This window comes from Ascaphus truei, chromosome 3 (genome assembly GCF_040206685.1).
Source record: "Ascaphus truei isolate aAscTru1 chromosome 3, aAscTru1.hap1, whole genome shotgun sequence".
NCBI lineage: Eukaryota > Metazoa > Chordata > Amphibia > Anura > Ascaphidae > Ascaphus > Ascaphus truei.
This window is the reverse complement of record NC_134485.1, coordinates 237,622,035-237,907,848: the sequence shown is the minus strand read 5'-3', so window position 1 is coordinate 237,907,848 and position 285,814 is coordinate 237,622,035. Positions and strand designations below refer to the sequence as shown.

General features: G+C 44.0%; 3 protein-coding genes across 15 annotated transcripts; all 3 read right to left on the bottom strand.

The window, feature by feature from the left end:
* Positions 1 to 112,638: 112,638 nt before the first annotated feature.
* Positions 112,639 to 161,790, bottom strand: LOC142491033 (uncharacterized). Of its 5 annotated transcripts, none has more exons than XM_075593369.1 (7): positions 161,600 to 161,790; positions 132,024 to 132,092; positions 131,082 to 131,160; positions 128,745 to 128,813; positions 125,044 to 125,176; positions 114,461 to 114,615; positions 112,648 to 113,600 (listed from the first exon to the last, which is right to left on the bottom strand). In XM_075593369.1, the coding sequence occupies exons 2-7, from the start codon at positions 132,078 to 132,080 to the stop codon at positions 113,461 to 113,463; spliced, it is 633 nt and encodes a 210-aa protein (XP_075449484.1). In that variant the 5' UTR covers positions 132,081 to 132,092; positions 161,600 to 161,790; the 3' UTR covers positions 112,648 to 113,460. The 5 variants fall into 5 exon arrangements, with proteins under 5 accessions (XP_075449486.1, XP_075449484.1, XP_075449485.1 ...); XM_075593370.1 differs by lacking the exon at positions 161,600 to 161,790 and adding an exon at positions 132,667 to 132,880; XM_075593367.1 differs by lacking the exon at positions 161,600 to 161,790 and adding an exon at positions 132,249 to 132,381 and having other exon boundaries at positions 112,649 to 113,600.
* A 7,735-nt stretch (positions 161,791 to 169,525) lies between these two features.
* On the bottom strand, positions 169,526 to 231,044 carry LOC142489500 (interleukin-1 receptor type 1-like). Of its 5 annotated transcripts, XM_075590416.1 has the most exons (13): positions 228,723 to 231,043; positions 223,879 to 223,947; positions 220,800 to 220,885; positions 218,764 to 218,833; positions 214,629 to 214,872; positions 213,771 to 213,954; positions 206,797 to 206,965; positions 204,874 to 204,939; positions 200,432 to 200,558; positions 198,317 to 198,462; positions 178,901 to 179,044; positions 174,336 to 174,488; positions 169,530 to 172,680 (listed from the first exon to the last, which is right to left on the bottom strand). In XM_075590416.1, the coding sequence occupies exons 4-13, from the start codon at positions 218,822 to 218,824 to the stop codon at positions 172,313 to 172,315; spliced, it is 1,662 nt and encodes a 553-aa protein (XP_075446531.1). In that variant the 5' UTR covers positions 218,825 to 218,833; positions 220,800 to 220,885; positions 223,879 to 223,947; positions 228,723 to 231,043; the 3' UTR covers positions 169,530 to 172,312. The 5 variants fall into 5 exon arrangements, with proteins under 5 accessions (XP_075446534.1, XP_075446533.1, XP_075446530.1 ...); XM_075590418.1 differs by lacking the exon at positions 214,629 to 214,872 and having other exon boundaries at positions 169,527 to 172,680; positions 228,723 to 231,042; XM_075590415.1 differs by lacking the exon at positions 220,800 to 220,885 and having other exon boundaries at positions 169,529 to 172,680; positions 228,723 to 231,044.
* A 10,472-nt stretch (positions 231,045 to 241,516) lies between these two features.
* IL1R1 (interleukin 1 receptor type 1) lies at positions 241,517 to 279,421 on the bottom strand. Of its 5 annotated transcripts, none has more exons than XM_075590409.1 (12): positions 279,046 to 279,421; positions 274,513 to 274,599; positions 272,582 to 272,655; positions 268,934 to 269,177; positions 267,580 to 267,763; positions 265,810 to 265,978; positions 259,379 to 259,444; positions 257,708 to 257,834; positions 254,742 to 254,887; positions 252,082 to 252,225; positions 249,255 to 249,401; positions 241,517 to 243,384 (listed from the first exon to the last, which is right to left on the bottom strand). In XM_075590409.1, the coding sequence occupies exons 3-12, from the start codon at positions 272,640 to 272,642 to the stop codon at positions 243,017 to 243,019; spliced, it is 1,656 nt and encodes a 551-aa protein (XP_075446524.1). In that variant the 5' UTR covers positions 272,643 to 272,655; positions 274,513 to 274,599; positions 279,046 to 279,421; the 3' UTR covers positions 241,517 to 243,016. The 5 variants fall into 5 exon arrangements, with proteins under 5 accessions (XP_075446524.1, XP_075446526.1, XP_075446525.1 ...); XM_075590411.1 differs by having other exon boundaries at positions 272,586 to 272,655; XM_075590410.1 differs by having other exon boundaries at positions 279,205 to 279,421.
* Positions 279,422 to 285,814: the final 6,393 nt, after the last annotated feature.

Sequence of the window (285,814 nt, the reverse complement as noted above, 5' to 3'; positions counted from 1 at the left end):
ACGCATAACGTCATGAATTTAATGAAATTCCACAATTATGTGGGGGGTTTTTTAATAAAGATTTTATACTTGTGTTAATTATATATATATATATACACTGTGTATACATACATACAGTACATACATTAACAATTATGCATTAGGCTTATAATCATTTTACAGTTGTGTATACAGTATGTATCTTTAGGGGTACTATTTGTTACAAGGATGTTTTTTTTTTTTTTTTTATGCCTTCTCTTGACTGTTTGCAAAGTTTTTGCTACGGCTTTAAAAATGTGTCTGTTTTGCTATAGGTTTGTGAGAGAACAGAAACAATTGAATAGCAGCAAGACTAAAAATCTAATGAACCAGTGGGCTAAGCTACACATAAAAATAGAATGCAGTCAAACATTCAAGAATATAAACAAAATAACTTAAAGGTGGTTATCCATTAAAGTGTGGTAGTGACTGCAGTGCACTACCACATGGAAACTCCCATTGACTGACTCTTTCTTTAATTATAATTACCAAAATGTGATTTACAGATGTAGCATCTTGTGATCTTGTGACCAGTTGCCACAGAGCATGTGCTGGTGCACATTGTGCAAAGATCTGACCATCCACGCGGTGCAGTGCATAGTAGGGGGTAATGGCTCATCGGATAAACACAGCGGGGGTCCCTGCTTTAGAATGGGAATCCCGCTGCACCTGTCTGTAAGAGACAAGCAGTAAGAGTGAGACAGAATCAGTCACTCTCCCTGCGCGCCTCTAACAGGCGATCGCGCGGCATTTATTTTATTTTAATAAAACAGTATTGAAGCAGGGGGTCTCCGGAGCTGAACCGCATTCATTTCAGCCCCTTGGACCCCCTGCTTCCCGAGTTACAGGCCCTGGAATGGGGTGCCGGTATCTCTTTGCATTGTTTAAATGTCCCAGGCACGTGACGCAGGAGAATTTAAACATGGTGGAGAAACAATAAGTCTTGCTACATCTGTAAATGGGATTGCACCTTTTAAGAAAAAACGTATAGGAATGAAAAAATATATATACCACTTCAAACGTAAAAAAAAAAACTAAGTGTAAAAAATAGAGACAATGCAGTTGAGTTTATACTGTAGTAAAATAAAGAAAATTAAAACTGTAAAAATATTAATTGGCAGAGCCCTAAACCCAGTGAATATTAACCTTTTAAAAAAATAGCATAACCATGTACAGTACAGTATTTATTATTACTGCATTAAATCAGTAACCCCATAACCATTTATTATTATTCCACGTAGTCCCATAAAAATGTATTGTGGCTCTTTGGAACCACAGTCCAATCTATTTTAGCTACATAAAAATATTGTTACAGTGCGTCAAGAGTACAATGGCCTCCAGGGCCGGCGCAAGGGTTTCATGCGCCCTAGGCGAAACTTAAAATTTGCACCCCAAAAATAAAATAAACAGTGGCATAACTATCGGGGCTGCAGGGGGTGCGACAGTACCCCAGCGTGACGCAAAATAAAAATAGGCGCCAAAATACCGGACAAAAAAAAGAAAAATGTAAAAAAAAAAGATGAATAAATAAAAATTAATAAGAGGAAAAAATTATTATTATTATGAATGTGCCCCTGGAACCTTTGCGCCCTAGGCGGCCGCTAGGTTCACCTCATGGACGGCCCAGCCCTGTTATTTCTGGCCTCCATTGTATTTTTTGTCTCGGGGGAACAATATGTAACCTTCCTCAGTATTACAGGGTTCAGTGTACTAAACCATGCTGTTAGAAATTCCTTAATTACAGCTGCACCTGTAAGCGTTAATATTTTTAGTCCCCATAAATACATGTATAAAAAGTATAAAACGCCTACCTTTCTGACAAATTCTGAATTAGAAAGAGTATAGCAAGTGTCCCGATCTTCTCATTGCTATAATTTGAATCTGCTGTGTTATGAGAACTAGTATTAAATACCAATTTCCGTTCTATGTCCTTCTGGTTGCGGAAGATATCAGATTTCTTAGGAAATAGGAAGTTACATCTTTTTAGATTTTAATCAGTCAACACTTCTTTTTTTTGTTAGAGTGTAAATAGCCTATTCAAGTGAAACATCTCCCAGAAAGATGTTAGATTTGAAAGTTAATCCATTTTGTAAGGTATATTACATTATATTTGGATGATAAATCATAAAGGTCATGTGGCCCTTCTACTGATGTTGTTTCTATATTCTGGCAAAATTGGGAAACATTCTCAGTGAAATTAAATTTAAGAAGAAAAAAAAGTGAAACAGTTTGCAAACTGGAGTGGTGGATTCATGGGAAAACCTCTCAACAGAGAGTGTCTATTTCCAGCAGATAGGAACATGGGCAGACTACTGTAGGTGGGCCAAGTGGTTCTTACCAGCCATCAAATGTAATGTTTCTACAGTATGTACTGTGTCATACTGTAGCAAGTAGTGTTTTTGACACACAGGGAAACAAAGAGAAGGGACAGGAATTGTATGCATATTTAGGAGATGTGGAGCAAATGTCAGATTGTTATCACATCAAATTGCATTATGTTTTTGATTTTTTTTTCATTGGCAATATCAGAGTTTAATAAATACTCTGTAAATTCCCATCTTTTATTTTACTATATGAAACATTTACAGTATCATTGTCCTATAAAAAAATATATTGTATTGTATTGTAATGTATGTCTTTATTTATATAGCGCCATTAATGTACATAGCGCTTCACAGTAGTAATACATGTGGTAATCGAATAAAAATAACAGATAATATAAATAACAGATCATGGGAATAAGTGCTTTAGACAAACGGAACATTAAGGAAGAGGAGTCCCTGCCCCGAGGAGCTTACAATCTAATTGGTAGGTAGGGAGAACGTACAGAGACAGGAGGAGGGAGTTCTGGTAAGTGCGTCTGCAGGGGGCCAAGATTTATGTATCGTGTTCAGAATATCCACAGTGCTATTCATATGCTTCTTTATGCAAGTGTGTCTTAAGGTGGGTCTTAAAGGTGGATAGAGAGGGTGCTAGTCGGGTACTGAGGGGAAGGGCATTCCAGAGGTGTGGGGCAGTCAGTGAAAAAGGTTTAAGGCGGGAGAGGGCTTTAGATAAAAAGGGGGTAGAAAGAAGACATCCTTGAGCAGAACACAAGAGTCGGGGTGGTGCATAGCGAGAAATTAGGGCTGAGATGTAAGGAGGGGCAGAAGAGTGTAAAGCTTTAAAAGTGAGGAGAAGAATGGAGTGTGAGATGCGGGATTTGATTGGAAGCCAGGAGAGGGATTTCAGGAGGGGAGATGCTGAGACAGATCTAGGAAAGAGTAGAGTGATTCTGGCAGCAGCATTTAGGATAGATTGTAGGGGAGACAGGTGAGAGGCAGGAAGGCCGGATGCAGGAGGTTACAGTAATCAAGACGGGAGAGAATGAGGGCCTGAGTCAGAGTTTTAGCAGTCGAGCAACAGAGGAAAGGGAGTATCTTTGTTATATTGCGGAGGAAAAAGCGACAAGTTTTAGAAATGTTTTGAATGTGAGGGGCGAATGTGAGAGAGGAGTCGAGTGTGACCCCTAGGCAGCGTGCTTGGGCTACTGGGTGGATGATCGTAGTTCCAACAGCAATGTGGAAGGAGGTAGTAGGGCCAGGTTTGGGAGGAAGTATGAAGAGCTCTGTTTTAGCCATGTTGAGTTTAAGGCGACGGAGGGCCATCCAGGATGATATAGCAGAGAGACATTCAGAAACTTTGGTCTGTATAGCAGGTGTAAGGTCAGGTGTTGAAAAGTATATTTGTGTGTCGTCAGCATAGAGGTGATATTTAAACCCAAAAGATGTTATTAGGTCACCTAGAGAGAGTGTGTACAGAGAAAAGAGAAGAGGTCCCAGGACAGAGCCCTGGGGTACCCCCACAGAGAGATCAATAGAGGAGGAGGAGGTGTTAGCAGAAGAGACACTGAAAGTACGATGGGAGAGGTAGGATGAGATCCAGGATAGAGCTTTGTTCTGAATACCAAGAGTATGGAGAATGTGAAGGAGAAGAGGGTGGTCCACGGTGTCAAATGCTGCAGAGAGGTCAAGTAATATGAGCAGAGTGTAATGACCTCTGTCTTTGGCAGCATGGAGGTCATCAGTTATTTTAGTGAGGGCTGTTTCCGTGGAGTGAGCAGTGCGGAAGCCAGATTGTAGAGGGTCTAGGAGAGAATAGGTGTTGAGAAAATGGAGCAAGCGAGAGAATACAAGACGTTCAAGGAGTTTAGAGGCAAAAGGCAGGAGGGAGACAGGTCGATAGTTAGAAAGACAGGTAGGGTCAAGCTTGCTGTTTTTGAGTAATGGTGTGACTGTTGCATGTTTGAAGGAGGATGGAAAAGTTCCAGAGCAGAGTGAGGAGTTAAAAATGTGTGTGAGCGTAGGGATTATAGTAGGAGCAAGAGGTTTTAGGAGATGGGAGGGAATGGGGTCAAGAGGGCAAGTGGTAGAGGGAGAAGTGGCGATCAACAGCGACACATCCTCCTCTGAGACAGTGGAAAAAGAGTCAAGGAAGGCAGGAGGAGAGTTAGGAAGAGGTGTAGGCTGGGAAGAAGAAACATAGGGGATGTTCTGATGTATGGATTCCACCTTTTCCTTAAAATAGTCAGCAAAGTCCTGAGCGGACATGGAGGAAGGAGAGGCAGATGAGGGTGGTTTGAGTAGAGTATCAAAGACAGAGAACAGTCGGCGTGGGTTAGACTTGTGCATGTTGATTAGTGCAGAAAAGTAGGCTTGTTTAGCTTGCGAGAGGGCAGAGTTGAAACAGGATAGCATAAATTTGTAGTGAATGAAGTCTGCGAGAGTGTGAGACTTCCTCCAGAGGCGTCCAGAGGAACGAGTGGAGGAACGCAGCATGCGTGTGTGGGAATTTAGCCAGGGTCTAGGGTTAGAAGGGCGAGTGCGGCAGAGAGAAAGTGGGGTATGTAGATCAAGAGAGGAGGACAAGACAGAGTTGTAGTTCCTGACCAGGTTGTCGGGGTCTGTAGCAGAGCTGAGAGAGGAGAGGGAGGAGCGTAAAGTGGACTCAAAGTCAGGTAAGTGAATAGAGCGCAGGTTTCTGCAGAACCGGAGTATAGATGGAGGTGGAGAAGGGGAGAAGCGAGATAGAGAATGAGATGAGATGATGGTCAGAGAGAGGAAAAGGGGAAATGGAGAAATCGGAGAGAGAGAAGTTCTTAGTGAAAACCAGGTCTAAGTAGTGGCCATCCTTGTGGGTGCTGGCTGCAGTCCACTGTTGAAGGCCAAAAGAAGAGGTTAGAGAAAGAAAGCGGGAAGCCCAAGGGAGAGAGGGGTCATCAATGTGGCAATTGAAGTCCCCAAGGAGAAGAACAGGGGAGTCTGAGAAGAGGAAGAAAGAGAGCCAGGATTCAAAGTGAGAGAGAAAGGCAGAAGGGGGATGAGTAGAGGTAGGTGGGCGATAGATGACCGCCACATGAACAGGGAGAGGAGAGAAAATCTGGACAGTGTGAGCCTCAAAGGAGGGAAAAGCAAGAGAGGGAGGAATAGGAAGGGTTTGGTAACGACAGAGAGAGGAGAGCAGGAGCCCCACGCCTCCACCCCTGCCATCAGTGCGCGGAGTGTGGGAGAAGGAAAGGCCACCATAGGAGAGGGCAGCTTCCAGAGCAGAGTCAGACTGAGTGAGCCAGGTCTCAGTTATAGCAAAGAGAAGCAGGGAGTGAGAGAGAAAGATGTCATGCACAGAGAGGCACTTGTTAGAGAGGGAGCGAGCATTCCAAAGGGCACAGGAGAAAGGGAGAGAGGAGGGAGGGTGGCAGGGGATGGGTATGAGGTTGGAGGGGTTGACACCAGAAGGAGTAGAGGTTGCAGTTGGCAGGCGAGGACGAGCGCATGTAGGAATAAGACAGGGACCAGGATTGGGAGAGATATCCCCATAAGCAAGGAGGAGAAGCATGGATAGAAAGAGAATGTGTGAGGAGGATTTGTAGGGGTGTTTTTTAGTGCAGGGGATATAGCTGTGTGGTGTCAGAGGACGCAGGTAAGAAAGGAGTTCATGTGAACAGAGAAGTGGTGAAGGAAGGAGAGATGGAGATATATGAATGGAGTTAGAGACATAGTGAGGCTGGTAAAAAGAAGTGCATAATTTGAGAAGAAGTGAAGTCACAGCACATATAAATGGTAAAGGCAGCATCACAGCAGTAATGATGCAGTCTGGTATTGATAATATCCTCCTTTCCAGCGTAGTGCAAATGCAGGAATCAGGGCTTGTTGGGGTGTCCACTTCTTCCTCACTTCTTTAGAACTTCCTTTTAAACTTCAGTTGTTCAGTAGTCATGCCACTTATAATGGGCCACTTCCTTTTAAACTTCAGTTGTTCAGTAGTCATGCCACTTATAATGGGCCACTTCCTTTTAAACTTCAGTTGTTCAGTAGTCATGCCACTTATAATGGGCCACTTGGATATGGGCTGCAAGCAGACTAGCTGTTCTGACTGGGTTTATATAGGCCTAAAAGTCACATAACAGTGTTGTTCTGTCTGCTTAATTAGCACATCTGAGGCACATTCAAACAAATGGTTTTCTACACAGGGTGTTCCCTGCCTAGGTGGCAACACTTAATTTGATTAGGGGTAGACAGAAAACAGCATTCAAATATGGTTTTTACCTAGCATTGGATCACTTGCATATACTATATAATACACACAGCAAAGGCTTCAATGATGATTTAGAGATGGTTTTTACCTAGCATTGGATCACTTGCATATACTATATAATACACACAGCAAAGGCTATATATTTATTTTTTCTACAACGTGTACACACCACGTAAATTCGATGCATAATTGGGACACCAAATGTTTGACCTTTCTGGGCATGGGCCATCTCAGAAATAATATGAGAGGGGGAGATATAGATAAACTTCTCAGGAGGGAATCGGAATGGATTTACTGTTTAGGTTAAAAACATTGAATCCAACAGAGCTCAACGAGGGCTTTACCTACTGTACAGTATAACCCTTTCGTCTGAATATCTATATGTGTACACTTCTCAGTTTAACCTGAACATGAACGATAAAGATCTCAAGTGAATATATACATAAAATCTTGCCACAATTTGTTAGCCATTTATTTACATTAGGGTACTTCATGAATATTTGAGGTTTTCTTTGTCCTACTACCTAAAAACAACCACAAGTCAACTCTTAAATGACATAATTTATTCCGTAATGGATCCTTGAACTGTATAGAATACTGACTCACACTCTCGCAGACTTCCTTCACTACAAATGTATGCTATCCTGTTTCAACTCTGCCCTCTCTCATGCTAAACAAACATACTTTTCTTCACTAATCAACACGCACAATAACACACGCCGACTCTTTCGTGTCTTTGAGTCGCTACAGACCACGTTCTGCTGCCTTTTCTTCTTCCTCCATCTCACCTCAAGACTTTGCTGACTATTTCAAGGAAAAGGTGGAATCCATACATCAGGACATCCCCCCTGTATCCTCTTCCCATCCTATTGTTACGCCGATGCTCACCACAAACCGGGACCGGACCGCGGGGCTGAGGTGGGGTTACATTATCACCGACCTTAGTCCGCGCAGACTGATCCGGAGTGCGCAGTTCGTAGTCGTACATCGCAGGGTCAGAATTGGAGAAGGCAGCATCGTCGTTAATGAAGCCAAAGTCGGGGTAGGAGAAGACAGGACAATCGATGGCCAAAGCAGGGTCAGGATAGTAGACATCCGGGTGGTCGTAGTCGTAGCAAGGAATCGGCAACAAGCAGACAGGAGTTCCCTGCTTCAGCTTAGGAGCGTGAGCGTGGGAGTGTGGCTTCTGCGCGAGGAGCGGCCTCGGCCCATGACGCCGATCTCAGCAGGAGGAGACAGCAGGCTGGCCGAAGTTCACCGCAGGGCAGCGTCGGGGAGAACCAACGCTTCAGCGCAGAAGTCCAAGGCAGGCCACTGCAAGGGGATAGCAGCAGGCCGCAGGAAAGGAAGGGTAGCCACTGCTAGGAGGGAATGCAGCAGGTACCGGTGCTGGCAACACGCTTCAGCACAGGAGAAAGAACAGGCCTCTGGATACTCAGGAACTTGGAAGGTAAGAACGCTAGGAGAGAGGCCTGGGGCGGTTTGTGGCAGAGACAGTAACGTCCAGGTAGGAGATTATGCTCGGCACTGTTTCAGTGCCAACGCCCAGGATATAAAGGGCGGAGATCCAATCACAGGAGGAGGGTGTGTGAGTATTCCTCCAATGATGTAGCACAGGGCAGAAGCTGCAATGAGAAGCAGCACATGTGCCATAGATTGCCAGAGGAAACTTTTGCAACTGCAGAAGTCTGCAAAAGTTATAATCAAAGCCAGGAGTGGATTCCTTACAGTACCCCCCCCCCCCCCTTCAGGTGAGAACTCCGGACGAACAGGGTCCATCACAGATTTGGGGGACATGGAGTTGTTTCTAAACCTCCTTAGGCGAGAGGTGGCGTTGAAAGCCCACGATTTGTTGGGATTCTTTACAGTACCCCCACCACTGGGTGAGAAGCCTGGGTGGACAGGACCATTCATAGGTCTGGGAGACATCGAGTTGTTCCTGAAGTGTCTCAGGCGAGATTTAGGTCCAAAATCCAGGTGTACATTGGCGAGTGCCACAAAAGACAATGGTGGCACTGCGGTTTTTGGTACATGGGCAATGGGACCAAGGGACTCCAGAATAGGGACATCAGAAGTGCCGCAGCCAGGTATCCGGTGCATAGTAATAATCCAAGAATACGGGACACAGGACACTGATTGTTGGACAAAAATGACATTGGGGAATTCGGGGCAGACAATGGTCTTGGTGAAATCAGCATGTAAGAAGTTGCGAGAGTCTTTAGCTCCCAAGGAATTCAGGGTGGTGGTTAGCGAGGGTATAGGGCGGGCGGGTTCACTGCAAGATATTGGAGCAGTAGTCTTGATACGAACCAGGCTTGTAATCTCAAGCAATTCTAGAGAGCTGGTAGTAGTGTTTACGTAATTGTTGGTTGTGGTACATGCAGTTGCAGGATCCGCCTCCTTTGGCCTCTGAAATTTGGGGGGAATCAAATCCAAAGTTATGGTCTTGGCGAAGGGCATAGTAAGTATCACGGAGACAGTAGGGGACAGCACGTCCAAACCCATAGTGGGGCCATCAAGAACAGGGATGGACGCCTCAGGCAAAGCAACGAGGTCCAGCATGAGTGTCCTCGTCCTAGAGAATGAAGACATGCAATCCAGAAAGGGCACTTCAGACACCGCAGAGAAACCTGCAAGTACAGACTCTGTTTGAAAGGTGAGAAAACAGATCTTATCCGAGAAAGCAGGAAGTCGGGTAAACGGTGTAACAGGCTTAGGAATAGAAGTCTTGGGGTTAATGCTGGGTACCTCCAACACAGAGAAGGAAAACAGTGAACTAGAGCTTGGCTTAGGGGTGGAGGTCCCAGGAAGCCAGGTCTCGCATGATACTGTGGGAGAAGCAATGCAAAATATTACTGTTTTAAACATAGGGTTCTTAACATCGGTAGTTCCAGGCACCTCCCTGAGAGGTAACCCTAATTTTGCGACAGGACAGTCAATAGTAAGTACCCCAAGTATTGTGGGAGAAACAGAGAAATACAAGTCCATCTTAAAGACGGGTTTTTTTGAAAAAAGGGACACAGTGGGTATTACTGAAAGTTCCAAATGCGATACCCCAGAGTTCGTGGTAGTAGACATACAGTCAGTAGTGGATACCCCGAATACTGTGGGCGAATCCGCGTGAAACAGTATTATTAAAGGAGTGGGCATCCCAGACTTAAAGTCATCTTTAATCATCCCGGAGGCTGTGGCATGATCCGTGAAAGAAGCTGGGGTAGACTCTTCAATAGAAACAAGGGACATCTTGCTAGTCACTGAAGTGGGTGATTGAGAACCAGCAGGAACTGAACTAGCTACTGTAATGAAATCAGATAGCATTGCGCTTGTTTCAGAATTGGATCCCTGAGAATCCCTAGTGAGGGCATCAGACTCCATGGGAAACTCAGTGACAGGGGTCTTGGAACCAATTAAAGGAATTGCAGGTATCACAGACTTAATAGGAGAAATACCTTGCAAAACAGAAATTTTAGTAAAGGTGATAGGCATAACAAATAGGAAAAACAGAAGTAAGCTAGAGAAGGTTGCTTCTACAACAGAAGATTTGGAAGCGGCAGAGCTTAACTCAGCGGCTGCTGGAGAACTTTTAGCTACAGTGAGAAGGGACTGCAGGTTTACAAAATCAGGGACAAGGGAAGTTTCAAACTTGAAATCCTGATCCTCCAAATAGAAGGACCCTAACTTTAATTGTACTAAGGGAGCAACAGCAGATACGCTGATCACAGAAGGGGTCACTTGGAAAGGGACATAATATGTACTGTTCGCTTTAAACCCTAGGATTTGAGAAGAGGAGAACACAGACAGTGCAAATGGGGCAACCACGACTGTGCTGATCTCTGAAGTGGGTATTTGGGAAAGAGTGTCTGGGACATCAGAAACGACAACAGATTCCACGAAAAGGGGTCTATGCTCAGAAGCAGGGGTCTCAGCTCTCTGAGTGACAGACGGGGTCAGCGAAATACCTAGGAGTAGGGATTCTGCGAACAGGTTTAGAGAAACAAACGGCTCCAGAATACACTTAACTGGAGCCAGTATTATTGCCGAAAGTTCAGGGGGCGTAGCCCCGAGAATTTTAGCTGAGTCAGGGGACATAAGGGGTTCATCCTCTGAGGCTAAGGAGGTGTCCCTGACTGACGGACTACAGGGATTTACCAAGGGAGGTTCATAGGGCTGACCTGTAGGGGTTAACATTGGAAAAACCTCAAGGGTTAAATTACTCTGTACCTGAGAATCAGGGAAATAGAAGCTAGTCTCCGAGAGTGGGGTCATAGGGGGTTCTGCCTCTTGCCCTAGGGACCTAATATTAAACTGCGGAATACTAGGGTTAGCAGTAGGGACCTCATAGAGCAGACTAGCAGGGGTTAAAACAGAAAAAACCTCGTGAACAGAGCTTAGAATTTTTGGGTTAGAAAAAGAGGGCAAACAGGATTCATTCTCTAGTGCTAGGGAAGACACACTGACCTGGGGAATGCAGGGATTTACAGTGGGGGACTCATAGGCCTGACTAGCAGGGGTTAAGACCGGAATAACCTCAGGGACAGAATTTAGGGAGGTTAACTCAGGATTAGGGAGTGTAGCAGCTTCTTCCTTAGTGGGCAGCGACAGAGAGATGGTTTGGCCATTCTTAGGAGAGGGAGGTACCCCCACAGGTTTAGCAACAGGACTGGCAGCATAGGAGATCTGCCAAGCAGCAGCGTAGCTGGCAAGGAGGGGGTCCTGTTCTTTTATGCAAATGTCAAGTATTAAGGAAAGTACATGGAGTATATCCTGATATTGATCCAACATGAGGAGGGCGCCCTGTTGTACTAGATGAATGTCCAGTGATGAGGCCAGGGCATAGAGTGCCTCTTGGGCGTCGGCCAGTTCCATAGGGTACACGTTATCCCAGGTTAAAGGAGAATCAGGGGCGCGTATACAATTGGCTAGAGACCGTTTTAAGTCCTGGATGCAGCAAGCCTTAAGAAAGAGATCACAACGGCATTGTCTTTGCAAAGGGGTTAAACCTTCATATGTATACAGGTCTTCAATCAAGGCTATTATTTCACACAGATACTGGCCTTCATAGTGGGACTGGTACGCAGGCCGGGACATAACTTCAGTTGGAAAATTGCCTACCCCCGCCACGGCGCGGTCCGGTTTTTGTTGGCCGAGCATACTGTTACGCCGATGCTCGCCTCAAACCGGGACCGGACCGCGGGGCTGAGGTGGGGTTACATTATCACCGACCTTAGTCCACGCAGACTGATCCAGTGTGCGCAGTTCGTAGTCGTACATCGCAGGGTCAGGATTGGAGAAGGCAGCATCGTCGTTATTGAAGCCAAAGTCAAGGACTGTACACACTGGCCCAGGAACCTATTATTACTGCATTAAAACAGCTCCAAGTAGGCGTAGGAGACTGAAAACATTGCGCATCCAACACGCGTTTCCCTCCAGCAAAGGAGCTTCTTCAGGGACAAGATATCTTGTCCCTGAAGAAGCTCATTTGCTGGAGGGAAACGCGCGTTGGACGTGCAATGTTGTCAGTCCTTGACACTTGGTTTATTTCAGTCCAGTGTTTATATGCCAGTGTGTTTCTGGTTTGACCTCCCTATCCATCACTATACTGAGAGGTTCGGTTATTGTTTCACCAATTTACATACAGTCTCTCTGGCTATTTATACTTACCATCTGGTCTGTTCGCTGACCCAGAGGGGATTATACCCTGACTTATAGCATCACATGCCATCTATATCCCACCATCATTAGCTGGGTAATTGGGATAGTAAGCTATATTTATATGCTGGCACTGATGCTGGATATTATTGATTTAATCCATTTTTAACTCACGTTACATAATTTCACGGTAATATATGTTTTAAGTAAAACACTCAATAAAAGTTATTTTTTACACCTAGTGGTGTGCAGTTTAGTGAATTCTTTGAGGGTCACAATCACTTTGTGTCCCCTCCCTTCTTTTTCTGATTGACTATCTATATTGATATGATTCTGCTGACTCTTATACATCCATGTCAGTAATTTATATTAAAACTGAAGCAATGTTCTGATCCTATCGAGAGTACCCGGTATAATAGACTGATTAGTATCAGACTCTATTCATTCAGGCTTGTTTGTATAGCGTATTCTGACACAGATGAATATCCCTTTAGTGGCAGTAATGCAGTTGAAATAACCGCTTGATCACGCTGGATTCTGTATCAATAGATATGAATTAATTCCTTCTTAACTTAATGAATTCATGCGTCGCTGTTGTCAATCCCTATAAAATTTATCGTATAAAAGATAAGGATTAAAATCACTGGAACAACCTGCATTGCATGTCATGCATAAGGTATGTACTAGGGCGTGGAGATAATACAGCAAAGCCCGAGTATATTGCTGTATTGGAGCTCTCTATATAACTGACATATCACAGGGTTAGCAATCAGCCTCAGCTAAGTCTTCATCCATTTATGATATATGCCAAAACAAATATACACAAATTACTTACACTGTAAGATACACTTAGCAGTCAAATGTATTATGTCTGCACAGTTTTTATGAGGAGGGAGGCAGAGTGAGCCACGATCTTCTCAGTGTTGCATTGGCTCCTCTGGTCATGTGACACTCAGTGTCTGGTGGAATATCGCTATGGCAATTGAAAAAGCTATTTAAGCCTTTAACAGCCATCCTACCCACACCCCTGATGAAGCTCCACCTGGAGAGAAAAGCCTAGGGCGTGTGACGCACTGACTTCATGTCAGGAGAGGACTGGCTGCTTTCATCCACTTGATCGCTCAGGGTCTCGGAAGTGTTGCGCTACACTGTGTCTGGTTTTACTAGCAGGGAGTTAAACAATTAGTTACTTTGATACTATTGAGCTACAATGTATGTAGCCTGTTAGAGTTGTGCTGTGCTCCACACGGCTTTTATACTGAGTTTAGCCCTCTACCAGACATCCTCCCACACTCCTAGTTACAAAAGTTTATATGTGACACCACTGAAGTGAATTTGTTATGGAGTTCAAAGGGGTCCTTTGATTTACTACAGGACCTGTTTTCGGGTACATTACTGCTCCAATTCCAGCAGTTTATCCAGATCATAACAAAGGTTTATTATTACTGTATATTTTTCAGCAATCTTGCTACAGTATACAAAAGCAGCAAGTGATTGCTGTAATATAGTGTGCAATCTTTTTTACATATTCAGTAACTGCATAACACAAACCTGTCCAAATTGTGAGCTTTTATTATACTCCTTGTAGGCGGACGCTCACAGAGGTATGCAAGGGAGACTGGTTATAGTGAAATTAAATAAGGCTTTTATTGCGCCTGTTTCCTTAATATCAGGAAACAATCCAAACAAGGGGTAAACAAAGCTTCTATTCACTTGGGAGTATTTCTAGTGAAATACTATGCAATCCACCACTCCCTTTAGATAAGCATGTCTCCCAGCCCCAAACATATAGCATGAAATGAACAGATATAAAAAGTCTTGTAAATCAAAGTCTTATGTGTTAGCTGGGCTGCTGTAGGGGAAGCGTCTCTGCTCTCTTGGAACCGCACCCTTGTGTGCACAGGAAATATCAGGCTCCAGGTTAGAATCATGTCCCCTTTGTCTTGAAAGCAGCTCTGCTGTTTCTTCTGGCAGGGCTCAAGACAAGTGTCCCCATGTCAGTCTCACAAGTTGTGAGAGTCAAGGACAATCTCTGCTCTGTCTCCAAGTTCAGCTCAGGTGTGAGCTAAGGAGTCTCTCTTCCTGTCTCAAAAGACAGGCTTTTCTAAGCAATCTAATCAGACAGGTGGTGTTTGTTAATTGACTACCAGCAGTTAACCACCACACTGCTGGATTAGAGGCACATTACCTGAACAGGGATAACTCCCCTGTTACAATCCTCCTGTGACTTCTATCTAATTACGAGGTAATTAGATAGAATAGCACTAAGCTACAACAGTCTGAGTGCTACTGTATCTAAATTTTCACTCTAGACAATTTTTATACCACATAGACCGTGATTCTGGATTTTATAATGAATTATACAGAGTGATTGGTACAGTTGTTATACCCACCACAGAGATTTAATTTGGTCTCCAATTATATTAGGACAGCACAACGCCATTTGACGCTGCGTTGCCATGGCAACGGGTCACAGCGTCAGAACCAAGGTAAATTTATTGTTGCAGAGACACAGAAACAGAATGGGGAGAGTGAGAGACAGAATGGCGAGAAAGACAAAATGGGGGGACAGAGACCAGAATAGGGAGGGAGAGACAGCATGAGGGGAGAGAGAGAGACACAGAATAGGGAGGGAGAGACACAGCATGGGGGGGAGAAGCACAGAATAGGGGAGAGAGACACAGCATGGGAAGAGAGACAGCATGGGGAGAGAGACAGCATGTGGAGAGAGACACAGCATGGGGGGGGGAGAGACACAGAATGGGGAGAGAGAGACACAGCATGGGGGGGAGAGACACAGAATGGGGAGAGGGAAACACAGAATGGGGAGAGGGAGACACAGAATGGGGAGAGGGAGACACAGAATGGGGAGAGGGAGACACACAGCATGAGCAGAGAAAGACACAGAATGGGGAGAGAGACAGAATGAGGGGACAGAGACAGAGACCAGAAAAGGGAGGGAGAAAGAGTATGGGGGGAGAAAGAGACACAGAATAGGGAGGGAGAGACACAGCATGGGGGGGAGAAGCACAGAATATGGGAGAGAGACAGCATGTGGATAGAGACAGCATATGGAAAGAGACACAGCATGGAGGGAGATAGACACAGAATGGGGAAAGGGAGACACAGAATGGAGAGAGAGACACACAGCATGGGCAGAGAAAGACACACAGAATGGGGAGATAGTGAGACAGAATTGGGGGGGGGGGAGCGAGAGAGACAGAGACTTGGGAGAGAGAATGGAGGGATGATGGTGGGGGGAGAGAATGGAGGGATTGGGGAGGAGAGAGAGATTGGAGGGACTGGGGGAGAGAGAATGGAGGGACTGGGGAAGAGAGAATGGAGGGATTGGGGGGACACGGAATAGGGAGGGAGAGACACAGCATGGGGGGGAGTGAGACACAGAATAGGGAGAGAGAGACAGCATGGGGGAGAGAGACACAGAATAGAGAGAGAGAGAGAGATAGAGAGACAGACACAGAATAGAGAGAGAGACAGGCACAGAATAGAGAGAGAGACAGACACAGAATATGGAGAGAGACACCGCATGGGGGGGAGATGCACAGAATAGAGGAGAGAGACACAGCATGGGGAAAGAGACACAGCATGGGGAAAGAGACACAGCATGGGGAGAGAGACACAGCATGGGGAGAGAGACACAGCATGGGGAGAGAGACACGGCATGGGGAGAGAGACACAGCATGGGGAGAGAGACATAGCATGGGGAGAGAGACACCGAATGGGGAGAGACACACAGAATGGGGAGAGAGACACAGAATGGGCAGAGAAAGACACAGAGAATGGGTAGAGTGACAGAGAATGGGAGAGGGAGAGAGAGACAGATGATGGGGAGAGAGAGACATAGATGGAGAGAGAGAGGGAGACAGAGAATGGGGGAGAGAGAGGGAGACAGAGAATGGGGGGAGAGAGACAGAGAATGGGGGAGAGGGAGAGACACAGAGAATGGGGGGGAGAGCAAGAGAGACAGACTTGGGAGAGAGAGAATGGAGGGATGGTGGTGGGGGAGAGAATGGAGAGACTGGGGTGGAGATAGAGTGAAGGGATGGGGGGAGAGAGAATGGAGGGACTGGGGAGAGAGAATGGAGTGTGTGAGGAGGGGGGACAGAGGGGTGGAGAGACATAAAGGGGAGGGGCGCAGATAGAGGTCATTTGTTTTATAAATATTTTTTAATGTGTCCTGGTTTTTACTTTTGTAAATCTGGTCACCCTAGTGGACCAACACCAGTAAGGCGAGAGGGAATTTTGCAGACCCCGCGTGGTGGTACCATGGACATGGCTCTGCTACTAGAAGGCCTACACAATTCCCTGGTTGTAGCCTGGAATGTACCCACCGTGCACCATCACCACACAAGGGGAGTAGCGCTACCTCATATTTGGGTGTGGAACTGTTCTGTGGACATTGGGTGGTAGGTGCCCAGGGCACCCTCATGAATTTGGGGAAACATTGGGCCATCACATTGAGTTGCTGTATCAGTGGGATATCTTGTGTGGGTATTGCATTGGGGCATTGTTATCATCATTGTTATTGATGTGTGTTCAGTAAATGCTCATTATATACCTTGTGTGTGTATTCATTGCTGTAATAGTTCCTGTGAGGGGTTATCCCGCCAACGCTGAGATCCCTCATGGGTGGAGGCACGGCACTGAAGGAGAAAGAGCTCACCCCAGGCTCCCAGTGGCGGAGGCTTAGGCCTCCTGTGAGCAACAGTTATAGCAGCACGCATAGTTACCCATATAGCTTCCCTTAGGTACAGGGAAAGGGGGCTATATAAGATTGCAGTGATTTGAAATAAAGACTTAAATACTCTTTTTTTTTAAGTGAAAAAATTGATATTATATGTATTTGAAATTAAAAAAACAGTTTTGGGAGATTTAACTGCACATTGAATGAGTTATTACATGCACTACAATCAGACAGAAATGGCCTGATTCAGGTACTTCAGATACTGTACATTTTTTTTGTATCATTAGTATCATAATCATTTCAGATAAGGTCTCAAAATATGTAATTAAAATCAGAGACAGAACATAAAACACAGACAGAGCTCAGTTTTTAGCACATCCAGTGAAACTCATACACGGTACAGTGCCTAAATATATATGTATAAATATCAAGTAAAATGGTCTTTTAGTTTAACATTTTTGGCCAAAATTGTTGTAAGCCCCTGAGCCAACTGCACGGCAGACCACAATTCAGGGGTCCCTAACGCTAATATAAATTCTTAATAACCTGTGTAGTAACAGGAAGAAGGATTTATGGTAAATCTGTCAATATTAGTTGCAAAGTTCTAAGTCTGATTGAAGCTTTTAATAACCTGTACATTACCAGGAAAAGCATTCTGTATTAGAGTTGTCACAACCATACTGCAAGCCAGCAAGTTCCCCTGAGTGGAAGATGCTATGGAGTGAGCCCTTAACCATTTACATGTGGGAGGGAGTGAGCTACAATAAGGTAGGAGGTTGCCACCCTCCAATCAGCCAAGAATAGCTAAACAATTGTAAAAAGTGTATGAGTTTCACTGGATGTGCTAAAAACTGAGCTCTGTCTGTGTTTTATGTTCTGTCTCTGATTTTAAATATATATTGCCATGCTCAGTAGCACTCCTCTGTGACACTCATATGCTTATATATATGTTGTGGTTATTTTGGGGGTTCAATAGGAGCTTGTTAGGTGTCCAGTATGTTTTACAATTGTTGTTCAGCTATTCTTGGCTGATTGGAGGGTGGCAACCTCCTACCTAATTGTAGCTCACCCCCTCCCACATTTAAATGGTTAAGGGCTCACTCCATAGCATCTTCCACTCAGGGGAACTTGCTGGCTTGCAGTATGGTTGTGACAACTCTAATACAGAGTGCTTTTCCTGGTAATGTACAGGTTATTAAAAGCTTCAATCAGACTTAGAACTTTGCAACTAATATTGACAGATTTACCATAAATCATTCTTCCTGTTACTACACAGGTTATTAAGAATTTATATTAGCGTTAGGGACCCCTGAATTGTGGTCTGCCGTGCAGTTGGCTCAGGGGCTTACAACAATTTTGGCCAAAAATGTTAAACTAAAAGACCATTTTACTTGATATTTATACATATATATTTAGGCACTGTACCGTGTATGAGTTTCACTGGATGTGCTAAAAACTGAGCTCTGTCTGTGTTTTATGTTCTGTCTCTGATTTTAAATATATATTGCCATGCTCAGTAGCACTCCTCTGTGACACTCATATGCTTATATATATGTTGTGGTTATTTTGGGGGTTCAATAGGAGCTTGTTAGGTGTCCAGTATGTCTCAAAATATGTAATCAGGCAGGAAATGCACTTTGCCTTTTTTATTTTTTAGGTACTTTACGTACAATACATGTTTGCTGATTCAGTGTTTTTCAAAATAATCACCGTAAAAAAAACCAACATGCTGACTTGGCTTTCCTTCTGTTAAACAAGAAGATAACATTTGGAATAACAACACCAAGTAAATGCATATGTAATGCAGAATAAAATACAGTGCCCAACACAAACCATTCATTTTGACAAGAGACTCCCCACAGTTCCACACTAATTGATGTCTACATTGTATTAAACATAAAGGCAAAACTTTTGGGACTGTATTTTAGAAAGAATCCCTTATTCTATAAAACTTCTGAAATTGTGAGTCTGTCAATTAAAAAGCAGTAAGTTTGAAAATAAAAGGAAATGTTTGCAATTTGTCGCTTGTGTTAAAAAAAGCAGCATCACACTTCTGCCACATCCCAATATTCCCGGTTAAATAAACTGCGTCCATGCTGCCGAAGACCACACAGAGGCGTGCACGACAGGTCACGTGAGCGGTTCGCCCAATGAAGGCGAACCAGCTCTGTGATGTCCCACCCCCCCCCTAGACAGATCCATAGACACGCCCCTAGACACACCCACAAACATGCCACTACAGTGCGTCTACCTTGGCCACAAAACGCTCCCGCTAAACGCGGGTGACATCACACACGTGCACGCGTCCGCGCGGTCTTCGGCAGCATGGACGCAGCCTAAGAAGGGTATATAGCTTACTGTGGGTGGGATAACATTTATACTGGGTCTATATATTGGGAATCTCTCTGGTGATTGCAGTGCGACGGGTTGCAATGTCCTATGTACAAGATGCCTTTTTATAAGTGACAGTTGAACTGAGTTGGACAGGAGGACACTTTCTATCAGAGACACAAGAAGACACAGCACTCTTCTATCAACATTCTACAGCACCATCATTCATAAATTGTTTATTTCCTATTCCCCATGGTAGTGGGCACCGTAGGGGTTAAGTCCATCCTTAGCTTGAGTAGGACAGGAAATTGAATTCTGCAGGTAGTACCATAAAAGGCTACTCCTCCTACCTGCAGGTAGTCTTTTTCCTTTCCTACAGCTAGGAGTAGTGTTTGATATTCTGTAAAGGACTTACCAGACTGTAGCTAGTCTACAGGGTTGTCAACCTCTCTCCTCCTGCAGCTCCGATGTACTGCTGCGGCCCCGTTTATTCTAAAACATCACCGCATTTTTCCTGGATTTTTTTTCAAAAGCGACGCACTTCACCGGGTGCATGCCGCATTCATCTTGCGTTCTCAGCCGCGGGTCAAGCACGGGTCATGCGCGGTTGATGCGCGGTTCATGCGTTTATTGAGAATGGTTCAAATTTAATAGGTTGCAATTCTTCGCGTGTCCGCCAGATGGCAGATATACATGAATTGTAATGCGCATGCGCTTCAGTAATGTGTCGACTTGCTGGTTTAAAAAAGATACCACAGTGTGCTATTGTAAATTGGACTTGAGACTGAAGGAAGAGGTTACAATAATATATCAATTTAGGCTTTTCATATTAAAAAAAGACAAAGACCAGTTTCTGTTATTCTCCAGAGACCCGCCACCATGAGTGTTCAAGTGCAGCCCGTTTTCCAAAAACCCGACAGAACTTACGCGTATTTGATATGGGCCGCGATTAATGCAACAGATGACAAGATGGCAACAGTTGTTCAAATTTATCAGTATTTTATCGAAAACTATGACTTTTACAAATTTTCACCAGCTCCTCATGTGTGGAAGCGTGCCATAAGGAAAAGGTTATGTAGCGATCCATGTTTTTATCATATTGATCCCGAATTTATTGGTGGGTATTGGTGTGTATCACCGGCTTTTTCCTGTATCTATGATCATGCAGACGGCAAAAGGCGAAAGGTCGTGTTAAAACCAACTAAGAAACGACAGTCGCTGGAAAGCAATGCGCCAGCACCGGCTTCCAATAACGGTCCCACCGTCAGTGACAACCCTTGCTGTGTGTCCACGCATGGATACCTGCAGCCTGAGCCGGATTTCGCTTGCAGTTTGGAACAAGCTTGCATGTACCTAAGCGATTTCCAGCCTCATCAGCTGACTACAGGTGTAGTAGTCCCGCTGCCAACTGTCAACGTGTCTGATAAAGAATACTGGACTGGCAGTGGCCCTGCGCCGGCGCCAGCTGATTGGGAAATTCTATGGTGAGTAATGTTGCCGTATTTTTTTATTTTGAAAATATCAATATCTGTGCGATTCAAAAGTCAAGCGATTCTCCTATAAACAATATCATTGGCTGAGCGGCTTCTACAGTACTGTACTGCAGATACTGGACAATCGGTGGAACGCTAGGCCCATGCGCATTGGAACCTTCTTGAAATGCATATGCGTGTCATTACATCGACGGTAGGCGCATGCGCATGTGAACAGGAGACGCCCCCCGAGAAAATTATTGATGGGACTTACTGGGAACTTCTTTAGGGGACTGACCATTACAGTAAAACTTTTCTTTTTGTTTTTCCTCAGAAAAGAAAACGGCTAATGGAGGGATTTCGATGGATACAGTAATATCGCTTTGTGTAAAATTGCCTGCACATTGCTGAATCGAATTTAAAAAACCACGTACCGGAGTCTACAGTTTATTGGCCGTTGTTATTGATTAGGATAGAATACCTGAAACAGTATGCTGATGTTTTACGACCGTACAGTACACAATACGTTTTTTATATACAGTATATAAACCAGAAAAAATAAAAAAATAAAAAGTATGCATTTATTCTACATGTATTACAGTACATACAGTATGTGTCTTCTATACAGTACCAGTACATACAGTACAGAATGTGTCTTCTATTTTTTTAATACTCTTGTACAATATCAAAGGAGCCAATGGAACAATTTAAAACAAATCAACATGTTCTTTTATTGGTGGAGTAAATACAAAAACATTTATTTACAAATATTGTACAATGTAAAAACATTTTAAGTGCACAGCAATTCAAAACATCAACAGGTGTATGGTTTACTGCTAGTGAAAACATTTATGTACAGAAAGTATAAACATTTACAGTCAGTCAGTATGGTTTACAGTCGCATGTTATAAAAAAAAATTCTTTATTCATAAAATATACAAAACGTAACATCTCCTTTTATTAAAGAATGGCAAGTCAAAACATTTACAGTGGGATGGTGTGCAAAACAGTCAGTCAGGCCTGCACCACTACAGTCCTCGAGAGCAGCAAACAGGCCCGGTTTTCAGGGTAACCTTTGAAAACCTGGCCTGTTTGCGGCCCTCGGGGTCTGGAATTGTGCAGGTCTTGTGTACAGTAAATACAAACATTTTTTTATTAATACAAGTTAAAACACACAACATCTCCTTTATTTAAGTACAGCAGGTCAAAACATGTTCAGTACAGTTCAACACAACAGTATGGTCTTACCTGTGATTAAAAAAAATTCTTTATTCATAAAATATACAAAACGCAACATCTCCTTTGTTAAAGAACGGGGTGGGATGGGGTGCAGAACAGTCAGTCAGGCCTGCACCACTACAGTCCTCGAGTGACGCAGACAGGCCCGGTTTTCAGGGTGACTGGAACAAAACATTTACAAAACATTTTCAACAGTTGAACACTCACTCAGATGCGTACCCCACCAGATTGTCCTTCCATGGCCGATGCCTTGCATGGCGCAAAACACCATTAATGCAGTCCCGAACGCCTTTCATTACAGGATCTGTAATTGAAAAATAGCGCCACAATTCCTCCAGAATGGTCTTTCTTAAATTGTCAGGAAGCGCCTTTTTTAGGCGATTTCCTTCGTAGTTCACTTTGAAGGCCCAGTCACAGTACAACAAGTAGGGTACATGCTGCTTTAAAAGTAACAAGGCATATTTGTGGGGTGCACCAGCACTCATCACCCTATACTTCTCCCTGAGTGCCGGTAGCATATCGCACAGGCTGATGTCGGGCTCCATATCGATGCGAGCGAATGTAGGTCTTCTGTGAGCGGGTGTGCTTGTGGTGCCGGGCGAGGGTAGGTTGTCTGGGAGGAAGCTTTCCTCCTGTCTTGGTCACCGTGTTGTCTCGTGGCGTGGTCTTGACGGGGTTGTCATGTCCTCCTCAACAGCATACATGTACACAAAATCTTCTTGGGTAGGGGGTGCGCTTGGTGATGGAAGGGGGTCGATGCTCCCATTCATCACATCCATGCCACCCTCCTAGTCCGGTGTCGGGGAAACAGGGCATGAACACTGAGTAAATGATGTATCCCCGCTATGTCAGCCTCTATCTTCTCCATCCATCGATCCATCCGTTGATCCATATTTAGCATCCGTTGTTCCATAGTTAGCATGGTCTCCAGAAGCAGATCTATCTTTGCCAGCTCAATAGAGTTCCCGGGGATATCCACACTTATCCCATTCAGCATCCGGTCTAACGAGCTGCTTCTTATGGCGTGCCGTGGACATCTGGGTGGATGGGTGCTATAGAGGATGAGATGGGGGTTCCATGGAGAGAAGCGGCAGCGTCGTCGAAGAAGGGTGGAGGAGGTCACCTGTGGATATCCGGGAGAGGAGAAGCGGCAGCGTCGTTGAAGAGGGATGGAGAAAATGACCTCTGGATTTCCGGGCGAGAAGCGGCAGAGTCGTCTAAGCGCAAAGGAGAAAGTGACCCATGGATTTCAGAGGCACCAGCGGCAGCGTCGTCGAATAGAACTGGCGAAGATGGCCGGGAGGGCGGCGGCAGCGTCGAGGACGAGTAGTGGAGAAGACAGGCTGAAGATTTCCGGGACAGCGGCGGCAGAGTCATCGAAGCATATGGGAGGAAGTGGTCTGCGGGTTAGATGGGTTGGCTGCCATTTGTTTTGCGTGGAGTGTACATCACCGTATTTCTTCTTGACATAATAAGGCTGACGTCTATTAAAACCATTAGCCTTTGGGGTCAGCAGAAGGTTTTCTTTATTGGTCTTAGCCTGTCGCTTTGGCCTTGGCGTGGAAACGGCTGCCGCCTTTCGCTTTTTCTGCATGACAGCACGGCAGAGCCGAGTGGGTTCCTGCGTCCGTAGAATCGGGGTTGCTCCATGGAAGCAGGTGGCACAATGCAGTATCTGGACAAGGGCAAGTTCAGATACAGATCATCGAGTGGTGGGCTATGCAAAGTGTGTAACCTTTTATGCATGGCGGTACCAGGTACAGGTGTTGAAAGTGGGCGTACTCAAATGTGAGTCATTAACGTATAAATACACCATCCATTATGTGGATTCACTGCACATTGAATACACATCGACTAAACATCAAATATATATTCTTGTGTTTGTATTTCTTTCTACTCGCAGCAATGCCTGTTAAAAAGATTTCCAAGGAGCTCAGCATGCGAATTAAGGAGATGTACACGAGCGGACACCGAATTGCTGCTATCCAATGTTGGTTAGCTACTTCTGGCCTCATTGTGCCAGCAACCACCGTGAGCTATCATGCACATGGAAAAAACAGAGAACGCAAAAAGGCACTAAGGGTAACTAACGCGTAAGTATATTTATATAACTTAATTTTTTTTTTATATAAAAAATATTGTACTGTAGATCTACTAGTGTACTGTAATAGTGTACTGTGCAGTAGATCTACTGTATCTAATATTTTCGTTATTTCGGTATATTTATATTACAACAGTATATATATATTTTATATTGCTGCATATTAATAGAACAATATATTGTGTACTGTAGATCTACTGTATCTAATATTATAGTTATTTCGGTATATTTATATTACAACAGTATATATATTTTTTATATTGCTGCATATTAATAGAACAATATCTCATTGTATACTATTTTTACACCAAATGATGTGCTGTGCTTGTGGCCTACTGCACTGTAACTTACCGTATTGTTTTTCTTTACATTGTAGGGAGACAACTCTTCTGGTCGACAAAATAAGTGAGGAGAATGATGAGAAGAGTGCATTAAGGGTCAAATACACTCTGCAGGAAAAACACAATCTGACTGTATCCGAGACCAGCATAAAGAAGATGAGACGCAGAATTATATGGAAATATGGACGTGTGAGGTTAGTACTGGACACTACAGGAGGTAAAAGTGTTGTTTAGGAAACTGTGCTGTACCGCTAAAATTATTTATTCTTGTCATTACAGAGCGTACCCCATGATAAGGGACGTAAACAAAATCAAAACAGTGGTCAAGGCCCAGGCAGGGATTGACAGTGGGGAAACTTTCCAGGATTGCATTTCACTGACGAGTCTACTGTATCGCTGGAGTGATTTGCCACCTTTGCATTCCAAAAAAAAGGTTGCATATCTATGAATCCGCGGCCAAAACACCCCGTGAAGATGCATGTGTGGGGTGCCATCTCTAGGCGTGGACCAGGATGCATTGTCATCTTTGAAGGTAAAATATATAAAATATAATGTAGCCTTATGCACTGTACTGTACTAGTGTAGCCTTATGCACTGTACTGTACTATTGTGCAGTTTTTTGAGCACTTTTCTTTTCTTGTTATAGGAATCATGAATAAAGCTTTCTTCCAAGACAAAATTGTGCCTGAGATAGTGGAATACATCACACGCGAGTACCCGGATGGTCACCGTTTCTACCAGGACAACGATCTGAAGCACACCGCGTCAACAGCGCATATCCTTGAGCGCGGTATCAACTGGGTGAAGACGCCAGCGGAGTAAGTGCGGTAACCGTGTCTCATATTTTTCCCACTGTTTTTACTGTGTACTGTATCTCTTAAACTAATTGTCATTTTTTTCCTATGACAGATCGCCAGACTTCAATCCGATCGAAATGGTCTGGCATCAGCTGAAGAACCATATCCGGAAAGTCTTGAAACCCTCCAAAAAGGATGAGTTGGCGAAAGGCATACTGAGTTTTAGGAACAATGTACTCACCGTGGAACGCTGCAATAAATATATATATATTATATTGACCTTATTGCGTCTGTGTTGCCCATTGTGATCGCGCGGGCAAGCATCAGGAAAGTAGTACTGTACTGTAGTATTGTAAGTACAGTATGATACAGGTAAGTATGGCACAGATTTTTTCTTTTCTAATAGTAATAGTATACAGTAGTTCCAGTATAGACTAGTTTGACAGTACTACTGTAACTGCATACACAATGCCATAATGCCATAATACAGCATGCACCTACAGTACAGTAACTGCTCATTTTTTTTCTTTCCAGAGAGAGCAGCACCAGCCATCTGGTTACATACAGTAGTATTTAACTGTAGTCCAATGTGGAGTAGCTATACAGTACACAATGCCATAATACAGTATGCACCTAACTGCTCAATGTTTTTCTTTCCAGAGAAAGCAGCACCAGCCATCTACTGTAGTACTACACATCACACAATGCCATAATACAGTACGCACATAACTGCACTAATTTTTGTTTTCTTGTATTTTCAGGAAAAAAGAATGACTGGGGGACACACACCTACAGTACACCAAAGAAAAATAATGAAAGACTAAACAACATGAATCAGTTAATTTTTTTTTTAACTCTCAATTCTCACAATGCTGAGCAAATCAGATTTACATTTCAAATTTGAGAAGGGATTTTCCAAAGCCTCAAAGGGTTGGGGGTGAGGGGTTGGGTGAGTCATGCGCAGTAATCAGCTAGCTCCCATCTCAAAGAGGATTACACGCAGGCGCAGTGAGGCTTTTTAGCTTGGCTAGGGACGGATTAAAAACACAATGACTAGCTTCAGAAAATTAATGACTCTATGGAGGGGGAGGGGGTTGGGTGAGTCATGCGCAGTATTCAGCTAGCTCCCATCTCAAAGATGATTACACGCAGGCGCAGTGAGGCTTTTTAGCTCGGCTAGGGATGGACTAAAAACAAAATGACTAGCTTCAGAAAATAAATGACTCTGTGGAGGGGGGGGGGCTGGGTGAGTCATGCGCAGTAATCAGCTAGCTCCCATCTCAAAGAGGATTACATGCAGGCGCAGTGAGGCTTTTTAGCTCAGCTGGGGACAGATTAAAAACACAATGACTAGCTTCAGAAAATTAATGACTCTGTGGGGGTGTCTGTCGATAAGAGTTTCAAAACCTTGAGCGAGCCTTGTGTGTGTGCATGGGGGAGGGGGCTGCATGAAGGATTAGCTTTGTAGCAGTTCAAAGAAATTACAAACAGTACAGTAATTTCAAAAGGCAGTTCATCATAATAATTTGATCACTACACCCCCAAATACAGTACATAAAAAGCACACAAAGCAACCATGTGCAGTCAAACGCACAGGGTTGCAGTCAAAAGCTTACAGCACAGATTGAATATCGTAATATCAAGATTGTTTTTGCAGGCTTGTGGAGAAAATGACAATTAAAAAATGATAATATTTTTTTTTTTTTTTGGTCACTTACTCAAACATGCAGGCACGTAGAGAGGTGATGCTCTGCTAGGGACTGATTAAAAACACAATGGCAAGCGTTTTATATTAATTTTTTCTGTCCCTGGTAAAATAAATATTTATTTACATTCCTGCTAATCATAATCATTGACAACTCCCCCCCCACGACACACACACCTACAGTACACAAAGAAAAAGAATGAATGACAAAACAACATGAATCAGTTAATGGTTTTTTTTACTCTCAATTCTCACAATGCTGTGCAAATCAGATTTACATATCAAATTCGAGAAGGGAGTTTCCAAAGCATTACCGTAAAGAAAGCCTCAAAGGGTTGGGAGAGGGGTTGGGTGAGTCATGCGCAGTAATTGGCTAGCTCCCATCTCAAAGAGGATTACAGGCAGGCGCAGTGAGGTGGTTGACGCTCGGCTATGGACGGATTAAGAACACAATGTTAAGCTTCAGAAAATTAATGACTCTGTGGAGATTAAAATCCTTGAGCGAGCCTTGTGTGTGTTCGTGGGGGAGGGGGCTACAGGGTACAGCTGCATGAAGTTCAAAGATAATGACATACTTAAATTTCAAAAGGCAGTTCATCATAATAATATGATCCCTACACCCCCAAATACAGTACGTAAAAATCACACAAATCAACCATGTGCAGTCAAACGCACAGGGTCGCAGTCAAAAGCTACAGCACAGATTGAATATTGTAATACAGTATCAAGATGGTTTTTCCAGGCTTGTGGAGAAAATAAAAATAAAAAAATTAGAATAAAAAAAGTTTTTTTTTTTTTTTGGTCACTCACTCACTCATTTAAGCAAGCAGTGGTGGGCGACGTTACACGCGCATGCGCAGTAATCACCTGCTGTGAAGCAGGAATGTGATTGAAACCAGACACACGTTCAAAGGAATGGTGTGGGAGAGATGTACTGCATTGTAGAGAAGATAAGAAGTTGAAATACCCTGCAGTGCAGTTAATTATATCCTGAGTGAGGGGAGAGCGCTGTATATGCCGAAATGTGACACTGTTACAGTACTGTAAACGCCTATGCGTTTCAACAATTTTCAAATGAGACATACTGTACAGTACCGCACTGCAAATGCATGTATACTTTAAATATGCAAATTTACAATTACTGCGCGCGCACACACAGACTGTGTACTGACGTACGTTGAACCGCGAAGGTATTAGACTTCCAAGACAACAGCTTGCAAACGCCCCCTGAGTTTTTACACGGCATTGCAGTATTGCAGACAGAGAGAATAAAATGCTAATATCACGAGCGCTAAAATAACGCAATTCACTCCGGACAAAAAAAAAAAAGACGCACCTGACCGAGATAATCTGAGAGCCGCGGATCTAGCCAATTTAGACTCAGGTCAGCCGTCACTTTATAAGCACTATGAGGGTTGCTGTTCAGAGGTCCAATGCAACCGGGCAGACCATGGATGCGTCTCAGTACACGACGGTAACAGAGCTGATGCGGGTTGTCTTTTTTTGCATGGTGTCCCATGTGGTTGAATACGCGTGCTCCCCCCACACAGGCACTAGTATGGTTGTGTAGAAATACCTTTAGTGCTCTTAACAAACTGACAATGACTTCACAGAGGCGACGGAGCAACAACCTCAGAAAAATTAAAACAATCTGCAGTATGAAAATTGCGTGAGGGTGCCAGTGTCGCCGCCAACTTTATAAAGCCCACGTCGCATCTTGGACGCTATAAAGATGGTGGCGACATTATCCACCGATGCCCCATACCGGGGCCTGTAACTCGGGAAGCAGGGGGTCCCTGAGCCACAAATCAATGCGGTTCAGCTCAGGGGACCCCCTGCTCATGCACAATATTATTAAAATACATTAATTCTGCTTCACTACCATAGCGGATAGCCGCTAAGGCAATGAAGGGGTTAAGGCATAATAGCATGTTTATTGGGGACAATTGCCCCCAATAAACATTGCAATACACAAAAACCACCCCCTGTGCCCCCAACAACCCCTATACCCCCATTACATATATCACATTTTTGGGATGCACAGCAATGATACTAGAGGCTGGCGGGGGCCCTCGGGTGTTACCCGCAGGCCTGCAGTACCAATTCTGTGCCCCCCCAAAAAAATACAACAACACAAATACTTTACAATAAATTCACCCCCCTAAAACATACAATACAGTAATGGGCAAAATTACTATTATCCACAAATGGATAATAGTGCATTTGTCCATTTAAAATACATAAAGAATGATAAATACATTAAATACATATTGCACTCACCCTTGTCCAGCTGCCACGATGAAGGCCATCCTCATCTTCATCACCACCCATGCCCCCTCCACTGCTGTAAAACAGAAACAAGAATAAAAACAGCCAATGTAATGTCCCCTAACCCCTTAATCACCATAGCGGTTATTAAATGCTACAGTCATTAAGGGGTTAACCCACCCTCACCCACCATTCGGGAGGCCTACATACCCCCCCCACTAACCCCCCAGCGTGAGGCCTAACTACCCTCATGCAATTCCCAGCTGGGAGGCCACCCACATACCCTTGGGGCCAATACCCCTTCCCCCCACCCCCAGTACCCACAATAAAAACAATACACTGCCCCACAATAAACATCATTCTATTTATTAAATACATAACCCACCCCCTGTGCCCCCCCATAAATACATGATTTATTCTTTTACATACAGGGTTCATACCCCAGGCCCACGTGAGTCCCCGGTGGGCCTGACGGGTCACCTCACAGACCTACAGGTTACCAGCAACATGTTTCACACAGGTTCTGGAGGCCTGTTGGTGGGTCCCGCCAGGCGCCATGGCCCACCAGGTGGTCTCTGTGGGTCACCGTGGGCCACAATTGGGTCCCCACGGTAGGCCCGTGGATGTCTGGGGGCCCCGGGTCAGACCCACAGGTGTCTGAGGGGCCTCGGGTGGTTCCCACGGGGGTCTGGGGACCCACAGGTGTTCCCTACAGGTCCGCAGTGCCCCCACAGATGTGGGACCACTGGTTCTTCCCCGCAGGTGTCCCCCGTGGACCAGCCAGCCTGATACCCGTGAGAAGCCCGAGGATACCGCAGGTGGTCTCCAGAGGTCTCTCGCAGAACAAAAGGAACCAACCCTGTATGTAAAAAAAATAAACCTGACCTATACATTAAATACATCAATCCCCCCCCCCATCCCCCCACAACACATACTGTACAATAATGTGCCAAATAACTATATCCAGATAGGGATAATAGATTATTTGCCCATTATTAAACACATTAACTAGCATAATAAAATAAATAACGTTCTACTGACCTCATCAATAAGAAGCCCCCGTCGCCAGCAAAATCCTTGTCCTCCGTTGCCAACAAAATACATAGCCAATACATTGCAATTACATTCAGATATCAATTAACCCCTTAATCACCTTATCAGATAATAACCGCAAAGGTAATTAAGGGGTTAAGCTACCCTGGCCCGATACCAACCCTTCATCCATTCATTTGTACAGTGACTTCATCATGCAACTATATATATATACATATATATATATATATATATATATATATATACCAGAGACAAACAGAAAGTAACGAAGCAGCGCCTCTAATTATCCTAACAAAGCTGAAGAAGCGTAGCCTGTATATGCACCCAACGGGATGGTGAGTAAGAAGCTATTAAATTTTAAACCTATTAATCAAGGATACTAACAATCAATAGCAATAATAAACCATAACCTAATAAATTCTAAAAATAAAAAATGTTGAAAAATTAAAAAATTGTGTTGCCTCAATAAAAACTTGTAGTAAAAATTGAAATAAAAAACCTTGTTTTGAAAGTCCTTTGAAAAAACAGAGTCCTGTTCCAAAAAAGTAATGTCTCCGGGTGTTTGCAGCCCGTTTCAAGGGTTCACAACTCCCTTGTTATACCTGTGAAAAGAGAAAAAAAAGAAAACAGGCGCACACCTAGTGCATTAACGTTATAACAAGTGTTTATAGAACATTAAAATCAACAAATGCCCACTCACAAAAGTACGATTTAAAATAGCAGAGATGAGATCTCATATATATATATATATATACATACACACACATGATGAACCAATATACAAATAAATGTAGGAGGGTTATCAAAAACATGCTCTACTACAAATACCACTTCTCCATACAGACACAGTACAATAAAATCATATTTTCTAAAAAAAAATCCAATCTTATCTTCCAATCAAAAGCCTCAAATGCCAATCAAAAGCCTCAAATGCCAAACAAAACATTGCATTTACATTGTATACATGATTGTTATGTATGCAATCTATGCACCATGTACACTCTGGCAATGAATGTTAACAATAACATATCCCAAACAAAATACCAATACATCCAAACAAGTATACTATTTACAGCTGTGGCCCCTTTTAACCTCCAACATCCCCGTAAAAATTTGTGGATGTTTTCAGTTTCTCACGGGCTTGGCAGCGCGTCGGCCGCATTGACTAGACAGCTTAACATTGAAAGCGCCCGCAACGCCCAAAACGGCTGAAAACAGCCCGCATCTGCCTGCGATTTTAAAAATCACGGGAAACGGCCGCAGGAGGATAAAGGTGGCCACCATTGTAAACCAATCAAGTCACCATAAATCAATTAGCATTCATTAATCAAATCACTAAACCATTTAAATTTCATCCATAACAATTAAACAATTAACTATTTCAATCATTAAACAGAACAAGTTACCATCAGACAAAATATAAGTACCAAAAAGAATACAATATACAAAAGCAAGCATCACCATGACCTAAAGTACACCATACAAGACCAAAAATTACATCTATCTAATTCTAAAATACATTACACACACATTTATGCATAGCAGCATAGCCAAAATCATTTTAAATACTGCAAAACAAGCTTTTAAAAAAACATAATTTCTTACCCTGTATGTATATATCGATCTAGACATACATACATACATACATACAGTGGCAAGAAATGATCTTAAAAAATACAAACACGTAAAAAAAAAAAAGAACAAGTTAAATAAAATACATTTCTTTTGTTCACTTAACATTACTTGACCCACTCACCAACTCCCGTTGAACAGCTTACTCTCGAACCAATCCACGCACAGGAACCTATAAAATAATAAACAATAAAATAATAAACAATAAAATAATAAACCAAAACAATCCATGGGTCTTCTATTTGTAATCCATCTTCATCTGTGTTCTTCTTTCTTGTATCTCCCGCTCTCTTCCGGGGTCTTCTTCTCTTCTTTGGCCATGCCCTGGTCTTCATTCTTCTGTAGGAGGTCCTTCTTCCTCGGCGTCGTCAAAATGAGACGACATAGGCTTTTATAGGCCTATGACGTCAGATTTTCATCATATGATTCCCACGGCCCTGATGTTTCTAAGTGCCCCATGTTTCAAACAGGGTTTGGGAGCCTGCGGATGGTCCCCGCCAGGCGCCGTGGTCCACCAGGTGGTCTCCGCGGGCCACTGTGGGCCACAATGGGGTCCCCACGGGTAGGCCTGCGGTTGTCTGGGGGGCCCCGGGTCAGACCCACAGGTGTCTGAGGGGCTTCGGGTGGTTCCCACGGCGGTCTGGGGGCCTTCGGGTGGTCCCTACGGATTCGCGGTGCCCCCACAGATGCAGGTCCACCGGTTCTTCCCCGCAGGTGTCCCCGTGAACCCGGCAGCCGTTTACCCGTGAGAAGCCTGAGGAGACCGCATGTGGTCTCCATAGGTCCCCCGCAGACCTGAGTAAACAACCCTGTATGTAAAAAAAAAAAAAATGTCCTATACATTAAAGATAGGGATAATAGATTATTTGCCCATTATTAAACACATTAACTAGCATAATAAAATAAATAAAGTTCTACTGACCTCGCCAGCAAAATCCGTGTCCTCCGTTGCCAACAAAATACATAGCCAATAAATTGCAATTACATTCTGATATCAATTCACCCCTTAATCACCTTATCGGATAATAACCGCAAAGGTAATTAAGGGGTTAAGCCACCCTGGCCCGATAACCACCCTTCACCCATTCATTTGTACAGTGGCTCCATCATGCAACTATATATATATATATCTATATATCTATATATATATCTAAAGATATATATATAGATATATATATATATATATCTATATATATATATATCTATAGATATATATATATATCTATAGATATATATATATATATATACATGTAGAGGTATTAGTACCGTGTTAGCCGAGCTTTAATAATCAAAAAATAAATAGATGATACCGTTCTGTGGCTAACGAAATGTTTTTATTTGTGCAAGCTTTCGACATACACTGATCTCTTCTTCCGGCGATGTTACAATGAATGAAGCAAGCAAAAGGTATACTTAAAAACAGTGTCTCTTGGAATGTTATCTGTGCTTGTCCTTCCCCCGGTTGGAATGTGTTTTATGGCTAGAGGTGTCAAAAGGTTCCTGAAAGCAAGTGATGTAAGAGTGTGTGTGTATCTGTGTGAATATAAATGAATGGAGAGCCCACAGTATATACAGTGCTTTACAAAAGGTGTGTGTGGAGTGGGAGTGGATATAAATGGTGTTGGTAGTTGTGGAAATGTGAGAGATTGTAGCACAACTAAAAGTGTGTGTGGATACTATGTGGTCCCTATTGGTGTATAGGGATGGAAAAACAAGGAGTATTAGTATGTGTAAGAGACAGCTGTGTGTGCATACATATAGCACAGTATGTACAGACATGGCCTTTAGCGCTCATGGGAAGAGAGTTCACTTGTGTCAGTAATGACTCATAAAATTTCTATCTCTGTTTAGGCAACCGCTAAGTGTCCCGAACAGTTGCATAAATTTGCAACCGTCTCTCTTTCGGTGTTTTAAGATTACCTTTAAGTATGGCAACCCTCAGATCATTCATCTTATGGCCAGAGTCATAGAAATGTTCGCCGACAGGACTGTCTCTTGTTCCGCGCGTGATGCTGTGGTGATGCAAGTTCATTCTCTTGTTTAGCCCCTGCCCTGTCTCACCTATGTAGTAGCAGCCCCCTGGGCATTTCATGCACATGATGAGGTACACAACATTGCTGGAGGAACAGGTGAATCTTCCTCTGATTTTGTATTCCCGATTCCTGTGTGGTATTTGTATTGTGTCCGCTGTGTAGAGCATTGCGCAGGTTTTGCATCTTGGGTCCTGGCATGGTTTCGTCCCGCATTCAGTTGTACTGCTGAATACTTTACTCCTCACCATAATATTCTTGAGATTATGGGGTTGTCTGTATGATAATAAGGGTGCTTCAGGGAAAACCTGTTGCAGTCTTGTATCTTCCTGGAGGATGGGTTGTAGTTTCCTGGCAATCTTGCGTAGGGCTCCTAGGTGTGGGTTATATGTGACCACCAAAGGTACCCTGTCGCTTGTCTCCGTCTGTTTGTATTCAAGGAGATCACTTCTTGGTATTCTGGTGGCTTTGTGAATTTGCTGGTCTACAATTCTGTGGTTATATCCACAGTTTATAAAATCTGATCTCAAGGCTTTAATCCGCTGGTCTCTGTCTGCTGTGTCGGAGCATATCCGGTTGTATCGTATGGCTTGACTGTAGATGGTTGCATGTTTGGTGTGTGTCGGTGGAAGCTGTTGTCCCTCAAATAGCTGTCTCTGTAGGTTTGCGGTATACAGAAGTCTGTAATTGGTTGTTCTTTATAGTAATGGTGGTGTCTAGGAAATGTACTTCATCCGGGGAATGAGTGAGTTTGAGATAATATTCCAAGAGACACTGTTTTTAAGTATACCTTTTGCTTGCTTCATTCATTGTAACATCGCCGGAAGAAGAGATCAGTGTATCTCGAAAGCTCGCACAAATAAAAGCATTTCGTTAGCCACAGAACGGTATCATCTATTTATTTTTTGATTATTGAAGCTCGGCTAACACGGTACTGATACCTCTACATGTATATATATATATCTATAGATATATATATATATAGATATATATATATATATCTATAGATATTTATATAGATATATAGATATATATATATAGTTGCATGATGGAGCCACTGTACAAATGAATGGGTGAAAGGTGGGTATCGGGCCAGGGTGGCTTAACCCCTTAATTACCTTTGCGGTTATTATCCGATAAGGTGATTAAGGGGTGAATTGATATCAGAATGTAATTGCAATGTATTGGCTATGTATTTTGTTGGCAACGGAGGACACAGATTTTGCTGGCGAGGGGGCTTCTTATTGATGAGGTCAGTAGAACTTTATTTATTTTATTATGCTAGTTAATGTGTTTAATAATGGGCAAATAATCTATTATCCCTATCTGGATAATAGTTATTTTGCACATTATTGTAGTGTACTGTCGCGGCTGAGTTTATTTGAGCATTTGCCCGGTCTCGGCCGCGACAGTAACCTGGCGCGCGCCGGGATGTCCCGGGCGCGCGCCGAAGCCTCGGAGGAGAGGCCCGCCGATCGGGGCTTCCCCCTCTCCTCACCGGGTCCGCCGGGTCCCCCGGAACGTCCCGCCGCCGTCCTCACATCCGCGCGACACCAGGGCTCCCTCGTGGAGCCCTGGGCACGCGTACAGGCGGCACAGGCACCCGATGATGCGTGACCGCACATCGGTGATGCGCGGCACGCAAGGGAGTGCGGCTCGCAAGCCGGGACATATCCCGGCTTGCGGAATGAGCCACACTCAAATAAAGTGTGCCGCCTGTGTATGTGTTGGGGGGTGGGGGGGATTGATGTATTTAATGTATATGACATGTTTTTTTTTTTTACATACAGGGTTGTTTCCTCAGGTCTGCGGCGGACCTATGGAGACCACCTGCGGTCTCCTCGGGCTTCTCACGGGTAAACGGCTGCCGGGTTCATGGGGGACACCTGCGGGAAAGAACCGGTGGATCCGCATCTGTGGGGGCACCACGGACCTGTAGGGACCACCCGAGGGCCCCCAAACCCCCGTGGGAACCACCCGAAGCCCCTCAGACACCTGTGGGTCTGACCCGGGGCCCCCCAAACAACCGCAGGCCTACCCGTGGGGACCCCAATGTGGCCCACGGTGACCCGTGGAGACCACCTGGTGGACCACGGCACCTGGCAGGGACCACCCGCAGGCCCCCAGACCCTGTTTGAAACATGGTGCTGAGCTACTGTAGGTCTGTGAGGTGACCCGTCAGGCCCACTGTGGACTCCCGTGGGCCTAGGGTATTAACCCTGTATGTAAAATAATAAATCATGTATTTAGGGGGGGGGCGCAGGGGTGGGTTATGTATTTAACAAATATAATGATGTTTATTGTGGGGTTGTGTATTGGCTTTATTGTGGGTACTGGGGGTGGGGGAAGGGGGTATTGGGCCCAATGGTATTTGGGTAGGCCTCCCGGCTAGGTATTGGGTGAGTGAGGGTGGTTAGGCCTCATGTGGTGGGGGGGTAGTGGGGGAGGGTATTTGGGTGAGGGTGGGTTAACCCCTTAATGACTGTAGCGGTTAATAACCGCTATGGTGATTAAGGGGTTAAGGGACATTACATTGGCTGTTTTTATTCTTGTTTATGTTTTGCAGCATCGGAGGGGGCATGGACGGTGATGAAGATGAGGGTGGCCTTCATCATGCCAGCCGAACATGGGTGAGTGCAATATATATTTACTGTATTTATTGTTCTTTATGTATTTTAAATGGGCAAATTCACTATTATCCATATGTGGATAATATTAATTTTGCACATTACTATATTGTATGTGTTAAGGCTGGTGTATTTATGTGTTGTAATTTTGTGGGGGGCGCACACAATTGGTACTGCAAGCCTGCGGGAACACCCGAGGGCCACCGCCGGCCTATAGTATCATTGCTGTGCATCCCAAAAATGTTCTATATGTAATGGGGGTATAGGGGTTGTTGGGGGCACAGGAGGTGTATGTTGTTTATTGCAATGTTTATTGGGGGCAATTGTCCCCAATAAATATGCTATTATGCCTTAACCCCATCATTGCCTTAGTGGCTATCCGCTATGGTAATGAAGCAGCATTAATGTATTTTCATAATATTGTGCAGGAGCAGGGGGTCCCCTGAGCTGAACCGCATTGATTTGTGGCTTAGGGACCCCCTGCTTCCCGATTTACAGGCCCCGGTTTGGGGCATCGGTGCCAGTGTCGCCGCCATCTTATAGCGGGCACGTCGCGTATGGGAGCAGTATGATATCTTAGGCATTACTGAAACATGGTGGGATGAAACTCATGACTGGACAGTTAATTTAGAGGGTTATTCCCTTTTTCGGAAGGATCGAACAAATAGAAGGGGAGATGGAGTATGTTTATATGTTAAACTGGATCTAAAACCTATTATAAAGGATCATGTTTATGAAGGGAATGATGAAAATGTAGAGACTTTGTGGATAGAAATTAGCAGTGGAGGTAAAAGTATAAAGAAAATGTTTGTGGGAATATGCTATAAATCACCAAATATCTGTGAGATTGAGGAAGCTAAAATACTTTTGCAAATGGAGAAGGCATCAAAACAGTGTCATGTTCGCATAATGGTGGATTTTAATTATCCAGACATAGACTGGGGCAATGAGATTAGCATTATAACAAAAGGAAACAGGTTTTTGGGGGTGCTTAAAGACAATTATATGACCCAAATTATTGAGGAACCAACCAGGAGAGGGGCAATAATGGATTTGGTCATATCAAACAATGTACAAGTAATAACAAATATTCAAGTCCTGGAACATTTGGGTAACAGTGATCTTAACATTGTCTTATTTGAAATAAATGATCAAAAAAATGATTTCTTGGGTTCAACAAAGACCTTAAACTTTAGAAAGGCAGATTTTAATAAACTGAGGTCTAATCTAGTAGTAATACAATGGGATGATGTTTTTGCAGGGAAAAATGTAGAAGATAAATGGGCAGTCTTTAAAACATTGTTAGAAAAGCACACTTATCAGTGTATACCCTTGGGTAATAAGTATAAAATAAATAAGTCAAAACCAATGTGACTAAATAAACAGGTAGGGGAGGAAATGGACAAGAAGAGGAAGGCGTTTACATTCTTTAAGTCAGAAGGGACAGAGACATTGTATCAGAATTATAAGGAATGTAACAAAAATTGCAAAAGGGCAATCAAATTTGCAAAAATGGATAATGAAAAAAGGATTGCAATAGAAAGTAAGATCAACCCTAAAAAGTTCTTTAAGTACCTTAATAACAAAAAAATGAGAAAAGAAAATATAGGATCCTTTCAGTGGGAAATGGGTAGGCAGATTATTGGAGATAAGGAAAAAGCTGAGGTATTAAACAAATTCTTTGCCTCTGTGTTTACCAGGAAAGAATAAAGTTCAATAGTAGTGTCGCAGGAGGAAGCCACAACCTACATATTAATGAACAATTGGTTAACTGAGGAAGAAGTTCATAAGCCACTTGAAAATTTTAAAGTATATAAGGCACCTGGCCCCGATGGTATACATCCAAGAGTTCTCAAGGAGTTAAGCTCAGTAATAGCCAAACCATTATATTTAATATTCAAGTACTCAATTTTCACAGGCTCAGTACCACAAGATAGGCGTAAAGCAGATGTGGTGCCTATATTTAAAAAGGGAGCTAGATCACAACTTGGAAATTACAGACCTATAAGCTTTACTTCAATAGTAGGGAAACTACTTGAAGGTTTAATACGGGATAATACTCAGGAATACCTAATGGAAAACAAAATTATTAGTAATTGTCAGCATGGATTTATGAAGGATAGATTTTGCCAAACTAACCTTATTTGTTCCTTTGAGGAGGTAAGTAGGAATTTAGACCAGGGTAATGCAGTTGATGTGGTCTACTTAGATTTTGCAAAGGCTTTTGATACGGTTTCACACAAGAGGTTGGTGTACAAAATAAAGAAAATTGGACTCAGTAATAATATATGCACCTGGATTGAAAACTGGTTAAAGAACAGACAACAGAGGGTTGTCATTAATGGAACTTTTTCAGGTTGGGTTAAAGTCGTGAGTGGAGTACCTCAGGAATCGGTACTGGGACCCCTGCTTTTTAACTTGTTTATTAATGACCTTGAGGTTGGGATCGAGAGCAAAGTCTCCATCTTTGCTGATGATACTAAATTGTGTAAGGTAATAGAATCAGAGCAGGATGTAATTTCTCTTCAGAAGGACCTGGAGAGACTGGAAACCTTGGCAGGTAAATGGCAGATGAGGTTTAATACAGATAAATGTAAGGTTATGCATTTGGGATGCAAGAATAAAAAGGCGACTTACAAATTAAATGGAGATATATTGGGGGAATCCTTGATGGAGAAGGATTTATGAGTGCTTGTAGACTGCAGGCTAAGCAATAGTGCCCAATGTCATGCAGTAGCTGAAAAGGCAAACAAGATCTTATCTTGCATCAAACGGGCAATGGATGGAAGGGAAGTAAACATAATTATGCCCCTTTACAAAGCATTAGTAAGACCACACCTTGGATATGGAGTACAATTTTGGGCACCAATCCTAAGAAAAGACATTATGGAACTAGAGAGAGTTCATAGAAGAGCCACCAAATTAATAAAGGGGATGGACAATCTAACTTATGAGGAGAGGCTAGCTAAATTAGATTTATTTACTTTAGAAAAGAGGTGTCTAAGAGGGGATATGATAACTATATACAAATATATTCGGGGACAATACAAGGAGCTTTCAAAATAACTATTTATCCCACGGGCAGTACTAAGGACTCGGGGCCATCCCTTAAGGTTGGAGGAAAGGAAATGTTACCAGCAACAAAGGAAAGGTTTCCTTACAGTAAGTGCAGTAAAAATGTGGAATTCATTACCCATGAGACTGTGATGGCAGATACAATAGATTTGTTCAAAAAAAGGTTGGGCATATTTTTAGATGGGAAAGGTATACAGGGATATACCAAATAAGTATACATGGCAAAGATGTTGATCCAGGGATTAATCCGATTGCCAATTCTTGGAGTCAGGAATGAATGAATTTTCCCCCTTAATGGGTTTTTTTGTTTGCCTTCCTCTGGATCAATAAATAAGTATAGATATAGGATAAAGTATCTGTTGTCTAAATTTAGCATACAGTAGGTTGAACTTGATGGACGTACATCTTTTTTCAACCTCATCTACTATGTAACTATGTAACCACATGAAGCAGTGTCCCTTCAGGCCTTATTAAGACGATGAGAGTGAATGCATGCACAGTATTGCTGATGTTTTAAAACTTAGCAAAGAAAAGAAAAAAAAAGTCTACAGAGATGCCTGTGAGAGCTACGACCTCTAGAAGCAAAATATGCCCACTTGTAGGACAATGACAATTTTGGGTTCTAGCAAAAACAGTGGCAACAGCTGCAATAGCGCCTCTTGAGGTCAGAAAGAAAAATACACCTGGTAGCCCCAAAATGGAGGACAAGAGGCGGCGTTCCTGTAATGAACCCTACCCCACAGAAGAGTGGTCCTTCCAGTCTGATGAGGAGGAAGACATCTCTTATGGGAATCCCGAACCGAGGCACACCCACAAAACGCCCCAAGAATGGTGGGGTTGCCTGAACTTGGTACGAACCAAAAAGACCGCACTCTATGATGACGAATATGATCGGCAGCAGAAAGAGCGGGAGCAGCAGATCACCAAATATTTCTGTCAGCTAATGCAACTGCAAGAAAAGCCTGGTGCATACAATGAAGCTGCTGAAGTTTCAAATAAAGACAGAGACTCCAGTATTCCTGATGGGACGGAGTCATCCAAAACAAAAAGACGGAAAAAGAAAAGCGGTTCTTCACTTACCATGGAAGGAACAGACACATCCGCAGATCCCATGGAGAGAAAGGTGGTCCGAGGTGCCTTGCAGCCTAGAGAAAATTGAGAATTCATCCTGCGGATGACCGAATATCCAGAGGGCCCAAGGCAGAAGTCGTGTACCCCAAAGAAGTGTCTGTCCGGTGCTAATAGTGAGAAACCCTCAACCAACCATACCAGGGAAGCAGAGCCAGAACCAATGAGTGGCGATCCCTTTACCAGCCCTGAAAATGCCCTGAAAATTGCCAGGCGTGACTATGATCTGCTCCGGGAACAATTGAAACTTGAGAGGGAAGATAATGCTGAGCTACAGAAGACTGTTCTCGCAATGTACTCTGAATCTGGAACAGAATTGGACGATCTCAAGTCTGAGCTAGATGCTGCAAACAATTCTAATTCCACCATGGTGGAAAAGCAGAGCCAATCCGATAAAATGATGGCTAAGCTGAAGCGGAAGTATGAGGAGGAACTGAAGGAGATTACAGTCTTTCAGCAAGAGGTTCACAGTCTTCGCCTAGAACTGAATGCCTCACAACAAGAGGTCAACAGTGTCCGGACAGAGGTGGACGTATCCCAGAAGGAGATTCATACACTCCGCACAGCACTGGATGCCTCACACCACGAGATCGGCAGCTGCCACACAAAACTGGAAGTCTCCAAAAAGGAACTTCACAGTCTTGCTGAGGAGCTGGACAATTCTCAAAAAAAATCTATTGTCAATCTTAATATAGATCTCAGTCTCTCAGAAGGAGCTTCAGACCCTCAACCTAGAGATGGAATTCTCACGCCAGGAGACGGTCAGTCTCCAAGCAAAGGTGCAAAAATGGAAGGCGGACTACAAGGAGGCCCTGAATATTACAGAGACTGAAAAAAGAGAAAATTTAAGACTAAAAAAAGAAAATTCTAAGTTAACAGACCACGTCAATGGAAAAAAAGAAAAGCTCCACGAGTTGGAAAAAATAAAGAAATTTCTGGAAGGTGAAAAGGTTGAAGCAGAGCACCGACTGAAGAACCAACTACAAGGTCTGCATACACACCTCCAGAATACCGAGGAAAATCAGCGAACTCTGCAGAAAGAAAATCTGTAGGCTGCTAAAGAGGTACAAGCGCTGCAGGAACGTCTGAATACCCAGTGCGTCCCCACAGAGCAGTATGAGGAGCTAAAGGCCACGCTACATGTCACCAGAGCCTCGCTGAAGGCGGAGCTTAGAGATCAGGTGACTGTATGAGCGGGAGCAGGAGAAGGCCCAGAAACTGGAACAAGAGCTGGAGAGACAGAGAGTCTGTTCCATCCCCTTGAGTCAGTACACCAAGGAGAAAACAGATGCAGTGGCAACCTTGACGACAAAAATTACAGAGCTCCAGAATATGAAGGAGACACTGATACAAACTCAGAGAAAGCAAAGTAAGCAGATAAATTCCCTGAGAATAGACTTGCAAGATGCACTCAAAAAACAGGAATCTCTCACGAATGAGATTATAGTACTACAAGGACAAGTATTGACCCTGACCAAGCATCATTGTCTCACAGCCACGAAAATCCAAAGAAAAAAGGGTACAGTGAGAGCTGGAAACACCACTCACCTAAAAAACAAGGTTGCAAAGTCTAAACCACCTAAGCAAGCACTAGCTAAACCTTCAGTGCCCCAACAGGCAACACAAAAAGGTATACGTGCCGAATCAAAACCAGAAAAATCCTTAGCTGGTGAAGCTGAGAAGATAGGACGTTCTCTGGAAAGGGAGGTGGAAGTGCAACTCAATCCCAAAGAAGCTGAACTGGCGACTCCGTTGAGTGGAGGAAGTGCAGAAAGACAGCTTCAAGGGTGGAAAACTCAAAAGGCTAGTCCTAACTCCTCTATAACTGTCGCCATATAGTTGATCTTCAAAAAGAAGAGCGCCCGATGCAAGGGAAATCTCATGACCACGCACTAAGAAAGAAGAGGATACTTGGGAAAAGTCCTCCTCGAGCGACTGATTAGTGCTGAGCTCAAGCACCTTCAGGAGGAGACACAAATAAACTGGAGAAAGGGCTCCAATCCCAGCGGGACTGAGGGTTCTCTTCCTCCATTTACTCTCATTTAAGCCACAGAAAGATCTCGAATGAGAGTGGAAGGATGGGCTTTGGCCGTGGCAAGCCCGAGCTTCCCACAAACAGGGGAGGTATGTAACAGGGGACTTATCCCTGTTCAAAAATGTGCCGCTAATCCAGCAGTGTGGTGGTTAACTGCTGGTAGACAATTAACCAACACCACCTGGCTGATTAGAGGTGTCAGAAAAGCCTGCCTCTGAGACAGGAAGAGAGATTTTCCTCAGTACACAAGGGTGCTGACAAGAGGAAAGAGGTCTTGAGAAGAAAGGCTCTGCTGAGATCAAGACACCCAAAGACCTATATTCCAAGACACAGGGGACCCAGGAACCTACCAGAGACTGACATGAAGGGACACCTGCTTTAAGGTATCTCTTGAGACTTTGGGGAATAGGGTGGTAATGGGATTATCCCTCCAGGCCTGGAGAAAGGAACTGGGGAAGTAAGTTAGCCCTTAAACAGGGATAGGCGTTTGTTGTTTTCATATGTTTTGCTGTGTTAAAAGGGACAGGTGCAATAAAGCCTTATTTTAATTTCACCTTATAAACGGTCTCCATTGCATACCTCTGCACACATCTCTTACACTCTCTAATTTTGAATCCTAGCTCGCCTTCTTTCTCTCCTTTGGCTCCCTTTCTCTTTTCCTTGGGGACCTGTAGACATATTGATGACCCCCCTCTCCCTTGGGCTTACCACTTTGTCTAACCTCCTTTTTTTTAATATAAAATGTTTTACAAAAAATACCATACATTGAGAGAAACCTCTTGTTTCTAAGAATGTCTTGGGCACAGAGTTATGATGACAATAGATGGTTACATTAAATGAACAGAGGCTACCCTATATATTCAATTTACAGACATTTCAAGGACAGTTAGACATAATATATGATTTATGGGCTTATGTAATCATTACAGACAAGATTAAAATGTGAGCCAGCTGAAGTATTGAAATAATTTTAACTGGAGGTGGTAAAAAATAACCAAGAGGCAGGAAAAAGATGAATGCACAACAAAAATGGACAAAATAGATCAAAAGAAATCCAAAATGTGAAAAATTAGAAATAAGGTACAGGTAGTAAAGGGAGACTGTTCACAAACAAAAACCATAGGCGCAAAAAGAAGCGAACAACTGAAAGGGGAAACTAAACAGAAACAGCAACGGGGACAACATTTCGGGGAAGATCCCTTCTAAAAGCATGTTCCCACATGCTGCTGGTGGACCGTGGAACAGTACAATCCTTTAAGTCCAAGGAGGGAAAAAAATTCTCAATATGCAGGTCCCTATTGCTTCTCCTCATCAGAAATAGCCTTTGTGGCTTTACAAGTGGGGTAAAAAAGAGATCACGAGTGTCTGACATCATCAGCTGGAAGGCGCACTTCCAAACCTAGAAGCTGGAGCGGAATCGTGAGTACTCATGTCAATAGTTGCTGTGCAAATCCACTTCACTGCACTCTTTAGTCAGTCTCTGTGAGAAGTTCATACTCTATTCATCCTACCCCAGGGCATAAAGCCCATCAGAGAACACATATATAGACAAAGAAGAAGAAACCAGATAGGTTTGAATTAAAACAAAGGAATCAGTATTCAATTGATCACAATATAATTTATGTACTTACATAATGAAGACATAATAAATCACACACCCCCATGTTGGCGGCTTTGCAAACCTGCCCCCCTTTCACACCTCCTCTTAAGCCCCCTCCTCTATCCCCCCCATCCCATGTATTTCTCTCCCCCAATCTCTCACTCTTAAAGCCCTCTCTTCCTCACTCACTCTTCCCTCCTCATCACTCTCTCTTCAACACTCCCTCTCCTACACCCTCTCTCACTCCCCCCCCCTCTGCTATCACTCTGTTACCCCCCTCTCACTCAATCCAGGTCCCTCAATCCCCCATTAACACTCATTCCCAGCCCCCATGTCAATCAAATACAAAACTCCTCCAATACCCATACAGATCCCTCACAACAATTCCCCCCTACAATACCCACATAATCCCCCCCCACACATAACACAAACAATAGTTCCCCTTAAACACCCCCCCCCCCTCCCCGACAAAAAATGCATTCACCACTACCTTCAGGGGTTAATTTAAGTGTTTTAGTGGTTAGGATAGGGGGTTAATTTAAGGGGTTTTAGTGGTTAGGGTAAGGTTTTTTAGGGTGAGGGCTTAGATTAGGAGGTTTTAGGCTAAGAATAGGGGGTTTTAGGGTAGGGGATTTTAGGGTAAAGTCTTCAGATAGAGGGTGTAAGGGTAGGTAAGTACTTACTTTAGCGGCTGGTGGCAGCAGCTTTCAGCGGTGGCGATTTGGTCGCGGCAAAATGGCCATGCAAAATTTTCTAGACCGCCCCCACATACATACAACACTGCCCCCCCCCCCAAAATACAAACGATACACTTACCTTGGGGATGGATTCAGGTGCCCCGGCTCTTCCAAGCTGTTGTGGGCCTCCGGCCGGGCTGGCTTCTCTCTGCCACGCCAGGCCCCAGCTCTCCCCAGCTCTCCCCAGCTCTCCCCAGCTCTCCCCAGCTCTCCCCAGCTGCTATGGGCCTTTTCTCTCCCACGCTGGACTTCTCTCCCGCAAGTGCGTACGTAAGCTAGGCTCTCCCGATTCACATTCATAGTGCTCCATATCTACCTATCCAAGCCCTATTAAGGACACCCCCCTAATGAGGTAAGTATCTCACGAAGCAGGGTGTCCACAGAGCTGAACTGAAGGGGGATTACATAGTTACATAGTAGATAAGGTTGAAAAAAGATATGCGCCCATCAAGTCCAACCTATGCCAAATTTAGACAACAGATACTTTATCCTATATCCTGTGGCAATATGACCATGGTTAGTGAGGAGACGACACAATTCTTCTGGTGAAATAATATGCTGGTGGATTTATTTGTCCAAAAATATAACAAAAACAATGGATGCTCTGTCCCTTTAAGTAAAACTAAACATAAAGAAAAGCCTATCCCTGTTAGGGAAGCTTGCTAAACTAGGTTAAGCCTATCTACCCAGCTGGTTAGCTAAGCTAGACCAGATCAACAATATTTGGTAATAACACTTGGCTCCTTACCTGGGAGCTTTATTCCATTCAGGACAGCATAAATATGAGCAGCCTGTGTCTGTCTGTCCTCTCTCAGTGTGTGAGAGAGACTGCTGCCCCAGAGGCATTTCCTCTTCCCCTTTTTAAAGGCAGATGAGCTTACTAATTAGGATCACCTGTGGACTGCTTAATCAGATGGGTTAACTCCTCGTATACTGGAAAGCAGGCATACTGCCACCTCCTACTAATGTATACAGCGTCTATGACTCTGTCACAATCCGTACTTACTTATTGATTCCGAGGAAGGCAAACGAAAAACCCCAGTGACATATCATCCAATGATGTCTCATAAGGGGAAAAATAAATTCCTTCCTGACTCCAAGAATTGGCAATCAGATTACTCCCAGGTACAACTACGGAGACCCCCTGCTTCAATCCCACAGCCTAAAAAAAAACCAGAAAGCAGCAGTGCTGCTACCCTCTCCCACTTGCCGCCTCATGAGACCCCATGAAACCTAAGTTGTGCCTTACTTGCTTATTGCCTAGGGACCAGCCTGCCAATGGTGCCTTCCCTCACCTCCCCATTCAACAATTTGACACAGCTGGACTCCTGGACAAAGGCGGGTCTGCTTAGGGCCCTAAAAACTAAGTGTAGCCCCTGGGATAGATGGTTGTATAGAACCCTCCCCATAGTTTGCTCTGTGGTGGAAGCACAATATGGCACAGAAAGAGCAGATGTGTGTAACCCTGCTTCCCCCCTTCCCCCAGACTCTGCTGTGGTGTCTAGGGTGCATGAGGGCAGATTACATGCGGTGTGGTGCATACCTGTGAGGAACAGGAGGGCCTGAGCTTCCCGTGATGTTATTGGGGAGCCAGGACTGGGCTTCTGGGGTGGTAGCCTCCATGATCTCTTAGTGGTGCAGCGCCTCCATCTTCTATACTCCCAGGAATATGGGACAGGACCTGTATAGAAGAACCCCTTCGGTCCCAGGGTAATAGCTTCCAACTCACACACAGTCTTTGGTACAAAGGATAGTCTCTTTATTGACAGATCAGCAATCTCCCAACGGTAGTGGCTTCCAGCAGCCGCAACATCAACAGCAAAGCCTTGCTAGTTACGCCGCTCTCCTTCCACACAGATAATTCCTCCTCTCCTTCCCTCCAAGTCTCTCCTCCGACAGGATGGTCTGGGCTAGGGCTTCAATACCCCATGGCCCACCCCTGAGGTTATCCTCGCGGTGGGGCTTGGATTCTCCCCATCACCCCAGGCAGGGGGGTGAGGGGCATTGGTCCACCAGGTCTATAACGCTATCAGCTCTACTAAAGGAGGCTGAGTCTCTCCACTCCTCTCTCTGCTCCTGCACGCTGCTCAGGTGAGACCACGGTCTCCTCCAACTCCTCGGACCGATCCGCTGGACTCTCGACTCACGGCATACTACTCTCCATACTCCAATCCATACTAACACTACCGTCACTTACAGGAGTTGGCTGCTAAATATAGAGCTAGCCCCACCTCTCGTGATGTCAGCAGAACTCCCCTCTTGCTCACGCCTGCAGCAGAGTCCAGGCCTGCATCTACCACTCAGGGCAGGGCTATGAAGGGGGAAAACCCATGATGATTACTGGTGCCTGATCTTAACAGGATTTACCGCAGTAGAAGGGAGATAGGTATAGTCTGTGCTATTTACAGGGGCCTACATATGCAAATGGAAAAGTCACAACAATGGCCATTATAACTTAGCTACTGTACCAATTATATTTTTATTAAATTAAGTGGGTGCTTAAATAAAGTATGTCATGTATTTGAGGCTTGTGGATTATTGTTTATAGCATTCTCTGAGTTGTAGAGGTAGCATTTGAGGTTTGGTTCCTTTTTCCAGGAAAACAGATATTGTTGGCAAAATTAAAATGCCTTCACCCTTAAATCTTTTGTGGCCTAATTCATTTTTATTCCACAAAAACAACTACATTGGTGTTTACAAAGTGATGCCTTCAACCCCTGAACTGCTGGGATGTTCTAGTAATGTGTTTGAGAAGCTTTATTAAGCTTCAGTAGAAATCATGCGCAAACCACAAAAATTGGGAGATTCCATCATGAAAAGCGATTACATTTTTCCACATCAAAGACGAGAATTAAGCAATAAAATTTGTTGTTTCAGCAACAACACTGGTGAAATCTGTTAGTAATAAGCAGATATGAAACCTAGATAACTTCTATTTTAAAAAAAGAGATGTATTATAAAGATAGATGTCAGTTTGAGACACTTGTTTTCTAAACTTATTTTCACTACGTTTGAACCACACGCAGGGCCGCCAACAGGGGGGGACAAAGGATACTGGCGTCCCGGGCCCGTGGGTCAGGGGGCCCCGGCTGCCCGGGCCCCCTGCGTGGCCGGGCGCCAGTTAATTAAAAAAAAAAACCCGCTGCACCCGGCGCCGGGTCTCCTTTTTGTCAGCGCCAGAAGTAGGTTGGGTTAAGCTTCCGGCGCGACGGCTTGAGAGGGAGCACCATCAGGAGACAGATGTCTGCAGCGGGGCCGGCGGCAACTGCTGTGACCAGCCGCCGGGCCCCCAGCAGCACTGCCACCTCCCCCCCAGCCACAGGGCCATCTGCTAACCCCCCCTCCCCCCAGCATCGGGCCCAAACCGCCGCAGCATCGGGGCACCACCACCACCCCCAAAAACAAATATATGTGTACTGTATATAAAGAGACTGATTGTCTCATAAAATACCCCAAAGAAAGATAGATGAGCAGATAACACACGTTACAGCTACAGCACGGTCTGGTTAGGTCAGAGATTCTTGTTGATCTTGGATACATGTGTTATCTGCTCATCTATCTTTCTTTGGGGTATTTTATGAGACAATCAGTCTCTTTATATACACATATATTGTTTTTTTCCTCGCTGGTTCTCTGAGTGTATTCTTACACTCACATGGAGTACATACATGCACATTTAAGGTTTCCCCCTTTTTCTGTGTTCAATTCATATTTGATTGAATATATTATTTTTCATGAACTAATAGATATATCTAATACATGTTGTGTTTATTCTATATTGTTTTAACATTTCTATGATTCATTATTGGTATACCTATATATTTTCTTCTTTTTTCTTTTTATTTTTTGGTTTAATTGTTGATTTTGTTTATTATAGGTTATATTTATATTCATTTTTCCTTATATTTTATATATATTTTTTTTTTTTTATAATTTTCTTTTTATTTTTATATAGATTATAGATCTAGTATTATTATCAAGTCCATTCTCCTCAAGCTAATTATTTATAACATTACAATGGTTCTTTTCACTGTTCACTCAGTTGATTTCAGATATTTATTATATATAGATATTTTATGGTCTGTTTACCTCAGAAATATTTTGACAATTGCAAGCGTAGTAATTTTATGTATTATACATTATTTAAAAGTTTATTCTGTGTAAGATTAAGATTGTTATGGTTTAAATCTATAGCTGCATATGTTTTTCTTATGTGGGGGTATCAGATTCATTCTCATTATGCTAATTGTTTACACCTGAATTTTTAATCTATCTTTGCATAGCTAATTGGATGTGTGGGTGTATATATATGTGTCTAGCACACCCATAGTCCATCCCCTGATGAAAACAGTTTAGCTGTTGAAACGCGTAGGGCCAGGTGTGCTGTGGATTCCTTCAGCGTTGATTTATGAGTTCTGCCTGACATTCTCCTGCTTGCACGGCGTGACGTCATCTGTTCGTTCCGCCGCAAACATTGTCCCCGGTGGGAACCTAAATTATCTGGAGGTGTGTTCCCAGGGAAAGAATACTGTGAGGAGCCTGATGACGTGAGTTCCTGCTGGCAGAGATACACAAGGGCTGTACTGGATGCGGTGCTGTCACGGAGCAGAGGAGCAGAGCAGCAGCGCTTACAGATCCTTTGGAGCATGAGTATTACTCATACAATGCTTTTGTATCCTTTAAGTTTGTGAATTCATTTTATGAGCCTTTTATTGGGAATTAAACAATTGTTTACACAGTAATGCACTAGGATTGGGCGCTTTTTTCTTTTATTTTCTATGCAGGTGGAGAGGGAGGTCGTTGTGCCCTTTAAAGAAGCAGCCTTTTTCCTGTCAGTGCTTTTCTGTTTCTTGCATTTTTTGGACTTCATTTGGACTTCAAAGGATTTGTGACAAAAGTTTGTTATTGGGTCCACAGCACATCTTTTTATAACTATATATGCATTTAGTGAACGTATTGATTGCACAGTTAAATATTATTACTGTCATTTAGGTTTTTTATACATTTATACATTTTCTGATCATTTATTATTATATTATTGCTGTCACACCATACCCAAGCGCAGTCCTTTTCTGTATGTATATATATATATATATATATATATAATATATATATACACACACACACACACACACACACACACATTCCCAGTAAAAAAAAAATTATATATATATATATTTACACACATTCCCAGTAATATGTACAGTACTGGGAAAGAGAGGTTTTCTTTCAAGAGGACACTACCTTGCGGAGTAAAGGTGTGGTACTGTGGTTGAGATTTCTCGATGACATCCTCATCTTCTGGGACGGTTCGCCCCGGGAGTTGGGTTTTTTTGTCGAGGGTCTCAACCATAATTTTTATATAATATCAAGCTCACCAGCTCCTGGAGTCTTGAGTCGGTTGTTTTCCTTGATTTCAAGATTGGGGTTGGTGAAGACAGTCTCGTTTATACTGATATCCATCGTAAGGAGACCGCCACCAACTCCATCCTTCATGCATGCAGCTGTCATCCACGCCACCAAATTAGGGGGGTACCGGTAGGTGAATTTGTGAGATTGAAACGTAATTGTTCATTACAGAACACCTACCGGTCCCGGGCTGAAGAGATGACTACCCGTTTCCAACAGCGTGGTTACAGTAATACTGTGATTAGAAGGAGAAGGAAGAAGGGAAGCGCAGGTTCAAGAGCATCTCTACTTAAACCCAGGTTAAAGAAAATTAGTGTGCCGGACAAAATAATCAGGTTTGTGGCCACGTATGATAAAAACTGGAGTGGGTACAGGAATATATTACGAAAACTTTGGCATTTGTTACAAACAGACCAGAATCTTAAGGTGGTCCAGGGCAAGGAGGTTAATTTGGTTAGCAGGTGTGCTCCTAACCTCAGGGACAAACTAGTGCGGAGTCACTACCATGTGGGGGCACTAATTTTCTATCAAAAACAATACATCGTGGCTTCGCGTCCTGTTAGTCCTTCTCAGCTTGCCAATTTATGACTAACACATTGGAATTCTTTGACGCCAATCAGACTAAGAAATACATCATTCGCCCTAGTCTATCGTGTAGATCTAAAGGTGTTATTTATTATCTCACTTGTAGTTGCCCTAGGATCTACACAGGCATGACTACACGGGAGCTTCGCTTCCGTGTATTGGAGCATGTTCGGAGTATCAAAAATTCTGAGCAGGACTTACTCAAAGGCAGGAAGCTAACGGCGGCGGCTAAACATTTTAGAACAAATCACAACTCTGATCCTGGTCTACTTCAGGCTTTTGCTATAGATCAGGTGATGTTGGGTATTCGGGGGGGTGATATGGAGAGGGCCCTCCTACAGCGTGAGTGCAGGTGGATTTTTAAACTTGGCACTCTGCTTCCGGAGGGCCTGAATGAATACACAGGGTATGCTATGTTTTTGTAGGTGTAACGGTGTTTCTGAACCAGTCGGACCCACCCAATCTCACATTGGCCCCTGTGGTCTAACCAGTCCCCATTACATGGATGTGTTTTGTGGTGCACCTGCTGGCTACAGGACTCCGGAGTCTCCCGCATGATGTTAGTGGGGATATCAGCAAGACAGGCGTTGAGGTAGTGGGCTTGGAGTCCTACCTGTATCCAGTGCAGCGCCTCCACCTCATCTGGATCTCTGCGTCCACAGGGAGATGGGTCTGATGAGGACCTCCTCTGGGGTGCCTCCTTCTGTGCAAGAACTTCACTCCCACACAGCAAGGGTTTGGTGAACTTGTGCATCTTTATTCTCAGCATAGGCAGACTGCCCCTCACAGCGGTTGTATTTAGCCGCTCATTGTTATACAGCTCATCCCTTCAGAAGGTCATGTCCTACTAATGGAGTTGGGTAACCTCTCCCCACAGGGAGATCACCACCTGTGTCAGGTCCCTGATCACAGTGCAGGTGCTATTGACTATATCTGACAGCCTTAACTGCTGCAGACCACCAGAACTGAATCATCACTATTGAACCATACATCTTAACAAGCCATATAATCTCTGGATTAACACCTAACTTTGGGCAGTGCTGTGCTTTATATAATTTAGGGAATAGCCACACCTCTTGTGTCACTAACAGTGGACACAGAGTATGTTACCACTCCCCTGGTATACATATGACACCTCACCAGGGTGTGAGGGCAAACCTCCATGATTGATGCTGGCAATCCTGCATACTTACCAGGTTTACTGCCAGCATGAGAGAGAACTGTATACCATTTTTATACATGGCTATATTCTCCCCCTGGTGAACCCCAACGGCCCGGCTGGGACCTAAAATTGACGAACCTTCCTCCAGGCAGCACTGCAAAACATAAGCAACAATCATATAAAAATACATTACAGTTCTTTTCCATATGATACATATCACAACAGTGCCTGCTGACCAGCAGACCGCACTGCTCCTGTGGAGAAACCCCCTCTTCTACCTAATAGTAGTGCCTAGGGTCAGGCTTCTGCACCTCCCTACCGGTAATATCCTTAACACTTACGCTGTGTTCTCTGGGTAGCCCATTTTCTGGCCTATACTCTACCCGATGCATATAGACGTTGCGCCCAACGCGCCAAACCCTCATTAACTGAGTGATCCTCTCCTCGGTTTTGAACCCAACGTACCCCCTAGATTTAGTCATAATATATTCCTCAATGGTTTCCCTCAACCAGGCATTTCTTCCATCCTCGATTTCTTGCATTAGGGGCTCTGGTACATAAGGGTACTCCAACCCATGGGATTTTTTGTATTTAGTAACAATGGCCCTCTCAGCCCTACTGGTCCTAATCAGCCTTTTGTTTCCTGCCCTACCTGGCAGCACCCACGACAATGGCTCATCCCTGAATATGGCTATCCTTTTGGTGTCTACTACTGCAGAATGAATATCATGCCATCTCAACCTAAGCTCCTCCAACCGTTCCTCCTCCGTGAACTCCCCTACTCTCCACCTATAGTCTACAACCCCTTCTCGCCTCAAAATAAAGCGTGTGCGGTCCAGCCAGGCCTCATACCCCTCAAACAAGGGAGCCCACCACCTGGTCTCTCTCTCACTTCAGCTCACTGGCACCGCCACTGGGCCTTCACTGTCCTCGAGCTCTCCCCCAGAAGATATCCCAGATGTACCAGTGGATCTGGAATTCGACCCCAACCTCTTAGGCCTGCTGTGGACACTCACTGTATCAGTACCTTCGCTATAACATGAGGATACTTTCCTCGCATAGCCTCCCCCCTCCCGACCCATCATCAGATGTAAAACACTCTACCCAGTCCAGGTTCTCCCCAGTCCATTCCTCGGAGGTGGCTCGGGACTCCCCAGACAACCCTTGGCTAGACCGGGACCCAGATGAGGAAGTGAAAGGGGCAGGAGTCTTAACTAGGGCCTTGGGTTGGGCATAGGGAAACACCATCGGGCGACACGGGGCTACGACCTGCAGCTTGTCGCTACCTTGCCCGGTGCCATCGGACTGGCATTCTGGTTCTCCCGTCTCCTTGTTCCCAGGCTTCCGCAGGGCCTGCCAGCTCTTCCCAGACCCAGGCGACCTGGAGCAGCTCGTTGGTCGCAAGGACACGGCCATCTTCCACCCGGCTCCGCTGTGTCCGCCGGATATGACGTCGTCGATCTCGCGGGACTCACCGCCGCCATCTTGGGTTGGGCTCCCCACCGGAACCTCTTCCTCCACAACGACATCTGCCGCCGGAAGTGAAGGTTCAGCTCGGGCCTGGGCTAGGCCTTTCTCCGCCGTTGCCACCACCGGCGCCTGTGGAGGGTAAGAGTATGCCTCACCGCTCCTCCGGCTTGGGATGGGATCTTCTCCTCCGTCTGCTCCACCAGTCACCACGGCCATGGGACTCCGCCGCTCCGGCTGCCTCCGTACGGGCGACCTCGGCACCTCCAGACTCCGCTCCGCTGCGACACAGGTAAGGCCTGCTTCATTCACAGCACCACTGTAGTGGTCCGCCGGTAGGCGCATCACCACCGTCATCGGGGTCGCTTGTTCCTCGTCCGAGGAGCCGAACTCCGACTCGGTGAGTGGCACTCCCGCCGGGGACCGATGGTGAAGTTCTCGGCTCTCACCTCGCTTGTAGGCTCCTTTCTCTTCAGGCTCCGTCTTGATCATTAGGAGTGATCCCCATACTCCGGGATCAACAGGTTCTTTCCTGACCGCGCACGGGGCTTCAGCCATCAGCATGGCTGTGTCCGCTCCCGCCTCCAAGGTTTGTCCGGGCACGAAGGACTGCACGGCCCATAGGTAGTGGATGCCACATTGGGGGCACCTGGCCGTTGTGCTGACCACACCACCCGGCAGCCGGCACTACATGCATAAGCACTTACATATTTCCTTGCCACCCACCGTGAGCACCAGGAAGCCTCCTGGGGCTGAGTAGGGGTGAGTGGAGATGTCCATTTCTTCCTCTGCTTTGCTGGCCATGCTGATTACAGGAGACTCTTTCTGCAGTGGTCTTGCCTGTTCGCCAGCTCCTCGCAACTGAAGTGCAGGGGTTGGTTTAATAACTCCTCCCTCCACCAGCTCCATTCTCATTTGGCACAACTGGAAGCCACTCCCCCTGTTAGATATTAGGGGAGGGTACCACAGATTCACTGGGTGTCCCAGCACTGGCTCTGAGCCCGTCACTGTCCATGAGGGTGCGGCCACAACTTTCGCACCATACCCCCCAGCACGGTGGGGTTCTTTGCTTGGCGCCAATCCCAGCCAACTCCTTGCAACTTTTGCATTTGCAGAATTTTCTGCGCTTGGCCCACGCGGTCTCCCAGAGAAGCGGGAGCCGCCATCTTGGTACACTCGGCCATTCACTTTAGCAACTGAGGTAGACTTTTGGCTGTAGCTCACCGTCTGGCAAGCAGATTCTCCATTTCCTCCGCACACAATCACAATGTCCTCAATACTGTCCTCCAAGGTAGCACCCCTCGATCCTAAGCAGGACCAAAACGGCGCGGCCACCGCCTTAGCGTCATTCCACAGCATGCTGGCAAAAGTTCCTTCTGCAGCTTGCTCTTCAGAAGCACGCACACCACGTGCGCTCCCTCCATCCGCTGCAGTCCGCCATCTTGGATTCTCCGCACCGTGCGGATCTTCCATTCTTGCGGTCACCATTTTCACTTTGTAATTATTCATATCGCACATGGAGCTCCTCTCTGCGGGGCAGCTGCCATACCGATGCAATAAAGAATTCCACGATGCACCACCTACGTATACCTAATGTAAGTCTGACTCATTTTGCACTACCTCAGGCTAGGCTCACTCTCTCAGTGTATGCTGTGTCCACCTCCCTCCAGTCTGTGCTCTGTGGTAAGTGGTCTGGAACTGGCTAGAGTACTCTGGCTTCTCCATGCAGTACTAGGGCGTCTACCTACTGTTTGCCCCCCACTAGTGCAAGTCCTCTCTAGAATTCCTGACCAAGTTAACAGGCTATTCTCATGAGCATGGCATCCCACGACTAGCTGCCTCAAGGTGACTAGAACAGCTATAGCCCTGTCTCCAGACCCACTTACTCCTCTCAGGATCCTAGGTCGTCCCTGCGGGCTGACAAATCCATCAGGCCCCTGACTACCCCTAGGCTCTGTCCCAAACACAGCATTGACTGACAGCATACACTCTCCCTGTTTCCTAGTGTGCCTAGCAAAAGCATGTCCTGTTGATAGGTATCTCAGCAGCGCCTCCAATTTTAACGTGTTTCTGAACCAGTCGGACCCACCCAATCTCACATTGGCCCCTGTGGTCTAACCAGTCCCCATTACATGATGTGTCTTGTGGTGCACATGCTGGCTACAGGACTCCTGAGTCTCCCGCATGATATTAGTGGGGATATCAGCAAGACAGGCGTTGAGGTAGTGTGCTTGGAGTCCTACCTGTATCCAGTGCAGCGCCTCCACCTCATCAGGATCTCTGCGTCCGCAGGGAGATGGGTCTGATGAGGACCTCCTCTGGGGTGCCTCCTTCTGTGCAAGAACGTCACTCCCACACAGCAAGGGTTTGGTGAACTTGGGCATCTTTATTCTCAGCATAGGCAGACTGCCCCTCACAGCAGTTGTATTTAGCCGCTCATTGTTTTACAGCTCATCCCTTCAGAAGGTCATGTCCTCCTAATGGATTTGGGTCACCTCTCCCCACAGGGAGATCACCACCTGTGTCAGGTCCCTGATCACAGTGCAGATGCTATTGACTATATCTGACAGCCTTAACTGCTGCAGACCTCCAGAACTGAATCATCACTATTGAACCATACAGCTTAACACGCCATATAATCTCTGGATTAACACCTAATTTTGGGCAGTGCTGTGTTTTATATAATTTAGGGAATAGCCACACCTCTTGTGTCACTAACAGTGGACACAGAGTATGTTACCACTCCCCTGGTGTACATATGACACCTCACCAGGGTGTGAGGGCAAACCTCCATGATTGATGCTGGCAATCCTGCATACTTATCAGGTTTACTGCCAGCATGAGAGAGAACTGTATACCATTTTTATACAAGGCTACATAGGTATATGATCTTTTCCCTGTGTCTGTTATGTTTCATCATTCACTCATTTTATCCTCCTCTTTTAATTTCAATTCTATTACCATCCCCTCTACATATCCTCTTTTTCTTCGCTATACATCTTTTTACTCTTTCCCTTTTCCTATGGGATACTGTTCTTATGTTATGTTTCCGTGTGCTGTATACTAGAGGCCATTATCTCTAGGTATATTTTCTTCTTTTAAATCACCATTTTATTTAGTTTCCAAATTGAGTTTGTGCAATCTATATATTTTTTAGTATAATTCTTGCTGAGATATATATGTAGATTAAAAAGATTCTTTCACAGTGATCCCTCTAATGAGGACAATGGGAGCAGATTTGAATATCATACATCATTGTGAGCTGTGGAGAGCGTCTGTGAGCTTCGAATCTACCTCTGGATACATTGCTACAGAGACGTTTGCTCCAAGGGACCTGTGTAAAGATACACACACACTTTTTTTTTTTTTCTCAACTCTGTCTTATACATTGCGGGCTTAGGTATGTCTGGGATGTTTTGCTCTTTTCACCTGGTCCCTTAGGGGAAGTAACCAATGACTAGGCACAACTCATTCAGGTGTGCTTTTTGAGCCATGCAGGCACTCTTCCACCTTTGCACAGCTGCAGGCTGGATGGCATTATAATCAGTGTGCTATTTAAATCCTTGGTAGCATGCATTATTTTAAGTCCCCTGATGAAGCGAGGGTGAAACACGTGTTGGGGAGTTTGTTTTTCCCTGACTCCCCCGCGGATGGACCCCTCAATTGGAAGATCTTTACCCTTTGGACATTTTACTATCACAGTGTGGCATGGATGGTCTCATGGACTATGGTAACTGATGTGAACTGTTAACCATTGTTGATCCCATACTAACAGTCTCTTTTTGGTACTGTGTCTGGTTTGCCTTGATTATACCAACTGCATTTACAGTGTATGTATATAATATATGTATTTGACATCAGCATGTATTAGGCAATTTGGTGCATGTGTTATCTATGCTTGCTGTGTGGTTTTATATTTACATGGGGTGAGGCCGACCTTGTAGGTTCAAGGGGTTATTGTTAACCCCTTGTTCTACATATATTTTGTGCTTATAGGTTTTTTTCCCTTGCCTTGGGTATTAGGGGTCCATCAGTATCTTCATAGGGGATTTCCCCTGTTTGATACATATTCTATCACAGGAGGAAGTCACGGTTTGTTAAAATATATTTTTTTGTATTTTATGTTTGATTATTTGTGCTGTTAAATAAATCACAATTTTCTTTGATATTTGTTTTGAGTATACTTGAGTGCTGAGTTGGGACGCTTTTCTTTTCATTGTTATATTACTTCTAGTCCCTAGCACCGTTAGTGGTTATTATATTACTAATTTAAGTACTTATTATTTGCTTAGTCTGTTGCAGACAGTTTGTCTTGTTGTAAAATATATACATACATACATACATACATACATACATACACACATACATACATACATACATTACAAGAAGGGGGAACAAGAAGTGGCCACTAATGACAGCTAAACTGACCAAATAAATCAGGTAATATGTGTGAAGAACTAGTGAACCATAAAAAAATTTGGGGAGTATATAACACATTGAATATATCAACTACTAAAATATATATATATATATATATATATATATATATTTTAGTAGTTGATATATTCAATGTGTTATATACTCCCCAAAACTATCAGTGCGCATGTTTTCTGTTTGTTTTTCCTTTAGATATCCTCAAACAGGCTGCAAAGACTCTGGAGGACAGTGTTCTGGGACTGGTTTTTGTATCTTTTATTTTTATATTCATTTAATTCATATTCATTGTTGTTTTTTTATTTTTTACAGTTTTTCTATATATTATTATATATATATATATATATATATATATATATATATATATATATAATAATATATAATAAATAATATATAGAAAAACTGTAAAAAATAAAAAAACAACAATGAATATGAATTAAATGAATATAAAAATAGAAGATACAAAAACCAGTCCCAGAACACTGTCCTCCAGAGTCTTTGCAGCCTGTTTGAGGATATCTAAAGGAAAAACAAACAGAAAACATGCGCACTGATAGTGTAGTAAGGTTAACAATTTTATATGGGACTGGATTAAAATATAAACTGCACACTCACAAACGGAGGAAGATTGAATGCATGTATGAGATATATAGTCTCAATTGCCAACAATAGCAGGAACTCAGCTGAAACTCCGGGCAAAGTGCTGTTGCGTCGCTGTACAGGAGGGACCAGTTGCGGTGGATATTCCGTGTATAGAAAACAGGATACAGACACCTCTCTGCTGTTCAAACGTTCCTCTCACCATAGAGAGCTTCCGGGTCAGCCTCGTCATTCACACCACATTAGGCGTTGTGATTCTAATCAATCCCGATGTTACAGGGATAGGCACTCCGTTCGTGAGAGATAAATGCAAGTCCAATACAATAAAATAAATAAATATACTCCAAATATTTTGCCCTATGCGTTTCGTCTTGTAGACTTCATCAGGGTCATATTCACTAGGGGCATAGACATTAACGATGGTTATGACCTGTCCCCTTATTGTTCCTATCAAAATTAAATATCTACCATCTTTATCTTTCCGTGTCTGCTCTACAACTAATGGGAATCTATTATTGATCAGAATTGCTACCCCTTCCTTTTTAGTCTGGGTTGAAAATGTGAGGAAAGGTAAGTTGATGGTGTATCCTCTTTGACTGGTGATCAATGGGGTGAAAAACACCTCTATTAAAGCATCAATCTATGGAATGGACTTCGTGAATGGGAGGTGAACATACAATAGTGTGTGTATGTAGGTGGAAAAATAAAAGAATACATAACTTACACGGCCTTGTGTAAGTTCTATCACATCAAGGTTTCTTTGGATCATGGATCTTCTTTGGGATATAGGTTCTCCTTCTGTCGGATCTTCTTTTCTCGTTGTGCCTTCAAATTTCTTCGTTGGATAAATTCCCCCTTCTCTGTGGTTTTTCCTCTCATGAAAATGAAAAGGTAATTAGATCAATACATATATATAGTAGCTGCGATATAGGGGACGTAATGAAGCAATATACTATTGCAGTCGACTGATATAATACGACACTCACACGGGCCAATGTGAGTGTTCTCCTATCATGGTATCTTGATATCGCCTGTGTCAGATGTTGATGCAGGGCTTCAGATAGTAGTGTCTGTAGATATCTGCAAATAATAGCAGATAATTGTGTATGTTTAAGCTAAGAGCACCTGGTGGTTGAGGTGAAAGGGAGTGATGAAAGATATAGATATAACAAAATACTCACACGGGCCAGTGTGAGTACACACTAGTAGAGGTTTCTTTCCGCTTCCGGTTTCTGTTGTGGGGTAAATGCAAACTATGGGACACTGTGGTCTATGGGATGTAGAACTTTATTAAAATAAACATGAATATAGAAACTAGGATGAAACAAAATAAAACAGTTAAAAATGCAACTACTGGCTTCTAGGGGAAAGTAAAAAACATGAGGAGTGGCTCGGTGGTAGGTGGTAGCTGGTCTCTCTCTCCGCGTCCGGATGGAGAGCTACAACTTCACCTCTGGCTCCTCTGTGTGAACTGCAAACTGTCCTAAGTGAAGAGCTACGCGTTTCGCCCTATACAGGGCTTTCTCAGGCTCGATAGATATGGGATGGCTGTGTATTCATGGTTTTATATAGTTGCCAGCCAATCCCTATCCTGCTGTGATCAATTGGTGTCTCTTGCCGCGACGGGACGCTGCCATCTTGGCTGGTGCATGCGCATCTTGAGGGAGTTGTGTGCGCATTTGTATTAACGTTTTAAAATTTTGAATGGTTGCGTGCGCATCCTTTGGTGAATGGCGCATGCTCCTCCCATCATCGTTCTGGTGGGCATCACTGTGAAATTCATGTGTATAGTGGGTGTAATATTAACCCTTAAAAAGTGTTGGTGGATATTGATTCCCCATATTCTAATGAAAATGCAGTAATAAAGTCTGATAGTAATGAAATGTGTTAAGCTATACTCTGTGGAAAAACCTAAAGAGATAATGGTGATTTCACATTGTGATCTTGTGTTTTGATCTTATACTGTATTAAGTGGTGCAGGGATAGTTATTTTAACCCAATAGTAGATATTCAAATTTGGATAACATAATCAGTATATATGAAATATTTAATCAAGAGTTGTTAATAGAAATTGTGTATTGGTGGGTAAAAGTGATGCTTGAAATACCAAAATTAAAAAATGTAATAAATCAGTTTGGTCTTAATGTCCAAAAGTTGAAATCCATAATAATGGAAAAAATAATAAACAATAAAAAATAAATAAAAAATGGAAAATGAAAAATGGGAGAAAATAAAAAATGAATGAAAAAGTAGTAAAAAAATGAAAAATATATAAAAAATATGTATCGGTAATGTCCAGGTATATATAATGTTCGTATACGTACAATAAAACCTCAATAGGTGGATCTGTGATGAAGAAGAAAGCAACAAAGTAAACAAAAAATTAGTTAATGCATTAGACTAGTGCTTAAAATAAGTGCATAGTTAATATAAAAACTAATAGTTTAATGTTGTCTGGATAAATACTGTAATATAATGAATGGAAGGAAAGGTGTGAGAGGGTCACATAAAAGCCCCCAGGTCTATATCTATGTTGAGACCTCGGGGGGGTTAGTGTCTTTAATTTATAAATCCAAAAGGTTTCTCGTTGGCATAGCTTACGTAACCTATCCCCACCTTTCCAGTGGTTATCCACTCTCTCTTTGTAAGTCAGGAGTCCTGGGTTCCCTTTGTGAAACAGGCTAAAATGTTTAGAAACACTGTGTGTCATTGTCTGCCTTCTTATGTTACCCATGTGTTCCAGCACGCGTACCCTCAACGTCTTGAGGTGCGGCCCACGTACTGGAGTCCACATGGGCAAGACAACAGATACACAATGTGATCTGTACGACAATTCATGGTCTGTTTGATTTTAAAAGTTTCTTTTGTTACATTTGAGGTAAATTCCATTGTATCTTCCTTGGATACCTGCTTGCATGCTTTGTAACCAAAGCATCCAAAAAAGCCTTTCGGTGGAGGTAACCAACTTTGGGTCTTAGGCTCCTCTTCTTTTCTGAAGATGCTAGGGGCCATTTTAGATTTGATACACGGAGCCTTTCTAAAAATCACTCTCGGGACAGCGGGGCTATGATCCTTAAGGACAGGATCTGTTTGTACCACATGCCAGTGCCGTTTGATAATTTGTTGGATTTTTGTGGCATCTGAATTGTAAGTACTAATAAATGGTGTTTTAAAATCAGTGTTTTTATTTTTCTCTTTTAGTGCATTGGTTCTATCAACTGCTGATTTAATGAGTTCTGGTTGATAGCCTCTTTCTAGAAACCTCCCCTGTAGTGTATTTGCTTGGTCCCTAAATGTACTATCGTCTGTGCAGTTTCTTTTCACTCTCCGGAATTGGCTGTACGGTATATTCTGAAGCCACTTAGGATGGTGACAGCTAGTTGTCATTAAAAAATTGTTGGCATCTGTTGGTTTAAAAAATGTTTTTGTCTTAATTTCTGAATTGTCTATGTATATTATGAGATCCAGAAAATTAATGTTCACCTGACTATGTTCCGATGTGAACTCCAAATTAATATTGTTATGGTTAATGTGTTCTATGAAATGTATTAGTTCGGTCTCCTCCCCCTTCCATATAAACAGTACGTCGTCTATATATCTGTGCCAGGAGACCAGGTTTGCGCTAAAAGGATGAGTGAACCAAATAATGGCCTCTTCCCAGTCTGCCAAAAAAATATTTGCATAACTGGGTGCAAACCTGGTCCCCATAGCGGTCCCGCACATTTGGAGGTAGAAAAGACCATTGAACCAAAATACATTATGTGTTAAAATGAAGTTGATGCTGTCAATTATTCAATTGCGTTGCTCCTCTGGGATTAGAGTGTCTTTTGTAATAATACTTTCCACTGCTTTGAGACCATCCCTATGTTGGATGCACATGTACAATGACTTCACATCGCAAGTGGCTAATATGAAGTCATCCTGCCAACGTACATTTGCAAGGAGATTTATGACCTGTGTTGTGTCCTTGAGGTATGACCTCCCCCTAATCGCATATTTCTGTAAGAAGAAGTCCAAATACTCCAACAGATTTTGTGTTAAGGACCCAATGCCTGATATGATAGGCCTACCCGGTGGGGTTTCCATACATTTATGTATTTTGGGCAGGAAATAAAATACAGTTAAATTGGTTTCTCTTGATGTATGTACCCCCATTCCTTATCACTAAGAATGCATAAGGTCTTGCCTCTTTCCAGAATTTTGTCTAGTTCCTGTTTGTGAAGTTTTTTGGGGTCATGTGTTAATTTCTGGTATGTCGCCACGTCCCCCAGTATTCTATTGGCCTCCAAGAGGTAATAATCCGTGTCCATCACCACAACGCCCCCTCCCTTTCTTGTGTTCCATTATCATCAAGGGTCCTGAATAGATCCGGTTGGGGTTCCGAGTCACACGAGGACATCATAAGAAAATTATCCTATAGCTGTATTACTGTACACCCTTTTTTACTTTACCATCTAATTCTAACATCCTATACACACCATATAGAGATAGTGTCCGGGTACTTTTTCGAACATAGTCTGGGTTGACGCCAGATAGAATTGTCGGAAATGTTTATCAAAATATTTTGGTGTGCTTGTCTTACTAAAATGAGTCATTTTTGGAGGTCCTGCTAGGTTTGTCTGAGCAGGAGCACAATCAATCAGGAAGAAGCCTTTTTACAAGCAAGTTTGGCATGTTATCGGAGCTTTCTAAATAGCTACACATGCAAACTCACTCAATGTGCTCAAATCTGTCAATAAGTCACTTATCGAAGCTACCTGAATAGGCCCCTAAACCTGATGGAGACATGTATGTTTCCTATCTAAACTATTGTATTTCCCAATAAAAGACATGTTAAAAACCGCCCAGTTTCACAATAAGCTTGTAAGAGTAACATGACCTGAGCAGTTAGTATCTCTTGATTTACTTTCTTTTTGTAGAGGATGACACTATTAAGGCATTCCTGGCCACGGACGCCTGTTTGAAGATCTCGGATAAGGTATTTCTTGTACAGTACATGCCCCATGGTAGGAGGAATAAATTGAATTACAGTACAAGTCCGGTGTTCCACTCTTGTGGAAGCACCTCAGTGCCCTATCCTTGTTTTTGTGATTCTCTCTGAGAAAGACTGATTGATGGGTAATATATTCTCTCTGTATACAACCTCTATCTATCTGGGTTCATTCCTTCTCATGCAGTGACAGGGAGGCACACAATGGAATGGAGGTTTTGCCTGGTATCACATTACTGAATTGCCCTGCAGTGGATAGGCCAGGCTCTTCCTTTCTCTCTGTCCTTATTTATAGCATGCCAGGATTGGGATGAACCAAGTGTTTTTGTGCCAGTTTTCCTTGAAACATGTGGAAACAAACGTTTTACCTGCATCAAGGTTATGCTCAGCGAGATTCAGGATGGGAGCATTTTCCAAAGAAAGATGGTAGAATAAGATGTTATGCTCTAAAGGTGAAGGGTAAAAGATTTAGGAGATACACGATGAAGTAATTCTTCACTAAAAAGGTAGTAGATCCACGGCACCACCCCACAGCATTTGATGGAATTTTATGCATTAAAGAATGGAAAGAAAACTGCCTGTAATATGGCAATAAGCCAGGAAACATTGTGATTGCAGAATATGTTGACGTCTGTAATTCAACAATAATAGCAACAAAGCAAACATGAGTCAGGACCCCGAGGTGTAGGACGAATCCTGCACCAAACTGTGGCTGCTTCTGTGATAAAGAAGGGAAAGCTGTTCTACAAATGTAACGTGGCTTCAGAAACAATAAGCGGCATAACATCTGTAGTACAAGGGGGTTAAGGAAGTCATGGGAATATATATATACACTAATCTGTACTATGCTATAACATACCTCCCAATGCTACTGTCGAGGCCGAGTTTATTCTTACCTTTACCCGGTCTTGGTCGCGACAGTAACCGGGCACGCGCAGGGGTGTCCCTTGCGTGCGCCGAAGCCTCGGAGGAGCGGTCCTCCGATCGGGGCTTCTCCCTCCCCTCTCCGGGTCCGCCGGGTCCCCCGGAACCCCCCACCGCCGTCCCCCACATCGCGGGACACCAGGGCTCCCTCGGGGAGCCCTGGACCTGCACGCATGGGGCGCAGGCACCCGATGAAGCGTGACCGCGCATCCGTGACGCGCGGCACGCTGAGGGGATTTGGCTAGCAAGCCGGGAAATCTCCCGGCTTGCGGAACTAGCCAAGTCAGAATTAAACTTGTCGCCAGTGTACATTCCACCTTACCGTGTGTCCTATTCACTAGAATGTATGGCCAAGAAAAGGGTCTTATGACATAGCACTGCTTAGTAAATTTGAGCTGATGAATGGCCTCCAGTCTCCCCACTCCTCACTGAAAGAACAGAATTTCTATTGTATCTCTACCTGTACACGTTTGCCCACTAAGGCCTTCATTTTATTCCTCTTACACATTGTGATTTCCCTCTAGTACCTGCTAGCCATGGTCATTGCTTATTTCAGGCGAGCAGGCCTGCGGATTGAAGAATACACCAGGATAAACTTCTTTATTGCTCTGTAAGTATCTTTTTCAGTCATGTCCATCAAAAGTCCTGAGAAATAATGTGCTGAGCTGACCTTCCTTTAACCTTTTTTTTTCTGCGCACAATATATACAAGGGGTAGGAAAGTGAGAGATATGCCATGTTTTAAATTCTCCTGTGTCACGGCCCACATGTTCGGGAGATTTAAACAAAGCAGAGGGATACCGGCACCCCATAAATGGGCCTGTAACTCAGGAAGCAGGGGGTCCCCGGACCTGAAATTCATGTGGTTAAGCTCCAGAGACCCCCTGCTACAATACAGGCAGTCCTCGCTTTTCCAACAGAATGCATCCCACAAACCCGCGTCGGATGCGGGTCAGTCGAAAAGCGGGACCCATGTTAACCGGAGGCGGTTTCCGTCGGATACGCGAAAACGGTGGCGGATAAGGAGTTTTTGGACTGCATTATGCGCCGTCGGAAAACGCATCCGACGTAAAGCGGAAAGTCATAAAGCGAGGACTACCTGTACTGTATTATTAAAATAAAAGAAAATAAGCTTCATTAGCTTTAAAGATATTTAGACCGCTGGCGACTTTGAGAGTTGCAGGATGATTGTTCCAGTAGTGAGGTGCACGGTAAGAGGAAGAACGGACGGATATTTTGTTGAACCGTGGGACTGTGAACAGTCTTTTGGAGTCAGATCTCAGGTGATAAGTGCTGCATGTGGTTGGGGTGAGGAGCTTGTTCAGATTAACGGGTAGCTTGACCAGAATGTATTTGAAGGCAAGATAGGAATTATGTACTTTGTGTCAGGTCTCAAGTGATGGCTAATCTAGTTCTTGGAGCATTTTTTAGTGATGTGTGTTGTAATTACATTGTAGTACAAAGCGACATAGTGAATTGTAGAGGGTGCCTAGTTTGCTAAGGTGGGTTTGGGGTTTTGTACCATTTACTGTGTCCCTAGAGTCAATTGTTGGTATTAGCATCAGCTGTGCAATGCGTTTTCTGACCAGCGGGCTTAGTGAGGATTTGTTCCTAAAAAGTACCGTACACCTAGTTTGGCATTGGTTTTAGATGTCAGGGTATCATTGTATCAGGCTATTTAAGCTCACCCCCTCCCACATTTAAATGGTTATGGGCTCACTCCATAGCATCTTCCACTCAGGGGAACTTGCCTGCTTGCAGTTTGGCTGTGACATCTCTAATACAGAGTGCTTTTCCTGGTAATGTACAGGTTAATAAAAGCTTCAGTCAGACAGAACTTTGCAGCTAATATTGACAGATTTACTATAAATCATTCTTCCTGTTATTAAACAGGTTATTAAGAATTTATATTAGCGTTAGGGACCCCTGATATGTGGTCTGCCTTGGTGTTGGCTCAGGGGCTTACAACAATTTTGGCCAAAACTGTCAAACTAAAAGACCATTTACTTATTAGATATTTATCCATATATATTTAGGCACTGTACCGTGTATGAGTCTCACTAGATGTGCTAAAAACTGAGCTTTGTCTGTGTTTCATGTTATGTCTCTGGTTTTAATGCATATTGCCATGCTCAGTAGCACTCCTCTGACACTCATATTCTTATATATATGTTGTGGGTATTTTGGGGGTTTAATAGGAGCTTGTTAGGTGTCCAGTATGTTTTACAATTCTTGTCCAGCTAGTCATGGCTGATTGGAGGTTGGCAACCTCCTACTTAATTTAAGCTCACCTCCTCCCACATTTAAATGGTTATGGGCTCACTCCATAGCATCTTCCACTCAGGGGAACTTGCCTGCTTGCAGTTTGGCTGTGACATCTCTAATACAGAGTGCTTTTCCTGGTAATGTACAGGTTAATAAAAGCTTCAGTCAGACAGAACTTTGCAGCTAATATTGACAGATTTACTATAAATCATTCTTCCTGTTATTAAACAGGTTATTAAGAATTTATATTAGCGTTAGGGACCCCTGATATGTGGTCTGCCTTGGTGTTGGCTCAGGGGCTTACAACAATTTTGGCCAAAACTGTCAAACTAAAAGACCATTTACTTATTAGATATTTATCCATATATATTTAGGCACTGTACCATGTATGAGTCTCACTAGATGTGCTAAAAACTGAGCTTTGTCTGTGTTTCATGTTATGTCTCTGGTTTTAATATCAATGTGCAACCCAAATGTTAAATTTGAGTCAAACCATATGCCCAGATATTTAAAACCAGTGGCTAGGATAGTATTACAGTTGGTTCTGATCTCTAGCTCCGTCATTGGTAGCTTTAGAAATTAAGCCTTGGTGCCAAATACCATTGTTAGAGTCTTGTCAGTGTTTAAAAACAGTTTGTTTTAGGAAATAAAATTTTCAAGTCTCAAAAAATCAGATTGAAGTACAGATGTAATTGTTGGTTTGGGCCCTCTCTCTTTGCGAGTCCCGTAAAGTATGCTCACCCGCTCCTGTCCCGCATCGCAGACATTCTTCATTCTCCCGCAATTTACCGTAATTTGAAAGAGGGCAGAAAAGGAAATTTAGAGTTGTTTGCAATACCGGCCAGAAACGCACATCGGTGATCTTAAAAATCTAACTGCAATGCAACCCTTCTAGACCTCACGTGTCTGGCCTTATTGCATGTGTCTCTGTGACAATGCTCATCTCCAATCAGAAAGCGGACACACAGGGCTGAGGTAGGGATGCAGAATAGCAAACCAGAATCCAGTCTTGTTAGAGTATCCGTAGTCAGTAAGAAGTAAAAGGTCAGGGCAGGCGGAAGGCAGGGAGGTCGGGGTCACGGTTGGGGGTCAGCAACAGGGATTCAAAATGAACAGTCTTGCCTCAGGAACAGGGAAGCTACGGGGATAGGAAAGCCAAAGGGACAGGCTAGCCTCAGGATCAAGCAAGCCACATGGATGGGCTAGCCTCAGGAAAGAGCAAGCCTCAGTAACAGGCTAGCCTCCCTAACAGGGAAAGGCAAGCCACAGGGAAGGCTCAGGAATAGGGGAGGCTCACGAACAAGGAAGGCTCAGGAACAAGAACCCAAGGTGGCCAGGAACACAGGGAAACACATACAATGCTCAGGCAGGGGCTGGAAGTCACTGGCTGCTATTTAAGCCCTGAAACATGTGCAGCCAATAACAAAGTTCAGGAGGAGGCTTTCCAGCAACCAAGATGTCCACAGCAGTCTGGACTGGAACCCTTACAGTATCCCCTTTCCATCCTCCACCCCCCCCTCACACATTTCAGGAGAGACCTCCGGGCAATCAGAACCTGGCTCACTCAGTGATCTTGGTGACTTTTAATTGTTTCAGAAACGTCTCGGACAGGTACAAGACTTGAGGTAACCCTGTATATTGAGTACCTTCTCTGGGGCAGACATCAGTGGTACTGCTAGTCTTAATACGCAGAATGCATCATAAGACAACTCAGGCACAGATACAATCCTCTTGTCGAGGTTCAGTCCAGTTAGACATAGCAACTTATCTGTGACAGTTGAGGTGATGAAGTAGCTTTCTGCCGTGGGACTGGCCATCAGCCGGAGGCCAGCACCCCTGGGCAGGTGGGCTTGGGAATGCCTCAATACAGAGACCAGGGAGACCTCACGTGTCTGGCCTTATTTCACGCGTCTCCTTGCAACGATGACGGATATCTGAACATTAAACTTTAGAATATCACTGGATATCCTAATTTGTAATAAATTAACTCTTTTGTGGTATTCTTTCTCAGCCATGCCCCTGCACCTTGCAGACCCCTCCAGAGAATGGTTTCAAAATAACTTTAAAAGGATCCTGTTTATAAAGATGTCAAGAGAGCCATATTTTAATCCCATCTCTGACAAAACAACTGCCCTTATCTCTGGATTCTATAAACCCCATACAACACATCTTGTACTTTTAGTGGGTCATAAGGAATAACCCACCAATTGGCACTCTTTGAAGCTCTGCACAGACCAAGGAAGAGCCTTGACCTGTCATAAACCCAATATATTGTATTTTTTAAAATAAATAGTAACCACACGAAGCACGAGATTGATTAAAATACATAATATTCCCCACCAGTTTACTTACACCTCCCTTGTTAAAATGAGTGAAGAGGCTGGCTTACACGCCAGTCCCATGCTCACATGAATACTGCCCTTCACCTTTGCGTAATGAACCATCCATATAATCCCAGTTGTGTCCACATCTCTACTTCCTGTCTCTTTCTAGATGTTTCTTCCTCTGACTATCTCTTAGGCGCTCTTTCTACCTCTGAGAACCCTGCTTTCTTCGTGTCTCTCTTGCTGTCTCTTTGACCCACTCTTTCTCTGGCAGTCCCCCTTTCTCTGCACTGTCTCTCCATCTCTCTTTCTCAGCTTCTCTCTCTTTTTGTCCTGCTGGCTGTCTCTCTGTCGCTGTCTCTCTGCCGATCACCCTCTTATTGCAGCTAACTCTCTCTTTCCCAGACTGCGCACTGGTTTTCTTGTCTTGTCTGATTTCAGATATACATTTACCAACAAAACGAATTCTGAAAGATTACCTGTGAAGATCCACGAACTGTTCCTCCATTTACAGAACTGGGAACAATTTATCAGGTTTATGCACCTGGTAGCGCGCCAAGGACTTTATTCTCTTTGTTTGTCAATTCGTCTCTAGCCCTATGAAAAGGCTTGATATACAATCTTAGGCAGCCCCTCCCCCCCCCCTTCCCCTTTCCTCCTCAATCTTGGTGGTTGTGGGATCCTTTGTTATATTGATTATCCTTGCACAATTAGGGTTAATCATTTTGCATATTGTTATGTTGGTTCACATTTATTTTTGTTGTAATCATCACGGTATAGTAATACTGTAGGTTGAGCGCTTGTTTTGTGGTTTTATCATCGATATTTAGGAAGTTGACATCAACTAATAGTCTTCTCCAAGCAGAGAGTCATCATCCTAAGTATATAGTAAACAGTATAGCCCCCGGTCTGTTCCTACGACTCAGAAGGAATTGTTCGAGCATTCAGGAATACAAAATCAAGCTGTCGATATGACCAACCACTTTTCGGAACGGCTTCACAAGAAGAGTATCGATAAAAGAGCGTACCAAAGGGCACTGACAACTCCCAGACCAATGCTCTTGACCTATAACCAATGGACAATCGCACCTAAAGATGATACAATCAGATTAATCACTACATTCAATAAACAGTGGGACTCTACTCCTTACACTCTTCAGAAACACTGGCATATCCTTACACAAGAGTGAATTGGCACGAGTCTTGAAACCTTTTCACAAAATGGTCTGCAAACAATCACGCAACCTAAAGGACAGACTCGTGCACAGAGACACATGACACAATTATTCCTATATAGATAATCCTATATTTATCATATGCATTATATACATACCTTCAGGTCAACGTATGTACAGTAGGTATGTCTCTTGTCTATATGTTTTTGACTCTGGTAGCATTTATTCGTATTATTATATATATTTTTTATATTTTGATGTATATTTAGTTTATACACTTTGAGTCACAGTAGTTAAAACATATTTATCACTATCCAAATAGATCTAGCCATTCAATTATCTGATTCATAATGAATATGATAATTAAAATATAGTTATGAGTTTTTTAACTCATTCAGATAAGAGTTTATCCTTTGTTATCACTAGATAGCGTTTTAAATATTTAATGATCTGCTTTGATCATTCTGGGTAATAAGTGGGAACCTTGTATACAGTTTAACATCTTAGGAGTCCGTTTTCACTACCTTAGGCGGCCCACACAGGTTAGTTCATACCTACACCTATATATGTATAATTTTATAAATGTTATTCATTTGACCCCTTTGATAATATATCTCTAGTTTACTATCTAATGGAGTATGAATATATATGGTATATAGACATTTTGTTTCAAATCCCATTCTTTGTCATCAATGTATATACTGTACATGTGGCCATTTGATTTTGGTCACTGTATGTGGGTAGGGGGCACCTGGTATACAGCTTAATATTTAGTGGTCCGTTTTGACTACCGTAGGCGGACCAAATACGTTAGTTCATTTCTACACCTATACATACCTATAAACCATAAGCCCCCCCCTTCTCTTGACCCTTATGATATTTCCACTCACAAACTGATGGTACTAGCTGTGATGTAATGTATTTTGCATCAGTTGCTCCATTATTGAATGTCCGGACATGGACATTTCTTCTACATGTCTTACACATGCTCAACATTTACATCTGTGTTACATGTGGTCTTTATGTACTTTATATTTTATTGACCATATATGTATGCCATTTATTGAAAGTACACTATTAATAGCTATGTATTCCGTTTTCAATCTTTATTTTCTGTAGTTTGCTATATACCCATGATGAAGCAATTCATGTATATGTATAAATAATACTCAGAGACTAGTTTGGGTACTTGGGTTTCACTTTACCTGTTTATTGAACGCCTTTACACAATTTATGATTATCCGGTGTTTCCTCACCACAGGTGCCTTTGTGCTTCTTAGCCATAGGCTTAAGCGCGTGTGAGTCTGAGGCAGAGTGTATTTGCCAGACCTCCGGCTCCCGATAAGCTGATGCATGTGGCCACACCCACTATTCAGTATATATATATATATATATATATATATATATATATATATGTCACTTCTTTTAACTGTTCAATGACTCTTCCCCCTTAAGAAGTGCGCTCGTTGTGTGAAATGTGTGTTGGGGTTGTGGTGACCTCATGATGTTGGCGGTCACTAACAAGACAACTTTGCAATGAAGCTTCAGGAGAATATGGTTGTATGACTATTTTTGATACAATTCTACCCGGTATAGCTATTGTAAGAAAGTATACTTTTTATAGCTACTTTTAGAGGGTCTATCTGTCTGTATTTACGGCGCTAGCTGGTTAGCGATACTGTATATATTAGTACACCTCTGGTAGTTTGCGTTTTCTATTGAGATTTTAAACGCATGCCTTTCTCTGTATAGATGCCTTATTTCTACATGCTGCTTAGCACGCTTATATGCATCTCAGATCGTTTCCACTATAGTGATCACCTATAATCCCATATTTATGGGTCACACCTTATACAGGGTAGCTATTGATATCTTTATTATATATGCCTATATACTTACTGTAGTATCATTTAGGGATGTGGTGTTGAATATTCTGAATACCTTCACTTGTCGTTTAGGATTATCTAGACTATATATATCTACTATATATTTCTCAAACCACTGTATGCCTGTCTGTCTGTCCTGTCCCTAGAGGCAATCGCATTGGACCTTTGGCTGTCACTCCGCCTCAGGCCAATGAGATGGCTCCCTTGGCCCACCCGCCCCCGCACACCTCTCATTGGTCACACTCACCAGCAGCTGACACAGATACCCACGGGCACGCCACCTCACCCCACCAACCCCCTAACAGCAAACCCCAACATCCCCGGACCCGCCAACACCGCTATCCACGGGCCTCCTTGGTGCCACCGCCTCACCTCTCCCACCCCCCCTCACAGCAAACTCCAGCCTCCCCGGCGCTGCCTGCAACGCTCCTCGGCACCGCTGACTCACCTCGAGGCGGAGGGCAGCGGGGGGGAGGGGGGCTCCCGCCCTGCAGGAGGGACCCCACACATGCCCGGTGCTGCTCTCCGTGCTACTCACCCCCCCTCCACATGCCCCGTGCTGCTCACCCCCTCCACATGCCCTGTGCTGCTCACCCCCCCTCCACATGCCCTGTGCTGCTCACCCCCCCTCCACATGCCCGTGCTGCTCTCCCCCCTCCACATGCCCCGTGCTACTCACCCCCCTCCACATGCCCCGTGCTACTCACCCCCCCTCCACATGCCCCGTGCTGCTCTCCTCACTCCACATGCTCCGTGCTGCTCACCCCCCCTCCACATGCCCCGTGCTGCTCTCCCCACTGCACATGCCCCGTGGTGCTCTCCGTGCAGCTTCCCCCCCTCCACATGCCCTCTGTCTGGCTCCCGTCCGAGGCTCCCGGCCTGCAGGAGGGAGCTGCTGTATGCTGTAAGGTAAGCAGCTCCCCCCCACACACATTCCTTCATCTCTGGCCTGATCTCTCCGTCCATCTCTCCTCCAACACACACATACATATACACACACATATATATATACACACACACACACGTACACATATACACACACATACATATACACACACATACATATACACACACAATATATATATATATATATATATATTGTGTAATACGAGCTTGAGACAAAAGGTGGCACTGAGTGCTCATTTGCATGTCATTTCCCAGAATCCCTTGCTGCAGTGGAAGCACTGTATGCTGGGTGACAATGGGGAAAGACAGGGTTGCAGACCTGTCTAAGACATGCAAATGAACATACAGTAATATTTACAGTTGCTTTATGCTTTACTGTGGAGGGTTTTTGTCACTTTTTTTACCCACCATAACCTAAATGACAGTGGTGATTACCTAGTCTAGTCTCAAACCTGCTAGCCATTAAGACCAGCCTTACACTGATGATACCAATCAAGGTTGAAACATGTATGTGAGTGGGTCTAATGGCTTTGCATCTCATCCCAGCCTCTGTCTAAAAGCTGTGTTTAAAACAGCATGCATTGGCTTGAGGATTGGCTTGTGTAATACGAGCTTGAGACAAAAGGTGGCACTGAGTGCTCATTTGCATGTCATTTCCCAGAATCCCTTGCTGCAGTGGAAGCGCTGTATGCTGGGTGACAATGGGGAAAGACAGGGTTGCAGACCTGTCTAAGACATGCAAATGAACATACAGTAATATTTACAGTTGATACACACACACACACACACACACACACACACACACACACACACACACACACACACACACACACACACACACACACACACACACACACACACACACACACACACACACACACACACACACACACACACACACACACACACACACACACACACACACACACACACACACACACACACACACACATATATACACACACACACACACACACATATATACACACATATATACACACATATATATACACATATACACACACACAGAGACACACAAACAGAGACACAGACACACACACACACACACACAGAGACACAGACACACACAGACACACACACACACAGACACACACAGAGACACACACACACACAGAGACACACACACACACAGACACATGTAGACACACCCACACACATATACACACACTATATATATATATACATATATACATATACACAGACACATGTAGACACACACACACAAACGTAGACAGACATACACACCCACACATGTAGACACACACACACACGTAGACAGACACACACACACACATATAGACAGACACACACACACATGTAGACAGACACACACACATGTAAACAGACACACACACATGTAGACACACACACACACACACGTAGACAGACACACACACGTATACACACACATGTAGACACACACACGTAGACACGCACACACACACGTTTACACACACACACACACACACACACACACATACATGTTTACACACACACACACACACGCCTATACACACCTATACACACACAGACACACGTATACACAGACACACGTATACACACAGGTACTGTACACACACACACACACACACACACACACACACCTAGACACACATGTATACACACACACACACATACACACACATGTAGACACACACATGTAGACACACACACATGTAGACACACACACACATGTAGACACACGCACATGTAGACACACACACACACGTAGACACACACACACACACACACAGACACACACACACACGTAGACACACACACGTAGACACACACACACATAGACACACACACACTTGTAGACACACACACACGTAGACACACACACACAAACGTCGACACACACACACACACACGTAGACACACACACACGTAGACACACACACACACGTAGACACATGGCCCCACAGCACACCGGCATTCTCGGTCCCCATCAACACCATCAGCACCCACACATCAGCACCTTCGCACCTCCCCCATATCTGCACCCCCACATCCGCACCCCCACATCAGCACCAAACCCTCCCAAATCAGCACCCCGATACAATCACCATCAGTACAGCCACCGCAGCAGTACCACCGCACACCGCCATGGGCCGCGTGGACCACTCCGCACCCAAATGCCACCCCCACACCACAAACATCCCGGGCAGCGCCGGGGCTCTCAGCTAGTATATATATATATAAAACTCAAACTATATTTGTCTGTGGGTTTCTGCGTTTTCTGATTGGTTGGCGCCCACGGCTCTCATTGGCCAGCAGGGTGGGGTTACGTTATGGCCAGGGCTACACAGGGCGTGAGACTCACAGCACCCTCACACCGCGTGCGCCTCTGACCGAGTGGCTACCCACACGCCAATCAGTGAGCGCTCACACCCTAGTGGGACCGCCAGCCTGCACTCACCACCCACCCACCGCCTCACACCCTAGCAGAACCTCCAGCCCGCACTCACCAGCCATCCCACAACCGCTCACACCCTACCGGGACCGCCACCGCTAGCCCGCACTCACTACTCACCCACCGCACGCACTCACCACCCACCAGTCGCCTCACACCCGCTAACACCCTAGCGGGACCGCCACCGCCAGCCCGCACTCACTACCCACCCACGGGAAACAGACAGGGGGGGAGAAAGGGGAAGGGGGGGGTGAGAGGGGAGGGAGGGGAAGGGGTGGGAGAGAGTGGAAGGGGGGTGAGAGGGGAAGGGGGGGGAGAGAGGGGAAAGGGGGGGGAGAGGGGAAGTGGGGGGGGAGAGAGGGAAGGGGGAGAGAGAGGGGAAGGGGGGGGGAGAGGGGGGGGAGAGGGGGGGGGGGGAGAGGGGGGGGGGAGAGGGGGGGGGAAAGGGAAAATTAAATCCCGTGCAACGCCGTGTATATCAGCTAGTTACATCTATTCCTAAAGGTATTATTGCATGCAGCGACCGCTTGTTTTCATGTACATCCAATAGAGTTGCATGATAGACCACTCTTTGCACGAAGAATGTATTGATATACTGTGCAAACATTACAACACATTTGTTTCCTATGTTAACATACCTCTTAGGCATTGCTTGCCGTATAACATATTTTATAAAAATGTATTCAGCCGTCTTCTCTCAAATTATTGTCACTATATAAATTGTTGTCACTTTCGTTGTTGTTTGGTATACATTAAAATGTTATTATTTTTGTATTTTACATAGAACGAGTTGAAGCTATATTCAGTGGAACTCCTACTACTCAGCCATGTGTAGGGATATTTATATCCTGTCCAATGATATTACACCTCACTTTTGACAATTTAAAGCATCCTAGGGGGGATCTTTTGTGTATTTCAAATGTATGGGGGAGGGGGGCAAGTTATGGGGAGGGAAGGCAATGTACGGGGATTAATGAAATGTGTGGGAAGTAAGAAAATGAATGGAGAGGGGGAATGGTATGGTGAAGGGCGGGGGGATGTATAGGGAAGGGAGTCAAAAAGGTATGGGGAGGGGGTTCCAAAAAGTATGGGGAGTGCGGTCGAAAATGTATGGGGAAGGGGGGAAAAGTATAGGGTAGGGAGAGAATGGTATGGGTAAGGGGAGGAAAGTTATGGGGAGGAGGGAAAGGGAAGGTACAGTGGTGGCCGAGCTGAGTCTTATGTGGCCGCCACCGCAATGTGCGGGCAGATGCGGCGTGGTTTTTTTTTTCCCGCCGCGTGCCGCGTGTCACTGATGCGCGGTCACGCGTGCCAGGGTGCGTGCGTGCGTGGCGCTCGTGCCCAGGGCTCCCCGAAGGTGGTGGCGGGGTAAGGGGGGATGTAGGAAGCATATGGGGGACCGGGAGAAGCAGAGGCAGAGATCGCGAGGGGAGGGGAACGAGCGGGGAAGATGCGGCTGGCGCGCGGCCAAGTTCGGCGCCAGCCCGAAAAAAGCCACGGGACAAGCTTAGCCGGGACAGTATGGGGAGGGAGAAAAGATATAGGGATATGAGAAAACTATGTGTGAGTGGAGGAAAGGTATGGGGAGGAAAGGTATGGCGATGGGAGGAAAGGTTTGTGGGGGGAGTTATGGGAGGTATGGGATGGTATGGAGAAGGGGAGGAAAGGTATGGAGAATGGGAAGAAGGGTATGGGGAAGGGGGGAAGGTATGGAGGGTAAGTATGGGGAGAGGGGTTGGGTATGGGAGGGTGGAAAAAGGTATGGGGAAGAGAAAGTTATTTCGAAGGGGGGTATGGGGAAGGGGGGGTGAAGATATAGGGTAGGGGAAGAAAATGTATGGTGAATGGGGGGGAACTGTATGAGAAGGGGAGGAAAGGTATAGGGAATGGTTTGGGGGATAGAGAGAGAGGCAGCAGGATAAAGATATAAGGAGGGAGTGGAAAGGTATGGGGAGGGGTGGAAAGGTTTGGGAAGGGGGAGGAAAGATATGGGGAGAGGGAGGGAAAGGTTATGGCATGTGGGAGTGGTGGGGAAATGTACAGACCTTGGAGAGGGGGGTCAATGGCTTGATGTGGGGGGGAATATATGGGCCTGGGATAGAGGGGGAGGATGTATGGGCCTGGGGTACAGTTTGGGTGGAATGTATGGGCCTGGGTTGGATGGGGTGGCATTTTTGGTGCCTTGGGTAGAGAAGGGGGTTATGTTGCCCTGCGTAGAGAGGTGGTGGAGGGAATGTATGGGCCGGGGGAAGAGGGGGGTAATGTATGGGCCTGGAGGTTGAGTTATACGTATTTATTTTCTTTTTTAAATACATATTTTGGGCTGGGGATTGTGTGTGTCGGGGGAGAGAATGACTGGGTAATACATGGTGGTGCTCTGATGGTAATAGCGCTCCAATTGGGCCAGCACTGCATCAGTAGGAATGACCATGTTCCTGATGACTTTCCACTGGGCAGGTTGGCTCTGTAGAGAGTGGTTGGAGTCTTCTTTTAAGTTGTTGCAGAGGGAACAGGGTAGAGGGAGATGACCTGGGACTTGGATCATGAAATAATCTTCATTTCTCAAATACCACCTGATGGTCCACCCATGGTGATCCTTCCTCTCCCTTCTTCATGCCCAATGGGATAGGTCCTCTTCCATTATCTAGAGAGGAAAATGCAACAACGGGATGAAAGTTAACCATTCAAATCATCACTTTTTACAAAGTTGGAGCCTTCAGGTTATATACAAGGTTACCGTTCATCAAAGAAAAAACACACGGCATTAAGGCTCCAACCCAAAGGCATATAGAAATACAGCGCAATTGTCAAATACCACTTTCATTCTGGGCTTATCCCTTTAAGAGGGCACATGAAGGAAGGATACATTTTGGATGCCAGTGAAGCTTAAAATAAGAGACGATGCATACTGTATTTCCACCACATTTTCCATAACCTCCCGCAAATCAGCCAAGACCTCCTTCCCTCTTCTCTTTACATCTGAATCTACTCATAAGCTTTAAAACCTCATTCTAGTCCATAACCTCTTTGCATCTGGACCATTGCATACAAAGCTGGCAAACAAACACATGACTACGAAGTCTCTCCTCTTCTCTTAACCTACCCCCCATCCATCTTTAAATGCATCCTCTTCTTTACAGACCTGCTCACAGCTGTAGCGGTCAACAAGGGCTTGAAATCCCATCATTGCAAAGATGATGTCCTTCATCTTCATGAAGTAAGGGAGGTGTTGAAACCAGTTGCCTCCTAGAGCCCAGGGGTAGATTTTGTGGCGACATGCTACTTCTTCCTCCACGTTGTTAGCAAGGAACCTGAAGCCACCACAAGTGTTATTTCACAGAAATACAGTGCAAGTCAATTCATGTTAAAGGGCTGACAATGCATATTAATGTACAACAGGTAATAGGTACTCCTTGTGTGAAAAGTAAGTGGTTAAATATAAACAAACAATTGTTATTACTGTTTAAAATTGAGGAAATACATATTTACACATCAATGCCCTCTAATTAATGTAATTAAAAAAATATGACAAATGAGTAGATACAGATATGAGGGGAGTTACAATGAGAGAGGAAAAAGAAAGAATACCACGGAAATTAAGAGCCGGGATGATATCACTACATTAAAATGTGACGTTATTACAATAAGAAATTGTAGTGATATTTAGAATTACGCCAATATTCACCCAATAATAATGTATTGATAAATGGGCTGCAATATGCCACTCGTTTGCCTAAATGGAAATACATTAACCCTGAGGACAATAACGCTAGCAATACAAACAACTAGCATTAACTCATTAAAATCCATTGTGGGGGATGCGTCTGAAATAGTACACTTTTCTATCATAGGGTTATACCATACCATTTATTACACCATATCCTATGACATAAAATTATTTAACCAAGGTATAGGGGAGAAGGGGGAAGAAAGATATGAAGGAGGAGGGAGGGGGAGGGGAAAGGAATGGTGAGGGGAAAGGAATGGTGAGGGAAAAGTAATGGAAAGGGCAGAAAGTTTGGGGAGTGGGGGCAGGTATGGGGATGGAGGGGCAAAGTATGGGGAGAGGGGGAAAGGTATGGGGAGGGGGGAGGGTGTTTGAGGAGGGCCGGCATGGGGGGGAGGTATGGGAAGGATGGCAAAGTACTGTATGGCAAGGGGGGAAAGGTATGGGGGAAGGCAATCTATGGGGGGGGCCGAAGTTATGGGGAGTAATGAAATGTGTGGGGAGTAAGAAAATGAATGTAGAAGGGGGTAAATGTATGGTGAGGGGGGACGGTATGGAGAGGGTGGCGGTATGAGGAGAGGGGTATGGTGGGAGATATGGGAAGGGGGAGTTATGGGGAGGGGGCAAGGTATAGGGATGGAGGGAAGTATGGGGAGTAAGAACATGAATGGAGAGGGGGGAAGGTATGGAGAGGGGGGGGGGAGTACAGGCAGTCCTCGGTTATCCGACACAATGCGTTACTCAAAATGGCGTTGGATAGCGAAACGTTGTAAAGCGAAACACACTTTCCCATAGGAACACTGTTTAAATGAAAGGTTCCGTTCCTGAAGGCATTTTTAACACTAAAATACGCCAAATATTTTATGCAGGCAATAAGATATGCAGAACACACATACATTATATAGGGTATATACTGTATTATATATATATAATATAACATAATATATAATAAAATATAAAAATATAATATATTATATACACATAAACAACTTTGCAAAGCGTCGTAAGAGCGTTGGATAAGCCGTTTTGGCATTGTAAAAATGAACATAGGTATGCATTGCACAGCGTTGGATAAGCCATTCGTTGTAAAACGAAGCGTTGTAAAACGAGAACTGCCTGTATAGGGAAGAGAGTCAAAAAGGTATGGGGAAGGGGTTCAAAAAAGTAAGGGAATGGGGGGAAAGGTATGGGGATGGTAGGAAAGGTTTTGGGGGGAAGATATGGGGAGGTGAGGAAGGAATGGGGAATGGGAAGAATGGTATGGAGGGTAAGTATGGGGAGCGGGGATGGGTATGGGAGGGTGGAAAAGGGTATTGGGGAAGAGAACAGTATGGGGAAGGGAAGGAAGGTATGGAGAATGGGAAGGAATTAAAATATAGGGTAGGGGGAGGAAATGTATGGGGGAGGGGGAGGAACAGTATGAGAAGGGGAGGAAAGGTATGGGGGATAGAGAGATAGGAAGGGGTAAAGATTTGGGGAGGGAGCGGAAAGGTATGGGGAGGGGGAGGGAAAGCTTATGGCCTGGGGGAGGGGTGGGGAAATGTACAGGCCTGGGGGAGGGTGGAAATATATGGGCCTGGGGAAGAGGGGGTCATTGGCCTGGGTGTGGGCGGGAGAATGTATGGGCCTGGGATAGAGGGAGGGGGGAGAAATGTATGGGCCTGGGGTAGAGTGGGAGAAATGTATGGGCCAGGGGAGAGGGGGTGGGGAATGTATGGTCCTGGGGTAGAGTGGGAGGAATGTATGGGCCGGGGTAGAGGGGGTGGGGAATGTATGGGCCTGGGGTAGGGAGGGGGGAACGTTTGGACCTGGGGGAGAGGGGGGGGCTGTATGGGCCTGGGGGAGAGGGGGGGGAATATATGGGCCTGGGGGAGGGGGGGAAATGTACAGGCCTGGGGAGAGGGGGGGAAATGTATGGGCATGGGGGAGAGGAGGGGGAGAAATGTATGGGCCTGGGGGAGAGGGGGGGGGGAATATATGGGCTTGGGGGAGAGGGGTCGGGATGTATGGGCCTGGGGAGAGGAGGGGGGGAAATGTATGGGCCTGGTGAGAGGAAATATATGGGCCTGGGGGAGAGGGGGGGGCTGTATGGGCCTGGGGGAGAGGGGGGGGAATATATGGGCCTGGGGGAGGGGGGGGGGAATGTATTGGCCTGGGGGAGAGGGGGGGAATGTATGGGCCTTGGAGAGAGGGGGGGGTATATGGGCCTGGGGGAGAGGGGGAGAATGTATGGGCCTGGGGGAGGGGGGGAAATGTATGGGCCTAGGGGAGAGGGGGGGAAATATATGGGCATGGGGGAGAGGAGGGGGAGAAATGTATGGGGCTGGGTGAGAGGGGGGGGGGAATATATGGGCTTGGGGGAGAGGGGTCGGGATGTATGGGCCTGGGGAGAGGAGGGGGGGAAATGTATAGGCCTGGGGGAGAGGGGGGGATGTATGGGCCTGGGGGAGAGGGGGGGATGTATGGGCCTAAGGGAGAGTGGGGGGATGTATGGGCCTGGGGGAGAGGGGTGGGGTGTCACGGTAGCTTACAGGGGTATAATATACACACAGGTTACAATAATAACCTGTTATCTCTGGGTTGAATCGAATAAGAAGTGCGGTATAATAAAGATATTTTATTCCTTGAAAACAGGTGGACACACAGAATATACAAATAACAGAAAAGATATGAATCACTTACATGGGAAAGGGGCCAAGATGAAGCAATCCACAGACTGACAATTCATCTAACAGAATACAGTTCAGGATAACACAGGAACCAATACGAACAACCACAACCAACAACTTGGAATAGAACTGACACTCTCTTTTATGGAGTTTGCTCCTATTCCCTACCATTGGGACTCAGGCATTGGAGAACAATTACCTGGGTCCAATTACCCTGTGCCAACTCACATGGGAAGCAAGCTAGTACCTGCCCACAGGGGGTTGGCATTCCTCTGGTCAGAGATCCATTTCCCTAGCCCCATGTATTGGTCTGGAGAGGGGGGTAAATGTATGGGCCTGGGGGAGAGGGAGGTGAAATGTATGGGTCTGGGAGAGAGAGGGGTAAACGTATGGGCCTGGGGGAGAGGGGGGGGAAATTTATGGGCCTGGGGGAGAGAGGGTACATGTATGGGCCTGGGGGACAGGGAGGGGAAAAGTATGGGTCTGGGAAAGAGGGGGGAAATGGCCCTGAGCCCTATCAGTAAGGACAAACTTTGATCGTACAGGTAGGGAGGGGAAAGGGGGGTTGCCCCAAAATAATTGCCCTAGTACCTGCAGATCTTATCATACAGGCCAGTCCTCGAAGGAACCCCCAGGAGAGTTGTAACTTGGTATGTGCGAGTCCCAACCGAATTCCGACTCTGATAGGACTTAGGTCTGTGAAGTATCCCAACTGCGGCAATGGTGCCACTAATGCCCAATGCCCTCAGAGTTTAGGAACCTACTTGCACTGTACTATTTCCTAGTTTAGCTAGTCACATCAGTGACATATCTCTCTCACCAGCTTCCGCGACAGAGCTCCGTTACACCTCTAAGGGGAGCAGTTTACTGTTTGTCAAGACACAATATTCGAATATTTTACTCATTGCATCATTCGTCAGGAGAGGCTCATTAGTCAATAGAGCTGCCATACCTAAACAGGTCCTCCTTGTTCTGTTATTTGTGTTCCTCTGTATTTATGTGCGTCCCTTGTATTTTCATTTGTTTTTATACACACGGGTATACTGGTAGTCACCATTTGTGTCAAGGACGTTCTACTACACACCACTTATGCACCAATGTAACTGTGCACTGGTTAAATCTTTATCCTCCATTGGCTTCCAGCTACACATTCATCCGGCTACCTTCAAGATCAGAGAGTGCATGCAACTTGGGGGCTTTATCCTCATTGCCCACTCTCCGTCTTTGGAGTGACGCTCAGGCTCTGATATTTGTTTGCTATTGGTTTACCCATTCACATGACATTGTGATGTCAAAAAAACACAGTCGAACTGGTAAGGGGAGGGCGCGAGTAGATGGCAAGAGTAGGTGGGGGGTACAGGGGGGAAAGTTTGCGCACTCCTGCCCTAGTGCACCTGATCCTCTACTCCAAGGCTGAGCTGGTATCTCTCTATTTGTACCCTTTGTATATATAGGGCACAGAGAAAAAGGTTAAAGGAAGGGCAGCTCAGCACATTATTTCTCAGGACATTTGCTGGACACGAAATACACGGATTCCCAACAAACTCTGAGAAACCCCAACCATTACCACATAATATATATATGCATATAAGTGTCAAAAGGAGTGCTAGTGGGCGTGGCTAAATGTATACAACAAAAAACAAAAATGCCCAAAGCTACTTACAATGTGACAAAAATACACAGTGCAATACCTATATATCTCTTGTAAAAAGGGACATTTAGTTTAACCCTTTGGCCAAAGCGTCTTAAGCCTGCTGCCACATACAAGGCATGACCATAGCAGGGCCTAACACTACCTGAGTTAAAATTCTTATTTACCTGTATAATTACAGGAAGAATGATCACATTGGATCTGTCGTAACCTGGCAAAATGATACTAACCTGCCAACTTGGAAAGTGGGGTGTGGCAAGCTTAAACCTTCGTGGGGAGGGGCCACTGCACTTATATGCATATATATATATATATTATGTGGTAATGGTTAGGGTTTCTCAGAACTTGTTGGGAATCTGTGTATTTTGTTAACTGTGTTCAGCTGGTCTCAGCTGCTTAGGGGAGGGTAGTGGCCCCTCAACCCCAAGGTTTAAGCTTGCCACACCCCATTTTTCAAGTTGGCATGACAGTTTCATTTTGCCAGGTTACGACAGATACAATGCGATCATTCTTCCTGTAATTATACAGGTAAATAAGAATTAACTCAGGTGAGTGTTAGGCCCTGCTATGGTCATGCCATGTAAGTTGCAGCAGGCTTAAGACGCTTTGGCCAAATGGTTAAATTAAATTACCCTTTTTACAAGAGATATATAGGTTTTGCACTGTGTATTTTTGTCACATTGGAAGTAGCTTTGGGCACTTTTGTTTTAGTCCCCATGGCTTCCTTAACCCCCTAGTAATACAGATGTTATGCCGCTTACTGTTTCTGAAGCCACGTTACATTTGTAGAACAGCTTTCCCTTCTTTATCACAGAAGCAGCGACAGTTTGGTGCAGGAGTCGTCCTACATCTGGGGGTCCTGACTCATGTTTGCTTTGTTGTTATTATTGTTGAATTGCAGACGTCAACATATTCTGCCGTCACAATGTTTCCTGGCTTATTGCCATATTACAAGCAGTTTTCTTTCCATTCTTTAATGCATAAACTTCCACCAAATGCTGTGGGGTAGTGCCGTGGATCTACTACCTTTTTAGTGAAGAATTACTTCATCGTGTATCTACTAAACCTTTTACCCTTCAGCTTCAGAGCACAACATCTTATTCTACCATCTTTCTTTGGAAAATGCTCCCATCCTGAATCTCGCTGATCAGAACCTTGATGCAGGAAAAACGTTAGTTTCCACATGTTTCAAGGAAAACTGGCACAAAAACACCTGGTCCATCCCAGTCCTAGCATTCTATAAATAAGGACAGAGAGAAAAGGAAGAACCTGGCCTACCCACTGCAGGGCAATTCAGTAATTTGATACCAGGCAAAACCTCCATTCCATTGTGTGCCTCCCTGTCACTGCATGAGAAGGAATGAACCCAGATAGAGGTTGTATACAGAGAGAATATATTACCCATCAATCAGTCTTTCCTAGATAGAATCACAAATACAAGAATAGGGCACTGAGGTGCTTCCACAACAGTGGAACACCGGACTTGTACTGTAATTCAGTCTATTTCTCCAACCATGGGGCATGTACTGTACAAGAAATACCTTATCCGAGATCTTCAAACAGGTGTCCGTGGCCAGGAATGCCTTAATAGTGTCATCCTCTACAAAAAGAAAGTACATCAAGAGATACTAACTGCTCAGATCATGTTACTCTTACAAGCTTATTGTGAAGCTGGACGGTTTTTAAGATGTCTTTTATTGGGAAATACAGTAGTTTAGATTGGAAACATACATGTCTCCATTAGGTTAAGCGGTCTATTCAGGTAGCTTCGATAAGTGACTTATTGACTTTCAACTCCCTGCTTCTGCCTTCAACTTCTGGCTGACAGGAGGGAGAAAGCATCAGCATGAGAGCTGGCTACCTTAAAGAGACAGTGTGTGTGTCTGTATGGGGGAGAGAGAGCGTGTCTGTCTGAGTCTTTGTTAGCGTGTATCTCTGTGTGTGGGGGGAGGGGAGAGTGTGTATGTGTCTGTGTGGGGGACAGTGTGCGTTTATGGGGGAGGGAGACAGAGAGAGTGGGTGTGTCTGTATGGGGAGGGGGAGAGAGAGAGTATCTGTGCGTGTGTCTCTGTGTGTGTGTCTGCAGGAGATACACGAGTTCCAATCTATGCAGCTGGATGAGTCTACAATTAGAGGGCGGGGGGAAAGTCCAGAGTAGGCGCTAGTCAACATACAACATACTACAACCATAATAGTGTAGGGCCCACAGGGCTGACAGGGATCACACACAGTGGACATCATAATGGGGTAGTTAATTACAAGTCCCTAGACTGAACTACAAGGAACTCTATAGATGTAGACCACATATCATTATAATAAAGAAGGTTGATGCACGTTGATATGGGGTAGGCCATAATAAAGGTTATCTTCTCCGCTTGTGGTTCTTTAATGCTTAGTGTCACACAAAATCAAACAGGAGGGGTGTGTTGTTGATAATATCAGTACTATTTTTGTTGTTACTTTGAAATTTGCTTGTTTGCATTGTTGTTTCACCAGGTTAAGAATGTACTTGAATATGTGCTTTCTTTGATTAATGAAATGTGGTAAGGAAAGATTGGGCAGAGGAGTTATTTTCCTTCCCGCCCACATGCAACCTCATAGTGGCGGGAAAGTTCAGTCCCCGCCACAGATCAAGTCCCCTGGGACCCTGGGCACACAGCTGGTCCAGGACACTGGCCTGTTAACCTTGATGGGCCGGTAGACAAGTTCTACCAAAGGGTAATCGGGTTGACGGTTCTACTGACCTTCAAAAACCCAAGGATGGTTAAGGTCCCCAAAATTTGTTCAGACTCTGGAGTTCCAGAGAATGTTTTCCCCATTCCCATCCCCACCCTTCCCATCATGAGCCCAAAGGGGGAGTTCAGGTGTCTTCCTATCTCAAATGAACAGAGTAATTCTCTGTGTGGTTATCAGATTAACCCAACAGATGAGAGAAGCGGTTCCTTAGGTTGTAAAATATGTCGGTAACAATACTATCACATAATGTGAAGGGCTTTAACAGTCCCATCAAAAGATGGCTGGCCATGTCCGATTATAAAAGAAAGAAAGCAGATTTAATATTACTTTGGGAGACTAATTTTAGTAAGACAAGCGCACCAAAATATTTTCATAAACATTTCCGACAATTCTATCTGGCGTCAACCCAGACTAAAAAGAAAGGGGTAGCAATTCTGATTAAAACTAGATTTGCATTAGTGGTAGAGCAGACATGGAAAGATAAAGATGGTAGATATTTAATTTTGATAGGAACAATAAGGGGACAGGTCATTACCATCGCCAATGTCTATGCCCCTAGTGAATATGACTCCCTCTTCTTCCCTAATTTTTTTGCTTTACTACATAAAATAATGAAAGGCAACATAATTCTAGCAGGAGATTTTAATACAGTGCTGAACCCAGAATTGGACAAATCCAGTCAGCCTAAATTCATAACAAAAGAAGAGAGACTTACACTACTAAAGGGACTTAGAGAGTCTCATTTGACAGATATATGGTGAGAGCGCCACCCAGTGGATAAGGAATATACGTCCGTCTTTAATCCACACCTGAGTTATAGTAGAATAGATTTCTTTATTTCTAGCAGATTGGTTTCAAAGGTCGCGGAGGCCAAAATCCACGATATTTTGTGGTCTGATCACGCACCAATAGAGCTCAGGTGCACCAGTCTGGACATGGAAAGGCCGGGAGCAAATTGGAAGCTAAACGAAGCACTTTTAAAGATCCCGGAGGTATTGATAAAAGTCAACAATGAAATAGACCAATTCTTTAAACTTAACAAGGGAAGTGTGAATTCTCAGACGGTACTATGGGAGGCTCACAAAGCGACCCTTAGGGGTTCCCTCATCAGTATTGCAACTGGGAGGGAAAAAAAAGAAAGAGTTAAAAAAAAAATCTATAATTGCAAGCAAAATGATTGTATCTCTCAAAGGAACAGAAAAAAGGAGGAAACCTGAAACTCTTGAGAAATTAAAAACATCAAAATGTACTTAAATTTACTCCTAATCTCCCAGGCGGAAAATGCACTGAGCTGGTCCAAGGGGAAATTTTACTAAAAAGCGAACAAGCCAGAATACTTATTGGCAACAAAACTCAGAAATAGACAGCTACATTTTAATATCCAAAATATCAGTTGCAAAGGGGGAGGATTAACCTCGAACCCCAAACTAATAGTAGACAAATTAAAAAAATTCTAAGAAATTATATGATGGGGAAAAAGTCACCTACAACACCAAAACAAACATGGCCCTAGAGGATTTTTTGGCAGAAGCGGACTTGCCAAGACTTTGGGAGGAGGCGAGGGAATCACTAACTGGGGAGTTCACACTAGAAGCCAAGCAATCGAGGAATTGAGCCATCAAAGGCTCCAGTACAGAATAGCTTCTCAAATCTGTATTATAAAAAGTTTGTTTACCTTCTGGCCCCACAACTACTTTGTACTGTATGTATAACACAATATTAGACAGGGCCTCCTTCAGAGAACAAATGCTCCAGGTGTCAATAGGTCCAGGTGTCCAATAGGTCCAGGTGTAAAGACCCGACTATTTGCAAGAGCTACCGACCAATCTCCCTCATTAATTCGGACATCAAAAATGTATTCAAAATTACTGGCTAATAGAATAGGCAGGATTCTGCCCAGATTGGTTCACCCAGATCAGGTTGGCTTCATAGCAGGATGGCAAGTGGCAGATAATACTGGACGCATCATACACTTAATTGAGTTGGCAAACATTAAACAGATTCCTGCTATGGTCTTAAGCCTGGACGCGGAAAAAGCGTTCGATAGAATAGATTGGACGTATCTTAATGCCCCGCTCGGAGCATTTGGATTTGGGAATAGAATTACACAAGCTATCGCAGCACTATATAATAACCCGGTGGCGAAGGTGGTTCATCAGGGATTCCCGTCAGACCTCTGCTCTCTCACCTCTGCTATTCACTATGTGCATGGAGCCCCTGCCTGCACAAATTCGGAAAAGCCTGGCATTTCAGGGCTCCAAATTAAGGAACAAACACATAAGATTGTCCTATATGCAGATGACGTATTCCTTATCTTGTCGAGGCCCCACACCTCCTTACCCAATCTATTTAGCTTATTAGGTTCCTCTCAGCAAATTTCAGGGTTCAGAATTAATAATGATAAATCAGAGGCATTAAACATAAGTATCCCAAAGGATCAGGAGAAGCCGATATCAATTAACTTCAATTTCAAATGGCAGCCGCATGCTGCTAAACCTTTTTATAAATAAATAAATATTAAGTATTAAGGAGTTTCCCTCACCAGGGACTACAAGTTTCTATACCAATCAAATTATCCCAAATTAATTCGAGTCTTATGGGAGAATATAAAACCTGAGCCACATACAATATCTCCTGGATAGGTAGAATTCACTGCATCAAGATGAATCTTCTTCCACGTATGTTGTATTTGTTCCAGACGCTCCCGGTCCCACTAAGGTCAAAAGACATCCTCTCTCTACAATCTCTAATTACTAAATTAATTTGAAACTTTACAAAAGCAAGAATCAAGAGGGGGATCATCAAAAGACCTACATTAGCAGGAGGCCTAGCGGTGCCTTGCTTGATATCGTATTATAAGGCGGCGCAACTAAGCCAAATTTTGCAATGGCATTCCGAACCCAGCCGGAAAAGATGGGTCGAATTGGAACAGGAGATATGTGCTCTTTGTGACAAAGCTATTTAATCTAGTCAAAAAAGTCAATACTTAAATCCATCAAGGCACCACTTTCCTTGATGACCAACTCAGTGGAGGTCTGGGAAACCACTAAATTCAAGTGTGGATTAACCTCCAGGGGGACGCTGATGACACCCATATTCAACAACATCGATTTTGCTCCCGGTCTGAACGGTAAAGACATTGCAATTTGGAAATAAAAAGGAATCTTGAGACTTTGGGATCTGGAGGAGAGGAAAAATATGGAAACTTTTGACCAAATCAGATCTGAAAAAGAAATTCCCCATTCCAAATTTTTTAGATACCTCCAGATGAGAGCTTTCTACTCCAAATTATCACCATTTCCCCATTAACAAATTTTGAAAAATTCTGTTTAATCAAGACAGATACAAGGAGACTAACATCTCAATTATATAAGGAAGTGATCTGTTCCGACACAGAGTATACTTAGAGACCATCCTTCATATCTCAATGGGAGACAGACTTAAGAGAGACATTAGAAGATTAGGAGTGGGATGAAATATTTCTAGCGGCCGCGAAAAGTTCAATTTGTACCTCACTGAAGGAGAATGCATATAAAGTGATGATGAGATGGTACCTTGCCCCATTAAAAATTGTCAACATTTGTGATAGGCTACTCCCCATTGTGTCCTAAACAATGCAGAGAGCAAGCAGAGGATATTGGACCTCAAAATCCCACTGGACCCCTGACTGTTCCTTTTGAACAGACCAGGAAGCAAGTTGTCCAAAGACAAAAATAAATTAACCGCACACTTTGCGACAGCAACGAGGTGCGAGATCGCAACATTATGAAAACAGAAGGATTCTCCATCGTTACCTAAAATCCCATCTCGAGATGGGACAGCGACATCTCCTGCGGTCCCACTCTCAAGGGTTTTTCCTTCTCCCTCTGTTCTTTGGGGAGAGGTACAGATGTCACTGTTCGGGATGGGACAGCGACATCTCTTGCGGTCCCAGCAAGAGCTGAATTGGGATTTATATTCCCTTTGGGGCAACTCCTATGAGTGTGCCCCAGCTCCTTGCACAAATAGCACCTTACCCCCTCCGTGCCATAGTACACGGTGTATGTTATGCCTTCGTAGGGCACCCCAAAAGGACCCTCCACAGATTCTGTGCTCCCTGGCCGCAGCACTTGTACCTGCCGCCTAAATGATAGCACATGCCTCAGCGCCCTATCCCTGCAGCCCAGCGGAATTTTTGTTATGGGAGATTTAATATCTCCCAGGGCTTGCAGGCGTGGGCGCATGAGGCTGTCTGGGATGAAGGGGGGCACATTGGACAGGATGATTTTTGTGCCTTACCCCTCATGGGTTCTATGGGGATGTAGATCCCCCCTACATTGATGCCTTTCTGCACCAAGGTGTGGGTGGCAGCCAGCGTACGGAGGAAGAAAATTCCCCTCCCATACATCTTGCTTGCCGCCACCACAGCAGAGGGGCCCACAACGTCTGCCACAGCCCTCACATAGATCTCTATGTTAAGGCCAGGTGACATTGGGCACCTCACCCCAAGCTTCCTGCTCCCACCGGGCGTGGCCCCAGCGTTGTTGTTGCTGGGGTCAATGCCTGCAGCTGCCACCTGCGCCCATGTTGGAACTGGGACTGCAGGGGTTAAACTGACAACAGGAGCCGGGAGAGGTGTGGCCAGGGCACTGGATGTACCAGGCCTAGGGCTGTGGTTATTGATCCTAGGGGCCCCAGTTTTTGGAGTCTGATGTCCAGGTGTGGCCCCCGTTGCTGCACTAGTTCTATTCCCCCCAGGCATGATAATATAAGCCTCTAAGTAAGGGGAGGAAATAGTGCTTAGGGTGAGAGATGCAGAGAGGAAACTGTCCCTTTAAGAACCAATTAACTATCTCTGCACAGGGAGGGGAAGAAAAACAGCTTTTTTTTAAAAAAAAAACCTGTTGTAATCTTCTCTTTCTCCCCTTATTAACTCTCTCTCTTACAAGAAACCACACCCCAATATTGAAGGTCTTAAAGTAAGACACAGAGCTCCCAAAAATTGCAAATGACAAAAGGAAATCAGGCTTAAATTAAAGTGAAACTAGAAGTAAAATAAACAGCCAGGAGTAGGGGAGGAGAGAGGGTCTGAGACTACAGTTTCCAGCCAGCCACAGTGTAGCTTTGCTGGGGTTGAATCACTGCAGCCTCTGGGTGAAAAACAAAAACGGTTTTTAAACCTGGAAAAGCACCCAAAACCCTCTAAAAACTCACAGTATACTCCCCCACAGATCCACAGCAAAATATAACAAATAAAGAAAGAATAAAGCTGATTCCTTACCAAATGCCTGGGAGCTCTTCACACATGCTTCTGAGTGAGAAGCAAGAGATAGGTCAGGGAGAGAAGAGGAGGAGACAGAAGAGGAAGCCAGGGGAGTGACCAGTAGGGACTGGGAGGAGGAGTCAGGCTCGTGACGGAGCAGAGAAGAGGAGCGTGTGCGCGCGCCCTCTGTAAGTTGAGGGTGCGCGCGCACAGGCTGCAAGAGCGAGATGGCCCGCAGGGACCGGGAGGAGGAAGCAGTAGGCGGACAGAGACCAGAGGAGGAGCGTGTGCACGCGCCCTGCGTGAGCAGAGGGGGCGTGTGCACCGGCCGTGTCACCAGGCGCTCAGAACGCCGTGCCGTGGGAACCCCACTGGAGGGGGGCAGAGGAGTGGACGGGACTGCCAGGGATGGAGAGGTATTGGTCATGGGGGAAGCGGTTGTCTGGGAGTGGGGAGCGTCATCGCAGGAGCTCTGGGACCGCGCAGGTGCGCGAGGTCTGCGGGGTATGCGCTGAGGAAGTGGGAGAGAGGTAGAAGGAGCGGGACAGGAGTGGGATAGGGTAGAAGGATTGACAGGAGATGGGAAGGAATAGACAGAAGGGATAGACAGAAGGGGAAGGAATCCGCTGGATCATCACAACGAGCCCTTCTCGGAGGTTGCATACTCGGAGCAAAGATAACAGGGGCGGTACTCAGAGCAGGAATCGGCCCTTTCTTGTCCGCCCCGGCAGTCGCTGTTGGAAAAACCTAATCAGGTTCCGGCATCACGGAATCTCGATCAGTATTGTTGCTTTCATCCTCGGCATCGGAACTGCCAGTGAAAGGTACTAGGTCAGCTGGGATTGCCATCGGGTCCTGTTGGGAGTAAGGAGGTGGTTACTCACTACTCCGCGGGTGTACTGGAATCCCGATGATCACTTGAGGCTCATTTCGACTGCTGCACGCCTCGTCGAGTTTTGACACCCACGAAAGACTTCACTGGTGCTCCACTCCTCCCAGATGAGACTTCCAGATTAAACTGCGCCATCGCCTGGAATCTCCGGCAAAGTCTTCGTCTTTAAGGAAAAGAGTAGAACCACTCACTGGTGGTGACAGCTTAGGAGCCGAGCTACGGCACATGCTGGATGTGGCTTTAGGCTCGGTGGCTCGCTCATGGATCGGTTCCGACGGTGGAACCGTCTCTGATACTGAACCAGCCTCGGCGGTACAAAAAGAAAACTCCCCATCATCCGATACTGTCTCGGCATTGGCCCTGGTTTCAGGCAAACAAGACGTTGACGAGGGCAGATGAGGTGCGAAGTAGCTGGCACCACATGCAGGGTACGTAGCTCCAAAATCCATGTCTTTGCCCGGATAAGCACAATTTGGGCACAGACACATCAAGTGGGCGGCATCCCCAGATATTACTTCTAGGTATCCCCCAGACAAAGATTAATATCCTGTTGCACCATCCGCCATTTTGGATCAGACTAAAGTGCATGGAGGCAGAAGCACAGGTAGAGTAGCTCCTCTTATGCTTCTGGTTCTGAAGAATTGGGGGTGTGGTCAGGCATCATTGACTCCTCCCTTGTCTGAGGTAGTCGATGAGCATTGGTTGTTACCGTGACCCCTCCCTCTGGTGGAGATAAGAGGAGGTCTCACAGTGACAGAGTGTGACTCTGGCTATTGGATGAGCCAGTCACATCGTAGGGGTCGAGTCCTGGTGTTCACGCCATAGGCGGATTCCAAGTTCCCGGGAATAGGGTGCAACCAGTAGCGTGGGTTTCAACACCCACGCCGAGCACAGCCTCGTGGCTGTCAGCAGGAAATTGGGCACCATCTTGAATGGGTTCACCTACGGGTTGAACCTGGGCAGTTATGACAGGCTCCTCAATCTGAAGAGCAGGCACGTCGTCGGCAGGCGTACCCATAAGCGCATTGTCCTCCTTGGCTGCTCCCCCTGGTGGAACCAGAAGTCCAAAACAGCATAAAATAAAGGATATGGCTTTCGCACCACACCACTAAATAGTTGCCACACTGGTTTCTTCAGTTTGCAACTGGACCACACGGTCTGCGTTGTTTTGGCGGGAACGCATTATGTGTTATCTCTGTAGCATATAGATTAGCAATCTACCAAGAGTAGGTGGTAGCCCAGGCTAGCAAAGCTCCATCTCGATACGCTGCACATGATTACAGTCCATTACAAGCACTCTGTGGTTCCATAGTCTGGCAACTGGCTAGTAGTACTCTGGGCTTTTCCTGCAGTACCTTTACGCCACCCCTTTTGGCTATCAGTATCGCAGATCCTTACCTCGGCTAGGCTTCTGGGGACCACCCAGGTACACCTCCTTCTAGGTATCTCGACTACCCGCCTCATGGTGACTTAGAACAGCAATAGCCTTTGTGTCTCAAGATCCATTCACCCTTTAAGGCGGTGCTTTGCAAGGTTTCTTCCCTCCTGACTAGCTTCCCTCTTTCAATTAGTACTTGTTCTGGAAGTGTATCTCATCACTTCCAGCTTTGTTTCGCTGTAAGCCTGTTCCGTAATTGTTCTCATCTCAGCAGCGCCTCCAAATGTAATGGTGTTTCCCCCCCCACTACCCCACCAATTGCATATCGGGGCCATTACTGGGTGTTTTTGGTGCATACCTGCTGGTAACAAGAGGGCTGAGTCGTCCGCGGTAACTTTGGGACACAGGAACAGGCTTCCGGGGTCCATACCCAATTACATGTATTTATATAGATTCACTATGCCTTTGTTCTTGATTTCACCTCTCCCTTTCCATTTTTTTGCCAGTTCAGGATATGTCAGATTGTGTATTTTTTTCTCTGGGATTTGGCTCCTGAATTGTCCGACCGATTATGATTGGTTTATGCTCTATAGATAGCTCTTTAGGAATATTATTAGCTTAAAGCTGCAGTTCAGCCAATATCCTGCATGTGTGGTTTTTTTAATAAATCAGTTCTGTAGTAAGAAAAAATACTTTTTTGCATTTTCTGTTTTAAAAAAAACAAATTTGTAAGACAAATTTTCTTGTATTCTTTTTTAACAACCATTTGCTAAGACACTGCCCCTTCATGTCCTGTCACAAGCTCGGGCACACCCCTTTGTCTGCCCTGCCCTCCCTCTAGCACATGTCAGTGCAGGAGTGCTCATGAATATTCATGAGCTTCCACTGAGACAGAAGCAGAAAAAAACAGATCCCTTCACTAATGATGTCACCAAATTTTGCAGATCAATACATGGAGAATGAATTGACCTGCAGCTATACAGTTCTTTAGGTAATTAGAGATTGCCCACATGAAAATATTGAAGTAAAAAAATGAATTTAAAAAAAAAAGACTGAACTGCAGCTTCAATGGAACTGCTATGAAATTATTCATATTTACTACTTCGCTTTTCAACAATGCAGTTTTCAGGTAGTCTGCTTCATAAAAATATGATGCATATACAGAAGTGGTTTTCTCATTACATATACATACCACCTTTTCAGTTGCTTTGTTTTTATTTCTTTGTAAGTAATTAATCGTGTAAGAATTTACAAGTGCGTCATCATTTTTTATCTGATTTTTTTCAAACTGAGTGCTGGATGTCTTGTTTTGTTGTTTTAAACCACTGTTTATAGGACAATGCCGATTTGTTTGTTTTGGCAAAACGTTTGTAAATAAAGTTTCCATTGGTTTGAATACTGACTGTCAGTTGACGAACCAGGAAGTGGAGGGGAGCATTCGGCGCCAAAACCGATATTTAAACTGTCTGATAAGTGTCCTCTAGTTACCTTGATAAAGGGCTTTTTTTTGCCTGAAACGCGTAGGTGCTGTTTAGAGGCCTACATGTCTTTAATCAATAAATTTTTTCATTACTTTGGGTTAACATTTTCTCTGCTTAATCAATTTTTTCAATGGAAAAGTAGTGTTCTGCCTGTTTTCTCTTTTCACCTGCCATCAACCACGAGCGGACGCACGCTGGTACCCCAGAATTGGAGGAACTGGAGTTCAAGAATAGTGCAACCACATACAGTATGAGTCTTTCATTTATATTGCTGATGTATATAATAGTCTGGACACCAGAAAGTGTTAAATCTTCAAAGCAGTGCAAAGTGTGATTTGCACCAGTCAGTACATTCAGTATTGAAGACCATAGTGCACTACATTTGGTTACTGGAAGGGTACACCATTGAAGACTTCATTTATATTCAAGCTATTTAGCTAGATTTGCCTTGTGTTTTCTTGAGCATCACACAAGTGTTTTTTTCGTTGAATGCATACCAGTTTTCTTTTTGCATATTCATTGTACTTCTGTATATTATTTTATTAAAGGACTTAAGATGCCATAAGAGTAACACCGTTTATTTTCTATATTTGGTTGATTATTCCTTAGAACTTTCGAACATTTTTGTTTGGACTTTGAACTGAATTTCCAGCCCCCATACTTACCTTTTTTTACATAACCACAGTGACTTTTATTGTTTGACAATTCAGTCTTGAGTGGTTTTCATCGATCAAAAAATAATTTCATATGCTACACATTTGTCACACATTTACAGATAACCGTGAAGTCAACTTGGCCATTTACAGGAAAAAATGGGAGTAGAGGGGTCTTGGTGGTCCCCCATCTCCTCCCACATCCTCGCCATGAGATAATCCCTTCTGGTCTAGTGGAGGCCTAGGCCCTGTGGCCCTATCCAGGGACCCCAAGTATTCCAAAACTGCATTTTTTTGTGAAGCATTTCTGTGAGCTTCTCCATAGACATTACTTAGTCTATCCTCCTAATTACCGTGCTTCTCGCGGGGGCTTTAGTCTGCTTCCAGGCCGCCTCAACTGAGCATCTGGCCACAGTCAGGATAGATGAGACCAATCTACTCAACGGCGGGGGCAGGTCATCGAAGGGTTTGCTCCGCACCAAGGCCAATGAGTCCAGGGGAAAGAGAATCCCCGTGGTCTCATGGAGCAGCGTTTGGATCTTTGCCCAGAACCTCTGGATCTCTGGACATGACCACCAAATATTGGCCATGTCGCCCTTTTGACCACATGCTCTCCAGCACAAGTCAGGTGTGCCGGGGAAGATCTGGCTCAGTCTAGCCAGGGTCAGGTACCACTGGAATAGAATTTTGCAGATATTCTCTTTTCTTACTGTGCAGATTGAAGTTTTTGCAGCCATCTCCCAGATTTCCTCCCAGTCGTCAGTCTCTATTTGTACATCAAGGTCCTCGGACCATTTTTGCATATAATGGTGGGTCGGGGGGTTTGGTGTGGACTCTATCCCCCTATAGATCTCGGTAATCAGGCCTCTTTGGTAACTGCCTTTATTGCATAGGGTTTCAAATCTAGTTGGTGGGGGGAACTTGGAAGTTTGGGAGAGTGATAGTAGGAAATGCCTGATTTGCAGGAACTTGAACAAGTGAAGGTTTTGAAATTGATATTTGTCTCGTAATTCTTGGAAGGCTAGAATCTCTCCATTCTTCAGCAGATCGGCAACCAGCCTTATACCAAGACCCTGGAATTGGTCAAATTGTCTTTTAGAACACCCAGGTGGGAAGTTTGGGTTTCCAAAGATAGAGGTGAGTTGAGACAGGGTGGCTAGCAGGCCATATTTCCCTTTGCTTTTGAGCCATACGTCCCACGTGCACCTCATTGCTCCTAGATCAAACCTATGCGGTCCTCCTTCCCTTCCTCCCGGGGACCACAGTAGGACCTGAAGAGTGGATGGAGCTGCGTAATGTGATTCTATCTCAAGCCAGCAGGTGGAGGCCGGGTCATAATTCCAAACTACAGCCTGCTTCACCTGAGCCGCGAGATAGTACCTGACCACGTCGGGGACCCTCAGACCCCCCCTCTTTTTTTGGGAGAGCATCACCGATCTAGGGACCCTCGGTCTACTATCATTCCAGATGAATTGGAACATAAGGGCCTGAATATTTTTCAGAGCTGTTAGTGGGACGACTGCGGGGAGGGTTTGGAAGAAATAAAGTAATCTCGGAAGGACATTCATTTTGATCGAGACTATTCTTCCAAACCATGATATTTGGAGTTTTTTCCATGACTCTAAGTCTTTCTTGACCTGGTCAAACAAAGGGGGATAGTTATACTGATAGAGGGACCTGTGGGAGTTCCAGATTCTCACTCCGAGGTATTTGATATGAGTGGTACTCACTTATATTTGTAATTAGATTGTAGGAGTTTCCACGTTGTACTTGGGAGGGATATATTGAGTGCTTCTGACTTGTCTGTGTTTACTTTATAGTCAGAGACTGTACCAAACTGGTGTAGTAACCTTTGTAGATTAAGGAGGGAGATATGGGGGTCAACAAGGGCCAGGATCACATCATCAGCAAATAGGGAAATTTTGTATTCTTTTACGGAGATCCTGATCCCCTTGATGCTTTTTTATTCTCTTATTTTGGCCACTAGGGGTTCAATTGTTAGGGCAAATAGTAACGGGGAAAGAAGGCACCCCTGTCTGGTCCCATTCCTAATTGTGATTGGGTCCGAGAAACCACCTGAGATTTTTACATATGCTGTGGGGTTTTGATAGAGGGTTCTAGCCCCCTCTAGGTAGGGACCGCAAAAACCAAACTTCAGCATTGTTTGGTCTAGGAAGGACCATTTGATTCTATCGAACGCTTTTTCTGGGTCAAGGCTCAAAATCATTGCTTTGGTACCTGTGAGATGCACGTGGTCGATGATATCCACTATTTTGCTGGTATTGTCAGAGGCCTGTCTACCTGAAACTAAGCCTACTTGATCTACATGAATGAGTCGGGGGAGAATTGGGTTGAGCCTGTTTGCCAGGATCTTGCTGAAGATTTTGAGATCGGAATTTAGTAGGGATATTGGCCTGTAGTTGCTGCAGAGGAGCGGGTCTCTACCCTCCTTGTGAATGATAGCTAGATTTGCTGCAGTAATGGTGGAGGGGATAGGTTCTCCTTGTAGGAAGGAATTGAACATATCGAGCAAGTAGGGGTAGAGAGTCGACAAGAATGTTTTATAGTAAGCGTTGGAGAATCCGTTCAGGCCAGGTGTTTTGGCTGGCTTGAGGGAACCAACGGCTTCGGACAATTCTTCTTGGGAGATTTTTTTGTTTAAAGTTTCTATTTCTTCGTTCGAGAGGGAGGGGAGGTTACAACGCTCTAGGTATTTTGAGGTTGTCTCGAGAGACATCGGATCTCTGTCTGGGGGGTGGAGGTTGTAGAGGTCAGAGTAGTAAATGCGAACTTCTGTGCTATTTCTTTCTCTATATACGAGACTTGCCCGTTTTTAGTGCGGATTGTGGAAATCTGGGACTTAACTTGTATACCTCTACGTTTTGTGGCTAAAAGCCTGTCTGCCTTATTGCTCCTGTTGTAGAACTTTTGTCTGGTCCACCTCAGTGTCTCTCTACTTCCTCAAGCTGCATTTGTTTAAGGGCTATTCTTGTTTGGGTTAGTAGTTTTAGTGTTTTTTTAGATGTGGTTTTGTGCTGCTGTTCCAGCTGTGAGATCTTGTCTGTGAGATCATTTTGGAGTTTGAGTTTCTGTTTTTTCTTATAGGTGGATATCGAGATTAGGTCGCCTCTAATCGAGGCCTTATGGGCCTCTCACAGCATAGCTGGAGCCGAGACGGAGCCTGTATTAATTTGGTTAAAGGTTGAGAGTTTTTTTCTGATAATCATCTCCGTCTCTGGGCAGTTAAGTAGGGAGTCATTTAGCTTCCATTTGTATGGGTTATTCTTAACAAAGGGTAGAGAGAGCGTGAGTTCGACAGGGGCATGGTCAGACCAGGTGATTGGACCTATATTCGAGTGGGAGGAAGCCTGGAGGATGTTTCTGGTACCTAGAAAGTAGTCGATCCTCGAGTAGGACTGATGAGGGGTACAGAAGAACGTATAGTCTCTTTGACCTTGCTGCTGAGCCCTCCATATATCTACCAGGGAGAATTCATCCATTAATTCCCTAAATTTTGTACCTTTTTTTGGGGATTGATTAGAGTGGGAAGTGCATGGGGTCATTGAGGAGGGGTCTGTTGAGGCTACAGATTTATCTTGTGCGTGTGAGGCGACTATATTGAAGTCGCCTCCTACGATTAAGGAGGAGAGGGCCTGTTGCTCCAGGGAGTCCAGAAGTTTTTTAATAAACGGGATTTGGTTGTCGTTGGGGGCATAGACATTTACAAGTGTAAGGGTGCACCCGCAAGGGTGCCCTGGAGCACCAGGAATCGCCCGTCTGGGTCAGCGTGTGTTTTGGTGAGGGCAAAAGGGACATTATTCCTTATTAGGATAGCTACTCCTCTTTTCTTGCTTGGGGAAGACGAATAAAATGCCTGTGGAAATAGACTTTTAAATGTATTCGGAGGCACGGGAGAGTTAAAGTGGGTTTCTTGGATAAATATAATGTCACCTTTTTTTGTTTTTTTTTAGATCCTGTAGTGATAGTTTCCTCTTTTTTACTGAGTTGAGGCCTTTTACATTGAGTGAGATTAATTTTATGTCTGACATTTTATAGCGGGTATTTTTTTCGGAGCCAGGGACTCCGATGCCCTTGGAATTCCCACGGCAAGGGCCTAGTTATAGGAGGTCGCGGGGGCGGCAGAGGGGGGGCCTGTGTAGCCCCTGTCACTGGGGATAAGGCGGGGATCTGTCGGAGGAGAGGGAGGAGGCGGGGGAGGCGCACCCAGAGGGGGACAGAGAGGGGAGGGGGGGAGAACACATTAGGAAAGGTAGGAACAGTCGGGCCTTCAACTGGCCCTAGAGAAATAACCTCTCTCACGAGGGTGAGACGGGTGGAGGGGTTAAACACCCCTGGAGATCCTTCCAGGACACAGAACATGGTTGGGGACCGGAAAGAGGGCTGAACACCCTCTGTGAAGAAACTACATAAACCACTTGCGGGGAAACTACACAACTTGGAGCCAACTATATGCTTAAGTAGATCATTTGATAGCCTCTTTTAAACCTGGGCTTAAGGAGGGGAAAAGGTGGTAGGGGGAGGGGGGATATTGTAAGCTATGCATGTGTTGATTGGTTACAATGCTGATTTGACATTTATGGGTGCAACCGTAGTTTACAATATTGACATTGCTTTACCATATATTAGTAATGCTTATTACCTCCATTAACAATGACTGAGGGCAGAGCAGTAATAGGTTGCCATATTGACAATGCTTTTACATATTCAGCATGAGAAATGCTTAAAACCTCTATTTACAGGGGGAGGAGGGGTAAGGGGGGGAGGGGAGAGGTGGAGGGAGGGGATGGGAGGGGGGAGGGGGAGAGGGGGGGAGGGGAAGGTGGGGAAAACGGGGTTTGTAGGTGCAACAGTAGTTTACAATATTGACATTGCGTTTCCATATATGAGTAATGCTTATCATATCCGTTGGATGAGGGCATAGCAGCAGTAGGTTGCAATATTGACAATGCTTTTTCATAAATGAGAAATGCTTAAAACCTCTATTTCCGATAGCTGAGGACAGAACCAGGGTTGGGGGGGAATAGGGAGCGGAGAGGGGGATGGAGGAAGGGGAGGGGGGAGAGGAGGGGAAACAGGGGGGTTTGTGGGTGCTATTAACAGTGTTGATCAAAAAAGAGATTTGATCAGAAAGGCAGCCCTCTATAGACAGCACTCTAATCACATTTGATATATTAATGGACACAAGGAATTGTCCAGCAAATTTGCTACGTCTGGAAGTGAACACTGTCAGAATCACCGCAGAAATAAAAAACAATAAAATTTTATTATGTCTATATCGACCTTAAAAACACAGATGCAGTATTAAAAATCCCCATATTGAAGTGGCTGATATGAATAGTAGGTATACAGGTGAGTATAATGGGTCAGTCTATTAAACTATTCATATCCAAACATCCAGACTTGTAAGTATACAATGAAATGCTGCAGGGATAGGCTAATATTGTATCAGAGACAGCTGTCCATGTCTATGTAGATTCACAGACAAAGTGGAACTCTGTGAAGACCCAATGCTAGTTTGAAACCCCTTAGGACAGGGTGTATCTACCCTTAATTGGCTCGTATGTATATAGACTGAGAAACAATGCCCAGCTTGTGCCGAGTTGTTCAGGGAAGAAAAAGAAAGGTAGGTATGTGTGCGCTATGATGCTTGGGAGTGCATGAGGGCGTCGGGGTGGGATTCGGACCCAGGAAGGGAGGGCAAGCCTGGGGAGGGGGAGATGGGGGAGCGCAGGTTGGAAGAAGGATGGAATCAGGGAGGGAGAGAGAGGGTGGGGGAGGGAGAGAGAGGGTTGGGGTGGGGGGTGGTGGGTGGTTGGGGGGGGAGGTTGAGGATGTGGTGGCAGGCCAGAGAGCGAGGGAATTAGTTAGAAGTGTAGTGCTTCGCTGGGAGGCAAGTTTTCTGGTCTGTTTCCATGGTCTGGATCAGTTGCTCTGGAGGTACTCCGACACCGGATCAGTTGAGGGAGGAGGATGCAGGAACAGAAGCCTTCGTTCCGCTGGTCTTCCATCGGGAGGGGGGAGGGACCGGGGAGTCTCAGCTGGGTGTTGGTGAGTCGGGCATCTTGTGGAAGCGGTCAGCGGGGGGCGACTCCTCAATGGGCATTGGGGAGTTGCTGTGGTCTTGGTTGGTGGTTTTAGGCTTTAGTCGTTAGCACCGGGAAGCCTCTGGTTGGCCAGCTGCTCTGAGACCCATGGAACCTCCGCCTCTTCGTAGTGTGCTGCTGTCTTGGAGGTCGTTCTGCGGTCCTGCTGCAGGCTCAGCCCCAGCGCTTTCAGGAATGACGGAGAGTCCTTAGGTCTGGAGATGGTGTGATGGCGGCCATTCTTCAGGACAATCAAATTAAAGGGGAAGCCCCAACGGTAAGTGATGCCGCGTTCTTTTAGGATATTAGTGAGGGGCTTCATCCCTCTCCTCTTCTCAATAGTGGCCCTCGACAGGTCACTGAAGATTTGGAGTGCATTATCCTCTATTTGTAGATCTCCTGCCCTCCTGCTTGAGGCCATGATGTTCTCCTTGGCTGTGTACATGTGGAGTTTTACGACCACATCTCTGCGCCGGTTTGGGTCTGTGGGTTTGGGGCCCAGTGCCCTGTGTGCCCGATCCATCTGGAGGTCATGGTCTGATAATTCTGGGACCAGGAACAGAAATAATTTGTGGAGGTTAGTGTGGAGTGTGTCGGAGGTGACCGTTTCTGGTATGTTCCTTATTCTTAGATTTTGCCTTCGGTCTCTATTTTCCTGGTCTTCCAGGGCATCTCTTGGTTCAGAAACTTCTTGGCCTAATCTGATCACCTCGTCTTCCGTTGCGGATTGTGAGCCTATCACATCTGTGATTTTACGCTCCAGCACGTCAGTGCTCTTCGTGAGGCCATTTATATCTGTTCTCAAGCCCTCCAGGGCTGTATTCAGGTCTTTTGAAATTCTTTTCTCATCTTGTGGAACAGGGATTCAAAATAGTGCTTGTTGAGGCCGAGTTCTTGCAGCTCTAGGGTGTCTGGATCGATAGCTGCATCCATGTGTGCAGCATGGGCTGCTTTTCGGCGCCATCTTGGGAGTCGCCGCTTGGTTCTAAGGGGCGATGCGCAGGGGCAAAGTATTTAGTGACCCCTTGGCCCTGGTTTCCTTTTGGCCTGGCCGGCATCTTCCTCACTTTATGGGGTGCTTCTCGTGCGTTTATTGGGAGATTTTTTGTGGTGTAGATCGCTCGTTCTGGCGGGTTGTTTGCGAGAGTGTCAGGAGCTCCTCAACTACCTGACCATGTTCCTCGACGTCACCGGAAGTCTCCTTCTAAAGGTCAGTTTTTGTTTTGTTTTTTCTTTGTTTTTTTTGTTTTTTTAAATATTTTTCCTTTATTGGTGTCTTTTAAAGCACTTACATGTAGATATTGATATAACATTCACAGCATAGCATGACAAATCGTTGTAAAATACAGGTACAGTACATGGCAGTGAGGTATTCTGAGACACACAATAAACCTTTTTTTCCATTTTCAGTGGTGAAAAGAGAGGGGATGACGAGGGATGGGTGGATAGTTGGGAGCGACATGGGGAAAAAGAGGTGGAGGGAGGGGTGGAGAGGATTGTGGCGGGAGGGGCGCATCGGCCCTCGTCCTCAAGGGTATCAGTGTTGGGCCAGGGCTTACATCAGTGTCGGGGCCCCCGAACCTGACCAAGGCTCCCAGGTTCTATAGAATTGAGGCATTCTTAGCTTCAACATGGCTGTCAGTCTCTCCATATTCATGACCCCATCTATTCTTTTGATAACTGTTCTCCTGGAAGGGGCCTTGACTTGTTTCCAGGCCGCCGCGATGCAACATCTGGCGGCCGTAAGGATCGCAGAGGAAAGTCTGGCTATAGGGGCGGGAAGGTCTTCAATGGGTTTCCCCAGCATGTACTTCAGGGGGTCCAGGGGGACCTCCAAATCCAAAGTTTCAATCAGGAGACTCTGGATCCTGATCCAGAACCTCTGGGTCTCCGGGCATGCCCACCAAATGTGGGGCATGTCCCCCCTTTGACCACATCCTCTCCAGCACATGTCCGAGGTGCCTGGGTAGATCTGGCTCAGTCTACTCGGGGTCAGGTACCATTGGAATAACATTTTATAAATATTTTCCTTCGTGATTGAGCAAATTGATGTTCTGGTAGCAGCTTCCCAGATATCCTCCCAGTCCTCTAGGTCGATTGGGGTATTTAGATCAGCGCTCCATTTTTGCATATAGGAGTGTGAGGGGGGGGGATTGAAATGCCTCTAATGTTCTATACACTTCGGAGATTAAGCCTCTCTGATATTCCCCTTTGAGACAGAGGGTCTCGAATCTAGTGCACGCTGGGAATTTTAAGCTAGGGGATTGGGCTCTCAGGAAGTGCCTAATCTGAAGGTATTTGAAGATGGGGAGGTCTGGGGAAGAGAATTTATTTTTAAGTTCTTGTAAGGGCAGGACCTAATCAATTTCCAGCAGAGCCGCAATCACTCTGATATTTAGGCCCTGGAATTGGCAAAATTGGGTACGGGAGCAGCCAGGTGGGAAGTCCGGATTCCCGAAAATGGGGGTGAGTTGTGAGGGGGATGAAGCTAGGCCATGTTTCCCTTTAGCTTTAATCCATGTAGACCACGTGCACCTCATTGCCCCGAGCTCAAATCTCAGGGGCCTTTTGCCTTTGTGGGCCTGAGACCATAATAGGTCCAAGAAGGGGGTGGGGGCCGCGTGGTGTGTTTCTATCTCTAACCAGCAATTGGAGGTCGGGGGGTTATTCCAAACCACCGCCTGCCTCAGCTGGGCCACCTGATAATATCTAACTACATCCGGGGCCCCCAGGCCCCCTCTCGTCCTTGAAGCCAACAGCACCGATCTCGGCACCCTTGGTCTACGTTCCCGCCATATAAAGCGGAGAATATGGGCCTGCATGTTTCGCAGTTCTACTAGCGGGACAGAGACTGGGAGGGTTTGAAAGTAGTAAAGTAATCGGGGGAGGACATTCATTTTGGTGGACACAATTCTTCCAAACCAAGAGATCTGATGGGCATGCCAGGTCTCCAGGTCTCTCTTGATCTGGCGAAAGAGGGGGGGGTAGTTGGCTTGATATAGCGAGCTGTATGAGCTTGTTATTTTTATCCCTAGATATTTAATGTGGGAGTTATTCCACTTATATTTGAAATTAGTTTGTAGGAGTTTCCATGTAGGGTCTGGGAGGGAGATATTGAGCGCCTCAGACTTGTCCGTATTTATTTTGTAATCGGACACTCGGCTAAATTGGTCCAACAGTTTCTCGAGGTTGGGGAGGGAGGTGTGCGGTTCGGCCAAGGTCAGAATGACGTCATCCGCAAAGAGGGATATTTTGTATTCCCTGTCTGCGATTGGAATAACCTTTATGCTGGGTTCAGCTCTGATCCTTGCAGATAGTGGCTCTATTGATAGGGCAAATAGTAGGGGGGATAGGGGGCAACCTTGCCTGGTACAATTTTTAATCGTTATTGGGTTGGAGTGCCCTCCCGGGAGTTTTAAGAGAATGGTAGGGTTGGTATAGAGGGCTCGTACCCCTTCAAGGAACGGACCCGAGAAGCCAAACCGGAGCATAGTTTGGTCGAGAAAGGACCATTTGATTCGGTTGAAAGCCTTTTTGGCATCAAGGTTGAGAATCATGGCCTGAGACTCATTGAGGTGAACGTGGTCTATAATATTAATAATTTTGCGGGTGTTGTCAGAGGCCTATCTTCCTGACACAAAGCCCACCTGGTCTATATGAATCAATCTGGGGAGAATAGGGTTCAGTCTGTTTGCTAGGATCTTACTGAAAAGCTTGAGGTCAGTATTGAGTAGGGAGATCGGTCGATAACTACCGCATTATAGCGGGTCTCTACCCTGCTTGTGAATGATGGCAAGGTTGGCTGCCGATATTGTACCTGGAATTGGTTCTCCTCGTAGGAAGGAATTGAACATCTCCAGTATGTAAGGGGAGAGGGATGTTGCGAAATTCTTATAGTAAGCGTTGGAGAATCCGTCTGGCCCGGGTGTCTTGGCTATTTTAAGCGAGGAGATGGCTTTAGATAGCTCCTCTTGAGTTATATTCTGGTTAAGGAACGCAAGCTCTTCCGCTGAAAGGGATGGGAGGTTACATTGGGTTAGATATTCTGCAGCCTTTTTGGCACTGTCACGGTCCTGGCTGGGGGGATGGAGATTGTATAGGTCTTTGTAGAACTCAGCGAATTCTTGCGCTATTTCTTTCTCATTGTACGTTATCTGTCCATTTCTGGTGCGGATTTTTGTGATCTGGGCTTTGGTCTTAACGCCCCTTAGTTTCGAGGCCAGGAGTTTATCTGTTTTATTGCCCCTATCATAGAACTTCTGGTTAGTCCATTTCAGCACTCTCTCTACTTCGTCAAGCTGCAGTACTTTTAGTTCCGTTCTTGCCTTATCTAGGGTTCTAAACACTTTTTTTGAGGAGGACTGCTTATGTTGGAGTTCTAGGGCCAAAATCTTTTCAGTGAGTTCTTTTTGCGCTTCTTGTTTTATCTTTTTTTTATAGGAGGCTAGAGAGATAAGGTCTCCTCTAATGGTAGATTTGTGCGCTTCCCAGAGCATTGCTGCTGCCGAGACCGAGCCGTTATTTATTTGAAAAAAAGTGTTTAGTTTTTGTTTCATTGTTTTGACCACCTGGGGGTCATTGAGGAGCGAATCGTTCAATTTCCATTTGTACGCAGAGGTTTTGACGAACGGCAGAGAGAGGGTGAGTTCGATAGGGGCGTTGTCTGACCAAGTAATTGGGCCTATGTTAGAGTGGGAGGATGCCTGGAGAATATTATTGGTACCTAGAAAGTAGTCAATCCGCGAGTAAGACTGATGGGGGGCCGAGAAGAAGATATAGTCCCTCTGGCCTACGTGCTGGGTCCTCCAAATATCTGACAGGGAGTAGTTTTTCAGGATTTCCCGAAACTTTTTGGCCTTTTACTGTGTCTGAGCGGTGTGTGGAGTCACTGGCTGAGTGGATTTATCTTGGTCTGGGCAAAGGACCATGTTTGCGTCTCCAACTAGCAGTAGCGAGGAGAGCACCGATTGATCTAATGATCCAAGTAGATTCTGGAGGAATTGAGTTTGATTGTCATTAGGGGCGTACATACAGTATTCAGAATGGATATGGGGGTTCCTGATAGTGTCCCTTGGAGTAGTAAGTATCTACCTTCTGGGTCTTTGGTTACCTTTGTTGGGGCAAAAGGGATGCTGTTCTTGATCAGTATGGCTACACCCCGTTTCTTGTTGGGGGATGATGCGTAAAACGCTTGGGGGAACGTGTGCTTGAATGTGTTAGGCGGGTCTGGGGTATTGAAGTGTGTTTCCTGGATACAGATTATATCGCCTTTAGATTTTTTTAGTTCTTGTAGGGCTAGCTTGCGTTTTCTAACAGAATTGAGGCCCTAAACATTTAGGGAGATGATTTTAATTGACGCCATTAGGGAGGGCGATGTGTCCTGGGGGTAAACCCCGGGCCCCGAGTAGTTCCCATGTTGGGGGTGAGTAGGACCTTAGAGCACGGGGGCGGGGGGGTCTCCAGACTGTCCCTGGGGGGGCCTCTGTCAGTAGTCTGGGGGGGGGAGAGGGAGGGGAGGGAGGGTGGACACATGGGGGCGAGAAAGAAAGTGGGCTGTCCGGGAGCCCAAGAGAGTTTCCGCTTGACACCATGGTGGCAAGGGAAGGGGGAAAAAACCCCTGGAGAACTTTCCGGGGTGTCAAACACAGGGCGAGACCAGCAAGCGAGGTCCAACACCCTCGCCGTTTGAGAGAGGGAGTGGGGGGGGGACTAACTTGGATAGGCAGCTATGCCTAAAACGTAGATAGGGGTATACAGCATTGCTAGTTAGTTAGCCAACCAGTTTTGTAAGGTTAAGGGTTCTGGGAATTTGTGGGCCAGGTTACATAGACAGACCTGTCCTGGTGTGCACCAGGTGGGCCTTTTCGATCCTTAGGCTCAAGTGAGGGGGGGGGAAACCGTGACAGTAGATAGGGACATAGGCCTACGTTGCGGCCAATATTACCAGATATCACCTTGCCAGTATTACTGCGGATACAAGATTCACGTAGACCCTTTCTTGGGGTCGGGATGGGGGGGGGTGGAGGGGGGGGGGGCAGAGGGGGAAGAGGTAGGGGGGGGGTGGGTGGGGGGGGAGGGGAAGGAGGGGGAGGGGGGTTTAGCTCAAATAGAACTATTTCTCAGTCCGGCATGTGCGGGGGGGAGAAGGGAGAAAGGAGGGGGAGGGGAGGGAGGGGGGGGGATGGAGGGGATGGAGGGGGAGGGGGGGGGAGTGAAGGGGGGGAGTGAAGGGGGGGGAGGGGGGAGATTGCCCGGGGGAAACATCAATATCTGTGGCACAAGCAAACGGGGGGTCAGAGGTCTTATTTGAGTCAAACTCTGGGTTTGTTAATGGAGAGATAATCATGCATATTTTAGGTCCTAACACAGCGACATTGCAATAATATAATATACCGGACACAAATAAGCCGTATTCACAGTTCAGCATGTGGGGGGGGGAGGGGGGGGGGCCCGAAGGGGAAGAGGTAGGGGGGGCGGGGGGAGGGGAAGGCGGGGAAGGGGAGGTTTTTTTTTTTAGCTCAAACAGAACTATTTCTCAATCTGGCATGTGGGGGGGGGGGTGGAGGGGGTGGAGGGGGAGGGGGGGGAGGGGGTAGTGGAGGGGGGAGGGGGTAGTGGAGGGGGGAGGGGGAAGGGGGGAGAAGGGGGGGAGAGGGGGAAGGGGGGGTTTAGCTCAAATAGAACTATTTCTCAGTCCGGCATGTGGGGGGGGGGAGAAGGGGGGGGAGGGGGGAGGGGGGTTTAGCTCAAACAGAACTAATTCTCAATCCGGCGTGTGGGGGGGTGGAGGGGGAGGGGGGAGGGGGGGAGTGAAGGGGGGGGAGAGGGAGGGGGGGGAATGAAGGGGGAAGGGAGGGGAGATTGCCCAGGGGAGACATCAGTATCCGTGGCACAAGCAAGCAAGAGGGGGTCAGAGATCTTATTTGAGTTGAACACTGGGTTTGTTAATGTAGAGATAATCATGCATATTTTAGGTCCTAACACAGCGACATTGCAGTAGTATAATATATTGGAGACACATAAACCGTATTCACAGTTCAGCATGAGGGAGGGGAGCCGACATTATCGCAGGGGGAGATAGAGAGAGACAGGGTTCATACACATACACCGTTTCAGAGATGCGGAAGCATTTATACGAACTTTAGGACATGTTAGAACCCCCCTATATCCGTTTAGCTCAAGCAGAACTTTTCCTCGACCCGGCATGTAGGGGGGGGAGGGGGGGAGGGAGAGGGAAATGCTGCCGATGGTATACTCGGTGGTGGGGTGGGGGTGGGGAGGCCAGGGAGAGTGCTTCCACGTGAAATGTCATAGTCATCACCAGTTCACAGTTTTTAGGCTCAGGGGCATCCCTGAACCTATCGGATTAGCCAGACCACTCTTTGACATAGGGGGGGGACCTGGGGAGGGGGTGAGAGAGGAGGGTGGGGGACGCTTTGTCCAAGAGGGGGTATATCGGAGGGGTAGGTGACTTGGCATTCAGTCGGATGCATTATGGGGGGGGGGGAATGCTGCCGATGGTATACTCGGTGGTGGGGAGCATGGTCCCTCTTGTTGTGGAATGGGGAAACTTTGGGCCTAGCGGGGGGGGGGGAGAGAATGAGAGGGGGTCAAGGCTCATTTATATAACCTGTCCTCCGCGGTTCGGAGGAGAAGGGGGCACAGGGTAGCTGTCCCTGGATAAGGAGCATCTCAAGTAAGGTCTGGGTCCAGGCACCGACGGTCTCTCAAGGCAGGACCCGGTTCCCACGGGGGGAAGGCCGGGAGCTGAGTAGCTGGAACCTGGAGCAAACTTCCTCCACGGGCGAAGCCGGAGGCGAGGAGTTGGAGATTTCCCCGATAGGATGCTTGGTATCGATGGATGTGGGGAGGATCCTCATCGCACTGGTCGAACCAGTGGGGTAAGTAGAGAGGTTTCTTGGGGGGAAGGAGGTGGGGGGGGAGGAGTGTGGGGAGGTAAGGTACTGAGGGGGGGGAGGAGGGGTAGGGGGGGAAGAGTGGTGGGTGGGGGGGAGAGGTGGGAGGGGTAGGGGGGTAAGAGTGGTGGGGGGAGGGGCGTAAGAGTGGTGGGGGGGGAGGGGGGTAAGAGTGGTGGGGAGGGGAGGGAAGGGGGGTATTTCGCCATGGTGCTTCTGGGCCAACGGAGCTTCAGAGGGTATGGTGATTTCTTGGTGGCCATCTTTAATGTGTCCCCGTGTCCGCTTGTGTCTGACTCTAGGGAGGGATGCGAGGCAGGCTGGGTCCATTTGCCACCCCTGTTTGTGGGCAGTCGACGGTGAAGGCCTGGCATGAGGGGGTAAGTGGTCGGGGATCCTCTTCTGCAGCTGGGCAGTCTTAGGGGGTCAATAGTAGTGAGGGAGGGGGGGGAACCCCAGCCATCAGCTTTGATGTAGTGGGGGCTTCTTAGCCGGGCTGCGCAGACGGCTGGGCCTTGCTTTCGTGTTCGGGGAATCTGCGGAGTATGTTTGAGGGAGGGAGATTGCCGTTAGGGTTCGGTGCGTGTAAGGCGCCTAGAGGGGCGCCTCCGGTCTTCTTCCAACCAGGGGGACGGACCTTCCCTGTGGGGGAGCGGGTCGATCAGCGGAGTCTCTGGCTGGCTAGACTCTCCGACGCTTGAGGGGTATCCGAGGGGTCCGATCCTGCAGCCGCGCGAGGGGGGGGCGGTTGTCATTCTGTGGAGGGGGAATCCCCAGAGCTTTGAGGAAATCCCTTGCGTCCTCAGGGGCTGAGATGGTGTAGTGGTGCCCGTTGCGGAGCACCACTAGTTTAAAGGGGAACCCCCAACGGTACTTGACCCCCTGGTCGCGGAGGTAATTGGTAAGTGGTTTCATCCCGCGCATTTTATTGACTGTCATTCTGGAGAGGTCGTTAAAAAGCTGGATGTCCACTCCGTCCATCGTGACGTTGGGCAGACCTCTGGCGGCCTCCATGATCCATTCTTTTGTGGAGTAGGCGTGCATTCTGAGCACCACGTCCCTGTGTCGGTTGGGGTCCGTTGATTTTGGGCCCAGGGCCCGGTGGGCTCGATCCATGAGTAGTTCGTGGTCGGATAGGCCTGGCACCAGCTGTAGGAACAGTCTGCGGAGGTAAGTTTGTAGTTCCTCGTGGGAGACGGCCTCTGGGATGTTTCTGAGGCGGATGTTCTGTCTCCTCTCTCGGTTCTCGAGGTCTTCAAGTGCATTTTGTAGGTCGCGGATTGCATCGCCGCATCTCGAGACTTCCTCGTGGGTCTCGGCCTGGGCATTGGAAACTCCCTCCATTTTGGCCTCGAGTTCCTCTGTTCTGTCCGTAAGGGCTCCTACCTTGGCTCGGATGCTCTGCAGGGTCTTCTCTGTGTCCTCCTGCACCCCTCTTCTCATTTTGGCTATCAGGGAATTAAAAAACTCTTTATTGAGGACAGGGGGATCTGTGTCGGGGTGTTCCTGCTGATCACTTGGTGCTGCATGCTCCGGCTCCTCCTCGGCGCCATCTTGTGCCCCAGGGCTCAGGTCTGCCTGGCGCGGTACCGGGGCGAAAAACTTCGTGACCAGGTTTTGGTTTCCTTTCCCCGACATCTCCCTGGTGCTAGCGGCAGGGGTGGGTGTCAAATCCGGGGGGTTTCGGTTAGGGGAAATTGCTTGTTCTATAGGCTTTTGTGCGAGGGTGCCGGGAGCTCCTCTCCTAGCTAACCATCCATGGTGACGTCACCGGAAGTCTCTAAAGGTCATTTTTTTAATGGTAACTCTTCCAGTAGAGGTTACTGTTGCGGCTGCGTTTATTCTAAAACTTACCTGGAATTGTTCGGGGCTGTTTGCTTTTACAGCCGAACTTGGCCGCGCGCCAGCCGCATCTCTTGGCCGCGCTCCAGCCGCATCTCCATTCAGCGCTAATGGCACTGAACAATGAAAGCACCTGCGGCGCCGAAACTAAAAAAAAAAAGCCTGCGTCTGCCCGCGGTTTAAAAATTCCCGCGGTGGCGGATGATTTAGACTAAAGGCGGCCACCACTGTAGTTGTCGAGTGTAGACAGCTACTCTAGATTAGACCTTTTAACCTGATCACATACAATAAGATCTCAATTAACAGCATACATTTGTACGAATTACTGGTACATAATTGTTGCTCTAATATAGTTTAAGGGGTGCTGTGCCTTTTGGATATAAAACATATGCATCGTACATCTTTCCATCTAGAAAAGAAACACACAAAATGTATTGTTTTTTTTCATGCAATTTAACTTATAATTTGATTATTAGTCATTTATTCACGTGTTTTTAGCATAAAAAGACACTATAAAGCATGACAAAATGACACTAATCTTTCACCTTGTTATATTTCAAAGCAGAAAGCTTCTCAAATATTGGGAGTTTAAAAGTTAAACATCTGAGTAATGAATTTTCTTTATTGGGGGGTGTAGGAGACGAGTGCAGCGGTATAACCAGGGAGACATAGATTTGGGGGAAATAAACATTGGATTTTATTTAGCCGGTATCTTCAAACAGTACAGCTTTAAAGCAGCATACAAAATAAAGAAAACAGGTGTATTCGTACGAGCTAACTCATACTTCCCTATCTGCAGGGCTGGGCGGATAGCCCTCTTACCAGCCTCTGACCTAAAGTCCAAAGAGGTACCTCAGGGGCTCTTTCTCTCAGTCTGTGTCTGGGTTGGGGTGCACCACCTGGCAGGTCCAGGGTCCACTGCATCCTGGAATAGAGGGTCTGGGTCCCTCTCTGACATCACACCCCTCCTTAGTGCTGGAGAGATCCACTGCAGTTTAAGCAGAAGTAGGGTGACCATATTTGTACCGGGACAAATTCTGCGTGAACGGTGAACGCCCATCGAGTATGCACAAACGGCGAGCAACCATCGCACATGCGCAAACGCCAAGAACCCATCGCGCATGCGCACAAGTGGGACTGTTCCAGCTAAATCGGGACGTCTGGTCACCCTAAACAGGAGGCTTTTTTTTTATAATGTGACTGTTGAGCCAGGTAGAGACTGGCTAATTGTCTGTAGCTGCAATTAACCAGATGCTGGACCCATAGGACAGATACAGGCTTCCTATTTGGAGCCCTTTTAAGACAAGGGGTTAAGGCCCTGACACAGGAACAAAAAAGGTGAAGAGGACACCAAGACCAGTAAAGTGTGGATATACTGTGCAGTATGGTAACATGTATTCTTTATTTAAAAAACTCAGGTGGAGAATGTAGGACTTTCACTTTGATTGTTTTGCTAGAAGAGCTGTGATAACCAACAAAGCTACGGACCTTCAACGTTCTTGTTTACTTTGCAATTGACAGTATAAAAGGACACTGTCGTGTTTGAAACGTCTGTAGACAAAAAATATCAGTAAAATGGAGAGTAAAAAAAATAAAAATCCCAAAATCATAGCAGTCCAGTTCAATTTCCCTGAAAATATTAAAAACAATAATTATAACACATTAAAAAAAATCTGCATGCTCATTATACATTTATTTTTCAAAAATAACTGATCTTTGTATTATTATTTGCTGTTAAAACACATATTGCATTTAGATTTTCCATATATACAATGGCTCTTTATACCGATGCAGCGGCCGTTATTCGAACAAATATCGAAATCGAATTTCGAGATATGCCCGTGATCCCCACGAGTTGTGCCGCGGCAGACATAATGGCCTATCGGAGTAACACAGCAGAGGTCCCTACTGTGTGAGTCCTACCGGGTTCTGCCTTTCTGTAATAGACGCGCAGTAAGAGGCTGAATCAGTCACTCTAACTGTGCACCTCTCACAGGCGATCGTGGGGGTTTTATTAAAATTCTAACATTACAGTAATGTAGCAGGGGGTCTCCGGAGCTGAACCGCACTGATTTCAGGTCCGGGGATCCCCTACTTCTCAAGATACAGGCCCTGTTATGGGGTGCTGGTATCCCCATGTTAAAATCTTGTGGGTCACGTGACCGTGGGATCTATACAAAGCACTGGGATACCGGCACCCCATATTAGGGCCTGTATCTCGGAAAGTACCCCCTGCTCCCTCACACTAGTTAACCCCCCCCCCCAATAAAAAATCATTACCTTATAGCTGGTAAGGTAGCTGCTAAGGTAATGAATCTGCTTACATTTTATTTTTATTCATAGATAAATATACAATAAATAACTTACATGTTGGAGCATGTTAAGATTGTGTACATCTTTCTAATAATATAGAAGCTATATTGTGGAAGTCAACATACAGTATTGCTTGAAGAAGGACTCTTTTCATAAAGGGTCTCTTACAGAACAAACCTGGGGTTGTGCGAATTCTCAAGTACAGGGATGAGTTATCACTTCCAGTAATACTCTGTACCACACATGTAATAGGCACATCATAAAATTCTGGAACAACGTCAAGAATGTGAAGGTTTGAATGCAAATAATTCAATTCTCCTTTGGTTGTTACTCTAGATAATAAATGATAGAAGAACAAAAGTAAACCTGTGGAACAAATGAAAGCTTTAGAATAGTGACACACATGCCAAAACTCCAGCAACTTGCTTGAAGCTCTCCCAGCGTCATTTACTGCAAGTTTTCCCATCATTTTAAGGCCAGATTTTGTATTCTGAGTCACAAAAAGGGTGTTTCATGCAAATTAAGAGCAATTCATAGTACACATGGGACAAGTATGAAATACTGTTTAATGCCAGGTATAAGGTGGTATAAAAAACAGAGCACACTTCATTCTTCCTACAACTAGGGCAACATTGGACAACAATTAAATAGAAAAGAATAAGCAGTTTTTTGTTTTTTTTACCATTTATAGCATTTGTATGTTTTGGTGGTGGTCAGAGAAGATAGTTTTGTTCTTAAATTCAGGGATCACACTGCAATATTAAAGCATTAAGGGCCATACTGCACCGACACACTTTATTCGAGCAAATACCCGGTATGTACCTGGCAGATACCTGGAATGCGCCACTCCTAACCTCTGACAAGCCCCGTTGCATTTGCCTTCCCAGCCTGGGTTCATGCCTGGCTGATGGGCGGCTGATCTGTTAAATGATAATGATTAGGATTTAATAGGCTGCAATGCTTCGCGTGTCTACCAGATGGCATAAATTCATGAATTGTAATGCAGTTTATATATATATACTGTGCAGTATTGCAGCCAGTGGGAATAAAATGCTTCAATCCCTGCTTGGAAAATAACTCAATGTACTCGGGCAGAAAACAGTCACAAACCTCAATACACCCGGGTATACCCGAATTCGTGGCACTAGCCAAGCTCGAATAAAGTGTGTCGCCAGTGTATCTACCAATCAGTGCAAAACATGGTACTATATGGCCCATTCACTGTATTGAGCCATGAGGCACCATGGGGCTTTGTGCCTGCACCATTTAATAAATCTGGCCCTAGATCCTAATGTTAAAAGTTGTATTTTACATGTAATCAATGAGATGCATGCATGTTCAGTGTATGGATCGGATTAAAAAATTTATTGCAAGCTTATTAAAGGCTCTTGATTTGCGTAAAGCAGCAACTGCGCCTGGAGAATTTTTTATTTCTATTTATTGATTTGAGCTGAACTGTGCTATTTGCCACTCTGGGGACCCTCCCCTCAAGAGATAATTACTGAAAAGGTGCCAGTTCTTAGGGGGGTCTATTCTGGGTAAACGTATTACCCTTCAAGTGTCCCGAGTCCCTCAGGCCAATAGGAAGCCCCAAAACAGATTGCCATCACTGACCAATAATCAGGATCGATATTACAGGAGGAACACAAGCAACATGACTGTCAATTATTTTGGGAAGATTCATTTTTATTTATAAAATGTTTTACCAGGAAGTAATACATTGAGAGTTACCTCTCATTTTCAAGTATGTCCTGGGCACAGATTTATAATGCCAATACATTGTTACAGATGCAGCAGCCGTTATCCGAACATTTCACGGAGCCGTTTTCGTGAACTCTGCTTTATTCCTCACGGCATTCACTCGTTATTCTTCCGTGAACGCTGCCGTGAATGCCGCCAATCCCAATCCAGCAATGTGCCAGTGTGGCACTAGTAAAAACACTAGTAAAAACGAATCATAACGCGGGAAAGTTTGAAGAAATCACGCGGCACACCCTAGGTATGCCCAGGAATACAAATGGTGAAATGTTCAGATAACGGCCGCTGCATCTGTACATGTTACATTTACAGACATTTCTCAAGATATACTGTAGTATACGGAGTCCAATTCCACCATATGAATCGTCCTAGCTCTGATATCCAGGAGTGGAAATTAAAGAGACAGTCTCCCTCCGCTTATCTTTATTGGCTGCCAAATAAGGACAGGGTGTGTTAAGGATAAAGAAAACACTGGTTTAACAAAGACTCCCTTATACAGAGGCCCTTAAGAAATCCATCTTGTAATTCATTTCCAGAGAAACCATAAAGGACAAATCTTGGCTTTGCTACTGCATGTGAGATTGTGAATTTAATTGGTGCTGTAAGAGAGTAATATACATTTGTTTCAAGTTTTCTGTATAACTATAACAACCCTTTGTAAATGTGGCCTGGAGTAGTTCAACAAATATTTATTCAGACACTGATTCACCATTGCTACAAAGTGAAAGTCAAGCTAGACCCGTTTTTTTTAAACATAACCCACAAATATGTAACAATGTTTAGGCATACTACCAAAGATTTACAACATTTACTAATCCTATGAATTTTGCTTCTCTTTGAATGGCTCAAATTTATCCAAAAACTACAGTGACAAGAAATTATATAATATAGATTTCCTGTGGACAACCTTACACTCAAAATAATAAAACAGAGGCATTTCACCATAATAATGTAATTTGTATATGGTCCTAAATTATGAAGGACATTTTAATAAGGATTGACAACTGAACATTATTTGAACAATTTGACTTCGCTTTGCCTTTGTTTGTTTTACTTCTTTTTAACCTCTGTTTATAGTTGGTCATGGTACAGTAGATGCACGCTGAGCCTATGGTGTCATAGTGTCCCTAGTAAGTGTCAATCCTGCAGCTGGACAATTCTCCCGTGGTCCACGGGGCCAATATTAAACACTAAAACATAAAAAGAAAGTGCATGGAGAGTGTCAGGAATCGGCGTTCTCCGCTCTCCCTACACAGAGCACTCTCTTCTCACAGGGAGCCCCTGGACACACAACCCTACCTTACCGGTCTCCACGGCTCCCCGCTCCTGTCGCGGGATCACTCCCCTCGGCGATTCCTCTGCTCAGCGCCGGGCGCGCCCACGTCCTCCCGTGCGCACACCTGCACCCTCCTCTGGCGTGGTCCACGCGCAGACCGACACGTTACGGAACGCGCTCATTCTGCACACTCTTCTTCCTTTCCCCCGGACCTCAGGCTCCGCCCCCGCACGGGCATACTCAGGTTACCAACAAGACTCACCTGGCTTGTTATGCCTGCATCAATCTGCAGTGTCTCCCTGTAGCTCTTCCTGTCCCGCCTCCGTTCCTGATTGGATCTCCCTGCTTTATCTAGCTCCTCTCTGCTCTCAGTCTTTGCTCGACAGTCTCTGTATGGAAGTACTCCAGGACTCTCTTAGGCTTTTCTCAGGTTCTGACGCGGTTCGTACGACTACCACACCTGGCTCCCGATCTCGGCACTCCTTGGACAACGCACACTCTGGTTACTCCTTGAACACGGCTAGGACTACAAACTACCTCCACTATCTGAGCTCGGCAAGGCATTCTTCACTATCTCTTCAACTGGTACCGGCAAGTATTGTCTACATTTCAACACCTGGCCTGGCAACACTTTATACCACACTCCGGACACGCTCCCTTTGGTGCGGGTGCGTGTATTACCACTTCCCCCTTCAGCTCAGGGGACGGGTCTGGTCTGCGGGCAGCACCGGCGTAACATTATGTCAAACCCACAAGACGCAGACCAGACCGACCTAAAACAGTTTCTCTCCAATCTGCTTCAGCAAAACCAGGCCATGGCGGATCAAATTGAGGCACTCACACGCCAGGTCGCAGTACTCTCAGCCCGAGTACTGACTGCGACCTCGCCAGTTGTAGACCCCCACTCCGCAAGCGCAGTTAGCAGCTCCGATGTAAAGATTCCACCCCCCAAGCCTTATGCAGGTGAACCTCAAGAATGTAGGGATTTCCTAAACCAGTGTGAGATGCAGTTCGAAATGGCCCCCATCTCTACAATACTTGTCGCAAGAAGGTAGCCTACATTTATAACCTCCTTACTGGCAGCGCCCTGGCTTGGGCTTCCCCGGTTTGGGAGCGACGTTCTGACCTTACCCAAGATTACCCGGCATTTAAAGCCGAGTTCCAACAAGTATTCGATTCCCCCGCTCGTCGGGAGATGGCATCTGTTTCTCTTCTCCAGATCACTCAGGGACGGCGAATGGTGACAAAGTATGCTGTGGAATTCCGGACTCTAGCAGCCGAGACCAACTGTGGCCAAGAGGCTCTCGTCTCCGTATTCTGGCAAGGCCTGTCAGATCCCATCAAGGATGAACTCTCTCGCCAATTTAGGCCGGATCAATTGGAGGTCCTCATTGATTTGGCCGTCCGAGTGGATCAACGTATCCAGGTACGCCGCTCAGAGCGTCAGCGCACTCGCTTCCATAACTTTCAAGTTCCTTTCTCCAGTACTCCCAGCAGCACTCCTGCTCTCCCAAATGCTACCACACCTCTTCGTCCTGCACTGGAGTTGCCAGAGCCAATGCAATTGGGGGTACAACGCATCCGCACACCGATACGACAGTTCCGCCACGCCGGGGAATTGTGTTTCTACTGCGGATCCATGGAGCGTCTGGTTCGGGAGTGTCCACTGCGTCCGGGAAACGGGAACACCCAGTGAGTACAGAAGGGCTCTCTCTGGGTGTAATGGCTCCACGTCCCCTTCATAAAGGTGAACTCCCTAAGAAACTTACATTTCCAGTCTCCCTTTCAGGCGATAAGTTCCAGACTTCTACCGCCGCTTTCATTGACTCAGGAGCTGGAGGAAACTTCGTGGACCTTGAATTCGCCAGGTTAAACCGCATACCGCTCGTGAGGAAGAAAGTTCCCATTGCACTCGTCGGTATCGATGGACGTCCTCTTACCTCGGCACACATCACCTTAGAGACGGTCCCCTGCCTTCTCTCCTCACATCTGCACAAGGAGATCTTAGTTCTCGATGCCATTCACGCTCCTGGGATACCCATCACCCTTGGACTTCCTTGGCTTTGGCTACAGCTTAACAATCCTCTCATTGACTTGACTTCCTCTGCTTCCATCTCCTGAAGGCCGGAGGTCAGACGAGACTCATCAACTGCTGGCCAATACCTCTGTTCCTGAGGTTATTCTACCTTTTGTTTACCACCAATTCCGGGACGTTTCAATAAGGTACAGTGAGACCTTTTGCCGCCACACAGGACTTACGATTGTCCGATCGATCTGGTTCCAGGTTACTCCCTACCCAAGTCTAAGACCTACCCCTCGTCTTTGGAACGAAAACAGGGGAGCGTCAGTACCTGAAAAAATATATAAAAAAATACCATAGTGTATACTGCTTACAAACAAAATACATTAAATGGTAGGGCTCCAAGGAGCAACAGAGTGCTGGATCAAGGATTATGGTCCATAAACAGCATATAGTTAGGGAGAACGATATCCCAGAAGAGAGACAACAGAGCCAAGGTTAAAAAGCCAAAATAAAATTTATCCACAAATGGTAAAATTTAAGGCTTACAAGATACCAGGTAAAACAGGCGTGGGTACAGGTTAGAGTTGGAACGCCGAGTCGCGACCTCGTGGACCTCCTGCACGTCTGTCTTCTCCCCCGGTATCTGTCCTGTGCTGCAGACTAGATGCCGATACGTCACTTCCGGTTTGACGGAACACTTGGCGCCACCGGAGCATCAGCTGGAGACTGTCTCCCTCAGGATGTCACGTTGAGGGCTACGCTCTCGTCTTTACCAGAATCTATGGATGAATATATCAGGAGAATCTCAAGAAAGGCTTTATTCGTCACTCCAATTCCCCAGCAGGGGCTGGGTTTTTCTTCGTCAAGATAAAGGACGGGTCGTTGAGGCCTTGCATCGATTACAGGGGTTTGAACCACATAACTATTAAAAATTGTTACCCCCTTCCCCTTATTACCGAACTGTTCGATAAATTACATGGGGCCAAGATTTTTTCCAAGTTGGATCTACGTGGTGCCTATAACCTGGTGCGCATCAGGAAGGGGGATGAATGGAAAACGGCCTTCAACACGCGTAGCAGACACTACGAGTATCTTGTATTGCCTTTCGGCTTATGTAATGCTCCCGCTGTCTTCCAGGATTTCGTCAACGACGTCTTTTGTAAGGTACTCAATATTTTTGTAATAGTATACTTGGATGATATCCTGATTTTTTCCAAATATCTCCAGGACCATATACGTCACACATCCTACGTCCTTTCCTGTCTCCGTGAACACCATTTGTACGCCAAGCTGGAGAAATACACCTTTCATCAGACCTCTACTCCGTTCCTGGGGTACATCATTGCCGATGAAGGTTTTATGATGGATTCCGGTAAACTACAAGCAGTTACTGAGTGGCCAAGACCCAATTCTCTCAAGGCCATACAACGTTTTTTAGGGTTCGCTAATTACTATCGTAAGTTTATACGTAATTTTTCTACCATTGTGGCACCTCGCACTGCGCTCACCAAAAAAGGAGCTGATCCCTCTGCTTGGTCATCCGAGGCCCTCTCCGCCTTCGAGACACTCAAGGAAGCTTTTATATCCGCACCTATTCTCCGTCATCCCAACATTGAACTTCCCTTCGTCCTGGAGTTCGACGCTTCTGATTGCGGCGCTGGAGCCGTTCTTTCTCAGAGACCCACGCCTCAAGATAAGTTACATCCCTGTGCATATTTTTCCAAGAAATTCTCATCCGCCGAGAGGAACTATGACATATAACAGGGAACTATAACAGGGAACTTCTGGCCGTGAAGATGGCTCTTCAAGAGTGGAGACACCTGCTGGAGGGGTCGAAAGAGCCGTTTACTATTCTCACGGACCACAAGAACCTTCTTTACATAGAAAACGCTCGATGCCTTGGTCCACGACAGGCTCGTTGGGCTCTTTTTTTTTTTCTCGATTCGATTTTCACCTTTCCTATATCCCCGGGACCAAGAAGGAAAAGGCAGACGCACTCTCCCGGATACATTCTTCTGAAGAGAGACCACAGGAACCTTTGGAGACCATCCTTCCACAGGAGAGGATCCTCACCACGTCTTCTTTCAAGAATCTTGACAAGATTTTGCACTCCCAGAGATGCATTCCCAAGGACTTGGTCGTTCCCAACAAAAAACTCTTCGTACCTTCCAAATTTGTTCCAGAGGTCCTGTTTTGGGGTCACTCTTCTAAATCTGCAGGTCATCCAGATTTTAAGAAGACTACTGATCTCATTTGTCGGAATTTCTGGTGGCCAAGGATGTCTCAAGATATTCTGGAGTTTACCCTCGCCTGTCCTACGTGCGCTCAAAGCAAGACTCTTCGTCAAAAGCCTCAGGGTTTTCTGTTACCTCTTCCAGTTCCCGACCACCCCTGGTCCCACATTTCAATGGACTTCATCATGGACTTGCCCAGGTTCAGAGGAATGAACACTATCTTGGTGGTCGTGGACAGGTTCTCAAAGATGTCTCATTTTATTCCACTTAAGGGATTACCCACCTCCCCCGCCCTTGCTGATATCTTTACGGAACAGATTTTCCAGATTCATGGGATTCCTTCGTCCATTGTTTCTGACAGAGGTTCTCAATTTGTATCCAAATTTTGGAGAGCTTTCACAAAGAGATTGGGCATCTCTTCTTCTTTCTCTTCCGCCTATCATCCTCAGTCCAATGGACAAACGGAGAGAATAAATCAATCCCTGGAGAAGTACCTGAGATGTTTCATATCCGATTTCCAGGATGATTGGGCTCAACTCCTTTCTTGGGCAGAGTACGCGTCAATTCTGCCAAAAACGAGGCCACCCGGGAGTCACCCTTCTTTATAAATTATGGGTTCCACCCTCCCTGTCTTCCCATCCCCAACATCCCTTCTCGGGTACCAGCTGTAGATGAACACATTTCTTCCCTCCAAACCGCATGGTCCAGGATTCAGTCTACCCTTCTCGACTCCTCCCGCAGATCGAAACTACAAGCCGATCGTCGTCGTCGTTCGGCACCTAGTTACAAGCCAGGGGACTTGGTATGGCTCTCCTCTAAGAATATCCACCTCAAGGTACCATCTCCAAAATTGGCACCTAAGTTCCTGGGTCCCTTCCCTATTTGTGAACAAATCAACCTGTGGCATTCCGGCTCCAACTACCACACAGTATGAAGATTCCCAGTGTCTTTCATGTGTCCCTCTTAAAACCATTCATCACCCGTCACTTCTTTCCGGATCAGACTCGTAAACCGGACCCTATTACTGTCCAAAATAACGAGGAATATGAAGTTCACTCTATTTTGGATTCTCGTCTATCCAGGGGCCAGCTCCAGTTCTTGGTGCAGTGGAAGGGCTTTGGCCCTGAAGAGAGATCCTGGGTACCTTTAAAGGACATTCACGCCCTGGCCCTTCTTAAGTCCTTCAGGAAAAAGTTTCCAGAGAAACCTTTCATGGACCATCCTGAGGCCGTTCCTGAAGGGGGGGGGGTCCTGTCAGGAATCGGCGTTCTCCGCGCTCCCCACACAGAGCACTCTCTTCTCACAGGGAGCCCCTGGACACACAACTCAACCCTACCTTACCGGTCTCCGCGGCTCCCCGCCCGTCGCCGTCGCGGGATCACTCCCCTCGGCGATTCCTCTGCTCAGCGCTGGGCACGCCCACGTCCTCCCGCATGCACACCTGCACCCTCCTCTGGCGCGGTCCACGCGTTACGGAACGCGCTCATTCTGCACACTCTTCTTCCTTTCCCCCGGACCTCAAGCTCCGCCCCCGCACACCGCACGGGCATACTCAGGTTACCAACAAGACTCACCTGGCTTGTTATGCCTGCACCAATCTGCAGTGTCTCCCTGTAGCTATTCCTGTCCCGCCTCCGTTCCTGATTGGATCTCCCTGCTTTATCTAGCTCCTCTCTGCTCTCAGTCTTTGCTCGACATAGTCTCTGTATGGAAGTACTCCTGGACTCTCTTAGGGTTTTCTCAGGTTCTGACGCAGTTCGTACGACTACCACCCCTGGCTCTCGATCTCGGCACTCCTTGGACAACGCACACTCTGGTTACCCCTTGAACACGGCTTGGACTACAACCTACCTCCACTCTCCACTCCCTGACCTCGGCAAGGCATTCTTCACTCTATCTCTTCAACCGGTACCGGCAAGTATTGTCTACATTTCTACACCTGGCCTGGCAACACTTTATACCACACTCCGGACACGCTCCCTTTGCTGCGGGTGCGTGTATTACCACTTTCCCCTTCAGCTCAGGGGACGGGTCTGGTCTGCGGGCAACACCGGCGTAACAGAGAGACACTATTAGTAAAAATAATAAGAGAATAGGAAATATTTATCACAGCTCAACTTTAATATTCAATAGTATATAAAATATGGCGGTGCATGGGGAATAGCAGATATGTTTATCAAATGACCAAGAATGATCACAAAAAGGTTCCCACTAATTTGCACACAGCCAAAATTACCATGGGCAGTATTTAAGGGAACTAATCCCAGCATATATATAATGCAGAAACCAGGAGGAATAAAAAATCAAAAATAATAACATTTTATTAATTACTAATAACTCTTCTAAATGAAAAAAATATATATGTATATATACACTAATAAAATGATTTAAAAACCACTGAAGTATGCCTGTTTTATGGGCCGTTCATATAAATATATGCATATATACAGTATGTACTTGTTGTAGTGAACACATAATCTCGTATTCAAATACCCTATGATCTGTGACGGAAAGGTGTCACTGATATCAAAATGATGACATCTACAAATATATATGAATAAGGTAAGTGTATGCTTGTTCACAACACATATGAGCAAGAAAAAACCAGTATAAAGTCTGTAATTGATGACCTTATATGGCTGTTATAACAATTTACTAGATATAGGTTCAGCCTGCAGAAATGAAAATGCACATATGGTATGTGATGGTTACCATCACGTCTGTTTCGTTACTGTTGGTTTCAGTTTGGGAACATTATGCTATATGATCTGTAACCCATGGATACATTTGGGTAGACACACACTTTGAAGAAATTGTTATTATGTATATGATACTTTCATTTGTATGTATACATCCTATTTATAGGGAGTATTTGTGTGTATATTACAGATCATCTGACCACATTTAACCTACTGTGAGGGGTCATCAATTACAGACTTTATACTGGTTTGTTCTTGCTCACATGTGTTGTGAACAAGCATATACTTACCTTATTCATATATATATTTGTAGATGTCATCATTTTGATATCAGTGACACCTTTCCGTCACAAATCATAGGGTATTTGAATACGAGATTATGCGTTCACTACAACGAGGACATATACATGCATATATTTATATGAACGGTCCATAAAACAGGCATACTTCAGTGGTTTTTAAATCATTTTATTAGTGTATATATACATTTTTTATTTTTATTTAGAAGAGTTATTAGTAATTAATAAAATTTTATTATTTTTGATTTTTTATTCCTCCTGGTTTCTGCATTATATATATGCTGGGACTAATTAGTTCCCTTAAATACTGCCCATGGTAATTTAGGCTGTGTGCAAATTAGTGTGCTTTATTTTTATGTTTTAACTTCTGTTTATGAAAAGAATAAAAGGGCAAAACTTAACTATAAAATGTTGCAGGAGTAAACAAGACTGAAATACATGTTGTAAGTCACTCAAACATAGTATACTCACGTTACATCTTCTTCCCTGACTTTTGTATCATTATCTGGAAAATTTCCATTAACCAGCCAATACATTAATTGTTGATCCATAAAATCAGGCCTATTTTCCAGGATGGCACTGCACCCTATGTTGACTTGTGAGCCTGGGTGAAAGATAAGCACAGCTGCTCACCAAGTTTACAAGATAAAACTAAAAATGTAGGGGGATCACCAGACCCATTTAGCAGGGACAACTACAGTACATACTGCAACGTGGGGAAAACAGACCAGGCAAACGTTTTGTTTTGAACCCCATTTGAACACATTTGAACCCCACTGCATGAATTTACGAGCACTCATTGATAGACAGACAGGCAGACACTGTGCAGAATAAATGAGTACTTCAGTATTAGGTGAAAATACAAATTACAATAACCCAAAATACAATTTCAAATTTCTTATATTAGAATATTAAACAGCTGCTTGTTTATACAGTGTTTTTTTCATTTCTAAATAATAATAATAACAGTGCATACTGGACGATTTCAGTCATCGTGACAAATATATGTATATATTTGCACGTCTCAGCAAGTTGACGTTTTTATTACTTCCCCCTTCTGTACTCTATATTTAGTAACAATGTGCATAAATAATGCTGAGAATGACCAAATCAAATGCAACCTTTTTAAAGACAATCACCATATGCAGTAAGCATGTGTGGATAGATACTGTAGATAGAACAAGCTTTTGAGAGTTCTCCTCTCTTCCTCAGGTAAGCAATACTGATTAACAAAGAATCTGTTGGGTTAGGAAAGCAGAAAAAAAAACAGATTTACTGTAGATAAGATAGGGTGAGACAGTGGAGTTTGAAGACATTGGAAGGGTAATAAAACGGTGACAAGGAGCAGCATGGAGGGGTAAAGGGATGCTGTGAGGGTGGGGGAAAGGTATGGATAAGAACATTGGCAGAGAGGCAGGCAGGATAATTACAAACAATTGTGATAGTGTGTGAGAAACCCCATATCCGCATTAAGTCCTTTTGTTTTGGTGTCAAATAGTCTTATCTGAGTTCAAATGTTTTCCGTTCTTGGATGTGTTTAACAACATTCCTGGATGTGCAGCAGTATGATCCTTTAACAATGTTCCATGGTTGTGACTGGCTGTGGGATCTTGGCATATACTGTACTGTATGTTTGCAGCGTTTGCAACATGTGTTGTTGCACGGTTTTGTGCCATTGTGTGTCTTTAATGGCATAAAACCATGCAACAACACATGTCGCAAACTAAGCAAACATATATGCCAAGATCCGATAACCAGTCACAACCATGGAACACTCAATGTTAAATGATAATACTGCTGCACATCCAGGAATGTGGTTTATATGATTCAATGTAACAAATGTGATCAAGGATGCTACATTGGTGAAAGAAGCCAAAATCTTCAAGGCAGAATGAATATGCACAGACACTCTATACAACACAATAAAGAAGGAAGCTACTGCTCAGCAGTGGGTCATAATTTCTTACAACCAGATAATTCCATAAATGATTTAAAAATCAAAATCCTCAATGGAATGTTTAATTGCACTCAAGAACGATAAACATTTGAACTCAGAATGATAAGATTCTTTGACACCAAAACAAGAGGACTTAATGCAGATATGGGTTTCTCACACACTATCACAATTGTTTGTAATCATCCTCCCAGCCAATGTTCTTAATCACACCTCCCCCCCCCCCCACACAACATCCCTCTCCATGCTGCTCTTTGTCACCATTTTATTACCCTTGCAATGTCTTCAAACATCATTTTCTCACCCCACCTAATCTACAATACACCTGTTTTTTTTCCTGCTTTCCTAACCCCATAGATTCTGTACACACATGCTGCAGCGCTCACATTAGCCCATGTGTGAGAGATAATCGTTGCAACACTGATCCCTGCAGACCAACATGTAATTATATCAAACAAACCTGCCTGCAAACAGTTTGTGTCTGGCTTTCTCTCTAAGCGAACCAAACAAAGCCTCCAGACTACAGTTTGTGCTGTTCTATCCACATAATATTGATATACTGTAGTGCAAACGAGTATTCTAAAACCAATCTGGGGCAATCACCAACAAGACCCAGGTACATACTGGGTACATGCTGGGTACATGCTGCAACATTTCTGCAGACAGACTAATGGCCAATCGGATTAACAGCGTGGGTCCCTGGCAGTCCCATTCAAACTGAATGGGACTGCCAGGGACCCCTGCTGTGTTAATCCGATGGGCCATTAGTCTCTGCAGAAATGTTACTGAAATGTTTGCAGCATGTACCCAGCATGTACCTGGATCTTGTTGGTTATAGCCCCAGATTTTCCAAGGCAAGTTTAAGACAAGTGTTAGAATACTCGTCGGCGCACCTGTAAAGTGGGTGACCCTCTGCTTTGAGGTTATCATGACCCTAAGTATTATTGAACGGGCCACTTCTCTATTATACCATCACTAGGTATAGTTCAACATCAGGCTGCTTATACCAGCCATTGTATTGTATTGTATGTCTTTATTTATATAGCGCCACTAATGTACATAGCGCTTCACAGTAGTAATACATGTGGTAATCAAATAAATAACAGATAATATAAATAACAGATCATGGGAATAAGTGCTTTAGACATAAAAGTAACATTAAGGAAGAGGAGTCCCTGCCCCGAGGAGCTTACAGTCTAATTGGTAGGTAGGGAGAACGTACAGAGACAGTAGAAAGGAATTCTGGTAAGTGCGTCTGCAGGGGGCCAAGCTTTATGTATCATGTGTTCATAATGTTCACAGTGCTATTCGTATGCTTCTTTATGCAAGTGTGCCTTAAGGTGGGTCTTAAAGGTGGATAGAGAGGGTGCTAGTCGGGTACTGAGGGGAAGGGCATTCCAGAGGCTTGGGGCAGTCAGTGAAAAAGGTTTAAGGCGGGAGAGGGCTTTAGATACAAAGGGGGTAGAAAGAAGACATCCTTGAGAAGATCGCAAGAGTCTGGATGGTGCATAGCGAGAAATTAGGGCTGAGATGTAAGGAGGGGCAGAAGAGTGTAAAGCTTTAAAAGTGAGGAGAAGAATGGAGTGTGAGATGCGGGATTTGATTGGAAGCCAGGAGAGGGATTTCATGAGGGGAGATGCTGAGACAGATCTAGGAAAGAGTAGAGTGATTCTGGCAGCAGCGTTTAGGATAGATTGTAGGGGAGACCGGTGAGAGGCAGGAAGGCCGGACAGCAGGAGGTTACAGTGATCAAGACGGATCTTACCACATGCTGGTCTAGAGCTCAATATTTGTACCTATTATCATTTAACATCATTTTAACCACATATGTGTTGTTCGCTTGTGACATCAGTTTGTCTACCCATTATTTTATAATGAATTAGAATTACCATTAAAGGCTATGTTTTAATACTACAATATTACCTCACAATTTGGATGAGTACTAGAATATAGGGTCTTATTTTGTCTTGTTTAGGCAAGAACTTTGTTCCATTCGTATTTTTTGTCCCTGGCACCACTACTACATATAGACTGTAGCAAGAGCTTACAGCACCTTCCCCTCGCTCCCCCATCCCTTTTGTATTTATATTTATTTTATTCGGTTGGTTTTTTTTTCCTTGAAGAAGCCAGAAATGCAATTGCAGAATGTTTAAATGTTCATAATGTAATTTCCATGCTGTACATATACGAAATATTAGATACATTCTCATATATTTACCTGGTTGTACTTCCAAAGAGATATTATTTTGTGGGTCTGTGATCCTGGGGAGCGTGATGTTCCTACAACCTGTAAACGGAAATATGAATTCTTAAAACCATCTCTTATATTTCATTACATTGCTTGCAATTATGGGAATACATGTATTAGGAAATTAATATGCTATTGCAAGTTTACACCATCAAAAGTGAAACAACCCACCTTATATATAACCTTGCCAGAAGTTATGTCTTTCTTTTTTTTTGCTGATGTAACAGTTTGCCTTCAGCGCTACTACTTTGTACGGTTAGACACAGGCACCATGTATATGGGTTACCATGGGCAAATTATGTGGGGGAATTCAGGTAACTTCCACCACCTTCCATTTTGCTTCCCAGACCTTTTTTTTTTTAACCGATTAACAGGTAGCACTATATAGTGATAGAGGGGATTATGAAGCAATTAGGAATGGGGATAGATTAATAATCTATGAGAGTGGATAAATGCATTTTCTACTGCATTTCCCTTTAAGGCTAAGTTTATTGGAGTTTGTATAAATCATTTTTTCTTTGCTTTGCATTCAACCACTTTCCTCCCCAAAAAAACAGCCCTGAGATTACCTTTGAGCCACTGCATATCATTGCATGAAGCCAAATGACATTGTGAAGTTTAGTTACTTTCACCTTGTAGTGGTCATTGGATTTTTTAGGGCAACAATAACCCTAAATACTGACCTTATCTAGTAGATAAATATCTACTGAAATTTACAATAGGGTTGCCACATTTCAGTTTTGAAGTGAAACTTCTTTAGTGGCACCGACCACCTGAAAATTTCCCTGGCAGTAAATTGCCTTGATGGTGATGGAAGTACAGTGCAGGAAGTGACGTCACTGCTGGCAGAAGAGGCCATCAGCGAGGTCAGTGTTGCCAGCACCCACCAGTCACCAGAGTGGACACATACAAAATCTTCTGTGCCACGGCTCCCCCGAGGTCTCCTCATTACAGCTCCACCGGGGGAGGAAAGAAGGGGGGCTGCTCCGGGCCACGGGACTTGGAAAGCTGTGTCAGGTAACGGGTGGAAGAGCGAGCTGTGTCCCCGCAGCACCGCTTGAGGGAGGGGGGAAAGCGCCAAGTCCCCGTAGCCCGGAGGGAGGTGGGGGGGGGGGGGGAGAGCACTCAGTGCGGTGTCCTCGGAGGGGGAGGGGGGGGGGAGCTGGGAGAGCATGCTGAGTGCCACTGCAAAACACACACACACAGCGACACACACGCACTGACTGACGCGCGCACACACACACACACTGACTAATGCACGCACATACACACATACGCGCGCACACACACACTTACTGATGTGCGCGCACATGCACACATGCACACACGCACACACACACACACACACACACACTGACTGATGCACGTGCTCACACAAACACACACACACTGACTGACGCGCACACACACACACTGACTGACGTGCGCTCACACTAACTGACGTGCGCTCACACACTGACTAACTCGTGTGCACACACACTGTCTAACTCGCACGCGCACACGGAATTCACAGTTACTATAACTAGAAGTGCAAATAGCTAAAACACGTGTTGTAAGTCAAACTTCTTTGCGTTTTGGCACTGATACTGTGTTTTAATTTTTTTATACACAAATACATTTTCTGGGACAAAACTGTGACAAAAGTCAAAGAAGTTTCACTTAAAATGCGCGTGATCGGCACACACACTTTTTTTATTTATTACAGCGCGCCGAAATACACTATGAAAGTGTGACGTCATAATGAGCGATGAATGATTTGCAAATGCTTCAATACTCCTGCTTTGCCACTATATTCTTTGGTTTGTATAAATCGCAGGTCTTGGCAGGATGCGGAAAGACGACACTGAACTAACACGTTGAAGAAAAAGTAACGCCTATAGGGGTGGGTGACATGATAGAATGAGATGACCAGGCAGTTTCCTAACTTTATTATTTTAGTAATTTAGTAAGGCGACAGCTATCGGAAAAGGTAACTATTACACTCAAGTAGAAATCTACTGTACTATGTTTGTATGATTAATTTCATTAGAGTAATTTTAAATTAAGACATTTCATGTCAAGATACTAAAATGCGGGACAATTATTCGTCCAACCGACCTTTCTGGGACGGGACAAGTCAAAGAAATAGGGGACCATCCCATATATACGGGGCATCTGGCAACCCGACTACACATTTTTGATGTGTTACTTAAAATTGTGTTCTGGTTCTGTGCAGCAAGGTACTGTATGTGGTTTAAAAATTATCAAGATAATCTTCATAGGAAACATGATTAATAGATAGTAAGGAAATGGTTAGTTTTTACTTACATGTTTTTGGGATGTTTATAATGTGACAGATACACACACAGTAGAAGATGGCAACACATTGTATATTCATAGTGAAGACCTACAAAAGGAAACAATTTACAATTTATGCAATATTATTTTTTGCATTATTCTTACCTTATTTAAAGGCTTTTCTACATTTAGGTATAATACCACTACTCTTTTAATAGCCGAACTAACTGATAAACTTTATGTTTACCATCGTCTCTCTTATGTGCTGCAATACTGCGTGTGTTTGTAAAAGAAGCATATTCCTTTCTGACTTTAATGGAGCCCAGGGGCCCAATTGTCAGATAAAAAGAGTTTTGCTTGTTACTTCTTGATTTTTAAGGGCAAGTAAATAAAAGAATCCATTTATTTTGAAAAATGTGACCCCTTGTAAAAAAAAAAAAGTAGCGGATGAGCCTTTTTTGGGTTTTGGCTGTGTTTAAAAAAAATTCCCTCTGAACACCAAATTCTTAAACTGCTCGAATTTAATGTCAAATCTGCAAAGTTCCGATTTTGAAATCCCTAAATCTGGAATTCCCCTTCATTTTTACTGCTAAATAAGTTACAATTACCATCTTATTCCACGTGCTGCTAGAAACACTTTACTCTTGTGTGCTTCACAATCAATTTAACATTGCAGTATTTCTCTCTTTGATCACAGCCGTGCTTCTTATACTGTACCTTGAATTTAGTCACTTGCTGTGTTAAAATATTATAAACACTAGTGTATGTAACAGAATCTAAATTATTTCCTGTTGGTAAATGGTTATATTCCCATGTTACAAATTCTCAATTAACCCTACCCAAAGATCACAATCAGGTTCAACAATATAACTATATAAGAATCATTGACTTCATTGATTATTTCAAATAGAGCAATTATTTGTGCAATTACACATTATTCTAGCAAAAATGTATCATTTCAAATAAACTTACGGTGGTTTTCTTGTTATATGTAGGTCCTTTCGATGGCAAATTCCAACAGTTCAACATTCAGCAAAGCACCTGTAAATGTGATTTAAAGGTGGTAAGTGACCCTTTTAGATAGAAACAAGATAGTGTCCCCTTCTCTTTCCTGAGAGAGAAACCTCCTCCGTCTTTCTGGTTTGCTAAGCAAAGACAAACGTCATTATAAAGGGGACACATATCAGCCTGGTATACCTGTAATTGAAAGGCTTTTATATAACAGCCAAACTGTAGAGTGACACGTATTTATAACGTCTGTGTATAAGTCTGTAAATATCTTGTCATATGCTCTTCCTAATTTTGGTAGGAGGCAGAAATGCAGAACGAAACATCTCTCATAGGCTCGCATGTGACCTGTTGGAACTTCTCAGTTTCCCTAATAACCCTTTTACAATGAGAAGTAGAAACTAACAAAATATGTGCGTGTGACATCTGTCAGCACATAAACCCAATTACTATGCACTACAACATAAACTTGATGTTCTCTGGCTTTTTTTTAAGGCATAATCCTGCCCAAATTCACTATTGATTTTTTTGTTTTAAAGAATTCTAACTCTGCAGCTGAACCAAAATATTTCCAGCTCCAGGGGCCTCGGGTTCTCAAGACACTTACCGTTCTAGTCACTGTTGTTCTTGCTGTGAATTTAAACATGCCCCCCCTGGTATTGTCCATTAGAAAGCTGCAACATCTGCCACCAATGACATTACAGCTTTAAATTGGCCTGTGGGATCAATGAGATCTGAAGATCATTTTGAATATTTGAACAATATCTGAAATACCAAAAACTAAAACTGTACAGTAAGTATCTCGGGAACCAGGGAAGAGGTGGGGAGCCTGGAGCTAATAGTTGTGTTTCTCCCCAGTACAAATCATTAAAAAGAAAGAGGAAATAAAACAGCCGGCAGGATTGCTGCTTAATGTGAAGTTGTTTTTCCAGTCAATATGTTACTCTCTTTCTGATTGTAACGGAGGGCTCACCACAAACAAGACGCGACCGCAGGGCCGAGGTGGGGATTTGAAAATAACCAACCTCCAGCCACGAAGGCGCATCCGGAGTGTAGATTGGTAGAAGCCGGGTCGAGGTAGGAGAAGTCAGAATCGTCGTAGGTACTTGCCGTGGTTGGGGTTGGAGAGGTGCGGACCGGTGTGGGTACTTGCCGTGGTCGGGACTGGAGAGGAGCGGATCGTCGTAGGTAAAGCTAGGGTCAGGAGCAGAGAAGTGCGGAGTCCAGATACTAACCAAGGTCAGACAAGGAGAAACACAGGAGCTAGGATGCAAGGTACAAGACAAGGAGAATATAAAAGTGCGCAACCCCAAAACCAACTCAATCGTGTGAAAGACAATGTCTATTGGTGATAATGATACATAAATTCCTAATAAATAATGTAAATATTAAACCAAGTGAAAATATTAGGCACAGCCCTACTGTGGAAGTGAAAAATAAATATATATACCATACAGGAACGTTGGTGTATGCGAATGCAGCTCTTAAAAAGAGAGTGGCTCAGCACTCTCACAAACTAGAGATAAAGACAAGAAAAAAGCGCAAACACAAATCGTGAAGTATATCAAAACAGTGTTTAAATAAATTGGTAAGTATTCTGCGTACATTTAAAATAAAGGTCATAGGCATTTACGTGTAACAACACGTGATGTTACCACACAGCAGAGTGGGAGACTTGGAGGTTGTCACTCAGGTAACCGGATTCCTGCTGGAGCTCAAATCCGTCCGCGTCTGGCGTGATGTCAGCACCCTGCAGCCGGTTCGTCCGATGTTTGGGGAGAGAGATCAGCCCGGGTCGTCTGTCTCTACAGCCCACGTTCAGCACAAGGAGCCAGTGTATTTCACGTGGTTGTAGTCCCGATCATGAGGGTACACAGAGCGAATGTCCCGAACACAGTCTGCTCCACCGGCACTCGGCAGAGAGAATCAGTCCTAGTGAGCGCGCAAAAATGACGTCACTCGTAGGGACGCAGCTAGACACAAGGCGGGCCCAAAAGGAAAACCATGGGGCTGCGTGAGCACACGGAAGTGCTCAAAAGTGTCCCAAACTCACAATCAGGCTAAATAGAACCATTAAAAGGTACCACACATGGATATAAATAGAAAAATAAAATCTAACGTGTTTCGAAGCTAAACACTGCTTCTTCATCAGGAGTCCCTTTATTTTAAATGTACGCAGAATACTTACCAATTTTATTTAAACACTGTTTTGATATACTTCACGATTTGTGTTTGCGCTTTTTTCTTGTCTTTATCACACGACAAGGAGGCAGGGATTGCAGTAAGCACTTCACACGGAATGAAATGTTATGCTCAGCCATCTTGCCAAGGGGCTGACTGAGCATATATAGTATATCATAATACCTTTGTGGTCGTGAGTATGACAGCATACAATGAATAACTAAAACTCTGCATAGATAGATTGGATTGTTAGCATATTTTGCTTATTATGTTTTCTTGTTATTGTGTTGTATTACAATAAACAACAACCTTATCTTATACAAACTCTGAGTGACCTCTCTTAATAATAATCTCACGATACCCTAACACAAAAAGGGTGTGTAGCCAGGTCACCCGTTGTTGCCCTGCGACCCCCATCACCTCCGTGGCCGTGATCGATGGCGGGTGCTGCCGGAGCCAAGCGGCAGACCCGACGGCCATTCCAGAGGGTGGGGGCCGAGCACGGAGCGCTCCGGTGCTCCGGAGGTCCCCAGTGGCTCCCGTGCAGGGCGCTGCCATGTTGCGCAAGTTCGCGCATGCGCAGTGAGTGCCGGCGGCCCTGAAGAGTTGCGCATGCGCAGTGATAAGGCGCGAACGCAAGCCTACCAGGGAAGGCTCTTGGAAGGGACTACAAGTCCCATGAACCTCAGCAGCACCCCATATGATGCCAGGGAGCCAATAGGGCTACAGGAGCTCCCTGCTTGCAGGGAATGGATACAATTCGCGGGGTTTTTTCAGACAGGCAGTGCAGACCAGGAAGAGCTAGGGGATGGAGGTGAGTGCAGGGGTCTGTGACCCGCTGCATTAGGCCAGCAACCCCCCTAGGCCCCAGATAGGTCCTGAGCCACCTTATAGCTTGTGGTGCTGTAGGGACAGGCACTAGGTTAGGGAACCTGCCCCATTAGCTGCTTGCTAGTTAGGGACACAGTGGACGCTGCGCTTCCCGCCAAAAGGCTTGGGCTCAAGCTTACGCCACTAAAGAGAGATGGACTATCTTCACGGAGACCACGCCAGCCGGCCGCAGACGGATTCCCGCCAAGGTACCGACGGTGCGGAGCTGCGGTGATATTATCCACGCCGGAATTCACCCCACGCGCAGGAGGACATCACGTCGGATCAGGCGGATCCAAACCCAGTTGTATAGCGGCACCTGTGGCTAGAGCCCGGGCAGGTATTGTTATAAAGTGCACCAACAGATTATTCACACATAGTGGCAGCGCTGACCATGGGACAAGGGTTATACTGTGGACACGGTGTGGGGGTACACGGTGGTGGGCACTGGGTATACGCTCCTAAGCGGGAGTGATGGACAATTAAGACTTTGGTACAGAGTGGTACAGTTATTGAGTTGATACATATGGTTAATGTGTTGTGTTATGTTGATGCTGCATATAGTAAATGGTTATACCTATACTCCAGTATATGTGATTACTATATGCGGGTCCTGTGTAGGGGACATTCTATACTCCTAGACTCCTGCACAGGTGGAGGCGCTGATCAAGAAACGTTCCAGAGAGCACCCCAGGTTCCCAGCAAGCGGAGGCTCAGGCCTCTTGTGAACCTGCAGGTATACGCACCACACCTGGTAACACATAGGTTCCCCCTCACATACACTCTATATGCGGTTGGGTGGGGGAAGACCCGTTACAGGTGTGAGACCATTTTCTGCAGGCGAAAAATTGTGATGAGTGCTTCTGCTTAGAGCAGGAAATAACTTATTGCAAGACATTACCTGGGAGAACAGGGTGTGGCATTTCCTGACCCACATTACCAGGAGCCAATAGGAAGTCTGCAGGAAAAAGGACTCAGCAGTTAAAAGTTCTGTGGTAGGCGGGGGAGGAGTCAGCAGCAGCTGTGGGATAATGGATGCAGTTAACCCCTTGTTTGCCTAAGCCTGCATGGCGTCTGCGCGTAGAGAGTGCGTGCTGTGCCCCGCCCATGGAGGCGGGGCTTCACGGCAATACTCACACTAATGAATTAAACAATTTGATTTTATCTCAAGCCCGCAATCATTGTGTCCAATGTGTTCAAAAAGTTGCATGGTTTGGATATTTGGGTACAAGATAACAAGACGTGGTTATAGTAAAACATGTACAGTACCGCAGACTGTTTAAACCATAGCTTATTCAATTTTACATTACCACTATATATTGTAAATAATTCAGCTATTTGATGGAAACAGCAGTTCTGGAAAGAAGCATCCACAGGATTACCTTACGTATTACTAAGAAAAGTGTTTAGTCCAGTGGAACGATATTGGTATGATTTAATTATTGGGTGGTGTAACAGGGCCTTTCCCCTGTCTAAAAGGCTTCCAAAATAAAGCCTGTCTTTTGCTGATGAGTCCAGCAGAGAGCTGGTTAATTTCACCAGGAGTTAATTGACCAGTCTCCACCTCTGTCATCAAGCATGTTTAAAAGGCTGCTGCACAGATTGCATGGGATCTCTAGCACAGGGAGAGAGTCTGTGTTGCTATAGAGACCCCAGGGGATGAGAGACACCCTGTTCCAGGCAGCATCGGTCCATGGAACCCGCTAGAGGGATGACCCTACAGACACAACAACCACAGACCCTGGACTGATGTGGAGAGCACTCTGCCTACAGGTACCTCTCTCTTTGGACTGTGTCAAAGGTTGGTAAGAGGCTTAGCGTTTCAGCCCTCAGATAGGGACTGCTGAATGTTAGTAAATCCTCTACATGGGGTTAGGACTAGTTGTTTTTTTTGTTCTAGTTGTGTTTGCTCAGATGACGTTCTTTTCTGTTTAAAGCTGCTGGCTAATTAAGCCTACGTTTATTTTCCCCTAAAAACGTTTCCGGTGTTTTACACTCTGCTCACATCTCCTACAGGTGGAAAATATGACTCCTTTACAGCTGCAATACCAGGCCAGAGATCTTTGAGTTAGTAGTTCATCCAGAGTTCACTCACTTACAATGGAAAGATATTTGCATCTCTCAGACTCATATGGTCCTCTCCTTTCATCCTCATCGAGTGCATATTTTAGGATGTTTTTTGACCCCCTCAGGGTCATACAGTATCTTAGTTTCTCCTATGTTGCATCCTGACAAGATTATACACATACATTTGGTTATATATCCAAGTATTAGGTTGAGCGGTTGGGTCACTCTGTTGGTTTATATTATATTCTTGGACCCTCTGTCCACCTAGACCCCACCGGGGTATAGGCCAACTCACCTAAAAAGCCCTTTACCGGTTATATGGGAATTGTTATTTCTTACTACACACCGCTTTTACAGACTTGGTCCAAGACGTGTGGATAGGTCATTGCAACTTGCAGCCCTACTATTGGCTGAAGCTGTGCCATACCTCCATTCATCTGAATTTTTAAGGGAGGTACTCTGGATCTGACTTGTCTCCCACTCCCCTGATGAAGCATGCTTGTTGCACGCAGCCTTCTGTGGAGGTGGGCCTCAGAGAGACGGCTCAGACATAGATTAAATTATGCTATCTCCACATGGTGAGACAAAAAATTGCCTGGAAGATGCCGCACAACCCTCAAATATATGCAAATAAGAAATATGCAATAAATTAAATGACTTATTTACATACTTTCCAGGAATCTCTCAGGTTATATGCAATTTGCATATAATACATAATTGCACAACCAGAAACAAATCATGTCCAAAAAATGCCCATGTTTGGACATGTGATATGTTTAAGGAGTATGGCGAGATGCATATCTATGCGAAATGCCATTATTGTAGTTTAATGGATAGGCCCTGTGACGGTAGGGGTAGCCAGTCTTCATAATAAAGGTGAAGCCCAACTGGTTACCCCTGAAAACCGTGTGTCCCTGGTAAACAATATAGGAAGGTTGGAGCACAACTGAATACAGGGTGGAAAAAACAATCTGCAAGAGAGTGTGTGTCCCAAAAAGGTTTAATGGATCAAACCATAAACATACAGTGAGCCCACGGGCCCCCACCAACGCGTTTCGAGCAACGCTCTTTATCAAGGTGCATATCGATCCCCTCTTACCTGGTCTCTGATATACACTTAGTTTCTCGCCAAAACCTCCCGTCCGCTCGGCGCTTAGCCGCGTCACAAGTGGCGCGTCATGCGCGTCGCGCAACGGTGACGTCAGCGCGCACTGCGTGTATACAGATATGACAAACTTTATTGACAATTTACAATTACCTATTAAAGCATCCAAATAAAACTACATACATACAAGACCTGGCTACACAATGCCTTTATAACATATTAAAACCTATCTGATAAGACGTAGGGGGAAAGAAACAATATCCTTCCACATCCTACAAAATACAAACATACAAAATAGTAAAATAAATAAATCTGACACAAAATAAGCGCTTTTAAAATCCCAAAATAGTAAATCATATATATACATAATGTGTATATATTATGATGAATAAATGGGAAAACTAAAACAACATTGTATAATAGATCATGACATACTTTCCCCCATAATGCACAAACAAATATTTGAGAAGTAATGATATCAGAGTAGGGTATCTGATTAATGATTTCTTTATTCATTTAATGAATTTAATTTTGCTTAATTTTATACATAAAAGGGAGAATGTGATCAAGAGGTGTGATCAAAAAACCTGTAATGAAATGGTTAAAAGAAACCGTGAAGAAACTCCTAAGGGTTTAATCAAAACATAAGTTGATATTTATGACCATGGGATGATGAACAAGTAATGCCAAACAGTGCATAAAATTGAAAATACTCGTATGTGTATAAATGAATAACACATCTGTATAATATGTTAAGCACCGTTATCCTCTTGTTCCTCACCCCATGTGTAATATAGGTTTAGGTATAGTATAGTAGAGAATTCTTTATAGCAATAAGTGCATAATTGCCTTGACAAGTGGACAATAGATTTAGCAATATTATGTATTATCTATCCGAACCTGTTAATGCAAGAATGGAGTGAGGTCCCAATCTGAATTTAGACCATTTGGTATCTTAGTATTTAGGGTAAAGATCCAATATAGTTCCTTCTTGTCTAATGAGACGGTTCTATTTCCTCCCCTAATCGGTTTAGGAATATGTTCAATACCCCTGTATTTCAGATTTTTTATATTCCCCAATCTGCAGTTGGTGAAGTGTTGGGCGACAGGATGGGTCAAGTCTCCTAATTTGATAAGTCTTATATGTTCCCTCATCCTAGCCTTCAGTGCTCTGGTGGTACGTCCTACGTACTGCTTACCACATCCACAGTCCAAGAGGTAGACTGTGAATGTGGTATCGCAATTAATGAAAGATGTTATAGGGAATCGTTGCCCTGTACTGTTAGATACAAATTCTTTACATGACTCCATGTGTGTGCATGACACACATTTAAGACACTTGAAGCAACCTGTGGGAAGATTACGATCCTGACCTGGCACTGATGAAAAAAGACTTCTCGTCACATAATTGGCTATAGTCTTAGCTCTCTTGAAGACAAATCGTGGCCCTCCTAAGTATACCTTTTGGAGCAGTGGATCTGCGGATAGGGTAGGCCAGTGCTTTCTAACAATATTCTTTATACAGTTAGCCTGTGTGCTATATTGAGTTATAAACACCGGATCTGCCCCTTCCCAGTTTTCTTTTGTTTTACCTTGCTTAGTCAAAAGGTCATTCCTGTTCATACTTGCGACCTCTTTGAGTGATGTTTGCAAATCAGAGAGTGGGTAACCTCTTTCAACAAATCTTAATAGCATTTCTTGGGATTGTTTTATAAAATCCTCATTGTTCGTACAGATACGTCTAAGTCGTATGAATTGTCCTTTTGGAATAGATTTTAACAAAGACTGGGGATGACAGCTGTCAGCTCTCAAATAAGTGTTCCGTGAGTTGTGTTTTCTATATACATCCGAACTGATTTTCATATACATATCGATAAATAATAACAAATCTAAATATTGGATATGGTGAAAATCATAGGTGTGAGTGAATTTTAAATTTAGATCATTAGTGTTAAGATAATCTATAAACAATAGTAGTGAATCAACCCCTCCTTCCCAAATAAAAATTAAATCATCTATATAGCGCCGATAAAAAGTGATAAATTGTCGATAGGGGTTGTTATCTCCAAACACGTGGACCGACTCCCACCAACCTAAAAACAGGTTGGCGTATGATGGAGCGAAGCTGGTACCCATAGCGGTTCCACGTGTTTGGAGATAAAAAGTCCCATCAAACAGAAAATAATTGTGGTGAAGTAAAAAGTGAATACAATTCATGATGAAACTACTTTGAACAAGTGAAAGTGAAGAGTGATCTAAATAGGACCTGACAGCTGCCATCCCATGTTGATGTGCAATAATTGTGTATAAGGAGGCCACATCCAGTGTGACCCAGATGTAGCCCCCTTTCCAATCCACCGACTTAAGGAGTTCCAGGAGGTCACCACTATCCCTGATGTAGGAGGGCAAGGACCGTACAAATGATTGCAGATAGTGATCTATATATCTTGACACACCATCTCCCAAAGATCCAATACTAGCAACTATTGGTCTTCCAGGAGGAGAGACCAACGTCTTATGGACCTTTGGGAGATGGTGAAATACAGGAATGACCGGATATGCATCAAAAAGAAATTCACATTCTGTATGTCCAAGAACCCCTAGGAGGGATCCTTCTTCTAGAAGTGACCTGAGTTGCTTCAGAAATACGGGAGTAGGGTCATCACGCAGAACAGAGTAAGATAATTTGTCAGTTAGTTGGCGAATAGCCTCCGCTTTATACTGTAGTGTACTCTGAACCACGATGGCCCCTCCCTTATCTGCCCCTTTGATAACAATAGATTTATTCATTTGTAATTTATGTAGGGCCTCCTTCTCTGACTTGTCGAGATTGTTGAATCTGCTCCGTAGGGGAAACAACTCAAATGTGTATCCCCTAGAGAGCAGAGTCAAGTCCCTCTCGACAAGTTTTTCGAAGGTAGTAAGACAATGTCCCTTCATATGTGAGGGGTAAAAAAACGATTTTTTCTTTAGCCCTGATTCCTGTCTCCCCAACACATTGGTTAAATCTATAAAATCATCCCTATCTTGATCTTTTAACAGGGAATCCATATCATTTAAACAACACTGTTCCTTGAAGGTGAGGGCAGCGTGTGGCATGGTGGAGCCAGAGTTGGAACCGTCAGCATCCACAGAACCGAAAGGAACCCCGGAGCCGACAGAACCGCACTGACTCCCCCCAACCCCATCATTGCTTCTCCCCTCAAAGAATCTTTTTAGAGTGAGTTTTCGGGTATATTTATTAAGATCTACAATGGTGTCAAATAGTTTCAGCTTGGATACTGGTGCAAACTTTAGTCCTTTATCCAAAACTGAGAGTTCCGCACTTGTCAGTTGTATATTAGACAAATTAATAACCCCAGTGTTTTTAATTAGGAGTTCTTCTTCCTTTTTGTTGGATTTCTTTTGTCTTCTTTTTGTCCCTCTTCTTGTGCGTTTGGTCGCTCCCAGTTTTTTGAGGACCCAAAATATGTCTTAGTTGGGTAATCTTTATTGTCACTACTGTCCCGCCTACCACGTCCTTGACCCAAGGTGTCCCCTTTATAGTCTCTCTGTGTTCTTAAGTCATGTTGTTCATGTGTGTGTTGTTCGGCCTGATGGGAGGTAGAGGCATGAGAAAATGTATCACTATCTGAAAAGTCTGATTCTCCACTGGTGGTATTAGTGAAGGATATGTTTTTCTTAAGTATTGATTTTTTCTGTGGTTGTTTTTTACCATTTGTATCCTTTTTAGGTGTGGACGAATTAGATTTCTTAGAAAAAGCAGTCCTTTGCCACACATACACTTGGTTGCGAACATAGTCCTGCTTGTCCCTCTCAAATTTTGTTTGTTTTTGTGACATAATTTCTTTTTCCATTACCTCGATATTCTTAGACAGACTCTTATCCAGCTCGTTAAACCCCTCCATATCAATGAATTGACGTAGACCTTTTTGAAGGACACTAATATCTTTGTCCAGTAGTTTTTTCTCCTTTGTTTTAAGGTCTATGATCAACTCCATGAGTGTGAAGGAGCAACAATTAAGGGTATCCTTCCACTTGCTCTCGAAGTCTGCACTCACAAACCCAAACGTGGGGGATTTTTTTACTCTTAATCCTCTAGGAATTCTCCTAGTCCTGACATAATTTTGTAGTGTAATGATATCCCACCATGTTCGAATTTGTGTTGACAATAATTTTTCTAGTTTTGAAAATTGTAATCTGAGATCCGAAAGATCTTCACAATTAGATTCCAAAGTGTTGTCAAATACCTGTTCTGCCCTTTTGGCTCTTTTAGAATTATCGGAGCAACAAAAGGCATATTGTGTAAGATTCTCAGTCTCCTCCTGGAGTTCTTCCTCGGTTTCAATATCATGTTGATCCATATTAGAATGCATACACCAGTGATGGTATAAGCATAAAAAATATATTGATAAAAATGGGTGTGCACACACTCTCACTTGGCAGATAAATAATAAATAATTCAATCCATGTGAGCAACCTCACAGTCTATAGATACAATGTAAAAAATGCTGTATGGTGCTCAGAAACATAGATCAAAAGCTGCAATAAAGTCCTTCAACAGAATAATTCCATGTGTAGAGATCCTAGGGGTACCAGGAGCATTAAACCAAACCAAAATCCTGTTGGATATAACACCTATTTCCACTATAACACGATGGCCTGGATGGAGTTCCACTATTGTAAGTAACAACTCCCACTAGCTAGTGTCCAGTCAGATATATCGCTGTGGAACAATAAGGTGTAAGGTGTAAGAGTAATATTACTCACGGCTGGGTGGTCTTCCTGGTATACCTCCTCCGGTAGGTGCATCCGGTCTTCCAATGGTCACAGCAAACAATATAGGAAGGTTGGAGCACAACTGAATACAGGGTGGAAAAAACAATCTGCAAGAGAGTGTGTGTCCCAAAAAGGTTTAATGGATCAAACCATAAACATACAGTGAGCCCACGGGCCCCCACCAACGCGTTTCGAGCAACGCTCTTTATCAAGGTGCATATCGATCCCCTCTTACCTGGTCTCTGATATACACTTAGTTTCCCGCCAAAACCTCCCGTCCGCTCGGCGCTTAGCCGCGTCACAAGTGGCGCGTCATGCGCGTCGCGCAACGGTGACGTCAGCGCGCACTGCGTGTATACAGATATGACAAACTTTATTGACAATTTACAATTACCTATTAAAGCATCCAAATAAAACTACATACATACAAGACCTGGCTACACAATGCCTTTATAACATATTAAAACCTATCTGATAAGACGTAGGGGGAAAGAAACAATATCCTTCCACATCCTACAAAATACAAACATACAAAATAGTAAAATAAATAAATCTGACACAAAATAAGCGCTTTTAAAATCCCAAAATAGTAAATCATATATATACATAATGTGTATATATTATGATGAATAAATGGGAAAACTAAAACAACATTGTATAATAGATCATGACATACTTTCCCCCATAATGCACAAACAAATATTTGAGAAGTAATGATATCAGAGTAGGGTATCTGATTAATGATTTCTTTATTCATTTAATGAATTTAATTTTGCTTAATTTTATACATAAAAGGGAGAATGTGATCAAGAGGTGTGATCAAAAAACCTGTAATGAAATGGTTAAAAGAAACCGTGAAGAAACTCCTAAGGGTTTAATCAAAACATAAGTTGATATTTATGACCATGGGATGATTAACAAGTAATGCCAAACAGTGCATAAAATTGAAAATACTCGTATGTGTATAAATGAATAACACATCTGTATAATATGTTAAGCACCGTTATCCTCTTGTTCCTCACCCCATGTGTAATATAGGTTTAGGTATAGTATAGTAGAGAATTCTTTATAGCAATAAGTGCATAATTGCCTTGACAAGTGGACAATAGATTTAGCAATATTATGTATTATCTATCCGAACCTGTTAATGCAAGAATGGAGTGAGGTCCCAATCTGAATTTAGACCATTTGGTATCTTAGTATTTAGGGTAAAGATCCAATATAGTTCCTTCTTGTCTAATGAGACGGTTCTATTTCCTCCCCTAATCGGTTTAGGAATATGTTCAATACCCCTGTATTTCAGATTTTTTATATTCCCCAATCTGCAGTTGGTGAAGTGTTGGGCGACAGGATGGGTCAAGTCTCCTAATTTGATAAGTCTTATATGTTCCCTCATCCTAGCCTTCAGTGCTCTGGTGGTACGTCCAACGTACTGCTTACCACATCCACAGTCCAAGAGGTAGACTGTGAATGTGGTATCGCAATTAATGAAAGATGTTATAGGGAATCGTTGCCCTGTACTGTTAGATACAAATTCTTTACATGACTCCATGTGTGTGCATGACACACATTTAAGACACTTGAAGCAACCTGTGGGAAGATTACGATCCTGACCTGGCACTGATGAAAAAAGACTTCTTTTTCTACCGTGTGTCCCTGGTAGATTAGTGTGACGATAGCTTCCACAGGCTTATTAATATTACACAAAAATAATTGGGTTTGAACTGAACGAGGCTTAAGATATAATAAATTGTATTTATTCCTTAGAATAAAGGTGGACACAACAGATAATACAGTAACAAACAAGGAGTACACTTACTTAAGGGTTGGGGAATGAGAAGTATGATGTAGCATTTCTCTCAGCAGTCAGGAAATCATTCAGGTGATATCAGGTAACCATATCAGCAAACGAAGACAAAGGATATATGGGTGGACAGCAGTTTATAAACCATTCTCCTTCTATTCTTAACCTTAAGCACAGGGGATTGGTTTACAATTACCTCCAGCCACTCACTAACGTGGGAAAGCATTCTGACCCATGCCCCCCTGCTAGTTGGCACATGCGCAGTAGAACTCTGGGGGTCTCATTTCTGAAGCCCCACATTTACATCAGGAATGCCAGCCAGTCTACCATTTGGAGTTCTGGCAGGAAAACCTTTGTTGAAAGGTGTTAACTGGAACACCTAAGACCTGCCCTGGTTTGGGCTTCGGATAAACAGTGAGGGTAATAAAACTCTTTGAACAGCACTTAAATCCTAGACATAGCGGCGTCCCCAGGGCCATCTGCTACCTTATGGCCCAAAAGAATTTCCTCTGGGTCTTTGTCCATACCTTAAGATACACTATTAAGCATAAAACATAAACGTATTAAAATATCCGGTTCCGTTAGGTTTAGCAGGTCCAAACTTCCCAGTTCGCATTGCCAGAACTGGGACACCATATGGTCCAAAAAGCGACTTGCTACAACCTAAGAAACCGGAGTTACACAAATGCACATTAAATCATTTTAATACAAAAATCTCAATTGAAAAAGAAATCTCAGCTTTTCACTAAATCCCCATTGAAAACAACGGGCAGCTCCGCCATAGACTTTCAATGGTAAATCGGCGCCATTGAAGTCAATGGGGTTTTTCTGCCATTGAAGTCTATGGGAAAAGCCCCGAACTTCAAGGGGGTCCATACTCCGTCGGGTTGGTCCAAGTGGGTCAAGGATGGTTCTTCAGCGATGCCGGAGCAGTGGCTACAGATACCCCAAACCCTGATCCGCTGAACCCTCCGGAACCGGAGATATGGATTCCTAAAATTCAGCATTTCTCACTTAGTCATTTTTCTGAGCCGTTTCTGCCGCCGCCGGCAAAGCCTATGGCGCGACCCGCTCTATCTGGTTCGACCCTTATCGGGGATCCAGGATTCGGGGACCCGGTTGTGGTCGAGTGGGGGGAAGCCTAGGAACTAGGGGCAACAAGAATTTTATACCTAGGTGCCCTAGAACTGTTTATTCCCCCGCTAATTGACGTTGAACTTGACCCAGTGATTTTAGCTCTTTTGAAGGACATTGTATCCGCTTTGCGGTTTGCGGTCTGGACGGCAGCCAACTAGGTTACCTCGAGGCATCTCCATTGAAGTCAATGAGCCCATTGACTTTCAATGGGAAACCGCCGCTCTTCCTCTCGGACGCCACCTGCTGGTCACTACAGGAAACAGGACTAAAACAGCACAAATTCCTATTGATATGCATTGAGCCCTAATGGCGGCCAATGGGGAACCTGCAAAATGGTGCCTGAAAAGGCGGGAAAACTACACAAAGGGCTATAATCATTAAAGAACTATTAACCCTTGTGCTCCCGGATGGATTCTAGTGTGTATGTGATGCAGACACTGATTAACACAGACATTACAATGGAACAGGGGAACATACATTTACAGGTCATAACAAGGGTTAAATCACATTTCTGGACCTCAGTCCAGTTAACCCCTTGTCTCCCTGGTGCGGTCAGGGGTGGCCAAATGGGGTGCAACCCCTTTAATCTCCCTCTACACCTCCCCTTCTTAATGCGTGTCCTGTGGCCCACTGGCCCTGACGGGGCGTGGGGCACTGCTGGCACCATTAATGAATTCAGTCTCAGAGGGATAGTCCTGGCGTGAAAGTCCATCAGCATTGCTGTTTTCACTGCCCTTTTTGTGCTGAATGGTGAATTCAAATTCTTGCAAAGCCAAGCTCCATCTCAGCAGTTTGGCATTTTCCCCTGATACCCTCTGTAGCCAGCTCAGGGGATTGTGGTCGGTAATGACCGTGAAAGCCCTCCCATAGACATAGGGCTGGAGCTTTTTGAGTGCCCACACAATGGCCAAGCACTCCTTTTCAATGGTGGCATATGCCACCTCCCTGGGGAGCAGTTTGCGACTGAGATACACCACAGGGTGCTCTTTGCCGTCGTCCCCCACCTGGCTCAACACAGCCCCCACACCAAAGTCTGAGGCATCAGTCTGAATAAGAAAATGCTTGGTATAGTCTGGGGCAGCCAGGATGGGGGCCTCAGCAAGCGCAGCTTTCAGTGCCTGGAAAGCAGTATCACAGGCAGGAGACCAGGTAATAAGCACAGGCAGTTGCTTCTTAGTCAGATCAGTCAGGGGTTTGGCCACGGCGCTGTACTGTGGGACAAATTTCCTGTAGTACCCTGCGGTGCCCAAAAAGGCCATGACCTGTTTCTTGATTTTTGGAACAGGCCACTGAACTATGGCTTCTACCTTGGCTGGCTCTGGCTTGAGATGCCCTCCACCCACCCTGTGCCCTAAGTACAGGACTTCTGCCATCCCTACCATACACTTAGTGGGTTTTAAGGTAAGCCCAGCCTCCCTGATTCTATCCAGCACCGCAGCTACATGTCCTATGTGGGATTCCCAGGAATTACTAAAGACAGCAATGTCATCTAAGTAAGCCCTGGCATAGCTCTGCATCCCTTCCAGTAACCTATTGACCAGGCGTTGGAAGGTAGCCGGGGCATTCTTCATCCCAAATGGCATCACCAAAAACTCATAGAGGCCACTTGGAGTGATGAATGCTGACTTCTCTCTAGCCTCCAGGGTCAGGGGAATCTGCCAGTAGCCTTTGCTCAGATCCATGGTGGTCAGATACTTTGCCCCCGCGAGTTCATCTAGTAACTCATCCATGCGGGGCATGGGGTAAGCATCTGACACCGTCCCAGCGTTGCGCAACCGGTAGTCCACACAAAACCGGGTGGTTTTGTCCTTCTTAGGCACTAGGACTACTGTACTTGCCCAAGGGCTCTGGGACGGAGTAATTACCCCTAGGGTCAGCATCTCCTCAATCTCTCTCTCCATACTTGTCTTGACCTCTGCTGACACTCTATAAGCGTGCTTATGCAGAGGCTGCAGGTCCCCTGTGTGTACTGGGTGTTTGGTGAGATGTGTGGTCCCTGGCATGTCAGTGAAGAGGGCGCTATACTGAGCTAGCATGTCCCTGGCTTCTCCCTTCTGCCTAGCACTCAACTGTGCCCCGATCTCTACCTGCTCAACAGTGTTTCCTTGCTTTGCCTCCCCTAGGAGATCAGGCAGAGCATTTCTCGCCGGATCCTCCAGCAGTGGGCTACAAATGGCCATTACTGCTCCCATACTCGGTGCTCGGTATTCCTTTAACATATTAATGTGATATGTCTTGTGCCTCTCAGGCGCTACCTGTACAACATAGTTGCACTCATTCACCTTTCGGATGACCGGATACGGTCCCGACCAGGCGGCCATTAACTTGTTCTCCCGAGTGGGTTTGAGAACAAGCACCTGCTGTCCTGGGATGAACTCTCTGCTACGGGCCTGCTGGTCATACCATTGCTTCTGCTTGGTCTGAGCAGCCCTGAGGTGGTCCTGGGCCACCCCCATAAGCATCTCTAACCGGTCTCTGAGATCTACTACATACTGGATCACTGAAGCATCAGTAGCAGTAGTCTCCCCCTCCCATCCCTCACGGAAGAGGTCCAGAGGTCCACGTACCCTGCGGCCATATAGTAGCTCGAAGGGGGAGAAGCCTGTAGATTCTTGCGGTACCTCTCGGTATGCAAACAGCAAGTGCTGCAGGTGAATCTCCCAGTCTTTCCCCTCCGCCTCTATAAAGGTCCGAAGCATCTGCTTCAGGGTACCATTAAACCTCTCACATAATCCGTTTGTTTGGGGATGGTAAGGGGTAGTGCGCTGGTGCTGTACACCGCAGGCATCCCAGAGACAATGTAACAGTTCACTCATGAACTGCGACCCCTGATCAGTTAGGATCTCACTAGGGAAACCTACCCTAGCAAAAATGTTCAGCAAAGCTGCTGCCACTGTCTTGGCACTTATGGTGCCCAGCGCTACCGCCTCAGGGTACCGGGTGGCAAAATCCACCACCGTGAGGATGTAGCGCTTCCCTGACCTGCTAGGAATCATGAGGGGTCCTATCAGGTCCATCGCTACCTTCTGGAAGGGTTCCCCTATTATCGGTAGGGGTCTCAGGGGTGCCTTCACACGGTCGCCCGCCTTACCTACTCGCTGGCAGGCATCACAGGAGCGGCAGAAATCAGCCGCATCCCTGGATGCCCCCGGCCAGAAATAACGCTGCAATAACCGGGCTCGCGTTCTGGTGACCCCCTGATGTCCCGCTAACGGAATAGAGTGAGCTACCCGTAACAATTGCTGTCGGTACCCCTGGGGTACTACTAGCTGTCGCTTACCGGTCAATCCCTTCTCTATTCCCGGGTTCCCTTCTTCTCTGTATAGGAGTCCCTTATGCCATAGGCAGCGCTCAGTGCCCTCCCCTGCCTGAGATTCGGACGCCCGAAGTCTCACGCCGGCCAGGGTAGGGTCTGCCTTCACTGCCTCCCTAAACTGGGCTCCTAAATCTGCCCCCCCCCTCAGTCATGTCATTGTCAGGGGAAGGGGACACGGTAAGGGGGAACAGTAAGTCAGCCTGTGGTTGCAACTGATCCTGGCTTACCTCCCTGGGCTCCTCTGTGCCCTCCGCTAACGTTGGTCCCAAAGGCTGGGGGACTGGGGTGGCCACCGCCGGCATTGCCGCGGTCTGGCTCCGGGTAACCGCCGCCACTGCAGCGGGCTGGGGCACACGGTCGTAGGTGCAGGTCATCGGTCCCAGGTCATTGCCCAAAAGAATTTCAGCATCCAAACCTGGTAAAACCCCCACCTCCCGCACACCCTTGCCCACCCCCCAATCCAAAAAAATGCGGGCCACCTGCAGGAAACGTGGCTCTCCGTCAGCCACAGTGATCTGCATCCCAGGGCCTGGGATCAATTCCTCTGGCCGGACCATATCAGGTCGGACCAGGGTCACTGCAGCTCCTGAATCAAGTAAGCCAACTGCTTGCCGGTCACCGACTGTGACCGGGGTGAGATGCTTGCTCCTGCCGTCCGTCTGCTGCAGGTCTGCGCAGTGATGTCCTCCGCTCCTGGCTGTAGGCACTGAAGAAACCGGGGTAGGGGTGACATGGGACGTCTCGCTGGGAGTTGTTTCCATGACCGGTCCTGGTTCTTTGGTGGAAGCCACCCGCACGCGGGCTACCGGCTTTGCAGCTGGGGTGCGTTTCCCTCGGTAGGGTCCATTGGAACGCAGGGGTTCCGGGCAATCTGGTCTGAGGCGACCAGTGCTGTTGCAATTGTAGCACCGGCGCTCATGCCGGAGCTCTCCCGCCTTCTGTGACCCGCTGCCCGCAGGCGGCTTTTGGGTCCACTGGGGGGTACTCACAGCTTTCTTGGCCGGCGCCGGTGGGGTTACCGCTTTGGCTGGTACCTTGGCGGTCATCTGGGACCGGCTGACCACATAGTCATCTGCCATCCTCGCCGCCTCGGTGTAGGTCTTGGGCTTTTTATCATACACAAAAGCCCTCACCGCCGGCGGGCACTGCTGCATGAGCTGCTCCTGAAAGATGAGGTCCAGCAGGCGTTGGTAAGTCCTGGCCTCAGCCCTCCACCCAGTGTAACCTGTACAAAGCCATGCGGGTCACATAAGTGACATAGGTCTCCTGAGGGTGCCTCTCCCCCAGCCGGAACTTACCCCGGTAAGCTTCAGGGGTAAAACCGTGCTGAAACAGCAAAAGTTCTTTCAGGTGGTCATAGTCATCAGCAAACTCCTCTGTAAGCGCCATCAAAGTCTGTTTAGCCAAGCCGGAGAGTAGCGGGTCCAGGCGTGCAACCCTATGCTGGGGAAGCACCCCGTACCGCCGGCACTGCATTTCAAAGTTCCTTAGAAACATGTCAATCTGATCAGTGCCCTCCACATACTTGGTGAGACTGTGCTTGTCCAGTTGGAGTTCATCTTTGGGGGGTCGGACCGGGGGGCAATAAGCGGGTCTGTTCACTGCCATAGAGATAAACTGTAGCCGCTCCTCCGGTGTCCCTCTGTCTCCCCACGCTGTTATCAGTGCCAGCATTTCAGGGGTAAAGGGACTGGTAGCCGCAGCTACCCGTGCCCCTCCTGCTGCACTTGTCCGGGGAGGTGCACTTGGTCCCTCCCTGGGATCCTGCCAGCCCGGCACTGGGTTCAGTCCCTGATCTCCGGGCGGCTGTAAAAGGGCAAGCTGAGCTACTTCCAGGACCTCTGGATGCTCAGCTTCATATGCGGTGACTGCAGCAACCATGTCCTCGACCTCCTGGTCCACATATTCCAGTCCATAGGCACGGCACTTGTCTTTTAGCGGATTTCTAGTTCTCAGGTAATAGAGGTTCTCCGCTTCACTCATGGCTCTGAGTTCTGGGTCGAAGCAGTGAGGTGGTGTGACAACTTGCGTTACTTGTTGCACTACTGTGTGTTCAATATCTTTAGTCCCAGGAACTTGCAATTACCATCAAGTTCCCACTGGATCACAGTACCCCGCAGAATACTGTAATCCAGGTCCAGTTCAGTCCCGCCAGCTGCCACCAGTTATATTAATACGCCTGTGACGATAGCTTCCACAGGCTTATTAATATTACACAAAAATAATTGGGTTTGAACTGAACGAGGCTTAAGATATAATAAATTGTATTTATTCCTTAGAATAAAGGTGGACACAACAGATAATACAGTAACAAACAAGGAGTACACTTACCTAAGGGTTGGGGAATGAGAAGTATGATGTAGCATTTCTCTCAGCAGTCAGGAAATCATTCAGGTGATATCAGGTAACCATATCAGCAAACGAAGACAAAGGATATATGGGTGGACAGCAGTTTATAAACCATTCTCCTTCTATTCTTAACCTTAAGCACAGGGGATTGGTTTACAATTACCTCCAGCCACTCACTAACGTGGGAAAGCATTCTGACCCATGCCCCCCTGCTAGTTGGCACATGCGCAGTAGAACTCTGGGGGTCTCATTTCTGAAGCCCCACATTTACATCAGGAATGCCAGCCAGTCTACCATTTGGAGTTCTGGCAGGAAAACCTTTGTTGAAAAGTGTTAACTGGAACACCTAAGACCTGCCCTGGTTTGGGCTTCGGATAAACAGTGAGGGTAATAAAACTCTTTGAACAGCACTTAAATCCTAGACATAGCGGCGTCCCCAGGGCCATCTGCTACCTTATGGCCCAAAAGAATTTCCTCTGGGTCTTTGTCCATACCTTACCATACATTAAATCATTTTAATACAAAAATCTCCATTGAAAAAGAAATCTCAGCTTTTCACTAAATCCCCATTGAAAACAACGGGCAGCTCCGCCATAGACTTTCAATGGTAAATCGCCGCCATTGAAGTCAATGGGGTTTTTCTGCCATTGAAGTCTATGGGAAAAGCCCCGAACTTCAAGGGGGTCCATACTCCGTCGGGTTGGTCCAAGTGGGTCAAGGATGGTTCTTCAGCGATGCCGGAGCAGTGGCTACAGATACCCCAAACCCTGATCCGCTGAACCCTCCGGAACCGGAGATATGGATTCCTAAAATTCAGCATTTCTCACTTAGTCATTTTTCTGAGCCGTTTCTGCCGCCGCCGGCAAAGCCTATGGCGCGACCCGCTCTATCTGGTTTGACCCTTATCGGGGGTCCAGGATTCGGGGACCCGGTTGTGGTCGAGTGGGGGGAAGCCTAGGAACTAGGGGCAACAAGAATTTTATCCCTATGTGCCCTAGAACTGTTTATTCCCCCGCTAATTGACGTTGAACTTGACCCAGTGATTTTAGCTCTTTTGAAGGACATTGTATCCGCTTTGCGGTTTGCGGTCTGGACGGCAGCCAACTAGGTTACCTCGAGGCATCTCCATTGAAGTCAATGAGCCCATTGACTTTCAATGGGAAACCGCCGCTCTTCCTCTCGGACGCCACCTGCTGGTCACTACAGGAAACAGGACTAAAACAGCACAAATTCCTATTGATATGCATTGAGCCCTAATGGCGGCCAATGGGGAACCTGACAAATGGTGCCTGAAAAGGCGGGAAAACTACACAAAGGGCTATAATCATTAAAGAACTATTAACCCTTGTGCTCCCGGATGGATTCTAGTGTGTATGTGATGCAGACACTGATTAACACAGACATTACAATGGAACAGGGGAACATACATTTACAGGTCATAACAAGGGTTAAATCACATTTCTGGACCTCAGTCCAGTTAACCCCTTGTCTCCCTGGTGCGGTCAGGGGTGGCCAAATGGGGTGCAACCCCTTTAATACCGGGCCACCCCCTCTCTCCCTCTACAATTAGCAGCACAAAAAGCCGGGGACACTGTGTGTAATGTAACCCTTAATGTATTCCAATAAACCTGGAATTTTGGGAGTGGGAGTTTAAGCGTGGGTATTTGGGTGAAAATGTGCTTAAAACGTGTGCACAAGGTTGGGGACCAAGATACCGGTTGTCCCCCCCCCCCCCCCCCCATTTTAACCGCAGACCACGTCTGGTCTGCGGGTATGCGTATGCATGTTGTCCTCGTTATATTTTCCCTTTAAAATACTGTATTTCCCACCCGTCATGCTTAGTGTAACAATTGTATTCCAAGCCCATGTTAGAGTAAATAGAGTAGATGTACATTTAACATGTGTATTCATCTCTATACATACAGTCCTGGTAATCCGATAAGTAGCCAGGATGTCTGCATAGAGATGTGAGATCAGAGAGGTGAAGGGAAGTCGAGAGGTGTCAGGACGTTTGGTGAGCGGGTTAGGCCGGAGAACTGGGTCTGGAGACAAAGGCTCCCTGCAGGGGAGACTCTTTGTTCTCCCAGACTCGGTGCCTACCCAGTGGGAGGTATGGGGTTGGCAAGGGGAAGCCGTTACTGGTAGGCACTATTCAAATTTCCGGCTTTCTGGGCCTCCTTAACACGCCCCTCCTCTGATGCGTACAGCCAGACGAGTCCCCAGGATCGGCTGTTGCAGTTACGATCCATTCTCTGTTTGGTCGCCAGCCCCTTCTCCATGTTGAACATAAGACAGCGAGGTCTATGTAAGGGGACTGGCCGATCAGAGAACCAGACTATCTTGAGGCTTGGTCCGGTGAAGCAATGGAGGGCTTTTCAAAAGTGCTTTGCTCCAAATAGCAAAGCACTCGGCACGGAGTAGCCGGAGAAGTCTAGCTTAGCTGAGGACAAGTTCTCAGATCGCGGCCAAGTTCTCTTACATCAAAGTCGCGGTTAGCGAGGCGCATGCGCGACGGGATCGGAGATGGAGGCTTGATCTGAGTGCTCCGTTACCCGCCGGTGAAAATTAGCAAAATAACACTAAAAAAAACCAACACAGCCCAAAATAAACTATTGCCCCCGACCCAGCTAATATCACTGGACATAAAAGGATGGCGGTGACCCGCAAAAAGTCCAAGCAGAGGGTGGATGTTTGTACCTACTTCATCGGAGCAAAAAAGCCCAGGGAGACAGAAAATATGGCGGCATCTGACTCAGACTCCGCGCCGGAGCTGGAGATGGCCACGGAGGAGCCGACGGGGTCATTTAAGCAGGAGATCGCACAGCTTCTCTCCGATTTAAAGACTTTCTTTCGGGGGAGCTAGAACATCTGAGGAAAGATATCCTTAGCATCGGCAACCGCACAAATGCATTGAAGGAGAAGGTGGAGGAGACCTCCAAATGCCAGAGGGAGACGGGAGCCCAGATCGCTAGGTTGGAGAGGAGGGTGGCAGAGCTGGAGGAGCGCCACGAGGATAGCGAGAACTGGACAGAAGAAATAACTTACGGGTCAGGGGAATACCGGAGGAAATACTGGACCCGGATCGGCTAATCAACAGATGGATGACATCTATCATGCCAGGGAAGACCGAGGCTGAGTTAGTCATGGATCGGTGTCACCGAGCACTGCGGGCCCGACCACTGCCCAACAATCCTCCAAGGGACATAATACTCCGCCTACATCACTTTACCATGAAGGAGGAGATCTGCCGGCTGACCAGGGCTACACCGCTGGTGCCGTTTGAAGGGATCGAAATGGCCATATTCCAGGACATTTCACCAATCACCCTAGCGCGAAGGAAGGCCCTCCAGCCCGTCACAAGACTACTGCGGGACAAGGAGATAAGATACAGGTGGGCCTTTCCATTTGCGCTGGTCGTGGTACAGAATGACCAGACACAGGCACTTAAACACCTATCAGACGGTCCTGAGTTCCTGAGGAGGCTGGGGCTCCCTGACACGCTGCAGCTGCTGGAGGCTCCGGAGGCATGCCCTCCCCGGCCAGCAGAGTGGGAGAAAGTGGGCACAGCGAGCGGTCAGCGGAAGGGAAAGGCAGGATCCTCGAGACCCGTCTGAGGCTCATGATCGAAGCTGCTCTGAGTTGCCTACCTCTGGCCCTGATTCACCCCCTGACTGGCTGCTAAAGTTGAAATGGGAAGGCTACGGAGAATGGCTTCCCCCCCCTCCCCTCTGCCTGACCTCATCCCCTTCCTCTGGAATGCGATCTCCGACCCGGCTGGATCAGTGGCGGCTGAAAAAGAATCAAAAGAAAAATCTCTCCCACTTACCAAGATGGCGGCCCGGCGGTACACGAGGGACAATCGGGGGAAGACGCGCGAAAAGGCAATGGTGGAAGATGTTTTGGCGCGAAGTCAGGGAGCTCTGCTCGGCTCCGCCCACGGGACACGCCTTCCCCCTCTGCTGCTCGCAGGCGGATATGAGAGCACAGCCGTGATGACGTCAGGGGGCGGGTCCACACGGAACCTTGGCGATCCGGAAGTGACAGCAGCGGAAGCGGGTCAGGTTCAGAGGAGTAGCTGGACAAGGGCCGGAGAGGCTCCCAGGGGGTGCGCGAATTCCCCCGTAGAGGAGAGCGAGAGGGAACTTGGGACTCGCTAACGCAGCGGAGGAGAAGCAGGTCCCGGGACTGGCTGCGGCCCTGTGGCCCAGATAAATCGCAGCCGAATGTTTGCGGGGGGGGGGAGTAGGGGAATGTAATAACAATAATAATATTAATAATAATATTAATAAAATACACACACATCGGGCGGGGACTAAAGAGGGGGTACAACAGGGGTATAGGGGGGGATCAGAGAGTGGGTATACATATATAGCGGCGGGTATTAGAATTGCAGATGGGGGTAAGGCAGCTGGGGCAGGGCCATCCGAGGTACCGGCCTCGTTATTTCTCCATAGATACACAGGTTAAAGAAGAGTGACACCTTTAGTAATACAGCGCAGTTAACTATGCAGTTGGGCTACCAAGGGGCTACTCACTAGTTAATTTGGGTTAATCTTTGTTTAATGTTATAGCTAGTTTAATTGATGGTTATATAACGTTGCGTCGCCGGCGGGGGGGCAGATGACTGCCCTCGTCCCCGCCTGTTGGCATGTGCCTTTGTGGCTGGGCTGCAGTCCTAAACCACAGTCCAGTCAAAGACCTGGGAATGCGTGGGCAGGAACACTTCCCACGAGCCTGGACCAGAGGGAGGGTGAGTCCAAGGCGTGACTGCTATTCCCGGGCAGCAAACCATAGGTCGCCTAGGACCAAATTGGTTTTATGTGTGAATGTTGTGTGGATTTGTGTTTTTTGTTTCCCCCCCCCTGTGTTTCCCCCTCCCATCTCCAGGCTCCCTCAGAGGAAATACAAAGGCAATACGGAAACAACTCAGCTGTTCCTGGCGTTCTACGTGGACACGAGGCATGGGTAGGACATGTCCTTCTGCTACATACCTAGGCTCCATATACACACACACATGGCACTGACGTTCATTTCACAAAACGTTAAGGGCTTCAATTCCCCACAAAAGCGTAGAATCGCCTTTGCAGAATTTAAACGCCGGAAAACAGATGTTCTCTTCCTCCAAGAGACACACTATAGCTCGAGTAAAAACCCAGGGTTCATAGACAAAAACTTTAGACGATTTTACCTCGCCTCAGCTAAAGAAAAGAGGGGTTGCTATATTATTTCATAATAGAGTCCCCTTCGAGGTTGAACAAATAAAACGTGATCCAGAAGGTCGATATATCATTCTAGTGGGTCTTCTACAGCAGTGCAGGGTGACCTTAGCATGCGTCTATGCCCCATGTGAGCGTGATCCCCAGTTCTTCGACGCATTTTTTCTCAAACTCCAAAGATGGGCAGTAGGAAACGTTATTGTAGCGGGAGACTTTAACAAAGTTATGGACCCCCGCATAGATAGATCACCTAGACATGAGCGGGAAAGGCAGGCTGGGGTCACGACACTGTTGGAGGGGCTGCGGAGAGGCTGTCTGGTGGACATATGGCGGGAACAGCATCCTGGCGAGCGTAGCTATTCATTTTACTCACACCCCCACGACAGTTATAGTAGGATCGACCACTTCTTTGTCTCGAGCAGAATGGTCCCCCAAATATCCGACACTATAATTCATGACATTACATGGTCGGACCATGCATCAATAGAGTTGCGATGCACGCAAATTAGGCCGATTAGCCCCGGAGCAAATTGGAAACTGAACGAATCCCTGATTAAGATCCCAGAAATTGAACAGACAGTTAAAGATGAGATCAGGCAGTTTTTCTCATTAAACACGGGTAGTGTGGATTCTCACATCACGCTGTGGGAAGCCCACAACGCCACGCTGCGAGGAATATTGATCAGCCTAGCAGCAAGATGAAAAAAGCTAAGGGAGGCCAAATTGACTCAGCTATATAAGAGGTTACATGAGCTCTCTACACTCCATAGCCGATCAGGTAGAGGGGACATTTTAAAGGAGCTGCAGGATGTAAGGATAGAACTTAACCTCCTCCTCACTTCCCGGGCCGAGAGAGACCTGAGCTGGACAAAGAGGAAATTCTTTGAGAAAGCCAACAAACCTGACACCATGCTAGCTAATCGGATTCGCAATAAGCAGCCAAATTATAACATACAGGCAATCAAGACTAAATCAGGAGATCTGTCCTCCAACCCTAAACGAATAGTGGAAGAGTTTAGACTTTTTTATGAGCAGTTATACAACGGGGAGAAAGTTGCACATAGCACAAAGACTAACAACACACTCCAGTCATTCCTAAGAGAAGCGGATCTCCCTAGGCTGAACAGGCTGGAGCACGAGGCAATTCAGAAGGATTTTACATTGGCGGAATTGATAGGGGTTATTAAGAACCTAAAACCCTCCAAAGCCCCAGGCCCCGATGGATTTTCCAATTTATATTATAAAAAATTTGTTGGGAGTTTAGCGCCGCATATGCTCAAAATGTTCAACGGAGTACTGTCGGGGGAACCCTTCACGGCCCACATGCTCCAGGCGTCGATATCCTTAATACATAAGAAGGATAAAGATCCCACAAATTGCCAAAGTTACAGGCCGATATCATTAATCAATTCGGACATTAAAATTTATTCTAAACTACTGGCTAATAGATTGAGCGCGGTCCTGCCAAGGCTTATTCACCCAGATCAGGTTGGCTTTATTAGGGATAGACAAGCGGCCGAAAATACCAGAAGAATAATAGATATTATTGATTTCATTAATGCCAACGGGATCCGTGGCATAGCACTAAGCTTAGACGCGGAGAAAGCCTTTGACAGGATTGACTGGCCATACATGGAGTCTACGCTTGGAGCATTTGGGTTCAGGGGGAAAATACTAGGGGCAATAAAAGCATTATACACAACCACGGCGGCCAAGGTAGTACACCAAGGCTTCCCCTCGGAGCTGTTGAATATCAAAAGCGGAACCAGGCAGGGCTGCCCACTCTCGCCCTTGATGTTCGCCCTATGCGTGGAACCGCTAGCAGCGCACATCCGTAGCAACCCGGACATTTCGGGAATCCAAATTCATTCACAGGAACATAAAGTGGCACTATACGCAGATGACATCATTCTGACACTGACAAGGCCGCTCACCTCGCTACCCAATCTGTTCGCCCTACTGGAAAGATTCAATAGAATCTCGGGTTTCAAGATTAATCAGGCTAAATCCGAGGCGCTCAGTCTGAATATCCCGAGAGAAATGGAGAAATTAATAGAAATTAATTTTAAATTTCAATGGCAGCCGAAAACAATAAAGTACCTAGGGGTACATCTTACCAAACAGAGCTCCACTCTCTATCAGGCGAACTACCCAAAGCTTTTAAGGGCCCTGACAAAGGAACTCAAAGTATGGTCCACTTACGGAATCTCCTGGATTGGCAGAATTTATTGTGTCAAGATGAACCTTCTCCCCCGTTTATTATATCTGTTTCAAACTCTCCCGATACCGGTGGTACGATCAGAGATCAAGGAACTACAAAACTCAGTCACAAAATGTATTTGTCAAAATAAAACACCACGGGTAAAAATGACAATTATGCAAAGATCCAGAGGACAGGGGGCTTGGCAGTGCCGAGTTTGTTGGCATATTATAAAGCGGCCCAATTATGCCAAATTACCCAGTGGCATGGGAATCCAGATCTGAGACGGTGGGTGGCATTGGAGAAAGAGGTCTGGGCCCCGCTTGAGATCAAAGACTTAATTTGGTACCCAAAATCTAGATTAAAAGACCTAAGGGACCCTCTGTCCTCTGTGCTCAATTCATTGTCGGTCTGGGAGGCGGCTAAAAATAATCACTCATTAACCTCAAAACATACTCAAAAATAGGGGGCTCCAACGACTAAAGGACCTGGAGGGGCGTGACACCATCAAACCAGTTGATCTATTACAGTCAGACACTGGCATCCCCAACACAGAATTTCTTAGATACCTCCAGGTCCGGGCATTTTACACCAAACACGAAAACAGACCACCGCTAACCAATTTTGAGAAGCTCTGTGGTCGGGGCACCGACACACGGGGACTCATCTCTGCTCTGTATAGGGTAGTGGTCGGTTCTGACAGTGACGGCCCACATAAACCCAGGTTCATGACACAATGGGAAACAGATTTGACAGGGCCACTAGAGGATGAGGACTGGACAGAGATTTTCAAGGCTGCGGCCAGTAGCTCGATCTGTACAACATTAAAGGAGAACTCATATAAAGTACTAATGAGATGGTACCTCACCCCAGTTAGATTGGCTAAATTCACGGCGGGAGCTTCCCCGCTCTGCCCCAGGCAGTGCGGGGAACAAGGGGATCTGGTGCACATGCTGTGGTCTTGCCCACGACCCGTGTGGATCCAAATTAGAGATTGGCTACAGAGGATCTTTTTGGGCCTCAAAATTCAGCTAGACCCGTGGGTGTTCCTCTTAGGTAAACCCACGAAAGAAGTGTCTAGATCAGGGAACAAATTGATTGCACACTTTGCTACGGCTATGAGGTGCGAGACCGCAGCATTGTGGAAGCAGAATGCAATTCCATCATTAGACAAAATTCAGAACAGAATTTGGTTTGTTTGCCAGATGGAAAAGTTGACAAGTCTGGTCAACGACACTGGCCCAAAGTTTCAAAAAGTCTGGTTGCCTTGGCTGGCACAGACGGACATCCTAGGGGTGAGCAATGCCTCCATCTGGCTTTGATAACAGCAGGTGAGTTCTCCTTGGATGTTAGACAGGAGCCGAAGTCGGTCACACATGAGGGAGACAGTAGCCCCGCCACATGAGGACGTTATAGCGGGTTCATTACCCTCCTCCCCACTACCCGGTGCCCCGTCGAAGAGGATGGGCGCGATACTAGATCTTCTGAATAGGAGCGGAGAATATCAAACACTAGAGATACCTCCTCTGTCCCCCCCCTCTCCCCCCACCCCCCCTCCTACCCCCATACCTTCCTGTCTCCCCTCCCCCATGTCTGTATGAATGGTGTTTGTCCCACGGAATGCTTTTTACGACACACATGTGACAATTGTATGTTATATTTTGAAAAAAAACAATAAACAGAATGTTGAAAAAAAAAAAAAGTCGCGGTTAGTGGGGAAAGCCAGGTTTCTCTCCCGAAAAGGGTACCGTGGTGTTCCTGGACATGGGGCGTACAGGGTAAGCCTTCTGAAGCAGGCGCCCTGCACCTAGTGAGACTAGAGACTCCCCTCAGACCCCCAGTTAAGTGTGTATAACCTGTATTTTGTGTTTCATTGTGTGTCTGCTGGTTTTACCAGAATAAACCCCATTTTATTCCACTACCTTGTCCTGCCTAGTGAATTGATCCTGGAAGGTAAAGAAATGTTAAAAGTACGGGTCTCCCGTGACAGGCCCCTATGGGGTGTTTGAGTCAGAGATCCTCCCTACAAATTGAATACTATTTCAACAGAGAATTGATGCTTCTGAAACATAAAATATTTCCAAATTCACAGCAACACAAGAAATGTATCTTCAGCATTATCACAGAAATCATTGAACAGCATTAGCCAAATCAGATGGCACACAGCATGTATTTATATACTTATTCAAACAATAAATATACCATCAGGCATCTCTGAACCACTGCAGGATAGTTACATAGAGTGCTTCCTGTATAGACTTAAACGAGCAGTTTCCATCTGGGCGTTCCCCCTTGTAAGAGACCTGTGCAGACATACTCAGGGAGACCGATTTGGGGGGAAATTAAACATGGCTTTATTTAGCCTGTCACTTCAACAGCAGTTTAAGGCAAAACATAATACAAATAAACATCCACCTATCCCTGTGTAAGGGCTAACTTACTTCCCCAGTCCCTATCTGCAAGGCTGAGGGGGAAAGAATCTTACCCACCTATCACCCCAAAGTTTCAAAAGGTACCTGTATGCAGGAGGTCTTTGTGGCAGTCTCTGCGCCTAGGTGAGAGCAGGAAAAGAGGTCTGGTATCTTATCATCAGCACAGCTCTTCTGTGTACTCAAGACTTAATCTCCCTTGTTAGCACAGTGTGTAAAGGAGTCTCCCTGGGTTTTTCCCGAGCAAGGGTTTTTTTTTTTAGCCTTGTCTGCAATTAACCAGCTCTCTGCTTGATTTCTCAGACCACTAGAGGCTTTTATTTAAACAGGGATAATTCCCTGTTAATCGCCGTTTCTTCTTCTTCTTTTTTTTTTTTTTTTTTTTTAATGGAAGGGAAGCAGAGGTTATTGTGAGTACCTGGTTTCAAAGTTAAATACTGTAAGAGATCCAAAAAAGGGGGCTAGGCTTTAGCACGATGTTATGACATATGAATGGGAAAGCTTAGCACCATTTTGTTTATCTGGACAATAGTGGGAAAGGTGCCAGGAGAACACCTTGTATTTAAATCCTTAGCGTCACACAGGCCAATAGGAAGCCACGACTGATGACGCTGCAACTTCCTATTGGCTCGTGTGATGCGGGTGATTTAATCCTCCATTTTAATTCCCTTGGAGGGGACGGCAATGGCGCTACCTTCTGTGGTATCTTCAAAACCAGGGGTGCCCGGAGCTGAAAATAGCATGTTCCAGCTGCCGAGATCCCCTGCTTGCCAGCCATGTAAAATAAACAAAAAAAAGGGACGGGAGTGGGAGAAACGAGTTGGTGAAACTGCACTTTTACATTTTTTAAAGGATGATTTTGATTTTTAAATTCCCTTGTGAGATAAGTTAACACCAAGAAACATCCAGCTCACAAAATATTTCACAATATTGGACAAATCTGTCAGCGACATTAATGTCCCAGCATCAATGAATAAGGAAGGGTTTGCATGGTAAAAAGGATATTCTCCTTAGTATTGACTCACCAGCAGTTGCCAAATATGCCAGTGGAAAACATTTTCTTAACAAAGGCTCTTCCATTGAGAAGACTAAAGCAGATCTGCTCCAAATTACCCTAAAAGACCAGGTACTGTAGGATAAACCACCACCACATGCACTGCTTGCTGGGTAAGAGGTTAGGTATGCAATATATGAGAAAAGCCCCCTGTAGTAAGTGGAGACTGCACAGGCCATGCAACAGGTTCTATCACAGCTTGTTTCCTATTATTAAACAGGTTATGTGAACCTGTAGGTAAACTCCCTGTGACGTATAAGCTATAAATGTTTTTGTAACACTCCTATCCACACCCGGCTGCAGAAGATGTACACGCAATCAGTCTCTTTCTACTCTGCTGACAGGATCTCTACCTGCTTCAGCGTAGTGTAGCTCAGTCAATTTTAACTCTGGTCTCAGGGCTTCTCTGGTGGATCCAGGCCAAGGCTGTAGTGTGGAGTAGATGTAGAACAGGGTGCCAGGAACTTTTAAAACAGGATGATTGCTTTTATTGTCAGCAACAGCAGACACAGCAGGATCGGTATACCAAGCAGCAATAATCAGGGCAGGTTCAGTTACCTGTAAGTCATACAGAACTAATACCTCACAGTACCCCTTCCACGTGTAGGCTGGCTTCTCCCCCTCAAAACGTTAGAGTAGCTGCTCTTGGTCTCGTAGCGCCAGGGAAATGCACTTGGAACCTCACCCCTCTCTGCTCTACACAAGGAGAAAGGCTTCTCCTTTATTCTCCTGCCTGAAGATATGCTTGCCTGCTTTGCTTGCATCCCCTGGGGCCTATTCTCTGGAACAACTGGGCCCTACTTAACCCAGCTGAACGTCTCAGGCCTGTCTTCACTCAGGACCCAGGGCACACCACCTACTCATAAAGGGCGGTTACCCAACTTCTATACCCTGGGGGTGGGAAACTTTCCTCCCCCAGTCTCTGGGCAGAACTCACTGTTACCAAACAGTCACCCCACTGGTAACATGGTCTACTAGATCATTCCTAGCTCTGAGTCATACCTCATGTGTCTGGGAGCTGCAACATTGTAGCCTAGCTAAGAGCCAACTCGCATGACTGGACAGTTAATTTAGAAGGATATTCCCTTTTTTCGGAAGGATCGAACAAATAGAAGGGGAGGTGGAGTATGTTTATATGTTAAACCGGATTTAAAACCTATTATAAGGGATGATATTTATGAAGGGAATTATGAAAATGTAGAGACTTTGTGGATAGAAATTAGCAGTAGAGGTAAAAGTATAAAGAAAATGTTTGTGGGAATATGCTATAAACCACCAAATATCTGTGAGATTGAGGAAGCGAAACTACTTTTGCAAATGAAGAAGGCATCAAAACTGGGTCATGTTTGCATAATGGGGGATTTTAATTTTCCAGACAGACCGGGTCAATGAGATTAGCATTACAACAAAAGGAAACAGGTTTTTGGGGGTGCTTAAAGACAATTATATGACCCAAATTATTGAGGTACCAACCAGGAGAGGGGCAGTACTGGATTTGGTCATATCAAAAATGTAGAAGTAATAACAAATATTCAAGTCCTGGAACATTTGGGTAACCGTGATCATAACATGGTCTCATTTGAAATAAATTATCAAAAAATTAATTTCTTGGGTTCAACAAAGAAAAGGCAGATTTTAGAAAGGCAGATTTTAATAAACTGAGGTCTAATCTAGTAGTAATACAATGGGATGATGTTTTTGCAGGGAAAAATGTAGAAGATAAATGGGCAGTCTTTTTAAAACATTGTTAGAAAAGCACACTTATCAGTGTATACCCTTGGGTAATAAGTACAAAAGAAATAAGTCAAAACCAATGTGGCTAAATAAACAGGTAGGGGAGGAAATGGACAAGAAGAGGAAGGCGTTTAGATTCTTTAAGTCAGAAGGGACAGAGACATTGTATCAGAATTATAAGGAATGTAACAAAAATTGCAAAAGGGCAATCAAATTAGCAAAAATGAATAATGAAAAAGGATTGCAATAGAAAGTAAGATCAACCCTAAAAAGTTCTTTATGTACTGTACCATAATAACAAAAAAATTAGAAAATAAAATATAGGACTCTTTCAGTGTGAGATGGGCAGGCAAATTATTGGAGGTAAGGAAAAAGCAGAGGTATTAAACAAATTATTTGCCTCTGTGTTTACCAGGGAGGAATCAATTTAATTTGGAAAATAGTGCCAAAGGAGGAAGTCACATCCTCTATATTAACAAACAATTGGTTACGTGAGTAAGAAGTACACAGGTGGCTTGATAAAATGAAAGTAATTAAAGCACCTGGCCCAAATGGTTTACTTTATTTACAGATTACTTGGGTTCAAAAAAGACTTTAAACTTTAGAAAGGCAGATTTTAATAAACTGAGATCTAATCTACAATTAATACACTTGGATGATATTTTTGCAGGGAAAAATGTAGAAGATAAATGGGCAGTCTTTAAAACATTGTTAGAAAAGCACACTTATCAGTGTGTACCCTTGGGTAATAAGTATAAAAGAATTAAGTCAAAACCAGTGTGGCTAAATAAACAGGTAGGGGAGGAAATGGACAAGAAGAGGAAGGCGTTTAGATTCTTTAAGTCAGAAGGGACGGAGACATCGTATCAGAATTATAAGGAATGTAACAAAAATTGCAAAAGGGCAATCAAATTAGCAAAAATGGATAATGAAAAAAGGATTGCAATAGAAAGTAAGGTCAACCCTAAAATGTTCTTTAAGTACCTTAATAACATAAAAATGAGAAAAGAAAATATAGGAACCTTTCAGTGTGAGATGGGTAGGCAGATTATTGGAGATAAGGAAAAAGCAGAGGTATTAAACAAATTCTTTGCCTCTGTGTTTACCAGGGAAGAATCAAGTTCAATAGTAGTGCCGTAGGTGGAAGCCACAACCTCCATATTAATGAACAATTGGTTAACTGAGGAAGAAGTTCACAGGCAGCTTGATAAAATTAAAGTAAGGCACCTGGCCCCGATGGAATACATCCAAGAGTTCTCAAGGAGTTAAGCTCAGTAATAGCCAAACCATTATATTTAATATTCAAGGACTCCATTTCCACAGGCTCAGTACCACAAGATTGGCGTAAAGCAGATGTGGTGCCTGTATTTTAAAAAGGGAGCTAGATCACAATCGGGGAATTACAGACCTGTAAGCCTGACTTCAATAGTGGGGGAACTACTTGAAGGTTTAATATGGGATAATATTCCGGAATACCTAAGGGAAATCATAATTATTAGTAATAGTCCGCATGGATTTATGAAGGATAGATCATGCCAAACTTACCTTATTTGTTTCTTTGAGGAGGTAAGTAGGAATTTAGACCAGGATAATTCAGTTGATGTGGTCCTTACTTAGATTTTGCAAAGGCTTTTGATACAGTTTCACACAAGAGGTTGGTGTACAAAATAAATAAAATTGGACTCGGTAATAATATATGCACCTGGATGGAAAACTGGTTAAAGAACAGACAACATAGGGTTGTCATAAATGAACTTTTTCAGGTTGGGCTTAAGTCGTGAGTGGAGTACCTCAGGGATTGGTACTGGGACCCTTGCTTTTTAACTTGTTTATTAATAAACTTGAGGTTGGCATCGAGAGCAAAGTCTCCATCTTTGCTGATGATACTAAATTGTGTAAGGTAATAGAATCAGAGCAGGATGTAATTTCTCTTCAGAAGGACGTGGAGAGACTGGAAACGTGGGTAGGTAAATGGCAGATGAGGTTTAATACAGATAAATGTAAGTTTATGCATTTGGGATGCAAGAATAAAAAGGCGACTTACAAATTAAATGGGGATAAATTGGGGGAATCCTTGATGGAGAAGGATTTAGGAGTGCTTGTAGACAGCAGGCTTAGCAATAGTGCCCAAAGTCATGCAGTAGCTGCAAAGGCAAACAAGATCTTATCTTGCATCAAACGGGCAATGGATGGCAGGGAAGTAAACATAAGTATTCCCCTTTACAAAGCATTAGTAAGGCCACACCTTGAATATGGAGTACAATGTTGGGAACCAATCCTAAGAAAATACATTATAGAGCTAAAGAGAGTGCAGAGAAGAGCCACCAAATTAATGAAGGGGATGGACAATCTAACTTATGAGGAGAGGCTAGCTAAATTTAGATTTATTTACATTAGAAATGAGGCATCAAAGAGGGGATATGATAACTATATACAAATATATTCGGGGACAATACAAGGAGCTTTCAAAAGAACTATTCATCCCACGGGCAGTACAAAGGACTCGGGCCATCCCTTAAGGTTGGAGGAAAGGAAATTTCACCAGCAACAAAGGAAAGGGTTCTTTACAGTAAGGGCAGTTAAAATGTGGAATTCATTACCCATGGAGACTGTGATGGCAGATACAATAGATTTGTTCAAAAAAAGATTGGGCATCTTTTTAGATGGGAAAGGTATACAGGGATATACCAAATAAGTATACATGGGAAGGATGTAGATCCAGGGAGTAATCTGATTGCCAATTCTTGGAGTCGGGAAGGAATTTATTTTTCCCCTTATGAGATATCACTGGATGATATGACTGGGATTTTTTGTTTGCTTTCCTCTGGATCAATAAGTAAGTATAGATATATGATAAAGTATCTGTTGTCTAAATTTAACATAGGTTGAACTTGATTGACATGCGTCTTTTTTCAACCTCATCAACTATGTATGTAACTATATCCCACATATCTCTTTAGCAGTGCAGCGCTTCCATCTGCCGTAGGATCCAGGAACTGAAGGTGATCTCCCACGGTAGAACTATTACCTCTCCTCCCCCCACCCCTTCCCCCCAGTAAGGTCACGCACCAGGCAGGAGGTATATGCAAACAGGAGCAGTTTATTGTCTTCTATACAACACAGTCAACTGGCATGGTTCTGCCCAATGCAGTAGCACAGCTAACACTGAAGGATGGTCCCTGGTCCGTCACTATAGGCCAAGGGCACCTGCTGCCATCCTAGGTCTTCCCTGCCTCTCTAGCAGAGGTATGGTCCACACTCGCTCTCACCCGGAGGGAAGAGGACTGGAGAAGGCCCAATCAACCTCTCCATGGTGTGACCTGCCTTCCTCAAGTGGGGGAAGGCACTATCGAATTTGGGGCGACACTGCCCTTAAGTATAGCCAGGAGGAGGGCACCAGGTCTGGCTCATGATTGGTCATGCACAGGCCTGATGTCACCGCCACCCGCTGTCACTCAAGTGCAGCTCCTCAGAGGGGGAAAACCCCATATCAAATACTGGCAACCTGATTGTACCAGGGTTGACTGCCAGTCCACCAGATATCTGACATATTCGTGTCAAGATTATTATTTTTTCTTTTTTCTTTGTACACCATTTATTTTAACATTTAAATTGAATAATAAAGATTATTTTTAATCAATACACTAATCATCATTGATAAATGAGTGCTACTTCAACTGAGTTCTTTCGGTTTATTGCAAATACAATTCTCAGACAAGCACCTTATCTACACCATTAAAAACTTACCTGTTAGCTGAGCAGAGGTTTACTTTCCTTTCCCACCCCTCCCATACTTTTCCCATGGTATATATATTGTGTAATAAACAGGGAAAATTGTACACTTTGAGCACTCGTTGAAGTATTTAATCTGAACTTCTTATTCATTTCAGTATTTTTTTTTTAACTGATTGTATAAGATCAATTCTAGTCAGCTGATTTGCATGGTCAAATGCTTTTTGAAGATCTTCCTTTTTATAACCTCTTTTTATAAATCTTGACGTAAGTTCTTTGGATTTAATAATTAATGATGTCTGATCTGAGCACAGTCTCTTGAGTCTTAAAAACTGGCCTTTAGTGATTCCTCTTAGGAGAGCTTGAGGATAGCCCCTATCGGCTCTCAGGTACATGTTTCTGGCGTTAATTTTTCTAAATATATCAGTTTGAATATTTAAATTAGTGTCAACATAAAATAAAAGATCAAGATAATGTATGTGATTATGATGAAAGGTGTAAGTGAAATTAATATTAAAAGAATTATTATTCAGTGTGTTAATGAAAGATAGAAGAGACGTCTCATCACCATCCCGCTTGTATACCATCTTGATGTTTTATAATCGTATACAATGAAGTCACGACAAGAGTTACCCAAAGGTATGATTTATACTATGTAATATCTGTCAGAGCTTGTAATAAATCTGTAGTGCCGCATAAAAACGGCGGTAATGCCTTAACTAAAGGCTGTGGATATACATCTATATATCTAGATAAACCATCTCCCAAAGATTCAATGCTTGTAATGATAGGCTTACCAGGAGGCCTATCAATGGATTTGTGGATCTTTTGGAGATTATGAAATATGGGTATCAACGGGTGCTCATTCAAAAGAAAATTGTGTTCTCTATCTTTTAGTACATGTCGAATCTTTCCCAAAAGCAACAACTCCTTCAATTCTTGAAGAAATTAACATGTAGGGTCTATTCCCAAACGTTTATATGAACATTCATCTGCCAATTGTCGCAACGCCTCCTCCTTATACTGATCAGTATGTTGTACCACTATGGCGCCCCCTTTGTCAGCATTTTTTATACCAAACAATTTGTTCTCAGCAAGGGATGCCATAGTGGGTCTTTCTTCTTTGTTAATATTCATTAATTCATTGGATGAAAAAGTATAACCTCTTGCCAAGACATATAGGTACTGTTCGACTAATTTTTCGAACGTTTTTAAATGGGGACCTTTATTATATCCTGGGAAGAAGGTAGACTTGGTCTAAAACCCGAGTCTCTAGAACCCAAAAATTTCTCAATTGTTGTATTGATAGGTGGAGAACTTTGCTCATCCTGTATGGACTGAAGTGATTAAGGGTACAATAATCCTTAAATGTACTCAATCCACACGATGGAGCGTCACTCTGTAAAGGAAAAATAGGTGACGATATCTGCACAGACTCAGGATCATTTATATCTGGAGCATACTTATTTGCAAAGAATTTCTTCAAAGATGATTTTCTTATACATTTCTGAAGGTCTATGATTCTGTTAAACAATTTAAAACTATTATCCAGGGCAAAATGTAAACCTTTATTAAGAAGGCTGATTTCAGCCTGATACAAAAAAGAGAAATTACTGCCGCTCTCCAAATATGTGAGGATATATACATGTAGGGTGCATACAGGAATAATGCATACATAGAGAAGGAGGAGGATTAAAGAAATAACCCAAAAGAATCCTATTTGCACTCACAACCAGCAATAGATGGCTAGGAAAAATTCAATCCTTGGGGGAAACCCAATAGCCATTTACTAAACATATTAAAATATTTTTTGAACAAATATACAAAAGAAACCACAATGTGGCTATAAAAGAAACGGGGTGGGCACGGGAAAGGTGAGTAACCAATATAGCTTGTATTGTTGAACAGGGTGTAGCTACCCATCAATTAAGGTTGGAAGATGTGAATTGTACTGTATGCAGTGATACACAGAGGTCATCAAGAGATCTATCATCATGTGTAGATAGTTAGTACACACTATGTATGTTTACTGTCTCAAAAACCACCATATACAGTATCACTTTAGTGATAACATTTATGTATCCAATATATCTATATAAATATGTTGGTAAAAGCGTTATTACTGCAAAAACGGCTTGTACCGCTATTACTATAGCTGTCCCTATACAGTGGAGACCACAGCTATAAGTTACTTATATATCCATATATCTAGACGTTAGCCATACATATAAAGTGCGGTGTCCCACTACTTGGCTACTGAAAGCATATAAGCCCAAGAGTATTAGCAGTAACATGTAGGGATCAGGCACCTCGCTGTTGCGGCATTATGATGGAAATATACAACCTGGCATCTTTAGCTGTTCAAACGGAGCTGACTCGCGCCGTTCCATACCCGCGCTCCCTGATGACGTCACAACAGAGACATCATTAAAACCGACGTACGTTTCCCCCAAGGATTTAATTTTTCCTAGCCATCTATTGCTGGTAGTGAGTGCAAATAGGATTCTTTTGGATTATTTCTATAATCCTCCTTCTCTATGATTTCAGCCTGAGTAAATTCCACCCCTGAAATATTAATAACATTATTCTCTGAATCTAGAAGTTCTTCTTTCTTTTGGACGGCTGAATTCGTTTTTGACAGTCTAGTCCTTTTACGTTTTTTTTGAGGGACTGCTGATTGAAAATCTTGAGAAGAAACAAAATAATCAGTGTCTTCATATGAATGGAGGGGATATCTCTTTTGAGTAAACTCCCCCTTATATCCATGGTCATGTTCTCCTTCATGTGAACGAAAGGAGACAGAATGAGAACGAGTGTCTCTATCTGAGGCATCTGACCTAATTGAGGTTTCATATGTTCTATTCTTTAATATAGATATTTTTGGTGTAAATTTTCTAGGTCCCTTATTTTTCTTAGAAGGTGTTCCTGGTGTTGAAGTTTCTATATTCCTTCTATCAGCATGCGTTGGTTTTTTGCCATAGATAGACTTGATCTTTTATATAATCTTGGCGATCTCGTTCAAATTTTGCCTGTTTCTTTTGCATAATTATGTTTTCAATATGATTAATATTAATAGTTTTTTTTTTATCATTAATAGAGAATAATTCCATTTTATCATTTGTTCAATTCCTTTTGAAAACTCTTAATTTCTTTTGTCAATTCCAATTTTTCTTTCATTTTTGATTGAACAATAAGTTCCATGTATGGGTGGGTTATAGTTCCATGTAAGGATGGGGCTTACTCGGAACACTCGGATCACCCTAAATGGACATTTTGAGTATAAATCAGAACACAAAAAGGAGTCTGTGTACTAGGATCATATTATAATTGTTATTGTGCGTCAAAATGTTAGTGCTAAAAAGTAGTATAAACCTTCATTACATGTGCATTGTATGTATGAAGGTCGTTATGTGACTTCATACATGTGATAAATAGTTTGTTTGAAATTACTTTTGACGTGTTGCATTATGATGAATACAATTTAAATGAGAACTGAATTATTTGCATTTTTTTTTATTTAAAGCTAGTGTAGTAAATATAAATTATTGGTATAATATTATTTATAATTGCCATACTGTGAAAATAATAATTTTTAACGAAACATCCATGCTGCTTCAAATACATTTTTGGTTGAAACATACTTAATTCTGTGATACCAGACTTTTTTGAGTTTATGCCAGGCTCAAATTAGTGGACAAATTTGCAATGCACGTTCTACTTTCTGGGGGGATGCACAGCTACACTCTCTTATTGCAGGGGTGTACAAACTTTTCAGTATGCGCCCACCCTGTCTGCGCTCCCCCTTGCCTGGGCCCCCAATCTTTACTTGCTCTTGAGCTCCACGCATCATTTGATGTCACAATCTCATGTGGCGCATTGCCATTTGACCCTGCAGCATCATTTGACGCCATGTTGTCATGACAACGCGTCAGCGAAGAGCCGGCTGAGACCAGGTAAAGTTAGTTTCAGAGGCCTCACGCCTCCCTCGACATTTAATTTACATGCCTGGGGAAAAGCACAGGTGCTGTGAAACTGCCACGCCCTGCCTAGAAAATCCTGCGTCCCCCCAGTTTGCGCATCCCTGTCTTAGTGCATAGCATTAACACTGTGTGCATTCCATGTCTGTGTACCAAAATATTTGACTAAAATTGACGCTGAGAAAAATAAGGTTCGTAGATAGGCTTACACAATGCAATTAAATGACATTTAAGTGCGTAAATATTACGCTAATAATACCATATGCAAAGCTTAGTACATAGGCCCCATTATCTGTTGAATGGTTAAACATGTTCTGAAGTGATATGGTCACAGTCTTGGGAATATACACCCTGTGTTGGAGGCATCAAGTATCTGACATTTTTCCAGAAGTTTGTTTTAGGGGAGAGAGAGGATTCGGTGAATTGTCCTTTCCATCGGATAACACCTTGCTTTTGTTTGATGTATTTGATGGATTCTGGCATGTTCGTGTAATCTGTTATTTTTTCCAGTTCGATCAAGATCACTTTAATCTTATTCCGGATGAGGGCATCATACATTGCAATTTGCTGTTCAAAGTCATTCTCCAAACGGTTCTCACTGGACGTGTTTCCTAAAACAATGACCAGTCTTCTACTTTGGGAAATGGCTTCATCTATGAAGTCGGCCACAGCTGCAAACACAACAAATGTGCATGTTTAGTTTATTACTAAAACTGCTAACAATTGAAACTAGCAATTAAACAACTATAGCGTTATACCCCAAAACAAATAAAATATATCAAATATACAAAATGTTTACAAACAATCTAATGTAACAAACATAAAATCAAGTAATATATCAAGAAAAAAGTTTGAGGGTATCCACTTAGATCGTAAAGTCCTGCTGCCGTGAGTCCTCTGGGATTATCCAAATCCCATAGAAACAATCTTTGCAAATAGAGTTCTCCTTGGTGCTGGAACTTTCACTCGTGCTCAATACAATGCATGAAAAATATAAGAATGTAGAGAAACAATGAGGCGTAATACACTTAATTAAAGATGCTGTCACCTCTGTGAAAATGGTAACACTAAATGCAATTTCACCCTAAACACTTCAGAAATGGTGATGGAAATGACCATAAACATACACACACACACCACCACCAAGCAGTTAATCCTTTACAGCCTGGATTAGTAATTTAGGTGTAACCCAATCAATTAAGATGTACTGTATTTTAGTGCACCATAGTACTCCTAGATTACCCTCTAAATCTTAATGGCCAGGTAATTCCCTGACCTGAGGGATTATTACTATTATAGGCACATTATTTATACTTTTTAAATTAAATATATTACCAATGGCCCATCACCTCCCCCCCCCCCACCCCCTGGTATACCAATAGCACAACTTGGTCTCCCCCACCGCCCCCCCTTCTCTACCAATGGCATGCCTCCGCCTTCCTGCTCCACCAGACAAATGGCATGCCCCCACCCTCCCACTCCACTGAACCAATGGCCTGACCCCTGCACCACTGATATCATAAGGTATTGTTATTAACCACTCCAATGCTGTAGACGTAGTTACGTGGCTATGAGACATTTAATGGTAAATACCCTTTATTTCTCAAATTAGGTAGAAGGAGTTGCTCAATGAGTAAAGACACTCATTCTGCTACCAAGTGTGAATCAGGGGAACCTGGTTCAATTCCCGGTGTCGGCTCTTTGTATCCTTGGGCAAGTGACTTTATCTCCCTGTGCCTAAGGCACCAAAAAAAACATAGATTGTAAGCTCTATGGGGCAGGTACTGTGTCTGTAAAAAAAAATCATATGCATCGGGCTGTGGACCGCGCACTATATTGTACAGTGGCGGCCAGCATAAAGCTAATGCGGCTGCCTCCGGGGGTAATTTAAAACCCCGTTCAAACGCAGGCTTTTTTTTTGGCACAAGATGCGGCTGGCACGCGGCCAATTCCGGCGCGAAAATTGAAAAGGCGGGGAGAAATGTGGGCAAGCTTTAGATTAAGCTTGGCCGCAGCAGTAATTGTGAAGCACTTTGAGTCCCATTTGGAGAAAGGCGGTGTATGAAATAAAGTTATTTTTATTATTATTACAATCTGCTAACATGACCAACATATTCAGTACCCTACAACATTTTCTAGTCTATTGCCTGTAAATAGAAATAAAAATAAGCCTCATCAATTATACCTGATTTGGACCCCTCTTTTGTCGCGCACTTTAATGAAAGTTTAATTGTGAATAAGGAGATGTGAATGTTTGACACGGATTTAGAAATCAAACAGAAAAGACAAGTGCAGCAATGTGAAGCAATAATGTGAAAACACTCGCCTTCCCCGGGTAATTCATCCCGTCCAAATATGAAGAGTCGATACCCGCACTGCCTCTCTAGCACCTCCGGCAGCAACTTTAGCACAAACATGTCCATGTTGTACAACAAGCACATGTTTGGAAACATAATGTAAGCATCGTAGATCTTCCCATCTGCAAATAAAACAGAATGAATCAGAAGCGTAACATGTTTGCAACATGTCATTATTTAAAGTTAATTCTTTAATATAAAAAGAGGAAGCCTCTCGCTATTTTTTAGCACTCAAGGCAACACGTTGTGCTTTTCTTACAGCAACAATACCACCCTAGACCTGCAGGATTTTGCAGCCAAATTGATTTCACATTGTGGAGCTGAAACACCTGCAACTAAAACAGTAAGTAGCTCAGAAACCTGTGAGGTCCCCAGAGCTGAACAGTCCTATTTTTTAATTGTTTTAGCTCCGATGACCCCTCCCCCACCCCCTTATTTCTAAAGCTACTTACTGTTTTAGTTGCTTGCTGGTGTGAATTCTGTAGTCAATGTGGAATAATAAAAAAGAAAAACAAGTAGGTGGGATTGCTGCTTTAAAAACATGATGTAGCTGTTTAATTAAAGCTCCCAAACTTCCTGGAAGTCAGGAATTGAAAATAGTGTTCTTTCCCAGTGGAAAGCAGGAAGTGCACTCCATATACATGAATTCCAGTGGCATTGACTGGAAATACCTTAGTGTGACTGTGAGGGGGTAACCAGTCTCACAATAAAGGGTTAAGCCTGTTTGGTTACCTCTGATCCATGTATTGGGGTTCCAGAGTGTCAGCTCTTGAGCCCAGGGTTTGTACATGCATAACCTGTAATGTGCGGTAATAAAGTATTTGATGTGGGTTTTTTTACCTTTACAGGAGTGCCAGCAAGCAGAGATTGCTGTGGTATGAGTTTCAAGGGTGGGGGTGGTTGCTGGGATCCAGAGTTGGTCGATACCCCAAAAATTTACCCGGGAATCATGAGTGATTCCTGGATAAATGTACTGTAGGCACATTGTCCCGGCAATACCTCCCCTTAAACGCTTACATGCTCCATCCATACATATAAGGTTGAGAGGGGATTCTTAGAATCCATCCTGAGTCTATGCAATAGTGTGTGGGGAATATGGCTAGTGAAAAATAAAGTGCAGCTTTTTGTTCTATTTCCCATACCAGAAAGACTTTTTTAAAGTGTATATTTTATTAACAAAGTGTGTTAAGTACATATATGCTTTGTGCACAGTAAATGAGCTCGGACTTTCAGAACCAATGTTCTGACAGGCCACTGGGGCTACCAACTTGGTGCCAGTAAGTCTGACAGGACATCAGAGATGAAAGCAACAGAGGATGTCTGAGGTGTCAAAACCATTTGGGCAGGAGGGAAGATCTCAAGTACCCATGTCCTGGGATGAATGGAAGTTCTCAGAATTTCCATTTGCCCCACCAGACTTGGAGGAGCCCAGCCCAGTGTGTGGCTTCTGAATAGCAAGTGGCTGAGGTGGGAACCTTGCACATGCCCTTGGCAGATTCAGCACCCCCACTTGCCCGGCTTCACAAGACCAGCATCACCCTGATTGGCTGGTTAGGAAACTTCCACACCCGGATTTGCTGCAGGGTTTTGTGAATGAAACTCAGAAGTATTATAAACCCCTGAGCCAATCAGATTTGTAGATTCTAAGCACCAAGTCCACCAAGTAAATTCGAGTCCTCTGGAGAGAGGAGAGCGGTAGCGTCTGGAATTGCAGGCTGATTTCAGTTCCAGTACATTTCAGGCTAGGTCGCTGTCAGGGTAAGCTTTGGATTTAGAAGCCCCTGTACCTAGGAAAGTTTAGGTTTCACCCCCAGTAAGTGTGTCTTTCTTTTGTCGTTTGTGTAACATTGTGTGTCTGCCTTTTCCTGTGAATAAATTTATAATTTATTTAATTTACCTGTTTTGCTCAATGTGCAAAACAATGAAAAAGGTGTAAATGCCTGGTCTCTTGTGACTTAGTATCCATACTAAAATGTTTCAATGATAGGTGACATTTATTAAATTACGTATTTCAAATGCTATTTTTTTTTCAAGAACCATACACAAATTCACTGAGTTTCCCTCTTTCACATGTAAAACCTAGAAATATTATACCAACTTGGGAGGATTTCCCTGTTAACATATTTTTGGGTGATGCCATATTTTGCTAAGCCATTTTATTTCATCTGCAATGATTTTTTGTCTTTTTTTTCTATCAAGTGCTTCGAATATATTTTCCCCAAACTTTTTTGTTTGAAAGAAGCAATCCAAGCCGGCGATTTAAAAAAAATATAGAATTGAAGCATTGGGTCTCTGGAGCTGAACCCATTCATTTCAGCTCTGGGGACCCCTACTTCCAGAGATACTTACCTCCACAGTAGGTGCCAGTAGCTGCTCTAGCTGAGCAAGCTTTAAAGTTTAAAGCTCCCACATCACATGGGCCAATAGGAAGTAACAACAATGATGCCACAGCTTCCTATTGGCCCGCAGGTCCTATGATCTCTTAACAGAGGTCATATTGTGACCCGCTGCCTCAATTTCTTAATTACTATATATGTGTGTGTGTGTGTGTGTGTATATGTATTTATATATATATATTATATATATATATATATATATATATATATATATATATTCCTCACAAAGCCAGTCAGCACACAGGTGTAAGTGCAAAGACAGATGCTCATCCCATATGTATTCAATGGAACATATTTACCAGGCCAAAGTCCAGCAAAGAGAGAGCACACTGTGTAGTATAATCCAAACGTCTTGTATTAGAACAAAGAATACACCGCTGCGGTATGTGTGTGTGTGTGTGTGTGTGTGTGTGTGTGTGTGTGTGTGTGTGTGTGTGTGTGTGTGTGACCCCTTGGGCTGCCTCTTGAAGAAACAAACAAGAGAAAGCTAATTGCCAATCAACAACATTTTGTGTAGTTTGGGTGCAAATCGTTCATAAAATATTCTTGTGTCCACGGCTGTTAGGCAGTTACTGGATTATGAACCCTTCCACTACAGAGAGTACTCCCACCTCCGGGGCCACGGAAGTTTCGACACTGTACGATCATTTGATCGCTCTTTGGAGCAATCACGTGATCCCTTCCAATCTGCAAGACAGTAGGGGGAGAATTGCCCCCCCCCCCCTTCAGTGTACAGCCCCTAAAAAATAAGCTAATTGTCATGACGTACAGCAAATACCACAACGGCCTCTGGGGTGGCACTTTTCATGATTGTCATTTGGGCACTGACAAGTTAAAGAACTGATTTCCCATTAAAATAAAGTGCTGAGTGAAACTTGGTAGGGTTGGAATAGTTATATACATTAGTTTGCTGATATTTAATAATGATTTATGACCAATAATTCTATATATAAAAGGATGTCAACTGTATTTAGCAGTTAGAAAAAGATAAGTCAGTTTCTGGCACAACTCAATAGTTTGGATCCATCTGCTGTATCATTACACCTCAAATTGAATTGCAATTACAAACCATGATCTAAACAATTTTACACACTACATACTTAATGATAGACTAGGATAATATTGATGTTTGTAATATTAAATATATGATTTGGGAGTCACCAAACCATCATTTTATTACCTTGGTATTGTTTTTATAACTAACTAGCTTATATACCCGGCGTTGCCCGGGATTTCATGTTGTATATGCCCCTCTTTCTCCGCTCCCCCCTCTCTCTCCGCTCCCCCCTCTCTCTCTCTGCTCCCCCTCTCTCTCCGCTCCCCCCTCTCTCTCTCTCCGCTCCCCCCTCTCTCCGCTCCCCCCTCTCTCTCTCTGTCCCCATTCCCCTCTCTCCCCCCGTTCATGTCAATCTGGTCCCCCCCTTCACATGGATCTGGTCCTCCCCCTCCCCTGTTCACAGCTCCGATCCCCCACCCCGTTCAAAGCTATGGTCCCCCCCGTTCACAGCTCTGGTCCCCCTCAGTTCACAGCTCCAGTCCCCCCTGAGTCCCCGGAGTACCCCTCTCACACTGTCCGCTAGCGGGAGGGATGCTGGCGGGTCACTGCGGGGGCGTGCAGGGGGTTTGCTCGGCAGCAGCTCATTGGGGGGAGGGTTGCTCAGCAGTAGTTCAGGGGGGGGGCGGGTTGGTTGTCGGCAGGTCACTCACTGGGGGGCAGGCGGGTTGCTCGGTGGCGGGCCACTGCGGGGGCGGGCGGGTTGCGTGGCGGCTCACTCCGGTCCCCCCCACGTTAACACCTCTGCTCCCTCCCCATTCATAGATCCGGACCCCCCTGAGTCCCCTGGAGTACCCCTCACTTGTCGGGCGGGATGGTTTCTGGGCGGCGCGTCACTCTGGTGGCAGATGGGAGGGAGGGACGTGACGTCACCTTGCCTTAGCGACAGCCAATGAGAGCCAAGGCCCGCCCCGTAGTCAGCCAATGAGCCAAGCCCCGCCCCGCAGTCAGCCAATGGGAGCGCACAAACCCACAAACAGATTTTGAGTTTTATATATATATATATATATAGATAATCTTACTCGGAGTACAATATTACAATAATTACAGTACGTTTATGATGGATGAATTAGAAATACTGTACCTTGTATACTTCTTTGAACAAAGCAGGAACTCCGGTACAAAAGTACAATGTCAACTTTAAAAATCTTGATGGCTATTATACTGATAATAATTACAAATACCAGTACAACGAAGAAAGCAATCAAGAACCCCTGGAGATTGGTATCTGTAAACGTGATGGAAAGAACCATTAGAAATTAAAACAATAAGACATTCTTTGTAATACAAGTTCAAGATATACATATTCTCAATAGTATACTGCCATAAAGGGAAAACTATTTAATAAAAGCTAAATTAAAACTAGTTAAACGTAGAGACTCGCCAGAAGTTAAGGGGCCTATGCTATAAGCAGTCAAAAAAAAAATCGGCATAAAAATAATATCGCCATTTTTTACAGCGTTGCTATGGTATGCAGAAAGGCCCGAATACCAGTGTTAGCAATATTTGCAAACATGGTGAGTAGCTGGCGACGAGATGATCTGCCCTCTGAAAAGGGCTTACCTGGCGAGTTGATTCTGCTGCAGAGAGCGAGCACCGCCTCTCCCTGCGCCAATTTCGCTGGAAATTAAAGTTTTTCATATAAATTTTATTACTAGTATAAGTGAGCATGGGATCTTGGGAGCAGAATTGCATTGACTTCATGTCCGGGGACACGTGACATGGGACATTTACATGCATAGGAGATACTGGCACCCCATAATGAGGCCTGTATCTTGGGAAGATGGGTGTCCCGGACCTGAAATCAATGCGGATCTGCTTCGGAAAACCCCTGCTCATCTACACTACTAAAAAAATTTAAATTAAATTATGTAGTAAAAACCAATACACGCCCCCTTATGCCCCCACATAAAACCATTATTTATTTTTTTTACACACAGGATTAATACCACAGGCCAGCGGGGGTCCCTGGGTGGTCCCCATGGGTGTTCACACGCCCCACAGGGCACCCCAAGAGGTTCCCACAGATGTCTGTGGGCCCTCGGGTGGTCTCTGTGGGTGTCCGGGGTTCCTCAGGTGGTCCCCGTGGGCGTCCGTGGGTCCTCGGCTGGTCCCTGTGGGTTCACGCTAGCCTGCTGTACCATTCCTGTATTTAAAAAAACATGTCCTACATTTCAATAAATACACCTACCCCCCACCAAACACATACAGTACAGGAATGTGCAAAATAACTACTACCCGGATATGGATAATAGATTATTTGGCCATTATTAAACTCAACATTAGCCAGCCATCATAAATAAAGTAAATACAAACCATTCTACTTACCCCTGCCAACATGAAGGGCATTTAGCCCCTTAATCACTTTAGCGGATAATAACCGCTATAGTAATTAAGGGGTTAACCCACCCTCCCCCACTACTCACCCGGGAGGTCTAACCACCCACCCTGATCCCACTATACCCACCCTGTACACATTGAGTGACATAGTAGTACATCATATCCATATAATATGGGCATGATAAGCTACTATAGCAGTCAATGGTCACCCTAATACAAAAGCATGAATGTCCAAAATACACACTAATAAAACAATAAAACAAGCACCTATTCACCTGGAAACACAAATTAAAAGGACTAGCCAACCAAGCAATTAACAAAATAAATTAAAGAAATAAAATCACTAGCCAATCATAGGCATTCAATACAATAATTAAAACCACTATGCAATCAATAACATAAATCATACCACTAGCCAAAAAATACATGTAATATCTAAAAGCAGTAACCAACACAACAATTAATTTATACAACCACTAGACAACACATTAATTAAAACCAGTAGCCACCAAAATACATCATTAAATAAAATCGCTAATCAAATCTGTAAAAAGAAAAAAACAAGCCATCCCAATTCAAATCAATTTAATCTAAACGATAAAAAGACATAGAAAATTAAATAGTCAATAGAAGAAATGCATTTGCCAAAAAGTGCATTGGCTCCCAATGTATTCATCTGTGCCCGTAAAAAGGCACAGATGAATACATTAGCAGTCAATGGACAATGAAAAACATAAAAAAAGAAAAATCCAATAAAAGAACCTGTAAAAATAGAAGTACACACATTCAATATTTATCTTACCTTTAGAAGCGTTGGCCCTCCGAATTGTGGGGAAACAGCAAGCTCTCGTACCGTGACATCACAAAACACAAACCAATGCTATCCACCGTGAAGATCCAGGACCTGTAACAAAATTCTTCTTTCTTTAACCTTCCATCGTCTTCTTATTTCTTCGTCTGTGATTATTTCTTGCTTTTCTTTATCTTCTGTCTTTATCTTCATCTGTTAATCCAAAAACCCCATGTTAAATCTACGATGTTGATCTGTCGGCTTCTTGAGCTCAAATGAGACGCCACTGCCTTAAAAATGGCGTGTGATGTCACATTTGGGCGGCAAATGGTTCACACACCTTCTGATGTGAAAACCATGTGCCCCCCATTTTTTTTATGTGACGTCATGAAAGGGACTGAAGCCAGCCAATCAGAATGGCTGTGCTTCCTTTCCCTCTAAAATGACGTCACCAAAAACAACCTGACTGCTGTCACATGGTATTTTAGCCATTCAGATTGTGAGAACTATATCCCCAATTGGATTGGTTGTAGTAGACATGTGACGTGGGTAATTCTTGGGAAGGGATGTGACTTCATCCAAAGGGAGTCACATGGTCTATTACAACCACTCAAATTGGGGATATAGTTCTCACAATCTGATTGTCTGAACTACCATATGACTGTGGCCATGTGGGTTTGGCGATGTCATGTTAAAGGGGAATGAAACACAGCCATTCTGATTGGCCGTCAAAGTAAGAAAAAAAAAGGGCACATGGTTTTAACAGCCAATCAGAAAGTATGTGAACCATTTGCCGCCTAAATGTGATGTCATAGGCCATATTTAAGGCAGTGACGTCTCATTTGGGCACAAGAAGTCGACGGGTCAACATCGTGGATTTAACGTGGGGTTATTAGATTAACAGATGCAGATAAAGACAGAAGATAAAGAAAAGCAAGAAATAATCAGAGATGAAGAAATAAGAAGATGATGGAAGATTAAAGAGTGAAGAATTTTGTTACCTGTCCTTGATCTTCACGGTGGATGGCGTTGGATTTTGTTTCGTCATGTCACCGTACGAGAGCTTGCTGATTCCCCAGGATTCGGAGGGCCAACATTTCTAAAGGTAAGATAAATATTGAATGTACAGTATGTACTTTTATTTTTCCATGTTTTTTTTATTGGATTTTTCTTTTATGTTTTTCATTGCCCATTGACTGCTAATGTATTAATCTGTGCCTGTTTAGGGTACAGATGAATACAGTGGGAGCCAATGCATTTTTTGGCATATGCATTTCTTCTATTAACTGTTTAATGTTCTATGTCTTTTTATTGTTTAGATTAAATTGAGTTGAATTGTGATGGCTTGTTTTTTTCTTTTTACAGATTGGTTAGCGATTTTATTTAATGATGTATTTTGGTGGCTACTGGTTTTAATTAATGTGTTGCCTAGTGATTGTATGAATTAATTGTTGTGTTGGTATTAAATGTATTTTTTGGCTAGTGGTATGATTTATATTGATTGCACAGTGGTTTTAATTATTTTATTGAATGCCTAGTGGTTTTATTTCTTTAATTGATTGACTGGTGGTTTTATTTAGTTAATTGCTTGGTTGGCTAGTGCTTTTAATTTGTGTTTCTGGGTGTTTAGGTGCTTGTTGTATCTGTTTTTATTATTGTGTATTTTGGACATTCATGCTTTTGTATTAGTGTGACCATTGTCTGCTATAGTAGCTTTTCATGCCCATATTATATGTCTATGATGTACTACAATGCCACTCAATGGGTACAGGGTGGGTATAGTGGGTCCCTGGAGGGTGGCTAGGCCTACCGGGTGGGTAGTGGGGGGGAGTGTGTTACCCCTTAATTACTATAGCGGTTATTAACCGCTAAGGTAATTAAGGGGCTAGGGGCCATTAGATTGTATTTTTTTTATGTATTGTTGCTGGCATCGGAGAACATGGTCCTGCAGTATGCTGACGAGGATGCCCTTCATGTTGGCAGGGGTAAGTAGAACAGTTGTTATTTACTTTATTTATGCTGGCTGGCAAATGTGTTTAATAATGGGGAAATAATATATTATCCATATCTGGATAATAGTTATTTTGCACATTCCTGTACTGTATGTGTTTGGTGGGGGGTGGCGTGGGAGGTATATTTATTGAAATGTAAGAAAAGTTTTAGTTTTTTTAAATACAGGAGTGGTACCACAGGCAAGCGGGGACCCACGGACACCTCCCGAGGACCCACGGATGCCCACAGGGACCCCCTGGGGAACCCTGGACACCAGCAGGACCACCCGGAGACCCCTGTGGGGCCCAGGACACCCATAGGGACCACTGAGGGCCCAAAAACCCCCATGGGAACTACTCGAGGGCCCCCAGACACCTGTGGAGACAACCCGGGGACCCTCAGACACCCGCGGGGACCACCCATGATGCCCTGTGGGGCCTGTGGACACCCTGGAGGCACACTAAGCTTAGCGGGGACCACCCGAGGGCCCCCAGACACCCATGGGAACCCCCCGGGGTGCCCTGTGGGGCCTACGGACACCCGTGGGAACAACCCTAGGAACCCCGCCAGCCTGTGGTATTAATCCTGTGTCTAAAAAAATAAATAATGGTTTTATGTGGGGGCACAAGAGGTGGGTGGGTAGTGTATTGTTGTTTATTAAATATTGTCATGGTTTTTGTTGCTCTAGGAGGTGGCTAGTAGGGCTGTTGTGTGTATTTTTTTGTATTGTGGTTAGTGGTGGTGGGTGAAGGGGGTATTAGCCCCAAGGATGGGTGTTTAGGCCTACCGCGTGGGTAGCGGATGGAGATAACCCCTTCATTACCTTAGCGGTGTTAACAGCTAAGGTAAAAAGGGGTTACGTCCACCCGCAACCCCCCCACAAGGCCTAAACACCCACCAAGGGCCAAATACCACCTTCATCCAACCCCGCTACCCACAATAAGCATGGCACTGGTGGTTAACCCCTTCATTGCCTTAGCGGTTACCCGCTAAGGTAATGAAGTTGCCTTTAAATACATTTTTCATGCATCAGATTCATGCCGGGGTCTCCGGTGGTGATATTAATGCATATCAGCTCCGATGCAGGAAAAATGCATTTTTTTTTCTGTGCCGTCTCGCCATTTCTCGGAAGCTTCTCCCCACCTTCTTGCCAACTTTTTCAGATGAGGCGATTCAGAGAAGAAATCTCAATTCTAGAGCGGCGATCAGACTCGATAAGCTGATCGGGGCTACTAGAATTGAGAAACTGCCGATAAGTGGCTTATTGGAACGCGCTTTTTTTTTTAAAAAATATTTTGGATTACATTTTCTAGTACCGTCAAAATATTGGAGCTTACAAAATAGCAGTAGACTTTTTTGACGATAATTGTTATCGGACCTTTCTGCATAGGCCCCTAAGTCTTTGTCAGTGCCACATTTCCCCAGCTATGTGTTAGCTTCTAAATAAATAGGCATCTAATGAACGCAGCATGTACAATATAGTCAATGATTTGCTATGTATTAAGAATGGTAGAGAATACAGTAAATCTCTTGTGCACATTTAATTTACTGTAGATTCAATCAGTGTTGCTAAGTGATCCACTCCATTTATACTGAACTGTTGGTCAGAGAAAGATCTCTGCAGGCTCAATTACACTTTTATTCCAAAATCCACATTGCATTCCCATTAATTATGAGAGCACTCAACGGCTGGTGAACTGATGCTAGTAACCCAGGAGCCTGGAATAAGGTAAGTAATTTAAACTAATGTGTACTGATGAATAATTTAAAACAAAACTTTAATAGAAGAAATCCTCAATTGTAGCTCAGCTAAAAACAGATAATAATGCCCACAATAATTCGCACACAGCTGTAGGAGGTGTTAATGACTCAATGGACTAGGACCATGAGTCAAGAACATGGGGGTAAATAGTAAACGGAGGCTACTATAATTTCGTCGTAACCAACATAGGCAGATAACTTATCGCAGTAATGATGTCTGAACAGGACAGACTAAACACATCTGGAGATGTCCCAAAAGGTATATAAGAGACCTTATACATGTGTCCTGCCTGTCAAAAATGTACAAAACAGCAAGACAGATAGTGAACAATAATACTAAGTATGAGGTAATTCCAGAGCTACGAGTCAGACAAATTGGCAGACTACCTCAATATCAGTGCGATTCAAAAGTCAAGCGATTCTCCTGTAAGCAATATCATTGGCTGAGCAGCTCCTATAGTAGATACAGCAGAATTGGTGAAAAGCTTGGCGCATGCGCATTGGAACCTTCTTGAAACGCATATGCGTGTCATCACATGGACGGTAGGCGCATGCGCATGTGAACAGGAGACGCCCCCCGAGAAAATTATTGGTGGGACTGACTGTGGGAAATTCTTTAGGGGACTGCCTGACCATTAAAGTAAAACTTTTACTTTTTTTTTGTTCCTCAGAATAGAAAACTTTGTCATCTCATGCGGAAAACGGCAAATGGAGGGATTTCGATGGATAATATCGCTTTGTGTTACAATGCCTGCACATTGCTGAATCTGAGTAAAAAAAACACGTACCGGAGTCTACAGTTTAGTGGCCGTTGCTATTGATTAGGATAGAATACCTGAAACAGTATGCTGATGTTTTTAGACCGTATACAATACTTTTTTTTTATATATACTGTATAATAACCCGAAAAAAAAAAGTATGCATTTATTCTACATGTATTATGTTAGTATGGTTTACAGTCAGCACAACAGTATGGTGTTATTAAAAAAAAATCTTTATATTTAAAATTTAAAAAACGCAACATCTCCTTTATTAAAGTATAGGAAGTCAAAACATTTACAGTAGGATCGTGTACAGAACAGTCAGTCAGGCCTGCACAACTCCAGTCCTCGAGGGCCGCAAACAGGCCCGGTTTTCAGGATAACCTTAAAAACCGGGCCTGTTTGCGGCCCTCGGGGACTGGAATTGTGCAGGTCCTGTGTACAGTAAGTAAAAACATTTCTTTATTAATACAAGTTAAAACACGCAACATCTCCTTTATTAAAGTACAGAAAGTCAAAACATTTACAAAAACATTTACAAAAAAATAAACAACAGTTGAACAGTCACGCAAATGCGATCCCCACCAGATTGTCCTTCCAGGGCCGATGCCTTGTATGGCGCAAAATGCCATTAATGGAGCCTCGAACGATTTTCATTAAAGGATCTGTTATTGAAAAATAGCGCCGCAATTCCTCCATAATAGTCCTTCTTAAATTTTCAGGAAGCGCCCTTTTTTCGTGATTTCCTTCGTAGTTCACTTTGTAGACCCACGTAGGACACGTGGTGCTTAAAAATGAACATGGCATACTTCTGGGGTAAACCAGCACTCGTCACCCTATACTTTCCCTGAGTGCCGGTTGCAGCTCGCGCAGGATGATGTCGGGCACCGTATCGATGCAAGCGTATGTTTGTTGGGTTCTGGGAACGGGTGTTCTTCTGTGAGCGAGTGTGCTTGTGGCGACGCACGAAGGTAGGTTGTCTGGGAGGAAGCTTTCCTCCTGTCTTGGTCGCCGTGTTGTCTCCTGGCGTGGTCTTGATGGGGTTGTCATGTTATCCTCCTCCTCAACGGCATACATGTACACAAATTCTTCTGTTGGAGGGGTGCCCTTGGTGTTGGAAGGCGGTTGAAGGTCCCATTCATCACATCCATGCCACCCTCCTTCTCCGGCGTCGGGGATACAGGGGCATGAACACCGAGCAAATTATGTATCCCCGCTATGTCAGGCTCCATCTTCTCCATCCGTCGATCCATCTTCTCCATCCGTTGATCCATCTTCTGCATCCGTTGATTCATATTTAGCATGGTCTCAAGAAGCAGATCTACTGCACCGACACACTTTATTCGAGCAAATACCCAGTATGTACCTGGCAGATACCTGGAATGCGCCGCTCCTCACCTCTGACAAGCCCCGTTGCGTTTGCCTTCCCAGCCTGGGTTCATGCCTGGCTGACGGGCGGCTGATCTGTTAAATGATAATGATTAGGATTTAATAGGCTGCAATGCTTCGCGTGTCTACCAGATGGCATAAATTCATGAATTGTAATGCAGTATATATATATATACTGTGCAGTATTGCAGCCAGCGGGAATCAAATGCTTCAATCCCTGCGTGGAAAATACCTCAATGCACTTGGGCAGAAAACAGTCACAAACCTCAATACACCCGGGTATACCCGAATTCGTGGGACTAGCCGAGCTCGAATAAAGTGTGTCGCCAGTGTATCTTAACCAACACAGTAGAGTTCCAGGGGATATCCACACTTAACCTATTCAGCATGAGGTCTAACGAGCTGGTTCTTGTGCATGGTGTTCTGTGGACATCTGGGTGGATGGGTGCTACGGAGGATGAGATGGGGGTTCCATGGAGAGAAGCGGCAGCGTCGTCGAAGGATGGAGGAGGTGACCTGGGATTTCCGGGAGAGGAGAAGCGGCAGAGTCATCTAAGAGAGATGGAGAAAGTGACCTGTGGAGTTCCAGGCGAGAAGTGGCAGAGTCATCTAAACGTAATGGAGAAATGACCTGTGGATTTCAGAGGCACCAGCGGCAGCGGCGTCGAAGAGCAGTGGCGAAGATGGCCTGTGGGTTTCCGGGAGAGTGGCGGCAGCGTCGTGGACGAGTAGTGGAGAAGGTGGGCTGTAGATTTCCGCGAGAGCGGCGGCAGAGTCGTCCAAGCATAAACGAGGAAGTGGCCTGCGGGTTCGATGGGTTGGCTGCCATTTGTTTTTCGTTGTGTGTAAATCACCGTATTTCTTCTTGACATAATAAAGCTTAAGTGTATTAAAACTCTTAGCCTTTGGGGTCAGCAGAAGGTTTTCTTTATTAGCCTTAGCCTGTCGCTTTGGCTTTGGCTTGGAAACGGCTGCCGCCTTTCGCTTTTTCTGTGTGACAGGCACGGCAGAGGCGAGTGGCTTCTTGCGTCTGTAGAATCGGGGTTGATCCATGGAAGCAGATGGCACAATGCAGTATCTGGACAAGGGCAAGTTCAGATAAAGATCATCGAGTGGTGGGCTATGCAAAGTGTGTAACCTTTTATGCATGGCGATGAGGTACAGGTGTTAAAAGTGGGCATACTCTAATGTGAGTCATTATCGTATAAATACACCATCCATTTTGTGGATTCAGTGCACATTGAATACACATCGACTAAACATCGAATATACATTCTTGTGTTTGTATTTCTTTCTACTCGCAGAAATGCCTGTTAAAAAGATTTCAAAGGATCTCAGCATGAGAATTAAGGAGATGTACACGAGCGGACAACGAATTGCAGATATCCAACGCTGGTTAGCTGCTTCTGGCCTCGTTGTACCATCAACCACTGTGTGCTATCTGTCAGGGTCCCCTAGACCTCCTGCCTAGCCATAGCTTCTTTGTCCACCGGGTGTGCTGCTGCCTTCTGTTTGCTCTGGGTTCCTCTGTCTGTCTGTCTTCTTGTTGTTCCTCTCTCTGTCTTATAGTTCTGTTTCCTGTCTGTTTCCCTTGCCTTTGTTTCAAGTCAGACTCCTATTGCACATGCCTCTGTCTCTGATCCTGATATGTTCCTGTACCCACCTGTATTTGATTCTGTTCTTAGTAAAGGCCCTTGCTGGTAATCTGGCTTGTCCCTGTTTGTTCCCTGCTCCCCGGTCTCAGTCCCTGCTCCCCGTTCTCAGTCCCTGCTCCCGGTTCTCAGTCCCTGCTCCCGGACCTGTCCTGCCCCGCCTGTCCTGTTCCAGTCTCCTCGTTGCCGACCTCTGCTTGTTACCTGACTTCGCTACCTGCCGCCTGCCTCTGATCTCTTCTTGCGACCCCTGCTACGCTTCTGCTGTTCCGGCCACTGAGATCCTACCCACCACAGGAGTCTCCCGTGACAGAAAACAAAGGCCACTTCTGGATCTCGCTGGAACAGATTCTTTGCCTTCCTGCTTCAGCAGACCCCATCCGCTTAGAGGAAGATAAGTACTTTTTTTTTTTTTTTTTTTTTAAATACCAGTTGGGATCCTGAAGGTTTTGTTGCTGCAAAGGTTTCTACAGGTTTTTTTTGTGCCACTTTCTCCCTGAGAAGAATTCCCTTTTACAAAAAAAAAAAAAAAAAAAGCCCCTTCCTGCAGTACCTGTTTTTGCCATTTTCAGACTTTCAGTACCTGGACAAGAATTGTCTCTGCATTGTGGGTGGGCCACTGCAGATTTTCAGACTCACATTTCTATTTAAGACGGTTACCTTGATTTACTGCTTTCCCTGGTTGGACCACTGCTGTTCACAGGGTCCCCATTTCAAAAGACAAAAGTGCTCCCATTATTTTGTTGCTGCATGCTGTGATTTTCCTGCAATCTGTAGTTGTTCCTATGATTGGTTCCAAGTTTTCAGATTTCCCTGTGGTTTGTTTCTCTGTCTGTTATTTCCATGCTTAATATCTAAAGTTTCAGATTTAACTGCAGGTTTCTCTGTATGATATCCCTACGCCTGATATCTAAAGTTTCAGATTTAACTGCAGGGTTCTCTGTCTGATATTCCTATGTCTGATATCAAAAGTTTCAGATCTAACTGCAAGTTTTCTCTGGATTAGTTTCCTGCTGTCTATGATATTTCTATGCCTGATGTCTAAAGTTTCAGATTTAACTGCAGGTTTTCTGTCTATATGAAATCCCTACGCCTGATGTCTAAAGATTCAGATTTAACTGCAGGTTCTCTCTGTCTGTATGATATCTCCGTGACTGATGCTAAGGTCTCAAAAGGGTCATCTCTCCTACACTGGCGACACACTTTATTCGAGCTCGGCTAGTCCCACGAATTCGGGTATACCCGGGTGTATTGAGGTTTGTGACTGTTTTCTGCCCGAGTGCATTGAGTTATTTTCCAGGCAGGGATTGAAGCATTTTATTCCCGCTGGCTGCAATACTGCACAGTATATATATATATACTGCATTACAATTCATGAATTTATGCCATCTGGTAGACACGCGAAGCATTGCAGCCTATTAAATCCTAATCATTATCATTTAACAGATCAGCCGCCCATCAGCCAGGCATGAACCCAGGCTGGGAAGGCAAATGCAACAGGGCTTGTCAGAGGTGAGGAGCGGCGCATTCCAGGTATCTGCCAGGTACATACTGGGTATTTGCTCGAATAAAGTGTGTCGCAGCAGTATCTTGTCTCTCTGTGTCTAATATTTCTGTTGTTCATTCTTATGCTTCTGCTTTAAAGACACATTTCCTCTTTACTGGTTTCTTGGAAGTGTGGTTTCCCCATGTCTGAAATTATGGCTCCAACTCAAAAAACAGTCTTGAGCAGTAAATGTGAACACAGTACCACTGATTCTTCAGAACTTCTCAAAGCAAGGAAGAAGAAGGAAAAGAAAGAAGTATTTAATCAAGGAAAAGATACCCTAACTCAGACACTTCAATCTGCACGAAAAGAGATTGATTGTCTTCATGGACGTTGGCCAAGGCTGCACTACAGAGCTGCCTATCCTCAGCAATTGCTAAGTGTTTTCTCCAGGAAAAAGAAAAGCACCAGTTGGAGAGTGACCTGGATGTCATGTCAGGTGAGCTGGAGAAGGCATATGCTGATGCTGCTGAGGATCAGCGCCTCGCTTCTAAAAGTAATGAATTCCTGGAAATCTCTATGAAGGAAATTGACAGGCTTAATACAGAGCTTAAAGTCTCCCAGGAGGAGATTTGCTACTTCAAAAAAGAGATGGAAGTCGTTCGGGAGGAGCGATGCTACTTGAAAACAGAGATACGTTCTATGGGAGACGCCTCCGAAGAGTTAAATAGTAGGTTTGAAACTATAAACCAAATGAGTAAGAACTTCTCTGTACAAGCCAGTGAAAGAGATAAAATGAATCAGAAGAGGAGAAGAGACTATTGATAGAAGAAAAGTCAAGGATGCAATTAGCGCTGGAAAAAGCAGAGGGTGACTGGGAAAAATAAAAATATCAGTTGGAGAATGACAGGGTGATCTTGTCAAGTAAGCTGGAGAAGGCCTACGCTGATTCTGCCCAGTACCAGACTTTCATGGCTCAAGTTGACGCAGCACTGGAAGCATCTCAGTAAGAGGTTCACAGGCTTACTACAGAGCTGGAAGCCTCTAAGGAGAAGAGTTGCCACTTCAACACAGAACTATGTTCATTGAGAGAAATCTTCGAAGGGTTAAATATCAGTTTTGAAACTGTAACCCAAGAGTGCAAGAATCTCTATGTCCAAGTCAGTGAAGGAGATAAGAAACTCCATGAATTAGGAGAGGAGAAGAAACAGTTGGCCCGGGAAAAAATAGACGTGCAGACAGCACTGCAGGATGCAGAGAGAGTGCTGCAAGAAGAACGTGTCTCCCTTGAGCAGCGCACACAAGTAGAAAATATGCTACAGAGTCAGCTGCAAGAACTGCATACACATCTGCAGGACACGAAAGAGAAATGGGTGAATGCTGAGGAAAAGCAGCGAGTTCTGCAGGAAGAAAGTTTCCAGACTGCCTACAAGAGTATTTAAGTACCCAGTGTGTCCCCAAAGAAAAGCATGAGGAGCTGAAGGCCACACTGAGCATAACCAGAGCCTCTCTGGAGGAGGAGCTTAGAGCCCAGGTAACCCTGTATGAGAGGGAGCACAAGGCGGTCCAGACACTGAAGCAAGACTTAGAGGAGCAGAGACACTGCCCCATCCCTAACAGCCAGTACACCCAAGAGAAAGAGACCTGGAAAAGACAAGCTGCTGAGACCATAGCAAAGGAATTTGCAGAGCTCAAAGACGTGATGAGGGATGCATGGAAGCGAGCTCAACATGATCACAGTGAAGAGATGAAAGCCCTGAGAAGAGAATTGCAGGATGTACTTAACCAGGGATCTCTCACTGAGGAGTGGAAATTGCAACAACACCTACAAATGAAAGAGCTAAAGCTGACAGCTGAACACACATCACAGTATCTCACAGCGCTGCAGGCGCAGATCGCTGAGCTCAAGACACGGCTTGCCAAAAAAGAGAGGGAGAAGGTGTCTGTCCGTCAAGTGGCTGGCCTGACACTGCGTTATGGGGTCAAGATGACTGATGCCTGCAAAGTGTTGAATTACACAGCCCATGAGAAGGCACGGCTGCAGCTGGACAAAGTCTGGGAGGAGTACCGGCAGCTACAGGTCAGAAATAAAGATAAAGAAACACATTTAAGCCTTGTTCCAAGTCAGCTGGGAGAGATGGAGTCGCGACTCAACTCCAAAGAAGCTGAACTGACAACTGCTTTGAGTGAGAAAAGAAGTGCAGAAGGACAGCTACAAGAGCTGAAAACTCAAATAGCTGGTCTTTCATTGGGTGATGCCACGAAACGGCAGTCGCAAGAGGAGACCATGGAGAGCGAACTCTGTATCCCCACTGACTCATGTGGAAAGGCTGCACCCATTCTTGATGCCCACATTCCTGATGTCTCTGCCCATGCTTTTGGGTTGAACGCACCCATTCGGAGGTTCCTTGCAGCACCCAATGTACCTGTGGAGTACCCTCTGCCCACTGACAAACCACCAGAGGTGGGTCACCTTGAGTCCACTTTTCATCAAGGCCTCCGGGAAGAGCCTGGAGGATCGTCCGGAGAACGCTCTCGAGAGGGGGAAGTAATGTCAGGGTCGCCTAGACTTCCTGCCTAGCCATAGCTTCTTTGTCCACCGGGTGTGCTGCTGCCTTCTGTTTGCTCTGGGTTCCTCTGTCTATCTGTCTGTCTTCTTGTTGCTCCTCTCTCTGTCTTATAGTTCTGTTTCCTGTCTGTTTCCCTTGCCTTTGTTTCAAGTCAGACTCCTATTGCACATGCCTCTGTCTCTGATCCTGATCTGTTCCTGTACCCGCCTGTATTTTATTCTGTTCTTAGTAAAGGCCCTTGCTGGTAATCTGGCTTGTCCCTGTTTGTTCCCTGCTCCCCGGTCTCAGTCCCTGCTCCCCGTTCTCAGTCCCTGCTCCCCGTTCTCAGTCCCTGCTCCCCGTTCTCAGTCCCTGCTCCCGGTTCTCAGTCCCTGCTCCCGGACCTGTCCTGCCCCGCCTGTCCTGTTCCAGTCTCCTCGTTGCCGACCTCTGCTTGTTACCTGACTTCGCTACCTGCCGCCTGCCTCGGACCCCTGCTTGTTACCTGACTTCGCTATCTGCCGCCTGCCTCTGATCTCTGCTTGTGACCCCTACTACGCTCCTGCTGTTCCGACCACCGAGATCCTACCCGCCACAGGAGCCTCCCGTGACACTATCATGCACACGGAAAAAACAGACAATGCACGAGGACACCAACGGTAACTAACGCACAAGTATATTTATATAACTATATTATACAGTATATATATTATTGTTTATATTGCTGCATATTAATAGAACTATATATTGTGTAGATCTATCTCATTTTATAGTTATTTTGGTATATTTATATAACTACAGTATATCTATTATGTATAGCCCCCTGTAAACAGCAGGGGCTACTAAATCTTCCTACTACTGCGGTAAGCCCTGTTAAAGGCAGGCCCCAGTAGTAATCATGGGTTTTCCCCCTTGCAAAGCCCTACCTGCTTGATTAATGCAAGCCTGTCTCTGCTGCTGGCCTGTGCAGAGGGGAGGTCTTGTTGATGTCATGAGGGGCGGGGCTGACCAAACTTAGTAGTGGTTCCTGTGAGCTCTGGAGTGAGTTCAGGTCCGTTCAGTTCAGCTCTACGACGAAGGCAGTCAGTTCAGTCCTGTTCTACGCCGAGTAGAGTTCAGTTATAAGCCAGAGGAGTGATTTGTCCAGGAGGTCCGATGGAAGGTTGGAGTGTCTGGCTGGACAGTCAGATAGTAAGAGAGAGTGTAGCTAGGTTCCTGAGGAGTAGGGACTAGTAGTTCAGAGGTGGATCCATGCCTCTCACCCTGCTTAGGGGGTGAGGGAAGAGCTAGCCCCACCCGTGGCGCCCTTGGCTGCGGGTGGAGGCAAGGAGAAAGATATCCTTCAGACCATCCTGCGGAGAACGATCTGGTGGGAGAGGAGGAGGAGGCATATCGTGTATCTGTATTGCTGTGCTGCTATTACTGCTCTGCTGACAGTGAGTACAATAAAGACTCTGTGCTTTCAACAGTGTGCCGAGTGATTCTGTAGTGTTCACCCCGGGACCAAAGGGGGTTCTTCTATAAGGGTCTCTTCCCACATCCCTGGGAATTATAGGAGATGGAGGCGCTGCACCATTAAGACCACATGGAGGCCAATACCTCAGAAGCCTGGTCCTGTCTCCCCCATAACATCGCGGGAAGCTCAGGCCCTCCTGTCCAAACAGGTATGCCCCACCCATCACCATGTAATCCGCCCTCACGCACCCTAGATACATCAGTTGAGTCTAGGGGTGGGGGGAACAAGGGTTACATATGTATATTGCTGCATATTAATAGAACTATATATTGTGTAGATCTATCTAATTTTATAGTTATTTCGGTATATTTATATAACTACAGCATATATATTGTTTATATTGCTTCATATTAATAGAACTATATATTGTGTAGATCTATCTAATTTTATAGTTATTTCGGTATATTTGTATAACTACAGTATATCTATTGTGTATATTGCTGCATATTAATAGAACAATATATTGTGTAGATCTATCTAATTTTATAGTTATTTCGGTATATTTATATAACTACAGTATACTGTATCTATTGTGTATATTACTGCATATTAATAGAACTATATATTGTGTAGATCTATCTCATTGTATACTATTTTTACTGCAAATGATGTGCTGTGCTTGTGGCCTGCTGCACTGTAACTTACCGGATTGTTGTTTTTCTGTACATTGTAGGGAGACAACTCTTCGGGTCGACAAAATTAGTGAAGAGAATGATGAGAAGAGTGCATTAAGGGTCAAATACTCTCTGCAGCAAAATCACAATCTCACTATATCTGAGACCAGCATAAAGAAGATGAGACGCAGAATTGGATGGAAATATGGACGTGTGAGGTTAGTACTGGACAGTACAGGAGGTAAAAGTGTTGTTTAAGAAACTGTACTGTACCTCTAAAATTATTTATACATTGTCATTACAGAGCGTACCCTATAATAAGGGACATTAACAAAATCAAGAGAGTGGTCCAGGCCCAGGCAGGGATCGACAGTGGAGAAACGTTCCAGGATTGCATCTCCACTGACGAGTCTACTGTTTCGCTGGAGAGATTTGCCACCTTTGCATTCCACAAAAAAGATCACATATCTATGAAGCTGCGTCCAAAACACCCAGTGAAGATGCATGTGTGGGGTGCCATCTCTAGGCGTGGAGCAGGATCCATCGTCATCTTTGAAGGTACAGTAAAATGTATGCACTGTACTATACTAGTGTGCAGGTTTTGAGCACTTTTCTTTTCTTGTTATAGGAATCATGAATAAAGCTTTCTTCCAAGAGAAAATTGTGCCTGAGATTGTGGAATACATCACACGTGAGTTCCCGGATGGTCACCATTTCTACCAGGACAACGATCCGAAGCACACCGCATCAACAGCGCATATCCTTGAGCGCGGTATCAACTGGGTGAAGACGCCAGCGGAGTAAGTGCGGTAACCGTGTCTCATTTTTCCCCACTGTTTTTACTGTGTATTGTATCTCTTAAACTAATTGTCCTTTTTTTCCCCCTCCAATGACAGATCGCCAGACTTCAATCCTATCGAAATGGTCTGGCATCAGCTGAAGGACCATATCCGAAAAGTCGTGAATCCCTCCAAAAAGGATGAGTTGGCGCAAGGCATACTGAGTTTTTGGAACGATGTATTCACCGTGGAACGATGCAATAAATATATTGACCATATTGCGACTGTGTTGCCCATTGTGATCACGCGTAATGGGCAAGCATCAGGAAGGTAGTATGGTATAGTACTGTACTGTAGTATTGTAAGTACAGTATGATACAGGTAAGTATGGCACAGATTTTTTCTTTCCTATAGTCAGAGTATACAGTAGGTCCAGTATAGACTAGTTTGACAGTACTAACTGCATACTGTAGTCCAATATGGAGTAGCTATACAGTACACAATGCCATAATACAGTATGCACCTAACTGCTCGATTTTTCTTCTTTCTACAGAGAGCAGCACCAGTCTTCTGGTTACAAAGTATTTAACAGTAGACACAGTATAAAGTAGTTCCAGTATAGACTAGTTTGACAGTACTATACAGCACACAATGCCATAATACAGTATGCACATAACTGCACTCATATTTTGTTTTCTTGTCTTTTCAGAAAAAAAGGATGGAATGGGGGAGAGGGGGGTATCGTGTAAAGTTTGTGAACTTGTTTGTACAGTTAAGTGTACAGTATCTAAACTGCAGTCATCATGTACACAAAACCTCTCCTCTCTCAATGAACTACTGTACTGTACACAGAATGAGGAAGAAGATAAAGAAGGAAAAAAAATATATATATATATATATATATATATATTATTAATTAATATTATCATCAATGTGCATTATTCATGATTATCCACCGGCCCTCAATTTCCATCTGACAGAAGAACTGAATAAAGACTGCATTTTGTATTACTCATGATTATTTTTATATTTGTTTTTTTTGTTCCTGATAAAATAAAATAAATATTTCTTTACATTCATGATAATCATAATCATTGACAACCCCCCTCCCCACACCTACACCAAAGAAAAAGAAAGAATTACAAAAAGTGGTAATTTACTGCATCAACAACATGAATCAGATAATGTTTTTTTAACTCTCAATTTCACAGTGCTGTGCAAATCAGATTTACATATCAAATTCAAGAAGGGATTTTCAAAAGCGTTACCGTAAACAAAGCCTCAAAGGGTTGGGGGGTGGATGGATGAGTCATGTGCAGTAATCATCAGCTAGCTCCCTTCCCAAAGAGGATTACAGATAGGTGACTCTAAGACAACAATAGGAAAATTAGGCACGCAGGCGCAGAGAGGTGATGCTCGGCTAAGGACGGATTAAAAACACAATGGCGAGCTTTAGAAACGAATGGCTCTGGAGAGGTATCTGTCGATGAGTTTCAAATCCTTGAGTGAGCCTTGTGTGTGTACGTGGGGATGGGGGATACGGGGTACAGATGCATGAAGGATTAGCTGTACTGCAGTTCAAAGAAATTGCATATTTTCAAAAGGCAGGTCATCATAATAATTTGATCTCTACACCCCCAAATACAGTACATAAAAAGCACACAAATCAACTATGTGCAGTCAAACGCAGTGTCGCAGTCAAAAGCTACAGCACAGATTGAATATCGTAATATCAAGATGGTTTAAGCAGGCTTGTGTAGAAAATAAAAATAAAAAATGAGGAGAATTTTTTTTTTTTTGGTCACTCACTCTTGAACTTTGCAAGCAAGCAGTGGTGAACTTACAGACGCATGCGCAGTAATCATCAGCTATGTACTGTAGCTCCCATCCCTAAGAGGATTACATGCAGGCACAGAGAGATGATGCTCGGCTAGGGACGGATTAAAATCACAATGGCAAGCATAAGAAACGGAATGTCTCTGGAGAGGTGTCTGTCGATAAGAGTTTCAAATCCTTGAGTGAGCCTTGTGTGTGTGCGTGGGGGAGGGTGGTACAGGGTAGAGCTGCATGAAGGATTAGTTGTAGTGCAGTTCAAAGAAATGGCATATTTTCAAAAGGCAGGTCATCATAATAATTTGATCCCTACACCCCCAAATACAGTACATAAAAAGCACACAAATCAACCATGTGCAGTCAAACGTACAGTGTCGCAGTGAAAAGCTACAGCACAGATTGAATATCGTAATATCAAGATGGTTTAGGCAGGTTTGTGGAGAAAATAAAAATAAAAAATCACTCTTGAACTTCGCAAGCAAGCAGGAATGTGATTGAAACCAGAAAGACACACATTCAAAGGAATGGTGTGGGAGAGGTGTACTGCACTGTAGAGAAGATAAGAAGTTGAAATACCCTGCAGTGCAGTAAATTATCCTGTGTGTGTGCGGGGGCGAGCGAGGGGAGAGCGCTGCATATGCCGAAATGTGATACTGTTACAGTACTGTACACGCCTATGCATTTCAACAATTTTCAAATGAGACATACAGCCCTGCAAATGCATGTATAAATATGCAAATTTACAATTACTGCCCGCGCACACGCAGACTGTGTACTGACGTAGGTTGAACTGCTGAAGTATTAGACTTCGAAGACAACAGATCGCGAACGCCCCCCTGAGTTTTTAGACGGTATTGCAGTATTGCAGACAGCGATAATAAAATGCTAATATTACGTGCGCTAAAATACCGCAATACACTCCGGACAGAAAAAAACAAAATGCATCTGTCCGCGGTTATCAGAGTTGCGCCGCTACGGCCGCACGAGGCTAAAGGCGGCCGCCACTGTATATTAAAGTTAAAGTGATTAGACCCTTACCTGGAGGCTTTAATATAACATACGCCTTGGGATTTACAGGAGAGTAAACTTCACAGAAAAATTTCCTGTTATAATCTTCTTCTTTAATTTCTGAAAAGTTTAAGTTTCGGGTTGCTATCCGATGTCTATCTGGTAAACGTGCATAGCTAAAATGGCAAAAGAAAACAAAGGTTATCTTGGGTACAAGTGTTCAAAACTTACTTTCAGATACAGATTCCGCATACACATTTTACTAAATGTTTGAAAAGGAATGAAAAATAAAAACTGACAACTCCTATACTTTTAAGGCAGAAGATGTTCTTATATAGGTCCTAATTCAGTATGTTTGTGGACCAGATTCTCCATGGTACAGAGCCCTAGTTCCATTAACCTTTTGCTTTATGTAATACAAAGCCTTTTGTGCAACCGATATGTGAAGAATTTGTTGAAAATGAATATTGTTCCAATTCTAATTACTTTACTTTCCCCCTGTTATGCAAGTCCCTGCTAGCAGGCAGTGGCAGGTTAAATCTGTGGGCTTGTGACCCCCCTCATGCCCCTCTTGTGAGTGACAGAAGTGAGGTGGTGACTCATGGCCTGTGTAAGCCTATCTGGTATAGGTATAGACCATGAGCCAGCCCCTTCTGGTTCCTCCTAGGAGGGAGTGGCAAACTAATTCAGTCCTGTTACTGCTCTGGAAGAGAGAGGAAGCAGAGGCCTGTGAGTCTCTCCCATAGCGGGATGAGCAGACCCACCCTCAGCCTGGTGGCTGTGAGAACATCTGACCAAGGAAGATGACCTATACTATCAGGGTCAAGCACCATCCAAAGGTGGGAACCCTCTGAACCCTTGAACACCATCATGCAGTGACTGCTGAGAATAAAGCCCTTTGTTAATTATACACCAGCCTGGATTGAGTTAATGCATGGTGTGTACGACTGATCTGCTTCAGAGAAGATTATCTCTGATACTCCCAGAGCCCCCTGAATCTGGAGGCGCTGAACACATGAAGGGAAGAACTACAGATGATATCCAAGAGCCTGTCCTGGTCTCCACTATAATGCAGACAGCTCAGATCTCCTGGACCTAACAGGTATACCTCAGCACCACACGGTAGCACCAGAGTAAATCTCCAAAAGGGTCGGGGAAACTGTGTTACATACCATTCTGACTTTTCAGTAAAATAACACTCAAAAGGAAACAATGATTTGTATTAAGTCTACAGGCAGCTCTGTAATAGGTTTCCACAAAAAAGCCAGCCACGCACTAATTCACAACAGTGTCCAAAATACACATCGTGTGACTCCACAGGAGGCCCTGTAAATAAAAACTGATATATGGTGTAAATATAATGATTTTTCTTTAACCACTGCTTAACCCTTTTAAATTAGCAGTTGGAACTTCAAATGTATAGGTGACACGCTGCAGTTTTGTGAGTCTGTAATACTTGTAGGAAGGTCATCCAGTGACAAAAAGCAGGAATGAGGACTAGCTCACTCATAAATATTTAGTCCCAAACAGGGGTATATTCAACTTTTATCATATAAACACAGGATCATTGCATGACATTTCATAATAATATGTAGTGCAAGGAAAGTTCCACGAGTATCTGCATGTCTTCCACAGGTCACCCCAATGCCACAAGTTATTTAGGCCTATATTTACTAAGCGGTGCTACTGCATACTGTAGGACACCTAGTGGTGCCACAAGGCACCTTACTATGAAATTAAATAAATGGGACAGAAGTTGTTTTCCAACTCAGTAAGCTGCTTTATGGGAAAAGCACTGATAACGTTATGTAGTTATGAGGTTAAAAAGTTCCAGTTCATATTAGGAAGTTTTATTTATTATGAAGTGATAGATGCAGGGCTGCTGGAATTACATGTGAACGGGGTGCTGAGCCCAGTGGCTTTACAGCAAAATAGGGACACACAGTTTTAGCTGCAGACAGGGATTCTAAGTCATGACGTGCAATTAAGGGGCAGGTTCCACCTGTGGCTGAATATAATCCTAAACGTTTTATTTGCAGTTGTTTCTGGTCTCTGTTAACACCAACAATCCCATATTTCTAATTTCTTTTTGTTAGTTAATACTGTGATTATGTATTTTCAGTAACACGTGGAAAGTATACTTACTGGGGATATTCCATTACAACTCTACTATCGGTATAATAATCATCAATCATGGTATCATTGTAGCTCCAAACCAGATCAACAACGCCCCCACTGTATAGCACTTCGCAGGTCAGGCTAAGATATGATCCTGTGAAAAGCAATATTGCAAGATAATTTTAGTCTTAAAATACAGTGCCTCCATATAACTTCTTACAAAAGTGTTAAAATCTTATCTGTCATTTAAACGGTAAGATATGCACTTTGTCTCCTAGGAATTGTATTGTGAACTATAAAAAAAAAAAAAGAAGTTCCCACTGTACAGGAAAAGGTGGCGAGTGTCTGTGACTAAACAACAAAACCGCAATGTGTGTGGTGTAGTAACTATTACCTTATATATTAATTAAAACTATACATAAGGGGCTGCCTAGGACACAAAGCCTGACCCCCTGGTCAGGAAAACAGTATGGACAGGGAATAGTTCCGTGGGCGCCTATAAAATTTTACCACTATAAAGGATATACGAAAACCAAGCCTTTTTTTTTTTTTTTTTTTTTAATTTTTTTTTATTCATTTATTTTTTGTTTATATACATAAATATATATTTGTTAGTAGTATATGTTCATTGTTTATTGTGTCATGTTTAAATATATATGTTGTTAGTAGTATATGTTCATTGTATATTGTGTTATGTTTAATGTTGTCATTATGTATAACAGCTGTACAAAATAGTAAGTAGCTTTTTTGTTCAAAGACATTCTCACTGTGCAGTGTCTGATTGCAAACACACTAAGAGCAACTTTATCACAAGCACAGCACATGTGCAATTAGCTACAGGTGGAACTATTTACCCAAATGGTGAAGTCAGTATTTAAAGGACATTTTGGACTTTTTTATTCATATACCCCTGAGGAAGAGAGCAGATCGCTCTTGAAACGCGTAGGGTTGAGGTTCAAACCCCGCACACATTGGTGTAGTACCCCCCGTACATCGGTGAATCAACGTGAGCTGCCAGCTAACCATCTCTTATAGCCACCGACGAGTTGAACCAGCTGTTGCGGTTTCCCATTATTCAAGCGCCCTGCTTGGCGCCCTGCAGGAGTACCTGCTGACAAGTTGCGTCCACGAGCGGATAGAGACGCCAGCTAGCAGTGAGCAGCAGATAGACGAGCTCACGGTGGTCCGTGGCTGACATCGTGCTGAATCAGCTGCAGCTGAGTTCCATCTGCTCAGACGTGCTTCCTGGAGCTGCAGGAGTCCCTGCTGATGAGCTGCACCCACGAGCCGACAGAGACGCCAGCTAAGCAGAGAGCAGCACACAGATGAGAGGGGATACTCTCTAAAATATCCACTGCCTGCAAACCTATTCCATCTGGTGAGTAGGCATTGCTATCATCAACATTGGTGCTACGGAGCAGTTGAACCACCTATTCAGATTTTTAATTGCTTAAATCTATATGTCCATGCAAATTGTGCATTATATTAAATATTAATTGTTATTAAATGATTTTATTGTCCTAAAAATACCATTTCAGTATTCAGCTGTTATATGTTGTCTTATATGTTGTTTGTTTAATGTTTCAACAGTATTACGCTATGTGTTGTGCTTTCTCTTTGTTTTCAAGCCCACCGTGAGGATCAACAATCTTCACAACCAACAGGCTTGGTTTTCGAGTGTCTGTGACTGACAAACAAAAGGTGTGTGTGTGTGTGTGTGTGTGTCTGTGTATATATACATATAGACGAAAGCCTATCTTCAATAAATTGTACTACAGACAAAATAGAACAAAGTCTGCAGCACTCACTAGATTATAGAAACAATAACAATTTATTCCATCAAAATGTAACAAACAGATAAAATGGGAGACATTTCAGACACTCAAGTCCTGTGTCAAGCTCCTACTGCAGTCGGATTCACACTGCCTCTACAGTGAATGTGAGAGTTATAATGTAGTTGGCTCCAAAATCTTCTTTCCAGCTCCCTACGGTGGCTTACAGAGTCTTATCAGCAGTTTCTCAGTCCCTTTCATTTTTAGTGCATGCGCACCTCCGCGGTGCTCCAGATTCGTTCCGCCAAGTCTTGCCTCCTTCATGCTGGACTCCATTACGACCACATAAGTGTAAATTGGGCCTGAAGAATGTCTATTCTATAGCCCCACAACCGTCACTGTCTGCCTTCCGCAGTTCCCGATATAATCCAATCCACAGCGTCCCTGGTAACCAATTAACACACATTCCCAGCTAGCTCAAACTCCTACACCCACCAAATCATGAAAATATATTTATGTCAAAAAAGAGTGCTACTGGGCGTGGCAAATGTATACAACAAAAGAAAGGGGTGCCCAAATGCTACATCCAATTGACAAAACATATATGGTAATAAGTATAAAGTTTAAATACTTCAATAATAATAATAATAATTACTTGGTTATTTAGTTTAACCCTTTGGCCAAAGCGTCGTAAGCCTGCATACAACGTCAAGGTAAAAGGAAGGGTACACAGTGTAGTGTAGGACCTGCATTTTTGGTTATACCTTGACGTTTGGTATGCAGGCTTACGACGCTTTGGCCAAAGGGTTAAACGAAATAACCAAGTGTAGATGGACATTCACAGAGGTACACAATTGGAGACTTTATAAGGTGAAATTATAATAGGCTTTATTGTGCCTTTTTCTTTTCATCAGGAAATCATCCAAACACAGGGGGGGGGGAACAAAGCTTCTATTCACTTGGGAGTATTTGTAGTGAAATCCTATGCAATTAATTCACATCTCCGTTAGTTAAGCATTTCTCCCAGCCCCAAACATATAGCATGAAATAAGCAGATATAAGCAGTCTCTTAATTATGAAAGTCTTATCTGTTTCTTGCTGTAGAGTAAGCTTCTCTTCTCTCCTGGAACCGCAACCGTGCGTGCACAGAAAATATCAGCATCCAGGTTTAGAAGTCTTATTTGGTGTCTTGCAATCAGCTATGCTGGGCAGAGCTCAAGACAGGTTAGCTCCAGAGATGTGTGTTCTCTTGGTCAGTCTCTCCTGGGAGTCTCAAGAACACACCTCTGTCTCTCCAAAGGACAGCTCTCATTCAGAGCTAAGGAGTCACTTCCTGTCTCAACAGACAGGCTTTTGTAAGCAAACTAGATCAGGCAGGTGGTGTTTATTAATTGACTACCAGCAGTTAACCCCCACACTGCTAGATTAAAGGCACATTACTTGAACAGGGATTACTCCCCTGTTACACCAAGTAATTAAGTATTTAAACTTTATACTTATTACCATATATGTTTTGTCAATTGGATGTAGCATTGGGCACCCCCTGTCTTTTGTTGTATCCCTGGTAACCAAGCTGGTAACCCAGGGCTAGCAGGCACAGTACATCTGAGAGAAAGTGTCCCCAGTGCCTGTACACAGACTATGTACAGGCACTGGGGACGTTTCCTCACAGATGTACTGTGCTTGCCAGCCCTAGGGTGCTAGCTTGGTTATCAGGGACCCTGTCAGCAGTGAAGGGGGTGGAGCCTGCTGTCAGTTCTGGTTTCAGAGTGCAAAGAGAGATGGTGACTCCCTGGGCTTCTGAGGATATCGGGACCTGCGGGAGGCAGACAGGGGTGGCTGTGGGCTATAGAATAGACATTCTTCGGGCCCAATTTACACTTATGTGACCCTGATGGGGTCCAGCATGAAGGAGGCACGACTCAGCGGAATGAATCTGGAGCAGCATGGATGTGCCCATGTGTTAAAAATTAAAGGGATGAGAAACAGCTGATAAGACTCTCTGTGAGCCACCGTAGGGGCTGGAAAGATGAAATTGGCGCCCGCTATCACCTTCACTATAAAAAAGCAGTGTAAATCCCACTTGACAAAGGACTTGAGTATCTGAAACGTTGCCCATTCTACCCGTTTGTTACCTGTTAATGGAATAGATTGTTATTTTTTCTATAATCTTGCGAGTGCTGCAGACTTTGTTCTATTTTGTCTGTATTTCCTGAAGCTGGATGGGGATCCTGGCCCCACCGTGTGCACCCCATTGGAAGCAAAGTATTATCCTAAACTCACTGATTGTATATATATATATGTATAAACAGGAGAAAAAACTAGGAGCACAGCAATGAAAAACGAGAACTGGAGGCCAAATGAAAAAATAACAAAAATTTAATGGGACATAACGTATTTAAAAGAGAAACCTCTAACGTGTTTCTCCTGTTGATCTGTTCCTGTTACCCGTGGATGCACGCACACTGTCGACTAAAAAATATTTCTGTTCTTTCTTTTTTCAATATTTAACCTTTTCTTCTTACTTTATATTTACTGTGTGTGTTCTCTTCGCCTAATCATTATATAGTACAGAATTCACAATTTTTTATTTCTTAAGTGGTGTTATACTTGATCACACTGTACTGTATTGTATTGACACTATATGGATTCTGTTCAGAGGACCAATAAAGGTATCTTTTGAAAGATAATACTCACCTAACTGCACATTGAAGATATTGTTTTTAGGATATGTAATTACCGGAGCACTAATTAGTGGCAGCACTGAAAAAGAAAACATTAAACAGTTTACTGTCAAAATGAAATTCTTTCCAATATCTAATTAGCTATTGGGGTCGTGTAACTTCTCTGTAAAATAGGTGCAATCCGAAAATTTACTCTAACACCATACAAGAAGTGATAAAGGAAACCCAAGGATTGAAAGCAACAAGCCTAAAACTGCTGGGCCAAGAAAAACCCCTGCCAATCATTTATGGCTGTGTTTCTCAAATTATACATTTTTAGATTGATTTTTATATTTTAGCCAGTAATAATAATGCATGGATCATGAATGTATAACCTGGATATACATTTACAGAATGAATGGAGATGTTGAGGTAGAACACTTACTAGAAATAACACAAAATGAGACAGAATATGGGTTGAGCAATTAATCTATTCTAAGATATGCCATAATTGTGAGTGTTTTCAAGATGGTATGAAAATCATAAATCTTAAAGCTAATGCTTGTAAATTTTAAATGGAAGGATCCCCCACAACGCTATGAATTGTAACCCGTTCAGACAGCAGGTGGTGTGGAGTATGTCGAAACTATCAAGCACTAAGTTCCCCACTACAAGGAATCAGGCTACAGCCAATTTCCCAGATACAAACAGCTTTTGTTGAGCTGCAGATGCTACATTTATTCACAAATGATTTAGTATAGAAAAGTCCCCTTATCCTGGATATTATTAGTCAAGAACCTCAGGGCTGGAGATGTGCAGAACTGTCCCTGCCCCTTTTTTAAGGTTTCGCAAGATACTCTGCAAAGCTATACACGGAAAGATCACCAGCAACACATCAAATAAGACAATAACGGATGTGCAGTCAAACGCTATAAACTTTCTAGTAGAGATTAAGCTCATAAAATATATAAAAACAGTGCTGTACAGTATCTATTTTTCAAATTCTTTATTATTCAAGATTTTTTGGAACAGTTTAAAGAAAAAGAGGTACAACTTTTTTCATATACCTTTATGTACTGTACCTGTTATAGCACTTTTAAAGTAGCAATCCCCTCCAGGAACCTGTAGGAGTTTAACTCCTATATCGTTAATATCCTGCTACCTGAGCATACCCTGCTCTTTTTCATGATAAAAATGTTGATTTCCCCAATCTCTAGCGTCTATTAACCTAGACTGCACTGTACTCTGAGGAGAGCCATTTTAGCCTTACAAACATTCTATCTCCTGAAGGAGAATCATGACATTGAAATAAAAACAGGTTTGGAAAAGGCAAGAAGAGATGTCTTAAATAAAACATTAAAATGCAAAAAGAAACGATGATCAGCGCAGGCTGCTGCTTTAAGAACAGAACTTCTGGTGAATTATAGCACAGAAAGAGTATTACCTGTTATACAGTAAAACAAGAATTAACATTATCATCCCTGAGGTTAACACATAACCTCAATGCTAATTATATGCAGAAACAATGGCCAATGTACATATCATTAGCATAGGCTAATCTTACATTATTGTAGCATAAAATGGAGTTCTCTTCCAATAACATGACATTATCTCAGTCCTAGCATTACTCCTATCCAGATGCTAATATTGGCCTTTAACTGGTGAAGAGAAAGGGGAGAGGCAAATAATGCTATGTTACACCTATAGTATCTAGACCCTGTAACGGTTTAGATGCAACGGTAGGTTTAGGTATAATGTAAATAATGTGCCGTAAAGTCCCCATGTTAGCCATAACAGACTTTTGTGGTTATGTGATGTTATGGTAACGCCTCACTAGTAAATAACTTTCATGCCATTATCATTATCATGCCATCAAGACTTGGAAATAAAAACTGGAAATCAAACTTTGACAAATTAGTTTCCCAAAAGCAGGATTTGCAAATATATATTGTATTACCTCGAGTGCTTAATTTAGTGGCTCGAGAGATGGTGAATTCTGTAGCATTGTACTGAAATGATACTTCACAGGTATAGTTTCCTTCATCTTGTTGAGTCACATTTTCTATGGTCAAGCTATTTTTCAAAGCGAAATACTTGTCACTGCTGATATCCAAAGGCTGGCATTCCTGCACAGAAAGGCAATGATATAATACCATGTCACTAACTCTTACAATGACAGGATGATGAGATTTTCCTAACTTTTTAGCATTTTTTACCCATATTTACTACTGTAAGTGTTGCTATGCCATAAGATATCATATGACACCCTCAAGTGTATAGTCTGTAAGGCGCTGAAAGTTGTCTTGTGGCACATAAAACATCCAACTAAAGCAGATACTGTATATACTTGGAGAGTACAATATGATGATTTACGGTAACATCATTATATTAACAGGTACATTTACACCTCAAATAAAAGGAATATATGTGTAACTTGGTTAGTATTTTCTGCCTGTCTCTTCCCCCTGTCACGTAAGGCCTTAGTGTCATGCTGTGCTCACCACAAATAAGGCGGGACCCCAGAACTGAGGTGGGAATGGATAGAAACACCACCCACAGCCACGAGGGTGCGCCTGGAGTGTAGGTTGGTCGAGGTAACCGGGTCGGGGTTGGAGAGGTATGGATCGTCGTTATACTTGCCAGGGACTGGGTAGGAGAGGTCTGGATCGTTGGAGGTACTATTAGCCGTAGTCGGGATTGGAGAGTGGAGAGTGGTCATTGTAAGTGTGCCGAGGTGCGTATTGTCAAAGATAGCTGGGGTCAGAAGTGCGGAGGTGCAGAGTCCAAAAACAAAGCCGGGTCTGTACACAGAGCAAGGTAAAGCAAGGCAAGGCAAGACTGTGGAGGCAGAGATGAGGAGAACAGCAACGTAACAATAACTATTCTCAGCCGATGTGCCAGTGGCACAGCTGAGCATATAAGGAAGTGAGGGACCAATGGGAGGAGAGGTGGAGCGGAGGTGCGTCCTCAGTGGGAGCGGGGATAGGCAGAGGTGCAGGAGACAGGTGTTGGCAATGCAGCTGATTGAGTCTGTTGACGCAGAGCTTGTGCGCATTGCACACGCATCACTTGCGTGCGCTGTGCGCCATTGGTGCATGAGCGCAAAGCGGAGGCAGGACCTTCCTGCGGAGTATAAGTAAAAGTACCAGATGTGCAGTTGCGCGCTGTGCAGCCAGAAGATGAGGCGGACGGTGCGCTGCATGGAGAAGCACCTCGAGCGTGGACGGAGGTAAGGCGGGAGCGCGCTGTGAGCGACGTGATTCGTGAATCCTTACAGTACCCCCCCCCTTCAGGAGCGACCTCCAGGTGACTCCAGAAAGGCCTGAGGGGGTACCTCAGATGGAAGCGTCGAAGGAGTCTGGGTGCGTGGAGTTGGTGATGAGGAATCTTGGAACGCACTACTGGTCCAAACCCCTTCCATTATACAAAGTACTGGACCGCTACTCTAGAAATTCTGGAGTCCACAATAGACTGGACCTCATATTCCTTTTGTCCCTGTATGAGGAGAGGTGCTGGAGGTGATGAAGAGTCCGGAAAACGGTAGGTCAGGAAGACAAGCTTAAGTAAGGACACATGAAACACAGAGGGAATACCCATTGAGGGAGGCAGTTGTAGGCGATATGCCATAGATTGATCTTTTCCGCTATGGAATAAGGACCAAGAAATCTAGGTGACAGTTTGAGCATGGGTACCTTGAGATGTATGTTCCTGGATGATAACCACACCATCTCAAGGGCTAAATTCCTGAATTGTGCGACGGTGGCGGTCTGCCTGGAGTTTCTCTCTAGTAGTTGTGGTTCTAAGATTCTCCTGGATCTTTTTCCATGAGTCTTGTAATAGATTAATTAATTCTGTTGTCCGCTGCTGGGTATCCAAGACAAAACAACGAAGGTACTGTTCTAAGGTTTGATTGGTTCTCTCTGTCAGACAATTGGTTTGGGGATGAGATTCTGAAGAAAAATGTAAGGAAATGCCCATCTTTTTGGAAAAGGAACGCCAAAATCTGGAGACAAATTGTGACCCCGGTCGGAGACGATAGTTTGTCGGACCCCATGTAGACGAAAGATCTCCTTGACAAAGAGATCCGAAAGACTGGATGAATTAGGAAGGCCTTTCAATGGATGAAATGTGTCTGTTTGGAAAAATGATCAATAATGAAGGAATGGTGTTCATTCCCTTGCAAACCGTCAGCTCTACAATAAAGTCCATAGACAAATGTTTCCAAGGACGATCCTGAATGGGAGAGGGTGTAAGAGACCAGGTGTTTGCTCCGAGAAGTTTTATTGTGAGCACATGTGAACATGCTTTGACAAATTCCTTAATGTCACCTTGAATGCCGGGCCACCAGAAGGTTCGTTCCACAAGAATGGCTCCACTCCAAGACTTTCTTACGGTACTGTAACATGGTGAGACGAAGTGGCGACCCTGTGGAACCTAGAGACCCTCTGGAATATGGGATTGATCCTGAAGGATGTCGTCCGTTACGTCAAATGTGTTAGCGGAGAGTATGTACTTAGAAGGAAAAACTGTCTCCATATGAACCTCTGACTTATCTTCAGCTAAGAACTGACGAGAAAGGGCATCCGCTTTCAGGTTTTTGGAACCTGGTATAAAGGATATAATGTAATTGAAACAGGGGGGGTGGTAAAGTGACCAGCAAGCTTGACGAGCACCTAGACGACGAGCACCCTCTATGTAGAGCAGATTCTTGTGGTCCGTTAAGATGGTGATAGGACTCTCCGTGCCCTCCAACAGGTGCCTCCATTCTTCCAGAGCAAGCTTGATAGCCAGAAGTTCCCGGTTACCCGCGTCATAATTCTGTTCAGCAGAAGAATTTTTTTTCAAAAAAAAGGCGCAGGAGTGGAGCCTGGCCTGAGGTGACTTCCTTTGAGACAAGATGGCTCCGCCCCAACATCAGATGCATCCACCTCCAAAGTAAACAGCAACTTGGGATCTGGATGAATGAGGATGGGTGCAGATACCAAGGCTTTTTTCAGGAGATCGAAGGCTTGAGTGGGCGATGGTGGCCAGGAATCAGAATCTGCCCCTTTTTTGGTCAAGGCTGTGATGGGGGCTACCGTGGAAGAAAAGTTTTGAATAAACCTGCGGTAATAATTCATGAAGCCCAAAAAACGTTGTATGGCCTTAAGAGTGGTAGGACATGGCCAGTCCATAACTGCCTTGAGTTTAGCCGGATCCATGGAGAACTCGGAGTCGGAGATGATATACCCCAAGAATGCTGTGGAAGTTTGATGAAATTGGCATTTCTCTAATTTGGCAAAGAGATGGTTCTCGCGAAGGCGTAATAGCACCTGTTTGACATGACTGTTGTGTTCTGGAATAGACTTGGAAAAAATCATTATGTCGTCTAGATAGACAATAAGAAATTGATTGAGAAGGTTTTGGAAGATCTCGTTGACAAAGTCTTAGAAAACAGCAGGAGCGTTGCAATAGCAAAAGGCTCATAATGACCGTCTCGTGTGTTGAAGGCCGTCTTCCATTCGTCACCCTGGCGAATCCCCATCAAATTGTAGGCACCACGCAAGTCCAACTTGGTGAAGATGGTTGAGCCTTGAAGACGATCGAAAAGTTCTGAGATTAGTGGTAAAGGGTAACGGTTCTTGAGGGTAATCTTGTTGAGACCTCTATAGTCGATGCATGGGCAAAGAGATCTGTCTTTTTTGACAAAAAATAAACCAGCTCTGGCTGGAGATGAAGATTTCTGTATGAACCCCCTTTTAAGATTTTAATGGATGTAATTGTTCATGGTTTTAGTTTCTGGAAGTGAGAGTGGATAAGACCTTCCTCTGGAAAGAACAGAACCGGGCAAAAGATCGATCAGACAATCGAAAGGACGATGGGGCGGTAAAACTTCAGATTGTGCTTTGTCAAAAACGGCACGGAAGTCAGCGTATATCTCAGGTAGGATAATTGTGTCCTCTCCAGGGGTGACCAATCCACATATTTTATGAACAGGAACCACACAGCTCTCGGCACAATGAGTACTCCACTTGATAGGTACCTTGTTAGTCCAGTCGATGCAGGGATTATGGTGTTGGAGTCATGGAAGACTCAGGATCACTTCGATGGAAGGGGTGTGAATCACATCAGGTGGATCTCTTCTTTGTGATCTTCTCCCGCCAAAAGAAAGAAAGCAATATTCTGTAGAGAAATGAAGGCCGGTTGTAATGGTCGACTGTCGATGGCTTCTAATCCTACCGGGGCTCTCTTGCGGATCAGCGGAATGTTGTTTCTCTCCGCAAAACCCTGGTCGATAAAGTTGCCTCCAGACCCTGAATCTATAAAAGCCAATGTGTGGTATGAAAACTCTCACCCGTAAGAGACACTGGAATCAGAATTCTCGTTGGCAAGACCTCTTTGGAGAAAGGGGAAATGGAGAGTGTTCCCAAAAATGGAGAGTGTTCCCAATGAGATTCCCCTGGACCTCATTGTGAATTGACTTCCTGCCTTGTGGGGACAAAGAAACTCTTGGTGTCCGGGATTGTCCCCTGTAGAGATAGAGTCCGGAAGTGCGTCGACGTTGCTTCTCGGACGGGGACAACTTATTACCACCCAGTTGCATGGGTTCCGGAGCTTCATAGGAAGAAGGTTCTGACATAGCGAAATGGAAGGCAGGCAACCTAGAGGGCAGTTGTCGGTGGCGAGAACATTCAGATCTCCTTTCTTGCAGGCATTGGTCTACGCGGATGCAGACAGTGATGAGTTCTTCCAGACCCGTTGGACGCTCTTGAGCAGCGAGTTCGTCCTTTAGTGACTCCGAAAGACCCTGCCAGAAAGCTGATGACAATGCCTCGTTATTCCATCCCGTCTTTGCAGCAATGGTACGAAACTCTAAGGCGTATGTGATGACCGGGTGATTTCCTTGGTAAATATGAAATAGATAAGAGGCAGCGGTTACCTTGCGGCCAGGTGTGTCAAAAACTCTTTCAAATTCTCTGGCAAATCATCCGATGTCCTGCGTTATATCCAGATGGGGGAAGCCCAAACCAGAGCGTCGTCTGTGAGCAAAGAGATGATGTATGCCACTTGGATCTTTGGGAAGGAAAATGAGAAGGCATGATTTCAAAATGTATAAAACATTGGTTCAAAAAGCCTCGGCATCCATTGGGATCTCCCGCATAGCGGTTAGGAGTCAGGAGTCGGGGTTCAGAAAACCTAGCATTAACTAGCGGAGTAGGTGGAGGACCGGTGGGGTCGGATGGAGTGGAAGTTTGCACCTGAGCCGTGAGGGCCAAAAGATTCTGCTGAAACAGGTCCATCTGTCGGTCACTCTGCTCTAGGTATTTTGCTAGTTTGTAAACGTGCTTGCATGCGTAGTCAAGACACGTCCCACCTCAGTGAGGTCTATGTTTGTAGGGCTGAGAATACTGTCACGCTGTGCTCACCACAAACAAGGCGGGACCCCGGTACTGAGGTGGGAATGGATAGAAACGCCACCCACAGCCACACGGTCGCATCTAGTGACCTAGTCTATTCCAGTCTAGTCTAGTGTAGGTTGGTCGAGGTAGCCGGGTCAGGGTTGTAGAGGTACGGATCGTCATTATACTTGCCAGGGTCTGGGTTGGAGAGGTCCGGATCGTTGAAGGTACTATTAGCCATAGTCGGGATTGGAGAGTGGAAAGTCGTCATTGTCCAAGTACCGAGGTCTGGGTTGGAGAGGTGCGGATTGTCAGAGATATCCGGGGTCAGAAGTACGGGGGTGCGGAGTCCAAAAACAAAGCCGGGACGGTACACAAAGCAATGTACAGCAAGGCAAGACTATGGAGGCAGAGATGAAGAGAACAGCAACGTAACAACAGCTATGCTCAGCCGATGTGCCAGTGGTACAGCTGAGCATATAAGGAAGTGAGGAACCAATGGGAGGCAAGGCGGAGCGGAGACATGTCCTCAACAGGAGAGGAGATAGGCAGAGGTGCAGGAAACAGGTGCTGGCTTTGCAGCTGATTGAGTCTGTTGATGCGGAGCTTGTGCGCATTGTGCACGCGTCACGTGCACGCACCGCATGCTGTTGTTGCGCGAGTGCAATCCGGAGGTGGGAACTTCCCCCACAGTATAAGTAAAAGTACCATATTGTGCGTATGCACGCTGTGCAGCCAGAAGATGAGGCGGACGGTGCACTGCATGGAGAAGGACCCCCCGAGCGTGGACAGAGGTAAGGCGGGAATGCGCTGAGGGCGGCGTGACTACCGGATCCTTACACTTAGTAGTCTAGGGTGTGACAGGCCATTCTGTGGGCTTTTGACCCCCCTCATGCTCCTCTCTGAGTGACAGAAGTGTGGTGGTGACTCATGGCCTGTGTATAGCCTATCTGGTATACAGTAGGTACAGACCTTGAGCCCGCCACTTCTGGTTCCTCAGTGAAGCAGCACCAAATTTAGTCAGTCTGTTCCCCTCCTTATAAGGAGTGAGAGGTAGAACTTCTCCTCCCGGCTGGGAGAGAGCGAGGCCAGGCAGTCCTCATGGCTGACTGGGCCTTTAAGTTCTGATGCTCCAGACTCAGAGAGAAAGCGCCATCCAGAGGCCTGGTATCCTCTGATGACCCTATGCACGGCTGTAAGGAAGATCTACAGTGAATGCTGAAAAAAGACCCCTTTGCTTTCATAATACTCCTGTCTGAGTGTCAGTCCGTGAGCAGGAGGGAAGAAGTGTGCTGTTGTGAAGACTGATCCCTGGGCATCCTGGAGCCCATTACAGCTGGAGGTGCTAAGTACCATAAAGAACATCAGTGATCATCAAAAGCCTGTCCTGGTCTCCTCAATATCGCAGACGACCCAGCTCTCCTGACCATCACAGGTATGCTAGCACCACAACACCTTGTAGCAGTCATAATATCTCCCAGAGGAGTGGGGGGAGGGGGGTACAAGTGCTACATATGATTGTGTGATTCCACAAAATTCAAAATGGGTTTACCTTAAACCATTTTATCTTGGCATTTTTAACATCAACATAATCATCCAAGTACGGACAGTTTATTGTTTTGCTCAGTGAGGTGAATTCTTCTGGCGAGAACATTATGTCCTTGTTGTAACACAAGCCCTCGTCGTTCTTAAACACCTCTAGTTTTTTAAGCTGCCGAATGCAGTATGTGGAATTTCTGTAATCAAAAAGAAAATAATCAGCAATTTGAAGAAAGGTAAAAGTTTAAACAGGTTAAAACATATTGTGATGCGCACAACTTTTAACTTGAAATGCTGGGTAGCGTCTTACAAAATACCTGCAAATCTGCCATGTGCTGTGTAAGCGTCCATGAATGACTAACACGGCTATTTCTATTTAATTCATATAAGTGCGAAACGACAGCTGTGTTTAAACAGGCACTTCTGTCAAAGGCAAATGAAAGGCATATTGGATTATTTTGATAGGTATTTTTACTGTTGTCATTCCTTACATATGGCATTATTCCTAACTGGTAGGGAAAAAGGAAAACAGATTCTCATTTCCCAACGTCCCATATCATCACAGTGAACAAAAGTAATAAACCAGAGAAGTTTTCAAAGCTCTGTAAAGGCTGACACCCTGGATTTGTAAACTTAACTGAGTTTAACATAGGTTGAACTCGATGGATATATCTCTTTTTTCAACTTCATCTACTTTGTAATTTAAGTGATTAATTGATTGAAATACCATTACCCTTAGAAGTACACAACAATGAGACCTGTTAGGGTTTAAAAGCTCTGTACAAACTCCAATAAACTAGATTTTCCAAACATAGTAAACTGCAATACATTGATCAATTTATCATATACGACACTTCTTTAAGATTCTCACCTGAGAACACATGCATAGTATTCTGTATCATCCAATCTCGCAGGGAGAAACTTAATAAGATTTTCATTCTGGTGAATTCTTGATTGTGTATCTGCACTAACTTGTGTCTGGGAGCCATTTATATACCAGGTAACATTGAAGTCATTTTTCATTTGTGCGTAATTCAAGGGGCAGGTGATGTACACTGGCTGGCCTTCGGATACGTATTCTTTCTCATCATCCACACCATAATCTTCACATAGTTCTACAGAGGAACAGTATTTACACATACAGTACAATAAAATTATTTCAACATGTGTATTTATGCCCTTGTAGAGCTGTTACATTTTCTCTAGACAAACAAGAGACGAATAAAAATGGCTACAGGGGCAGCAATTCACCAATGAAAAGTTGCAACGTTAATCTCTCGATGTTGCAGCTTTCTATTGGCCGCTAAACCATACATTGGGATGATGTTTTTTCAGGGAAAAAAGTAGAAGATAAATGGGCAGTCTTTTTTTTTTTTTTTTATTAAGGACAATTACATGACCCACATTATTGAGAACCAACCAGGAGAGGGGCAGTACTGGATTTGGTAATATCAAACAATGTAGACGTAATAGCAAATATTCAATTCCATGTACATTTGGGAAACAGTGATCATAACATGGTCTCATTTGAAATACATTAACACAGACCATATTACTTGGGTTCAACAAAGACTTTAGAACGGCAGATTTTAATTACTTGAGGTCTAATCTACAATTAATACATTGAGATGATGTTTTTGCGGGGAAAAGTGTAGAAGATAAATGGGCAGTCTTTAAAACATTGTTAGAAACGCACACTTGGGAAAATGACAACAAATGATTCCCTTGGATATATAGTACCCTTGGGTAATAAATATAAAAGAAATAAGTCAAAACCAATGTGGCTAAATAAACAGGTAGGGGAGGAAATGGACAAGAAGAGGAAGGCATTTAGATTCTTGAAGTCAGAAGAGACGGAGACATCGTATCAGAATTATAAGCAATGTAACAAAAATTGCAAAAGGGCAATCAAATTAGCAAAATGGATAATGAAAAAAGGATTGCAATAGAAAGTAAGATCAAGCCTAAAAATTTCTTTGAGTACCTTAATAACAAAAAAATGAGAAAAGAAAAATAGGACCCTTTCAGTGTGAGATGAGTAGGCAGATTATTGGAGAGAACGAAAAAGCAGAGGTATTAAACAAATTATTTGTCTCTGTGTTTACCAGGGAAGAATCAATATCAATAGTAATGCCGCAGGAGGAAGCCACAAACTCTATGTTAACAAACAATTTGTTAACTGAGGAAGAAGTTCATTGGTGGCTTGAAAAAATTCAAGTAAATAAGGCACCTGGCCCCGATGGCATACATCCAAGAGTTCTCAAGGAGTTAAGTTCAGTAATAGCCAAACCATTACATTTAATATTCAAGGACTCCATTTCCACAGGCTCAGTACCACAAGATTGGCATAAAGCAGATGTGGTGCCTATATTTAAAAACTGAGCTAGATCACAACCGGGGAATTACAGTCCTGTAAGCCTAACATCAATAGTGGGGGAGCTACTTGAAGATTTAATACGGCATAATATTCATAATTCATAATATACCTAGTGGTAAACAAAATTATTAGTAATAATCAGAATTGATTTATAAAGGATAGATCACGCCAAACTAACCACATTTGTTTCTTTGAAGAGGTAAGTAGGAATTTAGACCAGTGTAATGCAGTTGATGTGATCTACTTAGATATTTGCAAAGGCTTTTGATTCCACACGAGAGGTCAGTGTACAAAATAAAGCAAATTGGACTCAGTAAAAAAATTTGCACCATTGAAAACTATTTGGAGTGTAGACAACAGATAGTTGTCATAAATGGAACTTTTTCAGGTTGGGCTAAATTTGTGAGTGGAGTACCTCAAGGGTCGTTACTGAGACCCCTGCTTTTTAACTTGTTTATTAATGACCTTGAGGTTGGCATAGAGAGCAGTCTCCATCTTTGCTCATGACACTAAATTGTGTAAGGTAGTAGAATCAAAGCATGATGTAATTTCTCTCCAGAAGGACTTGGGGAGACTGGAAACTTGGGCAGGTACCGTAAATGGCAGATGAAATTTAATACAGATAAATGTAAATTTATGTATTTGGGAAACAAGAATATACAGGCAACTTACAAGTTAAATGGGGATAAATTAAGGGAATCCTTAATGGAGAAGGATTTAGGAGAGCTTCTAGACAGCAGGCTTAGCAATAGTGCCCAAAATCATGCAGTATCTGCAAAGGCAAACGGGCAATGGATGGAAGGGAAGTAAACATAATTATGCCCCTTTATAAAGCATTAGTAAGACCACACCTTTAATATGGAGTACAATTTTGGGTACCACTCCTTAGAAACTACATTATGGAACTAGAGAGAGTGCAGAGAAGAGCCACCAAATTAATAAAGGGCATGGACAATCTAACTTATAAGGAGAGGCTAGCTAAATTAGACTTATTGACAGTAGAAAAGAGGCGTCTGAGAGGGAATATAATAACTATAGTATATACAAATATATTCGGTAGATACAAAAGATTTGTTAAAAAAAATGGTTGGGCATATTTTTATAAAGGAAAGGTATACAGGTATATGCAAAATAAGTAAACATGGGAAGGATGTTGAACCAGGGAGTAATCTGTTTGCCAATTCTTGGAGTCAGGAAGGAATTAATTTGGTTTTTTTGTTTGCCTTCTTCTGTATCCTAATACTGTAAGTACGGATATAGGATAAAGTATCTGTCGTCTAAATTTAGCACAGATTGAACTTGATGGACACATGTCTTTTTACAACCTAATCTACTAAGTACCCAGTGCGAGACAGACCCCGGTGCACAAAATTAGTTATATCTCAGAAACCGAGGCATCTTCTGAAACCGGAGGACCGCTGATCACCTTAAAAAATGTTATGCAGTGCAGACTGGTGGTTTGAAGTTCTAGTCCTGCCCAGGATGAAAGTCAACTAAGAACAGTGGCATTTTTAAAATATAAAAGTAGTCGATTCAGACCCTTTAAAAAAAAAAATCAGAGAAGTGTAAGTATTTTTAAATAATTTTTTTAACTGAATATATCCATGGTAAGCGAATGCTTTTATGTTTTTTTGGCAATCTTTATTTAATGTATATTGGTGATGACACTGTTTATCGGTCATCCAAGCCATCATTGATCAAGCAGATAAAAATAAGTAGAAGAATCTATTGTTCCTAAAGACAAGCAACACATGTTTACTTTTCACAAGATGCAAAATAGGTTAGTTACCTTAAAGCATTAATGCCTTTAAAAAACAAATGGTTCTCCCCTCTGCCCCTTGGTGGGAAGCAGGGGGCTCCGGAACTTGACCTCATCACTTCCAGCTCTGGGGACCCCTGCTCCCTGAGATACTTACATCTGAAGGTGTTGCCGGAATCTCGCTGCTATTTAAAGGGCCCAGGTCCTGTGGGCCTATAGGAAGCTGCAAGCTGATACTGTTTGAGTTTAATATGGACCCTGGGATGCGGAACCTAAAACCGCCATATTGGTATGTATGTATGTATGTATCTTGGGAAGTAAGGGGTCCCTGGAGCTGAAATCAACCTGGTTCAGTTTATTTTGGAAAAATAATTGATAAATCAACATTGTTGATCGAACTTTGCCGCAGAACACTGTCATCTCTAACTTCACCAGGGAATAATCTACACTGAAATATGGGTTTGAGCAAAATTCATATTTCCAGCTGGGAAGACTTTTACTTGGCCAACTGCTTGCAAACTGATACAAATTTAGCAATGTCTGAAATAATGGGTGTCAAGTTTGCACATCTATAGTTTTAAACAACACATGCATTGTGTTGGAATTAGAAAGTCTTTTTTTTTCTTTTTATTCTTTGGTAGTATTCTTATATTTCATTGGAAAAATACTGCTGTTTCCTCTTACAGGAAATAGTGCCTAAAGATGAAAAGCTTTCTATAGGATTTCAAAATAAGATTTCCAAACAGAAAGCAGGGTTATAAACATTGCTATACTGTGTTTAAGAGATAAACCTTTAAATGCCGTAGGAAATAATTCACTCTGTAAGAATCAGAGCACAACTGTGTTAACAAGATAACAATGTCCACTTACCTGCCTTGTGTGAGGCCAGATACGTTAGACATAGAAGAAGGGGAAATAATTGCATGGACATCGTACTCAGCTACAAAAAAAATGGACAAGTTAAAATTGGCCAAATGTATTTAAGCTTCACAGTCATATTTGGCTGTTATAAGTACACACAAGGACAACAATTATTGCAGATTTCTAGATTACCCACAAGGCTCAGGCTAGTTTCCACTATACAGCATCTGTTGTTTTGCCCTTTACTGAAGCTGCAGAGTGTGAGTGACATCAGGACATAGAACTACAAAGACCTCTATTGGACCAAATATAACTAACTGAAAGAAGTATAATTCCAACACAAAGATTTTCTTCAAGTAACTTCACTTTTATAAGCTCAGCACATAATACAGGTGTCCTTGTCTGGTCCATTGTGTGAACTAGACAAGATCTTCAAAGCACTTTGAACCTAACCCACACGGACTGAGCTATAGTAATTATACTGTCCCTAAAAACACCACACTTACGCCCCGAGAACAGGCCCAGCCAATCAGGACAAAATTCATTGTCCAATATCGACAATATTTCTCACTATCTCAGAAAGCAAACAAAGTCCTCTAGATGTCGTTGTTGACCATGGAATTAACCTCCATTATTTATCTGTTCCATTAACATATCAACTCAGATGAGTAGGGGTTAATCACTGGACCACGAATGTATCTCCAAGTGCTTATCTTTAAAAGGCACATTGGCTCTGCTTGGGCCTCTCCTACTTATTTTGCAGAATCCCACATCATGGCTTCTCACTTTCTTTACAGAGAATCAGCAGAAAATGTCAGGAATACAAAGTTGGCAATAGATGTGATAGCAGAAATCTGTCGCATAGATTCAATTCTGTATTACACACAGAATACATAGTTCTTACACAAACTCTTCTCTGAGATGGTTTATTGCAAGTTAGAGAAAAGTGACCCATAGTTATATTACAGGACTCCTACAATTTCCCAGTATACTGTATGTGTTCAGAAAAACTTTCATATGTAGTTTATCCTTTTATATATTGATCATATGACTATTTTGTTTTTAACAGGATAACCACTGCTGATGAAAATCCAATACCAATTCATGCCGTCACTTTATTAATTGTTCTATTTCTTTCTTAGGAAAGTTAGGAAAATTGTTTGTTTTAAAGCTGCAGACCAAGCAATATCCTACATGTGTGTGTGTTTTTTTTTTTAAATAAATCAGTTCTGTACTATGAGAAAATACTTATACCATTTATTTTTTTTAAACAACTGCGAATTACATTTTTAATGTATTATAATGCAACAAGCATTTTTTGTGTCGATAGCAAACATTTACAAAGTCATGTCCCCTTCCTCTTCTGTAACAGGCTCTTGCACACCCCTTTTTGAGCCCTGCCCTCTCTCTAGCAGTGCAGAGCTCAATTGCATCTAGTGACTGCTTGATCACATGATCTTCCCCACAGCACTTTCTCATATTAACATGCAAATGCATTCCACAGACTTCAGAATACTCCTCTGCAGATATTTAATGAACCCCCAAGTCGAAACTTCACCAATCGATCACCGGGGAATGGATCGATCGGTAACTTAGCTAATTCCTTATCATTGTGTGGATTGTATTGATGCACATATTAAAGGGAAAAATCAATTAAAAAATGTTAAAAAAAACGCAGCTTGGACTGCTGCTTTAAACAAATATTGTGAAAACAATTGTAAAATAAACTGCCATACAGAAAATATATGACCATATGGAAATAAAACCTAATCTACCAAGGCACATCGGTATCTTTAGTTTCACAATATACAATCTGTGCCAATTTCAAGAGTACTCACATGCACTTGAATGGGCAATAAGGTACCTTATAGCTCAGTAAATAAAGCTCTACAAGCCTTAAATGCATTATTACCAGCAATAAGTGATGCAATATATATCTTACAATTCTACAGCGACGAAAATTGTTACAAGCATTAGTTATTGATATGTACTAAACATTTGAAATAAACCTTTGGGTAATGAATGATACATTTTACATACAGTACCTTGTGTTATTTAAAAATCACGTTATGCTCTCTCTTTTGCTTATTTTGGAAGATGTTGTTTCCTAAGATGTTAAAATTGTAGTTACCTGAAAATGAATTAAGACTCTTTGTTAGGTTATTGGAAAGGACATTAAAAATTATCAGAGAAGTTGAAATAACTCAAATATTTGGGGCACGGGAAGGGGGTTTATATGACCCTAAATGGGGATCCCTTGGAGCTGAACTGCTGTCCCCAAACCTCCAGGGGCCCCTTGGTTCCAAAGATATAACTACTTTTGTGAACCTGGCAAGAATACTTTAATACAAGAACACAATATGGCCACAGGATCAGCTCAGGGGACAACGTTGCAACATTTTGTCTAGTGCTGTGTGCAGAGACCAGGACAATTGTTTTTACCCAGACTAGCTGGCATCTCCCTGATTGGGACAGGGGTATAAAAACTCCTCCCCAGCCTCAACTAAGTCATTCTGGACTTGATACCTGGAAGGTGGCCGAAGTGCTGATCATTATTTTTTAGCAGGGTAGGTTTCTCTAGTGAGATCCTGACTGACAAGGGAGCACAGTTCATTAGTGAGCTGCTCCAAAGTTTCTGGGCTGTGTTCGGGGTGACCCTCTCCACACAGCCCCCTACCATCCCCAAACCAATGGATGGTGTGAGCGGTTCAATGGCACACTGGGACACACATGCTGCAGGCATTTGTGGAGGCTGAAGGGGGAGACTGGGCAGCGCACCTGCAGCACCTACTGTACGCATGCAGGGAGGTGATGCAGTAGTCTACTGGCTTCTCACCCTTCGAGCTTCCATATGGGCAGCGGGTCTGTGGACCTCTCAATCTATTCCGGGAGGGATGAGACCCCCACAATGGATGCGACTGTGCTCCAGTATTTGGTGGAGCTCAGGGATAGGTTGGCTGATCTGATGGGGTCAGCGCAGGTTAACCTCAAGGAAGCTCAGACCAGACAGGAGCACTGGTATAATATAAATGCTCATAGTAGAGAGTTCAACCCGGGGCAGCAGGTGCGTGTTCTACAGTACATCCGACCACTTTAGCAATGTAGCAGCGGTCCTATCCCGCATCCAGGAGGCTTGGTTTCCGCTAAAGCTGGCCAATAAGTGTCAAGATCAGGATAGTGGAGGCTGTATACCTCAGGCACAGGGTATGTGCTCATTTGCATGTAATATTAAGTCCGAGCCCTCCTAGGTGGAAGCCATTGTCTGGTGTCCAGTTCCTAAGACCCAGAAACAGGTACTAGCATTTCTGGGGACTGCCGGGTATTACCACAAGTTTGTACCCCACTACAATGCCTTGGCCAAACTTAACGGACCTGACCAAAAAGTGGTTCCCTCACATGGTAGCCTGGCCACTGGAGTGCGAGAGTGTCTTCTCCGCTTTCAAGGCTGCCCTGGCAAGCGCTCCGGTCTTGGCCACTCTCGACTACGATAAGCGGTTCTTGATTCAGACCCATGCCTCTAACTTTGGCATCGCCACAGTGCTGAGTCAGGTGGGTACTGATGGGGTCAAATACTGTACCCCATCGTGTACCTGAGCCTCAAGTTTATAAATCAGGAGGCGGCCTATGCTAGGATTGAGAAGGAGTGCTTGGTCTTTTGCTCCTACTATAATCCCTATGTTCACACACATTTTTAACGTCTCCCTCTACTCTGGTACCTTTCCCTCCTCCTTCAAACATGCAACAATTACACCATTACTCAAAACAGCAAGCTTGATCCTATCTGTCTCTCTATTGTCCTTTCTCTCTCCTGCCTTTTGCCTCTAAACTCCTTGAATGTCTTGTATTCTCTCGCTTGCTCCATTTTCTCACCACCTATACCTCTCCTAGAACCTCTACAATCTGGCTTTCGCACTGCTCACTCCACTGAAGCAGCCCTGGCAAAAAAAACAAATGACCTCCATGCTGCCAAAGACAAAGGTCATTACACTCTGCTCATATTACTCGACCTCACTGCAGCATTTGATACTGTGGACCATCCTCTTCTCCTTCACATTCTCCATACTCTTGGTATTCGTAACATAGCTCTATCCTGGATCTCCTCTTCTGTGTAATGACATGCAAATGAGCACAGTGTGTCACTCTTAACTTCGCATCCATTTTGCAAGAAACTTTACATTGCAAAGCCTATATGACCAGCCTCACACTGAAGAGATCCAAAAGGTTAAAACAGCCGTCTGTGAGTAGGTTTTACTGGCAATTATTTCTTTAACCGAGGCTATGCTGAGAACCTGTGTAATATGGCAGGCATATGCTTTTAGGGGTAAATGTTAAAATGGACATAAAATAAAAGGTTACAGGACAATGTGTGCTCATTTGCATGTAGTTTCCCAGAATCCCTGCAGTGGAAGCACTGTATGCTGAGATAATAGAGAAAAGCAGGGTTGCAGATCTGTCCGAGACGTGAATGTGCTCACAAGTGATATTTTCATTTGCTATTAATTGTTTTTATCATTCTAAACATATACCAGTCAAATATCTGGAAGGACTTCAAAGTAGGTGGCCAGACTGTATATTGTATCCTGTCCAAATTAGACAAACAGGTATTTTTGTGGACCTGGATGTTAAGAAATCAACCACGGTGTGGCCAAATGGAAAAATGTTCTTGCATATAGAAGAATACACTCAATAGTAAAACGAGACCTGGTTCTTGTCCATTGGCGTCCCAAATTGCAGACCGACCTGTCTCCCCTCCAGACACTCACGTCAACATAGCTGCCGCAGGAACCTCAAAACGAGGTGTAACGCTGTGCGGTCCTGGTGACGACACTTGCAGACACTACAGAAGCTCAAATAGATCAAAAAATCCCTTTGTCTAATTTGGACAGGATACAATATACAGTCTGGCCACATATTTTGAAGTACTTCCAAATATTTGTTACATTCTGGTCCACTTGCAATGCAACATCAGTGTGTTAAAATATTATAAACACTAGTGCATATAACCGAATCTAAATTATTTCCTGTTGGTAAAGGATCATATTCCCATGTTACAAATTCTCAAATAACCCTACCCAAAGATCACTAACGGGTTCAATAATATCACTATATTTCAAATAAACTTACTGTGGTTTTGTTGTTATATGTAGGTTCTCTCGATGACAAATTCCAACAGTTCAACATTCAGCAGAGTACCTGTAAATGTGATTTAAAGGTGGTAAATGATCCTTTTTGATAGAAACAAGATAGTGTCCCCTTTCCTGAGAGACACCTCCTCTGTCTTTCTGGTTTGCTAAGCAAAGACAAACTTAATTCTAAAGGTGACACATATCAGCCTGGTATATCTGTAATTGAAAGGCTTTTATATAACAGCCAAACTGCAGAGTGACACGTATTTATAACGTCTGTGTATAGTCTGTAAATATCTTGTCATACGTGTACAGTATGCTCTTCTTAATTTTGGTAGGAGGCAGAAATGCAGAACGAAACATCTCTCATAGGCTCGCATGTGACCTGTTGGAACTTCTCAGTTTCCCTAATAACCCTTTTACAATGAGAAGTAAATATTTACAAAATATGTGCGTGTGACATCTGTCAGCACATACACCAAATTACTATGCAATACAACATAAACTTGATGTTCTTTGGCTTTATTTTAAGGCATACTCCTGCCCAAATTCACTATTGATTTTTTGTTTGAAAGATTTTTAACTGGTTTGTCCTCTGCAGCTGAACCGAGATATTTCCAGCTCCAGGGGCCTCGGGTTGCCAAATAAAATCAAACTCCTACTCTAAGAAAAAATTAAAATACTTATTGGTGTTTGTTTCAGTTTTTTCCCCAAATACAGTATATCACCCAGATGAGACATCAAACATTTGAAAATCGGTGAAATTAGTTCACTTTGGTACTTGAAGGGATTGTACTTTGAAGATGGAAAATAGGTGACGGGCAAGGAAATAACTAGTGTATGAAGTAAATGGATAGGTATAATAATGAAATGCCATTGCATTTCAGATTCAACAGAGCACAGTTAATACAAAACATTTTGATACATTGACAGTTCTGGCCTATTTCAAAATATTTTCCGGATTGAGTGAAGATATTGAGAGGGTGTATGACTGGCTGCTTTGTCTATCAGCCAGAAGAATTGTTTCTCCAGGATTTCCAATTATTTCCACAATATGGCTATTATAAATAATACACTACATTTATATTCACTACACTAGTTATACAGTAAATAAGAAAATACACAATTCTCTTTATTTCAATCAGGGTATTCAACATGAGGCAATGGTCAAAATTAATTTCAAACAAACTTTGGCCCAGATACAAACTAGATTGTCTATAGAAATGTACGGGCATTATTACCGCAATGTTAAAGTTAGTATTCATTAACATTGTGGAAATAATTTACCAGCTGCGATATTCGGGCAAAATCGTGATATGGAAATTAACGTCACCATTAATAATGCCTTAATTACCCCGCATTTATGGCTTAGTATTTATGATTTATTGTAATGTCTATTTTCATGATTTTCAATGGGCAAAAGTCCTATTAGGCACATTTGTCTGATAGGACTATTGCCCATTACTGTGGGGAAGGGGCTAATGGGGCTAATTGCTCTGGGGTGGGTTGTTTGGCCTCCAAGGGACAGGTCGGTGGCAGGAGTGCTTAACCCCTTCATAACCTTAGTGGATAGCCGCTAAGGTAATGAAGGGGGGCTAAGTAATGTCTTTCAGTGTTATTTAAAAAAAATTATTATAGTTTAGCATAGATAGCCACATTGGCAATCAACGCCCCCCATTGAGAGGGCCTTGATTGCCAATGTGGCTATTGACCATTAGTCTAGAGGGGTGGGGGATGTAGGGGGAGTGGATGATGGGGGTAGTTGGCCTGGGAAGGCTAGGCCTCCCAGAAGGGTGGCAAGGGTTTAATCTCTTTGTTACCTTTGAAGTAAAGCAGTGCAATATTTTACTAGACACTAAGGTGGCCAATGGGGGGTAGGTAGTGTAAACTTATATTGATAGTAATTCCTCTCTGTAAGCTAGTCATGAAAACCCATGACTAGTTGACCTGTGGGCTACCAAGAGGTTAATATGTGCTGTACTGTATTTTTTTTGTTTCAAATAATTTGTATTGAGTTTCCAGCATATGTTAAATGAGAACCTTACAGCAGGCATCAGATACAGTTGTACAGAAGCAACTCTTCACATCTACATTCATCATTCCATATTTCCACTAATCAGTTGATACATAGGTGTGGTCGTAGTGATCTACTTGGTTGATCCAAGCAACTGGGCTATACTATTGCTACCTATTCCATTTTAGACAGGGGGGCAGACAATAACATAAAACTAAATTATATTACAATAAGACAACCATGGGAAGGAAAGGAGGGTAAGGCGGGGGGTGGGTAGAGTCCCTCGTCCCGTCCGCTCCCAGCCCAGCATCAATCAAAATGTTTTTCTTCTGTTTATTTTAGCGTTCGATCATTGGTTCCCATGTTCTATGAAACTTATCTGTCGACTATTTCATGAATGCGGTTAATTTCTCTATGGTCATTGCCTCATTAATTTGTTTCTCTACTGTGCATCTGGAAACTCATTCATTCGTTTCTCTACTGTGCGTCTGGTTACTGTACTGTATTTTAATCACTTTTATAATCTATTTCAGGTTGGTTTAGCGTATCTGGCCTATTAATATTGATATATTACTATATACCTATATATATATATTTCTATATAATTTAGGTAATAAATTATTTGCGGGATTTCTGGCGTTCATCCAATACTGATAAATATCAGAACTTAATACAGTATATGGCTATTTTTACCTAAAAATGCGTTATTAGGCCACTTTTATGTGGGAACCCATTCTTCTAACAGATCTGATAAAAAGTACTTTATTTTTGATGATCATTGATGTATTGCATGATAAAAATGCAGATGTATCCGGGCATATGTGTGTTATATGTATGATGTCACATGATATACATGTAATAAAGGTACAAAAAGTATGTGAGGAAGGCAGCACTCCACCACAATAATGTGAAACAATATGAAAGTAAATGTTGTGGTGCACGGGAACAGAGAGGTACCCCTAATCCCCTCAAAGCAATAACCAATAAATCTATATAATGGTTCCCAGCACTCAGTATGAAAAAACAGACACAAGCATCAATATCTGAATCAAAATGGTATATTCGAGAGTAATACAGATCAAAAAAGCCAACCCTAATGGGGCTAGGTAGGAATTTAGCATTGAACTAATCAGTAAACAATGGGTAAAAAAAGGGGGAGGGGGGTGGAGGAAATGCATACAAAACCAAGGAAAAAGGGAAAAAGGACAACGTATAACAAACGGTCAGGTCAAGGTAATAAAATGTGGGGGGTGGGCAATGTTTCGGGGACTACTGCTCCCCTTCTTCAGGCCCGTTCCCACAGACTAGTACAGTCTGTGGTACTTCCCTAAGTAGTATACCTCCACCCAGACACTCCTCTTAAATGACCAACGTGTAATGATAAAAAGAGCAAAACTATACCAGATGCACCTTAGTGTCAAAAATGTATAAACCGAACATAAGTCTCGGGATAGAACAAAAATATCTTTGTCAACCTCAAGTCAGATAGCACAGTGATAATTTAAGATAAAGAGAATATCCTCTCTAAGCTAAGCAATAGACTGCACATGAGCTAAATCCACAAACAAGCCTAGTGGGAACTGTAATAAATCTGTCAGAGCACTGTGCTGCATGTGAGGGAAATACACAGAAAGACCTGGTATAAACAGCAGTGAAACTGCAAGGAACAAACACAATACAAATCCTCTGATATGTGCTGCTCTGCTCTTCACAAGGGTCCCTGTAATAAAGGTCTGTACTACTTTTTAAAAGTAACATTTTAATGCACAATAAAAACTTCAAATAATATTTTAGTGCTCTTATATTATATCGGCCCTTATATTATAAACAGTAAGCTGTTTTTATGTGTGTTATTACTATTATATATTGTACATATACCTGAACACTATTACATACTATACTCCTGCCATTTAAAAATAGAAACGTTTGTTCAGCCCCACGTGTTAATGTAATGTACTGTAATGGTTATTGTTAACATGCCTGTGTTCTGAGCCGGCTGGTATTAGGTCCCATTTGGTAAACTATATTGCAGCAACCTACACGTCACTGTCTAATCATACACTAATAACAAATATGCTCTTTTCAAGATCTAAATTGAGGGAATAACATATGAATAAGTAGTTTTGCAAAATGTACTTATTTGCATTCTAAATTACATTACTTAAAGTTATTTTGGCAACAAATAAGTAACAATGGCTCCATTATATCTTCATGATCAGTTTAGAGCAGTGCTGGGCAACATGATATATATCAAGGGCCGCTGGGGCAATCCTTCAGCCCATTAAAGGGCCACTGGGGCAGTCCTTCAGCCCATTAAAGGGCCGCTGGGGCAATCCTCAGCCCATTAAAGGGCCACTGGGGCAATCCTTCAGCCCATTAAAGGGCCGCTGGGGCAGTCCTTCAGCCCCTAAAAGGGCCGCACGTAATCTATCATATAACCCCTCCCTATTACTCCTTTTTCCTCATATAAACCCTCTGTATAACATCTCTCTTTGTGCCGATCACCCTCTTTCTCCCTGTACCATTTTCTCTTTCTCCCTGTTAATCTCTCTCCATGCTAATATCTCTCTCCCTCTGTGCTCATCTCTCCCTCCCTGTTTCTCTTCCCCCCCCCCCCCCCACTCTCCCCTCCACGCTCCATCCCCCTCACCTCTCTCACTCTCCGGCATTCCCCGCTCTACCTGTAGATGAAAGTTGGAAGGGACCAGGGGAGGGAGAAAGGAGGTTGGGGGAATCAGGGGAAGTCCTACTGTTGCCCACCAGTGATTTAGAGGATACCATTTTATTATTCCTAGTGCCACTTCACACAATGTTCATATTTTACATACCTGCAGCATTAAAGCGATGCTCACCCGCATCTCCTTCCAGGATATCTGTGTATGAAACTCAATGGAAAGGTTTCTAAACATTCATTCAACTTTCTTCCCGTTCAGCTGCTTCAAAAATAGTAAACTGGTTAATCTACATTCATACATTTGACATGCATCCGCTCGCCTCAGTGAAGGTTTTTGCTGCAGGCACAGGAGGAGAAATGTAAACATGGTGGCAACACATAAGTTTTTCACAGGAATTTGGTAGGTAAAAACAGGAAAACTATTTCTCAGTGAATTATGAGGGGATCTCTCATAAATCAGGATTGCACCACCAGAAACAAATCATGTCCAAAAAAAATTGCCCATGTCGGGACATGTAATGTCTGTTTAATGAGTATGAGCGAGATGCAAATCCATGCGAAATGAAATTAATGCAGTTTCATGGACAGGCCCCAAAAAACAGGGTTGTTTGAGTCAGGCATCCTCCCTACAAATCGAATACTATTTCAACAAAGAAGTGACGCTTCGGAAACATAAAACATTTCCAAATTCACAGCAACACAAGAAATGTATCTTCAGCATTAGCACGGAAACCATTGAACAGCATTAGCCAAATCAGTAGATGGCACACAGCATGTATTTATATACTTATTCAAACCATAAATATACCACCAGGCATCTGGGAAACACTGCAGGATAGAAAGACTAACTATACGAAGCATAAAGAAGCAAATTACATACAGACTGCTTCCTCTATAGACTTAAAGGAGCAGTTTCCCTCTGGGCCTTCCCAACCCCTCCTTCTTTCTTGTTTTAATGGACGGGAAGCAGAGGTTCCCCGCAGCTGAAATGTGTTTATTTTCAACACCTGGTTTCCAAGATACGAAGGAGAGCCAAAAAAGGGGGCTAGGCTTTAGCACGACGTTATGACATATGAATGGGAAAGGTTAGCCCCATTTTGTGGATTGAAACCATAGTGGGAAAGGTGCCAGAACACCTTGTATTTAAATCCTTGGCATCACACAGGCCAACTGGAAGCCACAAATGATAACGTTGCAACTTCCTATTGGCTCGTGTGATGCGGGTGATTTAATCCTCCATTTTGATTCCCCTGAGGGGGACGGCAATGGCGCTACCTTCTGTGGTATCTTCAAAACCAGGGGGGCCCGGAGCTGAAAATAGCATGTTCCAGCTGCCGGGATCCCCTGCTTGCCAGCCATGTAAAATAAACAAAAAAAGGGACGGGAGTGGGAGAAACGAGTTGGTGAAACTGCACTTTTACATTTTAAAGGAGAATTTTGATTTTTAAATTCACTTGTGAGATAAGTTAACACCAAGAAACATCCAGCTCACAAAATATTTCACAATATTGGACAAATCTGTCAGCGACATTAATGTCCCAGCATCAGTGAATAAGGAAGGGTTTGCATGGTAAAAAGGACATTTTCCTTAGTATTGGCTCCCCAGCAGTTGCCAAATATGCCAGTGGAAAATATTTTCTTAACAAAGGCTCTTCCATTGAGAAGACTAAAGCAGATCTGCTCCAAATTACCCTGAATGACCAGATACTGTAGTTTAAAGCAGCAGTGCGCAAAGTGGGAGGCACGAGATTCGCTGGGGGAGGGCACTGGGTTTACAGAGGCCCCGCGCGCTTCCCAAAGGCATTTAAATTAATGTCGGGGGAGCTGCAAGGCCTCTGTAAACCTTACTTACCTTGATTCCGATGCTCCTGGTAACGCCTCGCTATGGCAACGCAGCGTCATGGTCATGTGACTGCACGTTGCCATGACAACGTGACGTTATGACGGCAGAACGTCTGAATCAAGGTAAGCGAGGAGGGGTGCGAGTAGAGGGGAAAAGCCATCAGGGGGGCGCAGGGGAAAAATATTGCACCCCCCTGGTTTAAACCCACCACCACCACCACCACATGCACTGCTTGCTGGGTAAGAGGTTAGGTATGCAATATATGAGAAAAGCCCCTGTAGTTAGTGGAGACTGCACAGGCCATGCAACAGGTTCTATCACAGCTTGTTTCCTATTATTAAACTGGTTATGGGAACTTGTAGGTAAACTCCCTGTGACGTATAAGCTATAAATATTATTAATGCTGCATAATCGAAATAGATGACATCAGCGCATTTGTAATGACCGTAAATGCAGGCTCAGTTGAGTTATTGTCACATATCCACTCCTATACCTTACATTCCTCCTCACTCCCACACACACATACTCTCTGCAGAAGCTTCCTGAGGGTGTTATGCCACAGATAGGTTCAGCCCTGGGAGAAAGATCCGAATGCAGGGCCACCAACAGAAATCATGGGGGCAGGAAAAATGAAAGGAGCAGCCCCCCCCCCCCCCCCCGCTCCCTGAACCCATAGCGCACCTACCACGAAAAAATATTTTTTAGCACGCAACTTTTACGTAACTATTTTTTTATTGTAATACGGAAAAAAATATTACAATGCAATCTGTTTATTTTTATATTTTGAACAAAACACAGGCCAGCCTGCCTGGGTGGGTGACTATGACTGGGTGGGTGACTAGGTGGGTGGGCGAGTGACTGGGTGGGTGACTGACTTGGTGGAAGGGTGAGTGACTGAGTGACTTGGTGGGTGGGTGAGTGACTGGGTGGGTGACTGAGTGACTTGGTGGTTGGGTGAGTGACTGGGTGGGTGACTGAGTGGGGTGACTAGGGGGGTGGGTGACAGTAACTGGGTGGGTGACTGTGACTGGGTGGGTGACAGTGACTGGGTGGCTGAATTGGTGACTGAGTGGGTGACTGAGTGACTGGTTGGGGGGGTGAGTGACTGGTTGGGTGGGTGAGTGACTGGGTGGGTGCTACGTCTTGCTTCCTTGCCCACCAGATGCTTCCCCGCTGCCCCCAATATCCCCGCGGCTGTTGCCCGGGGCGGGAGGGAGGCTCGGGGGGCACTTGGGGGGCAAGACTGGCAGACTAATTCCGCGGTTGCTACCCGGGGCAGGAGGAAAATATGGGTTGGAGCATGTGGGGGAAGCTGAATTGGCATGCGCGGGCTCGCAACAGCACTTCCCCTCAATTCCACGTTGGGAGCAGGGGGGGGGAGTGGGCCGACAGGCAGCACTGCGGACCCCCTGCTTGCCCTGCGCATGCGCGCCGGGACCTCGTTGGGAGCGGGGGGAGTGGGCCCACAGGCAGCAAGCTGGACAGTAAACACAAAAAACAAAACTGTGCGCTACTACCTAACTACCTATAAAGTTTAAATGTATAAATATATACAGTGCAGTGACTATACCATCAATTTAGTGATAAAAAAATGTATAAAAAATTAAACCACAACTCCCACAGTGAGATAGTTAAACATTAAATAATAAGTGCCACATAACCGTGTTGGATGTAACATTCTATTGCCTTATATCTGCTTACATTGGCCTTTGTCTATGTGTTGGCCTGTCCTGTTTTTATTTCATCCTGTGTGCTGTTTTGGACACTTGTGAGAGACTCTGTAAGACTGTTCAAACTTCCCTATTGAATCCACCACTGCTGTGAAGACAGCAGCAAGCTGCGTTTTAACCTCTCTGCAGAGGATACACCTGCCAAGGTACAGGAGCAGCTTCATATCGGCTAGGAAGCAGGAGCGATTTCACCGAGCCCCAGTACCAGCTGCTGAACCTGGCTGCATGAAGGGAAATCCCCTTGGGAGTGAAAAGACTGACGTCCTGCCCCAGAATCAACTGAGCTGCAGCAGCAGAGGGAAGCAAGCACCTGAATCTACAGCTAACAGCCGAGTGGTAAACAGTGTGATACACACTACATGCCTTTTACCAACCTTTTTTATGTACGCAGATATATTACCCCCTTTTTAATTCTATAATATATTGTTGAATTTGCTTCACTATTTGGCGTTGTGCGCTGTTTTCTTTTGTTTCCCTTCAGCAAGCTGGACACCCTGCTTGCCCTGCGAAAGCGCGCCGGGAATCGCCACTTTTTAAAAAAAAATTATATAATGGGCCCCGGGACATCAACCCCGGCAGACCCCCCTGTTGATGGCCCTGTCCGTATGTAACAGAAACATGTTATTGTAAACTACAGTAGATCCAACTTGTTAACCATAAAAAAGACAACATCAGTGCCTGTGCGTATTAGTTCCACTATAGTTGATTTTCTTATATTATATGCTGTGCTCATCAGCTAAAAGCTAATGTGATAGCAATAGGAGGTAGTGTATCAGAGTACCAGTACTTACTGTATACTGTAGTTATTTTAATTAAACAATAAGAAAATAAGGTGCATGTTTGAGGTGTAGTGTAACAAAACAATACTGTATAACATAATTAAATAGAGATGGGTAGCTATAGGGGGGAAAATCCAAGGTCCCTCCAACTCCCGCGGTTGGGAACAGTCTAAATTGGACGCTGTGCTTGTGTCCAAGGAGGGAACTTGCAAAACCAACTTCCTACCTCACCATTATTTGGTGTAAGGGAGAGGAGGAAAATGGTGAAGGGGCTGACCTACACACACACACACACACACACACACATATGTATATGTATATATATATATATATATATATATATATATATATATATATATATATATATATATATATATATATATACACACACACACACATACACATACACCCAACAAGCTCTGAGAAACCCCAAACATTTCCACATACTATATATGTATATAAGTGTCAAAAGGAGTGCTAGTGGGCGTGGCTAAATGTATACAAAAAACAAACAAAGATGCCCAAAGCTACTTCCAATGTGCCAAAAATACGCAGTGCAATATTTATATATTCTCTTGAAAAAGGGTAATTTAGTTTAACCCTTTGGCCAAAGCTTCTTATGCCTGCTGCCACTTCAAGGCATGACTGTTAGCAGGTTCTAACACAACCCGATTTAAAATTCTTATTTACCAGGCGCATGCACGGTGGGTATGGTGCAGGAGGTGTAATTCAGAGGCTCCACTACCCGTCGGCAATAATAAGCTAATTAAAGAGATTTTCGGCGCAGCTGCCCGGGACCCAAACAGAGCACTGAGATCGTGAACATATACTGATCCATAAAATACCACACAAGAGGGTCCATGGCGACGACCAGGCAAAAAATAGGCGCAAGACGGACGTGCGCTCCTACTTCACTGGGGGGAGTAAGGCAAGGCCAGAGGAGACCCCGGCGGTCTCGGATTCAGACTCAGCCCCAGAGGTGGAGGGGACATCGACAGAGCAAACGGGGGTGATAAAAAAGGAAATAGCCTGGCTCCTCATCGATCTAAAAGCGTTCTTCAGAGGGGAGGTTGAGAGCCTCCGGAAAGATATACAGCAGATTGGAACACGCACAAACGAATTAGAGGAAAAAATGGAGGAAAGCGCACGATGCCATGTGGAAACAAACAAAAGGATGGGGGATCTGGAAGCCAGAGTGATAGAGCTGGAAGACCGGCAAGAAGATGGCGAGAATTGAGACCGGTGCAACAACTTGCGGATCAGGGGCATCCCCGAGGAGATCCTCGACCCGGAGGAGCTGATTAGTAGGTGGATGACTTCCATCATGCCAGGCAAGAAAGAGGCTGAGCTTTTGATGGACCGCTGCCATCGTGCTCTGCGGTCGCGCCCAATGCCTAATAATCCACCAAGGGACGTGATCATCCGGCTGCACCACTATAAAACTAAAGACGAGATATGTAAAATCACGCGGGCAACCCCCATGGTGTCCTACGAAGGAATCACTATGGCAGTGTATCAAGACATCCCCTATAACCCTAGCGCGAAGAAGGGCCCTGCAGCCGATCACCAGGGTGCTGAGAGACAGAGAAGTCCGATACAGATGGGCTTTTCCGTTCGCCCTTGTGGTCATAAGGAATGGCCGCCCCCATGTTCTAAAACACCTCACAGAGGGGAAAACCTTCCTAAAAAAACTGGGTATAGCTGCTGCAGTCACCGAACCGGGGATCCCGGAGGCACGTCCGCCACGTCCAGCTGAATGGGAGACAGTGCCTACATCGACGGCAAAGAAAGGCAAAGAAAGGGCTGAAGCAGAAGCCCAGTAACCCCTTACAGAGATAGTTACATATCACAGACATTTACAGTTACAGAAGTTATGTTCCAAGTTGGTGTTACTGCCTGAAATGTGTGGAATGTTCCGTAGGCCTGACCGGGCTACAAAGGATTCGTTGCAGGAGCTCCAGCGGAGAAACAACCCCCCTCCAGTAAACACTACAAAGAGAGCTGAAAATTCCCCTCCAAAAAAATAAAATGGTGATTTTGGACCCACCTGAAGAAGGAAGGTCGGCGGGACAATTTCCATGGCGGCTGCAGGTTTGGCGGGACAGAATGGGGAGCAGCACGAGCCCGCCCTTAGGAGCATCCATCCCCATCCACAGCCAGCCTCCGAATGACGTGACTCGGCAGCGTCGGCGGACGAGATCCCGTGGAGCGGCAGATACCCGGATGTCCCAGACGCGGAAGTGACGGCGAACCGGAAGTGCGGCGCCGGAAGTGCCCTGACACCTCTCCGGTGGGGGTACGCGAATTCCGCTGCCGGAGAGGGGGAAGGTGGCCTGGAATATACCGTCGAGCAGCAGAGCCCAAAAACAGTAAGGAGGAGAATACAAGGCAGGACAGCATCCGGGGAAAGAGGGGAGGGAGCGTCGCGACACAGGGTAGGACTCAGTGTGAGCTCAGAGAGAAAGTAATGGGAGAGGGACCGGAGCATCTCAGGGGGGAAGAGGGGTTCGAGACCTCTAAGAGAAAACGGAGAGGGGGGGGCAGGCCAGTACGAGACCCTGGGGGCCCACCAGTAGAGAGGTCGGAGGACCAGCCGCTCAAAGGGGAGGCAGCATGGTAGGCCACCAGGCAGGAACCAGACCGGAGGGAAGAACTCAGTGGGTAAAGCAGGCCAAAGTGGTCCCCCCCAGAGAGGTACAGGTCAGGCACAAGTTTTATATTTAGTTGGATGCCATCGGGTTCCGGGGTGGTGGTCATGGAGATGGACAGTAGATGCCGGCGGGTGGCTAGGAGAGAACCACTAATCCTGCCCGCAGGCATGCGCTTCCATGACAGGGACGTGGGTTTCTCCCGCATCCCTGCAAAAGTCCCAAAAATACATGGTCTGCAGGAGAGACCATGGGTCTGGACTGGGAGGGAGGTGCGTCCAGAGAGGAGGAGTTACCTCCGGGCACTGAATCTGGGGTCCCTAGAGACCACCAAAGTTCTTTATTTGTTTATTGTTTCCCTTGCTTTTTCCCAGTGTTTCTTCCCCTCAATGTATTCAACCCCCACCAAGAAGGAGTAAGAGCGAGAGTGAACCACCACCAAGTACGTCACCACCAACGAAAGCGACCTCCCTCGGGTAAGAACCTGCCCCACATCATACACGGCAACCCACATCTCACACGAGTATGCCGGTAACACTGATTTCCCAGAATGTTAAGGGGTTCAACAGCCCAAAAAAACGTAAGGTGGCTTTCTCTGAATTCAAACGGAGGGGCGCAGATGTGGTTTTCCTACAGGAGACACACTTTAGTACGCATAGTAGCCCCGGATTCCTAGACAAAGGTTATAGGCAGTTTTTCCTGGCCTCCGCCAAAGAGAAAAAGAAAGGGGTAGCAATTGTATTTAATAACAAACTCCCGTTCCAGATGGAGAAAATAAAAAGAGACAATAAGGGGAGATACCTCATCTTGGTAGGTCTCCTACAGCAGTGTAGAGTAACGCTAGCCTGCGTGTATGCGCCTTGTGAGAACGAGCTGCAGTTCTTTGACGAGTTTTTTCAGACATTACAAAGATGGGCAGAGGGGAATATAATCCTAGCAGGGGACTTTAACAAGGTGATAGACCCCCGATTGGATAGAGCACCAAGGCAGCAAAAACCCAGGCAAACGGGGAACGGGCCACTGTTGGAAGGCCTTAGGCGAGGGAGTCTGATCGACATTTGGAGGGAACAACACCCAGGAGAGCGGAGTTATACTTTTTACTCGAACCCACATGACAGCTATAGCAGGATCGACCACTTTTTCGTGTCCAGTAGAATGGTCCCACAGATCTCCGACTCCAAAATACACGACATTACGTGGTCGGATCATGCATCAGTAGAGCTGCGATGCATACAAATTAGACCTATTAGCCCGGGAGCAAACTGGAAACTTAACGAATCACTGATTAAGATACCAGAATTAGAGAAAGAGGTTAAGGAGGAGATTAAGCAATTCTTCCAGACCAACCTGGGCAGTGTGGAATCCCACACGCTGTTGTGGGAGGCTCACAAAGCCACGATGAGGGGGGTGGTGATAAGCATAGCAGCGAAAAGGAAAAAACAGAGGGACGCCAAATCGACACAATTATAGAGGACGTTACATGAGCTCTCTCTACTGCATAGCCGATCAGGCAGAGGAGATACCCTAAAGGAGCTGAAGGACGTAAGGACTGAGCTTGGCCTCCTCCTCACCTCCAGGGCCAAGAAGGACTTGAGTTGGACACATAGAAAATTTTATGAGAAAGCCAATAAGCCGGACACGATGCTAGCCACCCGACTTCGCAATAGGCAACCAATATATAATATACAAGCGATCAGAACTAAATCAGGGGAGACTTCCTCTAACCCCAAAGTTATAGTGGAGGAGTTTCGACAATATTACGCTCAGCTGTATAACGGGGAGAAGGTGACTCACAATGTAAAGACGAGGGGCATACTGCAAGAGTTTCTAGCAGATGCCGCACTGCCACAGTTGGGCAGATTGGAGCGGGAGGCGATACAGGGGGATTTCACAAGGGAGGAATTGACAGCTGTAGTCAAAAATTTAAAGTCTTCCAAGGCCCCGGGCCCAGACGGGTTCTCCAATCTCTACTATAAAAAATTCTTAGGCACATTAGCCCCACACATGCTCCGGCTATACAACGGGGTCTTGGCGGGAGAGCCCTTCCCAGAGCAGATGCTCCAGGCGTCAATCTCCTTGATACACAAAAAAGACAAAGATCCCACAAAATGCCAAAGCTACAGGCCGATATCATTGATAAATTCGGATGTTAAAATCTATTCTAAACTACTGGCCAATAGATTCAGCGTCGTCCTGCCTAGGTTGATCCATCCGGACCAGGTTGGCTTTATTAGAGATAGACAAGCGGCCGACAATAATAGAAGAGTAATAGATATAGTTGACTTTGTCAACGCCAGCAAGGTTCGGAGCTTGGTGTTAAGCCTGGGCGCAGAGAAAGCCTTTGCCTGGAGACCACGCTTGGGGCATTCGGATTTGGTGAAAAGATCCTCAGGGCAATAAAAGCATTATATATGGCGCCAGCAGCGAGGGTGCTTCACCAGGGCTTCCCCTCAGAGCTGTTCCGAATCAAAAGTGGGACGAGGCAGGGGTGCCCGCTATCCCCTTGCTCTTTGCCCTATGCATCGAACCACGAGCACAATAGAAAAGCAAATGTGTGGTGCTGCAAACTAGAGCCTTTTGAGACAAAAATAACTTGATAGAAGAATCCTGAGGTGCAACCCCCCTGTGGTTGAAGGACTGAATAAGCCAAGACAGATTGGGTGACCGCTGCTGAACAAACTCCAATTGTTAACCGACTAGTGGACTAGGGTCCCCACAAGCAATGCAGTAAGGGACCTCACACTGATGTGAACCAACATATAATATCGGAATGGAGAATGTCCAGATAATATCCAGATATTGAGATAAAGTAATTACTCACTCAGAGACAGCTTGTCCTCCCTGTCATCACTGTAGATGTATCTTCATCCAGTTGAGGGGGGTGTGCATCCGTTTTTTCATGGGTCCTGGAAGTGTGCAGATAGGAAAAAGCTGGCACAAGCAGCCACACAGGATCAGCAATAAGGATTAATAAAGAGAGCTAGTTCCCATAAAAAGTGGATTTAATGGATTCTACAAAAAAAATACAACACCATTGTGGGGTACCAGACTCCCCACCAACGCGTTTCGAGCGCAAGCTCTTTTTCAAGGTCAGGGCATTTTACAATAAACACACGGTGAGACCACCCTTAACGAATTTTGAAAGGCTCTGCGTGCGGGGCACTGACACGCGGGGACTGATCTCCACTCTGTACAGAAATGTGGTCGGTTCTGACAAAGACGATACAAACAGACCCAGATTCATGAGTCAATGGGAGGCGGACCTACAAGAAACATTAGAGGACGAAGACTGGACGGCAATTTTTAAAGCAGCGGCCAGTAGCTCGATCTGCACAACATTGAAGGAGAACTCATAAGGTATTGTTGAGGTGGTACCTCACCCCAATCCGATTAGCTAAATTTATCAAAGGCGCTTCCCTGCTCTGCCCACGGCAGTGCGGGGAACCAGGTGATCTGGTGCACATGCTGTGGTCCTGCCCAAAGCTTATGCCAGTCTGGCAACAGATTCGAGATTGGCTACAGAGGATCTTGGGCCTCCAAATTCAGCTAGACCCGTGGCTGTTCCTGCTAGGTAAACCCACAGACGAAGTCTCACGAACGGGAAACAAACTGATAACACATTTTGCAACAGCTATGAGATGCGAGACTGCAGCATTGTGGAACCAGAACGCAATTCCATCGATAGACAAAATTAGGAATCGCATTTGGTTCGTATGCCAGATGGAAAAGTTAACAAGTCTGGTTAATGACACTGGCTCAAAATTCCAAAAAGTCTGGCTACCGTGGCTAGCCCAGACAGATATCCTAGGGTTGAGCAATGCCACCATCTGGCTTTGATAGGACAAAATGAGTTCTCCTTGGATGCGCAGCGTAAAAGACAGGTTGGACGTAGAGACCCGACGGTAGACCCCCCCATATCGGTAGGCAGGAGCAAGCGGGAACTTCACAACCCTAGTACAAGGGAGAGATACAACAGAGAGCGTTGGTGGTGACCAATCCATGTACAGAGGGATTCAGGACGAGAAGGGGAACGCCTTCCCTAACCCCCCCCCCCCCTCTTCCCTCCCCCTCTCTCCCTTTTCCCCTACCTGTCTATGTCTTGTTGTCTTCCCCTCCCCATGTCGGTTAAATGTGGTATGTTCGATGAAGAGTCTGTAATGCAATGTTATTGATGTGATGTTTATTTGAAAACCAATAAAAAGAAAGTTGAAAAAAAAATATTCTTATTTACCTGTATAATTACAGTAAGAATGATCTGCATTGGATCTGTCGTAACCCAGCAAAATGAAACAGACCTTTCAACTTGAAAAGTGGGGAGGGGCGAGCTTAAAACTTGGGGGGAGGGGCCACTAACCTCCCAAAAACAGCTGAGACCAGCTGCACAAAGTTAATAAACACACAGATACCCAACAAGCTCTGAGAAACCCCAAACATTACCACATACTCCTGTAGTGTTAGGACCTGCTAACGATCATGCCTTGAAGTGGCAGCAGGCTTAAGATGCTTTGGCCAAAGGGTTAAACGAAATGACCCTTTTTCAAGGGAATATATATGTATTGCACTGTTTATTTTTGTCACGTTGGAAGTAGCTTTGGGCATTTTTGTTTGTTTTTTGATATATATATAAGCTACATTAAATATGTATATACACATACAAAGGGGTAAATGTGTGTGTATTTATATACATACATGGGATTAAATATAAATATGGTACCTTATACAAATCCACAGTAATGCAGGAACAATTAACCCATAGACAGGGCATAATTACCTACACTGGCGACACACTTTATTCGAGCTCGGCTAGTCCCACGAATTCGGGTATACCCGGGTGTATTGAGGTTTGTGACTGTTTTCTGCCCGAGTGCATTGAGTTATTTTCCAGGCAGGGATTGAAGCATTGTATTCCCGCTGGCTGCAATACTGCACAGTATATATATATATACTGCATTACAATTCATGAATTTATGCCATCTGGTAGACACGCGAAGCATTGCAGCCTATTAAATCCTAATCATTATCATTTAACAGATCAGCCGCCCATCAGCCAGGCATGAACCCAGGCTGGGAAGGCAAATGCAACGGGGCTTGTCAGAGGTGAGGATCGGCGCATTCCAGGTATCTGCCAGGTACATACTGGGTATTTGCTCGAATAAAGTGTGTCGCAGCAGTATGGACTGTGGAATCCATTACATTAAAGGATAATTGGGTCTTGAGCCACTACTCAATATGGCACGACATTGGATAACACACAATTTTAAAAAATCACTAACCCCCATGTGTGGAGGAAACAATTCAACAAGTTGGTTTTTAAGTGCCCCAATAATATAAGGATGGTTGAATATTTCAAAGGAAACCATTTCTCTGACTTTTTTTTTTTGACCACTATATACTGTAGGTCCAAAGTGAACTAATAGCAGTTGAATGTTAAACCCTTTGATTGTTATTCATTAAAGTGCAATAGTACAGATCGGGCACTACTACACGAAAATTCCCAATAACTGGAATCAGAGTTTACGTGCGATAGTGACTGATTAAGAGTATCGCCCTCTAATAAATAACTACTTATGGGTGCGGAAGGTGTTTGTACCGTAGTAATGAAGACATTTTTGAGTTTTTGGTGCTAGCATTGTTCAGTTCACAATAATGACAATATTACCTAATAACATAATGTAAACCTAGACAAGTTACAGTCTATATGTTTTCTTTGGGAGGTCCTGTTAATGGGCCATATGGTGTTTTCTGGGGCTGAAAAGCTGTCTTATGGCATAGTACTGCTTTGAAAGTACGGCCAGTAATCTTTTATGCCATTCCCATTCTACACTTACAGTACTAATATTCAAGTGTATAACAGAGACAGTTAGCAGGAATCAACGCAGTGGTCCTCTACTGCACGCTGACCTGGCAGATCACACATTACAGATCAAAATAAATAAACAGAGACAGAATATCAGTCACAAAAGTATTTGTTTAAGGTTGGTCAGAAATGGGCTTAGTGAAAAAAAGCCAGATGTCTTTGAATTGACAGGTTGTCCTGAGTGAGAAACATACTCTCCATGGACCTCATTATCCAGGTAGCATGATATTTAAAACCAAGAGGTATCGATCTGTTGATGAGTCATCTTCATTTGAACCAGAAAGTACTGTTCAGCACTGGCAAAATGCAGAATATGCTCCATTATTTGAGAGCTGGAGCCCCTTGAAAATGCTGAACTTTATATCCATTGAGTATCAGAGTTTTCCTGTTGTTGGTCCAGTCATTGACACATTTTCTTTTTATTTACATTACAGTCCAGGAACATCTCTTCGCACTGCATGTATGTTCAAAAATCCATATTGCACCCTATTTTTTAATTTGACTCCATTTTATGACATATGGAAATGCTTTTATATCTTCTGTAGTATTACTACCATCTTTCCTCATTACATGTATATAACTATGATCTTTCTTACTGGAGAAGCATTATATTTGAAATCACAAACATACTATAAAACAGCGGTGTATTACACGGTTGGTTCCATGGCTTGATGAAGCACTTTTTTTAGTTAACCAGATGGTTTCAAAATTGGAAAATGAATGATAAACAGTAAAACCCTTTACTTGCAACTTGGAAATATAGTGCTATTTTTCTGTTTATATTGTGCGTTACATTTGTGGCGAATGAAACCATGTAATGGTGGGTTATAGTTCCATGTAAGGGTGGGTTATAGGTTCATCTGAGGGTGGGGCTATGTTACAAAACACTCAGATTGCCCTCAATAATTGACATTTTGAGTATCAATCAGAACACACAAAGGAGTCTGTGTACTAGGATCATATTATAATTGTTATTGTGCATCAAAATGTTAGTGCTAAAAAGTAGTACAAACCTTCATTACATGTGCATTGTATGTATGAAGGTCGTTATGTGACTTCATACATGTGATAGTTTGTTTGAAATTACTTTTGACGTGTTGCATCATGATGAAAACAATTTAAATGAAAACTGAATTATGTGGCTTTTTTATTTATAACTAGTGTAGCAAATATAAATTGTTGATATAATATTATTTATAATTGCCATACTGTGAAAATATTATATTTTCCAAACTTTTTTAACTAAACATCCATGCTGCGTCAAATACATTTTTGGTTGATACATAACTTAATTCTGTGATAACAGACTTTTTAAGAGTTTATGCCAGGCTCAAATTAGTGGACGAATTTGCAGTGCACTTTCTACTTTCTGGGGGGATGCACAGCTACACTTTCTCTTAGTGCATAGTATTAACACTGTGTGCATACCATGTCTGTGTACTAAAATATTTGACCAAAATTGACGCTGAGAAAAATAAGGTTCGTAGATAGGCTTACACAATGCAATTAAATGATATTTAAGTGCGTAAATGTTACGCTAATAATACCATATGCAAAGCTTAGTACATAGGCCCCATTATCTGTTGAATGGTTAAACATGTTCTGAAGTGATATGGTCACAGTCTTGGGAATATAGACCTTGTGTTGGAGGCATCAAGTATCTGACATTTTTCCAGAAGTTTGTTTTAGGGGAGAGAGAGGATTCGGTGAATTGTCCTTTCCATCGGATAACACCTTGCTTTTGTTTGATGTATTTGATGGATTCTGGCATGTTCGTGTAATCTGTTATTTTTTCCAGTTCGATCAAGATCACTTTAATCTTATTCCGGATGAGGGCATCATACATTGCAATTTGCTGTTCAAAGTCATTCTCCAAACGGTTCTCACTGGACGTGTTTCCTAAAACAATGACCAGTCTTCTACTTTGGGAAATGGTTTCATCTATGAGGTCGGCCATAGCTGCAAAGACAACAAATTTGCATGTTTAGTTTATTACTAAAAATGCTAACAATTTAAACACTATCTAGCATTGCTTTCAACTTTCCCAATGTTCTGATGATTTTAAGCAGTGGAATATAGTGCACAGACGGACATATTTGTTTTTTAGAGAAATTATTTATTATGAATTTTATTAGACGTTCATATGAAGATTAAATTTAAAGTATGTCATGTCTCCACTATTCGACTTGTATCATATCTACATGTATAATTATATATTACATTTAACTAACAATCCCCAAAGTACAAGGCATTACATGGCCATTAATGCCCATTGGGGAAGGGTTTTAACCCCTCTAAGTCTTAATGGCCAGGTAATTCCATGTCCTGAGGGATTATTTCTATTATAGGCACATTGGCAATATTTTTATATAAAAAAAGATAAATAATGGCCCATCACCTGCCCCTCCAGGTATACCAATGGCACAACTTGGCCTCCCTCCACCCCCCAGCCCTACCAATGGCATGTCCCTGCCTTCCTGCTCCCCCGGACAAATGGCCTGATCCCAACACCTCTGGATACTCCCACCTGCTTATCTGTGTAGCCCCAAATCTTGCATGCTCCCCGCTCTTCCGGGGCACTTGCGTTGATGTTACTGGCAGTGCATTGAAATATTTCCAAGAGTAGGTTTTATATATGTGCTTGCACTAGTTTTATGCATTGATATCATAAAAGGTATTTTGGAAAAAATTAAACCCCATTCTCATACTTTAGGGTAACAGTCTTTTATCAGAAGACTTATTACATATTGCGTAGCTACAGTACAAGAGGAAGTATGTGCAGACAGACAAAAATCTGACTAACCTAGGCACTGAATCTTTATTCTTAAAATATCTACTTTATAACCTAGGCAAGGAGGCGTGCATGCATAACTTCACAATGTCTCAACACTGGGCGTTTACGTTGCGTTCCGGCATCTAAACGGTTACTTGTTACACAAATTGGCATATGTTTTGCAAGCTGGGCTAAATAAGAACAAACAATCGAACAGGAGAAAATGTTTATTCTACTTCCAAGAGAAAATGCTCTGCCTGGCGGCTTTCTATAGTGCGAAAGAGAAAGAAGTGATAGCAGAAACGCAGCCATCAAGAAAAGACAGTTTATAATTAGATAAGCAAACGGACAATACTGCAGTTTCTAAGGTTAAGCAGCATACTGAAATTCATTCATTTGCAGTAACGGGCCCTCTTACCCATAATCCACTTCTGTACTAAGCAAGAGTCTGAAGTAATAATATTCCACAGTATTGTTATTAACCACTCCACTGCTATAGACGTAGTTACTTGACTAGTAGAATTTTGATAGTAAATACCCTTGATTTCTCAATTTAGGTAGGAGGATTGGCTCAGTGAGTAAAGACACTGATTGGGAATGAGAAGTGTGGGGAACCTGGTTCAATTCCCAGTGTCAGCTCCTTGTGAACTTGGGCAAGTCACTTTATCTCCCTGTGCCTCAGGCACCAAAAAAAACATAGATTGTAAGCTATATGCGGCAGAGACTGTATACAGTATTAGGTTATATCAGATTACTCTCTGTATCAAAATCCTTCCCATGTTTACTTATTTGGTATACCTTTCCATCACCATAGGTAATGAATTCCACATTCCTTTCCTTTGTTGCTGGTGAAATCCCCTTTCCCTTCATCCAACCTTAAGGTTGACCCCGTGGGATGAATAGTTCTTTTGAAAGATCTTTGTACTGCCCCCGAATATATTTGTATATAGTTAACATATCCCCTCTTTAGACGCCTCTTTTCTAATGTATACAAATATAATTTAACTAGTCTCTCCTCATAACTCAGATTATGCATCCCTGTATTAATTGGGTGGCTCTTCTCTGCACTCTCTCTAGTTCCATAATGTATTTTCCAAGGAGTAGTAGCCAAAATTGTACTCCATATTCAAGGTGTGTTCTTACTAATGCTTTATAAAGGGGTATCATTATGTTTACTTCCCTTCCATCCATTGCCCATTTAATGCAAGATAAAATCTTCTTTGCCTTTGCAGCCAATGCATGACTTTGGGCACTATTGCTAAGCCTGATCTCTGCCTGCACTCCTAAAACCTTCTCTGTCAACGTTTCTCCTAATTTATTCCCATTTAATTTGTAAATTGCCTTTTTATTATTATTTTCCCAATGCATAACCTTATCTGTATTAATCTGGCATTTACCTGCCCAAGTTTCCAGTTTATCCAAGTTCTTCTGGAGAGAAAGTACACCCTGCTCTGATTCTACTACCTTATACCATTTAGCATCAGCAAAGCTGGAGACTTTGCCCACTATGTCATCCTCAAGGTCATTAATAAACAAATAAAAAAATAGTCGTCCCTGTACCGATCCCTGAGGTACTCCACTCACAACTTTAGCGTGACCTGAAAATGTTCCATTTATGACAAACCTCTGTTGTCTGTCCTTCAACCAGTTTTCAATCCAGTGGCAAATATTTTTACCGAGTCCAATTTGCTTTATTTTGTACAGTAACCTCATGTGGAACCATATCAAAAGCCTTTGGAAAATCTAAGTAGACCACATCAACTGCATTACTCTGGTCTAAATTCCTACTTACCTCCACATAGAAATTAATAAGGTTAGTTTGGCACGACCTATCCTTCATAAATCCATGCTGACTATTACTAATAATTTTGTTTTCTATTAGGTATTCCTGAATATTATCCCATACTAAACCTTCAAGTAGCTTCCCCACTATTGATGTCAGGCTTACAGGTCTATAATTCCCCAGTTGGGATCTAGCTCCCTTTGTAAATATAGGCACCACATCAGCTTTATGCCAATCTTGTGGTACTGAGCCTGTGGAAATGGAGTTCTTGAATATTAAATGTAATGATTTGGCTATTACTGAATTTCACTACTTAAGAACCAGTGGATTATGCCATCGAGGCCAGGTGCCTTATTTACTTAAATTTTATCAAGCTGCCTGTGAACTTCTTCCCCAGTTAACTAATTGTTCATTAATATGGAGGTTGTGGCTTCCTCCTGCGGTACTTCTATTGCAATTGTTTCTTCCATGGTAAATATAGAGGCAAAGCATTTGTTTAACACCTCTTTTTTTCCCCTTATCTCCAATAATTTGCCTGCCCATCTCACACTGAAAGGGTCCTATATTTTCTTTTATAAATTTTTTGGTTATTAAGATACTTAAATAACTTAAGGTTGAACTTACTTTCTATTGCAATCCTTTTTTCATTACCCATTGTTGCTAATTTAATTGCCCTTTTGCAATTTTTGTTCCATTCCTTATCATTCTGATACGATTCCTCCGTCCCTTATGACTTTAAGAATCTAAACGCCTTCCTCTTCTTTTCCAATTCCTCCCTTACCTGTTTATTTAGCAACATTAGTTTTGACTTGTTTCCTTTATATTAATTAGTAAAGGGTATACACTGGTGAGTGTGCTTTTCTAACAATATTTTAAAGACTGCCCATTTATCTTCCACATTTTTCCCTGCAAAAACATAATCCCAATGTATTCCTTGTAGATTAGTCCTCAGTTTATTCAAATCTGCCTTTCTAATGTGTTTGTTGAACCCAAGTAATATGGTCTTTGATAATTTATTTCAAATAAGACCAAGTTATGATCACTGTTTCCCAAATGTTCTGGGAATTTAATATTTGTTTTTAGTTCTAAATTTTTTGATATTAACAAATCCAGTATTGCCCCTTTCCTGGTTGGTTCCTCAATAAATTATGTAATTGTCCTTAAACACAGCGAAAAACCTGTTTCCTTTCGTAGTAATTCTATTCTCATTGTCCGAGTCTATGTCTGGATAATTAAAATTACCCATAATGCAAACATGACCTAGTTTTGATGCCTTCTTCATTTGAAAAAAAATATTTGTGCTTCCTCAATCTCACAGATATTTGGTGGTTTATAGCATATCCTACAAACATTTTCTTTGTACTTATACCACCACTGCTAATTTCTTTCCACAGGGTCTCTACATTTTCATCATTCCCTTCATAAACATCTTCCTTTATAATAGGTTTTAGACCCGGTTTAACATGTAAACATACTCCACCTCCTCTTCTATTTGCTTGATCCTTCCGAAAAAGGGAATAAACCTCTAAATTAACTGCAGTCATGCGTTTCATCCTACCATGTTTCAGTAATGCCTATGATATCATACTGCTCCCTGGTAGCTATTAATTAAACCTCACACATTTTATCTGCCAGGCTTCTTGCATTAGCAAGCATGCATTTAAGGTTTTTTTTCCAGTCTGTACTGTTATCTTATCTGATCCTGCCTTTCTACTCCAATTGCATTTAATCTTTAGAAGTTTTCGTGTATTATCTGTATTTAATATGGGTGTCTCCCTGCTTGCCAAACTCCCACTTGCACCTCCATGATCCCTTGCTATTTCCCCATCCCCATCTTTTCTATTTATTTAGTTTATCTGTTTCTTGTCGTCGTCCCCCCTCCATCCTAGTTTAAAATCTCCTCCAACCTGATTAACCTTCTCCCCAGAGCACAGACAATCCCTCTTCATTGAGGTGCCATCCGTCCCTACCATAAAGATTGCACCTCTCAGAAAAGGAGTCCCAGTGTTCTAAAAACCCAAAATCCTCATTCCTACACACAAAATACTATATTGGAGGTCCTTACTTTAAGCTTGAGGCCTATATCCGTGAAATAATTTTTTAGGACCATTCATCTTGCTCTAACTTTGTCATTGGTGCCAACATGTACTAAGACCGCCGGGTCAGTCCCAGCCTCTCCCAACAATCTGTCTACCCGATCCACAATGTGCCAAACTTGAGCTCCTGGGTGACAACAAACTGTTCGGTTCATGCGGTCATGGCAACAGATTAAACTATCTACCTTCCTAATAATGGAGTCAGTCCCCTACCACCACAATCTTTCTTTGTATCTGAGCATCCTGAGTCCCCTCTGTACTGGAGGAATTATTCCCCTGGCTGCTAGAGGAATCAGCCTCCCCCAGCCTTGCCATTCCTGCTCTGACACTCCCAATATCTTCACTAAATATGGCAAAACTATTGGGATGGGTCAGCTCAGAAGGGTAAGAAGAGGGAAGAGTCAGACCAGTTCTAACTGTTACCCTGTTACCTACCTGTTCCTGCTCCTCATTCATAGCTCCGCTACCCGCACCACTAGTCCCAGCCAGGGCTGCCCAGTGAGCACTAAACTGCTTTAAACATTTTTAATCTCCCTCAATATTGCGAGTTTCCTCTTCATATCAGCAATCTGAGACTCTAAAGAGACCACTTGCTCACACTTCTCACAGCGGTATGCTCCCAGGAACAGCTACTCCAAGTGCACATACATGTGGCAAGATCTGCATTGAGTGGCATTCTCAATCATGCTCATTGTTGCAACCATGGAGTTATAAGTACTAACAATTAACTGTAATTCACTGTATTATACCTTGTTTTACCCCTTCCTTGTTCCAACTCCTTCTGGTTCGAACTCTACACTTAATACAAACAGCACTTGAAATCAAACAGTAATCCAGTCACACAGATCAGAACCCGCTAGCTCAGGATTTGTTACAAGCCTCTGTTTTAAAGAGGGACACACACACCAACCAGATGTGTTAAGTTATATGAAATAAAGATATTAATATTACAATCTGCTAACATGACCAACATATTCAGTACCCTACAACATTTTCTACCTGTAAATAGAAATAAAAATAAGCCTCATCAATTATACCTGATTTGGACCCCTCTTTTGTCGCGCACTTTAATGAAAGTTTAATTGTGAATAAGGAGATGTGAATGTTTAACACGGATTTAGAAATCAAACAGAAAAGACAAGTGCAGCAATGTGAAGCAATATGTGAAAACACTCGCCTTCCCCGGGTAATTCATCCCGTCCAAATATGAAGAGTCGATACCCGCACTGCCTCTCTAGCACCTCCGGCAGCAACTTTAGCACAAACATGTCCATGTTGTAAGTGCTCTTTGGAGACATAATGTAAGCATCGTAGACCTTCCCATCTGCAAATAAAACCGAATGAATCAGAAGAGTAACATGTTTGCAAGATGTCATTAATGAAGCACTATATAATGTCAATTCTTTAGTTTAAAAAGGGGAAGCCTCAAACTTTTTTTTAACACTCTAGGCCAGTGGTTTCAACCTTTTTTTCCCCTCTGAGCACCCCTATCCACAGTGCTCAGTGGCTGAAGCACCCCTACAACAGGACAGAGTCACAGAAAACACAGGAAAGAGAGACGGTCACAGAAGATAGAGACAGTCAGAGGGTGCAGGGGAGTCAGAAAGGGCAGAAAGTCACAAAACACACACACACACACACACACACACACACACACACCTCTACTGCCCATGCTGCTTTCTCCTCCTCTGCTGGGATACACCCTTGACACCTCCGCCTGATTGACTGCATTACCCAGCAGCAGCCAATCAGGATAGAGGAAACTGCCCTGCTCTCTCCCTGATTTGGCAGCCATTTTTATTTCACATTGTGGAGCTAAAACACCAGCAACTAAAACAGTAAGTAGCTCAGAAACCTGTGTCGTCCCCAGAGCTGAATGGTTCTATTTTTCTTTGGCTCTGGGGACCTCACGATTTCAATAGCTTCTTACTGTTTTAGTTGCTTGCTGGTTTGAATTCTATAAAAAAGAAAATGCGGAATAAGAAAAAAGAAAAACAAGTAGGTGGGATTGAGGCTTTAAATTTTAAAAATAATAATATTAAATTGAAGCAGGGGGTCTGCAGAGCTGAACTCATTCATTTAAGTTCTGAGGGCCTCCTACGTCCAGAGATTCTTACTTCCGAAGTAGGTGCTGGTAGCTGCTCTGGCACAGTAAGCAGGGCTCTAAAGTTTAAAGCTCCCGTCACATAGGTCAATAGGAAGCAGCACTCATGACGTCACAGCTTCCTATTGGCCCGAAGGGCCTGAGCTCTTTGAACAGAGGTCAGATTGTGAACCCGCGTAGCCGAGGAGAGCGGGTACCGGCACCTAATTCGCAGGTAGTCCCTGGAGTTGATTAATGGGTTTCAGGTTGGGAGACCCCCTTGATTCAAATAAATAAATACATTTTAAAAAATGTAAATATATATATACATATATATGTATAAAAAACACAAAAAGAAAGCGCCCGATCCTAGTGCAATATGTCCAAAAAAATACACATTTATTATCCCTTAAAATCCAACAAAATGCGAACTCACAAACAACAAAGTTAAAATAGCGTTTTATGAGGTATACTCATGCACCAGACGAGGATTCAGCTACTCAGATCACTCGGTATCTTCACCGCATGGAATCGCCATGCTCCTCTGGGTCTCCGTCCAGCAGGAACTCAGGAAGCGACACAGATGCTCGTGATGTCCTCCAGAAACAAAACTGGCGTGTATTAAGTTCCGAGCAGAGCTGTGTACTGCGTACGAGCTGAAAATGCTGCCTGTAGCGTCTATGAGTCCAGGATGCCAAGATGAGTAACAACATTAACAACGCGACATACACCCGTGACAAACTTTGTTGTTTGTGAGTTCGCATTTTGTTGGATTTTAAGGGATAATAAATGTGTATTTTTTTGGACATATTGCACTTGGATCGAGCACTTTCTTTTTGTGTTTTTTGTACAGATCTACTTGGAATTCGTTGGTTCTCTGTGGAAGGCTGCCGGATCCTGATTGCAGCGTCATCAAACGATTGATTTATTCATCTTTTGGACTTTCATTATTGGTCTATGTATTTGTATTTTTATTGAGTTTTATTTGTTGTTATCCCTTGTTCAATTTATTTATTTGTTTGGTCACATATACTTTGATTGAGCAATACATACACATTAGCAATATACAGACATACACATAATATTGGTATTTTATATTATTATTATTTATCTATTTGGCTTTTTCATCGTCTAGAATTCACGTTATCATTTAAATATCCCATACCATCAAGGGCATTTCTAAATTGTCTTAGATATACGTGTAATATTTGACTAATATACATATTCACCTATAGGCGCAGTCTTGTTTGTAATCTATACATATATATACATATATATATACACACACATATCAGAATAAAATAGTTTGCAACTGGACTAACACGGCTATTTCTAATATATATATATATATATATATATATATATATATATATATATATATATATATATATATATATATAATTTAAACACAACCATTCGTCCCTTTGGATTGCCTCTTGAAGTGTCACTTGGGCACTGACGGGGTTAAATAACTGATTTCCCATGAAAATATAGTGCTGGGTGCTACATGATAGGGTTGCAATTGTTACCTACAGTAGTTTGATTTAATTTAAGAAGGATTTATGACCAATAATATTATATATAATGTAACAACAAATCAACTGCATTTAGCAGTTAGAAAAAGATAAGTCGGTTTCTGGCACATCTCAATAACTTGGATCCATCTGCTGTATCATTACAACTCAAATTGAATTGCAATTACAAACCATGAGCTAAACAATTTTACACAATATATACTGAAGGATAGACTAGGATAAGTATTTATGCTTGTAATATTAAATATAGGATTTGGGAGTCACCAAACCATCATCTCCTTGTCTCTGACTGCCACCTGTAATATTACCTTAGTATTGTTTTTATAACTAATAATCTAACTGGAAGTACAAAATTACAATAATTACAGTAGATAAATAAGAAATACCTTGTATATTTCTTTGAACAAAGCAGGAACTCCGGTACAAAAGTACAATGTCAACTTTAAAAATCTTGATGGCTATTATACTGATAATAGTTACAAATACCAGTACAACGAAGAAAGCAATCAAGAACCCCTGGAAATTGGTATCTGTAAATGTGATGGCAAGAACCATTAAAAATGCACAACAACAAGACATTCTTTGTACTACAAGTTCAAGATATGCATATTCTCAACAGTATATTGCCAGACAGGGAAAACTATTTAATAAAAGCTAAATTAAAACTAGTTAAACGTAGAGACTCGCCAGTTTCTGTTTGTCTTCATAGAAGTTAAGTCTTTGTTAGTGCCACATTTCCCCAGCTATGTGTTAGCATCTAAATAAATAGGCATCTAATGAAAGCAGCATGTACGTTATAGTCAATGATTTGTAGTTGTGCTATTATACTATAAATAGGTCTTTGAGCATAGTATTAAGAATGGTAGAGAATACAGTAGATCTCTGGTGCACATTTAATTTACTGCAGATTCAGTGTTGCTAAGTGATCTACTCCATTTATACTGAACTGTTGGTCAGAGATCTCTGTAGGCTCAATTATACTTATATTCCTGTGACACGGTTCAGGGGATTCCTTCCCCTCCATGTGTCCTTGGCGCTGCGCTTCCTCCAGCCTCTCATGTCCCTTCCTTGCCTCCCCATTTTGTTCTCCCTTCCTCCTCCCGCATCCGTCCCTCTGCGGCAGTCCCTGACGCTCTCCCAGCGTCTGCGCGCGTACCCCGCAGGGCACGCGCGCCTTCTCAGTCTCCCGTTTCCCTTCACAATTCTCCCCACTCACGGTCTCCCTCTGCTCCCGCTCCGGTCCCCTTACCTCCTGCATACTCCCCTCCGGTTCTCCCTCCGCCCTCGGCGGGTGCCCCCGCGGCGCGGCGCTCCGTGCGCCTCTTGACACAGCCTGTGCGCGCGCACTCTAACCTTACAGAGGGCGCGCGCAAACGCTCCTCTTTTATGCCTTCCCAGACCTCTAGCCCCTCCTCTCAGGCTGTCCAAGCTATCTCCCTCTCTGGTTCACCTGTCTCCTCCTCCTCTCCGTCTCACCTATCCCTGCTGTCTCCCACGCCACCCTCTGCTCCTCCTCTCTCTCCCATTGGTGTTCCCTCCTTTATAACCCCTGTCTGTCCTCTCTCTCATTGCTCTGCATAGTTCTTTGTAACCTCTGTGTGTGCAGTCCTATGCTTGGCTCTCCTGTGCTTTCCAGCTTCTGTTCTTGCTCCTGTTTACCCCTGGATTTCCCTGGCTTGACCTCTGCTTGTACTGGATCACCCTGCTCTCTACTGCCTTTGAACCCTGCTTACGGACACGAATTTGCTGACTTCTGTTATCCTTGGATTCTGGCTTATGAACATTATGATCCTGCTCCTTATACCCCTGGACACTGGCACACGGACATCACTATCCTTACTCTGAAACCCAAGGTGTTGCAAGTATAACTAACCATCTTTCTACAGGCCCGGCAACGCCATACCACACTCTGGGCACGCCCTCACTGCTGTGGGTGCGTGGTAAAACCCTTCCCACCTCAGTACTGGGGACTGGCCAGGTCTGCGGGCATACAGGCGTTACAATTCCAAAATCCACATTGCATTCCCATTAATTAAGTAATAATCCCCGAAGAACAGGGCATTACTGGCCAATAATGCCCTGGCTGGAAGAGTTGAAGGCCCGAGGCGAAGCCGAGGGACGTTAACCCAGCCAGGGCATTATTGGCCAGTAATGCCCTGTTCTGTGGGGATTATTAGTATTATAGGCTAAATGTAAGCTTTTTTAAAAATTTCATAAAAAAGATAAATTTTTGTAGTCATTTTTGTAGTCAGTGTATATACCTGTGTAGGAAAAAGTAGTAAAGAAGAAGATGAGAGGGCTGAGGGGCGGGAGAGAGGTTTAGGGGGGAACAGAGGTGGAGGGGGAGAAGAGAGGTGAAGGGGGGGGAGGGGAAGAGAGGGTGAGGGGGGGGAAGAGAGAGGTGAGGGGGGGGGGAAAGAAAGATGTGAGGGGGGAAAGAGAGAAGTGAAGGAGGGGGAAGAGAGAAGTGGGGCGGGAGAGAGGTGAGGGGTAAGAGGGAGGTGAGGGAGAGGAAGAGGTGAGGGGGGAAGAGGGAGGTGAGGGGGGGGAAGAGGGAGGTGAGGGGGTGAGAGGGAGGCGAGGTGGGAAAGAGGGAGGCAGGGGGGGGAAGTGGGAGGGAAGAGGGAGGCGAGGGGGGGGGAAGAGGGAGGCGAGGGGGGGAAGAGGGAGGTGAGGAGGGGAAGAGGGAGGTGAGGGGGGAAGAGAGAGGTGGAGGAGGGGGGAAAGAGAGAGGTGGAGGAGGGGGGAAAGAGAGAAGTGAAGGAGGGGGGGAGAGGGAAGTGGTGGTGGGGGGAGAGAGGAGCCCTTGCATCTCTGCTTTGAGGTGAGTTGGCAAGTTGTCAAAAATTCCGGGCATTACTGAATGAATAATGCCTGGAATTCTGACCAATAAGAGAGCAGGGATTTCAGTAATGCCCGGAATTTTACCGCTATAGTCTATAATTATTAACAACCACTGAAGGATACGCCAACATGCTTAAAAGCCTTTATATCTACAATAAATCAAGCCCCGAAATCAGTTATGTTAAAGTGATTAGACACTTACCTGGATGCTTTAATATAACATACGCCTTGGGATTTACAGGAGAGTAAACTTCACAGAAAAATTTCCTGTTATAATCTTCTTCTTTAATTTCTGAAAAGTTTAAGTTTCGGGTTGCTATCCGATGTCCATCTGGTAAAAGTGCATAGCTAAAATGGCAAAGGAAAACAAAGGTTATCTTGGGTACAATGTGTTAACAACTTACTTTCAGATACAAATTCTGCAAACGCATTTTACACAATGTTTAAAAAGGAATGAAAAGTAAAAACTGACAACTCCTATTCTTTTAAGGCAGAAGATATTCACATATAGGTCCTAATTCAGTATGTTTGTGGACCAGATTTTCCATGGTACAGAGCCCTAGTTCCATTAATATTTTGCTTTATGTAATACAAAGCTTTTTGTGCAACCGATATGTGAAGTGTGAAGAATTTATTGGAAATTAATTTTGTTCTGTGCCATTCTACTGCTTCATTCAGTAGCACTATCATTGTATACACTTGTGTATATGGTTTAACATAAGTACACTTATACAGTAGCATTCTGACTTTTCAGTACAATATCACTCAAAAGGAAACAATAATTTGTATTAGTCTACAGGCAGCCCTGTAATAGGTTTCCACAAAAAAAGCCAGCCACACACTAATTCAACGCAGTGTCCAAAATACACATACACAACAGATACATAATGTTTTAACCCCTGACTCCACAGGAGAACAGGAACAGGGACTTATCCTTGTTTAAATAAAGCTGCTTCTAGTGGTCTGAAAATCCACCAACGTTTGTTAATTGCAGCTAGTCAATTAACCAGCTCCACCTGGGGAATCAGAGGAGGGTATTGTATATAATTATAAATATATATATATATATATATATATGTACATATACAAATATGTATATGTATATATATATGTATGTATGTATATATATATATATATATATATATATATATATATATATATATAAAAGAGAAAAAAGAGAGAGCGCACGCCCCATAGCGTAAAAAGGTAGATTTAATGTTAAAAAGGATGGGGAAGGGGGGGGGGGAGAGAAATGCACTCACAAGAGTAAAATTCATAAAGCAATTTGTGAATAAATCACCACCATCCGGTCTCTGCACTGCAAATGTCCGCAAATGTAAGCTCCCTCAGGGCTGCGTGAAGATGGCGTTGCTCACAGGAGGCCAGAGGTGTAGTTCGCCGACTGGAAATCAGTCCATGAGGTCCCAGAGATCGCCTCTCCAACTTTAATGGCCGCGGTATTGATCTCGCGCTTAGTGCGGCCTCGTGCGCATGCGCAGCGTCGTGATGACGTAATGGCGCAATCGGATTCCCTGGCGAGTTTCGTCACAAGAGGGCGACTTTCTCAAAAGGCTGATATATATGTATAACACCCTGCTGGGGACAGACCAAGAGACTCCTTAGCACAGACACACTGTGCTAACATAGGGAGATGAAGTCTTGAGTACACAGAAGAGCTGTGCTGATGATAAGACACCAGACCTCTTTTCCTGGTCCCACCTAGACGCAGAGACTGCCACAAAGAGCACCTGCATACAGGTACCTCTTGAGACGTTGGGGTGATAGGTGGGTAAGGGGCTTAGGAACTGAGGAAGTTAGTTAGCCCTTACATAGGGATAGGTGTTTGTTTATTTGTATTATGTTTTGCCTTAAAATGCTGTTTAAAGTGACAGGTTAAATAAAGCTATGTTTAATTTCCCCCAAATCTGTCTCCCTGAGTATCTCTGCACAGGTCTCTTACAAGGACCTATTAAGATTACATTAAATAAAAACTAATGTATGGTGCAAATGTAATTATTTTTCTTTAACCCCTGCTTAATGTATAGGTGACACACTGCAGTTTTGTGAGTCTGTAATACTTGTAGCAAGGTCATCCAGTGACAAAAAGAAGGAATGAGTGCTAGCTCACTCATAAGTATTTAGTCCCAAACAGGGGTACTGTATATTCAACTTTTATCATATGTACACAGGATCATTGCATGACATTTCATAATAATATGTAGCCAAGTAAAGTTCCACATTCGGTCTTTTACTCACACAGTGTATACCAGAGTTGGTATATAGTTGACCAGTTTGACAGCTGTTTTGCAATGTTCCCATGAATACAAATGTGACATCCATAGTTTAGAACTAAATATATTCCAACGTGCACAAACCATCATTTGTTTCCAAGTTATGGTTGTCATTTAAAAAAGTGACTATCCTGTTACTCGCACCCACCACTCGACCTCAAAATTGCATAAAGTTTCAAGAATTGTTGACTCACCTGGTTGCTGTCTCACCCCCTCACCCCTCCCTTCCCTAACTGTTTTTTATGTGCCTCCCCGCCACCCTACCGTTTATTTTTGAATGTTTTGCTTTCTGTATATTCCTGCTTGAAAACTCAATACAAATATTGTTTTAAAAAAAAAGTGACTATCCCAATGTTACCCAAGAGAATTGCATACAGGCATGCTTTTATTACTGGATACATAAACTGTCTTTTTAAAATAGATTAGAGTTAAAATGCACTCATCCCAGGCGAGTGGGCGAGTGCATTTGTCGAGGTGTGTGTCTCTATCTATCTCCGTCCCAAGTAAGTATTTATTTGCTAGTTCAATATTTTTTCCATGTTTATTTTTCAAGAAATTTAAAAAATAAGAATGTGCATTCACAATTACCAAAGTATTTTGGAAGAGATCTTTTCAATATCTAGTTAAATAAGAAGGTTAATTCAAGGGGGAATTAATAGGCATGTTATGAATAGTAGGAAAAAAAGTCATACTGTACAGTCGTAAAAGGAGCAAGTTACACATTTGGCCTCTTCCATTCTGTAAGAATTATAAACAGCATTGTGCCACTTGTAGAACAAAATCTCTGTTAACACCAACAATCCCATATTTCTAATTTCTTTTTGTTAGTTAATACTGTGATTATGTATTTTCAGTAACACGTGGAAAGTATACTTACTGGGGATCTTCCAGTACAACTCTACTATCGGCATAATAATCATCAACCAAGGTTTCATTGTAACTCCAAACTATATCAACAACGTCCCCACTGTATAGCACTTCGCAGGTCAGGCTAAGATATGATCCTGTGAAAAGCAATATTGCAAGGTAATTTTAGTCTTAAAATATAGTGCCTCATAACTTCCTGCAAGTGTATTAAAATCTCATTTAAATGGTAAGATACATTATGCACTTTGTTTCCTAAGAATTATATTGTGAATTGTAAAGGAGAAGGTGGTGAGTGACAAACAAGAGAAGTGTATTATATAAATAAAAATTTACTTTTCACTACATAACTTGTGCGCTCATCACTTTTCCGTCCTAATGCTAAGGGAATTTTATTAGTTTTTTGCCAGTTTTAATTGCAGTAAATCGCAGGTAGCATAAACCCTTCATTCATTTAATCATTAAGGGGCACTTTCACATATCTCACGTGTTCCCTTTCTATTCAGTTCAAGCCCGATACCTTCTCTTGTAATAGTAAAGAGGTTTATTCCACAATACAATAGGCGATATTATGTGTTTAGTGTAGGCCCGGCTTAAATAGAGTTTACCTTGATGTAGTTATCTGACTAAAATATTTTTTTTTAATCAAAAAGATGCAGCCAAATGGCTCCTTTGTTAAAAAAAAACTCAGGATCAAAAATGTGGAATGTCCTAATAAAGTGCAAGTCCTTTGGGAAAGTACCCCAGGGTTTTTGTATTTGTTTTTCCATAAATACTGTATATGGCCATTTGTCCCTATCAGCACTCCTAAGGTATTGAAAGATATACAGCATGATGTTATTGATGCATTTTGTTTGGTGGGTAGGTTCGAGCTCACCTAATTCTGTTTTGCTGAATAACTTTTGAAAAGTAGTTATGAGGTAATAAAAACATTGGGTTGTTCAGCTTCAAGTTCACATTAGGACATTTTTTTAATTAAAGGACAGATTATATCTGGGTTTAACCATGGATGATGAAGACTGGCACAAAATATGTTAACACGCCAAAACAAGTACTATTCCCACCCTAGTTAAGGAAATCCTAATGAGGTGGTACCTTCAAGGGTGAGTATGGTCAATCAGGTACAATGTTTCATATTTGTTGGGCTTGCCCTATAATTTTTAGTTTTTTTTTAAATCATTCAATGATTCTTAGACGACATTGCATTGGATCCTGGTCAAATATTACAGAGTACACCTGTTCATAATTTGGGTTATACCCTAAAATGATTACATTGCTTCTCATTTTTTTTTTTTAACTGCTGCCAGATGCACGGTTTGATAGACACTGCTGCAACATGACCAAACAAATATGGGATGTGATATTAATGGATAAACTTACACATACGGTTAATGACTCCACGGTCAAATTACTTTTTGTACTCTCAATTTAATATAAGTATTTTTTATACTATACACACTGTCGACTAAAAATAATTTCTGTTCCTTCTATATTTGACATTTTCTTCTTACTTTATATTTACTGTGTATGTTCTCCACCGAATCATTATTTAGTACAGAATTCACACTTTTTTGTATTTCTTCTTAAGTGTTACACTGTACTTGATCACACTGTATTAAACACTTTTTGTATTCTGTTCAGAAAATCAGTAAAGATATTGTTGGAAAGATAATACTGTACTCACCGGTCTGCACAGACATGATATTGTTTTTGGGGTATGTAATTACTGGAGCACTAATTAGTGGCTGCACTGAAAAAGAAAACATAAAACAGTTTGCTGTAAAAATGAAACTTTCCGATATCTAACTAGTTATTGACAAGCCACCGACAGGGGGGAGAGCCGGGACATGTGTCCCGAGCCCAGTGGCTGCGGGGGACCCAGCTGCCGGGTGCGGGAAGTTGTGCCCGGCCAGAGGTCGGACCCCACTTCTGAGTCCAGCTGCCATGTATTTTGGGGGAGATTGTGGGTGGGGGGGGGGGGGTTGTGTGGGAAGAATTGTATGGGTATTGGGGGAATTGTATGGGGTGAGGAGAATTGTGTGTGTGTGGAGGACGGAATGAGTGAAAAGGGGGGGGGGGGATTGAGTGAGCAGAATTGAATCACATAATTGGGGGGATTGAGTGAGCAGGATTGAAAATTGAGTTATAGCGGAGGGGGAGAGTGAGAGGTGTTCTAAGAAGGAGTGAGGAAGAGAGAAAGGTGTGAGGGGGAGAGTTGATGAGGAAGAGAGGGGGTAAAGAAATACATGGTGGGAGGGGCAATCGAGGAGGGGGCTCGCAAGGTGGTGTGAAATGGGGGGGCTCACAAAACCGCCGATCGGGGGGTCGAAACTCTAGTCTTGGGCCTCAATCTGTCGGTGGCCCTGGGTATTGGGGTACTGTTACGTCTCTGTAAAATAGGTGTAATCCGAAAAGGAACTGCACTCTGCCTGTCAATTATTTATGACCGTTTCTCAATTAATACATTCTTAGATTCATTTTTATATTTTAGCCAGTAATAATAATGCATGGATCATGAATGAATAAAGAGCAAATAAAGTTACAGTGGAAATGGTGAGGTAGCCCACTTAATAATATCTCACAAAATGAGACAGAATATAGGTTGAGCAATTAATACTTTCTATATGTGGTAATTGTGTGTGTTTTCAAGATAGTATGAAAATCTTAAAACTAATGTTTTTAAATTTTAGCGTCCAGAACCCCATAACGCTATGAATTGTAACCCGTTCAGACAGCAGGTGGTGTGGAGTATGTCGAAACTATCAAGCACTAAGTTACCCACTACAAGGAATCAGGCTGCAGCCAATTTCCCAGATACAAACAGCTTTTGTTGAGCTGCAGATGCTACATTTATTTACAAATGATTTAGTATAGAAAAGACCCCTTATCCTGGATATTATTAGTCAAGAACCTCAGGGCTGGAGATGTGCAGAACTGTCCCTGCTCTCTGTGCTCTCTGCAAAGCTTTACAAGGAAAGATCACCAGCAACAATAACGGATGTGCAGTCAAACGCTATAAACTTTCTAGTAAAGATTAAGCTCATAAAATATATAAAACAGTGCTGTACTGTACCTATTTTTCAAACTCTTTATTATTCAAGATTATTTGTAACAGTTTAAAGAAAGAGGTACTACACTGTTTCATTTACCTTTATGTACCCCTACGGTCGGTCACACTCTCCTCAAGAAATCCGCTGTGGCTCCGTTTCGTTTTCATCTGTGCGCGCGTAGTGCAAGTACGGAGACTTAATGGCTCATCGGGATTAACACAGCGGGGGTCCCTGCGTCTCAATGGGACTCGCGCTGTGTGAATGCTACCGGGCTGTATCAGTCTATAATAGATGCGCATTAAGAGTGAGACTAAACCAGTCACTCTCCATGAGCGCCTATAACAGGCGATCACACGGCTTTTATTTTGATAATATTTTTGAATGCAAGGGGTCTCCGGAACTAAATCACATTAATATCAGGCCCGGGGATCCCCTGCTTCCCGAGTTACAGGCCCCGTTATGGGGAGCCAGTATCCCTGACATGTTTAAATTCTTCCGCGTCACGGCCCACGTGAAAGGGACATTTAAACAATGCAGGGAGATACCATCACCCCGTACCCGGACCTGTAACTCGGGAAGCAGGGGGTCCCCGGACCTGAAATAAATGCAGATTAGCTCCGGAGACCCCCTGCTACAATACTGTGTTATCAAAATAAAATAAAAGCAGCTTCATTACATTAGCAGTTAGCCGCTGAGGCAATGAAAGGGTTAAGGAAAAAGGCAGCGCACAGCCAAAAACCAGGAGGAGGCTCACAAGTACTTTAAAAGGGTTTATTCCATAAGAGGATCAAACATATCCCCAGAGAGCAACAAAAAAACATCAGACCGACGCGTTTCGGGCTGTGTGCCCTTTCTCAAGGTGTATTACAAACATATGAATAACCTGCATCTAAATACAGGATTCAATCGCGCCATTTTAGTGGCGTCACGAGTCACCAGCCAATCCGTATCTAGCTCCTTCGTGCACTGACTCTGATTGGTCACAATGCTTTGTGTCAATTGCTAAACTTTATTGAGACTGAGCTCCTATCTAAATGTCTCTGGTGTGCATACAGTAAGCTGCACTCTCCTCTGATAGGCCACATGGGGGAGCAGCATGCTTAAACAGCTTGAGCCAAGTATGAACAATACAGTAGTCACTTTATCATTAGGCTCTGACTGACTCTCCTATATGCGGAGAATCATGACGTCAGCAAAATGGACTTCTAATAGACATAAACATGAATATCTCATAAAAATAACGACATATATACATGATATTTAATATAAAGAACATGTGAATAATTAATAAACATATAAGCCCATTACTAAACACTAGTCTTTATGAGCTTATGTGAACACAAACTAACATATGTTTAACTATACCCAAACTACAAAAATATATATTCATACTCCCTTATCAAAACCAAAATAAAATTACTAATGTCCACTGATATTCTTAAACTGTAACATAAAGCACAAATGAGGGTCTGCACAGCCTCAATCTCTAGTATTACTGTAATCATCATTACAGAAGACATACATATAAAATCCACAATTCCTATATCTATACACGAGATGACATGAAAGTGACCCAAACTGATAACCTGGTAACCTGATAATAGGACGGAGCAGAGGGATGGCCACTGGATCAAAGAAAATGTCCCAGGTTCCAATCGGTATTAAGACCCCATGGGACCAGGGTATTCAACATGAAGATCCAGTAGGCCTCCCTCTGATCCAGCCTCCTGATGCGATTCCCTCCTCTAGCATGTATAGGGACATATTCAATTCCACAAACTTTAAGATATCTACTTTCTCCCCTGGGGCAGTGGGTACAATGTAGTGGTACCGGGTGAACGAGATCCTTTTTGTTAATAAGTCTAACGTGTTCCATTACATGTATCTTAAGGAATCCCGTAGTCCTTCCCACGTACTGTTTGCCGCAGCCGGAGGGTGCATTTTAGCAACGGTAAGAAACACATTGATTGTATTTCATTTCATTGTGCATTTTTTTTAGGTTGCCCATTGACTGCTAATTGTAACGATGCGCTCACCACAAACAAGGCGTGACCGCGAGGCTGAGGTGGGGATTTGATAAACACCAACCCACAGCCGTGAGTAGTGTCTGGAGTGTAGATAGGTCGAGGTAGCCGGGTCTGGGTAGGAGAGGTCAGGATGGTCAGTGATACTTGCCGAGGTCTGGATTGGAGATGTACAGATCGATGCAGGTACTTTTGCCAAGGTCGGAAATGGAGAAGTGTGGATCGTCGTGGGTAAGCAGGGGTCATGAGCGGAGAGGTACGGATCGTCGTTGGTAAGCCAGGTCAGGAGCGTAGAAGTGCAGAATCCAAAGAACAAGTGAGGTCAGGCAACACAGGCAAGACTCAGATAGGAGACAGGACTGCAGTGAGCACAGCGTACATAAACAAGGTTATGCTCAGCCAATGTGCCAGAGCATATATTGGAAGAACAGACCAATGAAAAGGAAGAATACTCCCTAGTATGCATGGTTGTGGTTGGCTGATGAAGACAGCAGATGTGTATCCCTTAGACAGAGGAGTGAGGAAGTTTCTGCGCGTGTGCCGCGCATCGCGGGTGCGCGTTGCGAGGTGATGTCACTGCGCGAGCAAAGCCTGGAGGCAGGACCAGCATTTAGTGCCGAGTGCGGTCCGCACGTGCCCCTAGAAGGAACGCTGGCATTCGACGGTCCGCAAAATACGCTGCAGGAGGTAGCAGTGGTAGGACACCCGATCGTAGGTCTGGGTAAGCTGGGAGCACGTCGCAACGGGCGCGGAGGACGTATCCTTACACTAATGTGTTTATGCCCCTTTCTGGGTATAAATCAGTACATTGACAATCAATGCATTTTTTGGCAACTGTTAGCTTTTATTTAAATGTCAAGTATTTTATTCAGTGTTTGTTTATGATTTGTAGCTTGCCCATTCATTGCCATTGTGGCAAACCATGCCCATATTATGGGCATGGTTTACCACTGTGACAATCAATGGATAGAGGGTATGGGGGTAGTTGCCCCAGTGAAGGTGGTTAGGCCTCCCGGTTGGATAACAAGAGGTGGTTAATAAGGTTGCAGGTCAGTAGTTTTTTTAATTTTATTGTCAGTGCCCACTGAAGACGAGGAGGGTGAGGACGGCCTTCATCCTGGCATGGGTAAGTAGAACTTTAATTTACTATATGCTGTCTGGGTAATGTTTTGGTTATGTTTTATTTTTTAATGGGCAAGTGTGCTATTATCCAGATTACTGTACACAGCTAAAGTAATGAAGGAGTTAACCATCCAGCAACCTTTCTGGTAGGCCTAACAACCCACCCTGGGGCAACTACCCCATTTACCCACCACCTCTACCCCAATAAACCAGGTACTCTGGCTTAACCCCTTCATTGCCCTAGCGACAAACCACTAAAGGTAATGAAGCTGCTTTTATTTTGATAACAGTATTGAAGCAGGGTGTCTCCGGAGCTGATCCATATTCATTTCAGCCTCAGGACCCCCTGCTCCCCGAGGGAGGCCCTGGTATCTCCCTGCATTGCTGAAATATCCCGGTCACGTGGGCCGTAATGCAAGAGAATTTAAACATGGCAGGGATTCCAGCACCCCAAAACGGAGCCTCTAACTGGGGAAGCAGGGTGTCCCCGGACATCAAATTAATGTGCTTCAGCTCCGGAGACCCCCTTCTTCAATAATGTGTTATTAAAAAAGAAATAAAAGCCGCACGATCACCTATTAGAGGCGCGCAGGTAGAGTGACTGAGTCAGTGTCACTCTTAGTGCGCTTCTCTTACAGACAGGTGCAGCCGGTAGGATTCACACAGCGCGAGTATCATTCAGGGTCCCCCGCTGTGTTAATCCCGATGGGCCATTACAACCTGCTGTGGACTGTCCCGCGGAGGATCCTCGTTTTTGCACACTGTGCTTCATCCCATGCCCGTGGGAGTTGATAGATAGAAAAGATTGCTTCGGTACCTCTTTTAAAGAAGCAATCTCCTCCAGAAACCTTTAGGAGTTTAACTCCTACAGTATATCATTAGTATCCTGCCCCATGAGCATATCCTGCTCTTTTTTATGTTCTTTTTAATGATAAAAATGTTGATTTTCCCCAATCTCTAGCGTCTATTAACCTAGACTGCACTGTACTCTGGGGAAAGCCATGTTAGCCTTACAAACGCATACATCTCCTGAATGGAGCCTCATGATATAGAAATAAAAATAGGATTGAAAAGGGCAAAAAGAGATGTCTTAAGTAAAACAATGAAATGCACAATTTTTGAATTTTTTTTTTTTAAAAGATGATCAGCGCAGGCTGCTGCTTTAAGAACAGAACTTCTGGTGAATTATAGCACATAAAGAGTATTACCTGTTATATAAACATTAGGAAATAACATTTTCATTAAACATTGCTTCCAGTAGCCTTCATCATGAGATTACTCAAATCAGACTGGCACTTGAAATGCTTAGTTTCTGAGGTGTAAAACCCTAAGCCGTCACTTGTAGCATTCTAAGGGTTAGTTCCACAAAGCACTATTAAATCAAGCCTTTGTGTGTTAACCTCAGGGATCATAACATTGATTATTGCTTTAGGTAACGTCACATTACGAGGCCTGATGAGTTTTGTGGAACTAACCCTTAGAATGCTAAAAGTCCTGACGGGTAAATCCAACGTGTTATACAGTACATGCACATACAGGTTCGCCGACGAGTATTCTAAAACTTGCCTTAAACTTGCCTTGGAAAATCTGGAGCTATCACCAACAAGTCCCAGGTACATGCTGGGCACATGCTGGGTCCCTGGCTTTCCCATTCAGTTTGAATGGGACTGCCAGGGACCCCCGCTGTTAATCCGAAGGGCCATTAGTCTGTCTGCAGAAATGTTGCAGCATGTACCCAGCATGTTCCCAGCATGTACCTGGGTCTTGTTGGTGATTGCCCCAGATTTGTTTTAGAATACTCGTCGATAGCACTGACATCATCTTGAAATGAATAAAAACATTTTATTTCTACTGTAAAAAGTCAAACGTTGACAAATTAGTTCCCTAAAAGCAGGATTTGCAAATATATATTGTGTTACCTCGAGTGCTGAAATCAATGGCTCGAGAGATGGTGAATTCTTTAGCATTGTACTCAAATGATACTTCACAGGTATAGTTTCCTTCATCTTTTTGAGTCACATTTTTTAAGGTCAAGTCATCATTGGAAGCGAAATACTTGTCACTGCTGAGATCCAAAGGCTGGCATTCCTGCACAGAAAGGCAATGGTATAATACCATGTCACTAACTCTTACAATCTCTTATGATGTTTTCATACCTTTTAAACATTTTGGCCCATATTAACTAAGCGGTGCTATGCCTTTAGACAACTTCTGACTCCCCCCCCCCCCCCCCCCAGTGAATAGTATGTAAGGTATTTTCAAGCGCTGGAAGTTTTCTTGTGGCACTGCACTGATTAGTAATCATAACCCTTTGTCCTACCACATGAAACATCTACCTAAAGCACATATATACTTAGAGTACCATAGGATATGGGGATTTACAGTAACACCATTATACCAACAGGGACATTTACAACACAAAATGCATAATATACTGTATATGATTGTATATGATGTGGTTCCATAAAAGAATTTTATATAGTAAAATTACATCTGAACTCAGGGCAATAGTATTATAAAGTCATTATATTTCATTTCTTTCTGCAAGTTTCACAAATATAGACACAAGATGAATCTGAAGATATTTTGTAATGTATTTTTTCAATAGTGAATATACAAAAGCCTGACACACTGCACTAGTTTGGCGCTGAGGGCAGAGATATGCTGTCACCCGTATCTCGTACCAGACATAGAAAGCCAAGAGTTACATGCCTTTATTATATTCTTCACCATCGGGCTATCTGTTTTAATTTTCTCTAAAATTGTCCTAAAAGCTGCTTTGCCTTTAAAAATAAATTATTATTATTTTCCCCTAGGTGGGGAGAAAGGGGTCCCTGAAGCTAGACCGTGTTCATTTCAGCTCTGGGGGCCCTCAGCTCCCCAAGATACTTATCCCTTAATGTGTTGTCAGTATTTCATATCTGGTTAAAGGTCCCACAACACACTGGCCAATAGGAAATCGCAAGGGATGATGTCACATCTTCCTATTGGCCAGTCGGAGATGCAACCGGCAGCCCCTTCAGATGCAAGTATCTCCGGACGCAGGGGGTCCCCGTAGCTGAAATTTATGCGGTTCATCTCCGGAAACCCCCTGCTGCCTACCTAGTAAAAAAAAACGTAACAGCACTACAAGAATAATAGTTTTATGCTTTTAATCAATAGGCATCAAAACCTTCCTGTGAGATAAAACTAGCAATTTTATACAAGAAATGTAGAGTGCAACACAGATATTTTTAGACTGCATGAGCATATAAAGAGAAAGGAGGACATGAAAAGTCCAACGTAGCTTTTTAAAATTTGGTTCAATGTATTATGGTGAAGGGTGCTTTGATGAAAAGCAATTTTTTTTTTAATCCCCTGCCGATGTAAAAATCTTATTATAATTAAGAGGGAGATTTATGCCTCTTTACAATGGGACTGTGCAAATTTGTTACAGATCATTATAATATATGCATCATCCAAACATGTCCTAGCTACTTTTATTGATATTCCCAAAAATGTTAATCACAGAACATACAGTAGCTGGAAAATAACATGATACACTGATGCCTCTTAGCATAACTCGAATGCCAACATTGCCTTGGTACACAGACCACGTTGAGTTCTTAAACATCTCTACACTTAAATGGTTTATGACCTAGAAGAAAAAAAACCAATGCTAAAATATAAGAATTCAAAAATGGGTTTACCTTAAACCATTTTATCTCGGCCTTTTTAACATCAACATAATCATCCAAGTACGGACAGTTTATTGTTTTGCTCAGTGAGGTGAATTCCTCTGACAAGAACATTATGCCGTTGTTGTAACACAAGCCCTCGTCGTTCTTAAACACCTCTAGTTTTTTAAGCTGCCGAATGCAGTATGTGGAATTTCTGTAATCAAAAAGAAAATAATCAGCAATTTGAAGAAAGGTAAAAGTTTATACAATTTACAACCTAGTGTGATGCGCACAACTTTTAACTTGAAATGCTGGGTAGCGTCTTACAAAATACCTGCAAATCTGCAATGTGCTGTGTAAGCGTCCATGAATGACTAACACGGCTATTTCTATTAATTCATATAAATGCAGAAACGACAGCTGTGTTTAAACAGGCACTTCTGTCAAAGACAAATGAAAGGCATATTGGATTATTTTGATGGGTATTTTTACTGTTGTCATTCCTTACATGTGGCAATATTCCTAACTGGGAGGGAAAAAGGAAAACAGCTTCTCATTTCCCAACGTCCCATATCATCACAGTGAACAAAAGTAATAAACCAGAGAAGTTTTCAAAGCTCTGTAAAGGCTGACACCCTGGATTTGTAAACTTAACTGAATTTAACATAGGTTGAACTCGATGGATATATGTCTTTTTTCAACTTCATCTACTTTGTAATTTAAGTGATTAATTGATTGAAATACCATTACCCTTAGGGCTGGGACCCGCTGCGCCCGGCGGCGCGGACGGCCGCGCGAGCGTTCCCCACCAGCAGGGGAATCCTCCCTAGCCGGTCCCGGTCCCCCCTCGCTGACGGCTCACTACGCACTGTGACGCGTCAGCCGCCAGGGGATTCAAGAAAATTGTGATCCCGAGCGGTGACGCGTTACGTGGTGCGCTGATGAGCCAATCAGCGGCGGGAGAGGGAGCTGTCATCAGGCAGCTTCCTACTCAAGGTAGTGTGTGTGTGTGTTTTGTGGCAGAAGGGGGAGGGAGCGGCTTACCTTACAGCAGCCCGCAGCAGCTCCCTCCTGCAGCCCGAGCCCATGGAGGGAGGTGGGGTTGGAGGGAGTAGCGGGTCCCTCCGCTCAATCCACGCCCCCCTCCCACTCCCGCCCACCTCCCGCTCCCCACAGACCGCATATCACGGTCTGTGTCTGTCAGCGCCCCGCCTGTTTGCAGTGAGGGCGCGCTGACTGAGGGAGCGGGGCCTTAGCCTAAGAAGTACACAACAATTAAACCTGTTAGGGTTTAAAAGCTCTGTACAAACTCCAATAAACTGGATTTTACAAACATACAACATTGATTAATTTATCATATACGCCACTTCTTTAAGATTCTCACCTGATAACACATGCATAGTATTCTGTATCATCCAATCTCGCAGGGAGAAATTTAATAAGATTTCCATTCTGATGAATTCTTGATTGTGTATCTGCACTAACTTGTGTCTGGGAGCCATTTATATACCAGGTGACATTGAAGTCATGTTTCATTTGTGCGTAATTCAAGGGGCAGGAGATGTACACTGGCTGGCCATCGGATGCATACGCTCGGTCATAATCCACACCATAATCCTCACATAGTTCTACAGAGGAACAGTATTTACACATACAGTACAATAAAATTATTTCAACGTGTGTATTTATGCCCTTGTAGAGCTGTTACATTTTCTCTACAACAAACAAGAGACATGAATAAAAATGGCTACAGGGGCAGCAATTCCCCAATGGAAAGTTGCAACGTTACTGTATCTCTCGATGTTGCAGCTTTCTATTGGCTATCAGTGCGAGGCAGACTCCAGTGGACAAAATCGAGGCATCTCCTGCAGTCAGAGGACCGCGGATCACCCTTAAAAATATTATGCAGCGCAGACTGTTGCTTTAAAGTTTTAGCCCTGCCCAGGATGAAAGTGAACCAAGGACAGTGGCGTTTTTACTATATGATGTATGAAAGTAGCTGATTGAGACCTTAAAAATATTTCCATGGTAAGTGAATGCTTTGACATTGTTTAGCAATCTTTATCTAAAGTATTTGGGTGACGAGACTGTTTATCCAAGCCATTATTGATTAGGTAGATAAACATAAGTAGCTGAATCTATTGTTCCTAAAGACAACAACACATGTTTACTTTTCACAAGATGCAAAATAGGTCAGTTACCTTAAAGCATCTATGCCTTTAAAAATGGTTCTCCCCTGTGCCCCTAGGTGTGAAGCTGGGGGTCTCCGGACCTGGACCGCATTACTTTCAGCTCTGGGGACCCCCTGCTCCCTGAGATACTTACATCTGAAGGTAATGCTGGAATCTCGCTGCTATTTAATGGTCCCAGGTCCCTGTGGGCCTATAGGAAGCTGCAAGGGATACTGTTTGAGTTTAATATGGCCCCCGGGATGAGGAACCTAAAACCGCCATACTGGGCAGGCCCTTTCCGAGGTATGTATCTCGGGAAGCAGGGGGTCTCTGGAGCTGAAATCAACACAGGGGAATCCTTGATGGAGAAGTATTTAGGAGTACAGGTAGACAGCAGGCTAAGCAATAGTTCCCAAAGTCATGCATTGGCTGCAAAGGTAAACAAGTCGTATCTTGCATTAAACGGGCAATGGATGGAAGGGAAGTAAACATAATTATGCTCCCAAAATAAAAAAAGACATTGTAAAACTAGAAACGGGATGGATATTCTGACTTGTGAGGAGAGGCTAGCTAAATTAGCTTTATTTACATTAGAAAAGAGGTGTCTAAGAGGGGATATGATAACTAAATACAAATATATGCGGGGCAGTACAAGGAGCTTTCAAAAGAACTATTCATCCCACGGGCAGTACAAAGGACACAAGGTCATCCCTTAAGGTTGGAGGAAAGGAGATTTCACCAGCAACAAAGGAAATGGTTCTTTACAGTAAGGGCTGATAAAATGTGGAATGCATTACCCATGGAGCCTGGGATGGCAGATACAATAGATTTGTTAAAAAAAAAAGTTGGACATCTTTTTAACACACATTCCCAGTTAGCTCAAACTCCTACACCCACCATATCATGAATATATATTTATGTCAAAAAAGAGTTCTACTGGGCATGGCAAATGAATACAACAAAATAAGTACTTATTATCATATATGTTTTGTCAATTTGATGTAGCATTGGGCACCCCTGTCTTTTGTTGTATACATTTGCCACGCCCAGTAGCACTCTTTTTTGACATAAATATATATTCATGATGTGGTGGGTGTGGGAGTTTGAGCTAGCTGGGACTGTGTTAATTAATTTCTGACTGGTAACAGTTGTATGGAGGTAGGTGGCACCTCCCCCCAGAGCTCACTCCTCCTCACCTTTTTAACTTGGAGGTCTTTTTACTTTTCTGCAAGAACAGGACCTATTATGGTTCTTTCCCCTCATACAGAGGTAAAAGGAAGGATTCACAGTGTAGTGTAGGACCTGCGTTATTTGTTATAACTTGAAGTTTGGTATGCAGGCTTATAACGCTTTGGCCAAAGGGTTTAACTAAATAACCAAGTAATTATTATTCTTATTATTGAAGTATTTGAACTTTGTACTTATTACCATATATGTTTTGTCAATTTGATGTAGCATTGGGCACCCCTGTCTTTTGTTGTGGACATCTTTTTAGAAAGGAGAGGTATACAGGATATATCAAATAAATAAACACGGGAAGGATGTTGAATCAGGGAGTAATCTGATTGCGAATTATTGGAGTCCGGAAGAAATTTATTTTTCCCCTTATGAGATATCATTGGATGATATGACACTGGGGTTTTTGTTTGCTTCCTCTGGATCAATATACTGTAAGTACGGATATAGGATAAAGTATCTGTCGCCTAAATTTAGCATAGGTTGAACTTGATGGACGTACAGTCATGTGAAAAAGATAGTACACCCTATTTGAATTCCATGGTTTTACATATCAGGACATAATAACAATCATCTGTTCCTTAGCAGGTCTTAAAATTAGGTAAATACAACCTCAGATGGACAACAACACATGACATATTACACCGTGTCATGATTTAACAAAAATAAAGCCAAAATGGAGAAGCCATGTGTGAAAAACTAAGTACACCCTTACTGCTTTCATTGTAATTAAGATGCTAAGTAGCAGACAGGTACTGTACAGCTTATCAAATGAACTTGATTAATTGCTCATCAGCAAGTGTGACCACCTCTATAAAAGCCGAAGTTTTAGCAGTTTGCTGGTCTGGAGCATTCAGGTGTGTGTTAACACAATGCCATGTAAGGAAAGACATCAGCATTGATCTTAGAGAAGCAGTTGTTGCTGCCCATCAATCTGGGAAGGGTTACAAGGCCATGACACGGTGTAATAGGTCATGTGTTGTTGTTCATCTGAGGTTGTATTTACCTAATTTTTAGACCTGCTAAGGATTGTTATTATGTCCTGATATGTAAAACCATAGAATTCAAAGAGGGTGCACTTTCTTTTTCACATGACTGTATGTCTTTTTTCAACCTCATCTACCATGTACTGTAACTATGTAACCATGTAACCTGGTTCAGTTCATTTCGGAAAAATAATTGATAATTCAACATTTTCGATGGAACTTTGCCAGAGAACACTGTCATTTCTAACCTCACAAGGGAATAATCTACACGGAAATATGGGTTTTGCAGGAGGAGAGATCGCAAAGTTCGAAATAATGGATATCTTTAGTTTTAAACAATGCATACTTTGTTAACTTCTTAGAAACCTTCCTGCTATTATCTTTATGTCTGTGGGGTTTTTTCTTCTTCTATTCTTATATTTCATTGGAAAAATACTGCTGTTTCCTCTTACAGGAAATAGTACTTAAAGATTAAAAGCTTTCTATAGGACTTCAAAATAAGATTTCCAAACAGAAAGCAGGGTTTTAAACATTGCTATTCTGTGTTTAAGAGAGAAACCTTTTAAATGCCGTAGGAAATAATTCACTCTGTAAGAATCAGAGCACAACTGTGTTAACAAGATAACAATATCCACTTACCTGCCTTGTGTGAGGCCAGATACGTTAGACATAGAAGAAGGGGAAACAATTGCATGGACATCGTTCGTACACAGCTACAAAAAAATGGTAAAATTTATTTACGCTTCACAAAACATATTTGGCTATTCTAAATACACACAGGGACAAACATTATTGCAGATTTATAAATTACCCACAAATCTCGTGCTAATATCACTATACATAGGGCGACAGATTTTCAAAATGAAAAAACAGGACACTTGAAAAAATTATTGATAGAACAAATGACTAAAAAATAAATATTATAATGGTATTTGTATACGGTCTAAGACGTTTGGCCACGACCCTGGTGCTCCATCCCCACCAGCACACACCTTGAGGCACGTCGCTGCGTGACATTTGGCAGCAAGCCCAGAGCCATGTTTAAATGTCCCACTTGTCATCGTCACGATCCCACCGCTATATTTAAATGCGGGAGCATATAGGAGCGGGGGGGGGAAATCGCAGCACTAGGAGCAGCGGCCGGCACATTCACATGAGCGGCAGGGTGTGGTGGCATGCGGGTCATTAAAACATGGTCGCCGAGCGCGGCCAAATATCACACTGCGACGTGCCCGGTGGATATTGATAGTGTCCACTACCATATGTCCCATTCCATTTGTCTAATAGAGACCCCATTTATGCTGTATTATTCATTCTTCTTTCTCTTTCTTACGCCCCCAATTCTCTCTCCCTCTCCCTTCTCCCCGCTGCCATTCTCTCTATTGCTTCCATATGGGACCTGAAACTTTGTTTCTCCTCTGTCCTTGGCTGTCACAATAAATGAAAAACTGCATTGTGAACTTGTGAGTAGAGCTCTACTTTGTACCACTGTCTTAGAGACTAGATTTTGAGGAATTTGTTTGTCTATGTTGTGTTGGCTGCTAAAGTAGCATTCTCCGTGTCTGAAACTGTTTCTCTGCACTTTGGAACTGTACTCTCCCTTCTCCCCCCACCATTCTCTCTCTTCTTTCCCCCGTAATTCTCTTTCCTCCCCCCTGTAATTCTCTCTCCCTTCTTCCTGCCCGCCCTTCTCTCTCTCTCTTTCCCCCCCTGCCATTCTCTCTCCCTTCTTCTGCCTCTGCCAATCCCTCTCCCCCCACAATTCACTCTCCTTTACCCCCTCCCCATTCTCTCCCTTCTAACCACACCACAATACGTCCCTTCACCCCCACCACGCCATTCTTTCCCTCCCTTCTCCCTGCCATTCTCTCCCTCTCTTCTCCCTGCCATTCTCTTTCTCTCCCTTCTTCCTGCCATTCTCTCTCCCTCATCCTCCCGCCATTCTCTCTCCCTCTTCCTCCCGCCATTCACTTGCGCTCCCTTTAACCCCCACCATTCTCTCCCTTCCCCCTCCTCCTTGCACGATTATTTCTCCGTTATCCCCCCCTTCTCTCCTGCCTGTTCTTCTCTCACCCTTCTCCCTCCACGTCCTCCCCATGGGCTGGCAGATTTTTTTCTGGGAGGAAAGTGCAGCCTATCAGCCCTGATATTAGGTGGCCACTGTCCCTACACATACAGTGTAGCCAACATTATTGCACCCATACAGGGGTGCACGAACTGGGGGGTGCAAGATTTTCTAGGGTTTTGGGTACGGCGGTTGCAAAGGCTCAGCGCTCTTCCCCAAGGCATTTAAATTAAATGCCGGGGAATCACATGAGGACCCTGCAACTTCACTTACCTTATCATGGGCGACATGTCGCCATGGTAATGCGGTGTCAAATGACGCCGCGGGCTCATGTGATGTGACGCATCACCATGGCAACGCACATCAAATGACGCTACAGGGTCATGTGACGTCACATTAATAATCTAACAATTTTACAGTGAAGAAAATTCTAAAACAAGCATTCCTTATTGATATGTATTAAACATGACTGTGTGGCATGAAGTGAGTGATACATTTCACATACCTGGTGTTATTTAAAAAATCATGTTATGTGTTGTCTTTTGCTTATTTTGGAAGATGTTCATTCCTCAGATGTTACAATTGCAGTTACCTGAAAATGTATTAAGACCTTAAGATTATTGGAAAGGACATACAAAATGATCAGAGAAGTTGAAATAACTCAAATTCATCATCACCTCCTAAAGCAGTAATGGGGAGAATGAGAATCTGTTTCCCCCTTAAGGTGGCATGTTTTTTTTTAGAAAGACAATAATCAAACTACAGTAGGATGAATCATCACAGATTCACCATATCAAAACATCAATACAAGAGGTCCTGTGGGACAGAAATGTTCCCACCTGAGACACACTGTCTGACTTATCCATGTTAAGAAGTATAATATGCATGGCACAGAAACACCTTTGGGAAGAACACAAGAGGTGAGCAAGTACAGTACATAGCGAGAGACATTAGGCAATATGCACATACAATGGCCAACTGGCTCCCTTTGGGAGGTCAAGTTGATTAATTCATGCAACCAGGGGCTGACTGGCCAGAGGGTCAAGTTGGCAATTGCCCCCAAGGCTGGTCCTATTTACAGGAATAAGGGCCACTCTCTGCTTTGCAGTAACTGCAGTCAGCATGGCACTTGGCTTTGTTCCCAAGGCTGACAGCATCATGCAGGCCCGGCATTAGGCTGTGGCCATAGTAGGCGCGCGCGACAGACCTGGAAATAGTTTAGCGCGGTCATCGCCTGAGCGATGTGTCCTCCGTTGACACAGGTCATCAGTGTCCTCCGTTGAAAGAGGTTTGGCCGTGACGTCACCAGGCTAAACAATTGAGGTTCAAACGGCTCACGTGATGCGGCCATGGCGTGAAAAATCAAATGGATTTGTCTCCTCCAAATCCTGCCACGCCATCGCGCGCATTGCATAGTGCGCAGTATTGCTGTACAGGTTCAAGTAAATTAATTTGTTTGTGCCGCTTGCGGTGTCACGCCTACTATGGCCATGGCCATAGTCTGTAGTGGAAGCTGAAAAAGCTGGGGTCCGAGCTCCCATCTCGGAGGAGGAACAGGCAAACAGACAAAGCAGGACTTGTGGAGGGGTTGTCACTGGAGCTTGGGGGCAGAGCTAAGTGCAGATGGCACTCGGGTGGGCAGTGGGGGCCTATGGTTAACAAATCTGTGTGTCATGCTTCTGTATGAGGTATGTATGTGTATATAAAATGTGTGTATGTATTTTAAAAAAAAGAAATATATATATATATATATATATATATATATACAGTGTTCGACAAACCTATACATTTGCTCGCCCCGGGCGAGTGGATTTAACCCCCGGGCGAGTAAATATTGGTCCAAGCAGCACACGTTTGGTACTAGGTGGCGAGTAGATTTTTTTTGTGTGGCGAGTAGATTTTTTGGTGATTTGTCAACCACTGTATATATATATATATATATATATATATATATTACAGATGCAGCGGCCGTTATTCGAACACTTCACGCGTTGTATACCATGTCATGGCGCGGGATTTCTTCCAACCGTACCGCCTTAGGACGCGAGTGCAGAAAATTGCATTTTAATATTGTGGCTTTTAAACACCTGAAATTGACACAGTAGCACAGTACTGTACATATTCCAATTCATTGCACACAATCCATGAAATTCAAACAAAGCATCCGCGATAAACACATGTGCCTGGGGCGATTGGTCGCGTTAATGCCGCGTGGAGTACAGCAGCGCACACGAAAAATGCTCCGTGATTTGTTCGAATAATGGCCGCTGCATCTGTGTATATATATACATACCCAAAGTTGACAATCGTTTGGTGCTCCTGTTATAAACCTGTAAAAATCCTGATTGTTGCCTAACATAAGGGCTGCCTTTCAGTTTCAATCAATCCTTCAGTCAGTGCAACTCAGCAGCTACAATTTATCATTTTATTTCACTAAGGTAACATTATCTATTGTTACAGTTTACAGCATACAGGACACCTGCAAACTCATATTGAACCCCCAAAATAACCACAACATATATATAAGTATATAGGTGTCACAGAGGAGTGCTACTGAGCATGGTGATATATTTAAAACCAGAGACAGAACATGAAACACAGACAAAGCTCAGTGCACATCCAGTGAAACCTATACACGGTACAGTGCCTAAATATATATGTATAGCTATCTATTAAATAAAATGGTCTTTTAGTTTAACATTTTGGCCAAAGTTTTGTAAGCCCCTGAGCCACTACACGGCAGACCACATCTCAAGGATCCCTAACACTAATATAAATTCTTAATAACCTGTGCATTACCAGGAAGAATGATTTATAATAAATCTGTAAAAATTAGTTGTATAGTTCTAAGTCTGATTGAAGCTTTGTATGGTAATGTACAGGTTAATAAAAGCTTCAATCAGACTTAGACAAAAGATGCATTCAAACTCATTAAAAATAGCATTTAGAGTCGAATTAAAAAAAACAGGTCAGTATTATCTAATACTACAGAACTAATTTATTTTATGTTTTAAAAACATACAAGATTTCACATGTTTTGCTGCTTTAAGTCCTATTAAATTCTTCAAACTACAGGACGCTCTTATTAAATTCTTCTTACTCAGTTCACTTGTGTTACATCTCATGCATACTGTATGCGTGGGCAGTACCAGTATAATTATAAATGTAAAAATCTGGAATTACCTACATTAGGTATTTCATTTCACATTCATAAAGAACTTGACTACTGATAAATAAATAGGTGGGTTGCTGTAACAATACTGTAAGAAAAACGTTTGGTAAGCACTGATATCTAAACTCTTTGGAGGTCTGCTATCTGTTTAAATATTTGCCAACCAAAAGACACACATGTTCATTTACACATTTAAGAACGTGACTATCTTCCAGTGTCATCTAGATCATAAAAAACACACAGCTCTTTTCTGGTGACAAAGGTTAAAACCACTAAATTGAGTAAAAGCAATGATTCATAATGTCTGGGGTTTCATGTTGTACGGTCCTGTTATGTAAGATTTATGGTTTCCTATGCTTTCTTCTAACACATTCTGTGATCGTCATACAGTTATCTGACTCAAAATGTAATAGGAAAAGAAAAGTACAAGTCCTAACACTTACTTTTTATAATGAGTTATTAATTCCAAGCAGATAAGACAATCTTGGAAAAACAGAATTTAAGCAGTATCCGAACATTTAATGGTTTCCTGTGTAGATTAATTGCAAAGCCAGTATAACTATCCTCACACTGATCAGACCTAAAAGGTTGAAATAACGGTCTATGAGTGGGTTTACTAGCTATGCACTTCTTTAACCCAGACTGTGCTGAAAAGCTGTGTAATACACCTGGCATACATTTACAGCGGTCCTTGTTAAAAAGGACATACAGCAAAAAGTAACAGTGTGTGCTCACTTGCATGTCGTTTCCCAGAATCCCTTGTTGCATTGGAAGCGCTGTATACTAGGAGATAATGGTGAAAAGCAGGGTTGCAAACCTGTCCGAGACATGCTCACAAGTGATATTTTTATATCCTGTGTGCAATAAATCCAAGTGTATAAATCCACCAACCCATATTTTTAGCTACAAAGTTACAGTACTTCTAGTAGCTGCACAACTGCGATAGAAAACAAGATTCAATTGAAGACTGTGAAGCTTTTACTTATGTGTAAAGGTGCTTTGTATAGCAGATGATGCATAGGAAAGAAATGTATTTTCGTAACGTACTCCTTCTTGGCCCGAAAAGTCGTTTCACACAATTTTTGTTTTGTTACATATTAATGACGTTTTACTTGCTTGACATGAGCTAACTTAGATACTATTCAAACAATGAGTCAGAGTCCAATCATCTCTTGAACTGGTGACAATTTCTAACGCATGATGGTTTCTATAACAGTTCTTTACTTATTGGAACACAAATATGATTTTGACTACTACATGTTTTTTGTTCATTTCAGATTCATGTATGGTATGTTGACTGGCAACTTTCGGGATATGTAGAGGGTATATACTAGCAGACACTTGATTAGCTTAGATTGCCTAAGGAAAGGGGCCACGGTTGATTAAATATGTTGGGATTCTGTCTATACTGTATAGATACATTGTGCAGTATATTCATGTTTCTACTGAATAAGACACTGTTCAAAATATACAAATGTGCAATTAAGTATTAGAACAGAGTTGGTATCTCTCTAGTACATAGCTTTTGATAATGAAATTTGGCATGGTAATAAATGTATACATCATTTACAGTCTTCAAAATGATATTTGTGTCTGAAGATACACCAACATCTAAAAGTCAAACAGCAGCATAGACAGGGTAACTTAACACTATAAACGCCAAAGCTTCTAAACCCCTTGAGTACTAGCATCACATTGCAAAGTAATGATTTCAGTCACTTTATCTCCCTGCAGCTCCTAACACAAGAAGAATGTAAGCTCTTCAGGCAAGATATCATTGTGCCTGCATTCGTCTGCACTACGAATAACGTCTTCAGATCAAATCACCAGGGTTTCTGAATGTAAAAAAAGAAATCGTTACCATACCTTGATTTATCGCAATGAAGCTTGAGGCAGTCCAGTTTTTCTATTTAGATTGCACTTTTAAAAACATGAAACACTATCTAAGAGATCAAACTCTGAATGTCTGAATTCGTCCCTGATACGATGCAGGCACCCACACACAGCACAGATCCTGTCACCAACCTGTACATACTGTACACTTGAACTCCTGCCCAGCAGAGAAGAGCAGAAGGCTCTGAACGTGCAAAAGTTTGTTGAGTGGCATGTGGGTGCCCTGGTGTATAGGAGGCAGCTCCCGGTGTCTGGCACACTTGAGCCACCAGGAGCTCTGTGCTCACCCCGTGCTCCTGCAGTCTGGCTGCACAGTGCCACGGCTGAGGCTGCTGCTCTTACTGAGTGGGAGGAGGCGCTGCAGATTTCGACATCCCAGATATTGTTTGTACAGGTTTGTTTCCCAGCAGCGCAGCCTGAGCTATGTGTGGCTCTCAGCCAGCACGGAGGGGGCTGTCTGCAAGAGCTGACTATGGCACGGCAGGCTGCTTAACCTCTTACAGTATGACTGGACGTTTCATATGCACATTCTGCCATGTCATCCCAAACACTGCTTAAAGCAGCAGCAGTTCTAGCAATATCCTACATGTGTGTGTGTGTGTGTGTGTGTGTGTGTGTGTTTTTTTTAAATACATCAGTTCTGTACTATGAGAAAACACTTGTAGCATTTAAAAAAATGGAAAAAAAATGTTTTAAAGACATTTAGATAAAGTGAATGAAACCGCAATCACCATATTTAAACATCAAGCTAATAACAGGTGCTCTGGAGGATAATGGTATGGTAATAACAGTGTTGATCAAGAGAAAGATCAGAAAGTTTCCCCCTATAATGAGCACTCTTTGTCATATATAGTACCTATAAACTGACTTATTAGCCCAGCAGGGAATTACAGTACTACAAATCAGGTCAGTTGACCCAGAATCACCGGAGAAATAAAAAATAATACAATTTTATTATTTCAACATTGAGATTAAAAACACAGATACATTATTAAAAATCCCCATACTAATGTGGCTTAAAGAGTTTAGCATCAAAAATAGGTATGACACAATGTGTCACCTTTTCATGTAATTTCCCAGAATCCCTTGCTGCAGTGGGAGCACTGTATGCTAGGACAGTGGTTCCCAAACTTTTTCGGTTCAAGGCTCCCCAGACACTCAAACACTCAGACACTCAGACACTCTCTCTGACCTCACTCTCTCTCTCTCTCTCAGACCTCACTCTCTCTCTCTCTCTCTCAGACCTCACTCTCTCTCTCTCTCTCAGACCTCACTCTCTCTCTCTCTCTCAGACCTCACTCTCTCTCTCTCAGACCTCACTCTCTCTCTCAGACCTCACTCTCTCTCTCTCTCAGACCTCACTCTCTCTCTCTCTCAGACCTCACTCTCTCTCTCTCTCTCAGACCTCACTCTCTCTCTCAGACCTCACTCTCTCTCTCAGACCTCACTCTCTCTCTCAGACCTCACTCTCTCTCTCAGACCTCACTCTCTCTCTCTCTCTCTCTCTCTCTCTCTCTCAGACCTCTCTCTCTCTCTCTCAGACCTCTCTCTCAGACCTCCTCTCGCTCTCTCCCTCTCTCTCTCTCTCAGACCTCTCTCTCTCTCTCAGACCTCTCTCTCTCTCAGACCTCTCTCTCTCTCTCTCAGACCTCTCTCTCTCTCTCAGACCTCTCTCTCAGACCTCCTCTCTCTCTCTCTCTCTCTCTCTCAGACCTCTCTCTCTCTCAGACCTCTCTCTCTCTCAGACCTCTCTCTCTCTCAGACCTCTCTCTCTCTCTCAGACCTCTCTCTCTCTCTCAGACCTCCCTCTCTCTCAGACCTCTCTCTCTCTCTCTCTCTCTCTCAGACCTCTCTCTCTCAGACCTCTCTCTCTCAGATCTCTCTCTCTCAGACCTCTCTCTCTCAGACCTCTCTCTCTCTCTCTCTCTCAGACCTCTGTCTCTCTCTCAGACCTCTCTCTCTCTCTCTCAGACCTCTCTCTCTCTCTCAGACCTCATTCTCTCTCTCTCTCTCTCTCAGACCTCTCTCTCTCAGACCTCTCTCTCTCAGACCTCTCTCTCAGACCTCTCTCTCTCTCTCTCAGACCTCTCTCTCTCTCAGACCTCTCTCTCTCAGACCTCTCTCTCTCTCTCAGACCCCTCTCTCTCTCTCTCAGACCTCTCTCTCTCTCTCTCAGACCTCTCTCTCTCTCAGACCTCTCTCTCAGACCTCTCTCTCTCTCTCTCTCTCTCTCAGACCTCTCTCTCTCTCTCTCTCTCTCTCTCTCTCTCTCTCTCTCAGACCTCTCTATCTCAGACCTCTCTCTCTCTCAGACCTCTATCTTTCTCTCTCTCAGACCTCTATCTCTCTCTCTCTCTCAGACCTCTCTCTCTCTCTCAGACCTCTCTCTCTCTCAGACCTCTATCTCTCTCTCTCAGACCTCTATCTCTCTCTCTCACTCTCTCTGACCTCACTCTCTCTGACCTCACTCTCTCTGACCTCACTCTCTCTGTCAGACACAGAAAGGTGGACACTCTCTCTCACAGACAGACACTCTACCTCTCTCAGACAGACACTCTACCTCTCTCAGACAAACACTCTACCTCTCTCAGACAGACACTCTACCTCTCTCAGACAGACAATCTACCTCTCTCAGACAGACACTCTACCTCTCTAAGACAGGCACTCTACCTCTCTCAGACACTCTACCTCTCTCAGACAGACACTATCACTCTCTCAGACAGACACTCTCACTCTCTCAGACAGACACTCTCACTCTCTCAGACAGACACTCTCACTCTCTCAGACAGACACTCTCACTATCTCAGACAGACACTCTCACTCACTCTCTCAGACAGACACACTATCTCTCTCTCACTCTCTCAGGCACACTCTCTCTCACTCTCTCAGACACACTCTCTCTCACTCTCTCAGACACACTCTCTCTCACTCTCTCAGACACACTCTCTCTCTCACTCTCTCAGACACACTCTCTCTCTCACTCTTTCAGACACACTCTCTCTCTCAGGGAGGGAGGAAAGGCAGGAGATCCGTGCAGGCAGCTCCTGCACACAGACACACAAATAAATACACACAAATACACACACACACATAAATACACACATAAATACACACACACACACATAAATACACACACACACACACACACATAAATACACACAAATACACACACAAATACACACACACATAAATTCACACACACATAAATTCACACACACATAAATACACACACACGCACACATAAATACACACACACACACACACACACACATACACACATAAATACACACACACAAACACATAAATACACACACACACACACACACACATAAATACACACACACAAATACACACAAATAAATACACACACACACAAATAAATACACACACACACACACAAATAAATACACACACACAAATAAACACACACACACACACACACAAATAAACACACACAAATAAATACACACACACAAATACATACACACACACAAATAAATACACACACACACACACATAAATACACACACACACACATAAATACACACACACACACACTAAAATACACACACACACAAATACACACACACACACACACAAATACACACACACACACACACAAGTAAATACACACACACAAATAAATACACACACACACAAATAAATACACACACACACACACACAAATAAATACACACACATAAATAAATACACACAGATACACACACACAGATGCAGATACACACACACAGATGCAGATACACACACACACACACCACACACACAAATAAATACACACAGATACACACATTTGAGAGCAGTGGAGAGCAGAGGCAGCGACGGATGTGAGTGACTGGGAGGAGGGGGGAGAGGCATGCGATCCATGCAGGCAGCTCCCTGCACACAGTCACTGGACAGGCAAATGTACACACCTCTCTCCCTCCCCCCCCCCACCTTCTCCTATCACCCCCCCCCCCACCTTCTCCTATCACCCCCCCCCCCGCCACCTTCTCTTATCACCCCCCACCTTCTCCTATCACCCTCCGCATGCTTGCTGATGCGTGCAGAGGAGGAGAGACTTCCCCGAGAGCTGCAGGTTTGAAATTTGAAAAACGGGCTGCAGGGGGTGGGTGTGAAAAATGGGCTGCAGGCTGTGAAAAATGGGCTGCAGGCTTTGAAAAACGGGCTGCAGGGGGTGGGTGGGTGTGAAAAACGGGCTGCAGGTTGTGAAAAACGGGCTGCAGGGGGTGGGTGTGTGGGTGTGAAAAACAGGCTGCAGGGGGTGGATCATGAAAAACGGGCTGCAGGTAGTGAAGAACGGGCTGCAGGGGGTGGGTGTGAAAAACGGGCTGCAGGGGATGGGTGTGAAAAACGGGCTGCAGGATGTGGGTGTGAAAAACGGGCTGCAGGGGGTGGGTGTGAAAAACGGGCTGCAGGGGGTGGGTGTGAAAAACGGGCTGCGTGTTGTGAAAAACGGGCTGCAGGGGGTGGGTGTGAAAAACGGGCTGCAGGGGGTGGGTGGGTGTGAAAAACGGGCTGCTTGTGAAAAACGGGCTGACCGGGGGTCGGTGGGTGGCTGTGAAAAACGGGCTGCAGGGGGGTGGGTGGGTGGTTGTGAAAAACAGGCTGCAGGGGTTTTGAAAAACGGGCTGCAGGTTGTGAAAAATGGGCTGCAGGGGGTGGGTGTGAGAGAGAGTGTCCGTCTGTCTGTGAGAGAGAGAGAGAAGTTTGAGAGAGAGAGAGAGGTCTGAGAGAGAGAGGTCTGAGAGAGAGAGAGAGAGAGAGGTCTGAGAGAGAGAGAGAGGTCTGAGAGAGAGAGAGGTCTGAGAGAGAGAGAGGTCTGAGAGAGAGAGAGGTCCTGAGAGAGAGAGGTTTGAGAGAGAGAGAGAGAAGTCTGAGAGAGAGAAAGAGGTCTGAGAGAGAGGTCTGAGAGAGAGAGAGAGAGGTCTGAGAGAGAGAGGTCTGAGAGACAGAGGTCTGAGAGAGAGAGAGGTCTGAGAGAGAGAGAGTGAGAGAGGTTTGAGAGAGAGAGAGGTCTGAGAGAGAGAGAGAGAGGTCTGAGAGAGAGAGATCTGAGAGAGAGAGAGAGAGAGAGAGAGAGAGAGAGAGAGAGAGAGAGAGAGAGAGAGAGAGAGATTGAGGTCTGAGAGAGAGAGTGAGGTCTGAGAGAGAGAGTGAGGTCAGAGAGAGAGTGAGGGCTGAGAGAGAGAGTGAGGTCTGAGAGAGAGAGAGAGAGAGAGAGGTCTGAGAGAGAGAGAGTGAGGTCTGAGAGAGAGTGAGGTCTGAGAGAGAGAGAGTGGGGTCTGAGAGAGAGATTGAGGTCTGAGAGAGAGAGAAAGAGAGTGAGGTCTGAGAGAGAGAGAGAGAGAGAGAGAGAGAGAGAGAGAGAGAGAGAGAGAGAGAGAGAGAGTGAGGTCTGAGAGAGAGAGTGAGGTCTGAGAGAGAGAGAGAGAGAGAGAGAGAGAGAGAGAGAGAGAGAGAGAGAGAGAGAGAGAGAGAGAGAGAGAGGGGGGTCTGAGAGAGAGATCTGAGAGAGAGGTCTGAGAGAGAGAGAGAGAGAGAGAGAGGGAGGGAGAGAGAGAGAGAGAGAGAGAGAGAGCAGAGAGAGAGAGAGAGAGAGAGAGAGAGAGGTGTGTGTGAGAGAGAGAGGGAGGTTTGAGAGAGAGAGAGAGAGAGAGAGAGAGAGAGAGAGGTGTGTGTGAGAGAGAGAGAGAGAGAGAGGGAGGTTTGAGAGAGAGAGAGAGAGAGGTCTGAGAGAGAGAGAGTGAGGTCTGAGAGAGAGAGTGAGGTCTGAGAGAGAGAGTGAGGTCTGAGAGAGAGAGAGAGAGAGAGAGAGAGAGAGAGAGAGAGAGGTCTGAGAGAGAGAGAGAGAGAGAGAGAGAGAGAGAGAGAGAGAGAGAGAGAGAGAGAGTGAGGTCTGAGAGAGAGAGTGAGGTCAGAGAGAGAGAGTGAGGTCAGAGAGAGAGAGTGAGGTCAGAGAGAGAGTGAGGTATGAGAGAGAGAGTGAGGTCTGAGAGAGAGAGTGAGGTCTGAGAGAGAGAGAGAGAGAGTCTGAGAGAGAGAGAGAGAGAGAGAGAGAGAGTGAGGTCTGAGAGAGAGAGAGTGAGGTCTGAGAGAGAGAGAGTGAGGTCGGAGAGAGAGAGTGAGGTCTGAGAGAGAGAGAGAGAGAGAGAGAGAGTGAGGTCCGAGAGAGAGAGTGAGGTCAGAGAGATTGAGAGTGTATTAGTGTCTGAGAGAGATACCAACTGCGCACTGCAACTGTTAGGTATGTATATACACCTTTGTTTTTACTTTGGGCGCCGCGGAAAAATTCTGATCACCTTGGGGAGCCTTGAAAAAATTCTGATTGCCTTGGGGAGCCTTGAACCGAAAAAGTTTGGGAACCACTGGGCTATATGCTAACGGTGGAGGTTTTTTGTTGCCTTTTTCACCCACCATAACTTAAAATGTATATGGTTCACAACCCCCCCCCCCCCCACCCACCCACAAACAAACTACTATTGAAAAGAACATATTTAAAAAATTTGACAAAATCCGCAAAACACTCATTGGACAACAGTATCCGTATGTAACCAGCTGTTATTGTATATTAACAGAGGATGTTAATATAGTATTCAGGCTCTCATGGTAATATATTTTGTCTACTGAGGATTACACTGAAGTCTCTAACTCAAGCAGTTTCCAAATTAGTTAACTTAATCTCTAATGTCCCACGTTAAACTGATTAATGCTTTTGCTTCAC

What these genes read in the sequence shown, in the direction of transcription:
- IL1R1 (XM_075590409.1), bottom strand. Translation starts at nt 272,642, where the DNA reads ATGTCCATGCAATTGTTTCCCCTTCTTCTATGTCTAACGTATCTGGCC. An exon ending in TCTGGCCTCACACAAGGCAG is followed by an intron (nt 269,178 to 272,581) that starts GTAAGTGGATAT and finishes GTTCCTCTGTAG; the next exon opens with AACTATGTGAGGATTATGGT. An exon ending in GTTGTACTGGAAGATCCCCA is followed by an intron (nt 254,888 to 257,707) that starts GTAAGTATACTT and finishes TTGCCATTTTAG; the next exon opens with CTATGCACTTTTACCAGATG.
- LOC142489500 (XM_075590415.1), bottom strand. Translation starts at nt 223,935, where the DNA reads ATGTTGAACTGTTGGAATTTGTCATCGAGAGAACCTACATATAACAAC. An exon ending in TCTGGCCTCACACAAGGCAG is followed by an intron (nt 214,873 to 218,763) that starts GTAAGTGGACAT and finishes GTTCCTCTGTAG; the next exon opens with AACTATGTGAAGATTATGGT. An exon ending in GGATGAATTACCCGGGGAAG is followed by an intron (nt 172,681 to 174,335) that starts GCGAGTGTTTTC and finishes TTGTGTTTGCAG; the next exon opens with CTGTGGCCGACTTCATAGAT.
- LOC142491033 (XM_075593369.1), bottom strand. Translation starts at nt 132,080, where the DNA reads ATGTTGAACTGTTGGAATTTGCCATCGAAAGGACCTACATATAACAAG. An exon ending in CATATAACAAGAAAACCACC is followed by an intron (nt 131,161 to 132,023) that starts GTAAGTTTATTT and finishes TTCCTTTTGTAG; the next exon opens with GTCTTCACTATGAATATACA. An exon ending in GTCAGGGAAGAAGATGTAAC is followed by an intron (nt 114,616 to 125,043) that starts GTGAGTATACTA and finishes TTTATTATCTAG; the next exon opens with AGTAACAACCAAAGGAGAAT.